General features: G+C 54.3%; 87 protein-coding genes across 87 annotated transcripts; 43 read left to right on the forward strand and 44 right to left on the reverse strand.

Annotated features, from left to right (window-relative positions):
- Positions 1-2,842: 2,842 nt before the first annotated feature.
- On the reverse strand, positions 2,843-4,372 carry PG998_007930 (uncharacterized protein; the record flags this gene model as incomplete). Its single annotated transcript, XM_066874746.1, has 3 exons — positions 2,843-3,625; positions 3,733-4,125; positions 4,202-4,372. 3 exons carry the CDS (start codon positions 4,370-4,372, stop codon positions 2,843-2,845), a joined length of 1,347 nt encoding a protein of 448 aa, XP_066730691.1.
- A 614-nt stretch (positions 4,373-4,986) lies between these two features.
- PG998_007931 (uncharacterized protein) lies at positions 4,987-5,250 on the forward strand (the record flags this gene model as incomplete). Its single annotated transcript, XM_066874747.1, has 1 exon — positions 4,987-5,250. One exon carries the CDS (start codon positions 4,987-4,989, stop codon positions 5,248-5,250), a length of 264 nt encoding a protein of 87 aa, XP_066730692.1.
- Positions 5,251-6,196: 946 nt separating this feature from the next.
- On the reverse strand, positions 6,197-7,985 carry PG998_007932 (uncharacterized protein; the record flags this gene model as incomplete). Its single annotated transcript, XM_066874748.1, has 4 exons — positions 6,197-6,377; positions 6,428-7,618; positions 7,713-7,824; positions 7,904-7,985. The coding sequence occupies 4 exons, from the start codon at positions 7,983-7,985 to the stop codon at positions 6,197-6,199; spliced, it is 1,566 nt and encodes a 521-aa protein (XP_066730693.1).
- A 2,349-nt stretch (positions 7,986-10,334) lies between these two features.
- PG998_007933 (peptidyl-prolyl cis-trans isomerase- mitochondrial) lies at positions 10,335-11,296 on the forward strand (the record flags this gene model as incomplete). The annotated part of the gene is made up of 5 exons (XM_066874749.1): positions 10,335-10,345; positions 10,488-10,552; positions 10,696-10,865; positions 10,932-11,038; positions 11,110-11,296. 5 exons carry the CDS (start codon positions 10,335-10,337, stop codon positions 11,294-11,296), a joined length of 540 nt encoding a protein of 179 aa, XP_066730694.1.
- A 734-nt stretch (positions 11,297-12,030) lies between these two features.
- On the reverse strand, positions 12,031-13,188 carry PG998_007934 (DNA-directed RNA polymerase III subunit RPC6; the record flags this gene model as incomplete). The annotated part of the gene is made up of 1 exon (XM_066874750.1): positions 12,031-13,188. One exon carries the CDS (start codon positions 13,186-13,188, stop codon positions 12,031-12,033), a length of 1,158 nt encoding a protein of 385 aa, XP_066730695.1.
- Positions 13,189-13,862: 674 nt separating this feature from the next.
- PG998_007935 (heat shock protein) lies at positions 13,863-15,778 on the forward strand (the record flags this gene model as incomplete). Its single annotated transcript, XM_066874751.1, is given in 5 exon segments — positions 13,863-13,933; positions 13,999-14,440; positions 14,506-15,185; positions 15,205-15,559; positions 15,626-15,778. 5 exon segments carry the CDS (start codon positions 13,863-13,865, stop codon positions 15,776-15,778), a joined length of 1,701 nt encoding a protein of 566 aa, XP_066730696.1.
- A 478-nt stretch (positions 15,779-16,256) lies between these two features.
- PG998_007936 (pyrroline-5-carboxylate reductase dimerization-domain-containing protein) lies at positions 16,257-17,199 on the reverse strand (the record flags this gene model as incomplete). The annotated part of the gene is made up of 2 exons (XM_066874752.1): positions 16,257-16,561; positions 16,635-17,199. 2 exons carry the CDS (start codon positions 17,197-17,199, stop codon positions 16,257-16,259), a joined length of 870 nt encoding a protein of 289 aa, XP_066730697.1.
- Positions 17,200-18,480: 1,281 nt separating this feature from the next.
- Positions 18,481-19,787, reverse strand: PG998_007937 (uncharacterized protein; the record flags this gene model as incomplete). The annotated part of the gene is made up of 2 exons (XM_066874753.1): positions 18,481-19,568; positions 19,625-19,787. 2 exons carry the CDS (start codon positions 19,785-19,787, stop codon positions 18,481-18,483), a joined length of 1,251 nt encoding a protein of 416 aa, XP_066730698.1.
- Positions 19,788-23,244: 3,457 nt separating this feature from the next.
- On the reverse strand, positions 23,245-23,707 carry PG998_007938 (uncharacterized protein; the record flags this gene model as incomplete). Its single annotated transcript, XM_066874754.1, has 2 exons — positions 23,245-23,403; positions 23,474-23,707. 2 exons carry the CDS (start codon positions 23,705-23,707, stop codon positions 23,245-23,247), a joined length of 393 nt encoding a protein of 130 aa, XP_066730699.1.
- Positions 23,708-25,574: 1,867 nt separating this feature from the next.
- PG998_007939 (uncharacterized protein) lies at positions 25,575-25,787 on the forward strand (the record flags this gene model as incomplete). The annotated part of the gene is made up of 1 exon (XM_066874755.1): positions 25,575-25,787. The coding sequence occupies one exon, from the start codon at positions 25,575-25,577 to the stop codon at positions 25,785-25,787; it is 213 nt and encodes a 70-aa protein (XP_066730700.1).
- Positions 25,788-25,983: 196 nt separating this feature from the next.
- On the reverse strand, positions 25,984-26,669 carry PG998_007940 (uncharacterized protein; the record flags this gene model as incomplete). Its single annotated transcript, XM_066874756.1, has 2 exons — positions 25,984-26,341; positions 26,518-26,669. The coding sequence occupies 2 exons, from the start codon at positions 26,667-26,669 to the stop codon at positions 25,984-25,986; spliced, it is 510 nt and encodes a 169-aa protein (XP_066730701.1).
- A 366-nt stretch (positions 26,670-27,035) lies between these two features.
- PG998_007941 (uncharacterized protein) lies at positions 27,036-28,387 on the reverse strand (the record flags this gene model as incomplete). Its single annotated transcript, XM_066874757.1, has 5 exons — positions 27,036-27,497; positions 27,656-28,054; positions 28,115-28,139; positions 28,200-28,321; positions 28,382-28,387. The coding sequence occupies 5 exons, from the start codon at positions 28,385-28,387 to the stop codon at positions 27,036-27,038; spliced, it is 1,014 nt and encodes a 337-aa protein (XP_066730702.1).
- A 419-nt stretch (positions 28,388-28,806) lies between these two features.
- Positions 28,807-29,379, reverse strand: PG998_007942 (uncharacterized protein; the record flags this gene model as incomplete). Its single annotated transcript, XM_066874758.1, has 1 exon — positions 28,807-29,379. One exon carries the CDS (start codon positions 29,377-29,379, stop codon positions 28,807-28,809), a length of 573 nt encoding a protein of 190 aa, XP_066730703.1.
- Positions 29,380-30,252: 873 nt separating this feature from the next.
- On the reverse strand, positions 30,253-30,739 carry PG998_007943 (uncharacterized protein; the record flags this gene model as incomplete). Its single annotated transcript, XM_066874759.1, has 2 exons — positions 30,253-30,364; positions 30,417-30,739. The coding sequence occupies 2 exons, from the start codon at positions 30,737-30,739 to the stop codon at positions 30,253-30,255; spliced, it is 435 nt and encodes a 144-aa protein (XP_066730704.1).
- Positions 30,740-30,801: 62 nt separating this feature from the next.
- PG998_007944 (uncharacterized protein) lies at positions 30,802-31,395 on the reverse strand (the record flags this gene model as incomplete). The annotated part of the gene is made up of 1 exon (XM_066874760.1): positions 30,802-31,395. The coding sequence occupies one exon, from the start codon at positions 31,393-31,395 to the stop codon at positions 30,802-30,804; it is 594 nt and encodes a 197-aa protein (XP_066730705.1).
- Positions 31,396-33,421: 2,026 nt separating this feature from the next.
- PG998_007945 (Serine/threonine-protein kinase ULK1) lies at positions 33,422-35,298 on the forward strand (the record flags this gene model as incomplete). The annotated part of the gene is made up of 2 exons (XM_066874761.1): positions 33,422-33,799; positions 33,877-35,298. The coding sequence occupies 2 exons, from the start codon at positions 33,422-33,424 to the stop codon at positions 35,296-35,298; spliced, it is 1,800 nt and encodes a 599-aa protein (XP_066730706.1).
- Positions 35,299-35,482: 184 nt separating this feature from the next.
- Positions 35,483-36,271, reverse strand: PG998_007946 (uncharacterized protein; the record flags this gene model as incomplete). Its single annotated transcript, XM_066874762.1, has 3 exons — positions 35,483-35,719; positions 35,790-36,073; positions 36,145-36,271. The coding sequence occupies 3 exons, from the start codon at positions 36,269-36,271 to the stop codon at positions 35,483-35,485; spliced, it is 648 nt and encodes a 215-aa protein (XP_066730707.1).
- Positions 36,272-37,075: 804 nt separating this feature from the next.
- On the forward strand, positions 37,076-37,904 carry PG998_007947 (uncharacterized protein; the record flags this gene model as incomplete). The annotated part of the gene is made up of 2 exons (XM_066874763.1): positions 37,076-37,332; positions 37,358-37,904. 2 exons carry the CDS (start codon positions 37,076-37,078, stop codon positions 37,902-37,904), a joined length of 804 nt encoding a protein of 267 aa, XP_066730708.1.
- A 419-nt stretch (positions 37,905-38,323) lies between these two features.
- Positions 38,324-39,148, reverse strand: PG998_007948 (uncharacterized protein; the record flags this gene model as incomplete). The annotated part of the gene is made up of 1 exon (XM_066874764.1): positions 38,324-39,148. The coding sequence occupies one exon, from the start codon at positions 39,146-39,148 to the stop codon at positions 38,324-38,326; it is 825 nt and encodes a 274-aa protein (XP_066730709.1).
- Positions 39,149-39,448: 300 nt separating this feature from the next.
- On the reverse strand, positions 39,449-40,969 carry PG998_007949 (uncharacterized protein; the record flags this gene model as incomplete). Its single annotated transcript, XM_066874765.1, has 4 exons — positions 39,449-39,628; positions 39,687-40,486; positions 40,550-40,637; positions 40,688-40,969. The coding sequence occupies 4 exons, from the start codon at positions 40,967-40,969 to the stop codon at positions 39,449-39,451; spliced, it is 1,350 nt and encodes a 449-aa protein (XP_066730710.1).
- Positions 40,970-41,238: 269 nt separating this feature from the next.
- Positions 41,239-43,235, reverse strand: PG998_007950 (uncharacterized protein; the record flags this gene model as incomplete). Its single annotated transcript, XM_066874766.1, has 5 exons — positions 41,239-41,580; positions 41,651-42,084; positions 42,136-42,328; positions 42,389-42,571; positions 42,630-43,235. 5 exons carry the CDS (start codon positions 43,233-43,235, stop codon positions 41,239-41,241), a joined length of 1,758 nt encoding a protein of 585 aa, XP_066730711.1.
- Positions 43,236-43,875: 640 nt separating this feature from the next.
- Positions 43,876-45,087, reverse strand: PG998_007951 (uncharacterized protein; the record flags this gene model as incomplete). The annotated part of the gene is made up of 1 exon (XM_066874767.1): positions 43,876-45,087. One exon carries the CDS (start codon positions 45,085-45,087, stop codon positions 43,876-43,878), a length of 1,212 nt encoding a protein of 403 aa, XP_066730712.1.
- An 816-nt stretch (positions 45,088-45,903) lies between these two features.
- Positions 45,904-47,002, reverse strand: PG998_007952 (uncharacterized protein; the record flags this gene model as incomplete). The annotated part of the gene is made up of 3 exons (XM_066874768.1): positions 45,904-46,286; positions 46,315-46,375; positions 46,442-47,002. The coding sequence occupies 3 exons, from the start codon at positions 47,000-47,002 to the stop codon at positions 45,904-45,906; spliced, it is 1,005 nt and encodes a 334-aa protein (XP_066730713.1).
- Positions 47,003-47,547: 545 nt separating this feature from the next.
- On the reverse strand, positions 47,548-49,022 carry PG998_007953 (uncharacterized protein; the record flags this gene model as incomplete). The annotated part of the gene is made up of 2 exons (XM_066874769.1): positions 47,548-47,761; positions 47,818-49,022. The coding sequence occupies 2 exons, from the start codon at positions 49,020-49,022 to the stop codon at positions 47,548-47,550; spliced, it is 1,419 nt and encodes a 472-aa protein (XP_066730714.1).
- Positions 49,023-51,350: 2,328 nt separating this feature from the next.
- On the forward strand, positions 51,351-53,250 carry PG998_007954 (uncharacterized protein; the record flags this gene model as incomplete). Its single annotated transcript, XM_066874770.1, has 6 exons — positions 51,351-51,533; positions 51,598-51,655; positions 51,721-52,007; positions 52,088-52,504; positions 52,567-52,778; positions 52,842-53,250. 6 exons carry the CDS (start codon positions 51,351-51,353, stop codon positions 53,248-53,250), a joined length of 1,566 nt encoding a protein of 521 aa, XP_066730715.1.
- A 1,539-nt stretch (positions 53,251-54,789) lies between these two features.
- Positions 54,790-55,479, reverse strand: PG998_007955 (uncharacterized protein; the record flags this gene model as incomplete). The annotated part of the gene is made up of 2 exons (XM_066874771.1): positions 54,790-55,216; positions 55,451-55,479. 2 exons carry the CDS (start codon positions 55,477-55,479, stop codon positions 54,790-54,792), a joined length of 456 nt encoding a protein of 151 aa, XP_066730716.1.
- A 274-nt stretch (positions 55,480-55,753) lies between these two features.
- On the reverse strand, positions 55,754-56,317 carry PG998_007956 (alpha-acetolactate decarboxylase; the record flags this gene model as incomplete). The annotated part of the gene is made up of 1 exon (XM_066874772.1): positions 55,754-56,317. One exon carries the CDS (start codon positions 56,315-56,317, stop codon positions 55,754-55,756), a length of 564 nt encoding a protein of 187 aa, XP_066730717.1.
- A 555-nt stretch (positions 56,318-56,872) lies between these two features.
- Positions 56,873-57,551, forward strand: PG998_007957 (3-oxoacyl-reductase; the record flags this gene model as incomplete). The annotated part of the gene is made up of 2 exons (XM_066874773.1): positions 56,873-57,373; positions 57,432-57,551. 2 exons carry the CDS (start codon positions 56,873-56,875, stop codon positions 57,549-57,551), a joined length of 621 nt encoding a protein of 206 aa, XP_066730718.1.
- A 405-nt stretch (positions 57,552-57,956) lies between these two features.
- Positions 57,957-59,546, forward strand: PG998_007958 (uncharacterized protein; the record flags this gene model as incomplete). The annotated part of the gene is made up of 2 exons (XM_066874774.1): positions 57,957-59,342; positions 59,403-59,546. 2 exons carry the CDS (start codon positions 57,957-57,959, stop codon positions 59,544-59,546), a joined length of 1,530 nt encoding a protein of 509 aa, XP_066730719.1.
- A 438-nt stretch (positions 59,547-59,984) lies between these two features.
- On the reverse strand, positions 59,985-61,346 carry PG998_007959 (uncharacterized protein; the record flags this gene model as incomplete). Its single annotated transcript, XM_066874775.1, has 1 exon — positions 59,985-61,346. One exon carries the CDS (start codon positions 61,344-61,346, stop codon positions 59,985-59,987), a length of 1,362 nt encoding a protein of 453 aa, XP_066730720.1.
- A 519-nt stretch (positions 61,347-61,865) lies between these two features.
- PG998_007960 (uncharacterized protein) lies at positions 61,866-63,255 on the forward strand (the record flags this gene model as incomplete). The annotated part of the gene is made up of 2 exons (XM_066874776.1): positions 61,866-62,019; positions 62,210-63,255. The coding sequence occupies 2 exons, from the start codon at positions 61,866-61,868 to the stop codon at positions 63,253-63,255; spliced, it is 1,200 nt and encodes a 399-aa protein (XP_066730721.1).
- Positions 63,256-63,667: 412 nt separating this feature from the next.
- Positions 63,668-64,754, reverse strand: PG998_007961 (uncharacterized protein; the record flags this gene model as incomplete). Its single annotated transcript, XM_066874777.1, has 3 exons — positions 63,668-64,300; positions 64,370-64,609; positions 64,677-64,754. The coding sequence occupies 3 exons, from the start codon at positions 64,752-64,754 to the stop codon at positions 63,668-63,670; spliced, it is 951 nt and encodes a 316-aa protein (XP_066730722.1).
- A 793-nt stretch (positions 64,755-65,547) lies between these two features.
- PG998_007962 (putative transcription initiation factor IIB) lies at positions 65,548-66,675 on the reverse strand (the record flags this gene model as incomplete). The annotated part of the gene is made up of 1 exon (XM_066874778.1): positions 65,548-66,675. The coding sequence occupies one exon, from the start codon at positions 66,673-66,675 to the stop codon at positions 65,548-65,550; it is 1,128 nt and encodes a 375-aa protein (XP_066730723.1).
- A 1,009-nt stretch (positions 66,676-67,684) lies between these two features.
- PG998_007963 (uncharacterized protein) lies at positions 67,685-68,779 on the reverse strand (the record flags this gene model as incomplete). Its single annotated transcript, XM_066874779.1, has 1 exon — positions 67,685-68,779. The coding sequence occupies one exon, from the start codon at positions 68,777-68,779 to the stop codon at positions 67,685-67,687; it is 1,095 nt and encodes a 364-aa protein (XP_066730724.1).
- Positions 68,780-69,346: 567 nt separating this feature from the next.
- On the reverse strand, positions 69,347-70,402 carry PG998_007964 (uncharacterized protein; the record flags this gene model as incomplete). Its single annotated transcript, XM_066874780.1, has 1 exon — positions 69,347-70,402. One exon carries the CDS (start codon positions 70,400-70,402, stop codon positions 69,347-69,349), a length of 1,056 nt encoding a protein of 351 aa, XP_066730725.1.
- Positions 70,403-71,042: 640 nt separating this feature from the next.
- PG998_007965 (uncharacterized protein) lies at positions 71,043-71,935 on the forward strand (the record flags this gene model as incomplete). Its single annotated transcript, XM_066874781.1, has 3 exons — positions 71,043-71,259; positions 71,324-71,562; positions 71,591-71,935. 3 exons carry the CDS (start codon positions 71,043-71,045, stop codon positions 71,933-71,935), a joined length of 801 nt encoding a protein of 266 aa, XP_066730726.1.
- Positions 71,936-72,423: 488 nt separating this feature from the next.
- PG998_007966 (uncharacterized protein) lies at positions 72,424-74,531 on the forward strand (the record flags this gene model as incomplete). The annotated part of the gene is made up of 3 exons (XM_066874782.1): positions 72,424-72,648; positions 72,721-73,669; positions 73,768-74,531. The coding sequence occupies 3 exons, from the start codon at positions 72,424-72,426 to the stop codon at positions 74,529-74,531; spliced, it is 1,938 nt and encodes a 645-aa protein (XP_066730727.1).
- A 2,886-nt stretch (positions 74,532-77,417) lies between these two features.
- PG998_007967 (uncharacterized protein) lies at positions 77,418-77,666 on the reverse strand (the record flags this gene model as incomplete). The annotated part of the gene is made up of 1 exon (XM_066874783.1): positions 77,418-77,666. One exon carries the CDS (start codon positions 77,664-77,666, stop codon positions 77,418-77,420), a length of 249 nt encoding a protein of 82 aa, XP_066730728.1.
- Positions 77,667-78,657: 991 nt separating this feature from the next.
- Positions 78,658-79,730, reverse strand: PG998_007968 (uncharacterized protein; the record flags this gene model as incomplete). The annotated part of the gene is made up of 3 exons (XM_066874784.1): positions 78,658-78,988; positions 79,054-79,120; positions 79,175-79,730. The coding sequence occupies 3 exons, from the start codon at positions 79,728-79,730 to the stop codon at positions 78,658-78,660; spliced, it is 954 nt and encodes a 317-aa protein (XP_066730729.1).
- Positions 79,731-83,508: 3,778 nt separating this feature from the next.
- On the forward strand, positions 83,509-84,609 carry PG998_007969 (alcohol dehydrogenase GroES-like domain-containing protein; the record flags this gene model as incomplete). The annotated part of the gene is made up of 2 exons (XM_066874785.1): positions 83,509-83,529; positions 83,593-84,609. The coding sequence occupies 2 exons, from the start codon at positions 83,509-83,511 to the stop codon at positions 84,607-84,609; spliced, it is 1,038 nt and encodes a 345-aa protein (XP_066730730.1).
- A 341-nt stretch (positions 84,610-84,950) lies between these two features.
- PG998_007970 (Beta-mannosidase B) lies at positions 84,951-87,554 on the reverse strand (the record flags this gene model as incomplete). The annotated part of the gene is made up of 2 exons (XM_066874786.1): positions 84,951-86,984; positions 87,036-87,554. The coding sequence occupies 2 exons, from the start codon at positions 87,552-87,554 to the stop codon at positions 84,951-84,953; spliced, it is 2,553 nt and encodes an 850-aa protein (XP_066730731.1).
- Positions 87,555-87,953: 399 nt separating this feature from the next.
- Positions 87,954-89,273, reverse strand: PG998_007971 (uncharacterized protein; the record flags this gene model as incomplete). The annotated part of the gene is made up of 1 exon (XM_066874787.1): positions 87,954-89,273. One exon carries the CDS (start codon positions 89,271-89,273, stop codon positions 87,954-87,956), a length of 1,320 nt encoding a protein of 439 aa, XP_066730732.1.
- Positions 89,274-90,044: 771 nt separating this feature from the next.
- On the forward strand, positions 90,045-91,952 carry PG998_007972 (C2H2 and C2HC zinc finger; the record flags this gene model as incomplete). The annotated part of the gene is made up of 3 exons (XM_066874788.1): positions 90,045-90,354; positions 90,410-91,235; positions 91,289-91,952. The coding sequence occupies 3 exons, from the start codon at positions 90,045-90,047 to the stop codon at positions 91,950-91,952; spliced, it is 1,800 nt and encodes a 599-aa protein (XP_066730733.1).
- Positions 91,953-93,202: 1,250 nt separating this feature from the next.
- PG998_007973 (uncharacterized protein) lies at positions 93,203-93,716 on the reverse strand (the record flags this gene model as incomplete). Its single annotated transcript, XM_066874789.1, has 3 exons — positions 93,203-93,346; positions 93,434-93,590; positions 93,670-93,716. 3 exons carry the CDS (start codon positions 93,714-93,716, stop codon positions 93,203-93,205), a joined length of 348 nt encoding a protein of 115 aa, XP_066730734.1.
- Positions 93,717-94,725: 1,009 nt separating this feature from the next.
- Positions 94,726-95,481, forward strand: PG998_007974 (uncharacterized protein; the record flags this gene model as incomplete). Its single annotated transcript, XM_066874790.1, has 1 exon — positions 94,726-95,481. One exon carries the CDS (start codon positions 94,726-94,728, stop codon positions 95,479-95,481), a length of 756 nt encoding a protein of 251 aa, XP_066730735.1.
- Positions 95,482-97,518: 2,037 nt separating this feature from the next.
- On the forward strand, positions 97,519-98,590 carry PG998_007975 (PHB depolymerase family esterase; the record flags this gene model as incomplete). Its single annotated transcript, XM_066874791.1, has 2 exons — positions 97,519-98,425; positions 98,547-98,590. 2 exons carry the CDS (start codon positions 97,519-97,521, stop codon positions 98,588-98,590), a joined length of 951 nt encoding a protein of 316 aa, XP_066730736.1.
- A 1,155-nt stretch (positions 98,591-99,745) lies between these two features.
- PG998_007976 (Alpha-L-arabinofuranosidase axhA) lies at positions 99,746-100,768 on the forward strand (the record flags this gene model as incomplete). Its single annotated transcript, XM_066874792.1, has 1 exon — positions 99,746-100,768. One exon carries the CDS (start codon positions 99,746-99,748, stop codon positions 100,766-100,768), a length of 1,023 nt encoding a protein of 340 aa, XP_066730737.1.
- Positions 100,769-102,627: 1,859 nt separating this feature from the next.
- PG998_007977 (uncharacterized protein) lies at positions 102,628-103,532 on the reverse strand (the record flags this gene model as incomplete). The annotated part of the gene is made up of 3 exons (XM_066874793.1): positions 102,628-103,319; positions 103,345-103,395; positions 103,481-103,532. 3 exons carry the CDS (start codon positions 103,530-103,532, stop codon positions 102,628-102,630), a joined length of 795 nt encoding a protein of 264 aa, XP_066730738.1.
- Positions 103,533-103,982: 450 nt separating this feature from the next.
- PG998_007978 (potassium channel regulatory factor) lies at positions 103,983-105,035 on the forward strand (the record flags this gene model as incomplete). The annotated part of the gene is made up of 1 exon (XM_066874794.1): positions 103,983-105,035. The coding sequence occupies one exon, from the start codon at positions 103,983-103,985 to the stop codon at positions 105,033-105,035; it is 1,053 nt and encodes a 350-aa protein (XP_066730739.1).
- Positions 105,036-105,426: 391 nt separating this feature from the next.
- Positions 105,427-105,819, reverse strand: PG998_007979 (uncharacterized protein; the record flags this gene model as incomplete). The annotated part of the gene is made up of 3 exons (XM_066874795.1): positions 105,427-105,581; positions 105,694-105,729; positions 105,798-105,819. The coding sequence occupies 3 exons, from the start codon at positions 105,817-105,819 to the stop codon at positions 105,427-105,429; spliced, it is 213 nt and encodes a 70-aa protein (XP_066730740.1).
- A 476-nt stretch (positions 105,820-106,295) lies between these two features.
- PG998_007980 (glutathione S-transferase) lies at positions 106,296-107,149 on the forward strand (the record flags this gene model as incomplete). The annotated part of the gene is made up of 2 exons (XM_066874796.1): positions 106,296-106,324; positions 106,384-107,149. The coding sequence occupies 2 exons, from the start codon at positions 106,296-106,298 to the stop codon at positions 107,147-107,149; spliced, it is 795 nt and encodes a 264-aa protein (XP_066730741.1).
- A 496-nt stretch (positions 107,150-107,645) lies between these two features.
- PG998_007981 (carbohydrate esterase family 9) lies at positions 107,646-111,297 on the forward strand (the record flags this gene model as incomplete). Its single annotated transcript, XM_066874797.1, has 9 exons — positions 107,646-108,240; positions 108,312-108,957; positions 109,009-109,138; positions 109,197-109,234; positions 109,289-109,430; positions 109,482-110,393; positions 110,496-110,579; positions 110,650-110,821; positions 111,026-111,297. The coding sequence occupies 9 exons, from the start codon at positions 107,646-107,648 to the stop codon at positions 111,295-111,297; spliced, it is 2,991 nt and encodes a 996-aa protein (XP_066730742.1).
- Positions 111,298-111,718: 421 nt separating this feature from the next.
- PG998_007982 (COP9 signalosome complex subunit 1) lies at positions 111,719-113,362 on the reverse strand (the record flags this gene model as incomplete). Its single annotated transcript, XM_066874798.1, has 5 exons — positions 111,719-111,958; positions 112,011-112,775; positions 112,835-113,115; positions 113,181-113,225; positions 113,293-113,362. The coding sequence occupies 5 exons, from the start codon at positions 113,360-113,362 to the stop codon at positions 111,719-111,721; spliced, it is 1,401 nt and encodes a 466-aa protein (XP_066730743.1).
- Positions 113,363-117,418: 4,056 nt separating this feature from the next.
- Positions 117,419-120,670, forward strand: PG998_007983 (Fungal specific transcription factor; the record flags this gene model as incomplete). The annotated part of the gene is made up of 5 exons (XM_066874799.1): positions 117,419-117,678; positions 117,828-117,874; positions 117,935-118,630; positions 118,817-119,772; positions 119,825-120,670. 5 exons carry the CDS (start codon positions 117,419-117,421, stop codon positions 120,668-120,670), a joined length of 2,805 nt encoding a protein of 934 aa, XP_066730744.1.
- Positions 120,671-121,749: 1,079 nt separating this feature from the next.
- PG998_007984 (Xaa-Pro dipeptidase) lies at positions 121,750-123,545 on the forward strand (the record flags this gene model as incomplete). The annotated part of the gene is made up of 6 exons (XM_066874800.1): positions 121,750-121,802; positions 121,873-121,913; positions 121,985-122,111; positions 122,164-122,582; positions 122,633-123,104; positions 123,173-123,545. The coding sequence occupies 6 exons, from the start codon at positions 121,750-121,752 to the stop codon at positions 123,543-123,545; spliced, it is 1,485 nt and encodes a 494-aa protein (XP_066730745.1).
- A 394-nt stretch (positions 123,546-123,939) lies between these two features.
- PG998_007985 (concanavalin A-like lectin/glucanase domain-containing protein) lies at positions 123,940-125,365 on the reverse strand (the record flags this gene model as incomplete). Its single annotated transcript, XM_066874801.1, has 2 exons — positions 123,940-125,185; positions 125,253-125,365. 2 exons carry the CDS (start codon positions 125,363-125,365, stop codon positions 123,940-123,942), a joined length of 1,359 nt encoding a protein of 452 aa, XP_066730746.1.
- Positions 125,366-126,386: 1,021 nt separating this feature from the next.
- PG998_007986 (family 57 glycosyltransferase) lies at positions 126,387-127,846 on the forward strand (the record flags this gene model as incomplete). The annotated part of the gene is made up of 3 exons (XM_066874802.1): positions 126,387-126,568; positions 126,634-127,127; positions 127,185-127,846. The coding sequence occupies 3 exons, from the start codon at positions 126,387-126,389 to the stop codon at positions 127,844-127,846; spliced, it is 1,338 nt and encodes a 445-aa protein (XP_066730747.1).
- A 1,608-nt stretch (positions 127,847-129,454) lies between these two features.
- On the forward strand, positions 129,455-132,928 carry PG998_007987 (uncharacterized protein; the record flags this gene model as incomplete). The annotated part of the gene is made up of 6 exons (XM_066874803.1): positions 129,455-129,457; positions 129,521-129,586; positions 129,659-129,717; positions 129,788-129,806; positions 129,868-131,786; positions 131,842-132,928. The coding sequence occupies 6 exons, from the start codon at positions 129,455-129,457 to the stop codon at positions 132,926-132,928; spliced, it is 3,153 nt and encodes a 1,050-aa protein (XP_066730748.1).
- A 2,302-nt stretch (positions 132,929-135,230) lies between these two features.
- Positions 135,231-137,842, forward strand: PG998_007988 (uncharacterized protein; the record flags this gene model as incomplete). The annotated part of the gene is made up of 2 exons (XM_066874804.1): positions 135,231-137,252; positions 137,273-137,842. The coding sequence occupies 2 exons, from the start codon at positions 135,231-135,233 to the stop codon at positions 137,840-137,842; spliced, it is 2,592 nt and encodes an 863-aa protein (XP_066730749.1).
- Positions 137,843-138,622: 780 nt separating this feature from the next.
- Positions 138,623-141,369, reverse strand: PG998_007989 (potassium uptake protein; the record flags this gene model as incomplete). The annotated part of the gene is made up of 6 exons (XM_066874805.1): positions 138,623-139,337; positions 139,447-139,640; positions 139,711-140,033; positions 140,098-140,164; positions 140,242-140,901; positions 140,959-141,369. The coding sequence occupies 6 exons, from the start codon at positions 141,367-141,369 to the stop codon at positions 138,623-138,625; spliced, it is 2,370 nt and encodes a 789-aa protein (XP_066730750.1).
- Positions 141,370-142,112: 743 nt separating this feature from the next.
- On the forward strand, positions 142,113-143,945 carry PG998_007990 (uncharacterized protein; the record flags this gene model as incomplete). The annotated part of the gene is made up of 2 exons (XM_066874806.1): positions 142,113-142,313; positions 142,389-143,945. 2 exons carry the CDS (start codon positions 142,113-142,115, stop codon positions 143,943-143,945), a joined length of 1,758 nt encoding a protein of 585 aa, XP_066730751.1.
- A 1,639-nt stretch (positions 143,946-145,584) lies between these two features.
- PG998_007991 (uncharacterized protein) lies at positions 145,585-147,677 on the forward strand (the record flags this gene model as incomplete). Its single annotated transcript, XM_066874807.1, has 4 exons — positions 145,585-146,015; positions 146,131-146,376; positions 146,457-147,156; positions 147,240-147,677. The coding sequence occupies 4 exons, from the start codon at positions 145,585-145,587 to the stop codon at positions 147,675-147,677; spliced, it is 1,815 nt and encodes a 604-aa protein (XP_066730752.1).
- Positions 147,678-148,094: 417 nt separating this feature from the next.
- PG998_007992 (uncharacterized protein) lies at positions 148,095-149,714 on the reverse strand (the record flags this gene model as incomplete). The annotated part of the gene is made up of 4 exons (XM_066874808.1): positions 148,095-148,703; positions 148,753-149,080; positions 149,147-149,341; positions 149,593-149,714. 4 exons carry the CDS (start codon positions 149,712-149,714, stop codon positions 148,095-148,097), a joined length of 1,254 nt encoding a protein of 417 aa, XP_066730753.1.
- A 574-nt stretch (positions 149,715-150,288) lies between these two features.
- On the reverse strand, positions 150,289-151,930 carry PG998_007993 (uncharacterized protein; the record flags this gene model as incomplete). The annotated part of the gene is made up of 5 exons (XM_066874809.1): positions 150,289-150,321; positions 150,375-150,821; positions 150,885-151,022; positions 151,093-151,752; positions 151,811-151,930. Coding segments are annotated over 5 exons (1,398 nt in total), but the record flags the coding sequence as incomplete, so codon positions are not given.
- Positions 151,931-154,586: 2,656 nt separating this feature from the next.
- Positions 154,587-157,384, forward strand: PG998_007994 (chloride channel; the record flags this gene model as incomplete). The annotated part of the gene is made up of 4 exons (XM_066874810.1): positions 154,587-154,606; positions 154,660-155,222; positions 155,333-157,260; positions 157,322-157,384. 4 exons carry the CDS (start codon positions 154,587-154,589, stop codon positions 157,382-157,384), a joined length of 2,574 nt encoding a protein of 857 aa, XP_066730755.1.
- Positions 157,385-157,924: 540 nt separating this feature from the next.
- Positions 157,925-159,177, reverse strand: PG998_007995 (uncharacterized protein; the record flags this gene model as incomplete). Its single annotated transcript, XM_066874811.1, has 2 exons — positions 157,925-158,253; positions 158,322-159,177. 2 exons carry the CDS (start codon positions 159,175-159,177, stop codon positions 157,925-157,927), a joined length of 1,185 nt encoding a protein of 394 aa, XP_066730756.1.
- A 435-nt stretch (positions 159,178-159,612) lies between these two features.
- PG998_007996 (uncharacterized protein) lies at positions 159,613-160,646 on the reverse strand (the record flags this gene model as incomplete). Its single annotated transcript, XM_066874812.1, has 4 exons — positions 159,613-160,032; positions 160,092-160,268; positions 160,333-160,433; positions 160,604-160,646. The coding sequence occupies 4 exons, from the start codon at positions 160,644-160,646 to the stop codon at positions 159,613-159,615; spliced, it is 741 nt and encodes a 246-aa protein (XP_066730757.1).
- Positions 160,647-167,515: 6,869 nt separating this feature from the next.
- On the forward strand, positions 167,516-168,955 carry PG998_007997 (uncharacterized protein). Its single transcript, XM_066874813.1, has 4 exons — positions 167,516-167,659; positions 167,721-168,063; positions 168,118-168,674; positions 168,742-168,955. Exons 1-4 carry the CDS (start codon positions 167,542-167,544, stop codon positions 168,783-168,785), a joined length of 1,062 nt encoding a protein of 353 aa, XP_066730758.1. The 5' UTR covers positions 167,516-167,541; the 3' UTR covers positions 168,786-168,955.
- A 972-nt stretch (positions 168,956-169,927) lies between these two features.
- On the reverse strand, positions 169,928-171,307 carry PG998_007998 (uncharacterized protein; the record flags this gene model as incomplete). The annotated part of the gene is made up of 1 exon (XM_066874814.1): positions 169,928-171,307. The coding sequence occupies one exon, from the start codon at positions 171,305-171,307 to the stop codon at positions 169,928-169,930; it is 1,380 nt and encodes a 459-aa protein (XP_066730759.1).
- A 311-nt stretch (positions 171,308-171,618) lies between these two features.
- PG998_007999 (cwf21-domain-containing protein) lies at positions 171,619-172,291 on the forward strand (the record flags this gene model as incomplete). Its single annotated transcript, XM_066874815.1, has 3 exons — positions 171,619-171,638; positions 171,730-171,945; positions 172,009-172,291. 3 exons carry the CDS (start codon positions 171,619-171,621, stop codon positions 172,289-172,291), a joined length of 519 nt encoding a protein of 172 aa, XP_066730760.1.
- A 316-nt stretch (positions 172,292-172,607) lies between these two features.
- PG998_008000 (uncharacterized protein) lies at positions 172,608-173,993 on the reverse strand (the record flags this gene model as incomplete). Its single annotated transcript, XM_066874816.1, has 2 exons — positions 172,608-172,886; positions 172,953-173,993. The coding sequence occupies 2 exons, from the start codon at positions 173,991-173,993 to the stop codon at positions 172,608-172,610; spliced, it is 1,320 nt and encodes a 439-aa protein (XP_066730761.1).
- A 1,084-nt stretch (positions 173,994-175,077) lies between these two features.
- PG998_008001 (Integral membrane protein) lies at positions 175,078-177,483 on the forward strand (the record flags this gene model as incomplete). The annotated part of the gene is made up of 5 exons (XM_066874817.1): positions 175,078-175,228; positions 175,294-175,942; positions 175,999-176,816; positions 176,908-177,198; positions 177,245-177,483. The coding sequence occupies 5 exons, from the start codon at positions 175,078-175,080 to the stop codon at positions 177,481-177,483; spliced, it is 2,148 nt and encodes a 715-aa protein (XP_066730762.1).
- A 940-nt stretch (positions 177,484-178,423) lies between these two features.
- On the forward strand, positions 178,424-179,469 carry PG998_008002 (uncharacterized protein; the record flags this gene model as incomplete). The annotated part of the gene is made up of 3 exons (XM_066874818.1): positions 178,424-178,849; positions 178,926-179,056; positions 179,178-179,469. The coding sequence occupies 3 exons, from the start codon at positions 178,424-178,426 to the stop codon at positions 179,467-179,469; spliced, it is 849 nt and encodes a 282-aa protein (XP_066730763.1).
- A 1,920-nt stretch (positions 179,470-181,389) lies between these two features.
- PG998_008003 (uncharacterized protein) lies at positions 181,390-183,178 on the forward strand (the record flags this gene model as incomplete). The annotated part of the gene is made up of 5 exons (XM_066874819.1): positions 181,390-181,441; positions 181,470-181,600; positions 181,657-182,676; positions 182,708-182,821; positions 182,876-183,178. 5 exons carry the CDS (start codon positions 181,390-181,392, stop codon positions 183,176-183,178), a joined length of 1,620 nt encoding a protein of 539 aa, XP_066730764.1.
- Positions 183,179-184,306: 1,128 nt separating this feature from the next.
- PG998_008004 (PH domain-containing protein) lies at positions 184,307-185,602 on the forward strand (the record flags this gene model as incomplete). The annotated part of the gene is made up of 3 exons (XM_066874820.1): positions 184,307-184,719; positions 184,884-185,161; positions 185,223-185,602. The coding sequence occupies 3 exons, from the start codon at positions 184,307-184,309 to the stop codon at positions 185,600-185,602; spliced, it is 1,071 nt and encodes a 356-aa protein (XP_066730765.1).
- Positions 185,603-185,869: 267 nt separating this feature from the next.
- Positions 185,870-187,516, reverse strand: PG998_008005 (uncharacterized protein; the record flags this gene model as incomplete). Its single annotated transcript, XM_066874821.1, has 3 exons — positions 185,870-186,302; positions 186,397-186,871; positions 187,309-187,516. 3 exons carry the CDS (start codon positions 187,514-187,516, stop codon positions 185,870-185,872), a joined length of 1,116 nt encoding a protein of 371 aa, XP_066730766.1.
- Positions 187,517-188,683: 1,167 nt separating this feature from the next.
- On the forward strand, positions 188,684-190,669 carry PG998_008006 (uncharacterized protein; the record flags this gene model as incomplete). The annotated part of the gene is made up of 7 exons (XM_066874822.1): positions 188,684-188,830; positions 188,899-189,130; positions 189,200-189,226; positions 189,289-189,526; positions 189,623-189,943; positions 190,009-190,036; positions 190,157-190,669. The coding sequence occupies 7 exons, from the start codon at positions 188,684-188,686 to the stop codon at positions 190,667-190,669; spliced, it is 1,506 nt and encodes a 501-aa protein (XP_066730767.1).
- A 4,937-nt stretch (positions 190,670-195,606) lies between these two features.
- On the forward strand, positions 195,607-197,236 carry PG998_008007 (uncharacterized protein; the record flags this gene model as incomplete). The annotated part of the gene is made up of 3 exons (XM_066874823.1): positions 195,607-196,167; positions 196,223-196,369; positions 196,424-197,236. The coding sequence occupies 3 exons, from the start codon at positions 195,607-195,609 to the stop codon at positions 197,234-197,236; spliced, it is 1,521 nt and encodes a 506-aa protein (XP_066730768.1).
- Positions 197,237-198,027: 791 nt separating this feature from the next.
- On the forward strand, positions 198,028-199,615 carry PG998_008008 (esterase; the record flags this gene model as incomplete). Its single annotated transcript, XM_066874824.1, has 5 exons — positions 198,028-198,055; positions 198,176-198,313; positions 198,375-198,890; positions 198,963-199,139; positions 199,221-199,615. 5 exons carry the CDS (start codon positions 198,028-198,030, stop codon positions 199,613-199,615), a joined length of 1,254 nt encoding a protein of 417 aa, XP_066730769.1.
- Positions 199,616-200,981: 1,366 nt separating this feature from the next.
- On the forward strand, positions 200,982-202,755 carry PG998_008009 (uncharacterized protein; the record flags this gene model as incomplete). The annotated part of the gene is made up of 4 exons (XM_066874825.1): positions 200,982-201,122; positions 201,433-201,560; positions 201,643-202,353; positions 202,407-202,755. The coding sequence occupies 4 exons, from the start codon at positions 200,982-200,984 to the stop codon at positions 202,753-202,755; spliced, it is 1,329 nt and encodes a 442-aa protein (XP_066730770.1).
- Positions 202,756-203,403: 648 nt separating this feature from the next.
- PG998_008010 (ENOS interacting protein) lies at positions 203,404-204,647 on the reverse strand (the record flags this gene model as incomplete). The annotated part of the gene is made up of 3 exons (XM_066874826.1): positions 203,404-204,174; positions 204,198-204,544; positions 204,638-204,647. 3 exons carry the CDS (start codon positions 204,645-204,647, stop codon positions 203,404-203,406), a joined length of 1,128 nt encoding a protein of 375 aa, XP_066730771.1.
- A 550-nt stretch (positions 204,648-205,197) lies between these two features.
- Positions 205,198-206,960, forward strand: PG998_008011 (uncharacterized protein; the record flags this gene model as incomplete). The annotated part of the gene is made up of 5 exons (XM_066874827.1): positions 205,198-205,447; positions 205,540-205,558; positions 205,627-205,731; positions 205,806-206,098; positions 206,200-206,960. The coding sequence occupies 5 exons, from the start codon at positions 205,198-205,200 to the stop codon at positions 206,958-206,960; spliced, it is 1,428 nt and encodes a 475-aa protein (XP_066730772.1).
- Positions 206,961-208,020: 1,060 nt separating this feature from the next.
- On the reverse strand, positions 208,021-209,080 carry PG998_008012 (PHO system negative regulator; the record flags this gene model as incomplete). The annotated part of the gene is made up of 2 exons (XM_066874828.1): positions 208,021-208,947; positions 209,012-209,080. The coding sequence occupies 2 exons, from the start codon at positions 209,078-209,080 to the stop codon at positions 208,021-208,023; spliced, it is 996 nt and encodes a 331-aa protein (XP_066730773.1).
- A 1,457-nt stretch (positions 209,081-210,537) lies between these two features.
- Positions 210,538-212,693, forward strand: PG998_008013 (uncharacterized protein; the record flags this gene model as incomplete). Its single annotated transcript, XM_066874829.1, has 3 exons — positions 210,538-211,485; positions 211,536-211,686; positions 211,750-212,693. The coding sequence occupies 3 exons, from the start codon at positions 210,538-210,540 to the stop codon at positions 212,691-212,693; spliced, it is 2,043 nt and encodes a 680-aa protein (XP_066730774.1).
- A 684-nt stretch (positions 212,694-213,377) lies between these two features.
- PG998_008014 (uncharacterized protein) lies at positions 213,378-215,448 on the forward strand (the record flags this gene model as incomplete). The annotated part of the gene is made up of 4 exons (XM_066874830.1): positions 213,378-213,520; positions 213,586-213,775; positions 213,822-215,218; positions 215,268-215,448. 4 exons carry the CDS (start codon positions 213,378-213,380, stop codon positions 215,446-215,448), a joined length of 1,911 nt encoding a protein of 636 aa, XP_066730775.1.
- Positions 215,449-217,392: 1,944 nt separating this feature from the next.
- PG998_008015 (uncharacterized protein) lies at positions 217,393-218,136 on the forward strand (the record flags this gene model as incomplete). Its single annotated transcript, XM_066874831.1, has 2 exons — positions 217,393-217,722; positions 217,798-218,136. 2 exons carry the CDS (start codon positions 217,393-217,395, stop codon positions 218,134-218,136), a joined length of 669 nt encoding a protein of 222 aa, XP_066730776.1.
- A 2,138-nt stretch (positions 218,137-220,274) lies between these two features.
- PG998_008016 (macrophage migration inhibitory factor) lies at positions 220,275-221,523 on the forward strand (the record flags this gene model as incomplete). The annotated part of the gene is made up of 5 exons (XM_066874832.1): positions 220,275-220,293; positions 220,395-220,699; positions 220,790-221,203; positions 221,270-221,301; positions 221,382-221,523. 5 exons carry the CDS (start codon positions 220,275-220,277, stop codon positions 221,521-221,523), a joined length of 912 nt encoding a protein of 303 aa, XP_066730777.1.
- Between the last annotated feature and the right edge of the window lie 428 nt (positions 221,524-221,951).

A 221,951-nucleotide genomic window follows, 5' to 3' on the forward strand; every position in this document is an offset into this window, starting at 1 on the left:
ATTATATAAATAAATAAAAACTATAATAAATAAAAATTATAAAGTTAAATTAAATTTAAACTTATAGAAATAAATAATTTTCTAACTTTAAAAGTTTATTAAATTATATTTATAAAGGAAAATTATATTTATTAAAGTATAATGCGCTTTTTATAATTATTATATAAGGTACTTTAATAATTAAAAGGACTTAATTAATTATAAATTATTTTATATAAATAATTTTAAAAAGTAAATTAAAGTTTATTTTAAATTAAAAAGAAATTTAATATTATATATATATATAATATAGTTTACTATCGAGCGGAATATATTATTAAGCGGAATACTTTTTCTGCCGACCTTCCCTATTAAACTTTAATATATTTTATCTCTATAACTATAATACTTAATCCTTTATTAGAAAGTAAGCTTAAATTAATAGTTTAAATAATACAAAATCCTTTAAAACTTATTAATTTACGAGTTATTGCGAAAGTATATAACGTCCTATTATCTACTTTATATTACCGACTTTATAACCGAACTCTATAACGTAATACTTAACTGAATAGTTAAAACTTAATAATAATTAAAGAGGAGGTATTATTTAAATATATATTTAACTTAAATACCCGAAGAATACCTCTTAAAATCGCTAATATAGAAAATATAACTAACCTTTTTATAAGAATATACGGTAACGAGTATATTAGGAGATATTAAATTAAATACTTTATCGACCGTAATTTAAATTTAAAGATTAAAATAAATTAAAAATACGATTATTAAAGGGCTCTTTATAAAGATCCGAAAGTTATTTCCGATTAATTTAAATTAATTATAAATATAAAAGCTAAATATAATATTATAGATAAAAATATATAAAATTTTAATAAACCCGGCTTTATAATAGATATTATTAGTTTAATATTTATCGTAATATACGCCGATCGGTTTAAAAAAGTAAAAAATAATTTAATTTAATAATTAGGAATAATCGATAGTAATAAAATATATTAATTTATAAAACTAATATATTCTACCGTTCTTAATTGTTTAAAGTTAATATTACTTTATAAATTAGTTACGCGAAACTAATTTATTAAGCGATTAAATAATTAAATTAACTTCTAATAGCTAAATTAATAACGAAATAAGCTTAAACTAAATTAAACACTTCGATAAATATATTAAAGCGCGAACGAAAGGTTATTATCGCTTCTTAATTCTAAATGGTTATAAGAATTATATTTTAATTAAATTTAACATATATTATAAGGATAACGGTATTAATATACTTAATATACTTCTTTATTTATTTTATTTATTCTAGCTATTAAATATTATACTTTATTCGCTATTAAAGTGTATATATTCGAAAGAAATTAAGTTATTTATAAAAGTTTCGATAAATTATATTATAAAGCTCGAGTTCTTTATTACTTTTAAAGCTATGTATTTCATTATTTTTATAGAAAATAATATTAGATTTAGATTTAATATATTTAATTTAATACTTTATAATTTAAATAAAGTAATTAATAAATTAAATATATATCTCCGGACGTTTATACCTAACCCGTCCCGTCTAGGGACGGCTAATAACTATAACCTTTAATAAATAACGAGGTACTTTACTTTTATTAAAAGTAAGATCTCGGGCTATTAAAGAAGCTCTTTAATATTAAATTAAAACGTTATAAATTAAATAGCGAAAGGTATAAACTAAATAGCTTATAAAATAATTATTATATATAAATAGGTCCGTACTTTTTAAAATATTAATTTAACCTTTTTAAAATATTAAAAGGTTAAAAAAGCGTGAGTTTAGTTTAAAGGAACCTTTATTATTAAGGAATCTTAATATCTATAAAACGAGAAGGTAAAAGGGAAGTATCTAGCGTTTAATAAAGGTAAAAATAAAGGTTTATTAAAGTAGCGCGCGACGGGCGGTAAATATTATAATATATATAACGAGACAGGTTATAATATATAAATATATAAAAAAGATATAGAATCGAATAACGAACCGGATAATAAATAATTTTAATTAATCTAAAGCGTTATAATTAAATTAATTTATATAAAAGTATTAAGAAATAAAAAAAGTATTCCGATTAATAATATATTCTGCTCGGTAGTAAACTATATTAGCTTTATTATTTATTATTAACTTTTATAAATTAATATTTAAATTTATATTATATATAAAAATTTAAAATTAATTAATTAAAGTAATTATATAAATTAACTTTTTAATTAACGGACTTTATATTATATATATAAAGAAAATTAATTTTCTAATAAAGTTATTAAATAGGAAAAAATAAATTTCAAACCGATTTTTAATTTTAAGAGATATTATTATTTATCATATATTTAATAAAGTATATATTAATATAATAATATTAAAATAAAGATAGAAAGTCTCTTTAATAAATAATAAAAATAAGGACTTTAATAAATAGAGTTTTATTAATATTATTATATTATATTACTTTCTTATTTAAGAAGTATAAATCTTATATTAATTAATACCCTTAATATATATTATTACTTTTTTTATATTATAAATTAAATATATTAAAAATAACTTTAAATATTTTATTAAATAAAAAAGTTATATTAATAAAGTAAGAAATTATATTATTTAAAATTAAAAGAAATAAATAAATAATAGTTTTATAAATATAATAATTTATATTTAATATCTAAAAGAATTTATAATTAATAAATATAATTCTTAAAAAGGAATTAAAAAGATATAATTAAGATTTATTATTTATATAATTTTAGAAAGTAGTATAATATTACTAGTTATTATTATAATACTACTTTATCTTTTATCCTCTATCTTTAATTATTTCCTCCTTAAACTCTTTCCTCGCTCTAACAGTCCAAGGTCCCACCATCCCCAAATAGTATTTGTTTTCTTTTCCCTCGGTGGTACTCCTGGCACGGGCGGGTAGGATGTAGGTGCATCGCGAGGACTGAGAGGCTGCAAATCCTCAGCGTCACCCGATTTGCTCAGCTTGCGGCCCAGAAAGTATTTGCTCATGGGGATACCTAAGGCATCGCGAGGGCTAGTCGGAAACCACCTCCTGGGCGATTTCGGAGAAGCACTAGGTGGCGCGGCGGTGATAGGTGTGAAACCATCGTCGTCGTTATCCCTAGCTCCCTCTTTAGTCAGGTCCGGAGGGGCCAAGCCATGTGTGCGGATCTTGGTTGGCACACGCTTGTGGATGATGGGAATATAGTCCTCCGTGGGCGAGTTTGTCGTTGCCAGAGGAGGCGCAAGGCCGCCGGGCGATTCGGGAATTGGTGGCATCGTGACAGCATTTTGCCTTGCCGTCAACGAACGACCGCCACTGCCATTTCGCTGATGAAGCATCATGGGCGGAGGAGGCACAGGCTCGATGTCTTCGTCGATGGACCGAAAGATGGGTGCCTGGTGAGCCGCTTGGGGCGCTGCGGGGAATGGGTGTACCAAGGTGGGATAAGAAGCCGGGCCGGCATGTTGTTGTATAGTGCCGGTGCCGAGGCTGCGAGAGGGTGAATATATGGGACGCGAATGCCCGGTGGGCACCCGTCCGCCATGGCCGGGTGGCGGCGGCGGCGGCGGGACAAATTCGAAAACCACACCCTTTTCTCTGTAGCCAGCTGCTTCTCCCCCTTGGGCCCAACAGCCCCGCGGACGCCCGCGCGCCCCTAGCCTTCAATGTCCTTGGGAGGCGCCATGGTGGCCTTGACCCGGCGCCAGAGACCGACGCAGATGATGGCACTAAAGGCAAAGAGCACACACAGCGCGATGCTCAGTCCCCAGACGGCCTTGATCTCGTAGCAGTGCGGCTGGTCAATGGCGACAAAGGCAAAGTAGTTGACGGCCTTGGAGAGGACGTTGCGGTAGGTGATGCCCTGGGTCTGGGTGCTGGCAACATAAGTCACGCTGGCAGCCAGGGTCGAAGAGGTGCTTTCGGGAAGCACCTCGCACGTCAACATAGATAAGGGCTTGCCAACTGTGACAGCCACGACGACGGTGGCAATCACCAGGGAGAAATCCAGCCCTGCGGAGATGAGGAGCGGGAGGAGGCCGTCATAGTACAGAATGTACGAGATGGCAACATAGAGAGCCGCGATACTTGACTAGTGTGTGTTAGTTATCCTGTTCCGGGTGGGTGGCTGTTGCCTCTGGAAGTGGGAATTTGGAGGGGGAACTCACAACTACCAATGTCCCGATGAGGACGTCAGGCGCATCGCGACGGGCCGAAACGATCTCGCTGATGAAGTTGGCCGTCAGACCCACGATGGCCACGAGTGAGACGAACTGCAGTCCCCGGAAGGCAGTGAAAGCCACGCCGAGGGCGCCGAGCTGGGGGGCCTGGAAGCGCATTCTGAGGGGAATTGGTTTCTCGAAGTTGGTGATGAGCGAGAGACTAGGTCGAGGTTGATGCAGCTTAAGGGCGGTACGCAACGGGAAATGCGGCCGCGGCTTCGGGATGGCAGCTGTCGGAAGCGGTAGGGAAGAAATGTTGAACGAGGGGGCGGTGCTAGACCGACCGTACAGACGTCCGGACTGAATGTAGTGAATGAAGGAGGGGGTCGGGGGGTCGGATAGAGTAGACAACAGACAGATCTACTGTGTGTTGAAGGGAAAGCAGAGACGTCGTGTGATAGATAGGAAAACCTCCCAAAAGAAAGACCGAGACCGAGACCGAGACAGAGGAAAGACGGTAGGAAAAGACTCAAAGGAAAGTCGAGAGAGATGATTGTGGTAGAGTTGCTTGATGGGGGATCAATTCATCGGCTGGAGTTGGGGGATATGGACTTGGTCTATATACTGGCGCGGCCGCCTCTTCAAGTGCACACTGCATTGGCCTGGCCACGCCATGGCGGTCGGTCGCGTCTAGCCAAACAACGAAGCGCCATCAGTCGCGCTGCTATTTTGGTCGATGGACAATCGTGTTGAGATTGAGATGGGAGATGAGAGATGAGATGGATATGGACATGGCTATGGGAGAGCTGTTGCAGTTGGCGCCGGCGTGGGCCAATCAGAGCCGCCTCCCGACACCGCGCTTAGTAGTCCGGGCGGCATCCCTGTCGACGACTCGGCGTACCGGACGCGTCCCCGGCTGCCCCATCCCTGACCCCATCCCTGACCCCATGTCGGTCGCCGTCTCAACAAGCGCGGCGAGCCTCACGAGCCTCACGAGCCTCACCATCGGAATGGCCTGGTTGGCTCTTGACCGTCGCCCTTCGCCTCACGTATAGTGTTTTCTAGACGCGGCCCGCCGACGCCTGCAGGTACGCCTGGCTGGCCCCGTCCGCGCGGCACAGCTCCAGCTCTTTGCATTTGCCAAGACTTGCCGGCTGTCCAGACAAACCCATCATCCAATCTGGCCATCACCACAATGTTTGGTGGCCGCCAGCCTGGCCGCCTGCAGCCATTGAAACGGCCTGCGAGATTGCGGCGGATGTGGCCAAGTAGCTGTGTCTCATGCTCCTCGTCCCTCTGTTGACACTTGGTTGTACACAAAACTGACGACATCACCACCCCCAGCATCCCACCATCTGATGATTCACCTACTGCATCTTAATCTCAGCACTGAGCTGGACACCCTCGTTCGTGCGCGCATGGGTTGTCGTCGTACTATTTAGTACACATCGTTCGACGTCGAAGCCCAATGGCCAAGTATGGTTCATCAGTAAAGAGGCCGCCGCAATGCAATCAAAACCGCCCGCGTCCCAGTTGGACGAGCCGAAAGACTGGAACGGCAGGTCATGAGAGTCGAGGCAGATATACAGGGCAACCTCTCCAAACATATAGCCTTCTTTTCCTTGACTTGAGCATGAAGGCTTGGCGCCAATATTTACTTGCATAGTCCACGCGGACAGCATCACAATAGAGCAGAGGCCTAGAAAACAAGTCCAAGGCCAGAACCATTGGTAATTAAATCTATCCATGGCATCGTATAAGGGGGAAAAAAAGGCATTTTTGTTTCTACGCCTAGACGCCTATCTTAAAGAGGACGGACGGCACAGTGTCCATCAAACCTACCACTTGACCAGCCGGTTTCAACGTCACCAACCCGACCAGTATACCTGCGATCCATTGATCGGCCTTCATTGCCTCTAGATCGTAACTGTAAAATCATGCCACCCCCCCCTTTCCCATCCATGGCTGTTGTTGTATCAACCCAGCAGATCATCAAGCCCGCTACCACCGGCCCCCCGAAGTCGGCTGTGATGGCTTGGGGGTGCTTGCCGCTGGCGCTCCCCAGAGTGATGCACTGGTCTTTTCCTTGGCCAGCTCGCCCAGCTTGGGTCCCGACGCGGGCGTATTGGACTTTTTGACGTTACCTCCAGCAGCACCCCACAGGTTGGCGAACGGATCGCCACTGGCCGCAGGCTTAGCTGAAGGGTTGCCGCGGGCTTGTTGAACGCCGACATGCCGGTAGCGGCAGGTGCCGCTGATGCGCCAGACAATCCCGACAGGGAGGAACCCGTGTGCTGCGGTGCCTGACCGACTTGGACGGATTGGAAATAATTGGGTTGCGATGGCTGGTATCCCATAGGCTTCGAGGCCTGGGCCGACATGGCCGCAGTGCCGGGAGCACTGAAGGAAGAGTAGTTGGGCCCGGGTGTCGCATTGGCACTGGGGGAGGGGGAGACGGCAGACATCATACTGCTGATGTTGGCGTTCTGAGGCCCAGAAACGGGCTGGGGAGCAGCAAACTGAGCAGTAGACTGTGCGCTCGACGTGACCATTGGGGGCGGGATGGCAAAAGCGCCGGAGCTTGAGGCCTGGGCCGCCGGAACCGGAGTAGCCGACTGAAAATCATCAAATTCGTCATCATCGTTGGATAGCGAAGCCAGCGCCGAGGATCCGTTGGACGGCGCCGCCGCCGGGAGTGGCGCAGCAACCGAGGCCGACGGTGTAGGCTCGGGGTCATCAAATGAGAATAGGTCAACTTCGGGCTCCTTGGCCTTCTTCGGTGGTGCCGCCGCCGGGGTCGTCTTCTTCACCCCGGCTCTCTCGACCCTTTCAGGCCTCTTGGTGCGCGACGATGCAGCAGCCCCCGTGTCATTGTCGAATTCATCGTACTCTTCAAACTGGCCGTCGGCGCGCCGCGTAGCTTCTTGATAGTCGTTTGGTTCTTGGCCGCCGAAACCGCCACCGTCGCCATAGACACCGCCTGAGTAACCGCCGTAACCAGCATTGGAACCGCCCATGCCGCCCGATTCGCTGCCGAAGCCGCCGTATCTACCGCCACTGCCACTGCCGCTGGCGCTGGAGAAGCCGCCGCCGCCCTCGACACCGGTGTATTTGGCCTTGTTGGCTCGGGCCTTCTTGCGCTCGGTTCGAATGCGGTCGACATCGCCCAGCAGCTCGGCAAGTTCCTTTGCCCGGTTCCGCACGTTGATACCCTGGTCCTTGCCGTTCTGGTCGATGTAGTGGAATTGGCGGAGCATCTTGAGGAGGGTTATGTGGCCTCGTGCATCGTCGATTACGCGCTCGGAGCCGTGCTTGATGAGGTATTCGAGCAATTGGAGCGCCTTGTAGATCTGGCGCCATTCTTCGGCCGCCTTCTCGGTGAAGCGTCGGTAGATCATGGGCATGATCTCATTGAGCGTTTGGCTATAGGCGGTGGTTTGTATTAGCGATGCTTGTTCGTTTGCCCTCTGGCGAAGGGCTCCGACGGGTAGGCCCCCCTTTCGGCAACAGTACGTACTAGTTGAAAGTGCCATTGGCAATCTCCTGCATCAAGGAGGAGGACGAGCCCCAGGGCTCATTGTTGGTTGCCTCGCGCACCTTGGCCTCCATCTCGGTATAGTTCATGACGGCTGCGGGCGAGGGTCGAGGGTCCATCAGCATTCGGTCCCGACCGTGGCGCCGGGATAGATTGGATCACTCATCACTCACCATTCTGGACCTTGCGCACGCCTGCCTTGATATCGTACAAGGACAGGTTGGAGATTGTGTTCTGCAAGTTGTTGAGATCCATCTTGGCGAAAGGGGTGCGACGGCTTTGCACCACGTTCTTGGATGTGGACAATGGGAATGAAGTATGCAGCAAAGAGTACGACGAAGTCGGGATCAGCAGCTGGACTGGCTTTCAGGCCACTTGGGCATTCGAGCGCTGTAGCAGTAGCAGGTCCAAGCTGGAGGTTGCAGGCCGACCGATTCAATTCCGCCACTCGGCTGCCAGCTGGGGCCAGCTGGGGCCAGCTCAGGCCGTAGGTAGGTAGGTAGGTAGGTATGTATGTACCTTGGTTTGGATAACAAGTTGGCCGAGATAACAAGAGATACTCGCTTGAAACGACGGCGAGCATCTCAACTTGCGCTTTGCTGTTCAGGTCTCGTATTATTGCATCTAGAAGGCCTTATGAGGTGTTGTACCCTACGTAACTGACTAAGACATCGAAATGGAGGACTGTAATGCGGAAACAACCAGAAGACCGGCCTTTAGAAATAAGAAGTGGTTGTATGCAGCTGTTGAGCTGTCAGCCTCTACACACCCCATTTCTTTGACACTTCGACGGTCTTGTCGTTGCCACGGACAGAGATGGGTGGGTAGGGTGAGTAGGGTGAGTATGTAGTGTGAGCTGGGCGAGCTTGGAGTCGGCGGTTCGGGACGGGACAGGAAGAAGAAGCGCACGGACAACATGGGCCAAAAAGTTTCTACACTTTTTGGTTGGGGAAGCTTCATCAACCCAGCTTAACTACTGTCACCGTCAAGTGTAGTATATTATATTCATCCTGATCCGAACACCATCTCCGAGAGGTATGTCCACAAACAATTCTTACCGCAGCCGTGTCCACCTGTTTCTTGTGTTCTGAGGAGCACGTTTTCGTTTCCCTCGTCGTCTTCTAGCTCCTGCTGGTCCGAGTTGGACACGAACCCAAGTCCCCCAGGACTGCCAGGACTGCCAGGACTGCCAGGACGCTTGCTGCTTGAGGCAGCGGTGAGGCTTGGGGCTGGCGAATTTCACCTTCCATTCATCCGTCTTACGGTTGGTTGGCTTGCCACCCGTCTGGCTGACAGCCCAGCGGCAGATATACTGTGGCTTTCCTCTCTGCTACCCTGAGTGCTACCCTGAGGCCCCCCATGCCCCTAGCTGTGTCGCCTCCGAGAGGCTCCGATACGTCTCAGCCGGCGCGCGCGAGTGCGCGGGATTTAGCTGGCCAAGTGCATGCAATCCGGTAGACCATTGATGGTCGGCAAAGATGCATGGCACACGGCATCAACACGGGCTTGCTTCATGTTGCTTGGTGTTATGCGGGCCCGCAGGCCCCATTGGCTAAACTCGGACCCGACCTTGCAGGCAAAGCTCTCCTGGTGTGTGCATGTGTACGTACATGTGTACGTCGTTGCACCTTAGCTCCCACAGCCACTCATTACGTTTTGCCAATCTCTTTCCCTCTTGTTCTCGCATGGCAATGGCACTACCGATGGCTCTGGCTCTGGCCTCTGGCCGCAGGCTGCAAGCTGACGCCAGAAGAGGGGTCCTGAACCAGTTGCAAGGACCAACCAGGTGCCCTCACCCTCCCTGCCTCCCTCTTCTGAAATGAGTAGTACCTCAGTACTTCGATCGAGGGGTAATCAAGTGTACCTACCCCCTCTTAGACCGAAACAGGCAGAGCATAGCTCTTCCGAACACCAGAGCAAAGGTGCCGCCATTGATGATTTCTGAGAGAGAGACTGAGAGAGCGAGAGAGAGAGAGATTGACGATGGAGGAGAGCAAAGCCATGTGCAGCCGGCCATCCTACCTGGTTCTTGAAGGAGCAGCCTACCTCCCTTTCTCGGCATGGCCGTTGTTGAGTTTGAACAGCAGAATCATTTCATCGATCAATCAGACGATGATGCTATTAGAGCATGTCGGGAAGGCGGGGTATTTTGTTTTGGGAGAAGTCTCTCTCTCTGTCCGTGTCTCTAGCTCGGTGTCCCTCTCACTGCCAGACTGCCCCCCTCCCCCACTGTTAGCTACGTTTCCCTTGACTTCCCTGGACTGCATGTACAACTAGCAGTGGTACACTACATCCATGGATTGATCCATTGATCGATCCATTCGCTGGAACCTTGGAAGCTGGAGGGCATTGATTGATCGATTGTGATGTATTCATGTACTAACAGCATGCTTGCCCCGCCTTAGCAACCGAAACAGCTTTTCCTTGACAAGAGAAAATGGCTTCTCGACTGACCCCCGCCTCACGACCTTTTCCTCTACTTTCTCCCAACTCCATCGACCTTCAACATCTTCTCTTAAGTTTGTTGCACCCAAGGCAGCTTTTCCCTCACCCACAACTTCTTCCATCAACCGAATCAGATTCTTCTCTGCTTCATCCGCCAACATGTCTAAGGTGTAAGTCTGACCTTGCTCATTTCCAAACTCGCCCATGGCCGGCACGGCACGCCTTTGCTTCATCCTACCATGACGTCTTGCCTTGTCTAGTCGCTGGCTGCCATCTGTTCTGGTGTTGGCTAACATGCCCTTCGCTCAATAGTTTCTTCGAGGTCGAGTGGGAGGGTCCCGTCATGGAGGGCGGCAAGCCCACCAGCACTGTCAAGAGTGAGTATCCCCCATTGCCGTCTTCACGCCTGCTTTACCGTGCAGTCGAGCGAAGCTTCCGAGCTCCCAAGCCCAAACCCCGCATTGCGTAACTTCTACATGCCGGGCCCCAATGGCTAATGCTGGACTGTCCCCAACTGCAGAGCAGGCCGGCCGCATCAACTTCAACCTTTTCAACGACGTCGTCCCCAAGACCGCCGAGAACTTCCGTGCTCTCTGCACCGGTGAGAAGGGCTTCGGCTACAAGGGCTCTGCTTTCCACCGTATTATCCCCGAGTTCATGCTCCAGGGTGGTGACTTCACCCGTGGCAACGTGAGTGCACCCCCTAAACACATCTATACCTCGTGCCCACGACTCTCGTACTCACCGACTTTCTAGGGCACTGGTGGCAAGTCCATCTACGGCGAGAAGTTCGCCGATGAGAACTTCACCCTCAAGCACGACAAGCCTGGTCTGCTGTCCATGGCCAACGCCGGCCCCAACACGTAAGTCTTTGCTCTCAGGTGGTGAAATCGGTTGCTTGATTACCCGAACGCCCGACTGACCAAAACTATAGCAACGGCTCCCAGTTCTTCGTCACCACCGTCGTCACTTCGTGGTTGAACGGCCGCCACGTCGTCTTCGGCGAGGTCGCCGACCAGTCCTCCATGGATGTTGTCCGCGCCCTCGAGGCCACTGGCTCCCAGAGCGGTACTGTCAAGTACAACACCCGCGCCACCATCGTCAACAGCGGTGAGGCTTAAGTTCGTGGCACAAAAACCACTGCCTTCCTCTTGTGTAACACTACACATGATTGCGTTCCCGGCGCGTTCGTATGACAATCAGAAATCATCGCAGGGTGATTGAACCGTCTGAACCATGTCAACGCATCAGATCTTATGGGGGATGACCTGGCGAATCTCACGGTGCCAAGCTTTAGGTAGCTTTGAATCATAAGATGTTTGCAACAGGAAACACTCTTTTATCGTGTCTTGCTGCTCGTGCTACTGTGAATGATCTAAACTTGGATAACACTTGGTGCTATAGTCACTGTCATTGCCATTTTGCGCGTCCTGGTTGACGTTCCTAAACATGTCGCTAGCATGGTTGGGTTGACGCTATCACTTTGGCATAGCCGCCCGCCATGGACAAGGAGTACCATTATAATGACAGCTGCATCCCTCCATTGGCATGTCACGAACACAGCCATGTCGACATTGCGCAGGGGGTAATTAGTGAGAGGCTGAGAAGATAAAGATAAGACGAGTTTATATTCCGAGGCGGTCAGCCCTGCCGGTCTTTCTAACGGGCTGTAAGTATCATTTTGCCAGCCCAGCCAAAACGCCTGCCATTTATATCTTTTTGGCACATGAGTATCGCACTCTTTGTGACATGCCTCTTCCATTAAACGCCAGACCATGCAATGCAGTACGATGCCAAACAGTGACGGAAGAAAAGAATCATTCGCTATGGAACCAAAGGCTTGCAGCCCCAAGCGTTATGCAAGCCACTCATCGAAGTACTCGCAGCCACCTGCCCATACGGGCCCGCCTTCTTGACACAGTTCGAATACAGGGCATCTACCACACGGGGCTTCTGTTAGCCCGTTGGAAGGCAGGTCGTAGGATGGTACGCTGCCTGGGACGAAATTGGCCGGGTCGTGCTTGGAGATGCGCATGGCGCGGTAGCCGACGCGACGGCCGACCTTGATCTCCTCTATGCGACTGTCGTAGATCAGGACATCCAGCAGTTGCTTCACATCACTCTCCTTTAGCTTAGTGCCCCTGGTGATGTTGGCAGCGGCAATCCTCTCGGTGATCTCGGTCAAGGTGATGTAGTTGTTGTAGCCGGCGGGCATAGGTAACAGGATGCGCTGCTGGGTGTTGGCGCGGCGGGCCTTGAGCGGGGTGGACTCGTCGTCGTTGGTGATAGCATCGGCATCTCGCTTCCTGCCGCGGGCGGCGACGGCGATGTCGCTCTCTTTTCCTTTGAGCACCTTCTTGGGCAATACGGGACTCGTGCTCGCGCCCCGGGCGGTGCTGCCCCCGCCGGCGCGGGTGGAGTAGCTGCCTTGGTCCTTGATGAAGTCGAAGACGACGTTGAGGAGGATGTTGATGAAGGACTCGTCCAGATCACCGTCGGCGTACCAGGGCCCTCCGGTCACCTTGATGCTTGGTTTGATACTGGCCTTGATCCAGCATCTGTGCGAGGCGTTCTGGACCGACATAAAACTCGTGATCAAGCGCTTGGTTTCGAGCTGCTTCAGGATGTTCTTAAACTGCTGGTCCTGGGTGATGCCGGTCCTGTTGCGCAAGGTCTGCTGCCAGATGCCCTCGCCTCCGGCATTGTCGATCCAGCTGTAGACCAGGACCTGGTCCTTCTCGAGGCCGCGGTACTTGTTGGCCTCCTCCTGGGGGCGCAGGCGCCAAACGGGGCCGCTGGGGGACTGCAGAGGGATGAAGCGACGGTCGTTGGTCAGGGACTGGACCAGGCCCATGAGGGACTTGAGGTCTATCTTCAGCTCGCGACATATTGGCAGGTTCTGCAGGTCCTCCTGGGAAAAGGATCGGTTGTAGGCGGTTTCGTCGGGGCCTTCGAGTTTCTCCTCGCACGCCTGGTAGAGCTGGTCTTTAAGCAGCTCCTTCTTGTCGTCCATGTTGGCGACCGGTGGTCGGCCTTGGCCGCTCGGAGGGTTGTGGATGGGTCAAAGCGGCTCGGTGCAGGGTCGCCGTGGCGGCAAGGAATTGGAAGAGGGCAAAGTCGAATCGCGGCAGGAGGTAGGTGGGTGCTAGCAGTCCGACATGGATGATGGCCATGCGGCGTGGAGTGTTTGCATCACACAATGCGACGGTTGTGTAGTTGCGTATTGTATGTGTATTAGTAGACGGGCTTGACGATCCGACCCATGCAGAGAAAAAAAGCCGGAGCCCCTCCAAAAGCACCGCCACAAGTGACAAGACAAAAGTACCGTCTTGGTACCTTTTGCGCCTGCTAGCTATGGCATTTGCGTTGCTTTGGCTTTTGGCCTGCCCTGCCTGCCCCTGCCTGCCTCTCGCCGAACCCCGCCTGGAAGGGTCTCGATGCCGCTGTGCGCCGTGGAAAGCTCTGGAACAGCAGCAGCTTTGCAGCTCGACAATTCCAAGCTAGGCCTCCTCCCGCGCCGTACAGAATTGATTTATTTTTCGGGGGCCTGCCGCCTGATTTCTTCCTACTTCTCTCCCCAGACCGTGCAATCCCACACAAACAAACCCCCCTCTTGTTGACTTTCTCAACCAGCCAATCCCCGAGAAACACGCACAACGTCACCGAGCCCTGACGACATTGCCCAACATGTCTACTGCCGACGAGCTCAAGGCCATTGGCAACAAGGCCATCGCCGACAAGAACTTCGATGAGGCCGTGTAAGTCGAACCACTTGAACCACTTTCGCTTATATTCTCGTTGCTGACTTGGCCCCCGGCACCAGTGATGCGTTCACCAAGGCCATCGCTCTGGACGCCACCAACCACGTTCTCTACAGCAACCGGTCCGCCGCCTATGCTTCCAAGAAGGACTGGGACAACGCCCTGAAGGATGCCGAGAAGACCACAGAGATCAAGCCCGACTGGCCGAGGGGGTGGGGCCGCAAGGGCACCGCTCTCCACGGCAAGGGCGATCTGCTGGGTGCCAACGACGCCTACGAGGAGGGCCTCAAGCACGACCCCAACAACGCCGGCCTCAAGTCCTCCTTGGCAAGCGTCACGCGCGCCATAGAACAGGGGGCTGGCGGTCCCCTGAGTGGCGACCCCATGAGTGGCGACCCCCTGGGCGGCATGGGCCAAATGTTCAAGGACCCCAACCTGATGCAGAAGCTCATGAACAACCCCAAGACGAGCGGCTACTTCTCCGACCCCTCCTTCATGGCCAAGGTCCAGCAGCTGCAGCAGAACCCTCCAGCGCACAAGACTTGTTCAGTGACCCGCGCATGATCCAGGTCCTGGGTGTGGCCATGGGCGTCGACATGGATGTGCGAGCTCCAGGAGACATGCCCGCCGGCGCCGGCGCGTCCGCCTCGGGCGCCACAGAGGCCGAGGAGGATGTCGACATGCCGGATCTGGAGCCCAAGAAGGCACCGGAGCCCAAGAAGGCGCCCGAGCCCGAGCCCGAGCCCGAGCAAGACGAGGAGCAGAAGGCCAAGCAGAAGGCCAAGGCCGAGGCCGACAAGGAGAAGGCTTTGGGTACGGAAAACTACAAGAAGCGCAACTTTGATGAAGCCATCAGACACTACAGCGCCGCTTGGGAACTCTACAAGGACATCACCTACCTCAACAACCTGGGCGCTGCCCACTTCGAAAAGGGCGACTACCAGACCTGTATTGACACCTGCACCAAGGCCATCGACGAAGGCCGTGAGATTTATGCCGACTTCAAGATGATCGCCAAGTCGTACGCCCGCATTGGCAGTGCCTACGAGAAGATGGGCGATGCCGATTCTGCCATTGCCAACTACAAGAAGTCTCTGACCGAGCACCGAACTCCGGACGTCAACAACAAGTTGCGTGCTGCCGAACGCAACAAGATCGAGACGGCCAAGAGGTCCTACATTGACCCCGAGAAGGCCGAGGAGGCTCGCGAGGATGGAAACAAGAAGTTCAAGGACCAAGACTTCCCCTGGTGCCGTGGCTGCCTACAGTGAGATGGTCAAGCGCGCCCCCGAGGACCCTCGTGGATACAGCAACCGTGCTGCTGCGTTCGTGAAGCTCTTCGAGTTCCCCAGTGCTCTTCAGGACTGTGATTTGGCCATCAAGAAGGATCCCAAGTTCATCCGTGCCTACATTCGCAAGGCCCAGGTCTACTTCGGTATGCGCGAGTACTCCAAGTGCCTGGATGCTTGCACCGAGGCATCCGAGGTCGACAAGGAGCACCACAACGGCGCCAACGCCCGCGAGATTTCCCAGCAGCAAGAAAAGGCCATTCAAGCCATGTACTCGGCTCGGGACAACGAGACCGAGGAGCAGACGAGAGAGCGCCTGCAAAAGGATCCCGAGGTAGGTTGCGGGCCCCTTTACGAATGATGTGTCTACTGCAACGTGATGCTAATATAACCGTAACAGATCATGGCCATTATGCAAGACCCTGTCATGCAAGCCATTCTCCAGCAGGCTCAGTCTGACCCTGCCGCGCTCCAGGAGCATATGAAGAACCCGTCGGTCAAGTCCAACATCCAAAAACTGGTCGCCGCCGGTGTTATCCGCATGGGCCGATAAGTGCTAGGTTATGTGGCCGCTTGAGAGGGCGGATGGGTTTCGGCAGGGTCATGGGAAAAGGGTGTATTTTAATCCAGGGATTGACTTGTTCTTTGATGTCACGATGGCTAGGCGTTGCTTGCAAACCAAACTGCATTGACGGAGTAATTTAATGATTTGACGACCCGAGAGCCTGAGAGAGCAGGCGAACAACATGAGAATATTGACTGACATCACTTTGCACCTGAATTTGAGAGCTAGAGTCCTCAGCCCATAAACTGTAGACTGCCTGGTGTTTTGTCTAACCCTCCTTGTGCCGATAGCCTGCCTGGCTAGCTTGCTTACATCAACAGTGTCCTGGGGCCCTCGCAGCCTCAGGCAGTATCGCTGCAGCCATTTCCAACGTATACTCTCACGATACCACGCGTACAGCGGGCGTCCCTTGAGACCTAGCCGCCGATGCAATCGAGCAAGTAGTTTCCAGGTACGACCAGTCCTTTCATGACTGGCCCAGGATTTTGCCCAACTCCTCGCCCCGGTCACTCGCGGCCCTGACTGCCTTGTCTACAATGCCCTCAAAACCAGACGCCTCGAAGCTCTTCAGCGCCGCCTCGGTGGTGCCGTTGGGACTCGTGACGTTTTTGCGGAGCTGCGTGGGCGTCTCGGGCGACTCGACCAGCATCTTGCCGGCGCCGAAGCACGTTTGTTTGGCCAGGCGCATGGCTTGCTCCTCGGAAAGGCCCTGTGCCTTGGCGCTGGCGACCAGGTGCTCCACCATGGCGAAGAAGTATGCCGGCCCAGATCCTGCATGCATGTCATGTCAGCCCCTGCTTTTGGTGTGCTGTTGACCTTGTATGGCCGGGAACGACGGACTTACCGGACAGACCAGTCACGACGTCGATCAACTCTTCCTTGTCCACCCACTCGGTCGCCTTGCTGAAGCTCTCGAGCAGAGACGTGACCAACTCCTTTTCGGCGGCCGAGACACCGGCGCCGGCGAACAGGCCCGAGGCACCCTCGCCTAGCAGGGCGGGCGTGTTGGGCATGACGCGGACGACGTGCGGGGCGCGGCCATCGGGGCCGGTGAACCAGGCGGTCAGGCTGTCCAGCGTGATGCCGGCAGCGATGGACACGATCAGGGGCAGGTCCTTGCGGGCGGCGTCGGCCCAGGTGGCGGCGAGCTCCTGACACACGCCCTTGGCGACCTGGGGCTTGACGGCGAGAACCAGCAGGTCGGCGGCCTGGGCGGCGTCCTTGTTGGAGGTGGTGGTCTGGACGCCCAGGTCGGCCATCTTCTGGCGGTTCACGTCCCAGGGCTCCGACACGGTGATGCGGTCCTTGGGCATGATGTCCTTGGCCAGCAGCCCGCCGACGATGGCGGCGCACATGTTGCCGCCGCCGATGAAGGCCAGGTTGGCGGAGTGGAGGGTTGCAGGGGCCATGGTTTTCCTTCGCTTCGGTAGGCGCGTGGTGAGCTGCTGAGAGAGAGTGATGTTTCGGGCAGGCAGTGTTGATGTCAAGTCGAGTGCTTACTTATCATGGCGGGGGTTGGAGCCGAGTGGGCCCAGCCGTGACTAGCCGGCGAGGGCGCCGAAAGTCGGAGGGAAACGCGCGAGGGCGGCCAGTAAACAGCATCCGATGGACCACATATATCGATCCGAAGACATTTGTGACTCGGGTTTCAGGTGCCTGGAGAAGGCACAGTCGTTGGAATGCAGCATGGTTGATCGACTTGCATGGCCTGGGTGACGGAGGAAAAGCTGAAGGGGCTGAGCACTTGTTCTCCGCTTCGGGCGGCCAGTACAGACCTACAGCTTCGGCCCGTGGCAGGTCGGAGTAAAAATAGAACCAGCCCGGGTTTGGCTGTTGCCTGGGAGCCCTGGACGAAGGAAGAAGCAGTTCGCTCCAGCCCTACAGCCAGCCAACTATGCAAATTACCGCGAGCAGCACTCGAGACCAGGGGTTGAAGAAGACTCACAGAAGGCCAGGGAATTGCAGGGCTGGTGGCTGGATAGCGGTTTGATGTTTGTAATTAGCGTACAAGCCTTGCCCCCTGGAGATTTAGACGGCGCCCCGGTGATTCTGGAATCGGCCCACCGACTACTGCATAGTACCTGCACGTCTCGTCAAATTCCAAGCGTCAGCAACTTCTGCTTCTGGCTAATAAGGGCCCGCTTAGGTCTTGGGTCTTGGTCGGGCAAGTCCCAACAACGGTGAGCGAGGGTAAGGTGATGATGTGATCGCGGAGAAATCATCTGGCAGTCGTCTGATGGGCATTGACAAGCCGGGTCCAGGCCCCTTTCCCCGACTTGTCAGACCAGACACCCTACCGGCCCTTCCTTCTACCATCTCTTCGCCAGATTAGCGCTGTTGTTACACTTCTTGGCCCATCGTGCCAGGAGGAATCTGTATGTAGGCCCAGCGACACTGGCAGAGAATGCCCCTGGATGACCATGAACGAAGATGAGACGTAATCACAGACATCATTATTTTGTCCATTGTTCGAGACCAGAAACTCCAATGTGCATGTAAATAAAGGTAAATGTGAATGTAAATGTAAATATAAATGCTGGTGTAAATGTCATAGATGTGTACAGTCGCACGGGAATCAGGATGCTACAATACGCCAGTACTAGACCCCCAAATGCAGCGCTCACGCAAAGAAAACGACAAGCGTAAGATCGTATATGGTACATTCAAAGAGGGAAACGGCCAATCCCTTGCTATTGCGTCTCGCTTCTTGCCCCGTGCTCTAGGAGAACCCCCACCATGTCCGTCCGTCCCGTCATCACCGCCCGCTGTAGAGGCGTGTAGCCCTGCGCATCGAGCCCGTTGATGGCCACGTCGTAGCGCTGCAGCAGTAGCCGCAGCGTGTCCATCGAGCCGCCCGCCACCGCGAGGTGTAGAAGTGGCGCGCTGGTCTCGGGCAGAGCAGGCGGCCCTTGCTGCTGTTCACCAACACTCATGTTGGATTGGTACGTCGATGACGCGGCCGATGGGCTGCGAGCGCGGCCGATCATGTTGTTGCTGTCGGACCGGCTGCTGTGGTACCAGGCCAGATCCGTGTCGGGCGGTGTGGGGTATGTCGCAGTCGGGGTCATGTCGTCGTCGAGCGGGAAGGCGGCCTCGGGGCGTGGCACACCTAAGTGTTCCCTGTTCGGGTACATGTGGTGGTAGCCGGCCGGAGGCATGCCAAGCATATGGCCCTGGTGCGTGTTCGTGTCCACGAGCAAGGGGCTGGGCTGTGCCGAGGTCACAGGCACCTGAAGACCGTCGTAGCTATCGTGTCGTTGGGGCTGGGGCCACGGGGATGTGGCGTGAGAGGGGCTGGGCCCCCTCGACGACGAGGCCATGTGCGGCGGCGCATTGCCGTGCAGCTGCTGCGGGTAATGGTCTGGAGAGGACATGGTGGATGAAGTTGACACGGCACGGCTTCGCAGGCCCATGGGCGGCGGTGTCGAGCTGACAGGCACTTCGTGGGAGGAAGACACTGAAGGGAAAAAGGAGGGTGCGTCGTAAGTAGGGGCCTGAGGGCCATTGTTCATAAGCCCCAGGCCGTTGGCCTGCTGTGCTTCGGCCGTCTGAGACCAGAGATAGTTTCCCATCCAATCCGATGCGGTAATCATGGGTGGTGTCCTGGCGTCCGAGTAGTTGGAGTGTGCCGTGTCGCTTCTGCAGGGGCTGCTTGCGCCAGAGACTGACGATTCGGCCTCGGAGGGCGGTGTGCCGCTTCGTCCCTGTCCCTCTTGAAGCTGCTGTAGCTGTCTCTTCAACTTCTCGACCTCCTTTGTTCGGTCCCGCATGTTGCGGCCTGGACACTCCAGTTTAGCAAGGAGCGGGGTCGGTCGGGTTCTGGGAGAGACTTACGGTACGCTCGCTGGGCGAGTCGGTTCTGGATCTTCCTCCGCTCGGAAGCGTCTGGAAGCTTGGTCCAATCTTCGTCGGGTTTCATGAGGTCTGCGTACGAGATTGTCTGAGCGCGACTGCATCGCGATGACGCTGGGTTCGGCGATCGAGAAGAGCCCGGCATTGTGGAAGTAGTTGAGTACGATGTTGTTGGTGTAAGTGCGGGATAGAAGGCGAAGGGGGGATTTGCTGGAAGAACGTATGGGACGATGACTCCAGAACAAAGGTAGATATCGGCTCGGGATAGATAAACCCCAGATACTTGGTCGCGGGGGTCACGTCTAGATATATGTAGATAATAGCTCAACAGTGTCTTTCCGTCAGCCGAACTAGTCTCATGCAGGAACAAGGGCAGGCCTATATATCGACTGGAGTAACGGGGGCAGCAACGGGGGTCATCGGTCAGGGTTACACAATACATATGAGCAGAGCAGACAGCGGTCTGCACCGCTCTAGTCGAGAGGCTGGTTCGTTCTGGCTCAGTGACCAAACGCCCTAGCCGCATACCGAAAATAACCCACGGCGTAGATTGCGGCGACGGCCAGTCTTGAAAGGGTCCATTGTGAGATTTCCGGATCGTCAGTCCCCACACTCAAGGCTTAGCTGAGGTAGAGGGAATACGGTAGATATGCACGCATCTATGCACGGCCTAGTCTAATGTCCCAAGATCAGAGACATGTATGTGTGTATGTATGTACGTATGTGTGTGTGTATGTGCTGAGCTAGCTTTGGCTCCACGATGCGCCCACCTACCCTGGAAGAGCGAAAAGCAGAGAGGGGAGGGTAGCGCTGTACGGAGAGATGAGACGGACCGGCTAGCACAGCAGGTGAGAAGGCCGGTGTCTTCTGGACGAAACAAGGGGGAAGCAGCTCAGAAGCTGCGCCAGCGTGGACGGGTGTGGTGTGTGGTGTGCGAGGAAAGACGCCCAGAAGGAGGCCGGCCTATTCTGGCGGGCGGGACCCTGGTCGAGGATTGCCAGACAGCCAGAGTCGTTGGAGCAATCTCGCTGGGGTGCCCCAGGTCCCAGGTATTGTTGTACCCCGAAATGGTGTAGAAAATCCATAGCAGTGGCTCGTGAGATGCCATCGATCCATATCCCAAAGAGTGCCTAGGCGCGATGGTGGTCTGCATCTGGTTAGGCTCAGCTGTAATATACATACGTGTCGACCGCTGGCTTGGGGCTATTCTTGTCCTTCTCCTGCTTTGTACTAGCCCGGGGCCGATGCCAGCAAAGTGCAAAAATGTCCCGTCCCGTCCCCCTCGAGCTCAGGATTGGCGGTTAGAGTCGCGACGGATGGCGAGATGACACGCTTCAGCCACCACGACACAACGGCTGCGTCCTTTCTGTTCTTTCCACCGTCCGGCAGGACAGTGGCAGACTCGCGGACGGACAGACAGGCGGACGGACAGACAGACAAGCTCACGGCAGGGAGACAGACTCACAGACGTGCATAAGCCTGCGTGCGGCTGACCGGTGTCCATATATTACAAACAACGGGTCCGTCTTGGCTGCTGCTTCTTCTTGCAGCTTCTACTTCTACTCCCCTAGTCCCCCCAGCTAGCCCTGTATGCTCTCCACAGTAGGTGGCAAAGCCTTATATGAGATGCGGGTCTGCTATGGGGGTTTCTCTTCCTTCCGCCAGCGTGGTCGCCGACCCCGTCCCCATGTAGGTATTCTGACGTTTGCCTACAAGCCTACTGACCAAAAGTACCGACCCAGGGACAGCGGAGTGGTTTTCGGCCCATCTGTCGGCCCTTGAAGCCTGCAAGCTGGTCGGTGACGGGTCCCTTCAGGTATGCAGTCCCGATTGACGGAGGATAATCGGCATTGGTTGAAACACGGCGATGCGGTGCAGCTGCCATCCAGACTGAAGAATGGCAATGGGCAATGCTTCTGGCAATGGGTAATGCTTCTGGCTATCTGGTAATGCCAACTCTGCAGGGCCCAGAAGAAGAGGAGGAGCTTCTGGAGGAGGAAGAGCAGGATCCACCACGCCCAGAAGAAGTGGGTGGCAGATTACGTGGCACAGCAATCCCACCAGCGCGGATCAAACCGAGATGGCTTGGGAAATTCCAATTTGCAATTCAAGCATCGAAAATTGTGACAGCTCGAGTACATAGAATTCACCTATACATACCTTGATACATACCTCACAGTTCTGCTCACAGGCACAGGCACAGCCACGCCGCACGCGCGCAGCTCGTTGTTTGCCGGCTAACGGGACAATGGCGTCTGGCTCTCTGGCTCTCTTCTTCATCGTCTTCTTCCTCCTCTTTTTCTTGCTCTTTTTTAGCTCGACTCCTAGTCGTCTCCTAGCGTCTGTAGGCGTAGGCGAAGAGTGCCTATTTTCGTACAAGGCTGATCAAGTCCACTAACGGCCGGTTCGATTGCTCTTCCTCTGCCTGCCCGTCCGCCTCCCCGCCTCTCTTTCTAGTTGAAACCTCGGGCGGCTTTAGGAGACTATGTGACATAATAATAGCCGACGAAGACCCTGGATGGATGGATGCCGGTTATGATCATTTATGATGGTCGTGGTGTTCGCCGACGAGTCCAGCAGTCCAGGCGTCTGAGCCCATGCAAGCCCATGGCCGGGTTGGGAATCCGGTCCCTACAGTGAAACAGATAAGCATAACTGGCTGCGCCGCTCAGTGCAGCACTCTGTGCGCCGGTCCCGAGATGGAGTGGCATGCTGACAAGACAATGCAGATGTACATGGTTGTGATTGGCGATGGAACGATCCGGCAAGTGGGAATAATCTCTATGTAATTTTCATCCATTCTATTTTTTAACCTACACACATGTTCATTTCGTCTGATCATTATCTCCGGCCTTTCTTATTGGTGCTGAACTTGGCTGCCTGCCGTGTGTGCCTCCCACAATTTCCCCGCCGTCCGCCGTCCCTGTTCATTGGCAGCGTTACACTGGCCGATGCAACTTGGCTGCTTGGCCAGACCTCTTTCTGGACGGACCTCTGTGGTGTTTACATATGTCATTTCATCAGGAACCCCGTCGTGGCTTGGCCATCAAACGCCGCCGCCATCTGCCGGCACCGTACCCCCACGAAGCTCAGCCCTAGGCAGATACATAGGCCTTGGCCACGGAAGCCATGCGTCAAATCCTTGGGCTGACGACTCTCATGCATTATTCTCGGGGCCAATCCGATGGCCCTATTACCATCTCGAGTCGCACATGAGGGCCTTTGCCGGCCAGTCATCATACTACTTCGAGCCCTGCCGTTGAACTCCAAGTTGTGGCTAACCTACACGGTCACACAACAACAAACGGGCTGCTTAACCATCGTGGCCATGTCGGTTTGCCGGTTTGATCGCCTAGCGAGTCTGCCCGTGTTCTCGGCTCTGGGACATCGCTGATGTGTCTGCGGAGTACTCACGGGGGGCTGCGGTGATATCGTGGCCTTATTCACCAGACAGTAGGTCCAATTTAACGGGCTTGGGAAAGAACAACCGGCAGATTACAGAGCAGCATGTGCCACGAAAGGACTACGACCACGTTGTAAGATTGTTCACCAGTTAAAGACGACTTGTATTGGTTGATGTCAGCGACATCCAGTACATGAGCCTACTTCGAGTATCTCAGAATCTCCAAATGCGTCTTCTCGAAATCAAATGTCCCCAGTAGACATACCGAACCCCCTTTCCTGCTATGATTGATGTCGCCGACGTGTTGGTGAACAAGCGACCTATCAAGGTCGGAAGACACATGACGAGTACCTAGGGCCTAATTGCGCCGGACAAGTTAGCTCGGCAATTATGGCTTGGGGTGTGAACATAGACAATAGATAACTAACCTCATCATCAGCCTCGTCGTCCGACTTAGCCTCAGCCTTGGCGACAGCGGCAGGGACATTGGTCTTTCTGGCGCGTCGCTGTTTCTTGAGCGGGGTTCCGTCGACTTCGGCTTCCTCCTCCTCAGCATCGCCAGCCTTGGCAGTCTTGCTGGGCCGGCCACGCTTCTTGGAAGGGGAGGCCGTGCTCAAGGTTCCGTTGTTGGCGGCCTGGTACTCTTGGAACTCCTTTTTCATGGCCGCGAATCTTTTCCTGTTAATTCAATAATGGTCAGTTATGGCATCAAGGATGTGTAAACTCTGAACAAGCGAATGTATTCATCAGTAACAGGATTTACAGTGTTGGGTAGCCACTTGCTTCACAATGTTCTGGGTCTGACCCGCGTCAGAGGCGACTTGCTTCCAGTTGGTACCAACAAGCTCGGGGTTGTACATTGTGAGCATATGCATCAAGATACGCATGTTGAGATCGTCCATGGTAGACATGGTTGTGGTGAGTGGTGTTGACGGATCCGGGATTTGGAGGAGTAGCGGGGAGGACGCCGGGTTGGAAGGCAGGCTGGAAGGAAGAGAGAATATAGAGAAAGAAGAAAAACTGGGAAGGATATGGTGGGTTGTTGATAATCCAATCCAAGCGGAGATATGAATTAGGAAGAAACAATCAAGTTATGGTCAGGATATATGGAAGGTAAACAAAAGGGGCGTGGGTCAAGAGGGAAGCATTTGTCGTAAGGTATGTTGAAAACAATGTATATGGAGTGAAAATGGCAATAACTTGCCTGTCAAGGGCAGTAGAATACGAAAAGAAAATGTAGATCAACTTACCTAACAACATCAGGACCCAAGCCGATACGTGGTGCAATCTCTTGCCACTTGCCCCTGCAAGCTGTGGGTTGGATATCAACAAGACTTCGAAGAGGATTTGCTTGTCCTGATCCGGAGTCATGATGGCGAGGCAGTAGGTGATTGAAAGGGTGGTTTATGTAGTCTTTGGTCCCAGTGGATGTTGGATGACCCGAGGGGGGTGGAGGAAGGAAGCATGAATGGGATGGGATGTACGTAGGCAGAGGAACAGCTTCTTGTGACTGAAATATATGTAGGCCAGAACGCGGCCTTCCAACATAGACTTGATTTGACTGTGGACGGTGTTTCTATGCACTAGATGTTCGTGCGGCTGCTCAGACGGGCCTTGTTTACACAAAGCTATCACACGTAAGACAGCAAGCCATGGTGCCCAGCTGCTCTGCTAGGGAAGTTACCGGCACTGCTGTGGTCTCGACGCGGTGAGCCTAGCCCCAACATCAACAAAATGGTAATTCAAACCGCAGACAAGAGAAAAGTCAACAGGAACAAAGCAGGTGCATAATACAACAACATCCTTTGACGCATCAAGACACAAATGAAGTAAATACTCCGTGGTTCCATTCCCAATCTTCCTTAACATTCTAGTTCCCTTTATTATTACATTAGAGGTGGTAAATAGAATTATATAATTATAAATAAAGGTAATAAATAAAGGTAAATATTAAACCCTTTTATATATAAATATAAGATAATAATTTTATAAATTAATTTTAAAAAACTAAGTTCCTAATATCTCTTTTTACATTACGGATGGCTTCAGCTTCAGTAAAACATATATATAGGAATGGTGTGGCTATTTAGACTGATCGAGGTTGGAGTCACTCCGCACTTTCCACGATCAATCTCCCCCATTCGATGAGGTTCTTTCGCTCATCGGCACTAACTAGATTTATGTTCGACTATAAATTGAGGCATATCTCCATGTTCGGTTAGAGCAGCTTGCGGAGATCAAATTACCTTCCTGTAAATTCAATAAGAGATACTGATGCGAAATGCCTTCGAGAGCCAGGAGTGGGAGTGTTGAGTCAGGAAGATATCATCATCGGGCGAGACTTAGATGCCTATTGCTTTATATGCAACAACTGCAATGGTAGATCGGTGCTTGACGAAATCACTCTTGCTGGGTTCTCGAGAGGAGCCTTTACCGCCCGATGCCTGGCCCGTTTCATCAAAGACGTTGGATTACTGAGAAGGTCGGGGCTAGTTTTCTCATAGACGGTATATAAACGGCGAAAAGAAGATGCTCGAGACGGTCTATATGGTCGACATGAGCATGCTCGAGACGGCGGACATGGATATGAACGAGACGGTCGACATAGCCGGGATGGTCGAAATAAACGAGATGCTATCAATTCTATTGTTGGAGATGATGGAGATATTCGGGATGCTGCCATTGTTGGGGAAGGGCAAGTTGGCTACATTGTGGCAACCCTTCCCTTTGTTGCCCGGGTGACCCCGACAGCCCTCGAAGACCATTCATGACCTGTGAGACTCACCGTATGAGTGTGCATTTCCTACACCCACCTCTAGTAGTTGGTTGTTCAAATCCTTGCTTTGAGAGGAGAAACATCTTGCTGCTCTATTGACATGTAGCTAGAATACATAGGTCTCCTTGCACATGAACTAAAAGGCCAGAACCCAAATGGAGCTCATGCCTCTGGGCTTGGTTGGAACACGTTTGCCATGTAATCCATGGCGCCGAGCGGTACGCCCTGTGTTCGAAGAATGCAGTACCCGGTGCTAAGGTGGAAGTGGAAGTTCGGGATCGCAAACTCGGACAGGTACGTCTGCGCCGACGGGAAGTAAAACCTGTCCAGCATCATGATGGGTCCATTGTTCAGCTCTGTCTCATCGACACTCTTCGCGTATTCGACAGTCCGGTCGATACGCGCTTTGAGCTGAGCGATGGTCGTCTCGTCATCGGCGATGGCGACATGCTCACGGCTAGAAGCCCGGTCTATAAACCAGACAAGGGTGTTGCAGCAGCTTTGAACTTGGTATGTGAGGCTACCGGGATGGTTAATGCATTATCGGCGTTGTTGGGGCATCTGGAGCATCAGGGGAAGAGATGATAGCAGTGCGGGCTAGCAACCTTGTGCGGATGTGACATGGTCGAGCAAGCGTTTCGAGACCGTGCCAATATGAGTGGGATCCAACAGGACAGAGGAGAATGTGTGACTTACGGCCTCTGGTCAGGCACGAGACGGTAACTAAGCAAGTCATCGTGACTGGTACCTTTCTCATCTGCAAACGTCACTGCCTTATCGATCATAGCAGAGAAGCCTTGCAGGTACTTAATAAACACAGGAATGGACTGGTCGTATAGTGATGCCATGTTGATCAATTGGATTTAGTGGTTGTTTTTGAAGTGAATTGTACAACGCTGGAACGATACGATGGCAGGATCGAATTCAGAAGATGAGTCCGGAAGAAGAGGCGCTATTTGTAGATTCAGTCTCCTTGGGACCAGCTAACACCCGTGATTCCGGGATCTAGCTCGCCCCTTGCCTTGAAAAGAGTAACCGGTCATATTGTATTTGTCAGCTCCCATGAATAACAGGTTATTGTATGTTGCTAAGCACACTAGGCAAATATACGATTTGTGCCGATTAGCTAGCCACGCCTTGATGGATCCTGTATCTGCACGACTGTGGTTCCACGGGACTACCAGCATATACGAGAAGCCACCAGCGAAGGCAAATCAAAGCCTTTTGTCCTCCTCCAGGGGCTCTATCAGAACCGCCGGACCCCTGGGAATGATGAGAGATGACTCGGGGGTCACCACCGCCTGTCGGCTTATCGCGTAGCCCTCACCGTACAACTTGATCCAGGGTTCCGTGGCCTTGTAGAACGCACCACCCGCTGTCGCCTCGCCCTGGTCCCAATACAGCCGTCGAAGCCAAAGGTGAAGATGCGGGTAGTCATGGCGAATAGTCTTGAGGTTGCAGTAGAAGACGGGCACGTAGCCGACATCAAACCGTATCAGCGTGGTGTACAGACGTACGTCTGCCTCGGTGATGTGATCGCCAAAAAGAAACGCCTGTCTTGGATGTGACGCCAGAATGGCCTCCAGCCTGTCCAGGGACGCAAAGAGAGGGTACAAATTCTCCTCATATGCCTCTTGATTTTTGGCAAAGCCCGTCTTGTAGACACCGTTGTTCACCTGTAGCCTCTTTTGGTTAGCTATCTCTTTCACGGGATACTATCTATGACTGGGTAATGTTTTGTCGGAACGCCTCGGCTATCTCTGGACATCAGGAATTCCCGCTAATATGAAGACGAAGACGAAGATGAGGCGAGATGATGGAAATTATGGCATACTGTGTTGTACACCCACTCGTTAAGCTCATCGATCTGTGACCGCAAGGGTTCCGGAAATAGACCACCACCGGGTCGGTTGGCCTCGCGATACTCTGGCGCGAGCAGGTCGTCAAACTCGGTGTAGAGCATGCGTATGATCTCGCTGGACTCATTGTTCACGATGGTACCCGTCTTCTTGTCCCAGAGCACTGGGACAGTGACGCGACCGCTGTAGCCGGGATCAACCAGCTCATACAACTGGCGAAGGGTAGTGAAGCCCGGATGCAATGGATCCTCAGACGATGAGCCGAACGTGCCATCGAAAGTCCAGCCGGCAGGAGGCTTCAGACTGCCAACAAGATGCAGTTCAATAACGCTTTCTAGGTGCTTTAGTCCTCGGACAATGGTTGTGCGATGGGCCTTGAAGAAGTGGCTGTGAGTTTCTATGCACCACGAGGATTCTGGGTCTGTGCCACTTACCCAGGGACAGCCAGCACTGATATAGCTGCAAATGGAAAAGGGTGAGCTAGGGAAGCAGATCCGTCGAAGGGGCTATGCTCCTTACAGTGCATATCGGTCTTTCTCGGCCGGGAATTGAGAGGCGGGATCCTTGGAGACGAAATTGCGAAACGTCGATGCTGGGCGGACAAATTTGCCATCCTTTTGGTACTCCAGGCTCTTTACTTGCTGCCGAGCAAATTGTCAACGGGCAATACAGGGGACACAAGGTAATACCGAATGACGTACAGACATGGTGGTAGATCAAATGCGTACGAGGCGTTGGCTGTAAAAAACCGATAGTATCGAGTCGTGTGGTTGTAGGAGTGACGTGCAGCACAGCCGAAATGAGTGCATATGTACAGCAATAAGGGTAGAATAGATCTTTCAATAGCAAGTGCTGTCAGTGTTTAAATACAGTTGACTGTCGAAGCAGCAAAGACAAGGGATGTAATTTGTAAGCACGTCACGCCATCCACCGATGGGTGATACGACACCACTGACAAGTATTATGTAAAGGCGTTAAGGATATTATTCACCGGCCCGTACGGCACCAACATGTCCTGACCCCAAGATTCCGCAGGCTGGTGACAACCTCGACGTCAGATATTGTAGACCCGTTGCACACGATACTTCCTCAATGTCATCCCCCGAGCCTGCAATGGCATGATATGTTACAACTTGGAATCTCGCGGTCGAGCCCCTGCCTCACTGGGCCTGGGTATGTGATCGCTCGTCTCGTTCTTTAGACTGACGGGATCTCCAAGTTGGCTCGGATTCGCGTCCGGACCCTTGAGCTTCTTAGCTGCCTTCTCGCGTAACGTCTCTTTCCCGCGGCCATCGTGAACGCCGCCATGTTTGTCGTGTTTCTCGGTACGAGCTTCCGGTCCGCCTTGGGTTGTGCTGCCAGAAGAGGACGACCGAACAGCTCCCGCCTCGTCAGGTGTCGGGTTCGTACCGCTGCTCTCAGCTTTGAGACTGATGGGATCGCCTAGCATGCTTGGGTTGCTGTCGGACCCGTGGAGCTGTTTGGTAGCTTTCTCTCGAATTGTCTCCTTCTTGTCACCTGCCATCGTGGCGTTGCTGGCTTCTCCGGCGATGACCGGATCGGACGTATTGGCTGAAGGAATGTATGGTTCGGGCAGGGATTCGAGAGCTTTGTCGTCGTTCAGAAAGAGGGAGTCGCTAATCCTTTGGAGACCAGCGGCAAGGGAGTTTTTGAGCGTGATGAGTGTTAAGCAGATCATCGGGATACCTTTCACGCTTTTTATAGGATATCTGACGGTGTTTGGTATGTAGGGAACCACTGCAAGAGGCCATGCGGTGGTTGACATTGATGATGATGGCCATGGTCATTCAAAGCCACCATCACATGAAAGCGGCCGAGGAGGCATGGGGAAGAGCGCCTTTCCCTAGCGCATGACCTCATCTTCCTCTGCCCAGTGCCAAGTGCCCCTATCCTCACAAGCCGGGTTTACCGAGAAGTCAATGACCTCACGATCAAACCTGATGGCTAGACGTCGACTTTCTATTGCCATGCACTACAAACAAACGTACAAGTCGGCGCAAGTAAAGGGCAGCCAGCAGCCTTGGATGCTACCTAGGTGTTGGGTCCTCAGCACGCCTGGCACCTGGCATCTGGACCACCCCGCCGTTCTAGGGGACCTAGGCTCTGGGGTTTAGCGCTAGGGGCATATTTTACAGGGGTTGTAGTGAATCACTCTCCACTATTACTCGATCCAGGAATCTGATCCCCAGATCTGGATGTACATGACACCATGTATGGCCAGTCACATCATGATCGTGATACTCATCCCTATGCCGTATATATTGTAATGGGCTTTGCCGACGGGTCCCGCCTTACTTTTGGCCTACTCGATTTGCCATCCGTTGCTAGAATGCCCATTAGAACCATTGCTGGCGTTTGTCGATGATTCCCCTGTGTTTCGTATATCAATAAACATTCAGGAGGCTCTACTGCGCGATCACTTTGGTCGCGCAAACCAATAGTCGAACATATATCTGTGTGGCATTAAGACTATATACAGCGCCATCGTAGCATATTTACAGGTTCACCAAGTGTCATCAATCATTCCGCTGCCGGCCTTTTGGCCTGACCTTTATTGGGTCTTGCAGTGGCTTTTGTATGCGCCCCAATTCAGGGCTTGTCCTCCTGACAGTTCTCGCAGGACTGCCATCTCGCCTATTTTTTCGGGACGACCGAGCATACTCCTGCAGTACGTGTGCATAGAGGGTAGATGTTCCACGTAACGAAGTTGCCGACCTCGAGGGTCGTAAAGACATGCACGAGTCTGCCGGTGTTTCAATACGGGGTGTGGGTGTATCCGACTCCACCGACTCCTCGACCGAACCTTCACACTCTGCAGGCGTGATGGCCTCATGTCGAGAGTCATGCTTATCTTGCCGGTCAAAATCTACGGTAGAGAACCTCGACTCCGAGATATCGGAAACTGACGTGACCGGGCTGTCGTCAGGCTGCGAGGTTTCCTCGTAGCTGTGCTCGAACGAGAGCATGCCGGATTGTACCATGGCATCGGACTCGGACCCTGAGAAGGACAAAGTCCGGGCTGGTGTCAAGGTGGCCATGTTGTAGTCATGGGCATCGTCGCTCACAGGCGAAGAGCTCAAGGAATCGTCGGAGCACATGGTCATGGATCGGGGGAAGGGGGAAGGTGGCTCGCTGGAACGGATGTGGTAATGGCAAGCGGCTCATCAGTTATAAAGTAGTGGTCGCCATCGTCAAAAAATGGCTTGCTGGAGATGTGGTCGTATTCACCAATGATATCGACAGCCGAATCTGACGAGGACACTGTAGTGTGTGCATCGCCATCGTTTTGCTCGTCGTCCTCGGAGGATGATTGGTGCCATGGGTGGTCGTCGGGAAGGTATGAGGAAAAGTATCTGACCAGCGAGTCCAGCGACTTGGACCGGAACAGTTGAAGGGCGTATTGCCACTGGTGTGTACCAATGAGCTTGGGGTTGGCAATGATTTCGAGAGAGGCCGACTCGAGACCTTCATTCAGCTCGCGAAGGCGCTGCTCTCTGCGATGGGCCAAGAGACGGTGGAACTCGTCAGGGGTGCTTGCGGAGTTTGAGATTTCGTACACGTCGTGGTGGAAGGCCTCAGGGTCCTGAATGGTGGACTGGAAAGTGTTGTACTGATCGTGGAGTTTGGAGAAGAGGTCGTCCCTCTTCATCCCAAACTTCCAAGCAGGCCAAGACCAACTGAGCTCGTCGTCCATTCTATGTCTATCCGGGGGTATCAAGAGCGAGAAATGCAAATCCAAAGGGCGCAAAAAGGTCAAAAACAAAGAAACAAGGACTGGAAAGGGAAAGACGGGCTATGTTGCGTGTGCGTGGTGGTCGTGATAGGTATTGTATACAGGGAGTCGTGTGTGTCGTTCAGGCGGGCTCGTAGGAAATCCATCGATCTAGATGCAGGCGTTCAGGTCCATTTCGGCGGTGTTCGTTCAGTGTCGTTCAGTGAAGAAGAAGTTGGCTAGGGGGTTGGTTATCGGCAGCGGTGGTGATTGACCGGTGGTTTCGCGTTGCCTTTTGGATCCCTTTGTGACTGATGAACGTTGACGAGCCTTTGTTGCCGGGAAAATGGGGGAGAGACGAGGAGGATATGACCGCAGAACAGTCTAGCCGGGCGCGGTTTCAACGAGTTGGGCGAGCCTGGGTCCCCATTCTCAGACACTCTAGACACCCCGTCGGTCGCAGCCTGAGAGTTCAGGCCTGAATCGGGGCTGACCTGCTCGTAGGGCCGCTAGGGAAGCCGCCACGGGACTTTCTTGCAAGAGCTTACTGCGCCTAGACTGCTAGTGGACCCCCTCTTTCTGCCCTTCTGGCCAATCAGTCCGGCTTGCAACCGGGATGTGTCTGACACACGAATGATAAGTGGCTTGATCCTGCCAATTGCAGTTGCCCCCATGATTGAAAATATGCTGCATCCCTGGCGTTGGTTGCATTTGCCTGCACACCTTTTCCTTGCTGCTTGTAATTCGACGCTTTCGACCAGAATCTACGGCATGGGGGTGGACTAATCATCCGATCTTGGTCGCGATTGGTTAAAGAATGATGTGACCAGAAGTGACGTCTACCCCGACGCCTAGAGCTGATCTGGACTATTCATAGAAGCACTCCCAACGCCCGCAGCTGCACCCTCCGACATTGCGGCCAGGTGGTTGGTGGGTGGCAATGCCAGTCTCCCGCGAACCATTGGCCTTCATTCTACCGATTTATTCCAATCGAACCAACTGCCAACGGCCACAAGAATGTATACATCGAAGTTATTATCCAGCTTACGGATATTTAGCGGTAGCTTGGTTTTGTCACCCGGCCTGGTTGCTGTTCCAATGTTTGTGTGTCGCCTTTCCGAGATCTTTGGCAAGCCTACATGCGATTGCGTGCCAACTTGCAAACCCATTCTTTCTTATATATACACTACATCTCCTCCGGCTGCCGTGTCATGGGAGCTTCTCGAGGCGGACATTGGTTAAGTGACCCAAACTGGACCAGCAGGTTTGCACCTCATGCACAGCCAGGCGCTGCCATGATGACGGGTATTTTGCTCAGCTTACCCACCTCCTCAGCCAGCCCTCTGAGTGCAGGCTTGCCCACCGAGGGGCGATGCAGATTGATCGCTTTCAAAATGGCGGAGCAGTCGGTGGAGTCACGGTGTTCTCATGATTGGATTGACACCGTCTCAGTTGCCCGCATGTGCCACCGATCTTACAGTCCCCGAGGTCCAGTCCGACTGTGATCAGGGCCAATCGACGTTCGACTGAAATGTATCCTCGTACCTGCCCTCCTGCGCCCTCATAAGAGTGACTGGCGCACTCTGCGCCAACAGGAACCGTTCGGTCTGGCCTGCCCTACAGGCTACAGCATTCCTACTACGTCGCAGGTAGCCAGGCGACTCCAGCGCGGCATCAGCCGCACCAAACTTCTGACGGCTACCATGACTCCAAACTTCCGGGTTCGTGTTCACCAAGAATAGGCCCTACGGACACTCCACCTGACATTATCCTCTCCAGACAGTGATATTGTCCAGCTGAAGAGCTTCAAGGGGCCTCCCGTCTTTTCCCTTACATCTCGTCCATTTAAGCTTTCTAGCCTTTCTGCTTTCCCATTTACTTCCATCAGATCTGGAGCCGATTTCTGCCTATAACCCCAGAGCAGAAGTCTCCAACCCACACTCATACGTACACTCTCCTATACCCACCCTTATGCCATAAAAGACATCGTCACTCCGTTCGCCTCGCCATGGGCGAGTACTACTATTCCGAGGAGAGGACCGAGCCCTTCTCCCAGGCGGAAATAGATAGCCGGCTCAAGAATAGTATCCGTGTCCCCGAGGATCTGGGCACGCTTGAGGATGACACCATCCCACTGGACAAGCTCATCATCGATGACAAGCATCGAAGCGATGGAATTCGTATATTGGTGCGGCCACTGACCAGAAGCCGCTCTGTGAGCCCCGGGTCGGACAACTGCAAATGGCTTGCTCTCCGCGCCGAGGTGGCGGCTGCTGATAAGCCCGAGACTAAAGTGTTGGCGGTGACTCAGACCCATAAGGATATCAATTTCGCGCTTCGGATACCTGGCGAGAGTGGCGTGGATGAGACACGGCCCCCATTTGGTGTGAGCTCTATTACGACCCTGCCAGCGACAATGCAATACTTTACAACCGTTCGGATGTTCCTATCACTTTGGCAAAGTTGTCACTTGCCGAAGGGGACGACGACGACACCAATTTTGAAGAAGAGATGGTACCGGGCAACGTCAAGGAGCTATGCCCGGCCTCATGGAGGTTAAGTGTTTATGGGACAGCCGTCATCGACTTCAGGATATTGACGAAACGCGCTGCATCGCTATGGATTCCTCGGGATCCATCCGATATCTCTTCGGCTACCATTGGTGGCTCTGACGTCCTCAATTCATCTCTCAAGAGATCCTTCTCCGAGGAAGATGACGGAGAGGGTATTGCAGAGAAAAGGTTGCGTACTGTTGGTCGCGAGCGTTGCAATGCCGAAGACGGCGAGGACGACGACGGTGTCATTGTATTTTATCCTCGAACAATGGCAGAGCCTCTTGTTTTCCCACTCCCCAATGCTGCAACGTCTAAAGAAGTTGCCATTTCAGGCGGCCAAGCCTTACTGCAGGTGCAGAAGGACCAGACTATCGCCATACCGGGCGGTCTCGAGCTTGACCAATACCAGCTGACAAAGCGCAATCAAATTGCTACCACGGCGGCGTCCACCGTCTTTACTGCCGAGCACTCCAAGGTTTCCGATGTTCCTGACGGTGTCATCACGGTCAAGGTTCTTAAAACGCGCGGGCCAAATAATGCCAAGTCGCAGGACAGCCATAGGAACGTCATCCGCCAAGCCGATGTATGGCTACGCGAGTACCGCAGCCAAGAAGACATGCAGCACGAGTCCATCGTGAAGCTGTACGGTGGCGATGCGCGATACCTGTCGTTATATATGGAGCATGTGGACGGCAAAGACCTAGCGGCTCGCAGCGTCTGGCGAGATGCTGGGACCGACATCTTCACAGGCGATCGTACTGATGCTGTACGCATACTCAAGGATATCGCGGGTGCCCTAAACTATGTACATCAAAGGAGACGAGTACATAACGACATCAAACCTGCCAACATACTATACTCCCGAGACCGTGGCGCAGTTCTATGCGATTTTGGTCTATCGACGCTTACGAACGATGCGGCCACGAACGGTGGCACACCGTACTACGTCCCACCCGAGTTTATCGGGAAAAGGCTGCGTGGAAGCCCATCAGACGTTTGGGCCATGGGCGTCACGATGCTGTACGTGCTCAAAAAGATCACTTTTCCCGACGCTCGAGGTCGCCAGGGACACCCAAAGCAACTGTATTGGATGATTGCCGATCTCAACCGGAGGACGCCTCATCACCACCACCACAGTGGCAAAGGAATCTCGGCCGTTTCCCAGATGCAGCAGTGGCTGAACGAGGTAAACGAGGCAAAGTCCAAGTTGAACCCGCGAGACAAGCTGCACGTCCTGGTCTCGCAAATGTTAACACCCAACCCAATCCAGCGAATCACCATGGCCAAGGTCATGGCCGAGTTGATTAAAGATGCGACACTTGATCAATGAAGCAATATGTAAGCCACGGAAGTCTTTCCGAGAGCTCGATTATTCTAGTGATCAAGGGTCCTGATAAACTATCTCAGATCTATTTCCACGATACCCATTATACATCGTTAAAGTCGCTTATTAAATGATACCCCTTGCTTGTTTCTACATGCGATCAATTATATCGTTGATGCGTCGAATTATCTCATAGTTCTACCCCCAGCACATATACCATGGTCAACCCGAACGAGGCTGCCATTGCGATCGAGTTTAGTTGTTTTGGGGCCGCCGCATTGCCAGGAGTCTTTGAGGTGGAGTTGGAAGACGAGCCAGCCGACTGCGCGGATGTTTGCCCGACGTACTCTGCGGAGATGCCAGTGCTGTTCTGACATTTGTCGCCCGACAAAGGCTGGACATTCGAGCGGAAGGTGATATCGGCGCACTGCCAGAAGAAGTCGTTAGCGTACCACGACGAAGCCTTTGACTATGCTCTTCCTCAAGACGGAACCTACGTTATACAGGGCCGAGCCAGACTTTCCGGATGTGACGACCTGGACGGTGGCATTGTCGCCGTCACGCGGTTGAATGGGAAGTTTCAGGGACGGGACGCAGTATGTTCCTTTTCCCGTAACGTTGACGAACTGCGGGGTGAGGGAGACATTGAAGTTGCTGGCATTGGAGCCCAGGCCGAGGTTGATGAAGACATAGGTCCACTCATGATGCAGACCCAACGACACGGAGCCTCCCTGCACCGGCCATTCTGTCCTGCCAGCGATGCCGGAAGCGGCGCCGGCACCTTGTCAAATCCAGCACATCAGTGGATGGTCATTTCAACTCGCGTGAGCATGGAGGGCGGACAAAACATACATGGGTATCGCCATTGGTCGTATGTCGTGTTCTCGGCCAGAGTATCAGCTCTCCAGATGGGATACTCTATGGAGAAGTGTGCGGCAGAGAGTTGCAGAGCGGAGAGGAGGAGGATTGTTGAGAGCATGGTTGGCCTTGGTAGTATTAACCAGGTGCAGAGGGAGAGTGTATGTGCTTAGCAACGACGTAGAAGGTATATGGAGGAAATAGAGAGCACGACGAGGATTATATACTCGCATCTAGACTAGAAAGCTGCACCTCTCTCGCGGCGTGTAATGCTGTGTATCCTGCTGCTGCCGCCGTACAACCCAAGCTGCCTTCTAGGCTCGTCGATGTTGAGCTTGCTGTAGATGGCGGCCGACTACTTGAGGATGTGAGCAAGTTTCTGGCAGGCCGAGCCAATGAGAGCAAGCCGCCGTTGCCAGTGAGGGTTAGAGCATCGCGGTGCGGCTGCAGGCTTCGGGCCCACGCCAGTAGCGCAAGCCACACGGCCGGATGGCAAGTTGGTATATTTATATTTGCTCAAACATTCTCAGCGGCGCAATGGGCGGTCGAAGCAAAGACATGGCCTGGCTTGGCGAACCGCAGCGGCGGGTGGCCGGTACTGGCATTGGCACGATTACCGACGGCTCGGCTATCGAGGGCAGTCCAATTGATGCATCTGGAAGAAAATGCCATGGCAAATAGCGAGCCTCCATTCCGACATGTTCTTCTTTTCTTCAATCGATCCCAGGTCGGCATTGCTCCGGGGATTGCGGTTGGTGCCCAAACAAAGTCACATGACAGGCACTGATTCATTCACGTCGCGCAGACATGTCCAAGCTGAGACACCAAACACCTCACCATCACTCCTTCCAGATCATCCAGATCATCCAGATCATCCAGATCATCCAGATCATCCAGATCATCCAGATCATCCAGATCAATCAACATGATGGAAAAAGAGGCCCTCGAAGCTGCCGCGCTGAGCGTCATCCACCGCAAGCTCATCAGCGGAAGCCACATGCTGCATCACCACAACATCCTGGACGCCTACGGCCATCTCTCGGTCCGCCACCCCTTCAAGCCCGACGTCTTCATTCTGTCCCGGGACGCCGCCCCGGCCACCATCACCTCCCCGCGCGACCTGGTCGAGTACTGGGTGAAGGACGCGTCGCCCGTCGACGGCGAGGACCGCGCCCCCCAAGGGTTTCGCCGAGCGCCACATCCACAGCGAGCTGTACCGCGCCTACCCCTCGGTCCAGAGCGTCGTCCACAGCCACGCCGACGCCGTCCTGCCCTACACCATCAACGGAGTACCGCTGCGGCCTTGTTACCACATGGCCGGCTTTCTGGGCCACTGGTCGCCCGTCTGGGACATCGCCTCAGCCCGCACCGCTGCCGGCGGCATCCCCGGCGACATGCTGGTGCGCACCGAGGCCCTGGGCGCAGCCCTGGCCCAGCAATTCAAGTACTCGACCACGGTGGTGCTGATGCGCGGCCACGGCTTCACCGCCATCGCGGGCGAGGGCGGCGGCATCGAAGAGGCCGTCTTCCGCGCCGTCTACACGGCCCAGAACGCCGCCATCCAGTCCGCCGCCATGGCCGCCCAGGCCGCCTACCACAGCCGTAACAACGACGCCCCGCTGCAGCCTATCAAGTTCCTGTCGCCCGAGGAGGCAGAGGCCTCCCGGGTCATGGCCCGCGACACGGTGATGCGGCCTTGGGGCTTGTGGCTTAGGGAGGTCGAAGCTTCGAACCTGTACCTGAACTCGGCGTGAGACGAGCAAAAGGGGACGAGTCGCTGGTAAAAGACGAACGATGCGTCATTGAGATGTGCGAGAGATGTACATTAGGTGACATGGCTTCTCGACATGATATGATGCGGACCCGAGCGGAGATTTCAATGAACGGCTCAGTGCAGCGAGACTATTGGATGTGGCAAATGGGCTGTCGCCAACCTGTATTGCAGAGCCTTGTGGCTGGCCTGACATAAATGATGGACTGGAAGGCATGCAGCAGTCTATTATGCCAAGTTGTAAGATACCCTTTGTTCCAGAACACTTGAAATCCCATTTGACTACTATCGCATCATGTCCACAGACACAAGTCGCCATCGGCCCTCAAAAGTCTCACCCACCCAAGGACCCCCTGACCTAGGAACTCCAATCTCCCAAGCCACCGTCCATGCAGGCTCTAACTAGTGCATCACCGTGATGGTGTGCACATACTTGACCTTCCCGTCTACGATGCGAATCTCGTGGCTATCAGGCCACGCCCCGAGCGAGCTGAACTCACACAGCACGTCGACGGAGCCCATGACTTCGTCAATGACGTACCGGCGATTCCCATTGACCTTGGCGCTGCCACCGCGGGGCAGTGTCTGTCCGCAAGGGCGGGTCAGCATCGAGCCCTCGACGCGCTCACAGTCAGTACCCCAGGGGATCGAGGGTGCCGCCGCCGCGTCGGTCCACATGTCGAGGTAAGCGTCGCCCGCATGTCGCAGGACGTCGCGGCCTGGCCGGCGGGCCGCGTCCGCGATGGGGCTCCAGTCCTCCTTTTGGATGTAGGACAGCGTTTGTCGGGCGTTGAAGAAGAGGTCGCCCGTCGTCGCGCGCACCGTGTCGATCATGGTGATGCTAGCCGTCGCACCCGTACCGTTCGCGGAGCCTGGCTGGTGTCGGATCTGTGTGCCGACCACGTAGGGCTTTGTGCCCGTCGTCGTGATGAACATGGTGTAGCTGGCGCAGGCGACGGTGTCGGCCGTGGACCGGTTCAAGTCCAACTTCAGGGGCTGGCTGAGCAGGCCCTTGGCGAGGTCGGCTTTCTTGTTGTTTTCCATGTAGGTGAAGTTGGTGCTCGAGATTTGGAGACCGTCCGTCTTGCCGCTGACCTGCGCCTCGAGGTAGCTGTTGGCGGTAGCCAGGAGTTCGTCACGGGAACATTGCGCCGCCGCTCGGCTGACGTGGCATGCCGCCGAGAGTAGGGCCCAGAGGGCTTTCGTAGTAGTCACGCCGCTGAACATTGTGGCAGATCCAAGGCTTACTGAGTGGTCGACATGGAAATCTTGACTTCACCGCAGACAGGATTCGGCTTGAGCCTGCCACTTATATCATTTCGTGCCTTCTTCAAAGCCACACACGCGATAGGCCGCCATAGAATGCCGTGGCTAAATCGCCAAATCCGGCACCGAGTCTCCAAATACCGTTACATCTCTCCGCTTCTATATTAACCTCTATAGCGCTCGCAGTAGCACCGGCTCATTTGATTTAGGCATTTCTACGCGCATTTTAGAAGAGCCATAAAACAACGACTAAGATGCGGGCTAGACACCCAGAGATGATGTCCGATCCCAGCCACCCTCTGCTTCGAAGATTTGGCCCACAGATTTGGAGACGGCAAGCAGATGCCTATCATGGTATCTTGGACCTACAAGTGTCAGACCAATCGGCATACCATTTTCGCCTTTGAACCCCGGGACATTCACTGTTGGGGTATGCAGACCCTGCGAACTAGTTAGTCTCATGTGGCGAGCATGCGTATATGATACAATAGCGACTTACCGTCCAGATACTACAAAAATTAGCACTGCCTGTACTTTCCAGTCCCTTGGGTGCCTCGTCCGGCACGCTAGGCGTGATGATGGCTGCGTATCGGCCGGCGATGGTGTCTATCTTGGGCCGAAGCGCGGCCATACTATCCCAGGCACGCAGCTGCTCGGCGCGGGTGTACTTGTGCTCGTTCTCGACGTGGCCGACGAGGAAGCTGTGCATCTTGGAGGAGGCGGTGCGATACTCGGGCAGGAACGAGACGCGGCCCTCGGCATGTAGCACGATGCGGTGGTAGTGTGGCATGTCTTCGAAATCGGGCGGGAGCGCGATCTCGTCCACTTCGGCGCCGTGCGCGCGCAACAAGGCCGCTGCCTTCTCCATGGCGGCTGCGGTGCCCGCGCCCACCTCTGGCCACACCATGGTTTTTAGCATAGCGAACTTGGCACCCCGCACCTGGAAGGGCGCCTCTGCGGGCGGCGCGTCGTCGTGTAGGGCGAAGACGTCGGCCAACAGCTCCAAGTCGTCGACGCTGCGCGCGTACAGACCGAGGGTGTCGAAGAGGAGGGCGTAGATTTTCTGTCCCTCGCGGCTGATGGCGTTCCAGGTCGGCTTGAAAGCGTAGATGCCGTTGAAGGAACCCGGGCGAATGGTGCTGCCGCCTGTTTGCGTGCCTAGACCCAAGGTGGCCTGGAGATCGCCGACGGCTGCGCCAGACCCCGAGGAGGAGCCGCCGGGCGTCCGGGCGGGATCGTGGGGGTTACTGGTCTTGGGCCCCACCGTCGTGGCCGCGAACTCGGTTGTCGTGGTCTTGCCTGTCGTGGAGGTGTTCTGTCAGCGCCATGCCCCGTGAGAAACAGGAAGGGGGCGGGTTGTACCCAGAAACAGGGCGCCGGCTTTGCGAAGTATGGCAACGGATGCTGCGTCGACCTTGGGCGCATGGCCTTCGTAGATGGGCGAGTTGAACTGTGTGGGCATGTCTGGCCCGGAACACTTTGATTAGCAGATGCAGGTACGACAGCCCTACTCAGCCGAAGAGGCTTGCTACCTTCTGTGTAAATGACATCCTTGACGGCGACTGCAATGCCGTGCAGAGGTCCCCGCTGCTCCATTGGCGTCTGATCCAGAAGCCTGGCCTGCTTCATCACATATTCGGGGTCTAAGTAGGCCCACGCCTTGACGGCCGCATCGCGCTGTTCTATCCTCGAGAGCAAGGAACACGCATAATCTTCCACTGTCAGGGAGCCATCTTTAAAGCTAGCCAGCACCTGTGTCGCTGTAAGCTGATATGCTTCCATGGCAAAGGGGCGCTTGTGGAAATGTGGCGAGGGAGATTTGTTGCAATGTTGTAATTGATTCATAGGTGGACCGGGAAAAGGAGTTCAAGACGATATATATGTCGGTCTAGTGGGCGCCGTGATCGGGATGGGCTCCCGCGATAATGTTGGAGTGACCCCATCGGGGAGGGCGGGCAACGATCGGTACCCCATGATCCCCTCCCCCACTTGGCGGCTCTCCAACTCCAATATTGGAGAGCCATTGTGAAAACAAAACACCTCATGACTATTCAGTCCCTCATCTCCGAAGCCATCTCCCTATCTTTGCTGCTCTCCCCCGTCGCAGCCATGGCCGGAGACACCGCAACACCAACGCCATCCCGTTCACCATCCAAGAACCCTTCGCGACCGTTCTTGGCCATGCATTCGAATGAGAGCGGCACACTCTCGCATCCGGCAGGCAAGATGCGCGGCCTCACAACAGAGGTCATGGCAGCGTAGAGGACGGATGCCGTTGTAAAGGTAATGATCCACCCAAGCTTGTACAAGTCCTTGGCTGCCTGACTGACTGCCTGTGGTTGGTACTGCGCAGCGAGTCCAGGAAGTCCAAGAGCCATTCCACCGACCCATGCCTGTGGCATCGATTGTTAGTGTAAGTCGGTACCGTGTCAGGAAGTATTGGGCGGGAGTCCTTGTGCTTACCAACACTGCAAGCCAATTAACCCCGCCCCAATACCAGTAGGCGCCGCTCTTTGTTCCGTTATAAGCCGAAGGGATGTGATAGTTGCCCGTTTTCGCCCACACGTAGTCCGTGATAATGATTCCACAAAGGGGCGCCATGAAGATATTGTACGAGCCAAGAAACGACAAGAATGCTTGGGCGTTGGCAAGCAGTTCCCAGGGCACGACAGCGATGCCAAGGATCGCGCACAAGACCTGCCCGCGTTTGATGGTCATGTACCTAGGGAACAGCCCAGTCAGGTCAGCCCCGAATGGTATCGAGTTGGATCCGAAATTGGTCGCGATGACAGCAAAGAGGAAACTGAGAGACACGAGAAAGACCCCGCCTCGAGCCGCGGGGCCCCAATAGTGATCCAAGATAGCATCAAGCAAGTCCCAAAGATTCCCTGGGGGGGCTGTGTCAGTCTAGCATACACCACGCTCGCGACAAGAGTGCCGCAACCTACAGTAAGCCTTTCCTAGCACGGGGGTCAGGACAGCCGTACTGGCCAGACCGAGGAACAGAACGAGAACCTTCGCCGTAAAGGCAACGATGCCCTGTAGCGCACCGGCGTGCCATGGCTTCTGGCAGTAACGTGCCAGGTCGGGCTGGTTTACCAGCATGGGAGACAGAGTTCCCATGATGACGTTTATGCCATTCTGCCCACAAATCAGTATATTTATTTTCGTAATTCATTCGATTGACGTGTGGTTTAATACCATGACAGCCCAGCCGAGCGATGTGGCCACAGCAACCTTCTCCCCCGCCTTGTTGGCTGTATCGAGTGCACTAAGCCCAGCCCCATTCGCTATCGCCCAGCCAAAGAAGCCGAAGGTAGCAATTGGCATGATGATGCCTTTGACCGTGAACAGATGCCGAATATTAGTAGGGTGGATGAACATCTAGTATCTGGTCAGCATGTGTCGACTGTGTCCCTGTAGTCTGGGGGCGGCAACTCACAAAGGGGAACTCTGCGACCCAGACGATGAAGAAGCCCAGCAATTGCTTGGAGGTGACATGTGCCTTAGCTGGCAGAGCATTAGGCCAATCCGTCCACAGATGGCCGAATATGCAGCGGAAGCAGACGGACACGAGGTTCGCCCCATAGAAACTCTGCACGCCATACCAGATAATGCAGACCAGGGCGCGGATGAAGATGAAGAAGTACGACCCGTACATCCCGAAGCTAACCCGTGCAATGATGGGGTACCCGACGTGATACATGACGCCAGGCCGTGCCATGAAGACGAGGGCGAGTGATGACAGGAGACAGCCGAGCACGGCCGAGATGAAGGCCTGTTGCCAGGTCAGACCGACGGCAATCAGGCTGGCGGCGACGTTCCAGCCCGTCACACTGAACATGTTGGTGAACCAATACATGGGAAGGCTAATGGCAGTCCATGTTCGTTCCTCGACATGTGTCGGCTCGAGATCGCGGTTGGTCCAATTCTCGTTGCCTATCTGCCCCCGGCCATCAACAGTCTTTGGGGCGCGAAGAAAGTCGCGAAGTGCCTCGGCCGATTGGAAAGGCGCCACAATTGCATGTTTATCAGGGAAACGAACCATTTTGTTGCATCTATGAAATCTGGCGCCGCGGATGGGGGATAATCATGAGAGGACGACTGAGATAATCGCTAGGTGCCAATAACCTCGGTGGAGTCTGTATCCAATCCCAAGCCAGTCATTGCCTTCTCATCGTATTCCGATATAGGCAGTAGAGCAGATGGAGAACCAGTATCGATTGGGGACCTGATCGTTCCCAAGGTTCTATGTCGGTACGTCATGCTGATAGGGGAGCCTTAGTAGCTTGGCGTACTGCTGTGAGTCGCATGGCAATAGGTTGAATATTGGGGGTTGAAGATAGAGCTATCGGAAGAGATCCGATCTTGTCAAGAATGTGACACGGCGAGCGCCTCCAACCCCGAAAAGGATCGGGTTGCGTCAACCGACAATTGCGGAGATATCCATAAACCAATCAGCACCAATCACCCTGTATCATGATCATGGCTATTCTTTACAGGCAATCGAGGAGCACATGCTATATACGGGCAAGTCTCTTGTCCCAAATAGAGACATGCATGGAAGGTTCTCAGGTGATGCCCTCCATCGCATCACCGATTGAGCGGAGAAGCAGCCAATTTTCACTGGAAGAGTCCACCCAGGATGATACTGTCCTCATCATCGGTCCCATTTTCAGGAGGAAGGACTATGTCAGTCGCCTCATGAGGTTGTTTGGCATATAGGTTGGCAGCCGCCTTTCTTGTATGGCTCGCTGGAGCGCCACGCGGAGCGATCCGGACTTCCTACCTTCACACATCATGTGGTCTTTCGCATCGACAAAGGTCTTCATGTCCTCTGCCGAGCCAAAGCGCACCCAGCCTCTCAGCACGTGGATCTTGTCCGTGGAGCCGGGGATCTTCTTGAGCTGTTTGTTTGTACCCACTGCCTGTGGTCGATATGGAAGGGCGAGGATGGCCAACTTCAGAACACTGTCCAGCGCAGTGGGCAGAAGGATGCCATCAACAGGACGAACGAAAGCAACATTCTTGACATCCTCAAGCTTCACGTTGTCGACCAACAGGATCTCGCGTGGGATTTGTTGGCGCAGCCGGAGAGTCTCAATGTGGTGGGGCCGGGCTAGGTCATGCAGGATCGCTAGAGTCTTGACCGCATCATTGCCAGCATTATGGTATATGCTCTCACTAAGACCATAGTCTTCCTGGGGGTAGCCGAACAGCTTGAGCAGCGACCGCAGGCCGGGGGGCTCGATGACAGCCGCCTCGGTGAAGACAGAAGAACGGATGACGGTGCTCAGATCGAGAAAGCTGTCACATAGGTCGGCAAGTGCAGGAAATGCCTGGCGCATGGCATTAAAGTCAGCATCTAAGGCGTAACCCACCAGTACGACATTGGCGCCGGGGGCGCTGTCGCGGTATTGCTTGGTGACTTGGCAGACTCGGTCCTCGACCTCTTTGACGGGGACGAACTCGGATTCACCGAATCGGAAGTCCTCGCGAAGCTTGCCGCGCCCCCTATCGCCCACTGGGGGCTTCTGGGCGATCTGCCGGAGCTTTTCAAGATAAGGCTCCTGTACTTTGATGGAGAGGCCCTCGACGCGGAGTTGGCGGCAAAAGTTTTCCAGGCTGGGCTCTTCTCTTGTCTCTGTAGTGGAAGCAGCAGAGCGCAAGAAAGGCGCATGGGAAAATGCCAGGCCGACCTCGGTTGGGGCCTGGGAAGCGAAGACTTTGGCCGGATCGGGCTCGGCATCCCAGTGTACGTCGGAGACAAATTCGCAATCCAAGGCAACGAAAACACTGCGGCGATGATTGCGAAGCCTCTCGTACTCCTGCAGGGTACAGACGGGCTTTTTGAAGAAGCCGCGAGACTGGGCTACAGGGTCTCTCGGGAAGAGGACCATCCATAGTTCAGACGGGTGAAATGGAAGGACCGGGGATTGGAAATGGTGGATGGAAGAAAGTGAGGGAGGCCAATAAATTGTGGACCTTGTAAGGCCAACAACCTCTTCAACATTCTGACTCAAAGCAGCCAATATGCATTTCCAGTTTCCTGCTCAACGGATCAGTCAGGGGCAAAACACTGCCAAAGAGGGTTGGCTATTGCCAAAAGCATCCTCTGGGATACTGGCTGGCTGACATAGTACAAACTCCAGCAACGACGCAGGTCTATACAAGAAACGGTACTAGCGGGCCGATAGACATCTCACGGAAGAATAAGGGGTTTGCGGAACAAGTACATAGGACCTACTCTGTAACTGACCCAAATTGGCACAAAACACAGCTGGAATGGGCAACAGGCTCTAGCCCGGCTGATCCAGAGTCTAGCCATGTTCGTGTCTAAGCTGGTGCTTTTACAGCTTCCTCCCAGCGTTGTCCGTGGTAACTGGAGTCGACAGTAGACCGAGGGGAAAGCTGCAAACTACACATGCACATACGGTGGAAGACACATATTTACAAGACGTTCTATCGAATCGATGTTTTCTTCCAGCCCGAGAAGCAGACGGAATGAGTAAACCGGGGGGCTTGCTGGGCGCTCAGCTGCGCGGTCCCATGTCAACTTGTGGCCTGTATCGCCATCATTATTGTATTCCTTCAGGTAGTGCCCGCAAGGTGCTCTTCATCTTGGCACCGATATTCACGTACTACTAGCGATTCCAACACATCAGTTATTCCGTCACAATATGGTATGGTACAATGTGCTCTTCTGGGCCCCCCTCTTATACCGCTTGCGGCACGAAAGCATATCTGGGCATAAGCGCCATCCTCTCTTCTGGGCTCAACTCGTCGTCGTAAACCATCCTCACATTCTTGTCCTTTTCCTTCTTGATCTTCTTCTCAGGCGCTGGCTCGTCTGCAGGTGTCGCCGAGTCGCCCTTCTTGGCGGGAACCTCTCCTCGCTCGAGATCGCGGATCATCTGGTCGATGTGATCACCACCCTGTTGCCCCGAAGAAGCACTCGCCACCAGCTCATCCACGGTCGAAGCATTGGGGGAGTAGCCGGGGAACCCGGGCTGGCCCGGCCGAGCAGGAAGGCCACTAGGCGCAGGGAGATTGGATCCCGGCCGCGAGGGGAGGTTGGAAGGGGGTAGTTGAAGCCGCCCTGGGGATATTGGGGGGGAGGAGAGAACCCGGGAGCGCCTTGAGGAGGAAAACCGGGGTATTGACCTCCAGGAGGGGGAACGGGGAATTCTGGCAAAAGAGCTTGTTAGCAAAACCACGATAGCAGGAAATGAATACGGGGTCAATATGACATACAAAGGTACCAGGGGATGCGCTCTGGGCCGGACTCTGGTTCTCAGGTGCACCGACGGGCGGTGTGTGAGTGGGCGCGCCTCCTGCAGCTTTTTGGGCGGCGATACGGGCGCGATGTTCTGCTAGGCGCTTCTTGATGTCGTCGGGATTCTCAATCTTGAGCTTCTTGGGCGGGTTCTTGCCTCCCTGGCCGGGTGGAGGGTTGCCGGTGGCGGCGTATCGATCGGCTTGAGCTTGGTAAAAGTTCTGGATGATGCGCTGGTTGTGCTGCTGGACGACATCCTCGGGGATACCCTCCATGCCGAAAATTTCGACGTCGAGCCCTTGGCGGTTGGGGAGAGCATTCTCAACGTGTGACAAGGATTCCTTGTGGACTTGATTCATGTGGACCGAGAGACCACCGGCGGTGTTCAAGCGCCTTCCACAGCGATCGCATTTGAAATGCTTAGCCTTCTGATGGGAGATCAACAGCTTCAGGTCCTCGAAGTCTCGTTCGCAATAGTAACACCATGGTCGCGCCAGGATCTCCTCGACATCGGGGTGGCCGCGCTTCTTCTTACCCATGATGAAGGGAAGATGGGTGTTTCGTGGGTGATTGTCGAGGTCACTGGATGAATATGGACGATCGGTGATGCTGCTCACGGCAAAAGGGTCTGGGTGATGTCGGCCGTCGGTTGGTAGCAGTGGTGGTGGTTTGTGCAAAGAGCTCTGAAGTTGCAGGCGACGCGCGCTGACAGCCGAGCTTTGGATTGGATCGATTGGCCCCGGCCTAACCAGGAGCAGCAAGCTCGAGCATCTTTTTCCGGGTGCTGCCAAGGCTTGAAGGCTAGTGGCTAGTGGCTGGCCTGGCGCCTGCTTAGGTGCTTTCCCACTGTGGCTTAGGTCCCTTGTCTTCTTGTGCACTGCCTAAACACGCCTAAGCAGCAAGCCACAGTGGCTAGGTAGAGAGAGTCTTCGCTTTAATTCATCGACACATGTAGCACAGCTCCTCTTCACTTCTACACTTGAGTCTCGACCCCGCTTACTGTTCTCCGGTCTGTGCAATTGTTTGAATCTTATGGAATTACTACTTTATCGGTGCTGTTGAAGCACGCTCACCCCAGCCTATCCTAGGCCGCGCCCAAACCCTCTGATTTGAGTGTCTTGGGGTTGGGGCTGTCATCGGAGACATGGCCCTCGTCTAGGTTGACTTCGGGTACTTGGACCTCGTGACTGTGTTCCAACTCGGAAAGCACAATCCACGTAGGGAAAATGGCGAGGAGTAGAATGCCAAAGTTGAGGCCGATGCTGACAAAGTGGTTGGCATGACCCTGGCTTTGCATACTGCAGAGGGTGGTTAGCGATCATCGTTCCATCAGAGGCGCAAAAGGGTAACTTACGCCCACGCTACTGTCTGACCAAGCGCTTCGAACCCACGAAGGATTCCTGTGTGGTGCGACAGAGATGACAAGTTGGTCGCGTATTGGCCGACCAGCCAGTACAGAAATTGTTGGAACGCCTGCCCCGCAAATGTCCAGAAAAACACCAGAGCGTACGATTTCCCGAAACCGCCCTTGAACCAGTCGAATACTGGCGATGTCTCTGCGTCATAGAACTGCTTCTGCAGGATAATGGCCCAGATCCATGTGCCGACAAGAACCGTCACAATGGCCGAGAAGGCTATCTTGGCCCGCGTCTTGATGAAGATGGCCTGTCGATCAAGCAGCCCGGCGATGATGAAGGAGCTGAAGATGCCGGCGAAGTTGGTAAAGAAGGACGAGAAGGCTCGCGCTCGGACGGTGAAGTACGTGGTCAGCCACGTGCTCAGGAAGCCGTTGTAAAAGTAGCTAATGAAGAAGGCCGGCAGCAGAAGCAGGATTCGGCGCGACGCCATCAGCTTAAATACGGCCTTGAACTCGCCACCCCAGGTCGGCGCCTTGTGGACGACGACTTTGGTTCCGTCTTTGCGCCACACCCTATCGGCCGGGCTTAGGCAAAGCGCGATCGGGAGGCCAAGGCACATGATGACGATGAAGACAATGTAGGTAGCTGAGCCGACGGATCCTGAAGACGACTTGTTGGCGTTGAGACCCAGGTTGATAGCTCCACCAACGATAGGCCCGGCCGCTTTGGCTGTCTGCCATACCGCCAGGTAGAAGGCTCTATCCTTGGGAGACGGGTAGCCGATGATGATGGCAGCCTCGGCAGCCCAGAAGAATCCGGCCGAGATACCGCAAAGGGCGCTTCCGAACAGCATGAACCATGTAGTCGAGTTGACGTTGTTGGTGTACAGGCCGGCACCGTACAGGGGGTATCCAATGGCGCCCAGCGCCAGACCGTAGCGAAGGCCTATCCGGTTGTTGATGGCGCCAGCGGCGACGCAGAGGATGGCGAATAGGCCGTAGACGAGAGCATTGGCAGCAGAGACGGCGTAGGGCTCGGCAGCACCGCCGGCCCCAAGGCCTCCGAGGGCATCCCACATGCCCGGGGCTGTGAAGGAGACACCACAGGCGACGGCGATCTGGAAGGGGACGGAGCGGAAGATGGAATGCTTCACCGGGCTAGCGCCCGGGGCTTCAACCGAACTCATTGATTGGCTCGACATGGTTATGGCTCCGTAGTCCCAGTCCCGGTCTGATAAGGTTTATTCTCTCTGACGCTCGCTGGCTGGCTGTCCGGAGGCAAGGAGAAGGGACTGGGAGCTTCGGGTCAATATACGAACGGAGTTTTCCCATTCATCATTGATGGGCCCAATCACGCCATCCTTAGTGCTGTAATATTCTGACAGGGGCAATACTTGCTGATGGGGCGCGCTTGCGCTCATCGGTGAAAACTCCAACTTCAGTGGAGCAGCATACCCGACCGATTGGCATCTTGAGCCGCATGGATCGGCCACAACTGCCTGCAGCTCACGCGAGCAGCAGGGGAGTATTGCTCTTCAAGGCATTATTAGTCTGTCTGTTAGGCGCATGCGATGCGTGTACAACGTGTATCCCGGAAGTCCAGGAAGGGAGGGCCTGGGATTCGCTGATACATCGGTGTTCTTGGGAACGGGACGGAAGACCATCCAATCACCCATCAACCCAGATCTCGGCATGTCGCAATAAGGCGCAACCATCTAGCCAGAAATCGCGCTTCAGCTCTTGCAGCACGATATCAATAGTGAAACTCGAGGGAGCGTCTTCAACTTGCTACTGGCACAGCTGAACGGGCGTCGAGGCTCTTGGCGGGCCAGCCCCGGTTGGTGGCAATTAATTAGCCAACGATGCTAGCATAGACCACCATTCATTCATGTTACGTAGGAGATATCGAACTACCGGTAAGTCTAGAGCGAGCGGGTCTCGACTCACGTCTTTCCAATGCCAATTACGTATGTATGTCCGCCTTTTCAACCCAGATATATACTCCTCCCCGACTCCATATTGATCGTCGAATTTGACGACGTGACAGAAGAGGCTGCTATGCACTTTTGTCCAACACTTCTCCGTCCTCTGTGTTTGTTCTTTCGGAATAACACCCTGGCAGGAACGTTTCGAACTCTTTCAGGAGATCTTGGTCGTTTTCAAATATGGATTTCATCTTGCCGTGGACAACTGCAGCCGCGTTTCCCAGGTCTTCAGCTTCGGCACCCCGGCCTGGTGCATGGAGCGCGCTGAAGGCATCCAAGAACTCAACGTATACTTGAGGCGTTTGTTGGAATCGTTTCTGCAAATGGCGTCAGCCTTTGTTCGTGAGGGCCATATTCAAGAGATTGCACACTTGCCTGCACATCTTGTATGAAGCCAATGGATCGGGTGAACATTGGGTTGTGCAGAACCTCATCTGGATTAACGGCCGACTCCCCTTTCGACATTCTGGCCTACTGCGGTGATGGAGATGAAGGGCTACAAAGAAGAGAGATGCCCCGGCAACAGTCTGCCATGGATTCAGGTATCAAGAGTGGGAGGAACAGACTGGGTTGACTAGCAACTTTGGTGTGACCATGGTGGGTGAATGGCCTCATACTGTCGGTTGTTTCTGGCGGGCCAGATAACTTATAAGAACTCCAAACACGTTATGCGGGCTGTGCATGTGTCTTGTACTACCTGTGCCGCGCAGGTTGCACGGGGGCTCGCAGATCCCCAGGGGACATGGCGGGTCGGCCGTAAGCATGCGCCGTATAAAAGGAGTCGTATTTTGTCCGCGGCTCGGGGGCCAAACGAAAAGGCCCCAACGTGTACTGCCGCTTGCCGGTACGCAAAAAGGCAAACACGCATATTACCTTTCTATTATTAGCCTGGCACAGAAAACTGCTGTTGTGCCACCCAACCCGAAACCCAACGTCGTACTTTTACCAAGGAACCGAGGGAGATGCGCTTACCTCAGCAATCCTCCATGACTATTAGCACTACAAAATGTTTGGATGGCAAGGCGTTCGCGGCAGCAGGCCCTATCCCTCGAATCCACTTAGGAGACCTCGCTTTGAGCTGGGCCACATCCTACATGCTCCAACAATGATTTGCGTAAGAGGGATCACTCCGGCACCTGCCGGATACACGTAGGACTTGGGCGAGGTGCCTCATCGAGAGACTTTGGAAGATCTGGCCTCCAACCGCCCCGCTGGGAGTGACGCTGATTTAAGCTTAGATGCAGTGCTCTAGAGTCGGCAGCCCAAAGATCCGACGGTGTCTCGGGAGATTGCGCAGCGAAGAGACGCCCCCAATATCCATGGGCAAATGCCGCTGTGGGCTTCCCCGCACGCCTCTGACGATACCCCAGGAATACAGCCCCCTGTCCGTGTGGGGGGGACACGGGGCTAATCGAGATCTTAGAGGCTAGAGGTAGACAGACGGACGTTCATCTGGTCTCCCGCGCGTATATAGGTTCTGTAACTACATGGCGGCCAAGCTCGCCCTCCCGATGATTATACGTTATCGCCCATTCGCAATTCACAATGTCGCCCTCTTCGCCGTCCGAGAAACCTGACCTCGGCGAGCTCCAAGTCTCGCACCACGAGCGTCGGCAGCATGGGTCCGACAAAACTGCCGAGAAAGACCGGATCGACGCTATTGCCGAAGCCCCCGGCACCACCATGGCGTCATTTGCGCATCTCGACGAGAAGAAGATCCTGCGCAAGGTGTGTTCGAATATACTAGCTGATGAGATCGGAGAGCTGGAAGACTGATTTCTGCTGCTCTTAGATGGATATGCGATTGATTCCCATGTTGGCGTTGCTCTACCTTCTTTCCTTTCTCGATCGTGAGTGCCTGGAAATGGTGTCGGCCCAACGCCATCATGACTCCTACTAAGAAAGATATGTCCAGGGGGCAACATCGGAAATGCCAAGATCGAAGGTCTCCAAGATGACCTCGGAATGACGCCAGACCAGTACAATTGGTGTTTGACCGTCTTCTTCTTCCCCTATGCCTTTTTCGAAGTGCCTAGCAATTTGCTGCTGAAGAAATTCCGCCCTAGCCGTTGGCTTCCCATGATCATGGTCGCCTGGGGGACTGTCATGACACTCATGGGTATCGTACAGAACTACGAGGGACTCCTGGCTGCGCGAATATTTCTCGGTGTCGCTGAGGCTGGTCTCTATCCAGGATGCGCTGTAGGCTTTCCATTCCATCCACGATTGCGTTAAAGACTTCTTTTTGCTTGGCTCGTCATGCTAACACACGACTCAATCAGTACTACCTCACCATGTGGTACTGCCGCCACGAGATACAGTTGAGACAGGCCATGTTCTTCTCCGCGGCTTCCATTGCGGGGGCCTTCAGCGGCCTCCTTGCCTTTGCCATCTCGAAGATGGATGGTGTGGGCAACTTGGAGGGCTGGCGTTGGATCTTCATCCTGGAGGGGATGGTTACGGTCCTTGTTGCTGTTGCCGCATTCTTTTGCCTGTACGACTTCCCCGAAACGGCCACATTCTTGACCGAGGAGGAAAGAGCCTTTGTCGTGTTTCGTCTGAAGTATGGCCAGCAGAAGGACAGTGACGTGGAAGAACGCCATGTTGCGGTGGCCGAGTCCGAGCAGTTCCAGTGGAAGTATGTCTGGGATGCCTTCAAGGATTGGCAGATCTGGCTTAACATCATTGTTTATTGGGGTGTAGGTTTTCCACTGCCACAGCGGCCATCAGGATTCATCCTCCAGGCTAACATGCTTACCAGATCGTCTGCCCGTTGTACGGGATCAGTCTCTTCCTGCCCAGCATCGTCAACAACCTTGGCTACAAGTCGAGCACGGCACAACTGATGACGGTTCCGATTTACGTCACAGCTGCAGTCCTAGCTGTCATAGTTGCATACGTATCCGACAGAGTTGGAAAGCGAAGCCCCTTCGTGATCTTCTTCCTCCTCATGATGGTCGTTGGTTTTGCCATGTACGTTGGGCTCAAAATAGTGGACTTACCGTTGCAATAGGGGCTAATCCAAACACAACGCAGGTGTATCTCGACAACCAACCCCAAAGTCGTATACGGCGGAGTCTTCGTGGCAGCCTGTGCCATCTACCCGGCCTTCCCCGGGAACATTGCGTGGCTGAGTAATAACCTCGCCGGAAGCTACAAGCGCAGTGCTGGGATGGCCATCCAGATCGGTGTGGGTAATCTTGGCGGGGCCATGGCGTCGAACTTCTACCGTCAGAAAGATTCGCCGCACTACACGCTGGGCCACGGTTTGGAACTGGGATTTGTGGTGGCAGGCATCGTTGCCGCTGTCATCCTGCTTACTGCATACGGGGCTATCAACAAGAAGCGGGCAAAGTCTATGAATCAGCAAGAAGACCTTCAATTCTCACATGAGCAACTGGCTGATCAAGGCGACAAGGCTGTTACTTTTAGATACATTTACTAGAAGCTTAAGACCATGAGGGTACAGTCCCACTGGACGCTAGATAGTTCTTCCCGATTTGGGAGACAACGACCGTGGACTGGAAAAGGTAATATAGATTCAGCTCTCCGACCTGGCTATAATATAATAATGGTACTCGGTACCCACTTACCACTATATCTTGTTTCAAATTGGTGTTAATAAGTTAATACTACTACGTGAGAAATGTATGAAGTATAGGTAACGGATGCTTTTAATCGAAGAATCGAAGGGGTAATAGAAGTATATTCATGCTCGATGTTACTAGACGTTCTAGAAGTAAGTCACGTGGCTAATTATGAGTCGTACTTAGGTGCAGGGGGCTGTGCTAGATTCTCAGCCACATAAGACAACTACCTAAAAGAATGGCATCCTTGGTGTATACTGTTGATAACTATCATGGCCCGGCCAGGAGTCTATAAGATGTTCAAATTTTACAGACCTGAGGGCTTTATAGTAAGTATAGGCGCGCACCAGATCTTCTCCTATGCCTCGCATGCTCTGCCGTATAACAATGGTAGCGTGAGGAGCGTGAGGTCTCTCGAAGGACCTCGGCATGTTTCTGTTATAGTGGGAGCTGATACCGAGTGCTCTACAGAGCAGTACGTTGATATGGCACGGACGAGGAGGATGCCATGCCAGAGGCCCCCAGAAGAGGTCAAACAGTGTTGTTAAGCCCCTATCCCGATGTGCATCAGCGTTACTGGCGCCTAGCAGCACGCTGTAGCTGCAATCGGGCCATGAAGCCATGGAAGAGCGAGTGGTAGACTGCGCGGGTACGAAATCGACGGAGGTGAGGATTAGGCTGACGTTGATAGGCGGCTGGTGGGTGTGTAGGAACGGGACAGGGATGGAAGGCAATGCCAGCTCTGATTGGCTGGTTCGACCGCAGGTCCAGGAAGGGTCTATCACTTTAAAAGCCCCCTTCCCTCTTCTACCCTCCTTTCCTAATCTTCTCCTCCTTCATCTATAAAACATAAGAGATCCTGAGTTTTCATCGATAAGAACCCCACCACCCTCCATCACATCAACTTGCATCAAGGAAACCGGCCCCTGACCCCCTGAAAGCCACCTGATACCAGCTATGGCGTCTCTCCCACGTGTGTTCCACCACTTTCCCGCTTTCCTTGCCGGCGACCTGAAGCTAACATCATTATACAGCATATCGGGCCACACCTGACCCGTGTTATGCCCCATTACTCGTCCAAAGGCACGGGGAGCCAGTGCATCACATGGTCGGTCGTGCACATAACCAACCTGGTGGGAACTCCCCTCATACCTGGATATGACGGAGAGTCCTGGGGAAGCTAACGTGTCTTTGCTCTCAGATACTCTATCACAATTTGGTGATATCATGGGGACTTACAGAGTAGCCAGAGGCTACACAGATATGCCCGTCCTTATGGAAGGGACCAGATACCGAGATGCTCCGTTTTCAGGGCCCACACGCCACCCTGTAAGGCCATCTACGGGCCAAGGACACGCGCATGATGCTTCGCATACTCTGGCAAAGCCAGCGGTGGGTTACTCTGGGCTGAAGCCCGGAGCGGAAGTGAGGCACAGGTCAAAGACGGAACTAGGGGTAGAGTCACGTGCCGACACCTCACCGCCAAGAGTACCACAGCAGTATAGAGAGCACCGCAGAGCCACGACAGGCCGAGTCTCGATCACCAAGAGTGCCCCACCTGGCGAGGCCAAGATGATCTCGTTTGATCCTATTGTCGAAGTTATCAACGTGTCCAGCACCGACTCAAATCGACGTCGTCGGCAGCGGCGAGCCACCAACCAGAGAGATCCCTTCACCTCTCTGGCATCGATTCCACCCAGAGCACCTGAACTAGAGCGTCTCTCTACGCCTGAAATCGAAACGCCACCACCATCGGCACAGTCCTTCTGTGCCTGTTGTACCGGCCCAGGGCCACATGTACATCCCAGCAACAGGCGAGACAAGCTGGAAACCCAAAGTATGTTGTCCCACCCCGGCTAAGTAAACATGATGCTAATAGTGTCACAGTAAGGGAGGCTAAGGCATATATAGCGAAGACTTCGCAAAGACCTAGGAGGATCGAGTATTGCTCAGATGATTTTGTTTTATTCCCTTGATGTGGTATCAGCTTCGAAGAGTAATGCTTCTCTGCGTTCTATTCATTTGTTTCTATATACGACATCGTACTACATGACGTACCGTGCAGGCTCAGGCTTTGTGTCTTTCATTTTTGTTAAACATTCCTATCAGCCAAGTAGCTACGATCTCGAATTCTGCCTTATGTAATCATGGCAGCCACCTTCAAGTTTCAGATAATGAGCCTGATTTTGTCTTTAGTTTCCGATGAAGATAGTAGTGCGTATGAAAATCAATAAATCGGGTACGTAATTGAGTTTATACTGAGAACTTCAACTCATTAAAGAGCTTATCTTGAGGGAAACCAAGATGGAAACGCCCACATGCGCCCGTCTCCAGCAAAACCCCCTTCCGCCGTCTCGAAGCCTAACACGTTCCCGCCCCCTGTTTCCTGTCATCGTCGATGAACCGCATCTGCGAGTATGCGTCCCCGCTGACGGTGGCCTGCCACTTGGGGATCATGAAACCGAAAATGACCCCTTCCACGTCTTCGTACAAGCCTGACTTTGTGTGGACGCTGCGGAAGGCGCCGGTGATGCGGAAGGGCATGGGCGAGTTGGGCCATCCCACCTTCTGCAGGTCGGCCAGGGTGAAGCAGGAGTTGAGCTCCAGCCGCTGCGTGGGCTGGAAGACGGTCACCATGGCGTAGGGCAGCGACGCGCCCAGGTCCGCCTCGGTTACCGACCCGTCGTAGGCGATGCTGTACGCTTTGCTCTCTATCTGGACCATCTCCTTGGGAGGCGTCTCGAACGGTAGGGCCTCGGATTCACCAGTGGAAGAGGAGTCAGCCGGACTCCTTTCGAAGACCCCGACACCGTAGGTCCCGTGGTTGGTCAGGTCGGCGACACGCGGGCCCCCTCGTTTGAGACCGGCCTCGAAGGCGGGCCAGAGGGAGTACTGGTATATGTCATTGGGAATTGAGTTGGGCATGTTCAAAATCTAGAGAAAGTGCGACGGGAGCGAGGGAAACGACGATTGTGGTTGACGTCGGGCTGGTATAGATGAGAGGTTCAGCCAAGGATACCCGACGACACCGTCACCGGAAAGGATTTCGGCCTGCGTACTAATAGCACCGGAACTCCGGTGAGAGACAGAGGGGCGATCTCTGATGACGATTTTCATGTCTTGCACGACTGTGTCACATTGGGATCCCGTTAGCGGCGGCATTGAGAACTCTAAGTCACGCACATGTTACCGCATCTGGGTAGGCTGGCGGACAGCTCCAGCTCCAGCCCAACCACGACCCCTGACGGCTGACTGTCCTGCCCCGCAGCAACAGCACTGCACATTCGGATATGCACCCCGCATGGTCCCGTAACTGCCATCCGAAGATGGGAGGAGGGGGAGGCAAGGAGGGGGAGGAGGGGGAGGTCGTCATCTCGAACCCAAACGCCCTGGACGCCTCACCGGGCCTTGCTTGTAAGCTTGCAACTAGACAACCATAAAACACCCACACGACCCCTTTGCCCATTGCCGTGCTTCGAAATGGCACCCCAGCTCCGTCTCCAATTCAAAGTCGCCATTGTCACCGGCGGGGCCTCGGGCTTCGGCCGCGGCATCGCCGCCAAGTTCGTCGACGAGGGCGCCCAGGTCATCATCGCGGACCTGTCGGAAGAGACCGGGCAAGCGGCGGCGGCCGAGCTGAAGTGCGACTTCGTGCGCGCCGACGTGACGCGGCGGGCGGACTGGGAGGCGCTGCTGCAGACGGCCGTCGACCGGTTCGGCGGGCTCGACGTCGTGGTCAACAACGCGGGCACGACGTACGCCAACAAGCCCACCGAGAGCGTCACGGAGCACGACTTTGATATGGTTATGAATGTCAACGTCAAGTCCGTCTGGCTCTCGACCGACGTGCTTCTGCCCTACTTCCTCGCAAACAAGCGGCCTGGCTGCTTCATCCAGATCGCCTCGACTGCAGGGGTCCGGCCGAGGCCCAACCTGACGTGGTACAATGCGTCCAAGGCGGCCATCATCAGTGCAACCAAGGTACGGGGAAAGAAGCACATCTCGGCCCGGACGCCCACAATTGACACGAGCATCGCAGACCATGGCGGTTGAATACGGGCCCAAGCAGATCCGGTTCAACTCGGTTTCCCCCGTGGTGGGGAGCACAGGAATGCAAGTCCACCCGTCCACGCACGCACAGAGAGCCAGCATTAACTAAATGACCCCCTTGCTGTCCAGGACCCATCTGTTTCTAGGCAAGCCAGACACCGAAGAGAACCGGAAGGGCTTTCTATCCGTAGTGCCGCTGGGCCGTCCCTCGACAGCAGCGGACGTTGCCAATGCTTGTTGTTACCTAGCCAGCGAAGAGGCTTCGTTCATCACCGGCGTCAACCTCGAGGTGGATGGTGGCCGCTGTGTCTAGACATACCTGCGGAGTGCACCTGTAGATAGTGACGGGAATGAAGGGCGACTAGTAAACACGATTATGTATGCATGCATGTAGCGGCCTCCCTGTGGTTCTTTTCCCGCCGTGCATGTTTCCCCGCACGTACGTCACTCGTTAGCTTCATTCGACAGATCGCCAGCTCGGCACATGGTTGATATTATGTTGTCTTCAATCACCATGCCGGACACAAACGAGATCCAATACTCCCAGCTGCCCTTCCCACTCCACGACGAGAGTCTCGTACAGCAAGCCAGCTGCTACATCCATGGCAAAGCCATCCCCGCACGGCGCGGCACCGCTTTCGCCGTCGTAGACCCTGGCTCCGGCACCACCTGGGCACACAGCGCCGACAGCACCATCGACGACGTCGAGCCCGCCGTGCACTCGAGCGCTATCGCCTTCGCCGCCTACCGCCAGACGCCGCCGCGGGAGCGCGCCAAACTGCTGCACGCGTGGCACCGTGAGATCGAGACGCACCGCGATGACCTGGCGCGCCTGCTGGTGGCCGAGACGGGCAAGCCGCTGGCCGAGGCGCGCGGCGAAATCGATTACGCCCTGAGCTTCGTGTGGTGGTTCGCGGGCGAGGCCGACCGCGTCGAGGGGACCACCGTCGCCTGCGCCGTCCCCGGCCGCCGCGCCCTCACCATCAAGCAGCCCGTCGGCGTCGTCGCCGCCCTGGTGCCCTGGAACTTCCCCGTCGCCCTGCTGCTGCGCAAGGCCGCCGCCGCCCTCGCCGCGGGGTGCACCATGGTGGTCAAGCCGTCGCCCGAGACGCCGCTGACGGCCGTCGCTCTCGCCCAGCTCGCGGTGCGCGCCGGGCTCCCGCCGGGCGCCCTGAACGTCATCCCGACCAGTCTCGAGCACACGCCCGCCGTCGCCGAGGCCCTGTGCCAGCACCCGGCCGTGGCCAAGGTCACCTTCACGGGCAGCACGCGCGTCGGCAAGCTGATCTCGGGCTACTGCGCGCGCCACCTCAAGAAGGCCACGTTCGAGCTGGGCGGCAACTGCCCCTTCATCGTCTTCGACGACGCGAACCTGGACCACGCCGTCGAGCAGCTGATGGCGCTGAAGTGGCGACACGCGGGCCAGGCCTGCGTCACGGCGAACCGCGTCTACGTGCAGGACGGGGTCCACGACGCCCTGGTCAAGGCGCTCATCAAGAAGACGTCCGCCATCAAGGTGGGACACGGCACGACCGAGGGCGTCACCATGGGACCTCTGACGACGGCTCGCGGCGTCGAAAAGGCTGAACAGCTCGCCCAAGACGCGCTCGCCCAAGGTGCCGAGCTCGTGCTAGGCACGGGGAAGCGGCACACGGTCGAAGGATTCCCGGAGGGACGCTACATGGCACCGGCGATCCTGATCAACATGCACGACGAGATGTCCATGAGTCAGGAGGAGATCTTCGCCCCTCTACTGGCTATTTACGTCTTCGAGACGGAAGAAGAGGTGACGAAGCGCGCCAACAACACGCCCATGGGTTTGACTAGCTATGTCTTCACCAAGGACGTCGACCGGATGTGGCGCATGTTTGAGAAGCTCGAGGCGGGCATGATCGGACTTGTGAGTTATGTTTCTCCCCGTTGGAGTCTGGACCATTAAGGCTGACACATAGGCACCAAGAACACGGGCAACTGTTCGTCGGCCGAGGCCCCATTCGGCGGCATCAAGCATAGCGGAGTCGGGAAGGAGAGTGGGAAAGACGTGGCCATTGACGAATTCATGATAACGAAGACGGGAACGCTGACTGTGGAAGGCCATTACTAGTTCGTGTATTTGGGGCGTAAGCAGTGTTGACTGCGGAAAAGTCTGGATGCGCAAGACCATGCTGGACAATCAAAGCAACGGAATGACGCTGCTGGCCAAACGTCTCGGAAAGCGATATGAGCGGGACTTGAGGAATAAATTGATATTTAGGATTGGCACTCCCAGAGAACCATGTTGGCCCGCGCCTATGGAGTCACAACTCAAACAGTCTCGAACCGCAGTGCACTTTGGCTCCGAGGGTATCATTTCTGTAGACTGTAGAACGCCTGCACTATGAGCAATATTTTCTCGACATAAAACGTAACCTGAAATCCTACCATGCTCGACGCCTCTCGTTGGCTAGATGATAGCCTAATGTGACCATCAAGCCCATACCTACCCCGGTACATAAAACGCCGTCCGATTAGCTAGTAAATTTACAATATTGCTCTGATCAAACTATATCTTTTCTGGCCCTGGAGGCGACTGTTCTCGGGGCGGAAGCTTGATTCGCAACAGAGAACAAAGCACCTCTTGAAGAGTCCTCAACGTCCCAATGTCGCCCTCTTTGACCTCTGGTGGCATGTGGTCTGCCTCTGGGGTACCACGATTGGCCTCATTAACATGGTACAGTTCGCTTCCGAGATTGGCGTGGACATCACGAAGTTGGAGGATAAGCGAACGAATGGTATCGGGGTGTAGTTGGCAAAACTCGTTGTACGTGATGCCACCGGCCATGCTGAAGTCGAGCCACTCGGAGGCATGATTGGAGAGCATAGTACCGAGGCCAGCCTTGATGAGAGCGTACGACTTTGCGAGGCTCTGCAGAGCCTCTGGGTCCAGCGTTGCGGCTTGGCGCCGAATGAGAAGGCAGAACTGGCCCTGGCAGGAATCGATCACATCCTTCAGGTCATAGAGCTCGCGCCGCAAGCGCGAGATGGATGCGTCGTTCCCCGGGCCCGAATGAGTTTCGTAATGTCCGCAGGCCGGCGAGCCATTGGGCGGTGCCATGGACAGATTAGCAGCATGGAACTCGTCATAGTCGGCCTGCAGAATGGGAAGGAAGCCACTGATGGCCGCATTGGATTCGACGAGGGATGACATGTACTTGGTGATATCCAACGAAGCGTCGTCGGCATCGGATGCGGAATGTGCTTGTCCCATATGGCGTTGGAGCAGGCGCTGCAGTCCCAGTAGCTCGATGCGGAGATTCGATATCCACTCGTAGAGTCCGGGGTCCAGGGGCAAATCACTAGTCTCGGCGGTATCCCAGTGCTTTACATACCCTTCCACCATGGGTTCGAGCGTCTTGAGCGCATCTCGGATGTGGCTGCACTCGCATCGGAGTTCCTTGGCCCCCTCGAGCGGTGCGAAATTGCCGTGGAAGCTGATGGCGCTCATGATGTCACTGGTTAACTTCCCCAGCGACGTCGTGACTTTTAACAGGTATGGTGGGTTCCAGTCTGCGTCTAGTATCTGGTTGATGGACGCAGCCGAAGACCAAGCAGGCTGGAGAGTTCCTACATCTTTTGCATCGCTACGGGCGTTGCCATGATTGTCGAGGCGGTCGAGATCTTGTTCCTCCTGCTCGCTTTCTTCTCCATCCGACATAGTGGGGCTCGATTGGGCAGGGTTCTTGTTGGTAGCGGCGTCACGCGACGGAACTGATAATGTCTTGGACTTGTCGTCACCGTCCGCCTCATCTTGACTGTCTTCGGATATGCTCAAAGAGACAAAAGAGAAGGTATCGTCGGTAGTCTCACCAACGTCCTGCCAGTCATCGGCGATAGCATTAGGCTGGTTCGTCACGACGGACGCCATGACGGGGATCCCAGGTCAGCGCGGCGAAATGACAGCAATGCGGATATACTATCTGATGGAAAGACGGGCAAAGCGAGAATGAGCAGCCAGTTATCAGGAGGAGAATCATAGATGATTTATCATTGACTTGCCCAAGATGGGTGCAGAACGGATGCCTTGATCGATCCAACAAGTGCAAGATGCAGTGGAAGAGATGATATTGAAGGTGGTCAATTGACCTATACTTGAACAGGCCAGGCAACCACTGGCACCTGGGCGGCCGCGGGGCGATCCTTGCAATGACCTGCAATACATAAAGAAAAAGAACGACTAACTCCCCGCCTTAGGCCTGTGGGCAGTGGGGGGGGGCGGACGGGGGCGGGGCAAACAGGGTACTGAAAGCTGAACAGGGCACTGAACAGGGGACAGCCACAAGGGCCGGTTGCCTTGTGGGGGCTGCGGGCTGCTGGCTTGTGACAGCAGCAGGCAGGACAGACACTCAGACAGTCAAGACCTCAATTCAGCGACGTGGACGTAATAATGATGATTGGCAGCACAGCACACCAGGGCGGATGGTTCTGCAGCAACCAGCCGAAACTTAATCAGCAACCTGCATGGGCGGGGTACTTGGAGCCTGTCTGCATCGAAGGCCTTGAAACCTGGGGCATCTCGCTCGACATGAGCCAGCGTTTCGGTACTTCGCATACAAGATGACGGCCCCAACGCGGAGTTATACTGTTTTCGGGACCATCGTTCCCTCATCTCTCTGCTTCGCGTCGATATCACGTCGCGCAGTGACGATACGCCAACGAGACTACGGATCGTCGCCGCTCAAGCTATCAAACAGCCAAGAACGCCCACTATCTACCACTACACTCTGCCAGCAGCAAATGAGTATGGCCAGTCACCGGGTACCCATCGCGCCGCAGAGCGTCGATGCCCCCTGACGCAGCACGCCACTTTCCTCGTGCTGGCCGTGAGGTCGCCCGCCGAGCCCCAGACGCGACAAGCCATCCGCTCCACACTCGCTGGCATGTCCGGCCGCACCAAGACTGTCGCCATGCGTGACCTGGGCGGACGCTTTTCGTGCGTCGTCGGCATCGGCAGCGACCTCTGGGACCACCTCTTCTCGTCTTCGGCTGAGGTGAAGAAGCCGGCAGAGCTTCGTCCCTTCCGCCCCATACGCGGAGGCAAACACGCGGCGCCTGCGACCCGCGGTGACCTGTTGTTCCACATCCGTGCGGAGCGGCGAGACCTGTGTTTCGAATTCGAGCGGCAGCTGCTGGATTCGTTGGGTAGGGGCGCCGACAGCGTGGTTGAGGTCGTCGACGAGACCGTCGGGTTTCGCTACTTTGATGCCCGAGACCTTTTGGGCTTTGTGGACGGGACCGCCAATCCGTTGGGTGCCGCCCTGCCAGCCTCGGTGCTCGTTGCGGCATCCGACATCAGCAGTGGCAGCAACGACCCCTGTTCGGGTCCTGACTATGTAGCTGCATCCACTGCGGTGGGCGGCAGTTACGTCGTGGTGCAAAAGTATGTGCACGACATGGCGCGGTGGAACGCCCTCAATACCGAGCAGCAAGAGTCCGTTATCGGCCGGACAAAGCTGACCAACGAGGAACTGGACGATGTGACAGAGACAACGCAGTCGAAGGCGCACAAGACGCTCGCGACTATCGTGGACGAGCAAACGGGCGAGGAACACGACATCCTGAGGGATAACATGCCTTTCGGATCGCCGGGTACGGGCGAGCTCGGTACTTACTTCATCGGATACTCACGGCGCCTGTGGGTTGTCGAAAAGATGCTTGAGCGCATGTTCGTAGGGGTCCCGCCCGGTATGCACGACCGCATCCTGGATTACTCGATGCCGCTGACGGGGACCACGTTCTTTGCGCCGTCAGCAAGTTTTCTAGCGAATCTATCCTAGGATGGTTGCAAAAAGACTACGCCAAGAGTCTTGTTCCTTGGCAAAGTGGTCAGTCGTTATTAACCAGAACGAAGTAATGTTGACGATATCAGTAAAGATTTGAAACGGCGTATGTGTTATATATATATATATATATATATATATATATCAATATTGGTTTTACCAACCACCACGAGGCCCCATCGGCTCAGCGCGGTGTGCAACGAGAGTCTAGTTTAAATTAATAAGTAATTAATAAATTACTTCGAGGCATCTATATTATGATAGGTTGTCTGGCGAATCGAAGGTATGCAACTCATACTACCCATTACTTCTCATGGTATTTCCGTATCTGACCCGTGAAACATAAAGGCGAGGGAGATGGACAGTACCCCCAGGTCCAGTTCTGTCGCCATTGTGGACTATAGCCCACTTACAGCACAGCGGCGACACCGACAGCGCCGGCAAAGAGTCCACCAACAAGCTTCGCGACACCCTGGGTAGCCGCGGCAGCGACGGCCACATAGGTGGGCGTAGTGGTGGTCGGGATCGCACCGTGACCGCTGGCGGTCGCAGTTTCCTTGGTAGTCAAAACAACAATGTTGCCCGAGATGGTCGTGGTGGGATAGGGAGCTTGTGTCTCTGCAGGCTTGGTGGCTTCAGCGGCCTTGGTGGTCTCAGCAGCTTTGGTGGTCTCCTCGGGCTTGGCGGGCGCGCCAGCCTTGGTAGACTCGGTGGCCTTGGTAGTCTCCTCAGCCTTGGTAGACTCGGCAGCCTTCGTAGTCTCAGGGGCCTTGCTGGTCTCGGCGGCCTTGCTGGTCTCGGCGGCCTTGCTGGTCTCGGCGGCCTTGCTGGTCTCAGGGGCCTTGGACGGCTGGCTAGCCCAGGCGTCGCATTGTTCCACGCCAGCCTCCAAGGCCTGCGAGAGCTCGGTAGACGTACAAGATTTGAGCATGCAGGGGGCAACGATGGGGGTCAGGGCGGCCTGCTTGTCATCGTTGCACTGGCAGGCCATGTCGCCGATGGTACACCCAACCTTGGGCAGGGACTCCTTGATGCAGGGGATCTATTTTGGGGATTATGGTCAGGATCCCATGGATTCTCGAGGTACTTAGGCAGGGCGGGTTTGACTCACAGCGCACTGGGGCAGGCCGTAGAAGTCCTCGTCACGGGTCTCAAGGGACCTATAGCCAAGTCTCTTGCAGTCTGCGTCACCGGCCTTCTGTGCCTTCAGGAGGTCACGCATGGAACAAGAACCGATCATGCAGGGGGTGATGATGGGGGTGATGCGGGACTTAGTGTCAGGATTGCACTGGCAAGCCTTGTCGTCCAGACTGCAGCCAACCTTGGGAAGGGCGTCTCGGATACAGCCGACCTGTTGGACGGGGGTCAGGTTAGCACCGACGGGTTACGCGGAATGGATGTGGCGGTGGAAGACTTACAGCGCAGTCGGGGACGCCGGGGAAACTGCCCTGGGCAGCAGCCAGCGTAGCAGATGCGAGGAACAGAGATGCCTTCATTCTGAATAGGAGTGGTTGGCGGTTGGTAGTAGGAAGACCGGGGCGATGAAATTGGCCAAGAGAATTGGTGATTGGGTTGATTAATGTATTAGGTAGTGAGTGAGTGCTGATGAATGGTTATTTTGAGCAGAATACGTGTGTGTATTTGTAGGGAAGTAGGAAAAGTGAGAGGAGCCGGCCATCAGGTTATGCTCAACCTACATAGCGCCATCCTCAAACGAGAATGGGCGGTGATGGAATCTCGAAAGGCACGATGTTGCACCCAGCCAGCCATCACCCATCATTGCACGATGGACGCGCAAGCTGGTCGGCGTCTCAATTGGGCTAATCCAGATATTGGGTTGTTTCCTTCGTTCTCAAATTGGTGTTTGAGGTGGTAACGTCGAAACGAAACATCAGATTGTATCCAGATGCGTTCCTAGATCCAGTCGTACGGTACCTTGCATAATGAGGCTCGAGGGTCCCTGCATATTGAATACCTGCTGTTACGTTACTGCATATTAGTATTAGGTGGTTGAGGTGGTTATGCAATTACGGGCACTTGCACAGATGTTTAAAATGGGGAAGCACCTGCTGCAGCCCCAGCTGGTATCGTCAGTCTACTGGAGTGGGAATTTCAATACATTGATTTGATTGATTTGGTTTGGTCATTTCTCATTAAATCGTACATAACACGCTTTGCCATGGATCACACTACGACCACCAACGCATGGCCGTCACCTGTTTCCCACATCCCACATCCCACATTATCTGGATCTGGACCCTGCAGACGGCTGACTGTCTCGTCCTCCGCCTAGTTCTTCAAAATGCTCTCCAAGCGCGACATGTCGACTCCCCTCCATTGCTTGTCGACAAGCCTGTCCTTCACCTCCATCATCGACCCCAGCGTGGCCTTGACCGTCACTGGGCCAATACCACAGCCTTTGGCAACCTCCCTGAACTTGCGTGGCTCCCCCACCAGGTGCGACGCCATGCAGAGATAAGCTGCCGCCAGTGTGCTGGGGGCCCGGCCATCGAATGGTGTGTTGAAATGTTCGGCCTTCTTGGCCAGCTCGATGGCCGTCTTCTCGACAAGAAAGGAGTCCCTGAAACCCATTGTCGACACGAACCGTGCCACAGGCCCTTGAACCCTCTCGACTTTTGTGGCCGCCCTTGCTCCGTCCTCTTCACCACTTTTCTCATCTCCCTCCTTGACTTCTCCCTCCTTGACTTCTCCCTCCTTGACTTCTCCCTCCTTGACTTCTCTCTTCTTGGCAGGGTATTTTGCTGTTTGGGCTTCCACCATCTTCCGCAGAAATTTTTCGAGTTCTTTGAAAGTAGATATAAAGTTTTTCTTAGACTCGCCGGTCCACGCATGGACTTCCCGAAAGCTGCGTTCCTGGTTGATTTGCCGACACGCCAGGAACACAAGGGAACCCAGCAAGGCGTTCTGTTTGGGCTTGTTGCTGAACACCTTCTTTCCTTGCGTTATCTTGTAAAACTTGAACGCTTGGTCTTTGACTGCCTGAGACAGATTGCAGGCGTCACAGAATTCGTCGATCCGGGAATAGTACCTCTGGGCCGACAGGCGCTTGTCAGCATCTTTGCCTCGCCTTTCGGCCCGGGCTAGCGCTCTGCTCTTGTTGTTTTCGCTTATCATTGTGGCGAAAGGCTCGAAGGAACCGTCACCAGAAAGGCCTCCTCCGACCCGGGAACCATCAACGTTGCTCCCGCTGCCGTCATCTTGGAAGTTTCGCCACTCTGCCCCTTCGTCGATGACATTCTCCATCACAATGCCGCATCCACTGCATACCCAGTCACTGTTGGTTTCGATGATTTCGTACCCCTCTTCCGGTGGACACTCGGGGCACTTAAGTACATTCTCGTAACGTATAGGCGTCGACTTAGAGGTTTCTGATTGTGCAAGCCCAGATGACTGCATGATGTAGTCCATGGTATGAGTTGAGCTGTGTTGATGTGAATGGCTTGTGGATTCCGTTGCAGTGACCAATATTTGGTGGTAATCAATCCTCGTTGGCAGTGTGTATACACAGAACGGATCGTTAATTTGGTGTGTAGTCCGGATCTGTTTCAGTACACAAGGCGACTTCCCCAAATAGGAAGGATATTCCAGGTGCAGAGTATATATCTCCTTTGGAATGATTCCGGATAAAAAAGATGGTTCTCATAAATGTTTCGTAGCTCAGGCTGGTTGAGAGATGCTTTGTATGGTGTGATGTGATGTTCAAACATGTTCAAACAGATTGGACCCGGGGAACAAGCGTCTTTTATAGTCTCCTGAATATTGGCTTTCGGAGAAGAGAGACTGGAAAAATCTCGTCTTCGGGTCTGCGTCAGACGGCAAGTAAACAAACTTTTCTTGATATACGGTAGCTGTTGAATATTATGAAAAGCTTTAGGGGCTCGGGCCACTATTGCATTCCCTCGTTGTTCTTGTGACCTTTTTCAGTTTGACGTTCCTGGGGTAAACAGTTTGGTAGGTGATTTTAAGTCTCGTTGACAGTCAGGGACTTTCCAGTCACGAAACGGAGAGAGAGTAGCGCATGCCTATAGGTCATCCCGATTTAGAAAACGAGGCTCTCACTCCTTTAATTTAGCTTCAAGCCATTATTAAGCTTTATTGATCCACGGGAACTAAAACCTCATTATGCAGGCCGCCAGCCCTCTCTTCCCCCTATCCTTTCTACTGTGTGTAGCCCTGATATCCAACCAGAGAGAAAGTAATATGCTAGAATCAGGCTTGCTGTAGTGAGAGGCAGCATGACAGCAGTTTGAGTAATTGAAAACTGTGCCTAGACGAATAAATCAATGTCTGGATGAGATGATGTAGTTACCACCTGTTCCGGTTTATTTATTAATAACATAGTAGAAGGCGTTATTAACCCGAAAACAAACGAAAGTAATTCTTGCCTATATCCATTTTTTTAAGTCTACGTTGGTTGTATTGGCCTCGTGAGCAAGTCCACATAAAGTTCGAGAAAACGGTCGTTGTCAACAGAAAAAACAACAGAAGTGGCAGTCGCCAACCCAGTTCCCGGGTACGGATCTTCCGGCCACACCAGCCCCTGTCCATAGGTTTCGTCGAGCTCGCAGCTGACGTCGACGTAGAGCTCGCGCACCTCGCGGCGGAGGCTGGGGTCCGCCAAGGACGCGAGCGCCACGGCGTCGTAGACGTAGGGCCAGCGCTCCAGGCCGCGGAACAGGGTGGTAACGGCGGTGGCGGGCTCGTGGGCGCCGATGCGGTCGTAAGTGGCGTTGGTGATGCGGACCGTGTTGGTCAGGTCGAGGGGGTGGAGCGTCTTGTTGGGCACGGGGGCGCGCAGCACGACGCGCGCCGACTCCGGATCCAGCCACCAGTTGGTCTCGCCCGCGCCATTGTACGAGTTGCCCTCGGCGTACAGCTGGCCGCCCATGATGGCGACGCCCCGCAGCAGCGGCCCGACACTCGGGTCCAGCCGCAGGGCGAGCGCAAGGTTGGTCAGCGGCCCGATGGCCAGGATGGTCACCTGGTGCGGGTGCTGGTGCACCGTGTCCAGGATGAACTGGGCGGCGCTCCGTCGACGCGGCGTCGTGTGCGCGGCGAAGCCGTCGGGCGGCGCCACGAGCTCCTGGGGCCCGGGGGGTGGTGCCTCGTAAGCGCCCACGTACTTGGTTCCGTTGCCGAACAGCCTCTTCTCCAACTGATGTGCCGCATATGTGTGCAGGAAGGGCTCGTTGGCGCCGACGTACACGCCCACGTCTTTTTCGATGCCGAGCCGCTCCACGGCCTTGAGGCCGTCCGAGACGCCCTGCGCCAACCAGTGGTTACCTGTCACCATGGTCAGGCCAAGTATCTCCAACAATTTGCTCTTGTGAAGTTGGGCTGCCATGGCCAGAACTTGGCCGTCATCGCCGATGGTGTTGAAGTCAGTGTCGATTATGATTTTGTGTGGTCCTCCATGGGCCGGTTTGGAGGGTGTGGCGGATTCTGCGCCGACAAAAGCACAGAGTCCTACGACAGCCCAGCTGATAATAGCTCTCATCATCTGGAAAGACTTGCCGCAAGCTAGAAAGGTCTCACTGAAGACTTATGCCCAAAGCAGTGGTATTGATTCAACAACATGGTCTTCCTGATCAAGCCCGTCTCAAAAGTACGGGGAACATCGGCCTATTTGTAATCATGGCTAACCATGGAAAGACCCGAACATGATTACGACACATTTCCTTTTGTTCAAGTACCCCGCGGTTGCCCTTGGGAAAACCCCCACCGAAAATGGGGAAACTTCGCCGGGATACTAATATACATATGTATAGCTTGCTACTTTGTTTACATTTAAAACAGGCCCGAAGTCGGAGTGAAGCCGGTGAGAAGATACAACCTCTGATAAATTACCACGTTCCTTTCTTGGCACCCCTTCCTGGGCCCTACTTATACTCCCTCTTTTCTGTATTTTGCTAACGCTTATTCCTTATATTCTCGGTAAAAACGATTTAGATATCTAAGATATATTAAAGGCCACATCAAAAAGACACCAATACAATGTATAAGAAAATCAATGTAATTGCAATGCTACAAAATTCTTTGCGAGCTTATGTAGAATTATGTAAAAGATTCACGCCAGCTTGCAAAAATGAACAACATCGGCAACAGACTCATCAAGGCCGATCAATCCCCTGCCACAATATTTCTGGATCAACTGCCGGAACCGTTGGTTTGGAACCGTGATATTGCTACGAGGCATGAATTCGGTGCACCCCTCCGGCGGCTGCCAGGCATTCTCGACCTTCCGGATGGCTTGAGCGACGTCTCCAGCGGACCAGGTGTCTTCAATGGCGAAGATGCGCTCCCCGCTGATCTCACTGGCGGCTAGTGATATGACATGCAGCGGTGCCACGTCACGCAGCGCAACGCAAGTGCACGGAGGGTTGGTGAAGACATGGAAGATGTTTGCCGGCTCGTACTGACCGCGGTAGAACTCGACCAGCCATGTGTACGTCGTGTACACTCCGGGCCGCGGGTTCACAGGCGTCCCGTTAACCCAGTCAGGGAGGATGGTGTTGAAAGCATAGCCGGGCTTCTCCTTTCGGTAGTATTCCCAGGCCGCCTTCTCGCCTTCCACTTTGCTCGCCTGGTAGGACATGCTCGGTAGGCCCGGGTCGCTGGCAGGCATGGAAAGGGCTCTGCCTGCAGCGTCATCCGCGAACATGTCGGATGTCACCTGCAAGTGCTCACCGGGCGCCGGAGTGTTGAAGGCAGCAACCCGCGAGGACGTCAAGGTGAAGGCCTTAACAGAAGGCACCTTCGCAGCTTCGCGCATGAGGCCCACCGTCGCGGCGACGGTTCCGTCGATGGTTTCTTTGGGAGCCGGTCGGAAGGATGCGTCGGAGGCGATGTGCAGTACACCCGAGACCCCTTGCAGGTAGGGTGCGTAGGACTCGGGCTTTGTCATGTCCTCGACGCAACAGACGGTGAACCTGCCGTCCCCGAACTCCTTGTCAAATTTGGCCTTCAAATCCAATAGCTTTGAGGGAGCTCGAGTGATACCGAGCACGCGGAACCCCCACTGCAGTACCTCCTTTGCGGCGGCTGATCCGAGCAGGCCCGAGACCCCAGTGATGAGTATAGCGTCTCCATTACCAAGGCGGTCGAAGGGGGCCGAAGGATCCATGTGGCTGAAACGGCTGTCGCCCCTGCTGTATATATAGTACAGTCTTTTCAAGCTGAGTCCAGGGCTAGGTGCCACAAAGTAGGGCAGCAGAAAGATGTCAGCCGTGAAGAACAAGTCTGGGAATGGCTGCAACGACACCATATGTGCTTATTGGGGTCTTCGTCGTCATTTGCTGTGATGGTTGCAGTCGATCTTGCACCTGTGTAGCGATTTCACGCACCACCGCGGCCAATCATATGCACAGGCTGACAGGCCGGATAATACATACATATGATAGATAATACATAATACATACTTATGTCCGAGGGTTAGGTAAGCGTTGGCAGCGTTTGTGGAGCCCGTCAGTAGGCTAGTAGACTGGTCGGTGCCGAGCCAAGTTGGCCAATCACGACGAGGCATGTGCTGAACTTAGCAGCTTATACGAAAGCTGCATGTTCAGAATGACATGGCAGGGACTCGGCAGGGACTCGGCAGGGGCCTGGCAGGGGGGCCCGGTTATTGCGGTGGGTAAGGAAGTCGCGGGTCGAGCTGCGGTTTTCCCTTGAAAGGCGCCTTGATCAGCCGCTTCTTTCCCTGCCTTTCCTGTACCTTTTCTCCTTGCACCGAAGCTGCAACTCTCTGTGTGTTGGCCAGATCGACCATGCGGCTTCTCTCTCTCTTCGTGTCGTTGGCACTGTCGATCCTGCCCTGCGCCGTGGTGGCTGACGGCACCTTCCTTACTCCCGGCGGCGACGCTGGGAAGACGACCCTCTACACCGGCGAGAAGTTCGACGTGGAATGGGCGGGCACGGCGGCGTACTCGATTCTGTCGCTCGGTTATTACTCGAGCAGCAATATCACTATAAAATGGCTGATCTGTATGTTGCCATCCCCCGGCTGCTTTCTTGCGAAGCCGCTTGCTAATCGCCCTGCGCAATGCAGCAAACTCTCCCAACTATCCCACGAGCTACACTTGGACACCGAGGCCAGCCCTGGACGGATTCAGCAGTTGGGAACAGGATCAATTCTTCCTCTACATCGTCAATGGCACCAACTTTGGCGCGCCCTTCCAATCCCCCGCCTTCACCATTCGGAAAAAAAGCTACAACCACATCAGCTTCGACCACTGTAGGATCCACAGCCGCCGCCCCAACCACGGTCCCGGCGACGAGCCCGACGCCGTCTGGCGCTTCTTCAGAAACACAACAGAGTGTCGGCGCGTCGGACTCGGCCAATATCGACGCTGGGGGGCTGAGCACCGGCGCGAAGGCGGGCATTGGCGCTGGAGTCGGCGGAGGCGCGCTATTGATCATAGGTCTTTTGGCCTTCTTCCTTCTCAAGCGCCGTAGAGTTGAGGGCTCGCATGGAGTGTACGAATCACCGGCGGACCAAGACAACAAGGCCGACGCGCATCTTGCCGATCCTCGTGGCCATGAGAAGGTTCTAATCCAGCAGACAGCAAAGCCAGTCGAGGCGCCATCAACCACCCAGGATGGCGGAAGACCTACGGCAGAACTCGGCACGCAGTCGAGAGAACGCTTCGAGCTTGCGTGATGGGCCAAGGCCATCATCTAATATCCCAATCATGAACCAGTGTTGGAAAGGTTCCCAAGTAGACGCTACCTAATAAAAAATGTCTCCACGGGCTCAAGAGTTTAATAGCAAGCGAAGCTCACTTGCCATATTCTCGAACTTTCTCATGCTCTGCTCCCCTCTTACCTCTTCACTCATACATCCTGATCCAATACCGCAGCATATTGTTTCCCCAAAGGCGTCAGTTCACGACGTGCCCCAGAAGTCAGCTCTGTTTCCCCTTATGATCAGTGTCTCATCGTAAAGCCCCGAAGTGCGCATGTGAAGAATGATTTCCTGCCTGGCAAAGACAGACCTGCCAATCTGATATACTTGCTGCATCCTTGACCTCGGTTATGGGAACATCTTGGATCCGATGCACGATTAGATGCGAAGTAAGACACAACGCAACCTTCATAGCATCGCAGCCATCTGATTGGTTCGGCGATAACCAAACTAGGCATGTCAGCATGTGGCGGCTCAGGTGGCATTCCAAGGCGCACGATGATCTCTGCATTCGCGTCAGTGAGGGTTTCCCCAACATTCTTGCATCTCGTACATCCAGTATCCCTGCGGAAAGCGGCGTGACAGACAGGATGCAGTGTCGTTCTCTTGTCACCCTTCTCAGCGTTGCCTTTGTTACTGGTGAAGCTGCTGCCACAGTGACCGCTGCGTCTCCCCCGGCTTGTAAATGTGTGAGTATTGCTTCACCTGTTCAGTCAGTGGGTCTTACTTCTCAGATAGACCCGGCTTACATAAATTTACAGGGCCCGGAAGATAGGTGTTGGCCGTCTGAGGATGCCTGGGCCAGGCTCAGCCGCTCCCTTGACGATAGGCTGATCAAGACGGGGCCGGTCGCCGAGTCTTGCTATCCGGGCGCGGCGCTCAACAGGACTGAATGTGACTACGTCAACAAGATGTGGTCTGACCAGGACTTCATGACCTCCAACCCCATTGGCAGACCCTATCCCTACAATATCACCTGTGCGCCGGTGGACTACACTAGCGGCGCCGTTCCCGGCAGCTGCAACCTGGGCATCAGCCCCAGGTACGCCGTCAACGCCACGGAGCGGCGCCACGTTCTCGCCGCCATTGGCTTCTCCAAGCGCAATAACATCCGCCTGGTTGTCACAAGCACAGGGCACGACCTCAACGGCCGCTCCGACGGCTACGGCAGCCTAGAGATCTGGCTTCGGAACTACCGCAACGGAATCAACTTCCAGAAGTCTTACACCTCGGTCAACGGGTGTGAAAAATCGGACTGGACAGGGGGCGCTATTCACATCGACGGAGCATATCAGTGGCGCGACGTCTACAAGATTGCCAAAGCAAATAACGTCATCGTTGTGGGCGGAGGTGCCGTGTCGCCCGGTGCCATCGGTGGTTGGCCCTCAGGAGGTGGCCACGGCCCGGCCACGAGGAACTACGGTCTCGGGGCAGACCAAATTCTCGAGGCCCAGGTGGTGCTCGCCGACGGGCGAGTAGTTACGGCCAACCACTGCGAGAATCGTAGCCTCTTCAAGGCCATGCGCGGTGGCGGCCCGGGCTATGGCATCGTCCTAAGTACAACAGTCAAAGTCTACCCTAATGTTGGCGTAGTCACGGTACAACATCTGGAAATATCACCTTCGCCACAGGTCGCTTCTCCAGACAATAAACATTTATTGGATGCAGTAGCATTCATGCTACAGGCTTATCCGGGACTAAACGAAGCCGGTGAGTACCATCCGAGGCTGTGGACGAGCCAAACACAAACAACTACATAGCGCACTCTTATGAATAGACAGTCTGACGCTTTCTTGCTATCTATTTAGGCTATGCTGGATATGCCTACTGGGTCCGCAACTTCCCCATACCCTTCGTCGGCAATTCGACGTCGGGTTACAAGCACGGCTTCTGGGCCATCAGCAAGACGCTTGAGGAAGCGGAAGCGGCCTTTGCCCCCGTCAAAGCCAAGCTGAAAGCCGCGTTCAGCGACACACTATCCATCACCGAAAGATACGCCTCGTACGGCGACTACTGGTCCTTCTTCGAGGCCGAGTCCGGGCTGTACGACCCGGCGGGCACCACTTCGCTCCTGACGTCACGGCTCATCGACCATGTGGTCGTATCCGACGCGGCTCAAGTGCGCAACACTGTCGAGGTCATCAGCGGCGCGCCAGACGAGTACACCTATAATACGGTGCTTCTGGTCTCGGGCGGCCAGGTCTTTGTCGACGGGACCGAGCCCGACTCGCTGTCGGGCATCAATCCCGCCTGGCGCCGGTCGCCCTTCGCGGTCATCACGGCCCGGGGCCTGCCCGACGGTGCGTCCGGCGAGGTGCGTCGGAAAATACAACACGACATCACCTCTGTGAAAGGCGCGGCTCTCAAGCGGCTCGCCCCCGATACGGCGGGCTACATGAACGAGGGGGATCGCAACGACCCGGACCACATCCAAGCGTTCTATGGCGACCAGTACCCTGGCCATCTCGCCGCCAAGCAGGAATACGACCCCGAAGATCTGTTCTATTGCCCTACCTGCGTTGGCAGCGAGAACTGGATCGAGAGGCCCGATGCGCCGCTTTGCAGGCGCTGAGAGGAATCTACCGAGGCACACCTCTTAGTGGTGAGTAGGCCGGATGTGTCGACATTTTCAACGCGTCAGCATAGGTCTACTCGATAAAATGCGTTAGTCTACGAGAGAAAAGCCGCCACCCCTATGTGAAGAGCATTACTATATAAACCACAAAGAACGAACCGAGGGTATTAAGCTATGGCTGTGTACAGGTATATGTGCTAGCCTCATCGGTATTCGGAACTGGACAGTACCACGAGTTGCCTTTTTCTTCTTCTACTTCCCGCAAAGTTTTCAGACCCTCGGCATCATTGCCACTCTGATTCCCCCCAGTATGTCTGTAGTTGCTCCTCACAAAATCATCAGTATTCTCCATCCCGTTCACTGACATGTGTGCCCCGGTTAGCGATGCCACCACTGAAAGGGCCGTGTGCCTTGCTGCTACTGGATATGACTGGAGATGCTATGCAGGGGTTGTATACTGCTACTTACAGATGTCGTCGATAGAGAGGTCGCCCGGCCGGGAACCCGAAGTCGGGCTCGGCACATGAACCGTTGCATGGCCCGGATGCGGCAATATGTCTGGTTCGTCTGAATCGTGTTGGGTTGGTTGTACAGTGATAAGTCTGGAGGTCAAGTACTGCGGTCCCGTCGAAGTCCCAGGGGATTTGGCCGAGGCGGAAGACTCCTTGGTCGAAGTGATCCAAAAGATTACTAACGCATTGACGAGAACTAGAAGAGAGGCGTTTGTTAACAAGAGCAATCCACACATATCCTGGTGGCATCATACTGTCCGTCTTGCAACAAATCAAGCAGAGCCAAGCCGGCTCGCCATCGAGAACCAGGAGAGCAATGAGGTTCCTAGACATGTAGAGGTCAGCGACGTTATTACAACCCGTGATGCAATGTTTCTGCGCATGGCAAAACCTACGACCCGCTACTGGCCAACGTCACGCATGACCCGATGAGGCTCTTCATGGCCAGCCTTTTCAATCTCGCGCTAGCAGGGTGCGCCATCATGGCCTGGGTGCCCAGAGACATGGACCTGCCCCTGAGCTCGAAACGAACATTGAAAGTTCCTTTGGTGAGGGGTATGATAAATAGGACACTGAGATATATCTGAGCGAGCTTCCATTAGTATATGTCCCGAAAGAGCCACCAGAAGAGCTTGGCTGCACAACACATACGCTCACAAACACGTCGAAGGCAACAGGGATGACCAGGGCTCGCTGCTCTATGCCGATGATGCATGCGCCATCCTCGATATGACTGAAGCGACTGTAGCCATCAGTTAGTACCAGCTCGTATCAAGATTAAATAAAATACTGATTCCAGCCAGGGGTGCCTTACTAAACAAAGAATACAGCCATGAAAACCCCGAAGATGACTTGCGACTGATCAGTAGAATGTACTAGCCACCACGATAAAAAGGGGCTTAAGTACTCATAGCCCCGAAGTTATTCAATATGTAGAGCTTCGACCGTAGTCGACGAGTGGCACAGCCTCGAACAATATGCTTTTGGTCAAGCGATCAGTACTGGACGGGGAAGGACATGGCGGACATGAACGAACCACGCGGTCCGAGAAGAACAGATATATTAACTAGAATGTCACCATTGGTCAGCTCTTTGGGGAAAAGGATAATTATCCCATCAGGGCTTTGGATGCCCTTACCAGCTGTAAATGCGAGTTTTAGCCGGTCCTCCCCCAATGTCGTCGAAGTAGTGGGATACACACCTTCCCGGTTAGATAGCCGCATATACACAGCAGGGTTGCAGCTGCGCACCAGTGCTTGTCGTTCTTGGGATCGAAGGCATATTGTAGAATTACTGAACCCAAGATGAAGATGAAGGAGTCGACGTATATGCAGAGGAGATCTAGTATAGAGGATGAAACCGCGATAGGGTTAGCTGGTTTCCTAAATACTAACACGATTTTCTTTTTGCCTTCTGCAAGGGGTTGACGTTGGCAGGATACTTACACCAGCCGTGGGGCGGAAGCAATCGCCAGCTTCTCACCTGCACTAGTCGAAATACTGCGACGGTGGTCAATACCCAAGTGGCTCTATACTCAGTCCAGTTGTGCCACAGTCGTGGGGGGTGGACAAACAGAAGAAGGCGGCGCATGCGCTGCTAGCGAGTAAGGCAACAATGATACCGGCAATGCGGGCCACGAGGGGTTCGTCGTCGTGCCAGAGATTCGAATTCGGGCGGCGTTGGGCGGGAACTCCCACGGCCATTACTGCTTGTATCAAGGCACACGACCAGAAACAGGGCAGTAGTAGCACATGGCTGCGATACATCAGGGGACCGGGCACAATGTCATGAACAGAGTTCCGAAGAAGGGTCCATCGTCGACGTGTAATATAGAACGAGTTGAGACCACAGCAGTACAGACCTCGAGAGAGTAAAATATGGTCGATGCAAGACGTCGGCCATGGGCCTGCATTTCCAACCCCCCTTGGCCCCTGTTTGAATTCACCTTGGCAACCTTAGACCCTCTCTGCGGTTGTGCGCCTCCCTTGTCTTGGCGCAGCTGCGTAGAACTGGGTTCGTCTGGTTTCCTTTCTCGTGTCCGTATCGAGAGCAGTGCAAAGGGCCATAGCCGATGACTAGTGTGGGTAAGGAGACAACTGCCGGGTCGTTGAAACTCTAGCTTGCTTACTGACTCAGACTAGGGGGCTTCTAGAACAAAGCGGCTGAGATGTGCGTTGTCTGGAGGGGAAATGCGTCATGGCGTGGCTGGAGTGCTTCACCCAGCTGTGTGACGGGAGCTAGCATGACGGTACACGGACTAAGACGAAGCTTGAAAGCCGCGCAAGTTACTTGATTACATTAGAGCTGCCCAGATTGTATATCTCTACCATCCCATGCGCCCGATTCCCATAACAAAACAGTGAACGACTCGTCAGACCAAGTCTTTGAGCATCCTCATCATGTCGTCCCCTAAATACCAGTACATGCCCCCGACGAGCACGACGAAGACGAAGATCCACTGCACCAGCATGGCCTGGTGCGTCTCGGCCTCCGAGTCCGTCACGTCGACGTACCAGTCCTTGGGCTTGTCGTCGAGCGCGTCCTTCTCCTCCTTGAAGTGCGCGTTCTTGCCCTTGCCCTTGGGCAGCACCACCGTCTCCGTGGCTGTGCGTCGATTCATGATGGACGTATGTATGTGTGTGTGTGTGTTGAAAAGTGTGGCGTTTGCCTTGGCTTGGGGGATAGTTTGCCGCCAGCTGGTTGTGCAAGTGTAGAAGAGCAGAAGTGGAGTTGGTTGGGCGGGCGGGAGCTGCCACTTCAATTGTGTGTGTGTGTGTGTGTGTGTGTATATGTAGATGAGTATTGTGGTCATGACAAACGAACGTGCTGGCAAACCGGCGCTGTACTGAGGTTTTGATTACGTCCTCGGCTCTCCTCACCGATGCTCCTTTCCGAATACCTAATCTTTGCAAATTTCCAATACCGACCTCGATGGGCCGATGTCAGCTGCTTACCAGAGCCAGCATGGCACGATCGATGGCTGGGCTGGCTGGGCTGGCTGGCTGGCCTGGCCAAGTACATACACACGTACACACGTATGTACACTTCCCACGCTTCCCACGCTTGAGGCGCCTGCCCCGCAATTCACTCGGGATCGTGCATCGTCGTATTCGTATCCGGCTCCAACCCCGCCGCAACCAGCATCGTACCAGTCACAGTATCGCTGTCGCTATCACCGGCCATCGACGAATTGACCCAGCAGCTTGGTTCCTCAGTCGGTGAGCCACTCCCCTCTCCCCCAGCCCAGGTGGATGCCGATTGGCATTTGCATCTGGCAAGATGAGGTTGTATTGGGTCATGGCTGGTGGGTTATGGGCTGTAGGATCGGATGAGTACGTAGCTCGCCCGCGCAACAAACAACCAAGCTTTGGCACGTGCTTGAACTCTACATACAGTGCACTTCCAATACGCCGATGATGATGATGATGACAATGTTGCATATGTTCATGAGCAGGTATGTATTAGGCATTAAATAAGGTGGTGGTTGTATGTACATCTATGCGGAGAGGCTGACCGGTCTCCATTCTCCCTCTTATGTATCTTCTACGAGGCGCTATCCAAAGCAATGCAGCTCCGCCAAGCAGCGGTCATAAGATCGTAACGTCGGGAGCTTATTCGCTCTTCTTCTTAGGGATGGGGTTGCCCTTCTCGTCCACCAGGCCCTTGGCCCGCATGACCTTGAGCGCATCGTGGATGGGGTCCAGCTCGGGCTGGGGAGCTCGGTGGGAGTCGAAGTAGTTGTCGCACCACGTGAAGTACTGGCCGTAGTTGACCGTGAAGTACATGTGGTGCAGCGTGTGGTGCGCCGGGCTGTTGATGAACTTCTCCGTCCAGTGGCCAGTAATCATGTCGCCGTCGTGGATGACAATCGTCCAGATCTGCACCACGATGAAGAGCACCAGATACATGTACTTTTGCATGGGGAAGATGAAGGGGAAAACGCTGTATCGGGTGTCAGTCCGGTCCAGGGGTAATAAGATCGGGCCTGGGGTGGTGGCAGGACTCACTGGTAAGGCAGAGACTGGCAGAAGCCATCCATGGGGTGGAAAGCCAGGGCGGCCCACGGGGTCGGGACTGTTCGTCGGTCAGCGCTTGCTCATGCGAATCTACGAGGCAGGGTTGGCTTACTGATCCACTTGTGGTGAGGCTTGTGCAGGAACTTGTAAACACTCGGGTGGTGCTCCAGGCGGTGAATCCAGTAGATGCCAACATCGTTGAAGATCATGTACAGGACCGTGGACGCAGCCAGCCAGCCGTAGCCGTAGTCGTCGATGTTGGTGTACAGAAGACTGTGGCCGCGAACCTCGGCGAGGAAGATGGGCAGGGTCATGATGTCGATGAAGGGGATGGCCCATAGCGAGGACATGATCTCCTGCCGGATCTGGTTCTTGAGGAATCGCGGGTGGTATTCCAGGCGGCGGTCGTAGATCAGGTAGTAGGACAGGAAACTGCAGATGAAGTATATGGAGGCGGCGCCAACGGCCGTGATCACGTAGAGGGAGACCATCTGGCGGTAGATGTTGTCGCGGGCCCAGGCCGACACGGGGGGCAGGCTGGCATCGTGGAGATCCGGGTAGAGGGCGTCGGACGAGGTCTGGTTGAGGGAGATGGGCGTCTGCGGCATGGCATAGGCCCAAGCCTTGTCCAGGACGAGGGGATCGAGGAACTCGAGGATGGTATCCATGATGGCGTGAGAGAGTGTGCGCGCGCGCAGGAAAACAAAGTTTGGGGTTCCTGGCCTGGAGTTTACACTTTCGCTGAAGTTCCGACAAGGTTAAGGTGAGTGCGAAGGGAAGGGATAGGGAGCTTTTTAGGCGCTGCAGGGCAGAGGGAAAGATGGAAAAACAACAACAGGAGGGCGCCGAACTATTATTAAAATTAGGCTAAGGGGCGAGCCAGCGAAAGTCAATTGGATCTTATCTTCAACAGTCAGCACGCATTTGAAGGGGAAGGGGGGGGTATATGCATGCAAAATAAGATGAGTTCGTCCAAAAAGTCGCAAGTCCCATCTGGCTAGCGGATCTTTATTCCGCCGGGTTTCAATGCGTGGCACGGCCGTGGCCAAAACCCCCATCGACAAGTTACAAGTCAGAAGTGCAGAGTCACGGATCGCCGGCCGTTCCTGACCGCCGACCGAGCTTGGGGCCGAGATTGATTTCTGGACGGTCTGCTGCTGACTGTTCGCCATCGTCTCGGGGTTTGCTGGCCTGGCACTGGCGCGATTGGCAAGCAGAAACAGATGTTGCCGGCCTGCATTAAACCCGATTCTTTCCAGAAACGTTCCATCCGCAGACCAATCATCGTATGACTTGGGCGATCTCTTGCCCACCCCACCGTCTCCAGCTAAATCGCCATTGGCAATTGGCGCCTGGCGAAAGTCAATTCAGGGGGAAGTCCGAGAAGCGCCTTGGCACCAGACTACTCAGGAAGTCAGGGTCGCAAGGGTCCTTTTTCGCAAGGCACTAGGCACTCAGCACTTGTCGCGTTGCGCCATTTCATTTGTTCACTTGCCTTTGTCCTGACGTGCGCCCGCCGCTAGAGCGCCTCGGAAACCGTGTTCCCGTATGGGCTGAGCGTCGGAGTCCTGTGGACGAAAGGGTGTTGAATTATGTACACCCTCCAGAAAGGACCATGCTCGCCTCGCCATCTGCCGGCTGACTAAGGCAACGGCCGTAGGTACTACTTTCAACGTCAACGCTCTCGCAACGTCCCTCCTCTGGCCACAATCACGACATGTGTCTCTCACCCCGCTTCGAGCTTGAATTCCTTTCCACTGTACTATTACTGCGGGACAGCCATGCGCTATCTACATATATTCCATTTTGTCTGGGGAAACCTTTGGGGGCGAACTCTGGTTCCAAATAGGGGTTTACTCCGCCAGCACGGCCCGTAAACGCAGCGACAAACCCGAGTGACTCCAAGGGGCAATATGGTAGAGCGCGTCGGTCCGGCCCATCGTCCATTCACTTCACTTTAGAGTTCGATACTGCAAACACCGAAGGCTAGCCGCATCTGTGCGTGGGTGGCAGCATGGTTGGATTCGCGCCAATGCGGCAGTTTGCCCCCTGAGCCCCTATTCGTCTTGGATTCGCAATGTTAGACTAGACAGATCGAGAAATCACTGCTTTCGGAGTCGCTTCTGGTCTTGAATAGTATCGTGTAGTATGGTGTCATAGAAATATTGTGAACCCAAAGGGCATCTGACGAGATCAAGGTGTTCCAATTTGTGTCTGCACTTTTTTTTCTTTTTTGCTCTTCGGTTCAATGAAGGTATAACCCAACAGAAACGAAACCTTATAATGATGACTCTTTAAATCTGCGCACGCAACCAAGTGGCCATTATACCCAATGGCCTGAAAACTCTTATATAACAAATCTCTCAATCTACCGAACTCAAATAGGCTGAATAACCTCATGGCAGCTTCCTGGCTTTCTCCGACGACTCAGGGCATCCTGTGTAAATTGTGTCTGCACTTGAATTGGGCACCTGGACATTAGTAGATTTCGGCCTGCCTGGGAGACCAAGCAGAACCATATGCCACCAGGTCCTTTGGACCGAGAGCCGGCAAGCAAAAGAAAAATGGCCAACCCATCCTTGGGAAATAGCTTGAATCGTAACTACGACGCGATGGATAGCTTGGGCAGGCCAAAAAGGTAGAAATATATAACACCGAGGAATCTCGGGTTGTCACCCACTCCAGAACTAATTCAGCTCTCTTTTATAGTTATAGCCATAGTAGTGTCGGGACAGTGGCGGGAGTCTTTCTTAGATAGCAGTGCGGCGATGGAAAGGGGGCATGGCTACATAAGACTTGAGTATGTAACACGTATAACCTACCACTTTATACCAACATTCTTTTCAATCTTTGCATCGTCTTGGCAGGCATGATAGGAAATCGAAGCTGGTCACCACTTCCTGATTGCATAACTCGCGCACTCTGGCAAGCTCCGTGTCGCCCCCTGATGCATGTTCTTTGCCGACCAGGTAGGGGTTCGCGTCCAGTTGGTGTGCAAATAAAGTATATGGAGATACCGGAACTCGGATAAAATGACAATGTGATTTCCTTTACCGGAAATGCGAGAGCTAAGGGCCGGTTTATAAGAGAGTATTCCCTTAAAGCTAATATGCTACCTTCGGTAATAGTATAATATCACAGTATAGCCAGGTCTATATAAGTTTAGGTAACTATAATATAAAGGGGATAGATAGTTCTAGTATAAAAGCCCTGCGATTAGGTTAGACAAAGACGCCGGGTTTCAAGTCCAGGAGCTATATCCACCGGCCAGGGTGACAACTCTTCGGCACTGCAACGTTTCTAGGCCTCTTGACAGAACCACTAGCACTTCGGGAGGGTTCGATGGCACTTATGGGCAAGAAGCCGGGCTAGTACGTTGTCAGCTTCGTCCACCGGATCCCAGCCGAGACCGACCTCGACCTCGACAAGTTCCGGTCCGGTGCAGCGAAGTTTGAAGTATATTCTGGGCATCGGATTCATCACGTTGGAGCCTGATGATGAGCAATGGGGTCTGAGTTGCGACAGCGATCAAAAAGGTATAAAAAAAAGCAAAAACATACAACACCGAGGATTCCCAGGTCGTCACCGACCCTAGTACTAATTCGGCTCTCTGCTGCTTATATATGGGAGAGCGGACGGGATCCCTAGTATTCAGCAGGATGTGGTCGTATGTGGCAGGGAGGTGACATTCGACAGTATATATTGCCTGAACGAATCTGCCAAATGAGAAACGCAAGCTGCCCAGCTGCGTCGGATGATTGGCCCGGTTAAAAGCCCCAAGCCCAAGCGACCAAAGCAGCTTCACGGGTAAATGCGTCATCGCTTGGCTCTGATTCGTCAATTGGGCACCGCTTGTCGTTTCTTCCCTCTGATGCGCCCCGCGTTTTGGTGGCTTTGAAGCTCCATCCTGGCATCATAGCTTCTCCATCGAAGGAATCCATCGCCCATCGTGTGTCTGAACATCCGGTTAATCAATCCCCTCTCCGCGTGGTGCGCCCTCGTGCTACTGCTCGTGGTGCCCGAGACCCGATACTGGCCCGACTCGTTGCTTTCCGTTGTCCAGTTGATCCAGTCTGCGGTGGGTTCAGCTTCGCCTCTGCTCTATCTTATTGGGGCGGCAAAATAGGCACAGAAGGAGAAGAGCAGTCTAGGTCCCTCGCGTCTTCTGATAACATTGACACTGTGGGCTGACTGTTAGACCTACTGACTTTGCGTTTTTTCTCTTCTCTCTTTCATATCCTGCCTGTGTCGGGCTTGGTACTGTCGATCTACATTTCTTCCATATATGTCCCAAGTCCTGCACGCCTCCCATCTTCTATCTTCTCGTCTCGTTGCGTGAACTCTAACTGGCCCCCCACGCTTACCCCTCCATCGCAACCCCAAACTTCGTCCTTGGTGAACCCAACAACAGTCGACAGTCGTGCATTATAATAACCCTCAGCCACCATGGATCCCAAATCTGCAAGCGTAAGCCGGCTGCCCGGTGCCTCCATTCAGTGTATTCACGACTGACCTAGTTCCCATATCCAGAACCTGTCCTTCGTCCTCAACAAGCCCCACGACGTAACCTACGCCGAACGCCCCGTGCCCGAGACCAAGGACCCGCACGATGTCCTCGTCGCCATTAACTACACGGGCATCTGCGGCTCCGACGTGCACTACTGGGAGCACGGCGCCATCGGCCACTTCGTGGTCAAGGACCCCATGGTCCTGGGCCACGAGTCCGCCGGCACCGTCGTCTCGGTAGGATCGGCCGTCACCACCCTGAAGGCCGGCGACCGCGTCGCCCTCGAGCCCGGCTACCCCTGCCGCCGCTGCGGCCCCTGTCTGGGCGGCAAGTACAACCTGTGCCCGGACATGCGCTTCGCCGCCACGCCGCCCTACGACGGCACCCTCACCGGCTTCTGGGCCGCCCCCGCCGACTTCTGCTACAAGCTGCCCGATAATGTGTCGACGCAGGAGGGCGCCATGATCGAGCCCCTGGCCGTCGCCGTGCACATCACGAGGCAGGCCGGCATCAGCCCGGGCCAGTCCGTCGTCGTCATGGGCGCGGGTCCCGTGGGCCTGCTGTGCGCCGCCGTGGCCAAGGCCTTCGGCGCCACCAAGGTGTGCAGCGTCGACATTGTCGAGTCCAAGTTGGAGTTCGCCAAGGGCTTCGCCAGCACCCACACGTACGTGTCGCAGCGCATCGCGCCCGAGGACAACGCGCGCAACATCAAGGAGCTGATGGACTGCCCCAACGGCGTTGACGTCGTCATCGACGCGTCGGGCGCCGCGCCCTCGATCCAGGCCTCGCTGCACACGGTGCGCATGGGCGGCACCTACCTGCAGGGCGGCATGGGCGCCGCCGACATCACTTTCCCCATCATGGCCATGTGCCTCAAGGAGGTGACGTGCAAGGGCAGCTTCCGCTACGGCGCCGGCGATTACAGCCTCGCCGTCGACCTTGTGGCCGCCGGCCGCGTCGACGTCAAGAAGCTCATCAGCGAGACCGTGCCCTTCAACAAGGCCGAAGATGCCTTCAAGAAGGTGAAGGGGGTCAGGTGATCAAGATTGTCATCGCTGGCCCCAATGAGAAGGTGTAAAAAGTTGAAACGGAAGTAAATCGATAATCATGACGGAATGAATACCAAGAGGATATAGCGACGATAATTAGTAATCCAAGATTGAGAACCTTGAGGGCAACTTGAAGCTGATGCTCCTCCGTACTGCGTCCCCAAGATATGTCCCAGGTGACATACGGCTCTTGTCCGACTGGCTTTAAACCAGCCTAGCACAACAATTTTCTCTAATCCAACCATGCTAGTGTCCAATGGGAGGAGACCGTGAATTGCTACATTACATCCTATTCACGCTTATGGGGCCGAAGCCTCAAAACCAGACCATGCTCAAATCATGCCCAAATACCGCGTCGTGATAACAGTAGCCTCCTTTGCCCCCTTAACCCCGATGGTGACCGTTTCGCCTGGTACAATATCGACGAGGTTGTCCTCAAACTTGACAGTGTCGTCCTCGCATTCTACTGCGACTCCTTTGACAGGTACCTCGGCACTGAGGGTCACACTCTGGCAGTCGTCGCTCAGCGTCGCAGTAAGCTGTTTCGGCTTCTGCAGGTGTAAATACTTGAGCGGCTCAGGCCAATTGACGTAGCGCGCACGCTGCTTTCCATCTTTATCAACGAGGTAGCTTGCGACAACAGCGCGAGCCTGGTCCGCCTTTGTGGGCGCCGGGACCTCGAAGGCGGCGATCTCGGTGCTTTGGTTCTGCGGCAAGAGCTTGTCCTTAGCCACCACGTCGCAGTACGTTTGGGTTCCCGTTTCGACATCCCAGGCTTTGACGATACAATCGACAGTCACATCATCGAGCATAAGATTTGATCCCCAAATCTCGATCTTGGTTTTCACGTCGACATGAACGCGCGTGTACTTGTCCCTTGGGTAGCGGTGCTCACGCCGCGTCATGCCCACACTCAGCGGCGCCATCTCGCGTTTGACGGTATAGTAAGCGTGCTTAGGCCGAAGGTAGTAGTCGCAAATAGCCCAGCTGGTCACGGGCCAGCAGTCGTTGATCTGCCAGACGAGTGCCCCCGCACAGTATTCTCGTCCGGGACCTTTCCATTGGCGTTTCCAGAGCCGATATGCTGACGCAAGACATTCGGCCTGCATCAATTGCGTGCAGTAGACAAACTGCTCCAGCGGATCGGGCGCATACCTCATGTTCTCAACAAGATAAAGCGCTATGCGACGTTCATGGCCGTCGGCCTTGTTGTGGAAATCAATGGTGGAGGACTGCGGGTATCTGTCCGGATCGTTCTTGCCCAGTGGAAGGAAGGCGTCGATTGTCTTCACCGAGGGGAAAGCTTCCATTCCGAACTCAGAGACGAAGCGCCCGATAAGTTTGTCGAAGTTCTGGTATTTCTCCTGTGTACCATGCCAAACATTCCATTGGTGAATGTCGCCAATTGTAGGGTCATGGGTATCGACACCTCCCCAGGGGCTACCAGGATGATAGTAGGTAGCTGGGATCATCTTCTTGCAAACGTCAGGGAGGATCTTCTCGTAGATGTATCGGGCAGGGAAGTCCGTCTTGAGCCAGCTTTCGGCATCATGGTTGTCCTTGTCCCAGGTGAGATTGACACTCTCGGCATATTGATAGTCCTCGTTGTTCCCTGCCCAGATGACGATCGAGGGGTGATGTCTGAGCATTCTCACGTTCTCCTCTGCTTCGCGCTCGATTGACTTGAGTAATTCGGGCCACACTGGGTAGTTGCCGCAGCCAAACATAAAGTCTTGCCACACAAGAACCCCCAACTCATCACATGCATCATAGAAAGCCTGCTCTTCGTAGATGCCGCCGCCCCAAACTCGAATCATAAGCTGATTGCCATCGGCTACTAGCTTGACCCAGTTATGGTATCTTTCTTTGCTGATGCGGGGGATGAAGTTGTCAGCAGGAATCCAGTCACTGCCGCCGCAGAAGATTGGAACATTGTTGATTTCGAAGAAAAACGAGGTCCCCGGTTGGTCTTTGAGTGCCCGCTGCACGAGTTGCGCTCTTCTGAGACCAATCTTCTTTTCAATGAAGTCGATGTCTTTTCCGTCGTGTATCAAAGTTGCCTTCACGGTATACAGTGGCTGTTTTCCGTAACGAGCAGGATACCATAGCTCGGGGTCGTGTATCAGGAAGGTGGCATTCGTACCGTCAACCTCTTGAGCGGCCACCGTGTGGCCATGGAGCACGACATCGAATCGAATTCTACCTGCCGTGCCCTCAATTGATGTGTGTGCCGTAACGGTGGCGGTTTTGAGAGACTCTTCGACGTCCACGTCTAGCCAAAAGTCCAAGAGTCTCGATGAATAGACCTCCAGATACACAGGTCGCCAAGGCCCACAGGTCAAGAGAGCCGGGCCCCAGTCCCATCCCTTTACTTGTCAATTCCATGACCTGAGTGCCCGAGGGAAGGAGGAGCTTACCCAGTGGTATTGAGACTTCCTCACGGCCAGCCTCGAGTTATCACCGTTCCAGCATCCCCATTTGTGGTCCGGGTACTTCTCTACAAGCTTCCAACCTCTCAAGTAGGCACTGTCAAACGTGATGACGAGCTCGTTGTCACCGTCCTCGGCTAGAACATCGGTGACATCCACTCGCTCGGGGATAAACATGTTCTCTGTGGCAAGGATGGTTTTTCCGTTCAGAACGACGGTCGCGAAAGTGTCCAACCCGTCGAAGGCTAGAACTGCCTTTTTCGCAGATGTGGGTGGCAGCCCATCTGGAGTGGAAAAGGTTGTCCTGTAGGCCCAGACGGACTCGCCGATCCATTGGACGTCGAGCTCATTTTTCCCGATGTAGGGATCCGGAATCAGTTTGTGATAAAGGAGGTCAAGGTGGACATGGGTTGGAAACTGCGAGACTGGCAAGTATTTGCTGCTCTCGTTGTCAACTTGCTTGAACTCCCAGTTCTTGTCAATGGGGATGACAACGCGGGGATCCATCTTGGAGGCGGGATTGCGGGGTAGGTAGGTGTGTAGGTGTGTGGCCTGGTGGGGGGCGTAGAACCATCAAGTGGGTTGAGGCAGTGCGATTGAAAGTGACTGGCAAGACGAGACTTGAAGAGACGTGGAAGAGCAGAGTTCGACTTTAAAAAATGCAATGCCTGGTCGGGTGGTTAGGAGGCAAGTCTCACTCGCTGTGGTCGGTCGAAAGGTGTTGGTTGGCGTTGCAGGGGTTGTGCGGGATGACTGACCCCGAGCTCCTCCCCTTGGGTGACATGCAAGTTGCCTACATCGTCAGGTCTTGTTGCAGGAACTCACGGTCCGAGTCGGATCGCGGCTTGGGGGCCAGCTCCACCAAAACCAGATCTCATCCGGAGCGAAGATCCCCGACCCGTTGGATCACAAGGCAGAGACGGAAGACGGCAGCAGGGCGTACGTTGCTTGAACAGGTGCAATGACATGACTGAAGAAGTCGCGCCTGAACTGTTCGAACTGGAAGTTCTTCGTGATGTCGCGCCCCGGGAACTCGCACCGGAGACACCGCTGCACTGCATATCCGTAGAAGTCGCCAGCCTCCAAGTAGACCTTCTGCATACTCTGGTTCGCTATCTCGTAGTCGCTGGCGGGTAGCCCCGTACCCAAGGGCGCAGACAGATTGCCGCCGTGGTAGTCTTGGCGGAGCTTCTCGAAAGGTTTGTCGAGGCACAGCTCGATAAGCAGCACCCCAAGCGCGAACAAGGTCTTGTTCCGGACAATACTGGGATATGGACCGGAAGCTTCAGAGTTCTCGTCCACAGCCAAAGTCACTTCTGAACATGGGCCCTTTGGGAGTATGGATGATAAGCTAGGGCAGTGCCGCCAGACACAGCTGTGGTGTTCGGAGAGGAGGTAGAGCTCTGGATCTGCATCCCACCTGCCGGCTATCCAAGGCGATTCTGCAAGATACAGAACAGCCCACGTCGCCGCCGCAGCTAGCGCAAATCGATCTCTGCGAGACAAAGGCATTTCATCTGACCTCTGACGCGTTTTGGCATCCAGAACGGTTCGTATGGGAGTCATCGTAGTTGCCTGTGGAGCTTTCCCCAGACCTTTTCGGATGCTCAAGGACTCCCCTGTACCAGAAAGCAGAAGCCGGGCATGTCTATCCTTCTTATGCAAGAATGAGCAGAGACAGTCAGCATCTGGGCCATGTGTTAGTTCGGCAGTTGGACCTTCTTCGGTGTTAACGTGCCCGCTTGACTTCTTGGTCCGATCGTAAGGGTAGAGTCGACTTGGTGAGAGAGATGAAGACTGACGCATCTCCAGATGCTTGTCTCTTATATCAAAAGACGGCCTGAACCAAGCCTTGATGGTGTTTCCTTGACGTGCAATAGGCTCCGGAACTTGCGGCAATGACTGAAGGTCTTGTGAGTTGCTATCGGCCTGTTCGAAAATGATTTCTTGCCAGCTTACATCGCCACCGGGTCCGTCAGTTGAGCACACTGCGACGTGAAACTCACCCGGTGGCTTCAATAGCTGGTCTTCGTGCCATAGGAGCTTCAGACTGGCCTGGTGGTCGTTGCACTGGCACCGCCAAGATCTTACCACAGCCTCGTGTACCTGGCTTGCCTGCGTCCGGATCTCGTTACACCATTGAGGGTTGAACTTGGTCTGGATGGTTTCTAATGTCAGGCTTGGGACATCGTGATTGAGAGGAACTTCGCTTTTTTCGAAACACATTCTCAAGGCGTTGTTCCAGGATTGAAGTTCTTCAACCAGTCTCCGCCGAGAGCTGCTCCCAAAGCCAATCTTCACTCGCTTCCATTCCCAATTCGCTCTTTCCGGTGGCTCTTCGGTCCATCTAGGCTGTACAGCAGTGAGAAACCACCCGGGGAGAGTGCATTGGAGCTAGAGTATAGCCTGAGCGGCTTGCTTACCCTTCCGTTGATGTCTATGTCTAAGTTATTCATTAACTTTTTGACCAACCCGTCCATGTGAGATATGATGTCGACAAACACTTCGTATTTCTGCGGGTATTTCTGTCGCATGAACTCGTCCAACCGAAAGCGATTGGGATCCGTCAGTCCAATACCGCGCAGCGTGATTCTCAACTGTTCCTGTTGCACGAATATATGATTTCGTAGTAGCTTGATGGTCGACCCATAGCGCCAGTACTCAGTCGTTGCCTGTAGACAACGGTGATAATTATCCATTGCATACAAGGCGATCGGCAGACCACCAAGTACCAGCCCAGCAAGCTCCATATTCGCAGACACTGCAATAGTTGACAGAATGAAGCGACTTCTGCTCGCAAATCAAGTCGGGATAGTCGGTGATAAGAGGTCTGGGTAAAGGAGAGGGGCATGCAGCCATCCAAGCAGCCTGCTCGGCGATCACCTGATCAACTGCATGAGGAGCTGTTCCCCGCCTGGTTTCATCCCAATTGAGCTCTCAGATTACAAGTCAACTGACATAATTTCTTCTTGCTTAGATGTACGCATTCATTGTAACATGGAGCGCAGTAACGCCCCTATCATGTTAGAGGGAGGGAAAGTTGCGCCAACATTGACTGAACTGTCCCAGAGCACTGCAACCGGTTTCCGCCAGTTCCTTCTCATGTGTACAAGTCATGAGAAAGCCATGCAAGTATCTGACCAAGAACGGCTACTTGTCGATTTTGGACGCTTCAGGATCTGGACCGAGCAAACAGGTGCCGCGTTGCGTGGCAGAGACTCTCTTGACGATACCCTAAAAAGGGATCCTCTACTTCGCAATTCAATCATTGAAGTCTTTCAGCAAATTTTGGCGCTTTTACGAGTCGGTAAGTCAAGCATCGACGTGCTGTTCTAATCCCATTTTCAAGCCCATGACTGAAGATTTTATGAAAGCCACTGAGATATACTCTGGTACAGCTGGCGGCCTCGCGGTTTCTGATCCATCAGAAGAAGTTCTTACTTCAGACAGCGAATACTCGGATTGCTCGGGCGTAGCTAATGAAGAGACTGCCCGCCCACGCCCTAAAGTCACCAGACTATCACTCGTTATGTCTCATATCCACGAACAGATAGGGCTGCTGTATTATTACAGTGCCATCTTCCGCCGTCCCAGGCTCGGGGGGCGATATTTACATTCAAAGTCTGACACATACCAGCTGTCAATACCGTCTTACGAGCTATCTCACGTGCGGCAGAAACTAAGCCAATGGGACCAGGTTGTGGAACAAGATTATCAGATCTATTCAACTGCCACCACGAGCACCAAATCACCTCACCCGGCGCCCACGGCCGATGAAACGCTTTCTTTAAGATTAGCTGCAGCCAACGACAGGCGACGGGAGCAGTTAAGGTATTGGTCTCAACATCCATGGATGTCAGAGGAGCAGCCACAAGAAGACCATATACTTGTTGCCGGCACAGATGATGACACCCCCGGCTTACCAGAGCCGTTCGAAGGCCATTCACAAAGCACCTTCCCTACGGCTCGCACGTTTTCCTCAGTCGCAAGGTCCGCGATATCTGAATCTAATCCGGAGGCTGTGCCTGAACGGACTGTGTACGCAAGCTCGGAATTCGATGAAAGCGGCAGGCTGGCTTCAAGAGTCCCAAAGGTCCCTGTTGAATCGATGAAGGCGGAGCAGTTCGAATGCCCCTACTGTCATACTGTTCTTGAATCATCTCAGATGAACGACCGAAACACATGGAAGTTAGTACGCATACCTGTTATGAACTCCCAAACAGATATCTAACCCCGGATAGGCGGCACGTATTCAGAGATCTCCGACCATATACTTGCACCTTCACGGACTGTAGCAACCCTGATAAACTATATGCAACCCGGAGAGATTGGATATACCACGAGATGCAGATGCACAGACGCATGTGGAGCTGTAGACTCTGTGTTTATACGTCTACCGTCAAGCAAAACCTGGCTCGCCATCTTCAGGAGTCCCACGAAACGGAATGCCAGCCGAATCAAGCCCCTTTACTTCTTGAGGCCAGTAATGTCCCTATGGAAGAGAGCGCACCCCAAAGGTGTTGTTTCTGCCATAAAGAGACATCCCTGAAGCGGGCAATGGACCACATAGCAGCACACTTGGAGGACTTGGCGCTGTTTGTACTGCACACAGCAACTGGTGATGTACCAGAAGAGAACTCGTCCGCCGGACTATCTTCCTTAGCCTCTGTAGCTGAAGACATCTGGCAGAAGGCCGAGCCAATTCCTGCGGACTCCAACTTGGCAACCCGGGAACCACCTACAATTCTCTCCAAGGTAGATATGTCGACGGAACCGATTCAAGATATACGGAGTTCCTTCGAAGATACCGTAATCTCTCCCGAGACTGTGTACACTTGCGATGAATGCAATAGGACATTTGATCGTCCTCACGAGCTCAAGTATACAACAATACCTTTGAAATAAACTTAAGTATTAAATCTGATTTCTCAAATTAGTCACCACGCGAGATTCCACGAACGACCACACGAATGTGCATTCACTGGGTGCGATCAGAGATTTGCGAGTTTAAGGGACAGGCAGAAGCATTTTGCTTCTCATTTTCCTTCTCATACGCGAAGACACGTCCCGTGTCCATATCCCGGGTGCAATAGGGGCGGCGTGTCAACGAAGGCCCTAGAGCGACACATACTTAGTAAGCACAGTGAAAGCACTCAAGAGTTACACTGCTCGAAGGCAGGCTATCGCTAGTTCAAAGGTGGCCAGGCTTTCACCAGAATGAACAACATGAGAAGCCACATAGAGCGAGAGTGCCAAAACGACCAGAGCATGACTTAGGGTTGCAGATTATTCATACGGGGTTGAGTGGCGTCTTAAATCCCCGGATCCGTTACCAAGTTAAACTCGGGTTGAATACGAATGTTTTGTGTCACTGCTGTCTATGGATATCTAGGTCTTTTCACATACTGGCTTGTCTCAAATTTGAGTCTTCGATCCATAAAGCAGGATGTATTGTTGAATATGGTGAACTGGAATTTTACAAATGTAGTAAATATGTTGTTCCTTAAGGGGGTTGGCGGCAATATCACCATATAGGTGCAAGCACCGAAGAATCGCAATGCCAGGCGGCCAAGGCCGATACAAATTGCAGCAACATGTTCCCAGCTGAAATCGAATCCAGGACAACGAACTTCGTGCCCCGGTCCTGGCCTTCGTGGAGGATCTATAGCAGGCGAGCAGTGAGCCTTTTGGATGCTGTTCCAGGATTGGCTGTACAATGCTTTGATTTCAGTCAATGTCACGCTTGTTGTCTAGCTCTAGATAGTATTTCTGTTATAGCGCGCAATGTACATCAGAGTATTGACAAATACTTATGTTTCTCTTGACGATGGAATGCCGCCACGTCCACATATTAGCTACAGGAACTTGAAAAGTCAAGCAGTGACGCAAGAATGATCCCGAGAATGATAGATAGGCTTATACAAGCATATTCCGGTAGGTCCCAAAATTTACTAATTTTCTGACAGCCAGTTTTGAAGCATTGCTGCAATCTACTACCCTGAGATATAGATTCACTTGTTGACTTATGATATCTTGTTTTGATAATTGAGGTTGATCCATTCCTGTTGATATAGTGTTCCCCCCTGAGGAGAGTAATGAAGAAAGGCAATGATATATACATCTGCTTATAGAGAATGCATTGGCACTTAGTTTGCCTATTTGGGGCATTTCCATCCAGGAGGGACGATTTCGAACTTGGTATTCTCGTACTGGAGAGGCCAGTGCATAGTACCTCCGTAGCTGTTGCACTTATTCAGGTAAGGGACGATGTCTGCTTCTGCGTCACTCTTGGGGCAGCACTATCGCCATAACATTGATTAGTCCATGACGTACTGGTAGCGAATTTGTTCTATCGAACAGAAAAAGACGCGATGTGGGAGACTTACAATAACGTCGTCTGCGTAGAGTTTTCCTCCGATAGACTCGCACATGCTGGGCTCGGTGATCCACCAGCCGTTGGGGTCCTTCTTGCTCGGGTTCTGGGGTCCGTAAAGGTCAGGGCATACCATCCCAACTTCAGAATCGCTCTGGGCGGTAGCAAAACTATATAACATTGAACGATTGTGTCGTCAGCAATCTATTGTTCGGCTTGAGAACCCTTGTCCATATGGATTGTACTTACCCAGCCAGAGCCAGGGCAGCGAGCGAGGCGAGTGAGAGGAACTGCATGTTGAGAAGCAGGTGGCGAGTATGAGAACGAAAGGGTGAATACTGAGCGGGTGGTTCTATCTGGTGAACACGAGAAAGACTTAGAGGTAAATGGAATCCGACAGACATAACTTGGTATTTATATATGTGTATGCTTGACGGACCCCTGTACTCACACTATAGTAGGCCTATAGTAGGGGAATACCATTGATCGATTTATCATGATTTGTCATTGCTAAGTCGCTCCACGAGGGTAATCTCGGCCGAACAACCATGAGGTGATGGATGGTCCTGATCGATTATGGTATGATACTGGGGAAGGTGGATGGCCGTCGGTCCCGGTAGAGCCGTGTAGGGCAGGTAGCATTCCACCGCCCGGGATTGAAGCCCCATAGGGCAAGGGCGGGCCGCGGGACTGGCCATGGCATGACTCGGCGCTGCATGACAGCGGGACAGGATGCCACCCCAGAACCTGCAATTCGATGCATCTGTCTATCGAGATATTAAACGTTATATGTGGTGCCATGCAGCTCAGAGCTGGCATGTGCCGGCATCCATCAACATCAATGCACTTCCCTTCCCACCTCCGCGGCCATGACTGCATGGGGCAAGGAACCCACAATGGCCAAGAGCACCCGTTGCAGGAGTTGAGGGGGGAATACAACAAGAAGATGAATAGGCAGCAGTGGCCGGGTGGAGCTGCGTGTATTGTGCCGCCCGGGATCTCTGATCGTTACAAAAAGGGAGAGTTTGTTGTATAACACTAGACTACTTCGCTTCTGTATAGCAACTATATTTCAGTCTCTCCCCTATCCTTTATACTAGCATTGCTTTTTCTGATCTTCGCTCATTCCCACTATGACGACCCCTATAGCACCTGTGGATGACGAGGATCAGAGCCGGGACTCGACACCGCCTTTTTCCTCTTACGAAGGGCTCATAGGGGGACCATTGGACTTGTCAAGTGAACAGAGATATTCGACGTCTTCTATGGTCTCTCGACGGCCCTCTGGAAAAAGCCGTACAGGTCATGCGCCACGCTTACTATGATCCTGAAGACCCATCGCCTGAGTCATTTTGCTGCTCCCGAACAAACGAGAACGGCGCCGAAACCTGGCATGCCGTGTCGCAGCTTTCTTTATCGGACCCCAAGGCGTCTTCGGTGACGATAGATGTGTCTTGTGTCTCCGAATGGAGTGACTACTGGTGGGAACTGAACCTCGAAAGTGACATAACATCCCCCGACTTCCCCAGTCTGGACGATGACGACCAATCTCCGGGTCCGTGCCCATTCTGCGGTCAAGTGTGGTGTGGTCAAGGGAACCCATACGCCAACTGCAAGCTGACAGTCCATGCGTCGACCGAGGGCGGACACGTCACGATTCGCGACTTCGTGACGAATATGCATCCGAGGCTAACTAGCATGCGGGAGGATCTCTTGAGGACCTTGGGGAACTGGGAGCTGCATGCCGCCCTGCCGGCCGATACCCAATTCAGGGTGCTGGTAGGAGGATGCAACCGCGTCGATGTGGTTGCCGTCCAGCAATGGCTTGTTGAGAGCAGAAGCAACCTGTTCCCGGAACACCGCTCGCCGCCTAGGAGACTTTACCCCTCACCCTCACCACCACCTGATACTACACCCGTGGGCGGCATTGATCCCCGGGTGGAACGTAGCAATGACAAGTGGATGCCGCCAGGGCTGCTGGACGCACACATATGGCCTAGCAGCTATATTCAAGGACGAGCACCAAGACGTGGTTGGCCATCATCGGAGGCAAGGCCCTAAGATAGATTCAAATCATTTATAAAGAGGAGTATAACGAGTATCATTCAGGGGGACTCCTCTACAGGGCATTCGTTTCAGTACGTCTGCCATGTGGCCAAGAAGCCGAAGGTCAGAGAGTTTCCTAGAGAGACTCATGCAAGAACCCCTTCCCCAAACGAGGCATTGTAGGAAATATTCTGCCAAAGACACTTCAGATGAGATACATTTCACGCCGCTTGACTAGGCGGCACATGTGGAAAAAAGTGTTGTTTTCAAGACTATTTGAAGTAAACCCTCAAGCCCAGAAACTGGAAACAAAAGTATCTTTTATTTTGGAGAACCCTTGTTAACTGCAGCTGCAACTGGAAATCTTAAGGCAGCAGAATATGTGAGAAAGGCAAGCATTGTGACTCTTGGGTCGCCCGAACTCAGGGGCTGTCTTGACAGTCAAAAAAGTGTAACTTTATAAATAATAATAACATTCAAAACTGATACATACGACCACATCCTGCTGAATACTAGGGATCCCGTCCGCTCTCCCATATATAAGCAGCAGAGAGCCGAATTAGTACTAGGGTCGGTGACGACCTGGGAATCCTCGGTGTTGTATGTTTTTGCTCTTCTTTTTGGCTGCGGTTACCTTCTGCGATGATAAGACTACATCGAATGCATATTTTGGAAGGCAGTCTTATCATATGTCTATTCGCCTACTGAGCCGGACTCACATCAGGGGTATTCACAGAGGGTGATATTTTTCAGCAATAAGGATTGCTACTAAAGAGGTCCACCACGTAGCTGAGCATTTTAAAGGATCGGAGATGCCTTGGGACAAAGAGGATCTACACGCTTTGGAGATTCTTTCATTTGTGATGATGAAGGGTATTAAAGCATGTGTCTTTATGTCGAGCTGGTCGAGCCGGTCGAGCCTCGGAGAACATGTTTGGCATTTCAAAGATCGCTGCGACCAGCTAAGGTGCGGACAGCCAGGGACTCCTAGACGCCGTGTAGGAGGACGTCAGACACTGCAGTATTGGAACTATAGCTCGCTACTGCCCCTGAATATCTATTCAGGGCTCATACTCACGAACTAAAATTGGACCTAGATTTAGACATAAGATGAGATCAACCAGTCTACTGCTAGGCCTTGTCCTTCTGACCGGCCTAGGCGTGTGAATCTTCGCCGCAGAAGATGATGATGTGGTTGGAGAGTAGCGCCAGCCGCGAACATTGCTCCAATCAGCTGGAGGCATAGTGGACGGGGAAGAAGAAGCCGATGATGACTGGCTTGCTGGCTAGCAACTTTCGTTCTGGTTCCGTTGGCAACCTCGTACCCTATAGTAGAACCCTCGATGGCACAGCATCGAGCTCCCAGTCGGTACAAGAAGTTACCGGGGATCTCATGTTCGTGTTGGCTTGGTTTAGAGTTGGGGTGAACAACGTCCCTTCCGCCGTTGTCTTCGAGTTGGTTCGATCCAAGGAGCAATGAATCAGGAAAGAGGAGGGCGACATATGATTCCACGCTCGCGTGTTGTCAATAACTATGCGGTGTGAGTAGAGCGGCATCCGTGACGTATTAACGCGATGACGGATCTGGATCTGGCCACCAAGCATGATGGTGGAGCGAGGAGGCCATCTCAGGGGGAGGGGGCGGCTAGGGCCCATTATAGGACGAAGTTTCATCCTATATTGCACCACTTGATTGTTTCTCCACCGCTCGCCAGGTACCCTTGCACTCCAGAGCCCGGCCATTCTGATCTGCGACTATAAAGGTTAGGCGCGCTATTGCTATTGACGGAGAATCTTGGCCATCGCCTCAAAACGGGAGATTACCATCCGGGGCACATACTAAGCCGAAGATCGACAGAAGCTTGGCTCCAGATTCATCCAATCTCACATCTTAGCTCTCCCGCCTTGTTTTTCTTTTATAGGAAAGCAGGTACATACATATATCGACTCTGGTTGAGCTAGTCCCTGCTACTTCACCTCGCATTCATTTTCAACTGATAGCATCACCCCAAGCGTCGCTCGAGATCTGCCGCATATAATCTGATTTTCAAGATGCGTTCTTCTAACCTGGTTGCTGGCCTCGCGGCCCTCTTCAGCGGCTTCGCCATGGCCGCCCCCGCGGCTGATCAGCTCGAGCCCCGAGCCGGCTCGCTGACGCAGGTGCAAGACTTCGGCAAGAACCCGTCGGGCATCAAGATGTTCACCTACGTGCCCGCCAAGCTGGCGGCCAAGCCTCCCGTGGTGCTGGTGCTGCACGCGTGCGCCTGGACGGCGAGCTCCTTCTTCGGGTCGACCAAGTACGGCCAGATGGCCGAGCAGCACGGCTTTGTCCTGGTCTTCGGCCAGACGCCCAAGGACGGCGAGTGCTGGGACGTCTCGTCGGACCAGACCCTCACCCACGAGGGCGGCGGCGACAGCACCGGGCTGGCCAACATGGTCCGCTACGCGCTGAAGAAGTACAACGGCGACGCTACGCGGGTGTTCGTGACGGGCGAGTCCTCGGGCGCCATGATGACGCAGGTCATGGCGGCCGTCTACCCCGACATGTTCGCAGCCGCGTCCGAGTTCAGCGGTGAGCCGGCGGGATGCTTCCGCACCGGCTCGGTGCGCGGGTGGAACAGCCAGTGCGCGGGTGGTCAGGTCAACAAGTCGCCGGCGGAGTGGGCGGCTCAGGTTCACAAGATGTACCCTGGCTACACCGGCGCCTACCCCAAGATGCAGGTCTACCACGGCGACGTCGACAAGACGCTCAACATCAACAGCTTCAACGAGTCCATCAAGGAGTGGTCGGGCATCTTCGGCTATCCGGGCACCGCCAAGCAGACCATCAACAACTCGCCAGGCGCCCGTCTGACCAAATACATCTACGGCGATCGTCTCCAGGGTATCTGGGGCCACGGCTTTGGCCACGTCGTCCCGACCAACGAGACCGAGGCCTTGACGTGGTTTGGCATTCTGTGTAAGTTGATGTTCCCCATGAGCTGCCTACCCTCCATTCACGTGCACTGGACTAACCACCGAATGCAGAACGTGGGAATTGCATTCTACCACATAAACTACGTGCACCAACGGCCGCATAGGGCACGCTGGTCACGTTGTAAAACTTTGTTTCGGTTGTATATAGTTGCACTTGCATACCAAAGATATATGGGAAGGAGGTTGTTGTGTTCGGGTTGCACGTCGAAGATGTAGTTTTATTCCACCAATGCAATCCCAATCGGCTATCCGTACAGCTGCGCCGGTCGCGCTGAGAAGCAAGCACCTAGTGATTAAGAAAAGAAAAGGATAGACACTGGTGAGTTGCAACAGCAATTGAATCAATCGCATGTCCAGGGCCAATCAGACGCGCCATGGCCTGATGGCATCCCACGCCCGTGGTTCGCTCGCTTGTTCGCCCTCGAAAGCCTTGTTTTGCATTGCCATTGCCATTGCCGGCAGCGGTCCTCCATTAGGGCAAGGGTGACCGGGCAATTGGTTGACGACGGGTTTAGCGTCGACCAACCTGTGACAGCGGTCGGCGAGTCGTGTGTTGCGTACGGGCTGGCGATGGGAATGCGGAGAAGGCTCAGTTTCGCCATGATTGGTGGGATGGGTTCTCTCCGCTAGTTCCTGCTGTACTTGAAACCGGTGCAATTACCAGACAGGAATTACCGGCCCAGGTCGACGGGTCGACGGGGGCCGGCGGACAGGCTAGCAGACAGACTAGCAGATAGACAAGCATTCTGGGCGTTCTACAAGCATTCTGCCCTGCACCCTGCACCGTCATGTATGCAATGTTGCCTGTCCGCAGCGCCCATTGCCGGACTGACTCGTCGTGTGCGCGCTGGGCCCCGACGGAAGAATTGTCGTAGCCAAAGCCTTCCAGTGTCGCCTCAGCTACTCGGCACGTCAGATGGATGAGCGGCAGGGATGTGTCAGCTGGGAACAAGGGGGCATCGCCAGAGATCACGTCCCACGTCCCACCTCCTCGGCCCCTGGTCCACGAGCCCGCCCAGTCAGTCCACCTTGGCCAGGCACAATGAAACACCATGGTTCCGTTCTGGGAGGCAATGCAGGAACATATAAGATGCCATGGCAATCGCCAAGCTTGGGGTTCTCTTTTTGGTCTCCTCACCACTCTCAGTTCACCTTCATTTCCAGCCAATAACACCAAGCGAGCCATAGCCTTGCTTCGCCTATTACATTCGTTTCTGTACATACACCTTTCCAGGAGAAGAACGTTATATCTCATTTCGAGCTTTTTTGTTGAACTACTACCGCCGCCGCCACCACCGCCGTCATGAAGTTCCAAACCTCCAACGCCGGCCTCGTTGCCGCCCTCCTCTCGGCCACCTTCGTCGACGCCGCCCCGGCCACCGACGCCTCTGCCGCTGCCGTCAACGCCCGCGCGGGCTGCCCTCTCCCCTCCACCTACAAGTGGACGTCGAGCGGCCCCCTGGCCCAGCCCAAGGCCGGCCTGGCCGCCCTCAAGGACTTCACCCACGTCCCCTTCGAGGGCAAGCACCTCGTCTACGCCTCGGACCACGACACCGGCACCGGCTACGGCTCCATGGCCTTCGCGCCCTTTGCCGACTTCAAGGACATGGCTAAGGCCGCCCAGACCACCATGACGGGCGGCTCCGCCATCGCCCCTACCATCTTCTACTTCGCCCCCAAGCAGACCTGGATCCTCGCCCACCAGTGGGGCCCCACCGCCTTCAGCTACCGCACCAGCAGCAACCCGGCCAACGCCAACGGCTGGTCGGCCGCCAAGCCGCTCTTCAGCGGCAAGATCGCCGACAGCGGCACCGGCGCCATCGACCAGACCGTCATCGGCGACTCCAAGAACATGTACCTGTTCTTCTGCGGCGACAACGGCAAGATCTACCGCGCCAGCATGCCCATCGGCAACTTCCCCGGCGACTTCGGCACCGCCTCCCAGATCATCATGAGCGACACCCCGCAGAGGCTGTTCGAGGCCGTTCAGGTCTACACCGTCGCCGGCCAGAACAAGTACCTCATGATCGTCGAGGCCCAGGGCGCCAACGGCCGCTACTTCCGCTCCTTCACCTCGCCCACCCTCGACGGCAAGTGGACCGAGCAGGCCGGCTCCGAGGCCGCCCCCTTCGCCGGCAAGGCCAACAGCGGCGCCACCTGGACCAACGACATCAGCCACGGTGACATCATCCGCAGCAACGCCGACCAGACCTTCACCATCGACGCCTGCAACCTGCAGCTGTTGTACCAGGGCCGTGACCCCAAGGCCGGCGGCAACTACGACCTCCTCCCTTACCGCCCCGGTCTGCTCACCCTGTCCAAGTAAACGGTTCGTCCGACTTGGGGGTGGGTGGCTACGCACCATTTTCTGTGCAGTTAGTCGCTGTTTGAAGCAAAGAGAGCGATGAAGTCGCACTCAGGATGACAGTTGCGGTGGATTCCGGACTGCCATACCGTTTTTTTGTATATTCTTCTATTTCACATGTAAATATGGACCATGGTATGGCACAAAATAAGACGTCCTATTTGGATCAATCCTCTAAGCTCTCCCAATGATGTGAAGGTGAAAGCCCGAATGGAAGAAGTAGTTCATGCCACATATTGAGTTGGTTCGCCACATATTGTCGCTTTCCCTCACCCTAAGATGATATCTATGTACTGTGCCTTGTGGTTGGAATATCGTCGCAGTCATCCACTTGTCCGGAAAAGGATTCCATTTTCGCCCTGAAACCCTCTTTGCCTGTATTGGTAGAGACAAGGCCGCGAGTTCCATCTGCCGCAGCTGTGTCTGGAGGTCTGCGAGGATTTCTTCCGTCATCGTGGCTGAATTATGGAAGACTTCGAGGCCGAGTTGAAGAAGTTGGACAGATGGGCTCTCGCCTGAGGTTTCTTCCTAATAATGTAGTGTCTCATCAAGTGGGCGATTGTTGGGGGTCCGTCGAGCGTCCCCTTCCTCCAAGCAGGTTCTGTAATGGTGCCGTGGGTAGCTGCAATAACGGTAGCAAATCTGGCTCGGGCTCAGCCCCAACACCCACAACAAGAATATGGTATATCATCTCAGTAACTTGCTCTTTCAAGGCTTGCCGGCCTCCTTCACGGTTGATGCCGCTGCTAACATCCGGCGGCAGTTCCACGAGAATAGAGGCTCGTCTCTTTGGCTTCAAGGCTCCTTCTCCCCGGCCCGTGGGGAGCATTACTCCTCCATATCGTCGACGTATCCTGAGCATTTCCCCAATTGTATGACAGAGTATCATGCTTTGGTCTCCTGCCTGGAGAGACGGGTTTCAATTGGCATGAAACGTCGTCTTGCCTTTGGCCTGCATTGATGCGGAGGATTCGGATATCATGTCTTGTGTGATGGTGGATACCCCGTAACACATTGGTAACACAAACTACGGTTTGACGAGTCACCTCCCATCCACGGACACAGGCCGGGTGGACTTGTCCTGATTGCATGTCTCCCAAAACCCAAGTCACATATTGCTACTATAGAGATGTCACGAACGAGACACCCTTTCAGCCCCTTTCTATATTCACTCGTACATAATAGTCCCTTTCACTTAACTTGTAAGGGGTGCTAGTCTCTTTGGTACCCGACTTATTGGTCCATCCTTCAGCACAGATATCTCAGGACCCTTGACCGTACCTGTAGAGACGGGTCGTACGATCTACTAGTAGGTCTTGAAGGGCGGCGGGACTGATCAGCCCACATCCTGTCGTCCCCGACGATACTACCACCACCGATAAGCCAAGAGCCTTGGGCCAGTGTCGTCAACCATCCCACTCCATCTTTTAGAAACAATCATAAGCCCGAGGCTATCACGAACCTGGAACGGGTTTCGGTCTTGTGGTTTAGTGGTATAATTCTCGCTTAGGGTTCACCCTGATGCTATCATGCGAGAGGTCCCGGGTTCGATCCCCGGCAAGACCCCCTTCCAATCTTTCTTTTGTTGTGGTATCTTGCATGTATACCAATCGTGCAACAATTATAAAGCCTCCGGAAATCCATCCACCTGTCTGCATCTTAAAGCAATCCTCGTATTAAGGATGATTTCTTGAAATGGATAGTCCTGAATTATTTCTCCCTTAGAAATTCCCTTTGCGCCCACCCCCTCCGTGTGGGGGCGCATTGGGAAGTCATTTCTCGTGATAAGCTGTCCCTTCTGAGCTCGGCCAGAAGCCTGTCTAGCGACCTCCCTTAGAGGTGCCCTCTCCTCGTGCCCTCTCAGGCTGGGGGTGCGTCTGGCAACGTTCCTCCTTAAAAATGTCCTCTGCCCCTGCCTCGTCCAGTTGAGGACGCATCTGGCAACCTCTCTCCCCTCCTCCACTCGCCCATGGGCACTCCACCACGTCCAAATCCATCAGAGCCTCCCGGCCCCCTCCTCTCCCGCGAATTCTCCCCAGACGCCCGCCACCTCCGAATCCGTTCTCCCTATGTCTGTGGCCACCAGGACCGCTTGCCATGCCGGTAAATCGATCACGGACCCGGCCCGCTTCTCCGGCCCCAGCACCCCGTCCCATCCTCGCACTGCTGGTGGGCGCCACGGTTCCGTCCTCAAGCGACGGTAATATGGCCACAGATATGTAATCGCCCACGACGAAACGCGCGTCGGCGAGCGTCTTGTTTGCATCCGTGTCCGGGTCGATTTGCTTGGCGAGTTCGGGGTCCTCCGGATCTAGACCTGGCCCGCCATCCCCTATGACGAGGCTGCCGAGTTCCTTGACCATGAACTTGCCTCCACCATCCCAGCTAGAAAAGTGGTGGACGGAAGGATTGGCGCTGCGCGTGTCGGCAAAGATGAGGCGGAAGACCAGGCGCGTGCCGATGGCGGGTTCCGGCAGCAAAAACAGGGGGACGCGGCCAAGTGGTGTGCCAGCTCGAGGAGTGTGCAGTCATCCCACGTATGAACAGTGAGATGCGGCGGAAGTCGGTGCGCAGAGAATTCGTCGGGCCTGCGAGTGGGTGAGGCGCGGCAGGTTAGCGAGAAAGCATCGATGAAATTGTATCACAAGGACCATATCTACCTGTGAAATGCACCGGTGCGATAGAACAGCTGTAAAGCGAATGGAGGTTTGTCGCGATGCTCCATCTTGTTTGTTGTCTGTGTATAAGTCGCAAGGCCTGCTTCCTCTGCTGCCAAAGGAAAGAACGGTATCGCTTCAAGTCATTATGGATGTTGATACGAATTCTTCCCAAAACGCGACCCGAGGGCTCGCAGAGGTGCCGATGAGGTTGCGAGCTATACAAGTAGAAGTAGAGGTCAGATCCGAGGCTTTGTCCTCTGTCGGCAGCTCCAATTCCAGCTGTGGAGGTTGGTAAGTCTTGTAGCTGTAGCTGTCACTGACCCTGGAAACCTTAAATCGATTAGCGCTGAGGCTCTGGCCTAGGCCTACTCTTTGCCAAACGGTCCCTAAATCCTAGCAAACGTGAACACCCCACGCAAATGTTCTAGAAGGTCGCTCACATAAACTGCATCACCAGCTGCAACAAGAGCAATAACCACGAGTCCCCAGCCTGCACAAATACTCGGCTGCCCACCATGGATTTCGCCTCCCTCATGTCCAAGGAAATCGCGAAAGCGAAGGCACCGGCCGCCGAGGACAAACCCAAGAAATACATAAGACGGTCCGAAGCCGAAGCCCAACGCGAAGCCGCCTATCTCGCCGAACAAAAAGCGCTGGAGGAGAAGCGCGCACTCAAGGCCGCCGAGAAACGCAAGCGCGAGGAGGACGCCGCCGAAGAAGCCCTTGTCCAGACGGAGAAGCGACGCAAGCTCGAGGAAGAGACGAGGCGGCGGCGCGAGGAGGCCACCGCCGAGGAGGAACGACAGCGAAGGAAACGTCTGGGGCTCCCCGAGCTGCGGAAGCAAGATAGCGCCGAATCGACGGACGCTCCCGAGGACGGCACAGAGGACATACCCGGCGAGGAGCTGCTGGCCAAGTTGCGGGAGCTGGGCGAGCCGGCCACCATGTTCGGCGAGACGCACAAAGGCCGGCTGCGGCGGTACCGCAAGCTGACGACGGTGGTGAGCCGGGGCCCGATCCCGACGACGCTACAGCTGGTGGACGAGAAGGACATGCGCATCACCGACGGCAACATCCCCGCCGACAAAGAAGGGCGCCGGTACCTGTTCAGGCAGCTGGCGTCGTACTTCACCATGGTGCTGCGCGAGTGGCAGGCGGCGCTGGCGCGCGAGGAGCGGCGCGACACTTTCGAGAGCAAGGCCGCCGTCAGCGCCATGACGCAGAGCCGCGACAACATGGTGCCGCTGTTCCGGCGCTTCGAGAAGAACGAGCTCGAAGACGATGTGCTCAAGCCCGTCGTCGAGATCGTCCAGGCCGCCCAGGAACGCCGCTACGTCGACGCCAACGATGGCTACCTACGCCTGAGCATCGGCAAGGCTGCGTGGCCCATTGGTGTCACCATGGTGGGTATTCACGAGCGTAGTGCCCGAGAAAAACTGCACAACGGCGAGAGGGGTCATGTCATGGGTGACGAAGTTACACGAAAGTTCTTGCAGAGTATCAAGAGGTGTCTGACCTTTGCGCAAGTCAGGTGGCCACCGGAGGACGTACGACAGTTGATGGGTTAGAACGTGAGGGGCAGCCCCTTTTATATCACAGTTGTATCATATACTGGCTCTGCAAGCAAGGACTCTCAAACTAGTGGTTTAGTATGTTTATGTCGCAAGACGGCCTGATATCAATAAATCAAAGGCTCTACAACAAGGCCTCGGTCGGTCACACGTGGGAGTGTTCACAGATCTGCTCATTGCAATGCCAGTCGGCTTTTGCTCCTTGGTGGGAGCCCTAATATGTACAACGCCTTCCCCTGTAGTCTGGTTTCCCCCATCTTCGAGTTCCCGGCGTTCCCACCTCTAGTACTCGGAGATCACGTCACCCCCTCCGCTTTGCTCGGAGATCCCATCGTCCCTGTCAAGATATGTCCTCGGTCAGATATTTGAAGCTCTCCTTCGCTGCGCCTCACTTGAAGCCATTGGACCGGGTCGCAGAAGGACTTACGTCTGTCTGATATGCCAAGACGCCAAAGATGGCGGGCACAACCATGGCGTAGACGATGGTCAGGCGGGCGGTACGCGGGTTAAAGCGGAAGTACTTGTGACGGTTCGTGGTCATGTCTGGAGCTACATGTTAGCCCGATTCCGCATGCTGCCACTGCGGCGCCCATGTTTCGTATCCATCCAAGTCGGCGTGGGCATCAATTGGTTCGAGGAACGGGTAGGAACGTACTCCCCAGCTTTTGGATGGCCGGGTCCATCGACATCTCTGCGAGGCGCAATTGTTAGCTCCTTCGTCTGCAACCCAATCGGGGGTGCGTGGGCGATTCGCCGTACTGTAGTGCTTGAGGCCAGCCATCTTGACGAACTGTGATTGATCGTCTTGCACTGGGTGTGGTGTTATGCGGTTTCGTGAACTGTGACGACTGCGTTGCGAGGTTTGGCAGCTGCTCCGGTTGAAGCTTGGTGGTGTTCGTCGCTGACGCTCGGATCAAGCCCCAGCCTCGAGGGGTGTTGAGCCACAGTACTTGTGCGTGGCGCAGAAGCTAGTCTGCTTTCTGCAAGCAACAGACAGCAGGTGGTGCAGCGCGGGTCAATTGAATTCCATCTTACAGAACCATGTGACGACGGGACGGCAGCTAGAGGTCGCGGAATTAAAGCCGACAGCCTGGGTTTACCACCACTGACATCTATTCCAGCGGCCTCTTGCAGATTATTGTCTGCCGAGGCTTACTGGAGGGGGTTTACTATGTTTTTAATATCAACCCTCCTCCATCTCTACACCGCACAGGCTCACCTCTTCCTTTTCAACGCGAATCCCATCGTCTGAATAACATGGCGCAACCAAAAATCAAGCTTTACTGGTACTTGCCCTACTTGCCCTCCTTGGCCGTGGCCGAGAGAGAAACTAACCCTTTGGCAGGCTTGAGAAATCCAGAGCGCAGAGCATCCTCTGGCTGTTGGAAGAACTCAAGCTGGACTATGAGCTCGAGCTCTTCCATCGTAACAAGGAAACCATGCTTGCGCCTCCCGAGCTGAAACAGATTCATGCCTTGGGCAAGTCGCCGGTCATCTCTATCACACCTACAGATGCCGCCACCACCGGCGCCAAGCCCATCGTCATCGCCGAGACGGGCTTCATCACGCAGTACCTCTGCGAGCACTTCGCACAGGGCGGCGCTCTCATGCCCAAGCGATACCGCGACGGGCAGGACGGTCAGGCAGGCGGCGAGTCGGAACAGTGGATGCGCTGGCAGTACTTCCTGCACTACACCGAAGGCAGCCTTATGCCCGTGCTGATCATGGCCATGGTGCTGGGCAACCTTAAGGGCCCCAAGGTGCCCTTCTTCGTGCGCCCCCTGACCACCATGATCGCGAACCAGATCTTCTCCGCCTTCGTCTTCCCCAACGCCAAGACGCACCTGGCCTTCCTCGAGCAGCAGATCACCACCTCCGGCGGCGACTACATGTGCGGCGCCCAGCTCACCGCCGCAGACATCGTGCTCGCTTTCGGTCTAGTTACGGGCAAGGACCAGTTCAGCACGTTTGGCAAGTGGGAGCAGCCGCCCGAGAAACTGTACCCCAAGCTCTGGGCCTGGATGGAAAGGATGGAAAAGGAGCCAGGGTACCAGAAGTCGGTGGAGAAGATCAAGTCGATCGACAGCAGCTACGGAATCAAATTCCCCTAGAGGCGTGGACGTACCAAGGAGCAGCCAGTACTCAATCGACTTTAATGGGAGATGAGCGATGGAGTCGCGTTCGCCGAAGCACAAATGATAAATTATGTAGCATAAGTGAAGATGGAGTCGCAAGACGACTCATGAATGTTACTTTATCAATCGTGCGTCGCTCGAATACCAGAGTCATCATGAGTATCAGATTATATCACCCAGTTTCCCATTACGCAGTTCAAAGTTCGTGTCGTAGGCGTCACATACGATCGTGGTATACGTACATGGATATATGCGGGGAGACGTCAGCTCCTTCTTGTTTGGGCTTTGGGATGCTACCAAATAACGGGTAATGGGGCAATGGCGTCAGCCTACTAATTCTTCCGCGGAGGTTCTTCTCGAAAAGACCTCGCCATACGCTTCCATGAAGTCTGTGCTAATACTCCTATACTCCTGATGTACCCAAACTAGGCTGAAGAACAACTGAGAGATTGTCAGAGTGAGTTGTGAAGCTATGGCGTCTAAAGACGCAGATTGTCCTTCTGTGTCGCCTCCGCCCTACGAGGCAAGGGCCTACGCACATCACCGTCAACCACGCTTCAGATGCAGATCACGCAAGGCTTGTTCGATCCCAGTCTTCCTTGGCCTAGTTCTCGCTCTCGGCGTCTCGTATTTCTGCATTTTGCTTGAGAGAGGGGTGGTCATAGGTCGCAGGCCAACCAAGGAGTTCATCTCACCGATAGCCACCGCCAGGTTCGCAGCGGCCTTGGTGGCATGTGACGCTCGTAATAGTCGCCCAGCCGAGCCCAGTCCGGAGAACAGAGAGGCAAACTCGAGATGGAATGCGGCCCGAGGGCAAGGCGAGACTGTTATCTTGCGTAATGCGACCCTGTTCGACGGAGAGTCTTTCATCTTGGATCCTGTCGATATTATATTCTCCAAGGGTCTCATCACATCCGTCATGCCTTCATCAAGCGAAGACCTAACAATCGAAGGGACCAAGGAATTCAACCTTCGGGGTAGACATGTAACACCTGGCTTGGTGGACATGCATTCGCATCACACGACCGGATCGTGGCCGGGAACGTCTCCCAGTGAAGATACCAACGGTAAGTATTGCTGTGACAATGACCATGAACCTATATGTCAGAGTTCGCGGGGAGCTAAAACCCCGGTACAGAGATAAATCCCATGTTCGGCACACTTACGCCATTCCTGAGAATCATTGACTCGATGAAGGCATATGACAAATCAACCAGAGTCATCGCCTCCGGTGGAATCACCACCAGTCTCATACTTCCAGGCTCGGCCAACACCATGGGTGGAGAGGGGGCCGTGGTAAAGAATGTGCTCCAGTCGGGGGACTCGGGCGAGTACGTGGTTGAGGAGATGCTGCTCGAGCGCGGCATCCCTGTGCAAGACCGGCACCGCTACATGAAGTTCGCCTGCGGTGAGAACCCCAAGCACTCGTACGACCACGTCCGCTTCGGGCTGGCCTACATCCTGCGCCGTCACTTGAGCCGAGCCAAGCAGTTGATGGAGAGACAAGATGAATGGTGTGAGGCGGCTGCCGTGGAGGTATCATTGAATGAGGAAACTACCGCGACAGAGCAGGCCCATCTCCCAGAGGATTATCCCGAGGAGCTCGAGCTCGAATCCACGATTGGTCTCTTGAGCGGTCGCATCGCGATGCACAACCACTGCTATGAGTCGGAAGATATGGAAACCATGCTCCGGGTCACTCGGGAGTTCGGCGTACGGGTTCGCGCGTTTCATCATGCTATCGAGGCTTGGCAAGTCCCCGGAATGCTGAAGGCTTACGGAGAGTAAGTTGCTTGCTGTGGTTTCAGGAGAAAGGGGGCACCCATACTGAACAGGTTTGGCGACAGAAACATCACAGTTGCAACATTCGCGGAAATAGCATTATACAAGCAGGAGGCCTACTATCCGAATCTGTACGCTGGTGCGATATTGGACAAACACGGGGTTCCAGTTGCATACAAGTCGGTAAGACACACTTACAGCTGAGCTACCCCGTGACGCAAGGATATTGACGTCAAAGTAGGACCACTTCTTTGAAAGCACCAATGCGAAATATATCCTGTATGTTCGAAACCTCATATTACATGCCTGAAATATTGAATTCACAGGATCCAGATCACAGGCGGCCGTCGGTCATGCATTCCACCTTCCTGCCGAGAAAGCGTTACAAGCGGTAACTTCAGTGCCGGCGAAGGCCATCGATATGGCGCACCGGGTTGGCTATGTGCGCAAAGGGTACGATGCCGATATAGTTGTTGTAAGTGTATATCTTTAGGACAAGTGATAGCTATCCTGACATGGGCCAAAGTGGGATTCACATCCATTATCCATCGGCGCCACTCCGCAACAGGTCTTCATCGATGGGGTGGCCACGCTCAAGTCTGAAGATGTCGAAAAGGCAACTGGGTCATCCATGGATGCACACGCAGCTCCATTAGCCCCTGTTGATGAGCCAAAGATGCGTATCAGGAAGACAGGGAAGGAAGTCGACAAGTTCTGCACCTCAGCAAGGAAGAAAAGCCAGAGCTTCGTCATCCAAGGCATCAGAAAATCCTTCCTAGACAACTACCCTCAGCTGACTAGAGGCGTTTCGATCTCAGGGGGATCAGCAGTAAACCTCACCTTGGTCATTGACAAGGGCCAATTGTCTTGTCTGGACACCCACGACGTGTGTGAAACAGCCGCGGCTTCAGTGGCCACCCATGGAGGCAGTGATAAACCCATATATGTGCAGCTTCAGCACGGGTATCTTCTCCCTGGCCTGACGGCGGTAACCAACTTGATCGGCCTCAAGGAGATCGCCACGCAAGCGTCGACCGGAAACGGAGCCGCCGCGGTCAAGGAAGTGCGGGATCCCGAGTCCATCGACCACGCCAAGTACGGTGCCTACCTCGAGGGCAAGGGTTTCGAGCGGGCGCGCGTGGGCGGCGTCACGCGTGTCATCACACCGCCCGAGCTGGGATCAGACGGGATGCTGCAAGGGGTCTCGGTCGGCCTCAGAACCGGTGGCAGACGGACCCTCCTCGACGGGGGCATCTTCCGGAGCGACGTAGGCTTGCACGTCGTCATCGGCAACGCGAATAAGGCCAAGGGAAGCGTGAGCCAGGCCATCCAGACGCTCAGGGTCATCCTGAAGGAGAACAAGGGGAAGGCCAACGAGAGCGCGTACGGGCTCGTGGCGAATGGGCGCATGCCATTACTCGTATCCGTGGTGAATTTGGTATGTTTTCTATTGTCGATCGATTTTAACGGTCTTAAACAAGAACACAGATATAAGGAAGACAGCCTATAGTACTGACCTGTGCGTCGTCAAATCATACAGGCTGCTACTCAGCAGATCATCGCCATCAAGCGAGATTTTCCCGACGTTAATATCGTTCTCAACGGCGGACACGCAGCGCCTCTGGTAAGTGGTTGCGCAAAGCACCCTGGTCTAGCCGAAAGAAAAATACTCATTTTCTCTCCATCCCATACAGGTTGCTACCGAACTTGCCAATGTTGGGATTTCCGTCATTCTCTCAGCTACACGGCCGGGCTTTGCTACTTGGGAGGGCAAGGACTACCTTGTAGGGCCTCCTCTGACACGTAGCCCTGCCAGCGTTCTGAGCGAGGCAGGCGTCCTCTACTCTATCGCGGTGAAGGGCGACTGTATGTTTTTCTGTCTTTCTACTGTCATTTTTGACCCATATCCCAACCTTACTACTGTATGATTCAATTCTGTGATAGGCCAAGGCCTCCACATTGACTCCTGGAAGCCGTGGCCTGTTTTCTCGCATTTTCGCTTATTTTCTCTTTCGTTTCTTTTTCTCAACTCTAGATCTAGAGGCTCTTGCTGACCCGAAGTTACCCCAGTACCCGAAGGCGACTCCCGAATACAGAGCCTGGCCCTCGAGGCGGCATGGGCTGCCAAGTACGCCGGACTCAGCGACTACGAGGCCGTCCAGCTGGTGTCGAAAAACACGGAAGAAATCCTAGGGCTGGAGCCGAGCAGGGACCTGGTGTTGTGGGAAAACAACCCGCTGCAGTTTGGTGCCTCCGTGGTTTTGTCATTTGAGGCGGATCAAGAAGGAACGCTGATGGTGGCGACGTGCTGGCCGGATGATGATGCGGATGACACCATCTGAGGCACCTGGCCTATGAATGTAACAAAGGTCTCTGTAGAGGCAGCCCATGGTTAAGCACCAGCCACTGTTATCAAATTGTGACTTCAGGGAGAAAGATAGGATGGGTTTCGTTTAAGAGCGGTTGTCCTACCGAATGGTGAAAGACGCAGCCACTACCGCTTACAGGAGAATAGGGGGATGCAGTGTTTAAGTGCCACAGAATGTGGTTGAACCTCATATTACTAGATGCATTCATACTCCATAGGGCCAGCTTGCGAAGCTTGACACTCGCACTTCGCCCATAGAGGCCAAGTCTCAAGTACTGACTGGCTGGCCAACGTCTTGCAAAAGGTAAACCATCTATCACAAATCCATATTTATCCACACCCTTGAACGCCCGCAATGCCTCGCTAACTGCCAATTACCAAATCCCATAAGGGCTTTATCCAGCGGTAGACTCGGCCTGACTTAACTGCCTCCGTGTATCATCGAACCAGGTCTCGCCAGCAATGCCGGGCAAGGCGCTGCCTTGACTCTTTCGATTTCCCTTTACTTCAAGGTCGGCGGCCACAATGTTCATTCGTCGTATTCGCTCCAGAGCTTCAGTCTCGTAAACCTTGGCCGTCTCGAGTCCCTTCTTCTGCATCTCAATTCTGTCGTCGGTTGATACGGCAACCAAAAGCTAAGAAATAAGTCAGCATACAGCCCAGCAACTGGGGTACGAGTCCGATTACCTTGTCAATGGTGTTGATCCGAGCCTTGAGCTTGCCGCTCCGGATCATGGCGATGAGCTCTGATTCCAGCGATTCACCTGGTTTGGCAAAGGACTTGTGCATGCTTTCCAAGGTAACACATGAGAAGGGAATGAAGTATTGCACAATGCATTTATTGCGAATGGCTGAAAAGATTGCCGGCACATGCCCCTGGAGGTGGATATCCAGCAGATAATCGGCTCGATAGCTTTCGAGGATGGAAAGACATGCCGAGTAACGGCCATTGACGAACATGGACACAGCCTTTCTGATATGGGGCTCCAGCTCCAAGTAGTTCCGGAAATTCGAGTTATCCAGAACGCGGGATTGCAGTTCTGAGCGGTCCATCGAGGCAAGAGCCAGTAGGCCACCGTATGTGGCTACGTCGTTCAAACTCATAATGTCGTTGCAACTCTGGCAAATCGAAGGATCTCCAACCTCGAGGAAATTCCTGGCGGCCTCATAGAACTTGTCGGAATGCAGGTTTGCGATGCCCGTCACCAGCTTTTGGAATGGCTGGTGAAGCTTCTGCTCATCGTCACTCATGCCATTAGTCATCATCTTGCCGACGTTTGCTAGCACACTCGGCCAGTCACGTCTCTGGAGGACTATGCCAATAAGGTGCTTAGTAACGATCAAGATATGAGCCTGCGTGCTGGCTTCAGGACGCATGCGAAGGTAAGCGTCTGATGCGGCTGCCAGCTCGCCGACTTGCTCGAGATGCTCTCCCAAGTCACGCAGACCGATCTACTCTTGACATTAGCCACGTGAACTAGAGACTCCAGCCCGCGTTAACAGCTTCTTACCCGTATGCTCTCCTTCACTAGGTTGTTCTTGTACTGCTTGAGCTCAGCCTCCAAGCGAGCTGTCTCAATCTTGTTCGCCTTTTCCGTCATCTCGACCCAAGCGGGGTCCCATTTGGATTCGGGCTCATTGGGAGCGGCGATTCGGATGCATTCCCATGCGTCGCGATATCTCTGAACATCCTTTCCCTTCTTGGCCTCGGTAATGGCAGCTTTAAGGGCGTCGACGCATAAGGGCACTGAGCTGCGCCCAACCAAGAGCAGGCGGTCGAAGCAGGTGCGTCCTAAGATAAGGCTTGTCAGTATATGCCAGAGCAGTACACTGGCGGGCGGACAAGACTGTTCATACCTCGGTAGTTGGCAATGTAGAGGTCAAGATCAAGCTTCGGTGTCTCTATTGGGCGGTGTCAGCTCCCGACGTACAACAGTTGCCGTCTAATATAAGTGGAATGCGGGTTTACCATTCACAATGACGCCGCTTTGATTCTCGATAATGGTGAAGAAGTGTAGAATAGGGTCGGCCGACGCCATCTTTGCTAGACGATCCAGCGACAGGGTTGCTGCCAAACGTCTGTCATAAAACCGTGGGGTTTGGATGGCTGGAGGTAGCGGTCGTCCAAGATGCAAGTCGAGTTGTTGGGACGTGGTATTCACCAAGGGTTGGAGAAGGATAAAAACAAGTAGAGGATGCCGTCGCGAGAGGGAGTTGCACAATGGAGAATACGATGCTCAAATGCGCATACTCTTGGTGTTTCGATGTTGTGTTGGTGAATGGTCGTATGCAAGAGATAATGAATTGACTGTCTGCAGGCGCAAGGCAGACAAGCAAGCTGGAGTGGGGATTGGCGGGCGTTGGAATGCGCGGCGGATGCGGCCTCTACCTTCGGGATGGAGGGGTAGCTTCAGCCTCTTGACTGCCTAGCTGCTAGGCAGCTTCTGTCAGCCACCACAGTCTCGTCACACTTCTAGGCACTGATGATTTCCGAATTCCGTGACTGACTCTTCATGGGCCACTTCGTACTCGATCGGCCTTACAACACCACCATACATACATGCCTGGTGCTACCAATTTTTATACCAGCACGACACGCCTTTAGTGCTGCTAGTAAATCAGGGCTTGGCATGCTGTGCTGGCTCCCTTGACACATGCAAGCACCCCCTAAACAAAATACTCTCAAACCTGATCGTAGACAGCAGTGACCTCACGAGTCGCCTGCTACCCTGTGATTCCGCCCAGATTCCCAATTCAGATTAGGAAGAATCTGTGGTGTGATTTCGGGCGGGACGCTCCAATCATCTTATTGTGAGGAATGGACTGGGGGGTTCGTCTACTGCAAGACCAGTGAGGAGAAAAGCTCCCAATCAACTGTGCGGGAGATACATTCACGGCAGGTTTGTGTGTTGACTCGAAGACCTGCTCTAGCTCTCTGACTCTTGGTTGGCCCAAAGCCAAACATCGGAAAGCCAAGGTATGGCTTGCAGTATGCCGTACTGCAAAGGAAGGCGGCCGGGGAAGGGAACACATTTCCGTCTCTGGCAGGTCCGGCTCTGGGCCGATGGATCTTAGGGAGATTGGCCGTAGCCGTGGCCGGCAAAATGCTTCCAAGTGCCCATCGCATGCGGCGTCCGTTCCTGTTGCACCTGCTCACAAACGGGCAGCGGGCGTGCCACCCCGTTGTGGAATGCTACGATGATGCGCCGGGTTTCCACTATTCGCGCCGGATCACCGAAACCGAAACATGAGACTACAATCCGGCTATCCGGCACAGGCGACCCTGGTACATTGTCCACACTAAATGGCGCCAAGCCTCGCAGAACGCAGGTAAGGACTTGGCTCAGTCTTTTTCCCAACATTGGAGGCCGCAAAACGGTGATGCTCTGGCTCCATTGCCCGAAAATCAAGTCGGCTAGGTTCAAACATGATCCCTGATAGGCTACGGAGTAGATAGGATAGAGAATGCACTCCCTCGCCTCGGCAACACCTGTCTTGTTATGTGGTACAACTACACAGAGTCTCTAGTTAAACGCAACACCAGTAGACCAGACACCGCAAGCCCCTAGCCAAAGCCACCAGCAGCCGGGCTAGCTTTTGGACGCCACTCCCACATCCCGAGAGAAGTGCGGGATGCTGGGTTGGTCATAGCATATGTATGGAAGCAAGCAACCCACTGGACTTATCCCGAGGTTGAGTGCCTAAGGCAAAGCACACAGAGGTGGAAGTCGGAACTACCAGATGAGATCAACCAAGCAGGATATGTTCCTCGGAGATTAAAGCCATTGGCTCGCTTACATGGCGGTATTGACGAGTGTTAAGTGCATTGTGACAGAAGCCTGCCCGGCAGTTATGACCTCTAATCGTGTCAGACGCTTGCCGTTTGCCAGGCCAGTGCAGTGAGTTCAATAGGCCGGTAGGCCAGGTTAGTTGACTTTGGGCGTTTGGCGGTTCGACAGTAGGGTCTGACAGGCGCACGGAAATACGTTATGAATGGTGCCAGTGAAAGGTGTGGTGGAAAACAAGGCACTTTTTTTTAGCGAATCTTCATCGCCAGGTGGCTGCAAGGACGCCCGAAAATAGAAGCAACTCCCCTGCCAGCCTAAATTGGGACAGTACATGTAGTACTGAGTAATGACGAAATACAATATGATGCTAACGCGAGAAATGTCGTACTTTTCTTATGGGATTATGAACCCCATTTTGCGGTGCTTTTTCTCTGTCGTTCTGTCTAGTGATCTTGTCTTGAGATCTACATCGGTGCCGGGTTCTGCACAAATTGAACCAGTCCTCGTTGTTGTGGTGTCTGTCGTGTCGTTTGCTCAAACATGATCTTGGAGAGGACGGACGCAGATCTACTACATACACTGGGTTCCTCGGACGGTGACGCACCACAAATAGCCCCTGGGGATTTCAATTCAAGATGGGCGCCCCCTGGGCTTACATACTTGGGCGGAGGCGGCTGACTCCAAGTCTCCAAACTCCTTGTTCCCCCGCTCTACGGGTTTTGTCAGGTCAGAACGCGGGCCCTTCTGGTCCGCAAGCGCGCCCAAGTCGACGCAGAATCTACAGTATGTGGGTGGGTGCACGATCGATTCGCATACGGTGCGGGCTTCTTCAGTGGCGCGCCGCGGAGATAATCGATGTGGCCTTGTAGCCAGTGGCTAGCTAGGACCAGCCTCAGTAACGGTTGGTCAATGGATGGATACAAGCATGCATTCTCGACCACTACAGCAGAGAATTCATTCGATTGATTCCATACCCAGTCGCCAGTAGTACTACTACCAGATGCCGATGACCAGGCCGGACCTGTCGAAGCTAACTGTACCTGAATCCCACCCACCACCCCCCAAATCTACGTTTGAATCAGGGCTACAGTGGAATATCCGCCACTAGGCCGCAAAACCGATCAGTTGCCCCGTCTCCGATTGGTCTTGACTCGTACCCAGCTCCAGCCAGCTCCAGCTGCTGCACCCATTAGCCATCAATCAACAGTACATCTACACTGAAGACGGTAGGCCCGTGGCGTGTGGATGGACGTGGTGGTGCGTGGGCCATGCACCATGGAATACGGTATGTATGTATGTACGTACATCCCATACCCATACCCATACCACTTCACTTGTTCTGCATACATTCAGTACCATTGATCCATAAACTTGCCATAACATTCAACACAAAGACACCGCGTGCAGGGCCTGCTCCCAGGACTGCCTTGACTCGATTTTTCCCTCTTCTTCCATGCATTCCCCATCCCCCCCTGCCGCCAGGACCTGAAGATCCGAAAGACCTAAAATCCTGAAATCTCCCTTTGTTTGGCTGCTGGCTGCCTCTCTCTTCAATTAACCCCTACCAGCTACCGGCGCCAGGGTACAACTCCTACACAATCTTTATTCCACCCCGTTCTAAATCTGCCTTTCATTCTACCTACGTAATTGCACGTCGAACTACGCTACTACCGTCCACTAGTTCTGTCCCGTTCATATCTCAGTTCCATCCCCCCTGTCTCCAAAAGTTCAACTACCTGACGTTAACCGATACTACCACTCACTCGCTACCTGACTGGACTACCTTCTCCTTCTCAATCAACCAACGACACTTCTTTCGTAGCGGCATCTGTTCCGCTGCCACCCAAGACGCCCGACCCAACCGCACCTCTCTAGTTTCCTCATTCACTCACTTGCTCAACCACCGACTCGCCCTCACACCCTGTACTCCCCATATCTGCTTGTTCTACTGGGGCGTTTTTCTGCAATGCGCGGCGGTGCTGGGTCAGTTTAAATCAGCCAAAAACTTTTGCCTTCTCCAGTAATTCCCTTACCTGACTGAACAGTGGTCTCGGGTAATCGGCCCCAATTAATTCATTTGGGTACCTACCAGCGCACTTCGTTCCTCCTCTCCCTCTCTCCCATGAGCGGGAGGCTGCGATTATAGGCCCGCGGCAATCTCGTCCATGATGCTAGGGAGGCATCTCATGTCGATTATACGAATCCAAGCATCCCACAAAGGACGCGCCTTCCCAAGAGCGATCCAACAACCCCACCAATCGTCGTCATCCGAGGGAGACGGCTACCCCCACCCAATCGACTCTAGCCATGCCTCCCTCATCACAACACTCGCAGACTCTCGCCTCGGTCCCCGAGTCTCCCATTAAGGGCGAGCATGTTGACGTTCCCGATCTTGACCTGTCCGATGTCGAGGATGTTTCCGATGGCCAGTCCGCAGACGAGTCGTCGGGGAACCTATCGCAGCAGAAGGGAAAGGGCGTTGATAATGGCGAGACTACGTCTGCACCGCTGCAGAAACGGCGAAGGGTCACCAGAGCCTGCGACGAATGCCGGAGGAAGAAGATCAAGTATGTCAACCGTCCGTATAAATAAAACTGGTCCAGCTTTGGCCCGAGCCGAGTTGGAGAAGGGCTATGCGCTCGTTGCGCGGCATGCCGCAGCACACGCGCCAACTGCCAATGCCATATCCAGTCTTCTACTAACCCTCGGTTTACAGATGCGATGGCAAACAGCCGTGTACCCACTGTCAAGTCTACAGTTACGGTAAGTAGTCTCATATCCGAACTCGCCCCTATGTGGCTTTGGATATTGATTCAGTTGCAGAATGTACCTACGACAAGCCCTCCAACCGTCGGAGGAATCCGGCGCCCCAATACATAGAGGCTCTCGAGAGCAAGCTACAGCGTGCAGAAATGCTGCTTCGCAAGTTCATGCCAGATGTCGACCTCAACGACCCCAGCCTTGATCCTTCAGTGCAACAGGAATTCCGCATGCGAGATAAGGCCAGAACACAACGGCAGCGCCTCGTGCTGGATGACACGTCCTCGAGCTCCTCGTCAATGCTGAGTGGACAACTGATGTCCATGATTCCCAGCCTTGGCTCACTTGACCTCAATGACAAGGGCGATTACGACTTCCACGGCGTCTCTTCGGGCGCAGTATTCTTCCGAAGAATGAAGGACCACTTCCGCACGCTTCTCGGCCGCGATTACCAGGTTCCTTTGCACGCTCGCGGCCGGCGATCCGGTAACATACTTGGGCTTGATTCTCCGAGATCGTCAATGAGTTCGCGATGGGACATGCCAACAACAAGCACCAATATATACGATATGCCTCCACTCGAGGTCGCGCGAACACTATGTTCATATTCCTTGAACTATGCGACCTGTCTGCTGCGCATTGTTCACATACCCTCCTTCATGTCTTTGCTGGAGACTCTTTACGCCAAGCCTACGCATGAATTCGATCGTAACGATAATAAAAACCTGGCGCTTGCATACTCCGTCATGGCTTTGGGGTGTATGTACAACGTGCCGGATGGGAAGGACTCAGCAAAAGGCAAAGCCTCCCCCTTATGAGCTGGCCATAGAACAAGGGTATGAAAGTTTCTTGCTGTACCCTGTGATTCGTGCTAATCTGACCTGAACAGGCTCAAATATTATACCTCCGCACGAATATTACTGAATGATCCTACCGAATGTCGAGATTTGGCATCCCTCCAGGCGCTCCTGTTCCAGATTTTTTTCATACAGTCCATGTCGAACCTGAGCACCTGCTACGGATTTGTTGGAATTGCTTTACGATCCGCCTTGCGGATGGGACTGCATCGCAATCTGTCCAACCTCAAACTTAACCCCATCGAGACGGAATCGAGACGGCGGGTTTTCTACGTATGCCGCCAATTGGATATATATGTTTCTGCGCTCCTCGGATTTCCCATGCTACTGAACGACGACGACGTCGACCAGCTGCTACCGACGCCAGTTAATGACGAGTATATCACGAAAGATGGCATTCTGCCCGTGCCGCCTGGAACACCGTCCTTCTTTGAGGCCTTCAACGCGCATTCCCGACTGATGGACATATTGAGCCAAATCATACGCCAGGTCTACCCATTGAAAGGGATGGATAGCGTCGAGGAAGGCACAAAATCCAGTGCGTCGTACATGATCAAGTACTCCAAAATCAAAGAGATGGAGAAGAAGCTCCAAGAATGGTACGAGGAACTTCCGGTTGCCTGGCGGCCAAACTCCTCGGGTACGGAAGAGGTTCTTCGGGTCCGAAATCTGCTCCGATTTGCATACGCACACGTACAGATGGTACTGTACCGACCTTTCCTGCATTACGTTTCTCCGCGAATCTCGGCGGGCAAGAAGGTTGACGATCGCGCATATGCGTGCGGCGCTGCTGGTATCAGCGTTGCCCGAAATATCATGCAGATAGGAACCGAGATGCGGAAACAGGTTTCCCTGGTTGGGCCTTATTGGTTCACCTTTTTCACCGAGTTCTTTGCCATCATATCCTTAATATTCTTTATATTGGAGAACAAGGAAAAGCCTGGGGTAGTAGATCTTATGGCCGATGCCGCGGCAGGAAGGGAGATGATCAGCAAGCTTGCGCCAAAAAGCATGGCGGCGGATCGCATCACGAATGCGCTCAATGTAAGTTTCCCCTTGTCTGGTCTTTTACATACGGGCTTCTAACCGTCCCAAGGTCCTCTTTGAGGGACTTCCCGACGATCTGAAGAAAGTCCGAGTTAAGTCCTCGGCGCCTTCGAAGAAGCGTTCGGCTCCTGGCGCAAAAGGCGGTGCCATTGCAACTCCATCGCCCCCGGTTCTGCATACGCGAACGCACCGTCGTAAGGATGACACCAGCCGTTCAAGAAGCGGTTCAGCCAAGCCCGCCAGATCATCAGTTGGGCCGGGCTCATCTCACGTGTTCCCCGACGTCATGGGTCTGCAAACTCAGGACCTTAGCTCGTCGAACTTCTCGCCGACGGTTCAATCCATGTCGCCTCTGGAACTGGCATCGGCAACGAGCAACAATGTTGACGCCTTTTCTACGAATGGCATGCACCAACAATCGCACCACAACATGCACCATGGAACAAATGGTGATATGAATGCTCTCAGTAGACTTGGAGGCATGGTGTTTCCTCCGGAGGACCCTCTGGCGTACCCCAACCAACCGAGAGCCGACTTCGGTTTCCAACAACATATGAGCCCCTCACTCAACCCAAATGTCAGTCACGCGCCCGATCCGTCGCAGTACTTCACGACGGGACCGTATGACGGCATCGAAGGCCAGCTGATGGGCCCACTTCCCCCTTATCTCATGCAAACGCAGAGCCAGGCGGTGTTCGACTTCCCCTCGCAGATGTACTCGGACCCGATGTTCATACCGATGCAGCCCAGTCGGCCGTCCATGCAGGCTCCGCCAACGCAGCGTCTTTCCAGCCTCCAGCAACGACAACTGGCAGCGCAGAATCGACAACACGACACGACGCTGGAGACGTTTGCAAACACGCCGTGGTCTGGGATTTTCCCACACCTCGACTAGAGTGGAGCGCATATAGATACCCTTGTAGCGATTTGAAAGAAGAAAAAACATAGGGAAACGGAGTTTGGTGGCAACCTGGGCGGATCATTGGGACGCATGGATGGACGGCCAATTCGGCCGGCATAACACCTTGCGAAAACGGGGAAACGGGACCCATGTACAGTTATCCGGGACATACACGATAACGTCAGATGGTTGACGTTCTTTGGCGTGGTAGCTACGACGTTGCGAAGGTGAAGTAGGTACGAGAAGAAACTGGTACACTGCTTGAGTGGCCTCAACCAGGCTATGCACGACGGCCTCGGGGACGGGTATTAAGAAGTGGCGACGACCAGGTATTGCGGCTTGGTAGGTGTGAGTTTTGACAACGACGCATGCTAGTTGCACTATGAATACGGCGCCGATCTTTTGGAGGGTTGCCCAAGGCACAAACAGGTAGCATCATGGCTGGCAGTTTCGGTTCTGTTCGTCTTGTAGGCGTTTGGTTGGTGTCACCAAACTAACGAGACTGCATTCTGGCATTTGAAAAAAGAGCCTGGCGATATCGTCACTTCATGTCCTTGAACGCCTGCCTGTCTTGGGCTGGCATGAATCATGCGAGTCCTTGTACATGTAATATTATAAATACAACACGAAACTTATAGACCCAAATAATAATCATTGGATTAATCTCTACGGTAAACCATGATCAGTATAAGTGTAGATGGATGGATAGTGGACGTGAATCGTAGTGAGACGACTGCTGCAGGCACTTCTTGTCAACCAACCCCAGCTGGTTGCTAGTGGGCGGGTGGTGGTGGCAGCTCAACGTCGTCTCCAAAGCGGACCTATCTCCAATCACCAAAACACCTGCCAGATACGGCTTCTCAACTTACACCTACACTTACACTTGCATAGCAAAAGGAAGTCCGATGTATATGTATGCACAACCTATGTAGATTTGAGATCTCTCTGGCAAGTCCCGGACCTCAACCCACTTGACCTACTACGACGATCCTGTCTACTGCCTCGTCCGACGGACCACTGCCCTCTCGTTGCCATTCACCCGTCGCCCACCTTGGACCGGGCAATCATCAAGAATGGAGGCCATTGTCGATTGCGATATCGTCTCAATTGACGAGTTCGATGCGCTGTATGTATTATTGGCACTCAAACGGCAGGGTCGCCTTTATCGTAACCTGGCTGATACAAGAGAACCATAGTGCAATTGAAATCAGAACATCGACGGCTACCAAGTATCCTGGTAAGTTGGCACCATTGCTGAACTCTGGAGGTCCCATCACTGCAGCCGACTAACATCCTGCTGGCTACCAGCCAGGGAGCATGCGAAAAAGGCCGGCAAGCAATTAGGCGTCAAGAGCGGCCTCGTCTACTTGCCTGGCGAGGGTGTATCGCAATGGGAGGACTCGGACATGGGGCCACCGTTCCGGCAGCGTCGCTTGTAAGCTGTCCTACGTTACACTACAGTTGTTCGTGAACTAACAGTATGTCAGCTTCTATTATATGAGCGGCGCCAACTTCCCGGGATGTGCTGTCACCTACGATATCGGCGCAGACAATCTCACCCTATGGATCCCCTACACACCCCCTTCGCTGGTCCTCTGGTTCGGCACAACCCCGACCCCGGACGAATGCCTCGCCAAGTCCGACCTTAACAATGTAAAGTATATTGCGGACCTACCCAAGTATCTGAACTCCACGCTGGAGGAGGCCGGCTCTCTCTTTGTGCTGCGCGCGGAGCAGATCCCCAAGTCCCTGGGCCTCGGCTTGCTCAAACCCTCCATCAAGATCGACACGAGCGCCCTGCTGCCGGCTATGACTGAGGCGCGCGTGGTCAAGTCCCACTACGAGGTGTCTATGATCCGGCGGGCCAACGACATCTCGTCGGCGGCGCACCGGGCCGTCTGCGAGGGTTCCGCCGCTATGCCAACGAGTGCGAAGTTGAGGCGGCGTTTCTGCAAGGTTGCGTCGCCGAGAACGCCCACATGCAGTCCTACCCTGTCATCGCCGGCTCGGGCCCCAACGCCGCCACGCTGCACTACGACGCCAACGACGAGCCGCTCGCCGACCGCCAGCTCCTCGTCCTCGACGCTGGCGCCGAGTGGCAGTGCTACGCCTCGGACATTACGCGCACGCTGCCCATCGGCGGTCGCTTCACCAAGGAGGGCAGGGCGATTCATGATGTGGTTACGCGCATGCAGGACGAGTGCATCGGCATGATCGCGCCCGGCACCGGGTTCCGCGACATGCACCTTCACGCGCACCGGGTTGCGACCGAGGAGCTCCTCAAGCTGGGGATCCTGCGCGGCGGTGGCGGCGGCTCGCGCGTTAAGAAGACAGTTGCGGAAGTGGTGGAGGAGGTTCTCGCGACCGGCCTGAGCAGCGCCTTTTTCCCCACGGGCTGGGCCACCATGTTGGGCTCGAAGTCCACGACGTCGCCGGCAAGCAGCGCCTCATGTCAACCGTGTCGCCCTGGACTGTGGGCAGTACTGGTGGCAGTAGGAAGAATAAACGGGATATGATCCTGCGCGAGGACCTCGTTCACATGATGAAATCGTCCGCCAATGCCGCCGCAGGTGATGCTTCTTTTGGCTCAACTGCTGCTGCTGCTGCTCAAGTGCTCGGTCGGCCCCTGGAGCCCGGCATGGTCGTGACGGTGGAGCCCGGCATCTACTTCTGCCGCGAGTATATCGAGGCCTACTACCTGAGCAAGCCCGAGCTGGCGCGGTACATCGACACCGAAGTGCTTGGCCGCTACTGGAGCGTTGGCGGCGTGCGCATTGAGGACTGCATCCTGGTCACCGAGGACGGGTACGAGAACTTGACGACGGCGCCTAAGGGAGAGGAGATGCTCAAGATTATCAATGGGAAATAAGTGGCCGGAGTTTTACGTCAGTGAGATTTCTTGTATTTTTCTAGATGCTTTCCTGATATTAAGCTCCCGCATAAGGAGAGCTATAGTCGGCCGGTGAGGACAAGGTTTGTCACACCTTTGGCGGCGATTTGTAATACATATCACGGCAGGTTTTCATGCACGTTGACCAGATTTTGAAATTCACATGATCGATTGAGCTTTATCGAGGGCAAAGAACTATAACATCATGGGCCCGTCCACAATGCCATAAAACATGGTTAGGCCCCCATGCCTCAATATACAAACAACATCGCTAAGCCGTGCCTTGTATGCTTCTTTTCTCTCTATCCCTCTTCCTCTATCCCTCTTTCTCTTTCCCAGCTTCCTCAGGGGTATCTACCATTCACGAGCCAGCCTACAGGTACTTCTTCGGCGAAGTCTTCTTCCGCTCGTACAAGATGTACGCCGCGATCAACATGATCTGGGTGCCAATGATGACGAAGATGAGGGTACCGTGCCGTGGCGAGGTCTGGACGGCTACGTGCTCGAGCATAGTGCCGTGGGAGTCGCCCAGGAGACGCTTGATGTTGTTTTCCGAGTCGGTGACCTTGCGCGAGACGTCGCGGAGGTCGTTCTTGAGGTTGACGACGTCGCGGTCGATGGTGTTGAGCTGGTTCTGCATGCCATCGAGGCGGTCGAGCTTGGCCAGGAGCATCTTCACGTCGTGAATTGACGACGACGTCTCCTCGTGGCGCTTCTCGCCAATGGTGCCGTGCGACGCCACGGTGCGGAAGATGGTTGACAGGTGGTGGTTGATGCTCTGGATGCGGTTGTGCAGGTCGGCGAACTGGGCTTTGGTACTGGTGATGGTGTCGGCCGACTGGTCGGGGATGGAATCGTCAAAGGGCTCGTTTCCGTTGTTGCCTCCGCCCCTGGGCATGTTCTTCTCGCTGTTGTAGCCGCCCCGGTTCATGACAACCTGATCTTGGTTTTGCTGCTGTTGCTGTTGCTGGTGGGAGGGAGGAGCTCCGCCCTGCGCACTCAGGTCCTCGGTCATGACGACCATCTTGAAGACCTCAAAGGAGTCCGGGTTGTCGGCGCTCGCGGCGGTAAGACCAAAGTTGTAGCCCGTGGGCAGGCTGACCTTGTCCGTCTCGAAGCAGAGGCGGCCGTCGATCTCGACCTTGAAGTTGTTGTGGCTCTGGCGCAGCTTGATCTGCGACGGGCGGCCCAGGTTGCGGTAGCTGTAGTCGCAGTGGCCGAAGGCCAGGCTGTCGACGCTGGGCTGGGTGCGGTAGTCGGTGTTGCCGTCGTTGAGGAATCCGCGGATCATGCCGGCGCCGCCACCATAGCGGTCAACCACCAAGGCCAGACCCTCGAAGCGGTTGACCGTGTAGATGCTCGCGGAGCCGACGTCCTGTGCGCCCCGCCGGACCAGCCAGATGTTGAAGTTGCCGCTCCCCCGCTCGGGCCCGTTGGCCCTGAAGTCGACATCGGCGACCCATTGGGTGTACTGGTTCGGGTTGTCGCCCCATACGGCGCCTCGGGCGTTTCCAGGCGAGGGCTGGGTGAGGATGACTTTGTTGGAGAGTATCTCGGGGGTGTTGGGCTGTCCGTGTAAGGTGAAGCCGGGGACTGATTGCTGGCCTTGGGGGTTTATCCTAGGCGACGAATGGTAAGCTCAAGGGGAAGCAGGAATCCCGGGTGCGCTTTTTGCTTCCTATTTACCTTCCACTGTAGCCAAAACTGAGGTTGTCTACCAGAAAGTTCTGTGCGGCTTCTGCTGAACCGGCAGCTGCGACCAGCCAGGCAGCTAGCACCGAAGGAGGTGTTGGGCGCATGGTCTTTTTTTATGGCGATCCAGCACCGTCTGAGTAGAAAGAAGAAAAGGTGACAAGCTCGGGCGAGGCTGTAGAAAGAGGGAAGCAATCGAGAGAAACGGGTGACAAACCGCTGCTATGAGAATACTGGGTGGTGGTGCTGGAACGGGGGACTGGACAGTTTTATGTTTAGACCCCTGCAAGATATTGTACCTATGTGGATGGGCTGAGGACACTTTGCTCGCAATTGAGCCGAATGATGGGCTGCTGCTGCTGCTGCTGCTGCTGGGCTGGCCTGCCACAAGGCCGCTGCAATAAACCGGATCGCCGGGATTTGCTATCACACATGATTCCATCGACACCCTTGGCATTGCATTCTCCAAGCTCAAAAGGCATAAATCTGTAGAGCATCTTACTATTGTCCGAAACGGCAGTCTGTTGTAAAGCTCGGCCAGTGGACGATGGTGGCAGATGGTGATAAATCCAGGCTGTCAGCTGAGACAATTGGCCTGGCCAAATCATCAAATTATCTGGGGTAGCTGTGATCCAAATTTGATGCAAGTACTCATGTACCCTGCAAGCTATCCATCTAGCCATCCCTAACCCCCTGTTGGTCGGCCATTGTTGATCCCGACCTACAGACACAATTGTTCGCTGTCAACACTACCACTACAGGTGGAAAATCAAGTCGCCCCTTCACGTCGTCGCGTCCGTCAATTGACTGAATTGCGCATGCGCAGTCCCTTCCGAGAGTTCATGGCTGGATGCTTCTAGATAACGCCTTCTCCAATGTCACTGTCGCCATGACGGAAATCCATCCCTCCTTGGGCTCATGCGCCATTGTCGCAGCCGCCTTGAAGATCCTTCTCTTCCCTGCCTAGTAGGTTCACCATCTCCCCCTCCGCACAGAAATATACTGGACCACGGCACGAGCTGACTCCGTACCCAAAAGCAAATCTACCGACTTTGAGGTCCATCGCAACTGGTTGGCCATCACCCACAGTCTGCCAATCTGGGAGTGGTACTATGAGAAGACTTCAGAATGGACTCTGGACTACCCCCTTTCTTCGCCTACTTTGAGGCGGCCATGTCCCAACTTGCCAGATTGGTCGACCCCATGATGCTTCGGGTTCGTAACCTCGAGTACGATAGTTGGCAGACCGTTTACTTCCAGAGGTCAACTGTCATTGCAACCGAACTCATTTTGGTCTACGCCCTTCAAATGTGAGTGTTTTCCTGCCAGCTCCGATAAGCTACGACTTACAGTGTGTGTGTGTGTGTGTGCCAAGGTTCATCGACTCGGCTCATGGGACATCAAGACGAGCTGCGCAGGCAGCCGCCGTATCCATCTTGTTGTCGCCCGGGCTTCTCATCATTGACCACATCCATTTTCAGTACAATGGCTGCATGTATGGGATTCTGATCGCATCCTTGGTTCTGGCCCGACACAAGTCTGGTCTCCTCTCCAGCGGCCTGGTCTTTGCCGCGCTGCTCTGTATGAAACACATATATGCTTACCTAGCTCCGGCATATTTCGTGTTCTTGCTCAGGACCTACTGCCTGTCCCCTAAGTCCATTTACAGGATCCAGTTCTTTAACTGCGTCAAGCTGGGATCCGGCATCGCCGCCATCCTCGGGCTAGCTTTCGGCCCATTTGCCATGAAGGGGCAGATCCCTCAGATTCTGAGCAGGCTGTTCCCTTTCTCTCGAGGTCTCTGCCATGCCTACTGGGCACCAAATGTGTGGGCCATGTATTCATTCGTGGATCGACTCCTGATTACTGGTAAGTGCCGCCAAATCCAGCCCGTTGAAAGACTTGACATCTGACAAACGCCTGTAGTTGCGCCACGAGTCGGGCTCTCTGTCAACCAAGAAGCATTGAAGAGCGTTACCAGAGGTCTAGTCGGTGATACGTCGTTTGCCGTGCTTCCGGAGATCACGCCCCGCATCTGCTTCGCCCTCACTCTCCTTTTCCAAGCCATCCCGCTTACTAAACTGTTCCTGCAACCCAGTTGGGAGGCTTTCATCGGAGCCGTTACTCTGTGTGGCTATGCGTCCTTCCTGTTCGGCTGGCACGTACACGAGAAGGCCATCCTTCTTGTCATAATTCCTTTCAGCCTCATCGCGCTGAGAGATCGCCGTCATCTCAGCGCCTTCCGCCCTCTGGCAGTCGCTGGTCATGTCTCCCTGTTCCCGCTGCTGTTCACCCCTGCCGAGTTCCCCATCAAAACCGTGTATACCATTTTCTGGTTGATGCTATTCTTGGTCATGTTTGACCGCTTGGCGCCCGCCTCAAACCGGCAACGCTTCTTTTTGTTTGACCGATTCAGCACACTCTACATTGCAATCAGCATCCCCCTTATTGTCTACTGCTCTCTGGTCCACCGGATTGTCTTCGGCAACCGTTACGAATTCTTGCCTCTGATGTTCATGAGCTCCTATACGGCCGTGGGAGTCGTGGGAAGTTGGCTGGGTTTCATGGGGGTATATTTCACGTCATAGACATAATAACGTGATTCGGCAAGACGGAATAGAGAGAGAAGTAGATATTCATACCCAATAGAAGGTGCATCTTACAATGGCAGTTGGTATATGTTGGTACGTAGAATGCAAGTTCGCCCGGCTCTCTGTTGGCCTACGAGGCAACTGTGATATACAAAGTGGTATGGGAACCCAGAGAGTTGGGAGCCTATCTATCTGGAACGAGACTCGGGTGCTGGTGTCTCCTTGCCAGAGCCATGGTTTCATTGAAGCTGGGCAAGGGCTGCTGTAGGTTTCGTATGGAGCAGGCCCTGCTGCTAGGGAGGGTCAAGGTTTAAGGCCCTCATTCCCTGACTAGAGCAACGGCAGGGCTACTCCTGCAAGAGGCCCCAATTCTTCGCAAGGGAGACGCAAGCTCAGAATGAGAAGAAACAACAAACAAAAGCATGACAATCCACAGCACCGGGGTTTTGAACGGGCTGTTTCGAGCTTTGATTTGTATGGGCTTACGGGAAATGACATGCACAGTGGCCCACAGGCCGCATGGCAAGGGAGGGGTGGTAGACTGTATACTACTCCTATAATATGCTGCCGGATCACCTAAATGGGCTCGACGGCTTAGGGAGGGCATCCAGGAGATGTAGACACAGACTCTCGAGCTTTTATCCGGCTGAGTGCAACATGACGGCCGACGCACACGGATTGAAGGCGGTCTACTAAGGTGGCCCCCCGGGGGAGAAGCTTGTCGAGGATTGAGGGACCTCTGATGGACCCCCGAGCGTCGAAAGGTCGTATATGGCGGGTGGCTGGGGCAGATGGGGGGCAAAAGGGGTGGTTCCAGGCTCGTTGGAACGGCCTGTCGCCGGCGAGTCGATCGACTATAAGAACGTGGGTGAAAAGCGGACAATGGGCTTCTCGATGGTTAGTAGGAGCTCGAGGCGATGGGGAGGTGGTCTCGGTGTATTAAGTGGGACGGACGAAAGCGCAGACTTGCAGAGAAGAAGAGTTGCGCCCCACCAGCAGGGGGGAGTGGCATTGAAAGGGCTAAGGTATTGGCTGCCGGCATTGTCTACCTCTCGCTACCTCTTCTTCTTTAACTACTAACCTACTACGTTGGGACCTTGCTCTGCTTCTTCTCTACTCCCCTAGTTTTATTTTTCCCTCCCTCAACCCAGACCTCGACGCAGAACACAGCCTGTAGGTCCGATGCAACTCCCGTCGATCCCTGATCCTCTGCAGCCGCCGTCTGCAAACCCATTTAGCCCACTTACACCGGCTTAGACGCGTCTTGATTCGCCCTGACCGCGTTTCCGGCGCCTCGTGAGTATGTGCAAGCCCGCCCGTCCTCCTCCCACACCCGGAACACACACACATCACAACCTGCTAGCATAGCACCCTGGTTGGACCACCCCCGAGATCCGCAAATTCCTTCCCAAAACACTGCACCCGGCTTTCCCGCCCACGACCACGCACTTTGCACTTTTTATTCCTCTACAACCTCCAAGACATCCCATCCAAACCTCCTACAACCAGACTTATACGTCACAAGGCTGACCTTCAGCCTTGCAGCTCAAATTCCCAACTAGCTGCCCTCCGGGGTCGCGACTACCACCACTCGGTGCCACCACCATGGTAAGTCTCGACGCGACCCTCGCTCTAACCACCCCTGGCGACAGCTTCTAACTTGTCCCAAAGGTGCTCTTCAAACGAAAACCGGTGCAGCTCCTGGAGACGCCTACTATCCAAGATGAATCCACAGAGGTACCTTTTTCAATCTATACATTATACATGGGGGCAAGCACCAATCCGGAACCGGGACTAACGCAACCTCAGGTTTGGCATATTGAGCAAACGGGGGAGATCTTCACTTCATACGAAGAATACCTGAACCGGTAAGTCACATTTGTTCCATGGCGCATCGAGTATGGTATAATCCTACGCCTTGCTAACTTGCCCCTCCAGCTTGGACTTCTATAGTCAGGTACATAAAGCCCCCGCCTGGTTCAGAGCGCCGCGCATTGCGATACTAACATTCCCCGTAGCCGCGATTCATCTGCCAAATCACTGGCCACTCCGGGCTGACATTCTTTGACGCGCTTAAGAGTGAGGTATGTTCAGTCCCAGCGCAGTTATATACTCAGAATGGCAAATCATGGGATACGCGACTGGGACCGTCTAACCGCGTCGAACAGCTCACCGGCGCACAGGAGGTCGACCAGGCCTTCCCCGAAGCCATCAAGGGCCCTGTCCTGCGGCGCATCCAGTTTCAGACTCTTTCGAGGATCGACCATCTCGTCGACATGATCTACGAAGAATTCAAAGATGACTACTACCCCGGCGAGCCAGTGACGATCCACCTGATGAGCGGAGAGCGCGTGACGGGAGTGGTCCGAGACAAGACAAGATTCGGTAGCCGACTCGCGCCCGACGGAACTATGATTCCTCCCTACATTCGATATATCGCTAGCATTGATGATCGACCCAACGAAGAGGCCGTCGTCGACGACAAGCACTGCCACCGGGACAAAAAGGCCTTCACCAAGTCCGTTATCCGGTCATTCATCAAGAAGACGGTCACGCGCGAGGCATGGAATGGCGCCCCCTGGCTCGTCAAACACGATGTTGCGCAACAGTACCACATCGACACCCGAGTTCCTGGCCATCTGCGCTACGACACGAAGCTCCTCGAACGGAAACAGAACCAGGCCCAGAAGAAGGCGCATAACCCCAACCATTGGCCTGAGATGTCCAATGGCCACGGGCCTGTGCACAATCTGGGACCCGCGCGCCTGCCCGAACTCAAGCCCGCCCCGAAGAGCCATCTCACCAAGGTGCCGAAGCACTCGCATGGGCACCCGTCGCCCGAGCTACCACTTATGCCTCCCACCAAAGGCAACAGACAAGCTGTATTTGTCGGCCGAGAGCCTGGCTACTTGCCCGGAAACAATCCGTTCCAGTTCCCCGTGTCGTTCCGGACCAACATGCCGCCGCCGCCGCCTCCGGTGTTCATTCCGCCCGAGCCGGCACCCCCGCCTCCTCCGCCCAAGTACCCAATCGAAGATTTGCAACTCGAACCTCGCGATGACTATGTCCGGCCCGCTCTCAAATTCCTGTGTAGCGACCCACCCGAGGGTATTGTGGACAGTGGTGCTAGGAATGACAAGATTCTCATGAAGTCGATCGGACCCCTGCTGGAGACCTGGGATACGCTCAACGTCTACTGCGAAATATTCAAGCTTGACTCGTTTACATTCGATGACTTCGTGGAGGCCTTGGAAGTGGCAACCGACGAGACACCCTGCCAATTGTTCACCGAGATACATTGCGCTGTCCTGAAGCATATCGTCAGCTCCGAGGCTGATGGCGGAAAGCTCCAAATCAATCTTCCGGAACTTGATGAGGACGAGGATGAGGAGGACGAAGAGGAAGATGAAAGCATGGAAGCAACTCCGGAGCCCGAACCCGAGCCCGAACCCAAGCCGAGTGGTCGTACTACTAGACGCAGTCTGGCCAAGGCCGAAGCCGAAAGAATACAAGCTGAGGCAGCTGCTGCGGAGAAGGAGAAGGAGGCCGAGGCCGAGCCCGCTCTCAAGCATCGCGCTACCCAAGCCCTGGCTGATTTTGACTGGGTGGAGCATCTCAAGAAACGAGATTTCCAGGAGGGCGGCTGGCAGTTGATCATGGTAGGCCTGCTCTACCAATTATCCAAAGAGCCCCGCGAGACTGAGGTCTGCGAGGAGCTCTTGAGTCACCTTGTCCCCGCCGATGTCGAGCCATCTCGAGAGACGGTGCAACAACACTACAGCGCTCTCGACTTGAATCTCCGTATCCAGGCGCTTCAGATCATCTGCATGTTGACCATCCAAACCAAGGCTGTTCGCCAGTACATGGAAGAATGCGCAGAGACGATGACGAGCTACCGGAAAGAGAAGATCGAGTGGCAAAGGCAAAGAAAACAAGCGTAAGTCAAACCTCTCCGTGCAAGTGGTTTTTATCAAATACTAACTTCCTTCCAGTATAGAGGACCTTAAGCCTCTGAACGACCAGCGGAAGCTTCTCCTGCCCGACAATACACCCAAGGTGGAAGAGGAAGCCAAGACCAATGGAGACGTTAAGATGGCTGATGTCGAGGAGTCTGCAGCAGAGCCTAGTGAAGAGGCGGCCGACAGTGACGAGGAGGCCCACGCGCGCCGGAGTCTCCGACGTGGCGGCGACAGAGCCGCCGAACGTCAGCGTAAGCGCGAAGCGGAGGAAGCCAAAAAGAAAAAGGAGGCCGAATTGGCGGCGAAGATGCCAAAGCAATCTAAGCAATTCATCAAGGTGGTTAAGGACATACAGAAGAAGGAAGATTACATCAAGCAGTGCGAAGAGGAGATCGCCACCCTCGACAACGACCTTCGCGAGGCCGACTGCGGGCGCACACGAGTACTGGGCAAGGATCGCTTCTGGAACAGGTACTACTGGTTCGAACGCAACGGTATGCCATACGGCGGCTTACCAAACAGCTCCACTGCTGAGGCATCCTATGCCAACGGGTGTATTTGGGTGCAGGGGCCCGATGAGATGGAACGAGAGGGATATATTGACCTCCCGGCCGACCTGCAGGCCGAGTACAAGGCCCAGTTTAAGGTGACAGTTCCGCAGCGGAAAAAGATGGAAGAGGGCCGCACAAGCGTGTTCAACGCCCACCAATGGGGCTACTACTCGGATCCGGGTGATGTTGACCAATTGCTCAACTGGCTCGATCCCCGCGGCTACAACGAGCTCAAGCTCCGCAAGGAGATCATGGCTTTCAAGGACAAGATTGTTACCAACATGGAGAGCCGAAGCAAATACCTCGGTGCCGCGCCCGAGGAGAAGGAGACGGAGAAGAAAGAGGAGCCGGTTAAGGAGTCGAAACGCATGAGCACTCGCGCTAAGAACCAGCCGTCCCCCGAACCCGCCGCGTTCCGGTGCCAGAACTGGGCCAATACGATGGCCATTGAAGAGCTGGGCCATCTTCACAGTGAGCTCCCGCCGCCCCCGCCACCCAAAAGGGCAAGGGGGCTCGCAAGTCTCGCGGCTAGGGCTTCTTGCCTGCCGTTGGAACGACGTTGGACCTGAGGTCCCCAAGGTTTCTGGGACAAAGGATTCGAAAATCTCTACGATGCATTGCAAAATACAGCCAATACCACGATATTGGAATTTGACACACGATAAGGTTCTTTCCATTTAAATAGACTGGCTGGCGTTTCGTTCGACTTTCTGGAAGGGGGACATGCATGAGATGATTCGGGCATTAAGGTGCATTGGGCAAGCGAGCGAGAGAGGTCATTTTGAGAGACAAAAAACGCACAACCATTGGCGGAGCGGATGGGGTTTTCCCCTGCTCCTTGAGTGGTGGTTCGATGGTTTACGCGAAGCTGGAAGGAGGATAGCAGATAGATGGCATTTTCGTGGTTTGGGCGCGGCACGGCGTTGGCGTTGCGCTGCTGCATTGCGCTGCATTGCATTGCATTTACGCTACTTAGAGAACGTCGTTGATTGCTGTATGTCACATGCAGTAATCCGCCGAATACCTACTAGTCCTTAGTAACTGAGCACATGCTTTCACTTGGTGCAGAAGACGTACTGGAAGACGGTCGGTGAAATTGTGCTGCTTTTGGCCCCGAAATGCTCACGGTCCACTATGGGAGGATCCGGGTGGATCGTAGAGTCGGCGAAGTGAAGGCGCAGAAGCTGTGCCATGGCGGGTGCTGCTTTGCCTTGGCACGGTGGCAGGGGTAGACAAAAGACCAAAAAAAAAAAAAAAAAAAAAAAAAAAAGACAGCCGCAAATGGAGATAGATAGCTTCTATAGGATTTGGTTATGTAGGTGCCTGTAATCTGTAGTATTATATGCATACTCGATAGCAGGGAATCGAGGTAGTATCGCTCAGCCCAGCCACCAGTTGCAGGGGAATTCTAGAAGGCCGAAGATCGCCCCCACCACACCCTCCAGGCATCAGGCATCAGAATTAATACGCTGGCTGAGCTGTTGAGCTGTGCCGCTACCTGCCCTGCCGAGCCCGTCCGGCGTGCCCAGCGTATGCCCAGCCATCAGCTATGCAACGGTCTAGCTGGCGGTTCGTCCAATGATAAATAGGCAAGGAAAGCCAATGGAAAACGAACGAGGATGCAGGAGGGTGCATATATTGCGGGGAGGAAAGAGGAGATCGACAGCGTTGTCTTCTTTCCAACACATACATACATAGATCGTGACGAAGAGTCAATAGTCGGCAGCGTCTTGGCGTCATGGTCCGTCAGTTCGCCTGGAAATCGCACCAGCGGCACGGTCAGAAACATTCCTAGCAGTTTAGCCAGGGACGCGAGGCGAGTGCGGTGTGAGACTACCGGCAGAATGACGTCAAGTACGGAAACGCCCCCTGGCACCTCGACCTTCAGTCTACTGCAAGTATGATACAGTGCTTAGAGATGGGAAGAGGTTATATCGACACTAGACCCCGGATCGATCGGGGGGTGATGGTGTAGCGCCGTCCCAAAACCTGTCTTGGGCAGATGAAAAGCTCCAAGCGAAGAGAGGTTGACTCAGTTGATTTGCTGGATGGATCTACACACGTACGGTCAGTTCAGCTTACCGCTAACCGCTTACTACCGGCTGGCGGCTGGCGGCTGGCGGACTGCACAAGGGTGGTGATTGTGGCATTGCTTGTTGTGTGCTGCTGCTGCAACGTGGGGGCATGAGGACGAACCCGGTTCCTCGTCTGCAAAAGTGACAGGCCAGGCTGCAGACTGGCCGGTATTAGTAGATGGGTTATGGATTATGTATCTTTTTCTGTAAGCAGAGCCGTCACTCAGCCCGAGGTGCGAGGACCCTGGAAGAATGCCATCTAGAAACTCTGTTTATTTACTTCCCAGTAGCTGCTGCTGTGGAAAGCCTGACTTGCTTCCCATTACTACCGCTCCTTCGTTTCTACCCAGCTCAACCCTGTCTGTCTACCTCATCCACTATTTTGAGTCCGTGGTCATTCCGTCCTCCATTGCTGACAGGAAAAGAGGAAGAAGAAGTGAAGTCCGATTAATTGGCCCGCTTCTACTTGCTTGTGATACCATCCCAGCTCCCTCCCTCTATAAAGAGACGGCGTCTTATCTGCCAATACGTCCCCCGACACATCCGAACCACAAGTTGTTCGCTAGTCGCCTGTCTTCCAGTGGACACCCTCCACCGCGCCAGTGCTTGGTTCTGCCTCGGCCTCCCAGCGGGCAATCTATTCTTAAGATCATCAATGGCATTTTGCTGCTGACCAAGTCCTCACAACATTTCTTGGCCCTTTTTTGACAAACATCGTCCCGCGGGCTTGCGTGTGTGAATATTCAGTCAACGTCGCTGTGACCAGAGAGGAGGAAATGCGAACGACGCCGGCAACATGGCCAACATGTCAACCACAGACGCCTCGCCGGCCTTGCCGCCCAATGGGCGCCTGAGTCACGGCAGGGAAATGCCAGGACTTGCTATTCCCTCGTCGGGTGAACGGCCGCCCCAGTCTTCGTCGTCGGACAGCGGCGGCGAGGACGATCCTCTCTTCGTCGATCCGGATGATGCGCAGTCCATGATCCAGCCGGCACTGAGCCCCGTGGTCACCCGCTTGACTTCGCCCAAGACCCCGGCCGCGGAGAAGGCGGCCGCCATGGACCGGCTACCAGGCGGTGGGCTCTTCAGCATGCTGGAGGGGGACTCGCCACCAGAGGATGACGACACAGCAACTACTCCAAAGGGGCTCGCCGACTCGGACTCGGGTGCTACTGCGGCGGACCTGGCCAAGGCGCGCAGCCGTCATAACAGAGGCTTCTCCGTCGGCCAAATGCCGTCCCAACCAATAGAAATGGAGAAACGCCCTACCCCGTGGCAAGCTGGGCCCAGGACGCACGTTATCGAGAACGAACCATCATCGAAACCTTTCCGCTATGGAGGTTTCGGCCAGAGCCCGCAAAGGAGATCAACCACCACCGGTGCCGAGGCTTTTAGGAGGATACGCGGGGCCTTTCCCAGCATCACACTACCTACTAACTTCTTCTCCAATATCTCCTCGCCTTCTTTTCTGTCTGGAGCTTCTCCGAAACAACCCAGCCCAGAAAAGCGGGTGGTCGCGTCCACTGACGGCAATGCGGAGTCACGGTCCGCTACGACGGCAGACAAGTCGAAGGCCGACAATGAAAACAGTGTGCGAGCCGAGGACCGCATCACAAGCGCCCCTCTGGTCAAGAGCCCCAGCGGCTTGGGTACGAAGTCCAGGCCAACGTCAGCAATGTCCGGTAGACCACGGCCGATTCGCCGATCAACTTCGCACGACTCGATGCCCTACCTTTCGCTCTCGCGGGTTTCGTCCTACGGTGACGATGATCGGTGGGGCCATGTTCGCGAGCAGACCAACTCTAGGCTCAAAGCCATCAAAGATAGTTGGGACCGGCCCACGTTCAAAATGCCGCAGCTTCCTAACATGATACCTGCGCCGTTGAAACGAAACACGATATTCGGCGTCGAGGGCAGTAGTCCCGTCCCTTCTCCGAGTATACCCAGCCCAGGTTACGGTTCGCTCGACAGCAAGTTCCCGGAACTGGATCGCGCTTTGGAATCCTTGACGGGCGACATTGTCATCATGGGCGGCTACAGAGGATCTGTGCTGAGATCGACCAAGACGAATCGCCAAGTCTGGGTCCCCGTCAAAGTAGGACTGAACATAAGAAAGGTGAACTTGGAGGTAGGACTAGATCCCGAGGACGAAGAAAGGATGGAGGAAACCATCTACCCTTCAGGCATGCTCCAAAACATCGGACCCGTCGATATCTCCAAGCGATTATTCAAAAGGCTCAGGGAGTGTGAAAATGCAAAGAACGGAAAATTGCGTGTATGGGACTTCGGCTGGGATTGGCGATTGAGTCCCAGGCTCCTTTCTGGAAAGCTGCTCAAATTCCTAGAGAATCTTCCGTGCAACCAAGATGGTTATTCAGAAGGGAAAGGTGCCACCGTAATAGCCCATAGCTTGGGAGGCCTGATCACACGCCATGCTGTGAACCAGAGACCGGAGTTTTTCGCTGGTGTGATCTACGCGGGGACACCCCAGAGGTGCATCAATATCTTAGGGCCGTTGCGGAACGGAGATGCTGTCTTGCTCAATGAAAAGGTGCTTACAGCGCATGTCAACTTCACGCTCAGGACGTCGTTCGTCTTCCTGCCCGAAGATGGTTTCTGCTTTGTCAACAAGCACACGGGCGAGGAGTACCCAATCGACTTCTATGATCCTCAATCCTGGGCCCAATATGCTTTGTGCCCAAGCATCGAACCGCCACTGCCTGCTTACAATGCAAGACAGAGCCCCTTTGGTTCGTTCCTGAGTCTTTCCGCCTCGTTGCCGGCCATGCCAGGAGAAGCCGCGGAAACAGCGGCGCAAGTGATCCTCGCGGGCCGCAGGCACGCAATAACCAAGTGACGGACGCCGCCAAGAATGAAGTTACGCAAGATCGAACATTGGCACCCCAGATGGGCAGCGGGCAAGCCGACAGCGTCAAGAGTGGCCAGCAGAACCGGAACTACGCCGATGCTGAGTCTAGAGACCGGAACATGGAATATCTGACTCGCACGCTGAAAGACACGAAACAGTTCCGCGCCGAGCTCGCTCACAAGCCCGAACTGGCAGAGACGAATTCGTATCCGCCGTTCGCTGTCATGTATGGCAAGGATATCCCCACCGTCTACGCTTCCCACGTGACATGCCGAGACGCGATTGCCAGCACCGACTGCTACGATGAGCTCATGTTCCGCAGTGGCGACGGTGTCGTGCTTTCACGCGAGGCAATGCTGCCTCCGGGTTATGACCTAGTCAAGGGCGGCCGTATCAGTACCGATCGGGGCCACATCACTATTTTGGGCGATTTGAACGCAGTAGGCCAGGCGTTGGAGGCCATCATGCGGGGGAGGAAGAAGGGCATTGGGCTGGGCTTATCGGCTCAGGAAGGAAAGAAGAGTGTATCGTCAGCCTAGATGCCATGGCGCCGTTTATCGCGGTGTCTGTGGTGGTAATTGCATATTAGCGAAACGGTTAGAGGGCTCTTAAAGGGTCGGGTTCTGGCTTACATGGGATATGGAGTTTTCTCTAGGAAAGTAGAATATTTAGATATGTGCTGGCCGGTATGCCACTTTGGACGGGTGCATCAGCTTGTTGTATGAAGAATGAGGTTTTCAATAATTATTGTGTATGGATAGACAACTGTTCGAATGGGAACGAACTGCGAGTGAGCGTTGAGCTATTCAGATGTTCCTATCCTGATCATCTGACACTGCCCTCCTCATCTTGAAGCCAAGCTTTCTCCTCACTGACTGCCTCAACAGCAGCCATTGACGCCTGCAGCCCGCAGCCCGCAGCAAAGCCAAGCTTATTCAGAGACCGTTGATTGGTGTCTCGAGGTGTCTCGAACTCTAATAGCCTGAATTAACCCTGTTCATGAAGATTGGTGTTTGGCTTCTCGGATCCAGCAGTTGGTCTGCACATGGGTGGGAAGAGGCCTGGGCCAGTCATTACTTCCGTAGCTTGGCAATCAGTAGCACTATATTGAGAACTCAGTGACTTGGAAGATTTGTTGAGAAAGCTATCTTGATTTTGCATGTACTTCTTCGTCCCCTATGGCAAGATAGCTAAAAGCAATGTACATCGTCGTATATTTCTCCGAGAGTCATCACAAGTAGTACCAGTAGCCTTTATAAACTACACGCCGGGGGTCTATAAAGGTCTCTTGTGTGTAGTCCTCCATTGGGTTTGGTCGATCAGAGATCTGTGACGAAACCCACCTCGACAATCCGATCAGCGTCGAGATCCATATCCGCCATCTTGGCGCGCGAGTTGTCGAGGATGCATAAGAAGACCGTAAGTGCCATGCGCCGGAGCCAGACCCGGATGCCAGCCTGTTGCCGGAGTCGCATCGTCTCCTTGCCCACGACGTAGACGGTCTGGGCCGTATAGGCGGCGCGGAGGGCGTCGAGCTCGGCGAGGCTGCTCGGGTCGCCGCCCGAGAGGATGCGCTCGATCTGGTGGACGATGTCGGCGTCGAGCCCGGGCCGCAGGATGTCGTCGGCATAGCCGTGGCGGAGGACGACGCGGTAGGCGTGAGGGCCAAAGACGGCGGACCGCGCGCGCGCCACGATGTAGCGGTCGTCCGGGCCGACGTGCGGCACGGGCAGCGAGCGCACGTGGAAGAAGACGACGACGCGCGGGCGCGCCGCGAACTTGGTCAGGAACTGCGCAAACGACGTCGACACCACGCCCGGGTCGTCCGACTTGGAGAAGAAGATGCCCAAGCCCGGGACCGTGCCGATGCGCGTGCCACCCCATTGCCGCGCCAGGTGCGGCGGGCTGCGCTTCAGATTCAGGAGACTCTCGGGCCGCAGGCGCTTGGTCGACTCAGCGGCCCATTGCGCCTCCTTGCCGTACCGCCAAAGCATGAGTATCGAGGACAGGATGGCGCCGAAGGCGAGAGTGAACCTGAAATGGGGGCCCCGTTTATGTCAGTAACTAAGAGTCACGTGCCTTCATATATATAGAGAGAGGCAGGGAGCAGGGAGCAGGGAGCAGGGAGCAAAGGAAGAGTTACCAGGCCCCTTGGGGTATCTTTGTGAGAACGGCGGAGGTATATGTCGCGTCGATTGCGAAGAAGATCAGAAATACGGGCAAGACATAGTAGACTCGGACCTCCCAGACCAACAGGGCGACCAGTGCAACCATGAAAGTCGAGAGGAGCGTGACGAGAATGGCACAGACGCCATAGGCACTGCCGAGAGAAGCGGTCTGTAGCACTCTGTCAGTGGTGTATTCATCCCATCCCTTAGATGCCCAACGCTCGCATGGAGGAACTCACGTTATCGAATATGGCAGTCACAGACACCGTGCAAATCATCAGCAGCCAGTTGGCAGCAGGGATGTAAATGTGGTAGTGGAAGAGCTTGGAGGTATGGACAGTCTTGACGTTGGGAAAATAAGATAGGCGCATGACCTGGCACAAAAGTTGAAAGGTCGAGGTGATCAAAGCCTGAGAGGCGACAATTGCGGCAAGGATGGCGATCACCAGACTGAAATACAGAGTTCCTGGTGGTACGTTGTAGAAAAACGGGTTGGTATAAGCAGTCCTCGTTTTGTCCTCGGAGATATAGGCTGCTTGGCCGATATAGGCGAAAAGGAGGCCTGCCAGGCATTCAAATATTAGCTTACGAGGGCCGATGCAGGTAGATACGGTGATTTGACTTACAAGGAAATGTGATCCCCAGCCACGAGATCTGAATTGCTTTCTTGCTGAACGCAGCAAGGTTTGCAAACTGTCGAGGTCGTAAGCCATACTGACATGGCAGTAGAACCCGACAGGCATTGCTTCACGCAGTCATGGTAAACTCACCATAGCCTCGACTCCCGTAAATGCTAGCAGCAGACCGCTGAGCGACTTCCAACCGTCATGGCGATTGCGAGCTAAGTAAGCAAAGGCAAAATGCGGACTGAAAGCTTTCAGTACCGTATGATCATACACCACGAGATTGTATATGCCTGACCCCAAGTTGAACAATAACCAGACCATCACGATCGGAGCAAAGGCAGTACCTAGCTTGGACGTGCCAAACGGCTGGACAAGGAAGAACACCACCAGAATGCAACAGGTGATGCCGGTGACGGTTGGTTTGCCTAAGTCGGGGTTAATAACATGGACTCCTTGGACGGCACCTAATACTGATTGGGCCGGGGTCAAAATGCCATCCGCTATGACGAGCGAAACACCGAGAATGCCAACGACTTGCAGAGCATACTTGGCGCGAGAGGATTTTTCCAGATAATTCCGGAGTCTCTGGCTGGTGGACTTGTTCGTGCCTTGGCTGAGACCAGTCCCGCGTCGCTGCGGGCTACTGGGATTTTGCGGCGTGGTGTTCATGGACCGTGCCAATATGCTATAGAGGGCGAAGGTGCCGCCATGGCCGTGGTCGTCGGCAGCCAGGACGATAAAACAGTACTTCAAGGTGACGATCAAAACCAGAGACCAGATGATTATCGAAAGTGCCCCTACCAGCTAAGCGAGACATCAGCTACACATCATCTTTGCAGTATATAGGAAGAACACACTTACATCATCCCAGGAGGGATGAGCATTGAAGGTCGAGGAGAAAACATAAAGAGGAGACGTTCCAATGTCGCCGTATATGACCCCAATGCTCTGGAACGAAAGCCAGAGTAGAATTCTCCCATGGTAGTGCTGTTTTCGAGTAAGCTGGTAAATCTCCTCGAGAAATGATGGTGATACTACCTGTGTATTATCTTTATTCAAATCTTCGCGGTCGAACCGTCTTGCCCGTTCCACGTCGTCCACCCTCCGGCTTATGTCGCTCTCGCGAGAGACAGCCAGCCGGACTGGTGTTTTGGCCGCTGGGCGATCTCTCCAAATACCCTCTTGGGCAACTGACCTTGGTCGCGATGGATGTCTAGTCACCCCGCCCTTGGGAGTCCTAGGAGTCTTGTCTTCAGGCGCATTCTTACTCATCACAGCAACTGCAAGTTCTCGAGGAACACCGAGACTGGGGGAAGCCAAAATAAAGGGTCGTGGAGTCAACACTTGCACAGCGGATCAACTACTTCTATATCGACTGAGCCCATGCGGGTCTATGCTATTGCAGCCACCAGACCGCCCAACTCTCCAAGAAACCTTTATGAGAATCATATCCCAACCGCCTTCGGGGTTGGGCCTTGGATGTAATTGGCTCACGACAAAAAATACCGCAAGCTGTGTAGCCACAGGCATGCGAATAAAGCCAGTGACCAATTATGATCGAAAGGCTGCGCAGGACCAAGAGAAGCACCCATAGCATATTCTATCTTGTGTCGTTGACCGCCTGGCGGAAGCTCGTCACTTGATCCGTACAACATGTAGAGGGTGGCTGAGTTGTTGAATGGGAGCTGGTCCGGTGCCCGATCCTGACTCGTACTTGGTTGATGCAGTCAAGCTCGAATCGACAGCCGGTGGGCAGAACAGAGGGATTTCTTGAGACAGTCCTTTGAACCTCCTATTACCGACTTGGGAGTCAGTTATCCAAAGCGGGGCGGACATCACTCTACCAAGCACTCCGAGTCTGCATAAGTACATATCTACATATCTGCATATGTACTTTAGCGGCGGAAAAAAAGCTTCTTACTGCCACCATCAATTGAATGGCCACGAGATTTGATCAAGGTTCGGCATGCACGCGCAATCATCTCATTCCGTTTCCTGAATTGTAGATTGAAGTGATGTCTCTCTATCACGAAGCGGCCGAGATTTTGTCCTTGTCGCCCGAGGCTGGTGGTAATCTGAAAACACGCATCTTCAACCGCAAAGATCTCAAGTCGCCGCAACAACAAATCTATGCTCTAGCTCTGGAAACGTGCAAGTGGAGTGCCGTGCTTAAGGAGGTCATCGAGAATGCAGGTCTCTTGAAGCTCGAGCGCAAGGTACGTGACTACATTAATCGGCCTTGCATTGCACCAATCAAGCGTTTCCGGAGGACTTACTGACTTATCCTGTAGCTCACACCAGTGCTTGCATCCTTGCTGGTGCACGACTTCCTTCTGGCGAAGAAGGGCATAGCGCTCCCCAGTACTCATGGCCTCCGCGCCGCAGTCGAGCGCCACAAGGCTCGCCTCTCGTCTGAACTCACAAGGGCAAGGCTGAGGAGGAAAGCTGTCACGCTAGATGCTCTCCGAGACCAGGTGGAAGCAGCTTTCGCCGAGGCCGAGAATTTATATCCCCGCTGGGTGCGGGTGAATACTCTCTTAACTACCCTCGAAGATCAGTTCGACGCCACATTCAAGGACTTTACTAGGGTTCACTCGATCAAGGAGGTGGTATCCGGCAGGGGGAAGTGTGTCTACATAGACGAGCACGTTCCAAACCTGCTGGCCGTGTCACCTAGTTTCGAAATCACCAAGACCGAAGCCTACAGATCCGGCAAGGTCATTCTTCAAGACAAGGCCTCGTGCTTCCCAGCATACTTGCTTGATGCCCTGCCTGAGGATGGCGATGCGATTGACAGCTGCTCGGCGCCCGGCAACAAAACTACTCACCTCACAGCCATTCTTCGCTCTCGCACACCAGAGGGCCAAAAACAGTCGACCGTCTTCGCCTTTGAGAAGAATATGCGCCGTGCCAATCTGTTAGATAAGATGGTCAAGCTCGCCGGAGGAGACAAGGTGACGCGCATAGGATTCGGTCAGGATTTCCTGAAGGTGAATCCTGGAGGTTCGGTGTACAAAAAGGTCGGATGTCTGCTGCTGGATCCCAGTTGCTCGGGCAGCGGCATCGTCGGTCGAGACTCGTTGCCGACTCTGCACCTTCCTGAGCCCGCCGGTACCAACCCTCAGCCTCCGAAGGCGGGCAAGGAGCAAAACCGCAAGCGCAAGCGAACAGATGATGGCGCTAAGGATGCCGAGAAGCCGGTGTTGGTCGACGATGATGGTGAGGAAACGGTGCTGTCTTCGGAAAAGGAGCTGTCAGCACGCCTCGAGGCGCTGTCCTCTTTCCAGCTCAGTCTACTCCAGCACGCCATGGAGTTCCCGGCTGCGAAGAAGATCACCTATTCGACCTGTTCGATACACGCACAAGAAAACGAACAGGTTGTGCTCAAAGTTCTGCAATCCGATGTGGCTAAGCGCCGCGGCTGGCGCATACTGAAGCGGGATCAACAGGTCCGCGGCATGCGCGAGTGGCCCGTCCGAGGGTCGCTTGACGGCGCTGAGGGGGACAAGGACGTCGCAGAGGGTTGTATTCGGTCCTACAAAGACGACGGGCGTGGGGTTATGGGCTTCTTCGTGGCAGCATTCGCGAGGGACATAGACCAGCCTGAGGCCGATGGTGACGGGCCATATTTACGGGACGACAATGGGCGCATCGTCCGGGATAGAGTGGGCATGCCAACACTGAAAGCCAGCCAACAAGAAGCCAACCAGGATTCGCACGAGAAACCCCAAGATATTACAGATCAAGCAGTGGCAGACGACGACGAAGAAGAAGATGGGGCTGAGAGTTATAGCGAAGGGGACTCAGATGACATGGAGGATGACGAATGGGCCGGATTTGCCGATTAGAGCAATACGAGCCCTCAAATAACCAGGATAATCACAATCCACCAGAAAGTCACCATCTATACACACAGGTTTATACATGACAAGTGGTGATTAAATCGTATCATTGCCTGCCTACTACGTACAGAACCAGCCCCCTGCGCCCGCCTTCTCCTCTAGCTCTGATGGGATGCCGCGTAACCAATGCGCCTCCCCGAGGCAACGGACAGCGATGTTCGAGATGCCATTCACAGTCGGCCTTTTGCTTGTCAGTTGTTGTGCTCTACAATATCTGCGATTATTCTAGCATGAAGACGACCGATGGTGCCTCGGCCTGCCGCTCCTGCGCTTGTTTTCAATTTCTATTCGACCCCGTTTTTGGGCCGGGCATAGACGTGACTAGTGCAGTTTTTCGGACCAGCCAGTCACCAGCGTCGAGTGTGCCTCGGCATGAATTCAGAGCAGGAAGACGAGGTGGGTAATGCTCCGAAAATAGTGGGCAAGAATCAGGAACAGAAGTTTTATGGAAGCTTTTCGATGCCAGCCAAACGAATTGAACAGCACAGGCATCCGTGACAAGCGCCGTCAAGACCAACGTCGCATCCACTCCGACCCAACAGCCATAAAAGCCAAGACTTTTCCGCCGCCCAACTTCCGTACAATGTGATGTGTTTTGCTTACGAAGGATACCGACGGCCATCTGCTCATCCATCTGACAAATTGCTGTTCTCGTCGTCGCGGCATGGGGAGCGGGTTGGACCAACGCCGAAGACGTTCATGGCACGATATGTCAATCGACGGCGTTTCCCAAGAGGCTGGTTACAGCTACTGTCGGACAAATAGTTGCAGGCTACCGAGTAGCTTGAGGCTGAATCGTGAGCAGGGCAACGGGGATTAAGACCTGGCCCCGAACGCCGCTCCGACGCGACTACCTAGTGCACGTCAAGTTTTGCTTGATTTGAAAGCAGTCCTCGGGCAACGGCGCAGAGGCTCAGCGCAGAGAGACATGGATCTGGCCGGACATTCGAGCTGCATCGAGTCAAGACCCGAAGGAGCGGGCCGCGGGCTCGAGCTGCCCAGCGAATCCCTGCACAACTCTCTTGCACAAAACCGAAACCCGACCCAATCTGGTGTTTGTGGTGCTATCTCTCTGTATCTTGGTCACCATTTTCCTTGCTAGTCAACGGTCCACCACGGAATGGAGCCATGGCCTTCCCGCACTCTGCTTATGAATGGAAGGGATGGATGGGACCACTAGCCTTGACAGGAGGCTAGGCTCCCCCCAGCAACTTCAGGCGACGAGGGTAACGCCGATATTGAGAAAACACACCGCAAAGGGGGTGTAAGAGATGCCGGGCCAGGTAAGCTGTCCGGATGTCTGAGGCAGGTAGATAGATATATATGGCCGGGCCCTCTCCCTCCCCCGGTCCAGATCTGATCTTTGGTACCACCAACTCTGCCTTGTTCTAGGCCTGTCTTTCGTTTCTTGGTATCAACTTGATATATCTTGTATTTATTATACACAATTTTCCTAATACAGCAAGTTAGCTCTTGCTGCCGCTCAAACATAAGGTTATTTATATAAAAGCAACGTATATACACGGAGCGAAAACGCGGTTACGACACGAGCAACGACAACGACAACGACGACAATAACAACAACATGGCGACGTCAAAGGGACTGCCTTTGACCTCGGCGTCGTCGTCGATAACGGCCATGGACCCGACCAACGGACAAGCAGATATGGAGGCACAGGGCTCGTCGTCTCGGTCGCCCATAGCAAACCACTTCTCACTCCTGTTAGACCAGGGCGGCGTGACCCCTGAAGTCATCGCGTGGCGGTGGTCCGGAAACGGAACGGAGGAGGACCCCTATCTCGTGGACTACATGGACAACGACCCGAAGAACCCCATGAAGTTCTCCCAGGTGAAGCGGTGGTCCATCATGATGGTTCAGGCCGTCGCCGTCCTGGCCGTCGCCTTCGCCAGCACGGCCTACAGTGCAGGCGTGGTCGAGATTATCAAGGAGTTCAAGGTCGACACCATTATCGTTATTCTCGGAGTCTCACTTTTCGTCACCGGTTTCGCTGTTGGGTGAGTTCCTCTTCACCGACAACCTCCCCGTTCCGCGGACTGCTATACAGCAATGAGCTGTTGTTACCACGCATTCTGGAAGCATCGTCACTGACTCGGCTTCTCCTCGATATAGTCCTCTGATCTGGGCTCCGCTCTCGGAAATGTACGGTAGACAAGGCCTCTTCTTCGTAACGTACATGGCCTTGACTGCATTCAACGCTGGAGCCGCCGGCGCCAAGAACATGGAGACGTTGATCATCCTACGCTTCTTCGCCGGTACATTCGGCGCTTCGCCCATGACCAACGCCGGTGGAGTTATCGCCGACATGTTCTCAGCCCACGAGCGTGGCATGGCAACGGCTGTATTCGCCACTGCACCGTGAGTCTACTAACCTCCTACCCCTATACATGACCTGGGGTCGTACCGATTCGAGAGCTAACCGTCGTGTGCTACTGCAGTTTCCTTGGACCGTCCATTGGCCCCATCGCGGCCGGATTCCTGGGCGAAGCTGCCGGCTGGCGCTGGATCGAGGGTCTCATGGCCGCCTTCACCGGTCTGCTCTGGATCATCGTCTCCCTCACCGTGCCCGAGACCTACACGCCCGTCATCCTGCGCCGCCGCGCCGAGAAGCTCACCCAAATCACGGGCAAGGTGCACATTTCCAAGCTGGACGCCGGCAAGCCCAAGAAGACGGTGATGCAGGAGTTCAAGGTTGCCCTGTCGCGCCCCTGGCAGCTGCTGTTCCGCGAGCCCATCGTCTTGTTGACCGCCCTCTACATGGCCATCGTCTACGGCACCCTCTACATGATGTTCGCCGCCTTCCCCATCGTCTTCCGTCAGCAGCGCCACTGGTCCGCCGGCGTCTCCGGCCTTGCCTTCCTCGGCGTCTTGGTTGGTATGATGGCCTCGGTCAGCTACAGCATGTACGACAACAAGCGCTACGCCCGCGTTTCCGACGCGCACGGCGGCAATGCGCCCCCGGAGGCCCGTCTGCCTCCCGCCATCATCGGCTCCGTGCTACTCCCGATTGGTCTGTTCTGGTTCGCCTGGACGAACGGTCTCGATGTGCACTGGATCGTCCCTATCATTGCCAGTGGTTTCTTCGGCGCCGGGTTGGTTCTGGTGTTCCTCAGTCTCATGAACTACCTGGTCGATTCTGTAAGTTTCCCCCAACTCCAATCGGAGGTCGGATCCCAATCCTACCGCACACAAGACCTTGACTAACCAACTCGCTCTCACAGTACGTCGTCTATGCCGCCTCTGTCCTTGCCTCCAACGCCGTCTTGCGATCCCTTCTCGGCGCCGCCTTCCCCCTCTTCACCACCGACATGTACCGCAACCTGGGCATCCACTGGGCCAGCACAATCCCCGCCTTCCTGTCGCTCGCTTGCGTGCCCTTCCCCTTCCTGTTCTGGAAGTACGGCGCCGGCATCCGCATGAAGTGCAAATACGCCGCCGAGGCCGCCAAGGTGCTCGAGGAGTTCCGCGCCATGCAGGAAGGCAAGGAGGAGCGGCCCGACTCGCAGCCGATGGAAAAGAAGCAGGACGAAGTCATCGTCACCACGAACGGTGTTTCGCCCGGTTCCAGCTCCGACGATGACACCGCGACGTTGAGCAACCCCTCTTCGGATGGGCGCGTGGGTGAGGAGTCGTATAACAAGGAGAAGCCTACCTCTTAGAAGGGCCACAACCCCTCTTTTTATATTTATTAAAGAAAAGCAGGCTTCGGCTGCAACGGCTACCTGACCCTGATGTATAGATGTAGGTAGGTTGGGTATGTGCGCATTATATATATTAGACTTAGACTTGGATACCCTATCTGGTTCTGCATAGCGGGCGAGATCAAATCAAAAAAGGAGCGTTGGTCGGCGTTTCGTATAGACTGGCTACAAAATAAAAATGTTTTGCTCACGCGCCCCGAGAAATTCCCTGAGTGGTCCGTTCGAAATTTATCTATGAAGATGCCTTCTGTCTTGTGGCCTTGATGTCCAATATTTACTACCAAGGAAAGAACGTGGCCGCCTATTACTTTACTCCCAGCCTAGTAGCCGAATAGAACCGCACCTGCAGCGTGCAGTGAGATTCGAAAGGGCCTGCTACAGCTCATCGCGACCATTGATCTTGATGTTCAGCCCCGGGAACTTGGCGATGGAGACCCGCGGCGTGGCCCGGATGCGCCCAGGCATCTGGTTCGCCTGCTCCGTCGTCGTTGCTGCATCTCCGTTCGGGTTCCAGGGCTTCACACGCCCCTGCCAGACGTCCAGCCCCCACTTCTGCAGGTCGTTCGGGGTGACGGCGTAGTCGCGCGGGTAGTGGTAGATGCGATCCTTGGACAGCTGGTGCACGGCGCCGCAGGGGTGCTTGGCTTCGAGCCCGAGGCGCGCGGGCAGCTCGGGGAAGTCGAGCGGGTCGACCGTCGTCATGGTCAGGGACTCGTAGTAGCTCCGGCCGATCTTCTGGAGCGTGCTGCGGGACTCGGCTCGCTCGGCCTCGGTCGCGGCGAACAGGTAGACCATGGGCCAGCCGCGCTGTGTGGATCTCGTGTTAGCAGGGGGTGTTTCCTGTTTCTGGGGAGGCCAAGAAGAAGAGGAAGAAGAAGCCCGTTCTGAGCAGGACCAGGGATACTCACCTCCACCAAGCGTTGCTGGTTTTGTACTGTCAATTCGGAGATGATGGGGCGCTGGTTGATTACTCTCCGTCAGTTTCTTGTCGAGTTTGCTTCCGCCATATCCCTGGGTAAGATGGACTACGTACCGAGGCCTCGATCACAAACTTCCTTATGGCATCGGCATCGAAACTGCCCTTGGATGTCACCACATCACCGTCTAGGTGCCTGTGGCACTTCAGACCGGGGAACTCCACGCCCTCTGCCTGCCTTGCCGCGTCATCCGTGTTGACACCGAAGGCGAACTCGTCTCGGAACTGCGACGCTATGTCCTCGTAGGCCTTGCGCGACTCCTCGTCGCCTGCGGACAGGTAGGCGATGAACACGGTCTCGTCGCCCGACTTGAAAGCCTCGAGGTCCTCGGAAGCAACCTCTGAAACGACAGGTCGCTGGACGCGCTGTACCCATGAGGTGATACTATGGGTTTCCTGTCAGACACATGCAGCACATCTCTGAATCGAGGTGAGGTGAGGATAGACTCACGCTGAAGCCCGTCGCGGACCGAGGTACGTCGACCTGGGCTCACCGCTCTTGAACACTTTCAGACTTGGGTACGACGACACGCCGTACTTCTGGCAGACGTCGGCTGCCTCTGAGCAGTCAATGCTTAGGGCTTCGATAGCGGCCACCTCGGCCACGGCGGGCGTCCACTCAAGCTCAAGGGCCTTAGATTTATCTCTGTTTTCCAACGGTCAGCACACGGCAATTATACAGCAGTATCACAATTGTGCAGGGTATGACTCTCGACTGACTCTGATGGCTACAACACGCACGCACACCGCTCGTGTTAGTGTCCGCTGTAGTGGTTACGGCTGCCCCTCAAGACAGGTGGACTGGAATGGTACTGTACCGCAACAACTGGGAGTAAAGTGGTCAGTATCAATTTGCTCTCCGCCAGCCAAGACAGCTCCAAGAAACCAAGAAAAGACTTACATGCTGCAACCACAGCATCGTGGCTCTTGATCCTGGTCTCCAGCTCGGATGGCGCCACATGCTCCCACGCACAAACACTGGTGGCAGTCAGCCAAGCGGCCAAGCCTAGTTTCAACATTATGCTCCAATGGGTGCAAAAACAACAGATACCAGATATATCAAGATAGTATTGAAAAGAGCCGCTGGGGTTTAGTTGAGGAGAATCAAGACAAGACAAGGAGCAATTTGCTGGAGAAACACAGTTCGATACTCAACGTGGAAGGGGTAACCAACCAGCTACTGGCGTTTCATCTGGCTTAGGAGTTCACATACCGCTCGTCGGCTAAGAACAGGGATCAGTCGGGAAAAGCTGCAGTAGCCAGCGGTTTCCACTTGCCCCATTAGGTAAAGACGACGAAATACTATACTATACTATCCACTATCGTGATGCTACGAGGCCGGCCGCCTATTGTACACAATATATACATGTCGTGTCCTCATTCCAAATGTTTTGTGCATGAAGTAAAGATATGTGACAACGTTCCTTCTCTATAGGTCCAAGTTTGCATCATGGCAGTATCCCAACCCAGTGGCCAGCGAGCTTCGAGGCTTTAGAACTTCCTGGAAATGCATGTCCTACAAGCATTGCGAGTACCATTCTATTGCCTGTTAGACCCCATACCACAAATATAGGGTTGCGAGGTTGACTTACCATTGGAGACCTTGCAGGTATACGGCGATACGCACTGAGCAGCACGGATTAGTCTTGCAAAACCTCGCAGTCCGTCGAAGAGCTTACGGCTGTAGGACCGTCGTAGCCGCTCCCACCACACTGCCCGAACTGCGTCTGCTGGGCAGGTGCCGGGGCGGGCGCCTGGGTCGCCGTTGGGGTCGACGGGACGTTGCCGGTGTTGGTGGCGCCGGGGCTAGAGGTCTTGGTGGCAACCTTGTAGACGCGCATGTCGTGCGAGCCGAGGCTCGTCGTGACGGCGGTGCCGCTGCCCGTCGCGCCCGTCCACAGCTCGGTCCAGCTGTACGAGCCGGAGCCGCCGAGGCCGGGCACGTCGGCGAACTTGAACGAGAGGGTCGAGGCGCCGCCGGCCGCCACCACACCCACCACAACGCCGTCGCTGAGCGGGCCGGCCCAGTAGGGGTACAGCTGTCCGTTGACGGGGGCGGCGGCGCCAGAGGGGCGGAAGTAGCCGGCCGCTTTTCCGAGGCGGTCTTGGTTGATCGCGAGGATGGCCTTCACACGTCGCATGTATTGTTAGAGACCATCCTGAAGAAGAATAAGAAGAGTTGTACATACCTTGTTCTTGAGAATGTTCAAGGAAGATGTCTTGATCTTGGACAAATCGGTGCCAAGAATGATAGGAGACTTGGCCAGAGCCCAGATGCCCATATGGGCTCTTTCCTCGTTCTCGGTCAAGGCGCCATTGCCAACTTCCTGTTCCGCGTTAGCAGAGGTGCCCCAATAGACCCTCGTCAGGTTACTCATAGGATATGGGTCTTCGTACCATCATATCCAAGTCGTTGAAGCCACCCGGCTGGGCGTATTGAGCAATGCCGCCCGCCGTCGCCGCAATGCCGGCCACCGAGTTCCAGTTGTTGGCGATATCACCCGACATGCGCCACGAGTTGCCCACGCTGTTGCCCCAAGTCCAGACGCTGTTGCGTCCCCACTCGCACATGGAGTAGTAGATCTTGCCGCCCGAGTTGTTGAGCGCGTCCCGGAAGGTCTCGTACCAGGCCCGCGGGTTCACGTTGGGGTCCCAGCACGTCTGGGGGTTCTGCCCGTTGCAGGGGGTGTAGCAGGCGTCGTGCTTCCAGAAGTCGACGGACCAGCTGGCAAGCGCCTTGGCATCCTGCGCCTCGTGGCCCCAGGACCCCGGGTAGCCGGCGCACGTCTTGGTGCCGGCGCAGCCATACAGGCCGAACTTGAGGCCCAGGCCGTGGATCTCGTCCGCGAGCGCCTTCATGCCCTTGGGGAACTTGTTGGGGTCGGGCACGAGGTAGCCCGACGAGTTCCGGTTCATGGTGGACCAGCAATCGTCGATGTTGACGTACTGGTAGCCCACATCCTTGAGACCGAGGGAGACGAACAGCTTGGCCGTCTTGAGTGCGGTGTCGGCGTTCGCGTACGTACACCCACCCACATTCTGCCGGTGTCGACGTTGCTGTTAGCATGCCCAGCCAGTGAGGAAGAGGGTAGGGGTGAGGGTTGTGAGTCTATACCCAGCTGTTCCAACCCAGCGGCGGGGTTTTCCCCAGACCATTATCGAGCCGCTTGTCGATATCGGCACCCGGCGCCGCCAAGGCGAGAGCGGGCAGGGCAAGGAGTACTCGGCCGTACATGCTGGGCGTTTGTCGTGGTTGAGTATACTGTCGTTCAGGTAGCGTGTGTTGCTCGACAGCCGACGGTGCTGAAGTGAAGAACACAATATGAGCTTCGTGTTCACGACCAGAGGCACACTTATATAGGAGTAGGTATACTCGTCCGAGCCCACTCTAGCGCACCAATGGCCGGTTAGTCGATATGAAGCCGCCGTTTTGGTAGAAGCCAGGTGTGCCGTTTAGGTAAAGAGACCCCCAATATCAGCTAAGGAGGCCCCAATACGCGGCCCTTGGCCGCCGAAGGCTCGTATAGAAGCTCGAGTAGAAGCATCAATCGGCGTACTTGCCGAAGCGCGATGAGTTGCATGCCAGAAAACATTCGCACGAATAGGTGGCACGACGTGCTCGACGGCTTTGCTCTTTCTTATTGCTCCGTTGGTTGGTGTAACCATAATGCGGAGAGAACCCTTGTAGCCCGTATTCGGTGCGGGGAGAGTTTGCACATCACTGCTGATTTTACACCAATGGCATACTGGCGCATCATCCTGGCGTACCCAAGCTATAAGGCAGTCTGGTAGGCGGTAGATTCCAGGGAGAACGGCGACCAGGGAGAACGGCGACGTATCGTATGATATAGTATTCGAGCTGCCCTTGGATGCCCTTTACCGGCCTGGCCAGCCAGACCCCGGCACATTGCAGAATATATATGAGACGGCACTTCCACCTTTCGTGCATCACCATCGGCAGATGTCCTGTGATTATATACTGGATTCCAGTCGCGGGTTTCTTTTTCTCTCAACGCTCTTCATGATGCTGCAGGAACCAATCTTCCACATCTTACGATCCGTGCTGTGGATCTGCAGTGGCATGGCATCACATCGAGATGCTCATACCTAGGTCCATGATTGAAGCTGCATTTCACAAGCCAATGGGCTTTAACCAGCGAGGCGAGATTACGATTGCTCAAGAGAAGTATAAAAGAAGACCGTCGTTCCGAGTTTCCCTGGTGGCGTCAACATGGCTGTGTTCATTTCCATTTTGGACGTTGATGCTTGCTCTCTTTGTTATTTACTTGCCTGGTTGGATGAACAAGTAGCAAAAGGTTCATCGGCGGCAAAACGCCTCTATGATGAATCGAAACAGACTGGAAGTGCAACTCGCCTACCTAGCTTGGCGACACCAACCCCCCACCTTGTGACTACCACCACTAGCCGGTGACGCCGGTCAGGTCAGCTTGTTCTCGATCCGAGATCATTTGGCCAGAGTCAAGGCAGCATAGCATGGCTGAGCGGTTTGCTGATCCTTTCTTGGGACCGTACGGGTGTAGACAATGCCGACCGCGAATACAAACCACAGCGGCAGTGAATCTTGAAAATATGCCGCTCATCCGTCATCAAACGAATGCTCGGCTACAATCTATCGTGAATCAAACCACGACGGATGCACAGTAGGGATGCAGGCGCCAGGCGTTTGAACTTTCCCAGCCTTTGGGGGGCGCATGCAGCGTTAAAGCCAGAATAAACAATTAATAGAGTCAGGATCGGAGCCGGGGAGTGCGCGGTTGCAGTGGGCTTGCAGTCTGGCAGTGTGTAGCCGGCCCTGCTTCTGCAGCAATCTAGGCCCGGCTTGGGCAAGCACCAGCAACTTGCACCATCGGGATCGGGCCTGATTGGAGGGCGTGTTCGCCTGGTGGATGCGCTGATGGCGCTGATGGCGCTGATGGGGATTTGTTTGTTTCCCTGGCCAGTACCTGGCCTCTCAGCAGGTCACTGGCCAGTACTGGCCAGTATGTACTTACCTCGCACACATATCCACCCTTGCGACCGCCTGCATCTCTAGGGGTCTCGGGCTGCCATCAGTCCACCTTTTTGTGATCCGGTTGGTCAGAGAAACAAGACTCTCTCGACCCCGATTCCCGAGGGGTGCGTCACAAGCACATGGAATGATATAATCCCTCCTTCTCTTGACTCCCCAAATATCATCCCATCGGCTGCCGTGACTGCGCCGACTAGGCCACCTGCCGTCCAACTTCCAAACTTGTCGACTTGCTGGAAGACGACACTACGCAAGAGGACAGCCCAGCAGCCTGGCATTCCCCCATCATCCCTTCTTCCACTCTCCTGTAGCTGCCTGCTGTTGCTGCCTTGGTGGAGTACAATCCCTCGCGTTGCCGATCGCCTTACGGGGGATATATCCAGATCGTCGTTTCACCTGACCTATGGCATTCGAAAGATAATGACTCGTAACCGACGCTGCAGCATACTTGGTTTTCCTCGCGAACAAACTACATAGACAGAAGCAAGCGCCCGCAATCGCAGTAATCGTGCAACTCTCGTTCCTTGTCCAGAAGCACGCCATTCGTTGATCGCTGCCGTTTCTGCGCTATACATTCCGGTGCTTCAGGGTCCCACGACCTCCTCCACCAGCGGGTCTCGACCACGCCCGCCGACCGTTGTGGCCGAATCCTCCTGCCCAATCCTCAAACCCTCGAGAGACACGGTCTCGTCACTCCCGTCAGCAGCACCCGTCCGATCTTGGGCTGCAACCTGAACATCCGAGCACCTGCGGCCAGTTTAGACAACTACCGCTACTCAGGTGTCACCCGAAGCCTGCCTGCGTCCCATCCTTCAGCACGCTTAAAGACAAGACGCAACCGGCTGATAGCAGAACCCCAAAGATGTCCGAAGACGTTGGGCCGTACGACTCGGTCCCACCCTCACAGCAGTCCTCGCAGCACCTTTCCATCCCAGCTTCCCCACCTACCAGCGTCGGCGCGGCGGCATACGCTCTCGAAGGCAGTCTCTGTCCGAGCAACCAGATGAGCGGACGTCCCTGTTACGCCGGCCCTCGAGGTCGCGCATCCGTATACAGAGCCCCGCTGCGTCGCCGAGGCCGCCCTTCCTGTCAAGGAGCCATAGCTATGCGGGCAGCATAAAGTCGCGGCACCACAGCCGCCACGGCTCATGGGGCCAACGCCTGGCTCACGCTCTAGGAGACAGCCGTCACGACTCTATGGCCGAATCCAAAGGCTCGCTATTTGCCGATGAGAGAGTGTGGTACGATCAATTCACCTCGACTGATTGGGTACACGATAGCATTGCAGATGCCTACAGAGTCAAGGCCCTGAGGTCCCGGAAAGACCTGTGGGGTCGCTTGATCGTTCTCTTTGACGGCGCCCAAGGTTGGATATTGAGTGCCGTAGTCGGGTTCTTGGTAGCCGTGCTTGCCTACTGCGTCGACGTGGCCGAGACCACCATTTTCGACTACAAGGATGGCTACTGCGTGAAGGGCTGGTATCTCCGAGAAAAGGCAAGTCTCCGCGCTAAACTCTAACTATGCGTCATGCTCTGGTGTTTGCCTTGGAAACTGGAAGTCCCTACTGACCCCAACGATAGAAATGCTGCCCGCACGGCCCGTGTACAGATTGGCGATCGTGGTCCGAAGTCTTGGGCGGCCATCCTTTCGGGGCGAAATGGACCGAATTTGGCGTCTACCTCATGGGGGTTGTGCTACTCTCGGTCCTTGCCTGCTTGCTGACATTGACTACAAAGACGGTCGTCCCGTCTGCTTACCGTATGACTACACTTGACGAGAACCTGGCCGCCGTCCAACCCAGCCAACAGAATGACAGCGACAACGATGACGATTCCGATGAGAATCTCAGCCCTACACATGTGGCCGAGGAAGAAGTCATCCCACCAATGGTCTACTACTCGGCAGCTGGCAGCGGTGTCGCTGAAGTCCGCGTTATCCTCAGTGGTTTCGTGCTGCACGGATTCCTGGGTTTCAAAACGTTGGTCATCAAGTCGGCTGGTCTCGTACTGAGCGTGGCCTCCGGTCTCAGCTTGGGCAAAGAAGGCCCATATGTGCATATCGCGACATGCATTGGCAATATTGCTTGCCGAATGTTCTCCAAATACGATCGAAATGACGGCAAGAGGCGAGAAGTGCTATCCGCCGCAGCCGCCGCCGGCGTGGTGGTGGCCTTTGGTGCTCCTCTGGGCGGTGTTTTATTTGGTCTGGAAGAGGTGGCCTACTTCTTTCCCGCCAAGACGCTCTTCCGGACATTCTTCTGCTGCATCATTGCCGCTCTGTCTCTGAAGTTTCTTAATCCTTACGGAACCCACAAGATTGTCATGTTCGAGGTTCGCTACACCGCCGAATGGGAATATTTCGAGATAGTCAGCTTTGTTCTGTGCGGAATTCTTGGCGGTGCGCTTGGCGCCTTGTTCATCAAAGCTTCGCGGCGTTGGGCTGTGACTTTCCGCAAAATCCCGGTTATCAAACGATATCCGATGGTCGAAGTCATCATGGTGGCTCTCGTGACAGCTCTCATTGGTTACTGGAACGTGTTGACAAAGCTTCCAGTCGCCAAGCTTCTCCTCAACCTCGCTGCTCCATGCGACGACGAGACCAGAGACGAGTTAGATCTTTGCCCTACCAGTATTGATGAAATCCCCAGTATCCTGCGAACACTCATTGCTGCCTTCGTCATCAAGAGCTTCTTGACTACCATCACTTTCGGCATCAAGGTCCCCGCCGGTATCTATGTGCCGTCTATGGTTGTTGGCGGTCTCCTGGGCCGAATCGTGGGCCACTGTGTCCAATGGATCGTGCTCAGGTTCCCACACTGGGCACTATGGGGCACTTGCCCCGTCTTCGCTGACGGCTCCTGTATCCAACCAGGAGTATATGGGTTGATTGCGGCTGGATCGACTATGTGCGGAGTGACGAGACTCTCCGTGACATTGGCCGTCATTCTATTCGAACTTACTGGAAGCTTGGACTACGTGTTGCCGTTCTCTCTAGCCATTCTTGTGGCAAAGTGGACTGCGGATGCTATAGAACCCCTTAGTATCTACGATCTACTGACCGAGATGAACTCGTACCCATTCCTGGACAACAAGCACAAGCCCATTTTCACCTCAGACCTCGCTGACATCGTTCCCCGAGTTCGATCCCATCGAATTGTGGATATCACCACCTCGCCCCTGATCCCCGCATGCAGCCTGCGAGCCAAGCTGGAGACTTTGCATCGGACAGGCGAGCTCGATGGTGGCCTACCGATCCTCCGAAACGGCGTCCTCGTGGGCCTGATACCCGCTCCAGATCTGGAATATGCTCTGGACCAGCTCGAGGATGAAAGCACGCAGCTCTGTCTCATGGCAAACGTCCCATCTATCGACGACGATGACGAGGGAGATCGTGACCCGACTGACTTCACGCCCTATATCGACCCGGCCCCCGTAGCCTTGGACATCAAATCGCCAATGGACCTGGTTTACGAATGCTTTGTCAAACTTGGCCTGCGATATATCTGCGTCCTGAAAGATGGACGCTATGCTGGCATGGTAGGTTTTCATACCATTTCAGATATTGCAGACTGTTCATTGATACTGACCGTACCCATAGACTCACAAGAAGCAATTTGTAAAGTACATGCGAGGACTGGAAGAGGAGCAACGCGGGTCATGAACAGCGGGAACTATTTACATTTACCACAGACTGCGAAGCATTACATCTTTTCAAGTTTTATGAAGGGGAAGGAAGGCTGGCGTTTCGAGCTCAGGGTTACTTATAGACATCTGCATTTGTTTTATGGGACCCGGCATTATGCATTTTCAGATGGGCGGCATTTGTTCATTTTCTAAACCTCCTTATTTCATGTTGAAGGCCGGTGGCTTTGACGATCTGTCTGAACCGGCGAAGCTTGTTCTATACGAGCCACTACAACCCTTACAGACACGCGCACAACTTATCGATGTCTGGCGAAGGCGGTGGCTTTGCTGTCGTTGATATAATTTCTAAGGATGCGTAGATAGCAGCTCCAAGAGACTGCAAGACTGGGTGTGGTTCCCAACGAAGATGCTGGGTATAATATAAAATCAATTCCGCAAAACCTACAAGGCTAGAGTAGTGTACAAATGGCATAGTGCCCCTAACGTCTTTCTTCACCTAAAACTCCTTCCTGCTTGAACGTTGGATATGGACCGACCTATGGCCCATCCTGGTCGTCTAGCATAGACCCTGGGGAGGCTGACCCTGAGCGTCAACTTGCACCTGCGCCTGGACTTGATGATCCTCCGGCTGTGTCTCCTCGTACTGGAGAATGTTCCATGCCAGCTGTTTAGCGGCGACTTCGATCATCAGCATCTGCCGCGTGCGCTTGTCGGCTGCGCGGAGATCCGCCATTGCGCGCTCGACCGTATAGCGCACAACGGGATCTGTCGACGACGGCACTGAGGCATAGTTGAAGCCGGTAAGCGCGGCGGATGGTATCGGGGGCAGCTGGAAGGCGCCGTCGGGGGCGATGACATTGGCGTGAGCAGGAGGGTTTCTCGCCTCTGGATTGGGGCAGTCAGCACCGGGCGCAAACAATCATCACACGGGTGGGGGCAGAGTCGCGACTTACCGTGGAAAGAACACCTTGCGCCGGAAGCGTTGAACCAGCAGTTAGCGCAGCTTCCACACATCTGGCCGTCGACCACGACGCACGTGGTCCAGGGACCGTGACCTTTGTGGCAGTTCTTGCACTGCACCGGCGCCGTCTCTCCGGCGATATGCGCAAATAGGGCCTCGACATTGCTGCGTCGCTGAAGGTTCAGCGACTGCTCTGGCCGTCGCTGAGTAGCGAGGCGCATACCAGGCTCGCGCGACAATCGCTTGGCCAATGCGCTTTCGACAACGACGTTCTCGTAGCCGGAGTCGCGAGCAAGCTCTTCGGTCGTCGTCATGGCCTCGGCTCCCTCGAGATGTTGGTCGAGATCCGCGTGGTCATGAGGGTCGTCCATAGGGTTTGTGCCATTGCTAGTGAGTATGCTGGCCGCGGCGCTTAGGTCCATCTGCTGCTCATGATGTTGCTGCTGCTGCTGCTGCTGCTGCTGCTGGACAGCATGCTCCGCGGCTACGGCGGCGGCGGCGGCGGCCGTTTCGGCGTCGAAGTCGTCGTGAAGGTCATGGTGTTCGTGCTGGTCGTGGGGATCCTGAGAATCGTGGGAGCCGTGGTGAGCGTGATGCTCATGAGGCTGTTCTTCGGCTAGGTGATGGTCCTCGTCTTGTGGCGATGGCTCGTGGTGTTCATGGTGCTCCAGGCCGTCGGGCGCATCGGCGAGATCTGGATCCAGGCTGGGGTCCTGGTTGAGGACTGCGTCATTGGGGCGACGGTTGGGGCGACGAGGTGTGGCAGAGGGTTTGGTGACTCTGGCGGGTTTTCCCCCACGAGAATGGAAAATAACACCTCGACTGGGATTGTTGTTATTCGTACTCATCGTGACTATTCACACTTCACACTGATCCAATGGCAGCTGCGTGACACCTGGTTGATGGGCGATGAATTGCCAGCCGCAACAAGGAGATTTTTCGGTTGGGGGCACCTGTTGGAATTGGCAGATTGGGATAGTAGGAGGTGCCAACTGGAGACGGATCTAGAATCTAGAAAATGGGATTCCGTCACTTGGAAAGCGGGGCACGGCGCTGGCCAAACGAGTGGCTTGGGGGCTAGCTGTTCACTCGGTGCATAATCTCATACCTGTTTATCCGATTATCTGCCTATCCGGCTTAGAGCGTCTACTGTGGACTTGGACAAACAACCATCATCGTTGTGAACCAGCTTCTTCTTTTGCTATGGTATAAATAATCAAGCCCATATTGCGCCAAACAATACGTAGGTATATAGTGTCTTCCCCTTCGCTGCCAGTATTTAATTACATGACCGAACAGCAGAACTTGTTCAAGTTCCTGCAAACATTTCCAAAAAGCTTGTCCATAGCATCGTCGTCCGGCTTCTGCTGCTGTTGATGAGATCCGCCACCACCTTGGTGAGGCCGCTGCTCCTGCGGCCGCTGCTGCCCGCCATGTTGAGGTTGCTGCTGTCCTCCATGGTGGGGCTGGGGCTGCTGGTGGCTCTGGCCTCCACTGCCGGCGTGTCCTCCCGACGGCTTCTGGGGAGGCGGGGGCATGCCGCCGACCTCGCCGCCCTGGAGGTCGACGTAGATGCGGCCCGCGTTGTCCTCGGTCGCGTAGTGCAGGCCCAGCTCGCGGCAGACCTGCTCGACGCGGGGCTTGATCTTCTGGACGTGGCCCGCGCTGTGGTGGCCCTGGCCGACGATGACGTGCAGGTGTGTCTGCCCCTCGCGCGCGCGTCCCGGATCCGCGCCTCGAGGATGTCCTCGGCCTCCTCGACGAACTGCCCGTGCAGGTCGATGGTGTCGTCGGCCACCCGCCCCGTCGCGTTGTTCTCCCGGAAAATGTACTCGGACGCTTGCTTGTTGTACGACTCCATCTGCGCCGCGTGCCGCTTGCCCTCGTTGCTTAGCTGCTTGGCTTCGGCGCCGTCGCCGCGCTCGTAGGCTTGGTGCGCCTGCGTGGTTCCGCGTAAGTAAAGGGCCAGAGGAGGATCGGCGTTCTCTTGTCAAGTCACGTACCCGGTCGAAGCACTGGCCGCGCTTCTGCGCCTCTTCGCGCGCGAGGTCGCGAAGGCGGTCGTATTCTTTCTCAGCATCATTTTCGGCGTTGTGGCTGAAGGCTAGATGGGGCGCGCCGACCTGTCAGCCGGGGCTATTTTCCAATTCCCAATGCCATGTCGTCGTCGCGACTCGGAGGATGGGCATGTTTTCTTCCGCGCAACATCGAACAAACAATCCGGTGTTGCGTCATGACGTCGGTGCGGCGGTGTGGCATGGCATGTGGACTCACCTCGGCCGCCCAGGCGGGTCATGGGAATTCCTCCTCCAGACATTGTGCGTGCGATTGGCAAACAAAACAGCTAAAACAACGAGAGCAGGCAGGTAATCAAGAAGTATTAGTATAGCAAAGAAATGCCAGAGAGCATCCCAAAATTGAGGTTTTGACAGCAGCTGGGGGCTGAGCACACACGCTGAACAACAACGTTAGTCAAATTTTAGAACATTACCTACTTCCTTGTTTTTTGGTACCTGGAATTCCCCAGCGAGGTTAGTGGTTAGGCCTGCCTGCCCAGTACCTGCCTACACGTATGTACATAGCCGCCAAGTTTCCAACCAACCAATCCCCTTACGGGGTACGTTAGATGCAAGGATGACATCCGGCGGCAGATCTGCAAAACTACGTAAGTGATAGGCTGCGTGATTCTTGAATAAGACGAACCCTAACGGGTCTGTTACATGATGGCTGAGCGTCGTGACCAGTTAGGCAGTCTGGTTCTCTACACTCGGTCGATGCAAGTATATCATGCCACTCACCACTCCTGCCCGCGCCGTACATACATAGAGGTGGTAATGTCAACAAGAGGGGCATCTAGCCACAATGTTGGGTCTCACCGTCTCTCTCCCGCCAATGGCTATCCATCATGCATACGCTCCAGATGCCATGTTGTCCCAGTACCCATAACAACGTGTATAAATAGTTTCCATCAACATCGGAGTTGTTGGAAAGGGGAAACATGAATATTATGGCATTGGGTAGTAATTGGCTCACATCTGCCAGAGTACAGAGTACAGTTCCTATTCCTTTTTTTGCGTGATATCTCTCTGTATGAGGGTGGAAGGGGCTGGTTAGCAAGCTATACCTGTTGAAATGGCTTTAAGGATATCCGAGGTCCGTTACCAGCCCGGCGGGCCATATCGCAGGATACACAGCTTTCCGATCAAGGCCTCCGCAGGAGCGACACAGGAGTGGAACGTGGCTCGCGCACTCGGATCGGACCTGGTTCCGTCCCTGGGCCGGGGATTCCCGTCAGATCTGATTCACCGATCCGTCGAAGTTTATCTACCCACCGACAATCTTATGGCACGGCCTTAATCTCTTCCCGGCACGCTCACCAGATCTGAGGATCGTGACTGGCACGCGGGGGTGAACGAACGAGTCAAGCTGCAACGGTTAAAACCCTCGCCGTGGACAGGGCGAGCAACTGATCGCGCTTGTTACAGCCCAGCACAGAGGGTTGGAAGGTTTCGGGTGCAGCGTGCCCGTTCTTTGCCGCAGCATGTCGACATGCCAGTCGTGGTGGGTGTAGAAACGGGTATCCGCGTGCATGATTCAGTATCCGCGACCCGAGATGCTGAAGTCATACGACCCTATAGTATGCAATGCTACTGGTCTCGGCCATGTATACAAGCGCCTCATAACTCATGAGGTCGAAATCGAGGTAGTAATGCTTCCACCTATCTGCAAGTTTTACACCTACACCTACCGTAATAGAAAACATAGTTTGGTCACTTTACCAAAATAGCCGTGTGAACAGATAGTCCACGTCGTTTGCAAAATATACAAGATAGAAGCGCAAGCACGGCAATGTCCTCCCTACGATGCTCAGTGTAAATCGCAACATTCGTCAGTGTGGCTGTATGCTGACCGGATGCCGTGATCCAAATGTCGCATCAATATTTGACACGAGTCAACCACCTGCCGAGACAGCTGTAATAGACATGTCATATTTGCTTTTCGGTGTTATCCCCGAACGGTTCGTTGGGTCCAACACAAGAAACCCCGGATCTAGACGTTGAAAGCTACTCGTTGATTCATCGCTTGCGTTGCTGCTGCTGTTGGCGATCATCCCAGCGTAGCAGGCTTGTCCCCGTCATCCGTTGTGAAGGGTCTCTTGACAAGCTGATGCAGGCATTGAGCCTTGAGTCAAGTGAGCCGCGACCTACTTCGCAATTAAGCGACAATGGCTTCTTGAGAAGCGGCTGTCGCACAGAAAATATAGCCTCCAGAGGTGTCGCTTTTGAAGAAACGTTGCTTGAGAGTACTATCGATACCTCTTAAAGAATCTGGCATTCATACGTGTACACGGGATGTATAGAACACGGGAAACAAGGAGATGGCGATCCGAATCTCATGAGTAGCTGAAGCGGAACGGTCCAGAAGTCTAGTCGTCGGTAGACAGACAGGGGTTTTCAACTACCAATTGTTGTAGTAATAGTCAGTGGACTTTAGAGATTAGCCATCAGGCCATTTACTAAAGTAGAGCTCTTCAGGAACCTGTGGCTGGTTTATCCACCTCCGGACTGACCGGCGTCAGTGTTGGCGACGGCGTTGGAGATCCTGCAACTAGATCGGCGCTGGGCAGCCCGGGTACTGGAGCCGGGCAGAGAGGTTGGAGGGCAGAAAGGCTTTCGTTGCCATGTGGCAAGCAAGCGCTGTCCGATAAAAGCGAGTTATTGGCAGATTCTCCAGTTAAAAGGAGATAGGCCTTGTCGGCCAGTTGACTGTGATGTTAGTCTGGCGAACCGTCTGCGATTATCAAAGGCCGATGTAAGAATAGCTTCGGCTCGGCAGCAATGGCGTCAATTGCCCACACAGGAACGAGCGAAGCGAAATTGGCCATTCTAGAACACGAATCGAATACTTTCTGGCTTTCTTTGCGCCCGGGGGAAAACTCCACCTTGCCATTCTCAGCGAATTCCAGCTTTTTGTCTGATGTTCGTCAAGGATGGGCATCGCCGCATCGGACCCCCCATTCTAATGGATGTACGTGTATGTAGGGGCCCAGGGGTTCTTACTTGATTCGGGTTGGAGTGTTTGCCAATCTCATGCGTACTGTACCTTCAAGCTTCTCCGTAACTGTGTTCCCCGATACTTCGCTCCATTGTCTTGACATCTGATACAAGCCTAACCCGTCACAGAATCAGGAGATGGGTCTATCAATCAGCACCGTTGAATTGCCACCATGCACGGGAGAGGAGAGCAGAACGACAGAGAGCGATTCTTTTCTTCTTCGTTTTCCTTCTTCTAACCAATCTGGTAAGCAAACACCCGTGGATGTCAGGGGGCCTATCGGAACCCACTGGCCGATGTGTGGGATTCATCTCGAGAAAGACCAAAGTTGGCTAGCCTAAGCCGATATGGGAGAAGTGCGCATGCAACTTGGAGACCAGTTTGCGTCGCCCCTAGCCAATCTGGCTCTCTGGCTGGGGTTTTTGGGCACCCTGACATTTGGTCGACATGCACGAGGATCCGTCGTAGACATGAAACGCCCTGTCTGATCTATTGCAAGTGCGGAATGCAAGCGGGATGGGGAGTGGAAGCAGCGCGCGTGGCAGAAGTGGAAAGCCTGTTCTTCAGCAGGCAAGGCAGGGTAGATCACCAGCTTGGGTGATTGCGCAGGGCTCAGATCATGACGATCCCGTTGTCATTCTATCCATCCATTCCCATCCCCCTTTTATCGCAAAGGAGCAAATTGACGTATTTTGAGGAGGCAACGTTGAAGAAGCCATGTTTGAGGTTTGAGCCAGGAAATAAAGCGGGAGGCGGACGTGGAGGTACGGATTAAACGTCAGCTCTGCGACTCGACAGTCGACAGTCGAATGGCCTCTGCCGAAGACCCGGCCAATAGCACGGCTTTCCTCTGGATTCTGCTCTGGGGTCTGAAGTCGGTGCAGATGAAAATGTCCCATCGGGTGTGGAACTGCCATGGGCATGGAGGGACCTGGATAGATGACGATGGGACCTGAATTGAAATGTTGCAACGACTCAATTTCATCCCTGACGACTCGCTAAGTTACCCGAGGACCTGGAGTTTGGCTACTTGTAGAAACAACACGGGCTGGACACGGGCTGGACGCGATTGCGTTAGGTAAGTAACGGCCGTTGAACAGCAGGTGGGCACGCTGCATGCCTTGGATGCCGATGGGAAGCAGCAGTGCATGAAGAAGACACAACAAGTCGACCGCCGCCATTGTCTCAGCCTGTCTGACGTTTCCGTGTGCGTCCCTATAGTCCGTACGTTGCTATTCTACCGGACAATGGTGTGTTGAAAGCCATGTCAACCGAGAATTGAGGCCAGCCGCCTTGCCGCCTTCGGCGTTGTCATGCAAGTTAGGTGTTAGTTGACAGGCCAGTAGCCCCACACCACTCTTCTACATACATATTAAAGGCCCGAGCGAGCTGGCAGGGCGGCCAGTCACTGGCTCGTCATTCGCCAGCCAGTCCCAAAAAGTGAGATGCCGAGATGCACGCCCTGCAAATAATGGGAGGGAGTCCTACCGTACAGTATTGTTCTGCTGTAGGTACACATATCCAAAAGCCTGCATCGTCGGTCGCAGGCTATACGTGCAGGCTGGGGATCGAATGAACAGTAAGGCATGGAGCGCTAGGCTGCCGGGCAGGTACGCTTTTTTGTCAGCTCGTATAACTAGAAAGCTCTAGTCTTTGATCCGTAAGGCAGGTTCTGGTAAGCACCTTGTGGGCTTGATATATACTCCGTGTAATAACTTCGATTGCTCCCCATCTCGTCAGAGACAAAGCCCAAGCCTCCGTAAGCCATCATCATATCACGTTGCTTGTTGTTTCTTGCTTGCTCCGCTTATGTGCAGAAGTGCCGAGGTAAGGGCATCCAAATATAGGTAAGCCACCCGTCAGTAGGTCCAGTATTGTCTTACATATCTACATGTATACGTATCTGATAGACTGTCGTTTTTATTGCTATTCTTATCTGTAAGCTGGCACGAATCTGACCAACCTTATTGGAGTGGACGGGCAGTACGGAGAGCCCACGAATCAGCCTGGGGAAACGGGATTCCAGACGGAGGCAATTCGTAAGATACGGACATGTACGGAGTACCATACAACCAACTAACCTACCACGGGATCCATCTACCATGGGGGAGCGATTTCCTGCTCCCGCGATCAACCATCACGCCAACGAATCGCTCGCGGCCTAGTGGCAATCAATGGAGGAGAGTGTGTCTGACACGGAGCTGCCGCCGCAAGGCCAAGGCCAGATGCAAGTGATTGCAGACAGCCGTGTCATGCCTGGGTTGTCTGGCTTCTGGCTGGCTGGCTGTCTGGCTGTCAGCCTCAGCTTCGCCAGCGAGCTTATTCGGCTTCCGTAATAAAACTCTAGTACGGTAGAATGGGGATCCAACGCTGGTCAAGTGCAGTCGTCAATGCAACTACCTAAATGATTGGAATAAGAGCATGGTTCTCTACTCCCAGGCATCATTTCTTTTCGTGAGCCTTGCCTGCTTTGAGCCTGGTCGTCCTCCACTCTGCAGCAGCACCCCCGGCCAGGCGACCCCTTTTATTCCCCCGATCTGTCAATTCTCGTAGGTTAGCGACCGACGAGACCCAGCTCCCCTAATAAATTTCGTGATTTAGCGGCCACTGCTGCAGTAGTCAGTCAGGTACAGACCCAGACGCGCCCACCCAGTGCCACCTAAAATGTAGTGTTTAACATTGCCTGCATACTTTTAGGTGCAGTTGAGAGATCGAACCTGCTTGGCCCCGCCGTTCTCCGGCCCATGTAGGTACATGAAAGTAAACACTGAAATGTTTCCTTCCCTGTCAACGAGAGGAGGAAGGAGTTCTTTTTCGCCCCCTCCCCCTCCCCAGGCGCCCTCTCTGTCTGTCTCCCTCTCCCTCCCTCTCTTTACGGGCGTGCGTACGAACTATCCCGACTGCTGTGAGTGCCGTGTGCATGCGAGACCGACATTGAATGCGAATAAGGTGCACTGCAGCGACCGTATGTATGCGCACTCCAGCCAGACTGCTACTGGATGGTTCGTGTTGTTAGCAGCAATTAGCAATCAGGACACCCTCCGTGCACATCCGCACTAGGTAAATTTCGTGCTCCACCTCGCCTTTTGCTAGCTGCTCCTGGCCCAGACCCGGCATCGCCCAGAAATCGCCTTGCCTGCGAGCCTGCTCTCCTTCTCTCCTACTGGCTCCGCGCTGTCTCCTGCTCTCTCACGCTCTCTCACGCTCCCTGTCTGGCCTGCTTGTCTGTCTGTCTAGTCTAGTCTTGCCTGTCTGCCCGTCCGTCGACTACCTACTGCGTCGACCCCATCCATCCGTCCATCCCATCCCATCCCATTGATCCATCTACCCACCTGCTGTCCTTCCAGCGTCCACCCACACCCACACCCACCCCTTCCAGCTTAGGTACGGGAGACAGGCCTTCCCGTCACAATTTCAACCACCCAGTTTTTTTTTTTTCCCTTTTCTCACTGTTGGCCCGTCGGTCGCAATTCTATCTTCTCCCCCTGCGTGTTGTTGTGTGTCTTCGCTTGAATGCCTCTTGTCACTTACTGTTCTACCAGTCGACGACTATCGTGATTGACTGCTCACTCCCATCATTGACTCTGGCTCATCACCAGCCATCTATAGAGCACCACCTGCTACTTGGAAACGAGTGGTAGAAGACAGCCGCAAGCTTGCTGGTGAGTTGAACCCTCTCTCCTCTCCCTATCCTCCCTCAAACCTTGTTCCTGCGACCCGTCATAATCGAATCGGGATTCGCAACCCAGCCTTCACCATCGACCACTCAATCCTCGATATTGCGGGCGCTTCCATCTACTCTACAACACACCCTCTGCTCTTGGACACAAATCCATCCCTTTCCGGAATCGAACAACCGATTTTTTGCAACTCGGACCGGGAAAACGCCCCAATCGTTCTATCACCCTTTGCAACACATTGGGGGCTGTCGGCCACTAAAACGGACGCGCGAGGTCACCGGGACTTCGACTGCGCTTACTACGACTCCCATATCGACTTTGGCCAATCTTTCAGAAAGACACACGACCTTAGATCAAGGTTCTGATTAACTAACTCAACGTTTACCATAGTCACCGGCGTCGTCCATCACCCACCATCTCACTTCATACCGTACTCATTAGATTTATCTACCGCGAAAACGCGAACACATCGTCAAAATGGGTTGCGGAATGAGCACAGAGGAGAAGGAGGGCAAGGCCCGCAACGAGGAGATTGAGAACCAGCTCAAGCGCGATAAGATGATGCAGCGCAACGAAATCAAGATGCTTCTTCTGGGTAAGCCTTGCTTGACGCCAACGCACTCGCTCTTCGACGCGACCTAACGATTGTACTACAGGTGCTGGTGAATCCGGAAAGTCAACAATTCTGAAGCAGATGAAGCTCATCCACGAGGGCGGATACTCGCGTGACGAAAGGGAATCATTCAAGGAAATCATCTTCAGCAACACCGTCCAATCCATGCGTGTCATTCTCGAAGCAATGGAGTCGCTCGAGCTTCCTCTCGAGGACCAGCGGATGGAGTACCACGTACAAACCATCTTCATGCAACCCGCTCAGATCGAGGGAGATGTACTGCCCCCGGAGGTCGGCAACGCCATTGAGGCTTTGTGGAAGGATCGTGGTGTCCAGGAGTGTTTCAAGCGGTCGCGTGAATACCAGCTGAACGATTCGGCACGATAGTAAGTTGCAACTGATTATGGCCTTGGTGGCCGCCATTTACTAACGGTTATCAGCTACTTCGATAACATTGCAAGAATTGCCGCTCCTGACTACATGCCCAACGACCAAGATGTCCTGCGGTCTCGTGTCAAGACAACCGGTATTACAGAGACGACGTTCATCATTGGCGATCTGACCTACCGTATGTTCGATGTCGGTGGTCAACGTTCGGAACGAAAGAAGTGGATTCATTGCTTCGAAAACGTCACGACGATCCTTTTCCTGGTCGCCATTTCCGAGTACGATCAGCTGCTATTCGAGGACGAGACAGTCAACCGTATGCAAGAAGCCTTGACTCTTTTCGACTCTATCTGCAACTCTCGGTGGTTCATCAAGACATCCATCATTCTCTTCCTGAACAAGATCGATCGTTTCAAGGAGAAGCTGCCAGTTAGCCCCATGAAGAACTACTTCCCCGACTACGAGGGAGGCGATGACTATGCCGCAGCCTGCGACTACATCCTGAACCGCTTTGTCAGCCTGAACCAGCACGAGACGAAGCAGATCTACACTCATTTCACATGCGCCACGGACACAACGCAAATTCGCTTCGTCATGGCTGCCGTCAATGGTCAGTACTCCTAAGTCTCCGCATTGTTCTGCCGTTGGCCCCCTAACTTACTGACCTTCTGTTACAGATATCATCATTCAGGAGAACTTGCGTCTCTGTGGACTCATTTGATTATTATGCGATGCTATACGATGAATACCCATTTCTCTCTCGATTCCTCCGTGGTTATGGGCTGCCAGTAATGTCACGAATCTGGCTAATGATTTTGCCTCATACACCAACCGCCAGGGCAGCGTCGCCCAGCGGATTTCCTACCGCCATGTGTTCCCGTTATGCCATTCTGCGACAGCAACACATCGAAGAAGTTTCTCTATCACCACACATGTTTTACCAGTACAGCCTACTTCCGGCCTAGGCCTGTAGGTGCCCGCGTTGAGAGGCCCCAGGCTTATGGGCTGATGCAGATGCGGGAGAAAAAGTTAGCCATGGAATGAAGCTGGCGAGGTCGTGCTGCGACTATTTGCATCTACAGGCCAGGCGGGGTTACATATTCTTGTTTAATTATGAATTTGTGTGGAGTCCAAACGGTTCCTTATTTCATCTCTTTCCTTCCTTTTTTCTTCTTGTAGTATCTGGTGGCCCACGCTGAACGATGGGCTGATATTTATTGGTGGGAGTGGTCAGTCGTCATTGAAGGAGAGGGCGGGAGGCTGTTGATGGAGGCGAGTGCACAGCCATGGGAGATTCATGGTTGAGAATCGCCCTGTGGTTGAGGGAGGTTTAGCACGCGAGAGAAACATTGAGGCGTTGAAAGTATACCATGGGCCGAGTTTATCTGTTGTGTGCGAAGAATCTATGGGAGACTGCTTGCTTTGGAACGAACGGGGGCGGCTGGTTGGACTGATACTCGAGGCGAAAACCCCTTTTCCCTTCAGTTGTCATTTCAACCAGAGGACTGACCCTGTTTGCGTCTCGACAGCAGCGCCTGGCTGTGGTGGTCGGTCTGTTGTATGGATGTGTCTATAAGATAAGAACAATGACCTTGAACTGAAGTATGCCTAGCCCTTCGGTGTATTCGCTACGTGAGATGCAATGACTATATGGCTACACTGATGCATCCGCTTGCTTTCTACTGAACCCTGTGAGACATGTAGCCATAGAGAGACGGGCTTTGCAGTTATGATATGCTCTACCAGGTCAAGATCACAGATGCGTATGCGTTGGGTCGAGTGCATATATGCTAGTTTGGTGTCATGCTTTGTTTGATTTAGTGTAGTTTATAGTTATGTTCTTCCAGTTGCGATTTTCATCAGTTATTTATCTTCCCAGGATCTGATGTCCCCCCTGTACTCGACCATTTCCTTCCACTTCCGGGCGAACTCGCGCATGCCGCCCTCGCCGCTTAGACTGGCGTCTACAACGTCCTTCGGCAGCTTGTGAGCAGAGTAAGCCGGCGAGCTGAAGTTGTACGCCGCCGGGTCCTCCTTCTCGATGAGTCGGAGCTCAGGAATGACGTCGTCGTCGTCATCATCATCATCATCATCGGTGGTGTTGCTGTCATCAGAAACCACGCCGCCGGTTTGGGCCGCCGCCGTTGGGACGTCTTCTTCCGCCGAAGCCGTGCCCAGCATGGGGCCCGACGGCACCTTCCACTCGTTTAGCTCGTGCCAGCCGAAGAGGAGGGAGTCGGTGTGCGGGGCCCAGGCGTTGATGTCGATGAGGCGCACGCGGCCGAGGGGCTCCCCTTCGCCCTCGGGGATGTAGACATCGAAGGTGAAGCTGGCGTCGGGGAAGGTGTAACGCAGCTTGTGGTTGAAGAACTGGCAGATCTTGGCCACGAGCGCGGGCTGCATTTTCAGCAGGAAGTCGTAGTGGTTGAGGTCGCGCTGCGTGATGCCGACTAGGTAGCGGTGCTTGACGAAGCAGCGGAACTCGAGCGCCGTGTGCGGGTTGAAGAAGGAGCGCAGGACGAGGACGGGCTTGAACTGCAGCGCAGACGATGACCCGGCGGTTTCCGTCGTTTTGGTTTCTGTCGTGGCGCTGCCGCCGCCGTTGGAACCCGCCACTGGTGTGCAGTCGTCGAAGGCGTGTTCCAAGTCGTAGGTGATGAAGTTGGAGCTCTTGAGCAGCAGATATACGTCGTTGGGCGTCGTGCACTTGATGGTGTTCTGGTGTGTCGAGATCCAGGCCGCGTCCTTGGGCGCCGTCCAGTTAAGCTTCGGGGCCACGGCGCCGTCGAGCTCGGCGATTGTGTCTTTTATCGTCTGGTGGAGGGCCGGGAATCGCTTGTTCGGCGGCAGGCGGGGCTCGTCGTCTTCGTCACTGTCCGAGTCTGATTGGTCGGGCGCCTGCTCGTACCGCGACCTCGCTTGCGCCGTGGACAGGTTGGTCGGCCCCGACTCCCATACCACTTCGTCGTCGTCCGTCTCTTGGTCGTCCTCGTCGCCCAGCACGATGCCGTCTTCGCGGATGTACTCGACAAAGTCAGGTGTAAGTGGGATGATGCGCGACTTGATGCATGATGTGCGGTATTTGGGGAACCAGTAGTCGTAGGAGCAATGCAGGATGTGATCGCGAGTTATGGGAGGGAATTCGAGAAGGGCGGCGGCGTTGTTGTTGGCGTCTGAGCTACCGCCGGTTGCGCCAGATGTGGTGCCTGGCATGGTCGCAGCGGCGCCAGTTGCGTCGGGCATCTTCGCGAAGAATGGGGGAGGTTGCTGTAGGAAAGTGAAATAGTTGAACGATACGCAGGAGAATAGCCAGTTGCCAAGTGCTTAATCTCGAACCGACGTCGAATGAACAACGAATCGATGTGAACGCGAACAGTGTGTTCCGACTTAGACCAAGACCCTGCAAATGCGAGTCATGGCGGGGCAGTCGCATCTGAACGAAAAAAAGGAAACCCGCTGCCCGCCTGGGGCACTACAACATCACCCCCACTATACTTTCTAGTTGGGTATTGCCAATTCAGACCGCTACCGTGCCGTCGTCTCTCCATACCTTCATGAACACCCTCCAGGCTTGGTAGTGAAGCGAAGTCAACCACATTCCTTACTGTATCCATCCCGTATTGATTTGATACGTCCGACGGAAGAAAGCATGTCCGACAACGTAGGACTTTCCACCCCCGAGGCAGCGGCACCTCGGGCTACGTGCAGCGCAACCTAGCACACCTCAAGCCGCGCGACCGGGACCGAGGCGCCCCGTACGCGGCGCGCGACCTCGAGCGGCACCGCCAGCGCCAGCCCGACAAGGGCATTCTCGAGCACGAGCGCAAGCGCGAGGTCGAGGTCAAGGTCTTTGAGCTGCGGGACAAGTTGGAGGACGAAGAGTATGTTTTCCTTTGCTACCCAAGATGGCTTGGATTGCGGAACGCAACTGACAATGCTCGCAGAGTGGACGAAGACGAGATCGACAAGCAATGCGACGCCCTGCGGAAAGACCTCCTCGCCAAACAAGACAGGACCCAAAACACCGAGCCTCGGAAGGGCCTCAAGATGCACCAGGTCCACGAGCTCGCCGACGCCAAGATCAAGGAGAGCGAAAGGCTGCGCAACGCACTCAAGATCAGCAAGGACTACGAGGAAGGCGGCCACTGGAAGAGGCAGGAAGAGCGGCTGCGAAAGGCCGCCGAAAGGGACAATGTTGCTGAAAGGGAGAGGGAAGAGGGTTATTAGCTACATAATGTAGCCTACAGCAGGCCAAGGAAACAGGCGCTCGTAGGCACATGCATTTCTGTCAGCTGCTGGGGGCTTGGGCTGTCTGCATTGTTTGGCGAAGGTGTTCAGGTTTGATTTCCATAAGATAAAAAAAAGTTGCCAACTATTTTGGGTTGACATCTTGATTGAATAAGCGCCAGAGTCTTGTGTAGAGCCCGTCTCGGTCTCTTCTGGAACGTACAAATGAAATCTAAAGTGTTGTCCCTGTATCTATGTGTGTTCTACTGTCTATCCGGTGGGTATCATAGTATATTTCTCGTGAGTTGATCCCTCATCAGTTGGCTGCCAAGATCTCGGCCGCGTTAGGCCCATCGGCATTATCGACGCGGCCTGCGTTCCTCTTGGCCTCCTCTTTTTCCTTTTTCTTCCTCTCCATCTCCTTGTGCTTCTGCTGCCCCAGGTACGTGGCGTACCGCAAGGTGAACAGAGTAAGGAACACCATGAAGGCGATGCCCAGGACGGCCCTGCGGATCAGGATCCATCGCACCCCCTCAATTTCCGATTTGGCGTCACTTGTCAGCGTAACGCTGATTCCAAAGTTGACTTGTTGAATCTGCCAGCCACGTTAGTTTAGGGGTCTTCCCATTTCGAGAGCAACAGTGCTCATTGGTGAACTTACCGCATTGTCCATTCGCTTCTGCTCTTCGCGGACGGCCATCTTCCGGTCGTTGAAGTGGCCCCTCACATCGTCGCGAAGCGTCATCAGATCCTGGTTGAGCTTCTGCCCGAGAATATCCACCTCGTGCTGCAGAACAGTACGCTGCTGCCGGCAATTCTCATCCGCGGCCTTGCGATTGTTGATGACTTCGGTGCTGAGCTCGGAGCAGGCGGCGCGGAACAAGTACGTCTCGTTGTCGACGTCGCTTTTGGAGACCAACCCTTCCTGCGCCGTCTCGAGATGCCGTGCCAGGAGCGCGCGCACGATCTTCATCAGGGTGATCGCTTGGTCCTGAGTGTAGCCTTCTGCCTGCAGCTGTTTGACTAGGGTGTAGCTGTCGAAGTGGTGTAGATACGGTGGCGTCGAGATATGTGGGTGATGCATCTCGCCTGGTGGTGGCATGTGTAACACAGCATCCATGGGTCCGGCCGACTGCATCGTCTCTTCCGCGGCCGCCTGCTGTGGTGTTGTAGTTGCTCCTGGATGGATCCTTGCAGTATTGGGTTCACTGCCTGCTGCCGGCGCCGTCTGGGCTAGGTTCTCGTCTGTTTCTCCTTTCCCCTTCCCCGCAGCTGAAGATGCATTGGCAGTACCCTCCGTCTTGGCCTTCTGCTTTCGCGGCTGCTGCGGCCTTTTCTGTTGTTGGGCCTCCGCGGCGTCGTCTCCGCGGGCGTCTTTCCTATCCACTACGCCCTCGCTCGTCGTCGACCCCTTGGGCCCACCGCCCGGGTGCGGCAATCTGGCGGATTTGGCAGCAGAAGGCACAGGAAGGGGCCCGACGGCTTTCCCATGTCTCTCAAAAGTGGCCTGCCTCGCCCGGCCCGAGGTAGAAAAGGGGGACGGCGACAAAAGCTGGCCGCCCTTGCGGTGGCCCTTGGTGCGACTGACTTGCCGTCTCGCGGTGCGCGTCGTCGCCGAGTCGCTGCTGAGGCGGCGAACGGAGCGGAAGAGGTGCGGGTAGAGAAAGGGTAAACGCATGTTGGTTGGCGGCGACGGCGGCATGTTTCCTGTCTGTTTTCAACTTGTCGAGGGAAAAACAGCAAAGGGGCGTGTGAGCTACTGGACCATGCTGAGAAAGGCGACGTCGGATTGTGCGAACTGTGGGATCTCTTCCGTCAAGCGCATGTCATGGCTGCTCCTATTTGATGTGTGGACAGCTAGGAGCGGTTGAGGGACTTACGGTTTCCAGTGGGCGGAACGGGGGTCCTAAATCGGCCCCCTTTGCCTTTGGCGTCATTTGCCCAGCTGGCCATTTGCATTTGCAGTGCTGCTGGGCTGAGAAGAAGGCTAGTGTCGGATCTTCTGCTAGATCCACGTGTGCATGGGTGCATGGACAGCGCAGAGGTTCCCGCGCAGTGGTAGACGGGCAGCGGGCAGTGGGCGCATGCGCTCATTGTCGAAAGCAGCAGGCGGTGTGAGGCGCTGAGTTGTCTGGGAAGTCGGGGAGGATGCTAGCACGCAAGGAGCCTAGCAGCAGCGCCCGGCACGTTTCCCCTCCAACCACCCGGGAAACAAAGTCACACCCCTGTAACATCCGTCCATTTGCATCCGCCCACTTGCCTATCCTTCGTATGGGGACTACCAACCTCCATGGTAAAGTAGTTTAGGCCGCAGAGAAAGAGGAGTGCTACGCTGCAGCAAGTTTTGGTTACGACATCTTTTCTTTTTGGATTTGTGTTTAGTTTTTTGCTGCTTGAGACACTCGAAATTCCCATCCAGTTTTGCCGTCTCTTGACCCAGCGAGAGAGAGAGAGAGAGAGAGAGACAGGCACACGTCAACAACAAGAGAAGCTTGTAACAGCCAGAAAAAAAGCTGTCTGCAGGTATGTGCAGATAATTGTTACCTACCCCACACCCCGACACCGACACCGACACCGACAAGCTCTCGCTCAACACCGACTTGTTGTGTTGAGTGAGTGAGTGATTGAGCGAATCCACTGCATACCATACCTAGACATATTTATCTAACGCGTTCCATCCCATTCCTAAGGCGCAACAGCGAGTCCGCCTTCCGCATTCTTCGGAGAGCCGGCCGACACACCACAATCCCCACGTTGACGCCTACCATCTCATCGCCGCCGCCGCTATGGCGCCGACCGATGCGCTGTCGGCGCCGGGAGCGGTTGCTTACTCCTCGGACAAGATGAGCGTCGGCGACGGGACATGGGACTTCACCAAGAATGACTTCCTGCTTCCCAATCTCCAGGGATTGCCATTTGACATGATGCAATACAATGGTAAGTACACTCCACCTGGCCTCGCATGGTACAAGCATATCGGGTTACTGACATCAGCATACTAGGTATGGGCAATCGGTTTTCCACAGTGCCGCAGTATCATCGCTTGATCATGGCTCACGGCATCATTGCTGTCATGGTCTTTCTCTTCATCGTGCCCTTTGCAGTCATGGCAGCTCGCTTTCACAGGGGGGCGCCTGGTGCGAATATTCGATACCACGCCCTACTGAATATTCTCGCCATCCTCCTGGTCACCGTCGTATTTGTCACAGGTTGGTTTGCCGTTGGCCCAAACCGCAGTCTGACCAACCCACATCACGGCATTGGTGTCGCAATCTACACCCTGATATTGGCGCAAGCAATCGGCGGTCGTCTCGTCAAGAATATCCGAAAGCACTCACTACGGCTCATGATTCATCGCTGGGGTGGGCGCATTGTCGCCATCCTTGGCATGATCCAAATTCCGTTGGGCCTCACACTATATGGCTCGCCCAAGGTTACCTTCATCCTGTACTCGATCTGGATGGCATTTTTGTTGCTCATGTACTTCGTCTTGAGCTACCGCCACGAGGGAGATTGGGATGAAAGAACCGTCTATGGGGGCAGGTCAGAAGTCGGCACCGCTAGGAGCAGGAGCAGATACACCACCTCCGACCACACCGAAAAGAAAGAAGGACACGGATGGCTTGGTCCCTTGGCAGCTGGTGCTGGACTGTTCGCTCTCATGAAGGGACGAAAGGACAAAAAGAGCGCGAACGGAGCCTGAGTAGGTCTCGATCGAGAAGCCGAAGCAGGGGCCCCGAGGTTATCCCGTCCAGGAGAGGGTCGACTAGTTACGTTGACGAGAAGTTTACCGAAAGGAACGAGCCACCGCGCAGTGGCGGCTTGATGAACAAGCTCTTTGGTGCTGCTGGGGCTCTAGGTGCCGGTGCACTGACCAAGAAGTTTATGGAGCGCAGAGAGAGTCGCAAGCATGGAGACGAAGAATACCAGTCGGTAGCGACAGACACGCCCGGCCGCAACAGACTCAAGCGCCCGGCCAGGTCCGAGTACACCGAAAGCGAATTCAGCGACGAGATGACCGACCTCAATAGCCGCGTCAGAGGCAAACCCATTTTACCTGGTCCAGGCAATCCGACGGCTATGGCGGCTGCCATGAGTGCTGCAGAGCATCGCCCCGAGAGACCAATTACGCCACGTCCATCGCACGCACGTGCTGGGGACTCCAGGCTGGAAAGTACCCTGGATTCCGACTACTCGTCCTACGTCAGTCCATCGCGACGAGCACGGGAGGAGCGAGATACTGCCGGAAGCGCTGGAAAGGGCCTGCTGGCGGGACTTGGCCTGGGCTGGTTTGCAAAGAAGCTGGCGGGCCGGAAGGACCAAAAGGTAGATGCCGATCGTCGTTATGAAGAAGAGCGGAGAGACGGCCGTCATGGCTCCAGATACACTGGGGATGGATACGACTCACCTACCAGAAAACCCTCGCGCCGTTACACCGCACCAGCTGGCACAGCGACGACCATGACTGGGGACTCCGATTTCTCGTCAGTCATTGACACACGCCCTGCTGGAGCTGCACACGGAGGTCCACCAATGCCCCCCTCTCGGGCCAGCTGGTGCCGCAGCCGCAGCACGCCATTCGAGGTCTCATTCGAGAGACCCACACGGACCAGTAGATATGCCGCCTATCCCACCTGATCCTCACGGCCTTCTCCATCGTGACGAGTCCGTTATCAATGATGGCTACGCGTCAGCCAGCGGGGGACCTCAGAGGCGTCACTCCTCCCGCCGCCGGAGAGATGGAAGCGCTGCGGCTGCGGCCGCGGCCGCATCGGCAAGCGTTCTAGCAGCGGAGGAGGATGATCGACGACGACGTCGTCGTGACCGCAGCTCTTCGCGCGCTCCCAGCCAACCCGTCAGCGTCAAGGTCAAATACCACGACGATCGCGACCGCAACGTCACATTACGTCGGTTGACTGAAGAGGAGGCAGCGCGCGAGCACCGGAAAGGCAGGTCCAACTCAATCAGCAGCGTATCTGGCGGTGAAGGAACTAGCAGTGGCCGACGTTACCGCAGAGACTCCAGCGCCAACCGGACAGTCACAGACTTGCATGGGGGGGCGGCCCATGGGCGGTGACCCCTTATCGCCGCCCACTCCTGCTTTTGCAGGCGGACGGCGACCGGCCAAGGACTCGGCCTACTACTCTGAGCCTGACCACCCCCACCTCCTCCGCCCACCGGTCCTCATCTGAGAGCGCCCATGCCCAACAACCAAACTGTCTCTAGTATCGGCAGTCACGGCACCTGGAGCGCCATGAGCCCATCGCTTGGCGGGCCTGGCGATTCCACCACCACGTCGGCAGCAGACAGGCGTAGGCAGAGAAGGATGGAGAGGAGAACCCAACGGCCTTCGGGTACCGTCGAGTTTGAGTAGGGCATATGCTGTTTATCTTTGAAATTCGATTCGATACGCGAGAGAAAGATTACATCATTGCCAGGCGTTGATATGGGCGTTGGATTGCATTGATTGATGCAGCATTTTCCGGGTTTGGATGGGCGGCCAGCACCATCTTTTCTGTTGGATATGTGTTTTTTACCCTTAATGACGACGCATGCAGGAAAAAAAGAGGTTTATGGGACATGTAGATACGACGGCTCCGAGGCGGAATGTTGATTTTCGGAGGGAGGCCATGCTTGATTTATGCACTGTACTAGATATCATTAAAATGTCAATATTGAAAGTTTTTGCTGTTCAAGAATCGATTGCCTGCATGCCAAATGAAAAATAGTTGAACGGGATGACCTACGAGAGTACTGATGCAGTCAGCGCCTGCCTGATCCGGACATGACTGCGTAAGAGCAGGTAGAGGGGATCTAGGGAGAGACAGTGTCATGCAGGTACGTAAGGGGCTAAGAACATTGAAGCAAGGGTTCAGGGGTAGGAGGCCGGTGGGGCATCGCTCGGGGGAGGCAGGAGGGGGGTAAGGCGGGACACACCTACAGATTAATCGATAAGCGCAAGAACGCGAACAACTTAACGCGTCCATCTTCAACAACCCATTCGTGAGAGGGTGAGAACCCCAATCTGGCTCGGCGAGGCAACACTTCTGCCCCTGCACTATTGAGCTCACGACGACTACCAGTACACACCTGATAGGCTGTGCTGCGTGCTGCGCGCCACTCACTCTCGGCATGGAGACCGATCAACAGCAAGCACAAGTCGCGACGGCATCATCGCAACCTGCCGCAACATCCCAGCAGTCGCAAGCGCAACCAGAGTCGACACCCTCGGCGCCCCCACCCTCAAACTCCACGGGCGCGACACAACAAGCAGAGTCGTCGTCTACTGCTGTCGCCTCATCCGCAACCGCATCACGGCCTCCAACGGCGCCAGCGGCACCAGCGTCACCGCCCTTGCCGACCCGTCATACTCCACAAGCTCCGGGGCCCCGCGCCGCCCGCTTCCAGAAGGTCCTCGACGACTCGCTCAAACACACGTTGGGGAAGGTGACATGGGAGAACTTTGCCAGCTGCTACCCGACGGTTGCGGAGCGCGCGCCGGCGACGCTGAAGGCGGCGCAGCGACAGATGGTGGATCGTTTGGCCATGCTTTGCAAGGTATGCTTTCAGGATTCGGTTCCCAGACCTGTGGTCTGGTACAAGGGCCGGGCTAACGGTGAATTTCGCAATGCAGAAAGAATTTGACTCAATTCTGACAAGTCGAAATGTCGTCAACAAACTTAACGAGCTTGAGGGGCTGGTGAGCGAAGCTGAGTTGCGTCGAGATGAGGCTGGTCTCCCCGACCAGAACAATATACCCACACCGTACGTCTACCAAGCTTCTATTGCAGTTACACCTCTATCCGGTGGCCTCCTCGGATACCCCATTTCCGCTTACTTTCTTATTCCCCCAAAATACTAAATGAAATACTAACTCTGCGAGCAGGCCCCATCTCCTACCTGCGTCAGCTATCCTAGCTGCGCATCTACAGCCGCATTTGGTTGCGTCCCAGTCCCAACTCAACGCGCGGTTGCAGACGACGCAATCACACAACGCGCGCCTCTGGACCGAAATTCAGCAGCAGCGCGCGGAGCTTTCGAGTCTGACGAGCCTGCTCGAGAAGCTGGTCAAGGATCTGGAAGAAGCTGGCGGTATGCTAGATGATGCTGGCGTACAAACCGAAATTGCGAAGGAGACGCGGGAAGTTGAAAGCGAGATGATGATGGATACCACGTGAGGATAAGTTGGAAATCCAAGCCAGCGGTGTCTGGGCGAACGCGCGAACACATCCTTTCTTCTTCCAGGGTACCTCCCACGCGACCTGCTAAACGAGCTTGCTGCCTCGATGAGCGCGCAACTATACCGGGAGGATGTGCTTTGAAGAAATACGCAAGCAATCCTCTGCGCTTTATGGCCGGCGACGGACCGCGCTGTCGAGCCTGTCGACGTGATGCCAGCACCCAGGGAGTCATGCGATGAGGGTTGGTCGAAAGGCGCCTTTGCCTCGATTTCTTGAGAAGAAGCAGGGGGCAATGTCTACAGGGACGCCAAGCATGGGCTATTCAACGAATCACGGCCAAGGTACTGGGACTCGACATGCGGCGCCACGCAGGTTCCATAAAGTTTCGCATCGTGCCTTAAATGAAATTGGATGATAGAGTATCCGGGATTAGTCATACTCCTGATTAAGCATGGCCGGACTGCGGCACCAAGTACTCCGAGGTATCACAGAAGGACTTCCTTGGAGGCTATCAAGCTAGCTCAGTAAGTGCCATGACAATAAGCAAGCATGTATTTCAAGCACCTTGGAATGCATTGGACAAGGGAAAGAGAAAAAGGATGACAAGCCGAGAAGTATGATAGGAGCCATGAAGAATAGCATGCTTCTAAAGATAGATGACCTTAAAGGACATTGTTCATTGCCCTAACCAGACTGCACCCAGTGATACATGGATATGACGCTACACATAATGATGTGTCGATGTCTCGGTGCCCAAGACACAATGGGCTCGGATGGAACCGATGTAGATCCGAGACCTACCACCCAAGCAAGCAGCAGCAGGCAGGTAGCAAGCAGGCAAGATCCGATGGCGAATGCAACTCGAATGCTGGCATGAATTCCAGAGGGCTAGGAAAGTGTAGGTTTACTCTACACAAGGACGGGCCAGCGGCCAATCAAGACACTCGGCGATGATCAATTAGGTCGAGATGGCTTGAGTGCGTGCGTGCGTGCGTGCTGAGGTGCCGCCGGCCCGCCCTTGGAGGCTGCCGTCCCCTCCAACAGCTACCAGAGGCAGAGGCAGAGGCAGAGGCAAAGGCAGAGAGGCAGAGGCGGACGAGCACTTTTCCTAATTGGACTAACTCCGGGTCTCGTCTCCAACACGCCCGCCCCGACATCAAATTCGTTCGTTTTGTCTGTTCGCTTTCTCCAGTCCATTCTTACCTCGACCTCTAGGTAAATTTGGCGGCCACCATCCTCTTGCCCTGTCTCCAGAAACTTCTGAATCCCAGGACGAACAAGCAAACCACCATCCAATCAATCCATCCACTTCTCGCCCGTCTCCCTCTCTCTTCCTCTCGACTCGCACTTTTGCGCAACCAGAACCATCTTCTTCCATCTCCCCCGCCTATCCCTCCGCTCCCAAAACGTACGGCAATAATAAACCACCATCCACGCACCAACGGAGCACCATCCTCGTGCCTGACATTCCTCGAGCCACTACCGCAATCTTCGTTTAGTCTCGACTTTTTTTTTGTCTTCATTATATCGTGGTAGAGTTGGTCATTTGTTACACGAGCCCACTCTTGTTTGCTGCGCTTCCACTTGACGTCCAAAAAGTCAAAAAGGCAAGTTCCATACAGTGTACCAGGCTCATGCCCGCTGCGATTTTTTCCCAAAAAAATCACCATCACTTTGTCGCCGCTTCTTTTCCTCCCTTCTTCCTGCTCTTCTTATTCTACCAAGGCTAGGGCTAACGAATCACTTCTTTTCCACAGCTCGCCCTCCACTCCGACCCCCGTCAAAACTTGTTCGCGGTGCTTCTCAATTCCCGATTTCGTATTTGTCGAGGCCCCAGAGAATACTTCGCACCTCCTCCCGACTCTTCTCGCCCCCCACTCACCACCACCCACCACCTCGCACATCACCGACGAAAACATGGCAACCAACGGCAAGTCCACCCGTTTGCCGAAGCCTTCGGCCTCGGATTGTACGCCCTCTTGCTAACTGGACCACAGGTGCTAGTTCGACTCCCGACCAGTCCAACATGTCTGGCTCGAGTAACTCCAACCTTGGTAAGGACGAGGTCGCCTGGTATTTCGTCGAGCAATACTATACCACGCTGAGCAAGAGTTCCGATAAGCTGCACGTACGTCCGATTTGGCTGGTCCCGGTTCCTGCGCAACCTTAGCTAACCCATCCTAGCTTTTCTACAGCAAGAAGTCGCAACTCGTCTACGGCAAGGAGGCCGAGGTCTCGACAGTCTCGGTTGGTCGACAGGAGATCCAGGAGCGCATCAAGGGCCTTGACTTCAAGGAAGACACAAAAGTCCGCATCTCTAACGTCGACTCGCAAACTTCTTTCGACAACATCGTCATCCAGGTGATTGGTGAGAGCTCAAACAAGACCGGCGAGGACCCCAAGAAGTTCGTTCAGACCTTTGTGCTGGCCCAGCAACCGTCGGGCTACTTCGTTCTGAACGACATTCTTCGGTACGTTGACGACGGCGCAGTCGAGGAGGAGTTGGCCGAGGAGGCTGTTGCTTCCGAAGAGGCCCCGACTGAGCAGTCTGCAAATGCTGTCCCCGAGGCCGCCGAGGAGACTGTCGAGCCCGCGGCTGCTGAGCCGGCTGCCGAGGAAGCTACTCCTGCCGCCACCCTGGACCCCGTTGTCATCGACCAGAAGCTGGCGGAGGTGAGTGCATCTGGCAAGGATGCCAGTGTCAACGGCGATGTTGCTGCGGACCAAAGCGCCGATGCCGCACCAGCTGCCGAAGCTGCTGAGAAGACCGAGGCCTCGAAGCCTGACCCCGAAGCTCTTGCACGCGAGGTCGAAGAAGAGACTGCCCAGGAGCCTGAGAAGCCGGCCGACCCTAGCCCCACACCTGTCGTCACACGTCAGGCCCCGCCCGCTGCTGCAGCTCCCGCCAAACCCGCCCAGCCCGCTCAGCCTGCTCAGCCTGCTCAGCCTGCTAAGCCAATGACCTGGGCTGGCCGTATCGCTGCCGCCGCCGCCGCGAATGCTCCCAAGCCTGCCGTCCCAGTCGCCAAGGCTGCGGCGCCTGCTGCTACTCCCGCCCAGCCTCGCCCAGCCACTCAGACCTCGGCACCTGCTGCCGCTCAACCTACCGCCCCCGCGCCTGCTCAGGCATCCGAGCCCGCCGGCACTAAGGAGTCTACCGAGTGGCAGACGGCTGGCGGTGACAACAAGCGCCAGTCCCGCCCCGTTTCCGGCTCCGCCCCCCCGTGTCGAGAAGGAAGGAACCCTGGGTTACGTCAAGTACGTGACGGAGAAGGTGGAGAGCGAGGATCTCAGAGCTGCTCTTGCTGCTCACGGCGAGCTGGTCTACTTTGATATCAACCGCCAAAAGGTATGCCCTCGTTGAAACGTACCCTTTGGGATATGACACTAATGATTTATTCAGAGCTGTGCTTTCGTTGAGTTTGCCAGCACCGCTGGCTACAACGCAGCAGCCGCCGCCAACCCTCACGTGGTAAACGGCGAGAGCATCGTAGTTGAGCCCCGGCGCCCCAAGGCCAGTGCCTATGGCGGAGCTAACTACTCCAACACTGGCCGAGGTAACGCAGCGAACCGAGGTCGTGGTGGTATGGACGGAGGCCGTGCTGGAGGCCAAGGTGGCCGTGGCAACTTCGGTGGCCAGAACCGTGGCCGAGGTGGCATGCCTCGTGGAGGTGGCCGTGGCGCTTCTCAGGCTACCAATGCCTAAAGTCTTTCGAGTAAGAAAAACGGAGCCTGACAGGGCACAGGTATTTTCGGTAAAAGGCTAGCTGCAAAATACGGCTAGGGAGTATGCATCGAATACGACATGATGATGGACCACAGCATTGCTTACGAGAAAAAAGAGGCGGTCTGGGTTGAAATATCACGGATGTTGTTTCCGAGATGGTGCTTATGGAAGGGACTTTTGTCATATGTTTAATGTGTCGGTTGGTTTCGTTTTCGATTTGGTCATGGGCCAAATTGACCTCTGCGATTTCCGCATGGCGACCATTGATTTGCTGGCAGCTAGCATGACTGGGGAGGGGGGCGGGTCTGTACAAAACATTGATCAGAGAGAGGGCTGGAGGGGAAAAGCTGAACTGATACCTCGATATTCATTTGCATGGATGGAGTGAAAAAAGGAGGGGTTTGGGATTTCTACAGCGAACAAGAGAGTATGATACTGGGCCAAAAGTATTACGAGACTCTTTTATCTCATGTATTAGTGTAGTGTAATGGTACAACGAAATTAATGACAACTTTGTGTAAAACACAAGATGATATTGTGGCGGCGTTGGTGTCTTCGGTCAGCGTCTTGATGCCATCAACCCAACGGCCATTCCATACAAGGGGATGGATATATTAAGGTTATATCTCGGATCTCGTTGGCCACGTCGGAGCCGGCAGAGACAGGCAGATAATCATGGATTTCTCCAACATGCCTACCACCTACCTGGAACAGTTAGCTCGCTGTGTCTTATAGGCCCCAGACTCGCACACGAGCTGCAGGGCAATGCGCGGAAATATGCAGTGTCAAATGTGACATGGAGATTTGACTCACATCAGCATCCGCCGACACTCACTACACAAATGTCGTCCCCTGTCAACCTTAAACCTCACGCCTTCATTGCCCCGATATGGCAAGTGGCATAGCTCTGAGCTAGTCATGGTGGCGAGATTCGTGTACTGCGCATGGGTATCACTTCCTCATCTAAGGGTCTCTCGATTTCCTTCCGTCAAGCCGTCTCTATCCATGTCTCCTTCTTGGTTATAGCCAAGACAACCAAACTGATAAGGGCCATCCATTACCAGGAGGGAACGAGATCCCAACCCAGAGTGGGGAGGAAGAGAAAACATGGCGGGGCTGCGATCCGGAGATGCCGCCGTCCCTGGTGAGCCTCCTCCGGCTTACGTGGAATTTCCGTCACAAATGCCACCGCCATCAGTATCGTCGTCCTCACTACTCCCGCAGTACTCGTGCGACCTCGCCTTCGAGGCCGTGTTCCGCATGAAGATGGAGATCGAGGACACGGTCAAGCGGGCCGAGGACCGCCACTGGCGCTCCGTCTTCGTGCATCTCCGGGGCCCGGCCCTATATGTCTACAGCGTCCGGCGCGACTGGAGCTGGAGCGGCAGCGGCAGCCGGGCTGGGCGAAGCGGTGGTCCGGGAATCTCGTCCGACAACCCGCCTTGGCTGAGGAGGGCTAAGCTCGAGAAGACGTACACGCTCCTGCATGCGGATGTGGGCATCGCGGCTGATTATCCAAAGTATGTGTTTGCGAATGTGGCCGTCTCCGTTGTAAAAGACGATAAACCTCTTGTACACGAGAGTAATGCCCTTGCACGACACCTCCATCTACCAACGACCTCTTACTGGCCCCTTACTAATCTCTTATCAACCTCTCATTGGCATTGCTTACGTTTTTCGATAGAAGGCGATATGTGATCCGCGTCCGGGCAGAGACAGATCAGTTCTTGCTCTCCTGCATCGAGCTATCCAGCTTTGTCCGGTGGCTGGACGCTCTCTTCGCGGCCATAAACGTGGCGCCCGTTATCGACGAGCGAGAGTTCCCCAGGGATCAGAGCCTTCCGCGAGTGACCCGGCTCGCCTTCTCACATGGAATAAGGGGACCCGATGGACCCGGCATTGTGAGCCGGGACAGTGCGGCCCGACCGGCACCTGTGATACATCACTCGGCCATGACACCTCGTCACCCCCCATACATCATCGCAACCCGAACCACACTCGCACCACTCGCCTGCCACTACAGTCTCCCGGATTCCTGCGGACCAGCCCACCAACTATGACTCTCTCAGAACGCCCCCGAACCCTTTACTGAGCTCTATCTTCTCTCCTGGTGCAACGACAACAACAACAGCAATGGGCGGAAAGTGGCGGCCGCGGCACGAGTGGACCTCGACGCACGACATGGTGTATGCCAAGCTGTGCTACTCGCTGCTGCTGTTCCGCAGCCCGCGCAAGTCCGACTACGTCGTCTTCCAGGGCAAGAAGTGGTTCGTCAGCGACTGGACCACGGGCCGCATGATCCGCGTTCTGCCGCCGGGCTACTTTGACGATTCTGCCAGCGGTTGTAGTAGCGCAGCAGGGGGTCCGTTTAGGGGTTGGACAGCGGAGAACCGAATGATATGAGAGCCGGGACGTAGTCGGAGGAATACAGGCAGTCCGAGGCCTATTTACGAGAGATAGCCGACAAACAGGTAAACATGTGCATACCGTACAGTTTGATTCCATAAATTCTCAAGTCCTTCGGGGCTGGATAGAGTCTTTCTATTCTACATGAAACGATATTTAGCATTCGAGGCCAATATGTCTTATTGTGCAAGAAACTATTATGTACATGTCCTTCTCGAGCGTTCTAGAGCGTTTTATACTCATGTGCGCTTGAGGTGAAGCTGATCAAAGTCCAGCTGCCCTTATCCGCGTACGCCGTAACATGTGCTCTTCACTGCCGTTATCAGAGAGCCGCGCCGCGTCGCCATCCTGTGCGTTCCTAGAGTGGGTTGCATGGTTCCCAGGAGCACCCTCCGCAGCCGACTCCATTACACCGCCTTGGGCTTGGGCTTGGTAGTTGGCCGGCCGGAATTGGTCGCCATACTCAATCTCGGCGATGGTATCGAATTCTTTCCGCGTCGAGCCCTGGCCGAAGGTGCGCAGCTTGTGGCTTCCCCTGTCGCTACTGCTACCACCGGCGCCTCGGTACCCCTTGTTGCGACTCGAGCCCGGGGACGCGTTGGTTCGGTCGTTTCGGAACTTCGACCTGATGTGGAGGACGAAGACGCGGAAGGTGGGGAGGCAGCCGCAGAGGACGATGAGGTTCGATTCGACAACTCTGTGGGAAAATTTGGTCAGTAGTGGACAGTGGGAGCAAAAGAGGGAAAGGGGCGACTTTTATACGACTTGGCGGACGGAGATAAAGCACTTACAGCCACAACATGGCATTAGCCATGGTCCACGGCACGTCGGCGCTGGTGATCATGGACAGCAAGCTGACCAAGCGCATAATGGCGGCCACCAGCGTGATGGTGCCGATACCGAACCATGCCAGCAGCGCGGCCTTGTGCTTCTTGGACATCTGCAGGCCCAGGACAGTGGGGATGGGGTGCAGCATGAGCAGCAAGTCGGTGATGCCGCCCGCGATGGCCTGCAGCAGGTACCAGGGCGGTCGCGCGATGCAATTGTCGGCCGTGACCAGCCGCAGGTTCCACGCCGCCGAGACGGGTCGGCAGGCGAACATGACGGCCAGCCACACGGAGCCGAAGCACGCGATACACAGGAACCCCGTAAACATGATGCCGTACCGGTACCAGCGCGCCGGCGAGAGGCGGTAGTAGAAAATGCAGAGGACGAGCTTGGCCAGGACGGTTCCCCTGCTCGGCACAGATTTCTTGCTGTCAGTGGCTGTTCCGAAAATCAACGAGGGAGCAAGACTTACAGAATGGCTGTTAAAGTCAAGGCATGGATAACCTGTGCTATTCTGTTAGTAGATTTACGAGGCTGGCTATTGGGAAAAGGGGGTGTCCGCACCGCGCTCATATAAATGCTCTTGTCCAACGACTGTTCCCAACCATGTAATCCAACGAGTCCAAGCGACCAAAGATGGAGCATCATGGCCTGAGTTGCCACGAGAAAGGCCTACCGACACATGATGGCAAGTCAGCAACAACACTTCTGAGTTCCAGGGGGCATGCATAACCCCCAATGATTGTCAATTCTTACCCAGGAGGCCACAATTAAGTCTGTTGATCCAGGTCCATCGACAGCATGTCAGTGAGCTGGTAAACAGCAGGCGGTTATGATAGTTGGGCATGGAGATGAGGCAATCGTGTGTCACGTACAGTCGTCAATGAGGAACTTCCGCAGTATGAAAAGAGAAGTGTAGAGTCGCTGGGCCAAAAACAGGGTGGCGATGGGGAACTCGATCCCAAAGGCTAGAAACACATTCGTCTTGGTGGCTTCGTCGCGGTACGGGTGGGTGAAGTCGACCGTCCAGCCGTCCGGCGGGGGCAGGAGCACTTCGGTGCCGTTGACGATAGGAAAGGCCATCCTGTCTCCGGTGGTGTGCAGATGTTGATCCCAAGATGGCGGGCAACCAAAATCAGTAGCAAGTTCTACGGCGACCCTTCAGAGGGATGGGGCGAGGGCAATCAAGTTCTGCATGCTACTAAGGGGCGCTCTTCTATATACCCAGGACGCAGATTCGGACATGAAACCTCGCTACCTACTTCCTTTACTGCGTCGTATGAGTGATGACATGGAGTAGGGGATCGCTTCCTACCTATGAAGAATGATGTGTAACAAAGTGAAAGTACCTAATTGCACCCGACACCCTGGTAATGCAATCCAGAGAGGCTTGGAGTTTCTGACATTTTCCTACCCGTAATCTTTCCCTCCATAGAACCTCTTACGGCAATATACCTTGCTGATCTTATAGCCGGCCCCCTGAACCGTTGACCATTAGCTGAACGGGAAGCGGCCACGGCCGTGATGCTGACTGCATGGATGTATGCTACACTATCCAATGACATTGCTGCCGACGGACAATCGTTACATAAAAAGCAAGAAGAAGAAAGAGAAGGGACGAACACTGCAGGCTGTCAGCGGGAAGCCTATCTTTTCCTCATGCTACGAAGTAGTAGGGCAGCAATCGTATGATGTGAGAACATTACCGGCCATGCCCACGCCAACCGACCGGTGAACCAACCAGGATGTGCTATCCAACCCCCATCTTTGATCGTTCGGGTTCCATTCCCGACGTGGGGGTTAGCTGATACAGAAACTATAGTACGACGTCTCTCCCGCCAAGCCCCCAGACAGTGTTCCGATTAGGGAATAGCTCCGACTAAGACGGAGAGCAGCCCTTCTGACGCTGCGCTGCGTTGGGGTCGGAGATCTTGGCCACTTGTAGGGCGTAGCGGAGCATCAGTCAGTAGGAGATGGTAGCTCAACGTCCCAGATCCAGTATCCTCCCCCGAGTGCCGAGGTCTTGCTTACGGCGTACGAGTACTGGTGAGAGGGCAGAGAGGGGGCTTATGTTACACTGCTTGTCGTGTATGCACATGCGACATGTATATCTTATAACACATTGCCGGATCCGTTATTTGGTTGGCCGTTCTCGCTGTTGGAACACCTCAGATCTGCGCTTGGCACGGCCTGTCGCATTAGAGCGTTGGTCCGTTTTCGTTGGCTTGCCTATCCCTTGCGTTGCCCACGATGGTGTATATTTCAGTCAAGTTCGTGGCCTTTGCCTTTCTAAATGTAGCAGCAAATCTGGGAGCCAGCACGTCGCATTCTACCATGACAGACTCTCTGCTGCCCACCAATCGAGGGCCCGATGCTATCTCGGGCCCCGACTCGACGGTCCGTATCCCAACCCCCAATCAAATGCCCCCTTGGCTTGGTTATATCACCTGCTGATATGCTGGCAGTGTGACCTGCTCGAAACGGCCGGCTTCAAGGCCCTCCGACCCAACACTGCAGGATATAACGCACGTGAGGCCGAGTACTACTCGCTCTCAGCTCGGATGTGCCCGTCCTGCATTGTTCAGCCCAAGATAGCCGAAGACGTCTCGAGATTGATTAAGTTCTTGGCCACCAACACCACCTCCAACTGGGCTGTTCGCTGCGGTGGCCATACTGCCTGGGGCCCGGCAGCCGACAGTAAGACCGCATATACTACCTCCCCTATTTATATCGTGCCAATGAGCTGACATGTAACTCGAACCAAAGTCCGCGATGGTGTCACGATCGACCTTGGTAGGCCTTCCATCCTTGGAACGATTTGGAAGGCAATGCAGTGTTGCTGACAGGCTCCTCAGGGCTCATGAACCAAACCGAGTACGATGCGGAGACCAAAACTGCCAAGATCCAAGGTGGCTCGCTCTGGCAGGACGTCTACAGCACCCTCGAGCCATATGGAGTGACGGTTCCTGGCGGCCGCACCTCGTCAGTCGGCGTAGGCGGCTTCCTACTTGGAGGTGGCAACAACTTCTACAGCAGCAGTGTCGGCTTCGGCTGCGACAATGTCGTCAATTACGAAATCGTCCTCGCTAACGGGTGAGTCCCCTAACAGTCCAAAGTTCCAAGGTCGAATATGGACCACCATGTATCTGTACCGTCAGCTGATGAAAGATTGCCGGTGCGACTTTGCAGTGAACTGACCAACGCCAACGCCAACGAGAATGCCGACTTGTTCAAGGCCCTCAAAGGCGGCTCCGCCAACTTCGGCATCGTCACACGCTTCGACATGCGCGCCATTGTTACCGGCGACTTGTACGGGGGTCTCATCACGCACCAACTGAACGCGACGGACAAGGTCATCAGCGCTCTCTCGAACTTCGTCGACCGAGCAGCAGACTACCAGGCGGGATCCGCCTTCAGCTTCTGGTCGTACATCCGTGGCGCATCAGAATCCGTCATCATCTCGGCACTGCACGACGCCACAGGCACGGCGGATGCGCCCGCGTTCGCCGAGTATGCGGCTATCGAGCCGCGACTGTCATCGAGTCTGCGAAAAGCTAGTCACCTGAATATGACAGAAGAGCTGTATTTTGCGAAAGGGTTCCGGTAAGGCTTCCCCGGCGAAACAAGAAGGTCGTTGCTATTTTTTCATCCTTGACACACATACACACCTGGCGCAACTTGGGAATGATGACCATTCTTGTTTGCTGACAACCCCTGAAATAGCAACGTCTGGTTCGCCCACACCGTGGTCAACGACCCGGCGATCCTCAAGTACGCCACCGAGCAGCACAACGCCTTCGTCGCGTCCTGGAAAGCCGAGGTGGGCGACGACACCTTCAGCCTGTACACGCCGTTCCAGCCGCTGCCGTCGACGCTCTTCGCGCACGGGGCGGCGCAGGGGGCGGCAACGTGCTGGGCATGAACCCGAAGACGATGCGGGGCCGCAACTGCGTCCTGCACCAGGCCTTCCTGGTCTTCGAGGGCGGGCCGGAGCTCGAGGCCGAGGCGCGGCGGCGCATGACGGCCTACCGCGAGGCCGTCAAGCGCGAGAGCGTGCGCACCGGCACCGACGTCCCCTTCGAGTACCTCAACTACGCCGACAAGACACAGGACCCGCTGCGCTCGTACGGCGCCGACAACGTCGCCTTCCTGCGGCGCGTCGCGGCAAAGTACGATCCGGAGGGGACCCTCCGCAGACGCATGCCGGGTGGCTTCAAGATCCCCGAGGAGGACTGAATGGCGCGCCCGGGGACACGTTTGGGTTATCAAGTATGTAGACAGCAACAGACAGACGTATCAATATGCCTTACCGAATACCAAAGAACAGTTGGAGATCTCACACAAACTAGCGGCAGAGACAGAGTGAAAGCCTCATCCCCATGAAATGGCTGCCCTGCAACGTCTGAGACTTGACTCTATCCATCCTTCTTCGTATCCCAGCGCGAAGAAACCCCGCAGTCCATCAACAAAAGCAGCGTCTCCTAATCCAGAAACCCCATGTGATGCAGCTCCACCAAGATCCAGATTCTTGTACATATCTCCAATCGACATGTTCCTTTGGTTCCAATCGTGGGTAATCCAGAGAGCGTAGATAGACGATGGGTACCCAGAATAAAAGGAAGTAACCGTCCAGCGTCCCTAACATTGTCGCGTGTAGTTGCCAGATACGCGGCCCTTCGACCTTGACCTCCATGATACGTATCAACCTACGTGCGCGTCAGGCGCGGTAGACGCCATCAGCATCGACACTGGCACAGCCGTCGTATTTCCGGCCCTGGTTAGCTCTGGCAGGGTGTCTCGAAGGGCCTGCAAAGGTTGGCCAGCGTATGCGGGAATAGTCTTACAACCGATCGAGGGACGCTTACCATCATTGCAGCAACAAGGGCAGGTGTTGTCGTGCTTCAGTGGGGCTGCTCTTCGGACAGTCGAAAAGACAAGTAGGCGGTACAAAGTTCCGCAGTCTTCGGCCGAGCATCTGAAGATCACCCATGATGCTTTCCAGGCATATTTCTCGATGGTGTACCAGCCCGCAGCACATCGATATTATATACCCTTCTTGATATGTGGAAGGCTGTTCTTTTCGGGTCTTCATTGTGAACCCCTTTCCCACGTTTCTTGACCCTGACCATGGCCCGTTCGCATGCGTAGGTGATTATCCTAAGAGTACCGACTCTTTGGCCAAAACTCCATAGTTCCTGTCATTATGGGATATCTGGCTGTCGTGAATGCCGCTGGCCATGAGTTCAAAAGAACCGAAATCTCAAACCCGGCGTCATTGGACCATGGACAGTCGTCCTTGAAGACCATTCAAATATTTCCTGCCAATGGTGATCATGCCGTACAATAGCTATCGATGCCTTCGATCGAGTGCCTGCACGCTCTTCCCAGGCGTAGCGGTTACCATCACATAAGCAACTGACGCGTCGACAGTAATGTTCACAAATAACAAGGCTGTGCAGCCCGAAGCGGTTCATCAACCAATGCCGGTGATGAATAGTGGATAGCGTTATCGACACTGAACACGATATCTTACAATACTATAGGTATGGCCGAGACCCAGACTGCCGGACTGCTCCACACGTTGCAACTCAGCGTTGCAACGCTCGTGGTGCGGCCCTGCTAGCATCCAAACTTAAGTCCGCGGCCACTGAAGATCAAGAGGTCGACGATACCACTCCAGGAGGTCTATCGGTTTCAGACGATAGTCGGTAGACTTCCATTGGATCGGGAAGTTGTTGGCGGGGGATTTCTGACTCGATATCGAGGCTGTCGAAGCAAGTACCACATACATACATACTGGCGCAAGCCGCAACCTGCGGGGCGACCCGGTTCTTGGTACTGAATGGTTCACCTCTGGCTCACGATGTGGATGATGTGTCAAAGATGCCGTGATTGACAGTTAGGAGACCCGACGTCCAGACACATGCGTAACCTGGTTCGATAAAGGATCGTGGATGGCACACATCAGACATGTAACAGGTAAAGCTTCGAGTAGCATGCCATTGAGGAGGATGGTGAAGTTCTACACGGCAGATTCATGATCCGCCGCATGACGCATGATGGTAGCCCATGTGTCCGTCTTCATTTCTTTCCCGGCGTAGACCATTTTCGTGGGCCATGCGTGTGGTTCATACATGTGTTCTGGCTTGCGCAAGAGCGCGGATGTTGCCGCTCAACCACTCCTCGTGGTCTGGCGAATTGGTCGAACCCGACAAATGCGAAGACAGGCCTTTCTTGGACGGACGGTAATCACTCACATCACCGCTGCAGGGGTCGCGGCAGTAACCCCTGAACCCCCGAGCATATCCGTACGTGGTACCCAACGGCTAAGCTAGGGCCAATCACCATGTCCAAACAATTCGGATCGGAGACCGCACAATAGAATGCGCGCAGCTCCTTATCAATGAGCACGGCTGCATGGACAAAACCAGGTACGAAAGGTCAGTGTGAATGGGTACCCAGTATGGAGGCAGTCCAAGGGGCTGCGGGATTCACCCATGTCCTTGGCAGGTGGGAGGCGATGTTCTCGTGGTAAGTCCCTGACATTACGTGACGTGTAGACATCTGACATCTGTACGAAATGAAGATTGCCAGAATGAAGACAGGCCAAGGCGGATTTGTGAGTGATTGAAAATCTACACGTAGACATGGTATGGATCACCCCTGCAGAGACTGCAGAGGGTGATGATTCTGGCCCAAACCCCTCTCTACCTGTTCCCACTACATGTGAGTGTGGTTCGATGAGGGCGCTGTAGCTTGAGTTGAGGGTCCTGGTTCTTGATCGCGAAGACGACTCTTTGACCCAGGCGGAAAGAAGTTGAGGGAGATTCCATGCACAACGACGGGCAAGCAGTCGGTCGGTGGAGGCCGATCGGCAGTTGGGTGGACGAGAAGAAGCAAAGAAGTGCAAGCCGCAATGCACGAACCAATAGTCCAAATTTGGTCGAATCTGATAACCGACAATTCGAAGGCGGAACGTCTAACGTGTTTTCCTCAGTGCCGTACACATTTTTCGTTGTGATGTACATCCGTATCCCAGTTCGACCCGGAGTCTGTAACCCATGGCCCATGGGAAGGGGAACCGTCTCGCCCCCATCCGCTTCTATTCATAAACCCAGCACCTTGTCCTGTCGTCATGACCTTTTCTGTCCAAGCGTACCAGAGATTCGATGAGATGGCCGGGGCGGGGACAGCCTTCTTTCGGCCTCGTAATTCGTCCGGCTGCCGGCCGTGTCTTCTGCCTGCTGCGAACTTGCAGTAGGTACGTGTGTATGTGCATCCATTGCATTGATCGCATGCAAACAGCTATATGTAATGTAGTAAGTGTATTAATAGTAGATAGATGGGCAGCGATTGAGCTTTGGCCCAGAGATCCGGCTCGTTGCCACATGGCCACGCTACACGACGCCAAGCTTGTCGGCCATCTCCCTCTCGTGTCTCGTGCTGGCAGTTTGTGGTCTATCCACCCTTTCCAGAACCCAAGGCTCCAAGCAGGAGTTCTTCTGGCCTCTGATGCTCCCTCGGAGTCCCATATTGGTTTCGGAATCTCCACAGTCTTGGCCCCGCCCAACGATCAAAAAAGCGTGGCCAGCACATTTATGTGGACTGTCGCTAGCAGACGTACATTTAGCATAGCAGATAGCAGATACTGCACGTACCAATCTACAGCTATGGCGCTCTCACGGTCATGCCCGGCACCCGGTACCAACAGCACGTTGCGTACTCGATGCGGTGCTGCGTGCGGCATCGACATGCCATCATCCCTTTCCTTCTGGTCCACGAGGAGTAGGAGGCCATTGTGGCACCTGCATGGGCCGGGGTGCCTCGGCCGTCCGCACCTACATACATACAAGTAAGCAAGTGTAGGTATTGAGTACTGGATCGGCCTCCACCAATACTTCTGTGGCCCCCGTCCATCCTTATGTAGCCTGTCTGCTGGCTTGCCTACCTAGGCAGCTATCCCCTGTCCAATCCACGAGCTCAAGATTTCTTATTTGATCGTAGGGGTGGCGCTGTCACCGTTGACCATGAACCATCTCTTCGCCTTGAGCTACAAGTATCTATCACGGTCGATCCTGCAGCCACCAAACCGTTGAAGCCGCCCGTCGGTCGCCGTTCATTAGCCTGCTTCCTTGCATCCGCATCTGCCTTCGATATTCTACCCAAGACTGTTCATTCTTCTGTGGTCGAGAAGAGTCTTGGCCTGCTTCTTTCGTGCGAGCTGCACCAGCGTTGTTCCCGCGCGAAAAACAAACCCCGTCCCCAGTCCAGAACAGGAGAAGGGGCAGAAGAGGTTTCCGAAGAGGCCCAGATACGAAAATTAACAAGACAGAGAGGAACCAGGAACCAGACGATGCGCGGCGTTCGTTTTTAAGTGAACCGTATTCCCTACTCTCAGCCGGCCCCCCCTCGACGAACTGCTTCCCTCTTTGGATAGCTTGACGTGTCCCAGTGGTGCCAGTGGAGAGGCTTCGGGCATGCACCGCACACAACTTGCATCTCAGCAGCATCCCATCCCCAAGCTTGATGCCTTACTTGGTAAACTGTTCGTCTGAATACCCATTGTTCGAAGCACGGTGTATCCCCGTCCCCTCGCAGAATGGTCTATTGCGGTAAGGCGTCTCAAGGGTAAGACAAGACCTCCTTTCCGTTTCGTAACACACTGACCATCGACCCCGACTAACGAGAGAGAGAACAGATGCCAGAGCTGTCGAACTAGACGCATTAAGGTATGCAGTGCACAGCAAGACTCCCCACGCCAGCCTTCAACTACCCGCTCTCCCGGACCTGCTAAGCTTTTGCTTCACTGGATGGGCTCTCGGTTCTAGTGAGCCTAGCATGGCTGAGGCCATCCATCCCATCATACTCCACTTTCTGCTCAGCTCCAATGCAGAGAGCAAACTTTCATACGAGCTTTCATCTTTCCGCTGCGCTTTTCTTCCACAGACAAAACTTCCCTCTTCCACTACAACTGGACACGAACCATGTGGCCCGGCCCCCAAATTGCGTGGCATGGATACATACATACCCCGCCATTGGCGATCCTAGTGCGGGGAGCCGATTGACTGACAGATATACCCGTGGGAATCTAGTGCGACAAGGTTAGACCCGAATGCTCGCAATGCAGACGTGTCGCAAAGAAATGTCCCGGATATCGAGATCAGCTGTCTCTCATGTTCCGGGATGAGACCAGCAAAGTCGTGCAGAAATCCCATGCGTCGTGGGGAACGACGTCTCCAGACCAGGCCAATCCACCCTCATCGGCGACCTCGGCGGCGAACTCGTATTCACCATGGTCCTCCTCATCTCCCTCGTCAACCACGTCTAGCGATACCACAAGCCCTTTGTCCAGGAGATCCTCCACGGCTGTTGCGACCATTCGCAACCCGCCATTTGTCATGCCTGGGATATGTATGAATGTGGAGCCTACTATAGAACAAAAGGGCTATCGGTTTTTCTTGGATCGATACCTTCTGGGCCAGCCCGATGCCCCTGAGAACTCGGAACAACTAGCGGCTTATGCCAGCGGTCCGGATGCCCTGCAAAATGTCATGGTGGCTGTTGGTCTCGCAGGACTCTCCAATACAAAAGGAGATCGGGCCATGAACGTTTTGTCGCGACAAAAGTATACCGACGCCCTGAGGCAGACGTCGCAGTTGATCGCCGCAAAACCATCGCAGCCGGGTGCTGCCATGTTCCCAGTGCGGGCCGTGATAACGCTGGCTTTATTCGAGGTAAGCTTTCCGCTGGGTATGAGCCAACTCATCCGACAAAATCTAATGTCAACAGATTGTCCAAGGTGGTGCGTCGAAGCTGTCGACGGGGACCGCCAATATACATATTCATGGAGCCATTGCTCTTCTTCGCGGCGTCTTGCCCATACGTACAGCGCCTGCTGGCGGGGTGAGAGGCATACTACAACTCATGTTTTCTCTTGTAGGTGTTCCCCTCGTAAGGATTGGTTGATCCTCGGTGCTAATAATACGCCAGTTTATCCCGTCACAACTCACTGAAACCCCGTTACCTGCGGTCTTCTTTGAGGCCTTACAGTTCTGCAAACCAGCGCTACCTGAGAAGGAGCAATGCTGTTGCGATCTGGCCATTACGATAGCTCGTTTTCTTCGAGTGGTCGCAACCCTGAAATCGCTGAAGTTGACGGACGGGGATCTTGTGACCGAGGGCATCTTCCGGCAACTACTAGAGCTTGATGATCTCTTTGAGGGTCTAGAGATCAGCCTCCAAGAAGCTTACCCCTTTAGCGTCGAAGAGGGCGATTTCCCTCGGGAGGCGGTGTTCCAGGGAAAATACCATGCGTATAGTGAGATTTGGGGCGCCCGACTATGGAATCATCTTCGTTGGGCTCGGATTCTTGTGGCGCAGAAAATTATTGACCTGAGCACCGAGTACCCAATGTCCAGCTCTGCGATGCTACCTACGATACGGCGGGACCAATGTTATGGCACGGCGGTGAGGATGGCGGAAGACATCATAACCAGCACACCTTCTCATTGGCACCACCCGATGCTGGACCCAGTTTCGGCGAAGAAGTTTGCCGCAGGAGGCAAAGGAGGATCGGGTGGTGTTGGGCTGCCGGCCCTTCTGTGGCACCTCAAAATCGCGGGCTGCGCTCCAGGGGTTCCGCCAGAGTACTGGGATTGGACATACACGATAATCCAAGTCGTTTGGAAGAACATGGGTATGCATCACGCATTTGCGCTGGCCGAAGTGATGGAAGGACATAGGGCTGGTTTGGAGCAACAAGCCATAGACCGGATCCTCAAGAAAGAGGACGAGGATTGGTGAAAGCAAAAGACGTGGCGTGGCTCGTTGTACAAAGACACCCAGTGCAGACGGAGCAAGCCATGGGGTATCAGCCTGAAGCTGGCATGTATACTGGTACTTGGGCCGGGATAGGGGGCGTGTCGGGTGCTGAAAGAGCTGGGCAGGGTGCCTCATGTTCGCAGGTTTGCAATCGGTGCAATTTAGGAAAGTGACGAGATATTGGATCAAAAATACGTATGTAAGAAGCACAGAAAATGATCGCTACTGTTGTTACGATGGCAAGTGGGAAGGGATCGTCGCAGCACTGTTGCGGCTCCCTTTATTTCCCGTTGAAAGCGGGACAAGCTCAATCCCTTTCACCAAGACGTATGGTAGTACATGCTGCTCAAATCGCCATGGCTGCGGCTCATTCACGTCCCTCCACTTCCACGGTTATACATAGGCTCTCAGGCTGGTCCATCCGTCTCCGAAGAGTCGAGGGCCCCACCGTGTACGGAATGCACGTGCGCTGGAGAAGCGATAAGCGACAAGCGACTTTATCGCAGGAACCCATACTGCCATACTTTACTACTTACACGTACCTACACTTTACCTGAGCTGCTTAGCGCTTCGGTCGCAACTCCAATTCCCAAGCCCGGCTACTGAGTGGGTATTTCCAGGTCAACGCGACAACCAACATCGCGAATCCAATACATTCCATCAAAATCTCATCCATCAACGACTACTATCATCGCCAGCCAGCAATCGACTGCATTATCGGCTGCCGAATTGCCGATTAGCACCGCATCCGGTTGTTGGTTTGTTGCGCGAAGATGCCTACCGCGTCAGAGGGGCGCAAAGGTATGTCGCATCCACACATCGAGTCCTCCACCCACCTTGATGCCTGGTCGCAGCGTTGCTCACAAAGAAATGACGCCAAACCGCTCAACAACTGACATGCTCTCTCTGAACACCGGACAGGCCCCGACGACCAAGGAACTATCAACGTAGCTTCGAAGAAGATGTCCAAGGACAAACCGAATGGCCCCATCAAAATTAGGAGACACGTGCCCAAGCAGACCAAGCCGGGCAACTGGAGGGATGGCAGTGTCGCCGAGGGTAGGCTTTTTCTGCCAGGTGTAGAAGCATTGCTTGCCACTTGCTGATATGTCAATTGCAGACGATAAGAAAAAGAAGCGCAGCGAAAGCCCCTCAGTCGCTTTGGGGATTTCCCCGAGCCCGTTGATTAATCCCCTCGATGATCTCTCGCGCGAAACCTTCGACACTGGCCGCCCTCTAGACGATATGTTTCCTCTACAGCAATGCAAACACTGCAAGAAGGGCATAATACGGAACGCCGCCAAAGAGCACATTGCGCAATGCCTGAAGATTAAGAAAGAGAAGGCGCAGCGCAAAAAGGAAGCTCGAGAGGCGCGAGAGCGGGCCAAGGAGGAAGCCCGACAGGAGGAGGCGCGGAAGAACGACGAAGACGGAGATACCAAGATGAACGACGATAGCGACGACGATGAAGACGGTTCCCCCGAGAAGAAGGGCAAGACGAACAAGAAAGTGGCCGGCAAGAAGGTGGACGGCGAGGCCAAGGGGAAGAAACGCAAGGCCGACGGAGACGCCGAAAAGGGCCCCAAGAACAAGAAGAAGAAGGAGGAGCCGAAGCCCAAGGCTCCCAAGCCCAAAGGTACCCCTACTGGAACCCTGCAGATGACCCTTCGCCCCCGGCCCCGTTAACCAGAACTCTTTCGCGATATAGGTCCCGTGGATGTCGAGAAACAATGCGGTGTCCTACTGCCCAATGGCCAGCCCTGCGCTCGTTCTCTCACATGTAAGAGCCATAGTATGGGTGCGAAACGAGCAGTGGCGGGCAGATCACTCCCGTATGACATGCTACTTGCCGCATACCAGAAGAAGAACCAAGCAAAGCAGCAAAGTGAGTCTACGAGTTGTTTCTTCTTCAACCGTGCTATTATGAAGGCATTGCGATATGGAGGTAGTGACTAATCCCAAACAGAGGCTGCTTTGGATGCGAACGCACCGCTGGAAGACGACGACGAGGCGAATGCTGGGCCGGTCGACTCGGACGAAGAGACAGCGGCGGTCATGAACGCCCTGGCGCACTGGAATCCACAGCCCGTCGTGCCTCCCCCGATATTTACTCCGATCAAACGTACATATCAGCTAGCCAGGCTCCACGAGCAGCTGCAGACGGCAACCAACGGTGGGCGCACCAACATTTTCAAGGTCGTCGGCTTTGGGGCACAGAAACTACCCGACAACCACCTCGATAACAACGTGGACATGGAGGATGCACCAGGAGAGCCCGATTTCCCCTTAGGTAGCGCGCGGTCTTCCAGCTTCAGTATGCAAGCACCCTCCAGGCGCCCCTCCGTGGCCAGCCGCGCTTAGAAGGCTAACGCGGCCCCGGAGGCTGATTCTCCCTGGAGAGGAGGTGTACATTATTTATCAAACCAGACGGGTGTGGTACGAGATGCCTATCATGGGGTCCCACGCCCCCAGCGGTGTTTGGGTCGAGGGAAGCCGGAGGAGCCTCCTGAGGCGCCAACCGTTGGGAGGGACATACCATGATGTCGGGCATACATGAGCCGGCTTCTTTTCTTTCTCTTTTGCCACTTGTACGAAATAAGCACAGCATGGCGTACGGTTTTGCGCGGCGTTTGGGTATACCAGGGTTGGATGGCCCGTCGATTGCGTATCGTCTTTTTATCTCTTGGCACGTGGCCAAGATTGATTATGATTGGGAGGCGTTGTTGCTGGGAAAATGGAACAGCGAATCAGGCAGGGGCTTGCCATGATTTACGCTGACTGAAACGATGGCATTGAACGAAGCGAGGCAGGCCCATCCATCCAGCTATCATGTACTATGGTCAAAAGGACATGATGACTTGAATAGTTAGGAACCCGAGGATGAGTCAGTCATTTCAGGCCGAAGCATACTTTTGCGACGGTGTTCTCGCCTTCTGTTGATCCCCTGTGATTATTTTCGTTTTTCCTTTGGACAACTCACATGTTATGTTGTTGGCGCCCAAACTGCAGGCGAGGTGCATCGGATTGGTGTCTGGTTCGTCTACGTGGTTCTCGGCAATCTATTGGGGACCAGATGCCGCCGCGCCGCCACCTTCCCATAGGCCGTCGGACTGACAGCCAAAAACAATAGTGAAGCAAGTGTTTGAAATAGAAATTTGGTCATGAATTTGTACGTGCGGAAATAGTCCAAATTCGCATTGCGCAGTATCATGCGCGGGGTGCAAGGATTAGGCCTGGGCAGCTCCAGCTCCTTACGGAATCGCTTGTCGTTGGTAATGACGTCGATTTGCGCAACCCCTGTTTGCGCCCTTGTTGCCGAACCTCGGGTCGGATCCCTATACGTTCGTTGCCATCTACCCAGTCGGCCCTGCGACTTACAGCCCAAAGCCCCAACGCGGTTGAAGCTGTCATCATCTATCATATCATCTTCGCTCTTGTTAGGGCCTGAAGGGTCCCAACAGAGATTCCATCGAAACTGTTCCTCATTGGGCGTCTACGACGTGTACACGCAACGCAAGGGCAAACGACGTGCTCTGGTCTATCATCCGCCGGGCAGCATTGCCTCTGTGTCGCTTGTTTGCTGCCTCCTGCTGCAGGCGGCCTATCCGCCATCGTGCCCAATGCCACCCAGAACATCTGTGTTTATCACTGTGTGCTCTCCCAGAGATTATAACCCGAGAAATACTTTACCCACTGCCCCTCTAAGCTGCAACTCCTACCACCCATCATGTCATCCACATCCACCAGCACGACCCTCAACGACATACTTCCCGCCCTTCATCACGCCCTCTCCGGTGCCACGGGAACAGCTATCGCAACATGTACGACGTATCCACTCTCTCTAGTTCTTACGCGGCTACAAGCACAGGTGCGTTGCCAATGAATCATATCGGCTTGCCGAGTCCTCAGTTGCCCCCCTTTGTTCAACAGTCCACCAAGACATGCCCCGTCCCACCGCGACCACGTTGGCCATGGACCCCCATAACCATACGCCCCAGGTTCACGAACTAGAACCCCAATCCCGCCATTCATATAACATGAATATCATTGATCCACTGCTTCGTCCTGATATCCACCCACATACCTACATGCTACATACATCCGCTTTCACCCCAGCAAACCCATCTGGGCCTCTCGACGTGTACTCATGCCACTAACACGATGCGACATCAAACCAGCGTCAACTAGCTCGGGAAGGCGTCCTGTCCGCCGACGAAAAGTACGAAGGCATCATCGAAGCTTTTTCTCGGATCTGTGCTGGTGCGGAGGACAAGGAGGCTGGCGAAGGGTGGAAAGCACTCTATACGTAAGTAACTGACCCAAAGGCTCCCCAAAGGCCGGGACGAAGAGAGAAGATGTATGGCTAACTGGCTCCCTTTTCGAATCAGTGGCCTGACACAAGACGTCACCAAATCTGTCTTGGACTCTTTCCTCTTCTTTTTGTTCTATGAGCTGTTCCAGTCCCGACTTCGCGGTCCGCGGAACAGCCGCGGCAACTCGAGGGGCCTCGGCGTTCTGGGCGAGCTCGCCGTTGGCGTTGCGGCCGGCGCCTGCTCCCGGGCCCTCACGACCCCTATCGCGACTATTGTGGCACGGAAGCAGACTGCGGCCATCGTGTCGGATCCGGACTCGGACGCCGCCGCCGCCGCCGATCTCAGCGTGCGGGAAATCGCCGCATCCATATGTCGCGAAAAGGGGCTCGCGGGATTGTGGTCGGGCTACTCGGCGAGTCTCGTGCTGACACTCAACCCGAGCTTGACCTTCTTCCTGCAGGAGTTCCTGAAACGCGCAATCCTCTCGAGCGACCGCTGGGACGAGCCCGGCGCCCGCCTGACGTTCCTTTTGGCCGCCGTCAGTAAGGCCGTGGCGAGTTCGGTCACCTACCCTTTCCAGATCGCCAAGTCACGGTTGCAAGTCAGCACGGTGCCTCCCGACACTACCGACTCGAAGCCCGAAAGAGAAGGAAATACCGAAGAGGATGGACCTCGAAACGTGGAGAAGGAGGTTGAGGCCAAGCTCAGCGTCGTCCGCGCCAGCGTGAAGCAGATGGCACGCCGGAGCATCTTCGGCACGCTCGTCGCCATCGCGCGCGAGGAGGGGTCGGGGCGCTCTACGACGGCCTGCCGGGTGAACTGCTCAAGGGCTTCTTCAGCCACGGCACCACCATGCTAGCCAAGGACCTCGCGCACAAGCTGTTCTTTAAGCTGTACCTCTTCCTCGCGGGCCTGCTGCGCGAGCTACAGGTGCGGAGGGCGAAGGCCGAGGCGTTACTGCAGCAGCAGAAGGAGCTTCCTCGGGCTTTGGTGTTTCGGAAAGACTTCTCTGAGATCGTGCATCATGGCCAAGGAACGGGAGACGGAGTAGGTTACTCCTCGACGCGGCCCTGGTGCTGGTTCCTCAGTGGCGGCGGAGGGAGCAAGAACCCGGATTCCGTTCCGGATGGCGATGCAGCGGGATTTATTGTGAATGTGACGGACCCGTCGATGCGGAAGATATGGTAAATGAGCGCTGCTTGTTGAGCTGACTCGAGCGTGATCCTCGAAAAGGGGAGGGAAATGTTTTGCTGTTTTCATTGCTGTACTACTTCTTGTGGCTGGATTGGGCGGGAGGGTTAATTAGGGAAAGGAGTTTTAGGCTTCCTTGTTTGGGCTGTACACATATAATATCCTGTATTACCTACTGTGAGCTAGCTAGTTGTATTACAGGCGGTGTTTTTGTTTAGGAGCATTTTCTTGGTTTGTTGTTGGGAGAAACATGTAGGGGGGATCCCTTTGGGGGTTTCGCGATAGCGCTTCATTCTCGTTTCTGCTTTTGGTACACCTGTTTTTTTGTCTTCTTTTCAATATTGTAGTCTAAAGGCTTTTTGGCTTTTTCATCTAGACTTCTAGATCTTAAATACACCACGATGATCAGTGGCTATTCAACCACACGCTAACCTAGAGGCTTAAGTTACGACCTGACCTGTATCAGCGAGTATATATGCACGATCTGGTGCTCTAGTGATGGCGTTAGTAAAGCAAGTGTCCAATGGGCTCTATCGTTGTACCGGCATAGGAAAGATCACTCGCTCTCCCAGGGCCGCAGTGCTGCTGCAACCCCTTAATGGAACAGAGAGCAGGTGAGAAGGGGAAGGGTGCATGCAGCTTGCCTTAGCATTGGAATGCCACCCCTGACTTTTGGACCTGATTCGCGCCGCCGGCTGAGAAGCCTGTCCCCTCGCTCCGGAGCTCGACCAGCCCTGGTTTTACCCTCTCCTTCTCCTTCTTCTTAATCTTTTTCTCACCCCCTTCTCCAGTGCCTCTGTCTACAAGGTCGGCATCACATACGTAGCACCGAAGCCCCTCAGGGTCTACGTCCTCGGCGTGGGGATCATGATGACCGCTCGGCCGCATGAACCTATCCACACAATTCCGGCAGAGCACGTGGCCGCAGGGGCGGGCCAGCATCGCCCTCGACGAGTTGCTCAGGGCCTTCTTGCACGAAGGGCACACCCTCTGCATCTTCTTCCTACTCTTGCCGTTCTTGGGCTGCGCTACGCCTCCTTCGTCCTCCTCTTCCTCCGTGAAGCAAACCGTAACCAAGGTGTGCAGGCTGTACGCGTGCGGCCGGTCTTCAGGCGACGCCGGGCAAGTGGGCGCCGTCTTGGCCTTTTTCGTGATGTCGTGCAAGGTGTCCTTGGTGTTGGAGCTGGGCGTGATCGAAGGCACCCAGAAGGAGGCGAGCTTGGGCTTCGCCGCCTTCTCGTCGTCCAGCGCCTTGCGGGCCTTGGCGCGGTCTTGGGACGCGATGCGCGACAGCTCCTGGTCGTCGAGCTCGAATTTCCGTTTTGTCCCCGTTACGCCGTTGCCATTCCGCGTCTCTTCTTCCACTATCGTATCCGCCGTCGTTGTCGTGTCCCGAGTCTTCTTCGGCGGCTTCTTCTCCCCAGTTTCCGCCCCGCGACATCGAGCCCCCGCTGCGTCATCTCGAATTCGCGGACCGCGCGCTCCTGCTCCTCGGCGTCTTGTCGGCCGGCCTCCTCGTCGCGGTCGCGGGCCTCGGCTTCGCGCACCTTGTCTAGCCGCTTGATCTCCTTTTTCTGGGCCAGAATGTTGGCCAGGGCGCACTCGCGGCAGAACAGGTCACCGTGCGTGCAGGCCACAGGGTCCAGGGCGGGCTCGAGGCACAGGCGACACGAGGAGAAGGGCAGGAAGGACTCGCGTGACAGGGTGGCCGACGTCGAGGACCAGGCCTTCTTGGCTTGCTCGCGCTCGTGTGACGTGAAGACGGCGCGGCTCGTGTTTCGTTTGCCTGCACAGTGGTCATTGTCAGTACTCCTTGCAGTCTAAAAGGGTGCAATGGCTGAGATAATGTGTGCTGTTGGGACACATGAGTTGGACTTACTGTGCGACATTGTTGGCGTGGCTTGGGCCGTCGTCGACAGCCAATTTGCTATGTGTGTGTGTATGTGTGTGTGTGTTTGGGTAGGAGTTAGAAGGCCGTCGTTACGTTATCGAATAATTCTAGAACATAGCCTGAGAACGTGTCGGAACGGAGGTCCTCGGCTGTTCCCTCAGCGCCTGTTCAGGCACTTACCCCCTGGCGTTAGCGGGCATCTGATATTCTGGGGCATCGGCGATGGATCCATGTGCTATCTCTCCTTCCGAAAAAAAAACATTTCCATACCCCAGCTTGAGCCTCCAGGCTGTCGTCATACGGCAAAAGCCCGCCTTTCTCGAATGTTGGACCTCTCACTGCGTCACTCACTTTTTTCCTTCTTCACGTCGCGCGACTATTCATAATTGTTCTGCGAGCTTTCCTTCTAGAATGTAAATTTGGTAGGACATTGGGCCATTCATTGATTGTACCCGTCTATGCTTATGCGGTCTCGTTCTGCGGGTTTTTGGACAACACTTTGGAAGGCCGCCGCGAGTGAGCGACATTAGTGAAGGCCCGAACCAGCAATGGCAAGCGACACCCGCAGCAGCCCCGAGTCCCCGGCGACGACCAACGCTGCTATGAAGACGCACGCTCTAGAGCAGCCCAGCTTGTCATGGCGCATGTCTTCGTCTCTCGTCTTGGGCGCAACTAGCATGCTGTGCCGAGGCTTCTTGTACGGGCTGAACACGGTTGAGACGACGGGCCTGGATCGGTTTCTGGAGATACTAGACAAAAGGAAAGACGTGGACAAGAGGGAACGGGGTCTCATCACAGGTGGGTTTCTTCTATACAGGCCTATATTCTACGGAAATACCAACTTTGTTACATCCCAAGTCCAATTGCTAACCGATATATGTATATATCAGTGTGTAATCATGTCAGCGTGTAAGTGTCTCGAAGAAAGCCCTATCAATATGAATTGGTGTCTCATCAGCAGCTGTGGTGACGTACAGAATGGACGATCCACTCATGTGGGGGATATTGCCTGCCAGTTATGCCTTCAATCCCACCAACCTGCGATGGGGACTGGGGGCTCACGACATATGTTTTAAGAATAAGTGAGCCGACTCTATCATCCTGATTGAAATTCCACTGTCCACCCTTGGGTATGAGGCTTACACATTACCCCTAGAGCCCTATCGACTTTCTTCAGCCTGGGCCAGGTGCTACCCACTCACCGAGCTTCCTATTCACCTCATGGCGGCGCCTTTCAGTCGACGATCCCCCAGGCCATCCGGTTGCTTTCAGCACAGCCGTTCAGCAACTTGCAACCCGGTTCTCTTGATGCGGCCTCGTCGAAGGCTGGCGGCTCTAACGACATACACGATCCGTTCACTTCAGGAGATGGCTTGACTTATACCACGGATGGCACCGATTCTATTGTTGCTCCTTCTGTCTACGCCCAGAATAGGTTGGCATGGGTTCGTAAGTAGTGCCCCCAACTTTCTCACCCATTGTATACTTGTTCCATGTAACGTCCCTGGTGCGTTGTCCCCGAGTTACATTGCTCTAATTCTTCTCTGCAGACATTTTCCCCGAGGGATGTATCCACCAGCATCCGTCCATGACAATGCGCTACTTCAAATGGGGTGTTGCCCGTCTAATTCTCGAGTCGGAGCCTATGCCCGATGTGCTGCCCATGTTCATTGACGGCACGCAGAACATCATGTCGGAGGAGCGCACCTTTCCCCGGTTCCTGCCGCGCGGTGGCAAGAAATTCCACATTACGTTTGGCGAGCTCCTGGATATGGAGGCCAAGTTCGGGGATTTGCGCAGGAAGTGGCGGGAGCTGGTCAGAAAGGATCGCTTGAGAGCCCTGGGCGAAGCAGCAGAAGACGACGTCAGCAAGAAAGGCCGGGCCAGCAGTTCCTCTGCATGGGCATCGCTGTCATCGCTCTGGCCATCAAAGAGCGCAGCGACGAGTACCACCCTGGCATCAGGTTTTAACGAGATTAGCCCAGCCGCCACCACAACTACCCCAATATCATCGAATGACTCGGATACCCAGCTACAACTACAGAATCAGTCTACCGCCTTCCAAAGACGAAGCAGGAGCCAGCCGACCATGGGCGAACTCAGTGAGGAGCTCAAGTACGGCGCCGAGGCCCAGGCGCTGCGCATCGAGGTCGCCCGCCGTGTCCGCGACGAGATCGAGAAGCTGCGTGTCGGCCTCGGCTACCCCAAGGACGACCCCAAGCTCGGCCTGGCCGAGACGTGGGCCAAGGATCCTACGGAGGCTCGTCGATTCAAGAGCAGCGTCGACGGGAGCTTGGTCACGAAAGAGTAATAAAACAGATCATTGTGTGCATTGATAGGCGCCCCCCCAGCTAACAACCATGTGAAGGGGGAAGATATCAATATGAATAAGAAGGATAACAAAGGGGCCGGGGTCTATACATAAATAAGACTACAATTCGAAAAGGAAGAAATCAGGCGCCCACAATAACGCCAATGGTTACAGCAACTCAACAAGCATACGACACAAGCAAGAGGGATGCCTCAAAACTACAGGTGCAAGACCAAACTCATTGTGAAAACCAAGACGATTAGTTTTATTCTCCTGCTGCAGAGCTACTAACTATTACGTCTATCATCAAACATTACCATTTGCTCTAGAAACGCCTGCCTTGTCTTTATCCTCATCTTCGGTCTCTGGCCTCTCAATGGGCAGACCAGCAAAACAATGCGAATTTCAAGTTAAGACTAAGACTGATGCGCTGATTGGAAAAGGGCAGATGAAATAGAAGAGACCGCATGTACCCCCATGATAGAAATGCCTTCCGTTTCTAAGCGTCTGTGGCGTAGCGATTTCTTCCGAGACCTCGTTCGCCTCCTGGCGAATCTTGGTGTCATTGGAGGATATCTTTCTGGCCGCTTTGCTTAGAATTAAAGCCGCTGCCGACAAGGGTTCCGGAGCTTCAGGGATATTTGGGCCGGCAAGAAGCCGGGAAGAAACTGGTAGGAATGTTCGGAAACTACTTTTTGTATGAATATATCGGTATGTTCCAGATCGCACCAACCGCTTATGCCTCAGGGGAATGGAAGATTTTCGCAGGGCATGTTTGATATCCTTATGGGGGTGAGCGTTCCAGACCGAAGCAGATCTCTGATCGTTGTGAAGCCGGTGAAACAGAGAAATGAAAGAGCACACATTCGCTTCAAAAGCGCAACTTGTGATGGAAATGCCGGGCACACGCCTCTAGCAAAGCTGCGAGGCTCACCACGGAGGGAGGTATTGTGTCCTCTTGTCGTAATTGATCGAGTACTGTTGGTGTTGTATTTCGTAACAGTATATGGAGATTTCGGCCATGGCGCTTAGTGGTCGCTGATTCTCAGAGGAAGTCTGATCAATATCCAGGCTCATACTGGCCACCCTGAGAGGGGACAGACTGCGGTGCGAAGCCCCTGTGCTGCTGTTGCATGGCCTGTTGCTGCTGCATCATCTGCTGTTGTTGGTGGATTTCGGTGAACCAAGGGTGCAGTAGAGCATCAGCCGCGCTGATGCGCATCTCGGGCCGGAGGACTAGCAACCGTTGCAATAGGTCGATACCGAGGCTGTCGATCTGCGGGAGGATTTGCCGGAGCTCTTGAGTGGCATACATCTGGAAAGTCGGTTTATATTCGGAAAACTGTGTGATGCCGGGCCATGTTCGTTCAGTAGGCGTCCCCATGATTCGGAAAATGCGGATAATCTGATCCTCATTTGTGGTACCAGGGAAAAGCGGCCGCCCGGTATACATCTCGGCCATGATACAGCCGGCAGACCAGATGTCGATACTGGTGTTGTAGGTTCTGCTACCAAGCAAGACATCAGGCGCGCGATACCAGAGGGTGACAACTTCGTTGGAGAAGGTGTTAACCGGGATTCCGAAGGCTCGCGCCAGACCAAAATCGCCGAGCTTCAGAACACCCTTAGGACTAATCAGAAGGTTCTGAGGCTTCAGATCACGATGTAGAACCCGGTTTTGGTGACAGAAGTCGATACCCTTTAACAGCTGGTACATGAAGGACTTGATGATGTTATGCTTCAGAGCCCCTCGCTCACCATGGGTATCCATGTACTTCTTCAAGTCGCCGTCCATAAACTCGAATACGAGCATCAGCTTGTTCTCGGTGTGAATAACATCGTGAAGCGCAACTATGTTCTCGTGCTTGAGCTCCTTCATCAGTGAGATTTCTCGAATGGCGGTTGATGGCGTGCCTTCTTCCGAGTCAAGGTGGATTTCTTTCAGGGCAACGAGCTCGCCGGTCTGCCTGTTGCGGCCTTTGAAGACCTGCGTGGGATATTGGTTAGTACGGGCAAGGCAAGGTAGGCGCGTATTCTCGGGGCACACGTACGGTAGCGTAAGTTCCTTCTCCGAGCTTTTCCAGCTGCTGGAAGGAGCTTGGATGTCTCTTAGCATCCATGATGAGAGAAGAGCGTGGGGTCTTGTCGGGCTTCGGGAAGATTCTGAAGTGCGGGAGGGGGGCAGGAGGCTGCCGGTCAGTATGTTCGGGGTTGAACAGTAGACTGCCTGAGGTGCAGGTCTTGCTCAGGATATCCAAGGCTTGGCTGCCACGGGCTCCTGGCTGAACGGCCTTCTCCGCCGTTTTGAGGGTTGGACAGCGAACGGGCGGTTATCTGGAAAGACTGTTTGGCCCGCCTGCAATGAAGATGCAAGGAACGGGGTTGGTAGGCGGGGGTCTATTGGGCAAGAAAGAAGCAAAAGCTGCGAAGTTTGTAAGAGAGGAAGACAGAGCGCAGTAAATGTTGGCAAGGGAAGAGGAATAAAGCAAGCCAAATATGCGGAACCAGTTTGCAGTAAACTTTGCTCCCCCGTCTGTGGTTTCTTGCTCTACTTAGAGGTGCAGGCGCTTAAACACCAAGGCTGTTCGCAGGGAACAGACAGCAGCTGGTAAAAAGTATTAATCAGTCTGAGATTGAGATCCAATGAGGGGCAAAATTCCGTGGCAGGGGGGGCCACGGGGGGGCGCTATGGGAAACCCCGGCTGCTGTCCAGGACGTGGATCCAGAGTAGGACCCTTCCAGATTTATGATATTTGGGGGGTTCCCTGCCCGAATCCGGCTCTCTTCGACTTCGAGTCACTTAGATTGGTATTGGTATTTGTCGCAGGAGGCGCAAGGCAGACGACTTCTCGGGCGCGTCTCAGCTCTAATCAGCATCAGCCATCGTGTACTCTGGGCGAGTGATCTTTGGTGTAACTGCGGAGTCTGCCTACCCCAACGACGAAGAGGCTCCTGACACTCACTCACTGCCCGATCTCCACTTCCACTCTCTCTTTCTATACTAACTAAGTAAGTGCCTACGTACATGCATGCAGACGAGCAGCAGTACCTCTACTAGCACTTGACTTGGGAAGGATACGACTGGCCACAATCGTGCCAAGGCACGTAAAGATAGGCACAAGCAGCGCGACAGATGGCGATGTGCGAAGTAGTATACAGGGACAAGTCGACTGGCAAGGTTTCCCTTGCGCATCTCGCATCACCCGTCTTCCAAACCGGTCACTCACCAACTTCCAGCCTGATGCACGTGTTCTTCAATGATGGCCGGCCGGCAGGTACCCTGCACGGTGGATGCGGGGTCTGGATGTTTAGCGCATCTCTTTATCAGTCCAGGACCGGGACCATCTCCAGCCATGAACCACCTCCCATCCTCCATCCCTCGACATACACATCTACGACATCCATTAAATCACTACTACACTGCAGCTTTCTATCAAACGGACTGATCTCTTGTAACACTCCTGTGCCTCCACTCTTGACCCATGTGCATTTCAAATAGCCGTATGATCTAGGCACGGCGTGCTGCTCCTATCTATCATCCACTTATCTACGTACACATCCATGTAACTTTGCCAACATGCGCCCACTTCCCGGCGACGACGTCTTCGGGCGCCAGCGCTCGTCCGACTACCCAGCACGCGCCGTCACCGGTGCGAACAACCAGATGTCCTTCTTTCTCGCCGACGAAGCTACCGTCGATGCTTGCCTCGAGCGCCCGACCCTCCCCCACCCGAGAGACGCGAGAAAGGGGCATGACTCCGCCATCTTGACTGCGCGTAAAGATGACAAAACTTCAGATGGTTCCAGGCATCAAGACATTTCCCGGCAGAACTCTGGTAGAGATGGCGGGGTTGCGCCGTCGCCAGTGCCACGCGCCTCGGTCGCGACGCACAGCCCAGCATCCATCCGGTCGCATGATTTCCAATCTTTGTCGCGGCCCATGACGCCCATGACGCTGGGAACCTCATGCGCCGGGTCCATCATCAGTGGCCCATCTTCCAGACGGAACTCACTCTCGGGTTCCATCTCGGAGAACGCTATCAGCTCGGATGAGGATTACGAACCATTCCGGCAAGAAGTCTCGTCCCTGGTTGACAGTGGTAACGCCCCGCAACTAGTTATGCCCAGCATCCAGATGCCTAGCCGTCGCCCGTTCACCGAGGTCGGTAAAAGCATTGGACGTCTCAAAGTGCTTGTTGCCGGAGACTCGGGCGTTGGAAAGACGTCTTTAATCCAGGCTATTGTGCAAACTTGCGAGCATATCGTCCACGTGGATCCTAAAGTCTCCCCCGCCGGCAGCAGGAGACCCTCACGAATTGTCGAAAAGCCGGCGGGACCAAAGAGGAAGCCCTCGGATTCCACCAACCAGATAACGGAAACATTCGCCAGCACCAAGCCTTACCCTGAATGGTGGGCGGAGCTCGACGAATGTCGCGCCGACTCCAGGCGGAAGAGTCTTGGCGACAGTGTTCTTGACCGTAATATTTGCTTCGTAGATACCCCAGGCTATGGGAGAGGCTCCTCGGTAAGTTCGTGAACCTCTTTCCAAGCTTCTTGACCTGCTGACACGCGTAGGCCATGGAGAGCATTGTGCCCTGTGTCGATTATGTGGAAGAGCATCTTGTCCGAGCATCTTCCGACTCGTTGAGCGACCAAGAAATGCTTCACTTATTTGGCGGTGGCGGTGGGTTCCAGGTAGACGCGGTTCTGTACATGATCGATGGCGGTATGACACACACAACCTTTCTCCCCCACTTTACATGCTTGAGCTGATTATATACCGTTTTAGGTCTCAAACGTGCTGATGTCGAATATATTCGCCGTCTGGCGGCCCTGACGAATGTTATCCCGCTCCTCGCACGGGCTGACAGCCACTCGGCCGAGGAGATCAAATCTTTGAAGCAGAGGATTTCCCTGCAATTGGAAGACTCTGACATTCGGCCCTTCACATTCTCCTCGATCAATTTCGAGAGCCTTTCCTCGGGTGCCCCGAATGGGCTGTATGCAGTATCGAGTGCCAACGGATCAGACCATGACGTGATGGATGCTAGTTTGCTGATGAGTTCAGACTATGTACAGCCTCTGGTTCCCACAGAGCTTCCTGCATTGGTCGAGCAACTTCTCAGCGCCAACGGATCCTCATGGCTACGACATTCTGCTGTCAAGAAGTATCTTCGATGGCGCGAAGCCGCGAACCCTTCACGGCCGAAGAGTTTATATCAGCCTTTGAGCCTCCCGGCCACGCGGGGCGTTTCTCCCATGACCCCAACCTCTTTCGCCCTAGCCCGAATTAACCCCGAGGTTCGTAGTAGCAGCCCACCTCAGCTTCGCCTGGTCGATTGGGCTGCCGAGCTCCAGAAAAGTATGACGAATGAAAGAATGAAGTATGAGGCGCTGGCCAAAGGAGACGGCGCAGTATGGTTGACAGAGAAAGTCGAGTGTGCCCAGGACGGCACACTGGTGGCAGTTAATGCGCCAAAGGCCGGCAGGCCCGGCAAGAAGCAACAAAACGTGAAGCAAAAAGCATCACGCAGGACGCTCCGCCACCAAGACCCCCTCGGTCTCCTTCAAGTGGTGACGGACCTGAAAGCGAAAGGCTGGGTTGCTTTGGAGGTTCTGAGTGGCCTCAGTATCATAGGCGGTTTGGCATATTTGCTGGCGAGACAACGTTGGCAGCCGGAGCCTGCACCGCTCACAGATGAGTGGACCAGGCTTTGGGGGATGGGCTTCTGAGGTTTACGTAGGGAATTCGCATCAGCAGCGGGGACAGACCTAATATACCGGGCTATGGCATGTTCTGAGTCCACGATGGGTGGATGTGTACAGCTCATCCCACGTATGCATGCTACCGGACAGTATCTCATTTAATAGATCATCGTTTTTCGGCTTCTTCCTCAGCACCCGAGTGCCGTAAAGAGCAGAGTGCAGGGTAGACGCGCGCTAGTTGTTGGCACGCAGTCAAGAGTGGATCCAGCCTGGCTACTGGTACCAGACCTGGTACAAACACGTAGAGCTAGTGCGTAGATTCACCAATCCAATCTGATTGAGATACATACAGTACGGAGTACCACTGCAGCTCAAGTCCATCATCCGCTCGAGGGTCTCGCATTTCGCATTTCGCATTTTCACTCTCATCCCACCCGAGCAAACGCAGACATCGACACCTCTGCAGCCGCATGCGCCTGCCGTTTTCCTACCCTACACCGGCCATTAATAAAGTATTCGTTCGTTAGCGCCGCCGCCAGGATATCGGGGAAGCAGATAAAACCAAATCTACCGCGTCTTCCTTCGCCTTGTTGATGGCTGCTGTGTAAACTCGTCCGAGCTTCCTCGGTACAAGACTTCTCTCTTCACCTTGACCCTTCTGCAGAATCTTTGTCGACCACAGTCTCTTCTTTCCAAGACCGCCCTTCAACAATGACGAGCGAGCGGAGTTGGGGCCTCACCCCTCCTGTCTCGACAGTCTTACCAACGCCCCAAGAGACCCAGGCAAGCAATGCCTTACTCGAAGAATTGAAGCGGCAGGGCACCTTCGAGTCCGCCGAGGAAACCAACACGAGGTGAGTCAGCTGGAACAGGTCCGTCGCGATGCTGGCCATCAACTAATGCAATTCCCATCATGCAGGAAAAAGGTTCTCGCCGACATTCAACGAATCGTGGACGAGCTCGTTCGGAGAATCGCAAAGCAGAAATACCCTCGCAACCCTACCCTGATCCGAGATGCCCGCGGCGAGGTCTTCACCTATGGCAGTTTCTGCTTGGGCGTCTACGGTCCTGGTTCTGATATAGACACCTTGGTCGTCGCTCCTAGATACGTGACGCGTCAGGATTACTTCGAACACCTTCCAAAGATGCTCGAAGAGATGGCTCCCAAAGGGTGCTGTCACGGACTTGACGCCCGTCGAGGATGCCTTCGTACCCATCATCAAATTTGAGTACTGGGGCATCAGCATTGATTTGATTTTCTCCAGGATCGCCACCTTGGATCAGTTTCCTCCTCATGGCCAGCTCAAGCTCAGCGACAACTCCTACTTGCGCGGTCTCGACGACGCCGAATTACGATCCGTCAATGGCACACGAGTCACCAATGAGATCCTCAATCTGGTTCCCGAACAGAGCACATTTCGCCTGGCTTTGCGCGCCATCAAGCTGTGGGCTCAACGACGCGCCATCTACGCCAATATTGTTGGTTTTCCAGGAGGTGTGGTTTGGGCCATGCTAGTCGCGCGTGTCTGCCAGCTATATCCGAAAGCTTCTAGTGCTACGATCGTCGCCAAGTTCTTCCACCTTATCCGCAAGTGGCCATGGCCACAGCCCGTCATGTTGAAAGCAATGGAGGAGGGTCCTTTGAATGTCCGTGTCTGGAATCCGAAGGTGTACAGGGGTGACAGCTTTCATCTGATGCCAGTCATCACTCCCGCATATCCAGAGATGTGCTCAACCTTCAACATTACCCACTCGAACAAGGAAGTCATACAGAGGGAACTGCTTCGAGCAGGTGAAATTGCGACGAAGATCATGGGAGGCAAACTGCTGTGGAAAGACTTGTTTGTGAAACACAGCTTCTTCACACAGGGTTACAAGTATTATCTTGCCATCATAAGTACGTCCAAGGAAGATGAGGCGCATAAGATCTGGTCTGGATATATCGAGTCGAAAGTGAGAATCTTAGTTGCAAGCCTGGAAAAGCACCACTCCATCGCCATTGCCCACCCATTCAACAAAGGCTTTGAGCGACGCCATCGGGTTCAGAACGAGCAGCAGTATGAGGCCGTCGAGGACGGCAGCATGGCTTACATCGTCAAAGAAGACGAAAAGAAGGACGATGCGCCAGCCAATAGCGAGACAAATGGCGTCAAGGCCGAGGGCGAAGAGCTGGCAGCCTCCAATGGCCAAGCAGCTTCCAACGCCCAGCCTGATTCGGCAAATCCTGATGCCAAATCTGAACCAGATGATGGCAAGACGGGCGAGTTGAAACACGACCCCTGGTCTAACTTACTTGTATATACGACAACCCATTACATCGGGCTCGAGCTCGCTGAAGGTAGGTGTGCCTCGTACAAAGACCCCTATATCGCAGACTTCCAAGACCAAGTCTCCATCGCTTTCCTTGGGAAAATTACTAACCTTGCAGGTGCCAAATCTTTGGATCTCTCCTACCAAGTTAACGAGTTTAAGGACACGTGCTTCGGATGGGACAAGTATAAAGACAAACCTCTATCCCACTTGAGCTCTTTGAGCGTCCAGCATGTCAAGAGGTACGTAGTCACAATGACTCCTTCATGGTTTTCAACTAATACGCCGCAGCATTAATCTGCCAGACGATGTGTTTGACCCGGGCGAGGTCAAGCCTACCCGGCAACCTAAGAAGCCGGGAGCCCTTGCCAACGGAGCTCAGCGAAAGCGCCCTGCACCAAACGACGGCAGCCTGCCCCCGCCGAAACGTCCGCAATCAACTAATCCGGCTTCCCTTCCTACTCCCACTTGAGGGGCCAAACCCGAGTTCCCCGATTACTAACCCACAATAGGTCACGCCCTGTATAGTGCTGCGTACAAAAGCCAGGTAATTGGGCGTTAGATCCCAGTGAGACGAGATGGCTATGATGCCCCTAGCCCTCTCTTCAGGTTTAGTCAGCAAGCGAGGAAATCCGACTTGCTGGCTGATGGACCCCACAGAATGGTACGATCGCGTACTGATTTACTTGACAGTTGCTACTGAAATTGCCCAGCCTAGAAGAGGGCCTTCTTCGTACTTCTCGACACACATTTTTATTTGCACTTGAACCACGTTCGTGGCTGGGAAGATTAGATCTTTGCAGGTTCCCGGATCAATAGGAGTTTACGGCTCGCGTGTATCTAGGAAGTTCTCATGCCGGCAGATCAATAAAAGTAGCATTTTGAGGCACAAGTGCCTCGAACTAATCATTTGCCTACTCTTGCCTGACTGGTTGGCGCCCTGGCTGTGTTGTGATGGCGTGTATATAGAATGCCCGCCGGCCCGACAGACTAGCAGGAGTCCTCATGGGTTGATTGCGGTCAAGATCGCCGTCTGTTCGCTAGTTATTAAACCTTTGCCTGTATAGTAATTACGAGGCCTACGATCTTGTACTGGAACTGGGATGTCTCCTTCTCGGAGCTTTATTTGCAACCTGATTGGCAAAGCGGTCAGTCGGCTAGGATCCAATCTCACTCATCTGAACCAATGTGCCGGTTTCTGATCCATCTTCCGTAAGTAGCATGACATGATTACTGTTGAGGGCTTGCTCGAGCTGAGAGCAATCACTTGCAGTCCAATGAAGCGGCATACAGTCTCGATCAGACATTCAATCACTTCAGCGCCCGCCACTGCCAGCCGCCAGAATTCCGAATTGGTTGTCATTCGAGTTGTCTGACGTTGGGAGGTATTCGGAGTCCCCCATCACCTGCAACTCCTATGAAACCCCTATGCAGACCTGAAGCTGCAATACACCGTCAGCTCGTGCATACGCGAAGGTAAGTAAGCAGCGACGCAAATCGCTTCAATGCTTGACTTGGGAAGACTGCAGCTGCGGATACTCTGAGCGCGCTAAATACAAGACATTTGCAAAGTATGCAAGTGCAAACACTCGACATGATGAAAGCGAGGTTGCCGAGGGCTAAAATCCAGCCATGGTCTATTTTGCCCGGCGTGCGGGCGGTACTCGAATTAGATGTCCGTATGTGTGTTATCCATTTTAGCCCATTGCCCCTGCCGCTCCGTCGCTATTGGCCGATCTGCACACCTTTCCCCAGGTTAAGCGCCCAGAGGTTTCCAATTTTGGCCGCGCTGCACACCCCGACAGCCAATCTCTGACGTTTATGTACGTTCGAACCGTTCCCCTGGCCCCTGCTTGCTCGAATTCCGGACTTGTCGTGATCTGACTGGCCTGTTGACTGGGGTTTGGGCCTGCATAGGCGCATCGCTTTTGGAGACACGCTCTCTGACATGCATCGCAGGCGTGCTAAGCTTAGAACTTCACTCACACCAAAATTCATACACACCCACCACTACGGCGGCAGCATTACATGTGTAGCAGCAGGGGAAACTAGACCACCTTGAGCGCGTCGGATGAGTCGCATCTTGGAGAGAGGGAAAATCGCAAGAAACAGCCCCAGAAGTCTGAGCGGCTATTTGATGCGCTTCGTTGATATCAGGAGTGTTTCGCGTCTTTCAAAAGGTTGGCAATACCGTTGTTTCTTTCCTCGTTTTCTTTGCCGTTCATCAGCACCATTATTCTCCTGTTACGAGCGCCTGCTTCCTTTCTATTCGTCTCCTTGTTCTATTCTCACGCTCCCTCCTTATTTGATATTGGCTGCTGCGCCTTGGTTATCCCACTCTTTCTGGTAAAGTGACTTCATACGGATCGATCGTCATCCCACCTGTCATACGACTCACCCATTCATCCCGTTCATCATGGCCAACGAAACCAAAGTCACGGCGTCTTCCTCTGACTTCGAGGTCGATCCCCGTGACGTTGCCTACCAGGGCCATGTCAAGTCGATCCGCCTGGTCGACAGCGTCAGGGTAGGCTTGACAGCCCTTGCCCTGCTCTGTGGCCTCACCATCCTCGGAACCTCGGGTGACGCCCTCATGGTCTACAACACCACCAGCGTCTCGCCCGACTTCCACCTGCCGCTGTGGCCGCGGCACTTCGACCTTCGGCCGTCGGTGGCCCTGGTTATCGGCAGTGTCCTCGTCGTGCTGACCAACATCGTGTCCCTTGTCTTCAGCAAGGTGAAGATGGTAAGTGATGCAGCCGGGGCTCACCTACATTCCTCCTGCGAGCGAGCACGGTACTAACACGAGCGCCAATCAAAGCTCCGCAACAGCACAACGCTCCACACTCCGGTTACATTTGCGGCTCCTTTCGTCGGCTTCGTGGCGGTCATGATCGCCATGATCTTCTTCTATGCTGTGAATGCCTCCACCACTGTCGACACGGTACAGAGCTGGAGCTGCCAGTGGGAGTCTGTATCGATGCAGATGAAGCCTCACTTCGGCGCCATCTGCAAGGAGACCAAGACGGCTCTCTACCTTTCCATCATCTTGATCCCCGTGGAGGCTCTCATCCTTTCTCTCGCCGGTTATCAGATGATGCTCGAGAGAAAAGCTGCTGGTGCTGAGCGGTCACGCAAGGGAAGCCCTGCGTTGTCCTAAAGGGAATGTGTCCTGCTTCCCATCGGCTGGGAGGATGTGCGGTGAAGAAAGTCGCGGCAGGTCCTTGATTGAATATGTTAATGCCTTCAAACGATGTGGATTATGAGCCCCGGGGACTCCGCCATTTCGGGGAGCCAGCATTAGGTTCGGGCCGCCAGACGCGCTTTTTATTTCGGGGAGGCCGCTTCCCTTATGGGGGACGATGCGCATGATGAACTGTACATTAGTAGTAATGAAGCATCTGAATAATGACGCGCAAGCCGTATGTCGGATATGACATCAGCTCTGCTTAGTGTGTCCATTGTATACTCTCCCAACGGCGGTCACTTTGATGCGTGCTGTACCTGCACTTGAGTTGCAGCGCTGTACCAAACGCAACGGGCCCTGTCTACGAGTTCTCCAGATTAATATAAACAAATACGCACAAATCGCATCCGCCCTTGATCGGGATCGGCTACGACCCCAGGTTGTACTACTCCTGCATTGAGGCTGAGGGCAGTGTATCGTCTTGATTGGCAGCGGGAGGTCACATAGCCCGGGTGTCGCCTTGGAACGCCAATTACCCTCTATCCGCTGCTACAGCACACAAAGCTGGAACCCGTCAGGTCGTATTGAGCCAAGGTGACAAGCAAGGCATCTGGTTGCATGAAGACTTCAAGCCTGAAATGGGTGATTCAAGGTTATGTTATGTAGTAAGGTAGCAGAGGAGCAGTACGTTGACGCTATCTCCGACACGCAACTAGGGTCCAGTTCTAGAACGAATATCCCCCCACGCTGTGAAGTAGCATTGTATGTACGTATGTGCAGGTGGATAACACTTGACGGGCAGATATCTATCTTATCAAAAGGACGACAGTCGTTGCGGCTCGAGATGCATGTGCTTATCATGAAAGGGGACCAATCTATTCAATGATTTGAAGAAAAGGAACGGCAACGCTGCGCTGGGGGAATGAATAATCTTGGCATTTGTTGGTGCAGAGCGTTGTCCGTATCGCCCGCCCCTCCCTTCTTCTCATTGTGGGAGTTGGCGCTACCTACGGATACTAAATCAGGTAGGAGGTATCAGTTATGCGTTGTACGACGGGCCTAGAGAGCTCGGCTGTGTTGCTTGCTGACCGGAGCCAAGGAATATCAAGGCTTGGGTTGGTCACGCTGGGCACTTATCGACCGCCGTTTCTGCACGTATCCAGCAGCCATGGTCAGATCATGCCTCCCTAGTGCCGATGGGATGGGGAGTGAAGGGAGAACGAAGCAAGGGCTGCGAAGGCATACGAAGCGAAGATAAGACATCGTCATGTAGCTATTAAACAGGTGGTGGGAGGGCAATCAAGATGCACCTAATCATCCCGCATCTCAGCTGTCGTGGCATCTGGTTTGGGAATTGGTCTGATGTATCCCGTTGCACCGCTTCTTCCCCGTAAGGTGGTGTTCCGTTTGCCGGCAAGACCTACTTACACATCCATCCATCTCTTGAATAGCATCGATGGGGGGGAGGCAGAGGAGGTGGGTTGTTTGTTACTGCCACATAGTCTTCTTCTTTTATTTCTCTCCTCCGTTAAATGAACACCCGAGAGGTCTTGAAGCTTATGCTTTTATGTCTCCCAGTTCTGTCTCGCACGAGATTTAGATCCCCTCGCCGTGTTGCTCGAAATACCTATTTTCCTTAGTTGCGCCAAAGTAACAAACACACCAGTGCACACGCCTTGCTTGCTGGCCCTAGGCACCTGACAACCATCTCAATAACCAGCGTCCACTGCGTGCGAGCCTTCAGCTCGGTTCCAGATTGCTTCTCGAAGTTGGCAATTGCCCCTCCATTGGACACCAACCAGCCAAGGACTTGACGTCTATGGACCAGCCGCGAAACAGAGACAATCCCAAACATTCAAAAGCCAATCTACAGACCCGAGCAGGAGGAACCTGACACCCAAGTCTCCCGTCCTTGCAGATTTTAGATTCCCAAGAAGCTGCAATCGGCGCACTAGAAGGATCTGGGGGCTTTCCGTTCGGCGAGACCCGCAGCTACTCTTTCAGCTGAGCGCTAGCGACTATCGTGAAGCCTCACCTGATGCGTTAGGGAGCCCATAGGGCATTACTACACCCAGTCTGTGCGCCATACATCGCCGCAACGACATCTCAAAATGGAGCAGCGCCCAGCAAGTTCCAGGGGGCTAGCTTGTCGCCCTCTGGCTCGGGTGCTAAAGTATCATCCAGTCCGCTCTCCAAGGAGCCGGCCGTTCTTGCTGCCACTCCGTCGTCAGCGTCATCAACGCCTCCGGGAACAGCGGCAGCAGACGGTCTCTTATTCGCGCAACGCAAGGCACTGTCGTCGCGCTCCTCGTCCAAGTCGAGTATTGTTGAGGGCAACCACCTGATGCGAAGCGTCGACCGACCATTACCTGGAGATATGTTATACCGTCGCAAGTCGCAGGTCCAACCCGGGCTGGCCAAGAAGAAGAGCGCCTACTACGAAAATGAGTTCGCGGCTACGAGGGAAAGCAACCCGGCCATGGACCGGGTGCGCAACGAGGCGATTGTCATGGCCGAGTTCAAAACTAACTGTATAGTGAGTGCGCCGAGCTGTCTGCTGCTGTGCGCAGCTTGCAAGAGCATGCATAATAAAGTGTGCCTGGCACCTGGCTAACCCTTGAGACAGATCGACGATGAATTCTCGTTCATCACGGATCTTTCCTACCACATCTCCAACCGCTACCAGCGGCCCATGTCTTCAATTATTATCAATGTTCAGCATACCATGTGTATGATGTTTGGTGGCTCCTTTGAACCGGCGTATACCTTGACCATCCACGCTCTCCCGAGCTTGGTCCAGCCTACGACGAACAAGAGGAATGCTGCTCTGATCCAGATTCATATCCAGGAAACCCTGGGGGTGCCGACTTCTCGGGGCTATGTTCGCTTTGAAGCCACACCCGAAGCAAACATGGCATGCAGCGGGAAGACGGTAGCAGGCGAGATGGACGACGCGGACAGGAATTTAAAGGATGCAGCGGCGATAGGCCGGGCCCCTTCCAGGGCGGCCACAAAGACCAAGAAGATGCTAGGTGTTCGCGTAAGTTGACGCGAGGTTCCTTGGGCGAGGCGTTGACAACGACAGCATGTTAATCCAACCCCGCAGTCTCTACCCGGCCTCCGGCCATCTTCCGCCATGTCGATGAGGGAGGAGGCAAAGCTGCCCACTCCGCCCAGCAGCACAGATGACACACCCATGATTGCGACCACGATACCAGAGCATCCCCCACGCCTCCACAGGAACCCAAAGAGAAGCCTACCAAGGTGGCGGTGCGGAAAAAGAGCTTCGTGAGCTCGCTGTTCGGGGGCCGCGGTTCGATGAAGGACAAGCGGCCAAAGACGAGCGGGGCGTTGGTATGAGAGCCGGGCTGGCGTATGGGAAAGGGAAAGTCACGCAGGTGGCAGGAATGAATGGGAAATCATGTCCCGAACAAGGGGCACGCACGCACTTACACATTAGAATAGCTCGGAGTTATCGGGGGCCTAGATTTACGGGTCATCAACATTAGGTGCCCTTTCTGCCCTACGACTGAATAATGCAGATCCACCAACAAGCGCCCGACGAAGCGCAAGAAGGACGCCAGTTGGCAGTACGGCATATCAATCAAATAATAATACCATGATACATGATGGGTGGTAGCGTCAATCACACCCGTCGGGAGGGAAAGCTGCACAGTCCGTTGCATACTGTGTTGGTAGCAAACACCCCGCATAGCGGCTGCCTTACGTGATGTCACTCCACAGTACCTAGATTATGCACGTACTTCTTAATTCCATCGCAGCTGCAG

This window comes from Apiospora kogelbergensis, assembly GCF_038363985.1.
Source record: "Apiospora kogelbergensis strain CBS 113332 chromosome Unknown utg000005l_segment0_segment0, whole genome shotgun sequence".
Classification (NCBI taxonomy): domain Eukaryota; kingdom Fungi; phylum Ascomycota; class Sordariomycetes; order Amphisphaeriales; family Apiosporaceae; genus Apiospora; species Apiospora kogelbergensis.

Coding starts and splice junctions, on each gene's coding strand:
- PG998_007997 (XM_066874813.1), top strand. CDS start 167,542: ATGGGTTGCGGAATGAGCACAGAGGAGAAGGAGGGCAAGGCCCGCAAC. Junction 167,660..167,720: donor AATCAAGATGCTTCTTCTGG/GTAAGCCTTGCT, acceptor ATTGTACTACAG/GTGCTGGTGAATCCGGAAAG. Junction 168,675..168,741: donor CGTCATGGCTGCCGTCAATG/GTCAGTACTCCT, acceptor CTTCTGTTACAG/ATATCATCATTCAGGAGAAC.